Source organism: Lagopus muta, chromosome 2 (genome assembly GCF_023343835.1).
Source record: "Lagopus muta isolate bLagMut1 chromosome 2, bLagMut1 primary, whole genome shotgun sequence".
NCBI classification, from domain to species: domain Eukaryota; kingdom Metazoa; phylum Chordata; class Aves; order Galliformes; family Phasianidae; genus Lagopus; species Lagopus muta.
This window is the reverse complement of record NC_064434.1, coordinates 39277889-39556424: the sequence shown is the minus strand read 5'-3', so window position 1 is coordinate 39556424 and position 278536 is coordinate 39277889. Positions and strand designations below refer to the sequence as shown.

Genomic DNA, 278536 nt, shown 5'->3' with positions numbered 1-278536 from the left:
GAGGGCTCTTCATCCTAGAGAAGAAAAAGCACTGGGGGGCCTGTAGCAGTCTTTCAGTACCTGCAGGGGGCTTACAGGAAAGCTGGAGAGGGACTTTTCATAACAGTGTGTAGCAACAGGACAAGGAGAAGTGGCCTTAAACTGGAAGGGGGTAGACTAGATATTAGGAAGAAGCTGTTTACTGTGAGGGTGGTGAGACACTGGAACAGGTTGCCCAGTGAGGTGGTGGATTCCCACGTCCTGGAAGCACTCAAAGCCAGGCTGGATGGGGCTTTGAGCAACCTGATCTAATGGGAGGTGTCCATCCCTATAGCAGAGGGGTTGGAACAAGATGATCTTAAAATTCCCTTCCAACCCAAACCTTTCTATGATTCCATGAAACAGTGAAAAGATGGGACAAAAGCATTTTTTATGATCTTCTGGTCACTGGGAGCCTCAAATTTTCAGCCATGGAATGAGGTTAATCACAGAATCACAGAATTGTAGGGGTTGAAAGGGACCTCTAGAGATCATCGAGTCCAACCCCCTGCCAAAGCAGGTTCCCTACACCAGGTCACACAGGTAGGCATCCAGGCAGGTCTTGAACATCTCCAGAGAAGGAGACTCCACCACCTCCCTGGGCAGCCTGTTCCAGTGCTCTGTCACCCTCACTGTAAAGAAGTTCTTACGCACATTTGTGCGGAACTTCCTGTGCTGCAGTTTCCAGCCGTTTCCCCTTGTCCTGTCTCCACTCACCACTGAAAAGAGTCCGGCCTTGCCATTCTGCCCCCCACACCTTAGATATTTATAGACCTGGATTAGATCCCCTCTGAGCCTTCTTTTCTCAAGGCTAAACAGACGCAGTTCACTCAGCCTTTACTCATAGGAGAGATGCTCCACCAGGACACCCAGGTCCCTCTGCAGAGCTCCTCTCCAGAAGGTCATCCACCAACCTGTACCAGTGCATGCAATTATTTCTCCCTAGGTGCAAGACTCTACACTTGCTTTTGTTGAACCTCATCCGGTTTCTTACTGCCCAGCTCTCCAGCCTGTCCAGGTCTCACTGAATGGCAGCACAGCCTTCAGGCGTGTCAGTGAACTTCGTATCATCAGCAAACTCGCTGAGGGTGGCCATTATCCCCTCATCAAGGTCATTGATGAAGATGTTGAACAAGACCAGACCCAACACAGACCCCTGGGTGACACCACTGGTTACAGATCTCCAACCGGACTTTGCACCACCAACAACGACCCTCTGTGCTCTGCCAGTCAGCCAGTTCTCAACCCACCTCACTGTCCACTCGTCTATCCCACACTTCCTCAGCTTTGTTATAAGGATGTCATGGGAGACAGTATCAAATGCCTTTCTAAAATCAAGATAGACTACATCTACCACTCTCCCCCCATCCACCCAGCATGTGGTAACATCATAGAAGGCCACCAGGTTGGTCGACCTCCCCCTGGTGAACCCATGCTGACTACTCCTAATAACTTTCTTTTCTCCCAGTTGTCAGGAGATGGCCTCCAGCACAAGCTGTTCCATCACCTTTCCAGGGACAGAGGTGAGGCTGACTGGCCTGTAATTACCTGGATCTTCCTTTTTGCCCTTTCTGAAAACTGGAGTGACATTGGCTATCCTCCAGTCTTCAGGGACTTCCCCCATTATCCAAGACCTCTCAAAGATGACAGAAAGCGGTTCAGCAATCACCTCTGCCAGCTCCCTTAGCACGCGTGGATGCACCTCATCAGGTCCCATGGATTTGTGTACCTTAGTACTGCCTAGGCACTCATGGACCTCCTCTTTCCTGACTAAAGGGAAGTCTTCCACTCCCCAGACCCTCTCACTAACCTCCAGGGTATGGGAAACCTGAGGGAGAGCCTTTTCACTGAAGACGGAAGTAAAGAAGGCATTCAGTATCTCTGCCTTCTCAGCATCCCCCGTTACACGAACACCCCCCTCACTTATTAAGGGGCCCACATTCTCTCTAGTTTTCCTTCTGCTGTTAACATACTTTAAAAAGCCTTTTTTATTATCCTTCATCACTTTAGCCAGATTCAATTCCAGGTGGGCTTTAGCCTTCCTCGTCGCATCCCTGCAGGCCCTGTCTACATTCCTGTATTCTTCCCAAGTAGTCAGACCCTTTTACCACATTTCATGGACCTTCTTTCCTTTGAGTTTGCACATGAGCTCCTTGCTCATCCACACAGGTCTCCTGCCACCTTTTCCCGATTTCTAGCTCACCAGAACACACTGATCCTGAGCTTGGAAGAAGAGCTGCTTAAATGCTGACCAGCTCTCAGAGGCCCCCTTACCTTCCAACACCCTAGCCCACGCAATAGCTCCAAGTAGGTCCTAGAAGAGATCAAAGTTAATGGCACGCTTCTGTTTGTCAGGATCAGCATGAATAACATATAAGTTACATAACATTCTAAAAACATTCAAAAGATTAGCTGTTCTAATAATGGGGGACTGTCTGGACTACGAGTAAGCAATGGAAAAAAAAAAGAAAAAAAAAAAAGCCTTAACCAATTAGAGGGGAATAGAAATATTTCCATGATTTTGAAGCTGGATAAAATTTTTTCACACATGTAAATAATAAAATCACTGACCATTCATTACAATCCAGGACACTGTGTTTCCACAGTGGAAATTCTACTTTAAATTTTTGTTCTGATTTCAAGTTTTGAAACAAAGGAGGGTATCAAAAAATTTGAACAGAACTTCCTTAGAGAAAATTAATTTGGATCATTTTATACACTTCATTTAGTTTCCATTCAATCATTTCAATATATGAGTATGTATATAGATACTGGATATGTAATACTTATCCATATGCAGTGCATGTTGCCTAAAAGTTTTCAAATGCACATTTGCTTTATTGCACAATGATAATACAGTAGCATCAAAATTTGCAAGTCTTTTACAGCAGAAAAAAAGCTTGAAACTAAGCATAATCGGAAAGAAAAAGAGAGTTGTAATTCATCAGATAGCTTATACACTGTTACAATCTTTGTGTAGATAGGTAGATAAAATATAGAAAGCTAAAAACATTCAGAATTGTGTGAAGATAAAATAGCAAACTATAAGAAGTTACCTTCATTGAATGCCAGTGACACAATTTTGGAGCCTGCCGTTGTTTTATGCTGTTTATTAATGAATTTTGTTTTATTTTTACTGTTTCTAAGGGTATCTAAGTCTTGATTCAACACTAAAAGCAATTTTTAGAGGACTTTTAAATTCTACTGTTTGTATTGCTATCTGTAGTTCTTCCATGGCTTTAGCTATAAGGATTTATGCCTAACAGTAAGGCTTTTATGCTTAACAGTTTCTTCCCGAATCTTGTAATATTACAAAAAAAAAAGAAAAAAAAGAAAAAAAAAAAAGAAAACCCTAGTCATTAAAAGTAAAAGTAATCAGTACTTACATGCACTATGATCTTAGAAGACTGTCTCCAATGAATTACAGCATTGGTCTCTCTGGAAGAATCCATTATCCTGCACATAATTGAGTGTTTAGCCAACATATGGGACTTTAAAGATAAAATTGCATTTAACGCCTGCTAGAAGAACATCATCCAGTCAAAGGAGGTGATTAGCTACTAGACAGCAAATCAGGGCTGTAATTTACTGCAGTAAATACAGATGGAGACTAGATAATAAATTCTGAAACAAAATGAACAGACTTATAATTGTCACTTATAAAATATACTTCTTGTCTACTGAGGTCAAATCTACAGCTGACATATATTCTTATTGTTTTGGGTGTTTTGGTTTACAATAATAAAAATAAAGACTCTTAACAATAATTTTTCAATAGCCTGGTTAGAATTTAAGTAACAATTGTGTCAGACTTCTTTATACAGCAATCTTCCCCTTAAGGATAATTTGAAATACTTTACAAAAATTTCATTAAAGTTATAAAAGGAATTCATAGAATCATAAAATCCTTAGAGTTGGAAGGGACCTTTAAAGGTCATCTAGTCCAAGTCCCCTGCAAGGAACAGGGACACCCACAGCTAGATGTGAACACAGTTAATAAAAATGTTTGAAATTGTAAGTACCGTGTTAGAAGTTAGAAGACAGCACACAGAAGAGTGGCAAGGATCTCTTTTCTATTTTTCTGATAATCTGTGATAAAACATGGCCATGATGATTTGCTGCTCTATACTTTGGGTTTTCCAACTTGTAAAATGGGGACAGCAATATCAGCTGGGATAGGTGGTGACTGCCAAGCACATTCACATGACAGGATAATTGCACCTCCAGGGATCCACAGATGGTTTCCACAGAGCTGGCTACAAATGCAGTCCTGCAAGAAAGGATAACATCAGTAACATCCTTTGCAGACAAACATGGCCTTAAGCATGGTGTCAGCTGGTGATCAAATGGCTCCTTCACAACCGTCACCTGCTAGTGGTTATTGGATTTTTTTACCAGCTAAGAAGTATGGCGTGCTCAGGATATCCACAAGCAGATTGTAGGAAGCTTCAGGTCTTCTAGGTATAAAGAAGAGTAAATTATGTAATTCTCTGAATTTATTATTTGAAGTATTTTCACAACGTTAGACTCATTCCCTTCCATGAGCTCATGTTTAAGCACACCTCAAACATTTCCCTAACCATTTGTGTTATGGTAGGATCTGCTTGCAGATGTCCAGATGTGACTGTCAAGGATAGTTTGAAGAAGTAAATTACTTGATATCTAATGGAGAGGTACACTGATACTGCTTTGAAACTATTTGAAAACAATGTCAGAGCCTGATATGGTCAAAAATCACTTTGTTATAAATAAATATACTTTATCAGAAAGTACTGTCATCATGAATATGATAGCAATTAGGTACCTTAAAAAACTGGGTGATTATAATCCATGCAGGGTAGATGTTGCACACAGAAGATGCACTCAACTTCAAAACAAACGTAGGCTAACTTATTTGTTCTGGAGGGATACAGAAATAAAAGTCCCAGCTGTTGTAAAAATAACTTCCCCACAGGATATTCTGAAGAGACTGATGATCCTGAAGAGACGGTGAATAGATGATCTCCAGAGGTCCCTTCCAACCCCTACTATTGTGTCATTCTGTGACCCTGGGAGCTGCGTTAATGGGAGCTCAGGTAACATTTGGTGGGTCCTTCATAACTTGCAGCTGCAGGATCAGAGGGCAGACCTCTGCAACAGCTCTCTTTGCCTAAGAGGACTGCTGCTAAGTCCACCCTGCAACTCAGAGACTGATAAAGAAGGGCAGTAACATTTCATTTTCATTAGCAGTTTCAGCCCCAAAGGAAAGTGAAGACATTTAAGGCTTTATTCAGCTGCAGAAAATTAGACATCTGGTGCCATTCAAAAGGCATGAGGTTATCTGAGACATCCTTATGCGTCAGGACCCTGAGGATATGTGCAATCTTCCAGAGTGGCAACTGGAGGCTGACAGAATACTGAAGGGCACCTGAAGCACTGCGAGGTGTCTGCGGGTGGTCAAGTGGAACAGATCCCAAAGGCAGCAGAGCTGGTCCTGTCTGTTCAACCTTGAAACCAATTTGTAGAAAGCAACCATATCCTTATAAATAAAGTTCTTCTTCCAGGACATCACAAACTTGCTGACCCATAAATGAAGAATTTGCAAAGAGGTGAAAGTGCTGAAAAGCACTGAAAAACATTGGAGCAAAATTGAAGATTACTGAGATTAAAAATAAGGCTAGTTTCCCTTAGACATGAGATGCCAAAGCAGAAGAATGATGTATTAAGGAAGTATAAGAAGGCAAGGACAGTGGCCCAAAACTATGCAGGGCAGTAGTGAAGATCCTACATGCTGTCTAGAATACAAAACATAAGTGCCAAACAAAAAAAGAAGCTGCCATGCAAAAATGGATTGTCAATTAAAATGTGTGTTTAACAAACCATGTCTGTGGCTGTGATTTTTTTTCCTGAAATTCTTTACAATTGTGACAAAACAACAAGCAAACAAAACACAAAGCATTCCCTCAATGTTACATAAAACTCAATGGATATTTGTACCCTTCATATTGCCATAATCTACAAGATCACTAATATTGGTGCTTTTGTTTCTCCCACATCAGAAAAAATTCCTCAATTTATTATTATGTACACATGAATTACCAAAATACTAACAACACTTTACACCCGTAAAAGTTCCAAAAATAAATATTGTCTTTTCACGGAGAAGTCTGCAGAAGTCATTCCCCAGTTTCAAATAGCAGACCCCAAATGCAACGTTTTAACTTTTAACTTTTCATTTAACATTACCTCAGTTCAATAATACATTTCAAATTACTAATCATAGAACATCCCAAGTAGGAAGGAACTCATTATTAGTTAATTATTAATTAATTTTTAATTATTCTTACTGCCCTTCATTGGGAAAAGAATTGGAAAAGGATGTACAAGTGGCAGTGAGCAACATTCCAGCCATCCAAGTCGCAAGTTGACTCATGACTGCAGTCACATTATTCTTTTTTTATGACAAACTTGAGATCCAGAACACTCTCCCTTACTGCATCTTCTCCTTTAACCTTAGTATAAATTTTGTAACTGTAGAACATTCTGTGTCACACAAAGATGAAAGGGTTTTTTTCTTCCTAAAGCTGTCATGGACCTTAATGAAGCCTATACGATAGAATCGCTGCTTAGATACAGAATTAATAAATGATTGCATCTCGTGCTGGAAAGCTTTGTGGGTGCATTTTACTAGAGGGTATATCATTATGCTTGTGTGTCATTCATATAAAATGTAAGCTCACATGAATTACAGTGGATGGGAAAAGGAAAAAAGTATGGATTTGTATGCAACATTCCTTTCAGAATTAAAATAATCAATAGGAAAGCAATTAGGGATGGCAGAAAAAAAAAAACATACAATTCTTCTAATAATAGAAATAATTATGAAGAATATGTATTCAGAATTTTTCATTTTTTATATATATTTTTGCAAGTTTTTCCTATTCTTTTATGTTTTCTTAATTAATGAGGGCACCTTATTGCTGCCAAGGCAAAGATACTATCTCTGAAAGGGATACTGTAATGACAATGGTAGGATTTTCATCCTGCCACTTTGGTTTTAGGTGACTAGTATTTTAGGTGACAGTAGGGCACAGTGTAAGGATGTACACGCAGTGAGATACCCAAGCTCTCTCTTGCACTGAGGGTTCTGCACCTTGACATCCTGGAAGCCGCAGGAAGTGAGCTTACCCTTCCTCTTGGTAGAGTTAACTAGCACACAGTCATGCAAGGGTTGTGTCATATTTTTTTGCCAGAACACTGGAGTGTCCTTTGCTGGCTCTTGCCAATAATCACTCTGCCAATAGACTACAGAGATCAACTGCAGGCAATGAGGATACATGAATAGAAAGTTAAAGGGTACTAACTGTAAGACCTCATTTAACCACTAGACACAATATACACTGAACTCAGAGCTGTCAGGGGTAAACATGACTCAGACAATCAGGCTTCTCGGGCTGGACACAAAATTTGGCACCCACGAGAAGCAGTGTTTATGCAGTTGGAAATGTCAAAGTCCAGCACAGGAGCTGGACTGGAGTGACCTAACAAGATCCTCTGGGAAGTGACAGGTAACAGGAAATCAGAGTGGTTCTGATTGAAAACTGTCTGCTTTGTAGACATTGATGTCCTCCTCAGCCATCTTCACAGCAATCTCAATACAGTATCAGTCCTTACCCTACACAGCAGTAAACTACTTACTTTTTTTTAAAAAAAAAAGATCTCAGAAGATGCCACTCTCATGATGAATTAAAAGCAGTTCCACCAATTAGACCACTCAAAACAGAAGCATGAAACCGATGGTCTGCAGACCTCTTCCATCAAGCATCCTCACCCTGTACTGGGGCAGACCAGGAAGGCTGTTCTTTCTGCAAAACTATGACTGTTTCTTCTGCAAAGCTATAACTGCTCTTGCAGCTGCCTTGGCCAAGTGGCAGTTGCTCCCCTCCTCTTCCCACTGAGCACACCAGCACAGCCACATGCCTCCATCTGTCCACAGGAAACCATTTCCTTCTCTGCTACCTAATGCTGACCCTACACCCTTCCCTTCTTCCTGGGGAGGGCAAGGTTCATTCCTTGAGAACGAGGTGGAGAGTTGAGAAGATTAAAAGTGGGAGGATGGGAAATGAGAGAATATGCAGCCTGTATTTTAGTGCCAAGGGCAGGCAAACTCAACAGCCACCTTCTGTCCCTCACACTCTGTTCAAACTGTTGTTCCTTTACTTACATGATTCCACTGCCAAAATAACTGGAATCAGTTTTCTCCCTAATAATAGGCTGTTTGCAGGAATTTTTTGCAGCTGTAGTCATTGCCTTCTGGTTGTTGTTGTTTTTTGTTTGTTTGTTTTTTTAAACCAGCTGTGTAGTACACTGCTATGCGAAGTCACACATTTTTACCATCCTGATAGAATTGCCTACATTTAGTCATAAACTTCATTCAAATACTGTTTTTCATTCTTTTACAATCAGTAGATGCCAGCACAGAGGCAGACAGCTAACAATGTTGGCTCTGTTGCATATTATAGATCCATAATTTTTATTTAATAGATTCTATCCCATTGCCAGTACAAGCAGTATATGAAGCATCAAGAAAAGCAAGTAAATATTTCTGATAATGAAATATACTTGTCCTTGAGATCTGTCATAATCTAGTGCTCAATGTCTGGAGTACATATAGATACAACATGATCCTGCTCTCCTTAAGATGAAAGAAAAGAAGATCCCCTGTTCAAAATGTTTGCACTGAGCTTGAAGGCAGGCTGAGCTGCCTGAGCTCAGATACAAATTTGTTGTTAGAATTAGGTGTCCTAGTGTTAGGTGTCTAACTGTAGCAAGACTTCCCACGTTACATCAAGTTGGGTACCAACAAAACAATGCAAAAGACTACTGGGGATTGACATGCAGTTTAACATGTTCCCTGCCATGCATTATACAAAGTGAAGATTTTAAAAGCCCAACTTTTGTACGCTGATTTTTAAAGCAGAAAGTTTAATTCTGTATTAGTAGAGTTTCTGGGCTGGCCTTTTGTCTCTCAACAGGAGCGTCTTTTAAAAGTGTCTCTCCCTGGCATCCCCACTTACAACACTGGTGGACAAAGCCCTCAGAGTGGATGAATGGAACTCATTTTGGATCAAAACAAATGTAAGGATTCCTTCCAGAATTAGTTTGATGTGACTCAGCTGCTAAGAGGCAGCCAGTCCTTGGGAACAGGTGGGACACAGTTTGCACAAGAAGCTAGAAGCTTCAGTACTGACTTACTCACTCTACACCATGCATGAGCCACACTGAGGGCCAACGTAGACCTACACAAAGAAGACTCATTGCAATAAGAATAACAAATAGCTGATAATAATAATTATAAGAATAACAGATGAATAATAACAGAAGAATAATAGATGATAATAATAATAATAAGAATAACAATGGCTGATAAATAAAGAAGTACCTAACCACAAATTCCACTTCAAGTTACTACTTAGAGTTAAATCCAACTCTGAAAAGACTTTATGAATATATTCTTCTTGTTCTTTCCATCTTTTTTATCATATCTACACTTTATCATCAACCCTTGCCTATGCATACAGGTGTGTATGTAGCACAGCGTGATCTGCAATTTATTTTGTTGTATGTAAGTTTCATGGATTTCTAAGGTATGTTTTGGAGCAGTGAAGTGCTTTTTAGAATAAGAAAGATAGAAGGCACAATTTGAGAGATGATACAGTGTATCCTCAGTATAGTACTGTATCTGACAAACCTTTACAAAACAGCATAGATCTCAATATGTCCCCATCAAGCAAGCTACTGGGAAGTCAAAAGACAAAGAAAAATTATATTGGTGAATAAAGAACACCAAAATTTGTATGATTTAGCTGTCCGCTCTGTGTTTTACAGAAGACATTCATTCACAAAAAATACAGAAATACACTGAAGAGATGAAGAAGCCCGAGGTAGGTTTTGGTTTTATGTCACAGGATGAAGTAGGAAATCTTTCCTTGTACAAATGTGCATCTGAATATGCAAGAATATTATGCAAATGCTGAAAATGCTCTCAGGATGCCAATTCAAAAACCAGAACGGGAGGGAGAAGGAAAATAAAAAGACTAGAAGAAAAAAATTATTGTTTTCCACATAATATTCCCATTCTTAATTAACAGACACCTTCACATTCTCTGTTAAGCAATGGGAGCCGTCGAGCAGAGGAATACCACAGAGTACACCATGGTGCTGCAGCCAGCAGCAGATGGAGCTCTCTGCTTGCTTTTGAAATACCTTTTTCAAGTTTCATTTCGCTTGAACATTTTTTTTGTTGCTCATTACAGATTGTCTAATATATTGAAAATATGTTCAATACACTGAAAATCCGAAATAACCCGAAGCAGAAAAAATAAAATCATAAGGTATTGACTGTGTGACAGTACCACATTTTGTTTTGGATATCCATGCCATACATGATCTCTAAAAAGCCACTGTTACTTTGGCCTAATTACTGTACAGTTAGAGCAATTTTTTCTGTAGTTGGATCAGATCCAGAATAACACTACATCTTCTAAACATTTAAGTAAATGTACTTCTAATAAAATGTACCTTTTTAATAAGAATTTGGTTACTCATTAATTAGTATGAAGGAGATCCATCTATCCCTAATCATATTGAGCCAATGATTACATGCCAAATTTTGTCCAAGGTTTAATGTGAATGACTCAGCATTCTAAAATACTTGTTCAATACAGTTCTTCAGTGAGGTGAATTTGAATTACAGCACTCACCCGGTAATTATGTAGACCAAATGGTTTCTGTCTTCCTTAAAGTCATTACAGAAGAAGTCAGACATATGCTTGGTGCAAGATAGCTGACAGAACAGGTGGTGGCATCCTTTTATGTGACAGCATCACCAGCAGGAGTCCCAAGATACAGGTGCACTGAAGTCTGAGCAACTGAACATTTGCTGCACTAATTTACTTCCAAAAAAATATCTTAATCCCCAGGCTATAGACACAGCCTGCTATGAGGATTTTGGGAAAGTAAAGATAGGATAGCATTCATGGTTTCTGCAGGTAGAACAGGAAAGAAATTAAGGAGTTGTGGGATTGGATAAAGAATATAAATATACAAGGTATCTTAGTTGTGATGATTTTTTCTAGAGATTCTTGAGAGGAATGGCTCCTCACTTCTGACCACTTTAGCAGATCTCAGCTTAAATATGTTAGAAATGCACATTTGTTCTTGATTACCTCATGATTGATTGTGATTATTGTAAATATCTCTTTGGAAAATAAAATCGTTTCCTTTTCATTACATTAATAACTTTACAACTGCAGAGGCAAAAAAAAAAAAAAAAGAAAAGAAAAAAAGCAGGTTGTGATGCATTCCTGTAGGTAGTACTGCTATTTTTACATCTACAGTCTGGTAGCAGAGTATAAAAATCAAGTAGTACTTGGTACTGTGCAGGTGGAGCAAGTTTCCTGCTTCTGAAAGATTTTCTTTCTTCAGTAGCAAATGGACTGTGGTCAATCTATAGTAACCCAAAAGCTGATGCCCTCAAGAGTAAAAGTGCTGGGAGCAGCATTGCTTGAGGAATTTCAGGAAAATAGGTAGGAGAAGAAACAAGTTTCTGGGATTGTCTGGGATCAAGTTAAATACAGAAGCCACATAACTAGCTAGGTAGTAGATATCTTACAGAATATGCTGGGCAGGTTCGTTAGCTTTGCCCTTTTGGATTAAATTTGAAAAGAAACCTCAGTCTTAATTCTGACCTCCTGGGAAGAGATCTGGTTTAAAGAATTTGCAGAGTAGTAACTGGCAGAGAGGGAAAATCCAGTTGGCTGCCAAAGGCTGCTGAGGTCTGCTGCAGGAATAGGTTACAGAGGGATGGTAGAGAAATTGAGCTTTTCAGGCTGGAGAGACGGTCGTGTGGATGCTGAAGCCAAACATAAAATTGAAATAGCCAATTCAGCTTGGAAAAGCCTACTTAAGTACTGTTATATTAAATTCCCTGAAAGGAGAGTTAATTCTGAAAATACCTGCTCTGTGGGGTTTTTGAGTCTGCAAAGTGAAATTTAAACAGCAAATGAGCATGAAATGGGATTAAGTATTTCCCCCCAAGAATGCTTGCGGTCTCCAGCTGTTTATCACTAGAGAATGTGAGTTTCTGCACAATAGTTTGCCTCCGTGAAAGAACCACACACTGCAGCTGAATAACACAGTATAACAATTTAAGAAAAAAAAGTTATTTGTTTGTTTTGGTTTTCTGTTTCTTTGTTTGCAGAAAAATTGAGAAACTACATAAATTTTTGCATTACGTCTGTATTTGTGCTTTTGGAACAACAAAATTTCACAATTGCAATTTTTGTGGAGAAACATGCAATTGCAAATCCTACAACCCTAGCTGGCACAGAATATATGCAATGCACTGGCAAGCAGGCGTCATAACACTGGAAACATTTTCAGAGAAAAAGACAGTTGGTGCAGACAGGGATGACAATGTAATAACCACTTACAAATGATTTATGCACACTCAATCTGGAATGTATATTTCCCAGCTGGAGAACCTGTGGTTAAAAGGTACAGGCAGTTTTTACATGAGTTACAATGCACTGTACAGTTCACAGAAAACCTTTACAGGGTAATCTCAAGCATATCTGTAATTATTTAGATTACACATTACTGAATTTCAGCTGACTTTTACATTCGTTTCGGGGAAATCAACCAAACTGCCTGTGTACCTGCATTAAGGTCATACACCTATTTTTAAAACCTTTGCATCTATCAACAAAGAACCTGTGGCCTCAAATAAGTAGCAGCCAAACAGAGCAGCAAAGGTGCAGTGACAGCAGGGATACCACTCAAGAGAGACAAAAACAAAAGTCTTGCACCCCTGTGAGCATCCAGGCTGCACAGCCGTATGCCAAAGGCCACACGTGTTTCCACCTAATCCCAGAACAGACAAGACTGTGTACCGTTGCCTCCAACCTTCCATAAACAGATGTAAAGTCTCTTAACATTGTCTAAACTCCTGCAGTTAGCATGAGGAAAAGTATATGAATACAATTAAAACAGTATCAGTGCTTTTCAATCTGTTTTCCTAATTAATTCTGGGCTGCCCTGAGTTTGGGACTTTAATGTGCAGCACATCTGCAGGTCTGCAACATCAAAGCAACAGTGAAGACAAAAAAAAAAAGGAATTAAATTAACATCCACAAAGCACCTTATGGCTAATAATAATACATCTAATGAATGTAAGTTTGAAAACAGAGCAATATTAACAGGAAAATACAGTATTAAAAAATATTTCCATGCTTCTTCACATGATGGTTTTTCAACTTGTGATGGAAATGTGTGCTGTAATACACTTTAATCCCCATTAATAGTTGGCATGGCTTTCATCTTTCTCCCTGTAGCACGGTGGCCTCTTTCTTTGCTTCACCTGTGACAGAAAAACATTGCCTGTATCTTTATTGCCTTACCTGCTCAAGAGTGTTTACAACAAGCATCTACTATCACTTCTGGGAATTGGCCTTGTAGGTGGCTCATTTTTACAATAAAAAAAAAAAAATGAGGACTCACTGAATAATCAATCCACATCACTTCTTTTTTAACAAAACTGAAGAGGGAGAAGGGATGTTCCCCTGTATGCCATTTAGTGGACAAGCATGTTGATCACAACAGCAACCTGGGCCAGGGCTAAAGGATGCTTCTGACTACAGAAGGAGAACTGATGCCTTTTTTAGGAGTGCAGAGAGAGACAAGTGGTGCAGGAGGCTTAGATCACAGCAGATTCTGTAGTGGAGAGAGGAAAGTGGCACTGCTACAATTTGGTCTGTTATGGCAACAAGACATCCTTTCAACCCTATCTCTGGCTGTCTACTAAATGAAGTTATACTGACTATTTTAATTAAATTGTTTTATTACATAAATAAGAGTTCCAGACTGAAAATGCAGAAAACCATCTGGAAGGTTATAGTAGGTATGAGATCTGAACCAGAATTTTTTATCCAATTATTTTCTACATCTTTTTCTGTGTCATGTAACATTTCTGTGATCTTCACTTGTGCCTAAAGTGGAAATGCATGAAGTGCAGATAAAGCTTCAGAGAGTGACAGAGAAACATGATCTTGCTGGAAACAGATTTGAATTATAATTGGATTTTGATCAGTAAATGTTTAAGACAAGAAGTATGCAATGACACAGAATTGTGTTAACAATTTAACTAGAGCTTACCAGTAGGACTGAAAAAAGTAGCATAAAAATTGCACTTCTATTTCTGAACTAATCAATATCTCAGAAAAAATTATTAATCACATTGTACAGTCCTTGGAATATAAAAACAGCAAAAAAGATCTATCTTAGTCTGTAAGAGAGAATTATCAGGAGGTGTTCTCAAGCCAAACATGGAAATAACTACCCAAACTATCAGGACATGTCAGCATGCAGGTTCTCTTATTTCACTACACTTGTTGCTCACATTATCTTAGCCTGTGCTATGGCATACATGCAATAATTGCATCCCAGCTGCACTGCATATACTACCTCTTAAGACTGTAAAACAGCAATCCTGATTGAAAATATACACTGTCTGGACAAACATTTTGCTTTACAACATAGTTTCCAAGCTCTTTCTGTAGAATAGATCTTTGCAAGTGGGTTTGCAAACCGGAGAACAGAGTGATCTCTTCCCATACAGTTGAGAAGGAAGTGTAGAGTAGTTTTTGTTTCCTTTGCTTGAAGAATAACTGTGAGAATCTGGAGATGTGGTAACATCTCAACGATATGAATAACCGCAGCCAGTAAATCAATCAGCACAGCCATTTTATCCTTCATTGACACATTCTACTTCTAAACACAGTGTGTTCAGTTAGGGTCACAAAAACACAGGTAATGAAGAAACCCTTATGTGCCCTAAAGCATGTGTTCTTTCAAGTACTGAGGGCTGCTCTGATTATGCCTGAAATACTGAGTGGAGTGTACCGAGTGATTCTATTTCAGCATGAGTGCCTGCTCCAAATAACTAGTTGGCTTGCGTGAAAAAGAACAAGTAGAGGAATGTTTTGCACATTTTGTGACATATCCCTTCTCTCTCTAGATGAGAGGTTGCCATGATACAGATGAGACTCCTTGGATAATTCTATACTCATTCTTCTTTCTTTTTAACTTTTTTTTTTTTTAATTATCTGGGAAGCACTGATCTATTAGAACTATAATGTTTAATTGACAGTTTGTTTTGTTTTATACCAAAGTAAATGAATGTACATGGAAACCCTGTTAAGTATAAGCCTAGAATTTCTCTCCTACTCTTGGAAGAGTTCTAGCTGTTGTCAGTGGCATTTTTGAGTAAGACAAATATCTGAGCCCATTATACTGTCCTACGTCATAGATGGGGAGACCTACACCTTTCCATAGATTCCTATCACCATTGCGATTACCCCTAGCCTCCCCCGTTCCAGCTTTTATGCATCGCTTGTATACTGGGATTCTCTTTCAGGGGAGCAGCCTCCTCCTATACTTGGGCATCTACCTTAGAAACTCATTCAAAAGGAGAATAATCCTAGATTGACTGACTTCTGTTTTAGACTTTTCAATTTATCCTTTCCATCTTGCAAAAGAAAATAGCTCTCCCTTCAGTTATTTAATTAATTTTCTGTATTCAACAGACCAGCATTTTACTATTTGGATCTCAATTTATACTACTGGAGAGCTAGATTGTCTGTGAGCAAATCAATCATAACCAACAGTTCTGCTGGTGAATAGCCTGCAGCAGTAATGTGGCTACGTTATTTCTGTGAATGGTATTTGGGTATGAAAATCTTACATTCATTGAATATTTTTGTGTCTCGATCTTACCAACCCCAGCAGCTTTTTAGAAACCACTTATAATTTGCAGTGAATACCTTCTATCAAAACCAGCAAGTAAATGTTTAATATAAAATATTTCTAAGCAACTATGATAAAACTTGTGTTCTATACCTTCTATTCTTTACTGGAATCACTGTTTCTGTCAGCCCTTGAACTTCCTTAAGTCAGAAGCTGAAACCTAGCAAGGTAGGTAATTATCTCCTATCAATTTCCACTTGCTCCCTTCCACTAAAACTGTCACTTTTATGCAGAAGGATTACAGAATATAAGGCATCTGGAGAATGCTACAAGAAAGATCTGCTGCAGCTCATTTCCCAAGGCTGTAAGCGATCACTCTGAGAAGGGTTTTTTAAAGGTACCTGAACATGGAAAAGCATTTAGGCATATCTAAACATAAGGATGGCTACACATTCCTGACTCTTGAACAAATAATTGTAAAGATTTTGTGTCTGTCAGTGTCTTACTGCCTTGAAGCCCACAGTGTTTTAATCTATTTGAAGGCCAATATAAGCAGGAAAAAAAAAAAATTATAGCCTTCATAGAACAGGCATTTTACCTGCATGTTAGCAGCTGGTTGGAAGTGATGCATTAGGAGAGCTAGTCACACTATGGCATCCCTGTGTCAGTCAGTCACCTTCCATTCCCTGGATTCCTCCACTTATTTCTCCAGTGTACAATCAATGAATATACAGATGATATAGCATATACAGGAGTTTGGCTGATGTAATATTTATACTTGAGTATGAAAGAAGTACGCTCACCCTATCCTTGGCTCACATGAGAAACTCCAGTGGAGTTTCTACTGGCAGTCAGCTCTTAAATGGGTCTAGGAGAGGTGGAGCCAGTCTCCACACCTTCCTGCAGCACAGGTGAATTGCCTTCACCTGTTCTTCCATGGCTGATTCATTCCTTGCTTCAGATGATTAATCAGAGGTTCAGGCCGTGATTCAGTAGCCCCATGCACTCCAGTCAGATGGTCCTTGAGATGTCAGAAGCAAATATGAAGAGGGACAAAAAAGAAGTAAGAGGAGGACTAGCCCTTGAGGTAACATTAACATAAGCTGTCAAGGAAATGTAGACTAAGAGGTCAATAAGACGAGACTGTAAATGTGAGTAATCTCACATGGCCTGTTTGTTTCCAATCACCATTTGTGATGCCCAGACTAACAGTTGTTATCCACATCTACATATATTTTAAACCTCATGTATTCTATTACCAATCCATGCAAGTCATCATTTTGATCCCAACATGTTGCTGTCACAGACCATATTCTCTGATACATCACTGCACCCACTAGCCCTGCTCAGCTGAGCCCTGGGACCTGGGCTTACCAAAACTCCTGCACCTACCAAGTCCCTCATAAGACCTGGGCTTTAATTTCTCCTGTAATTTTCCACAGAAGATCATAGCAAGTATCTCCAAATCTTCCCCAAGTGGGGAATGAGGAGGAGTTCTGACCATCTGTGTTATTCTGCAGTCAGTTCTGAACACCAAGCTGTAGTACAGGTGTTTACTTCTAATTATGTCTGTTAATAAGAAATATCTTACTCAGAAATGCATGTTATGTAGAATAGAATGGCAAATACCACCATCTTCTGATTCAGAATAAGATTCAAAGGTCTTCTAAGGTGCCATGCCCCTTTCATCTCTCTATTAATAATTACTTGGCTTCCAATAGTGTCTCATATTTCTAATTCCAAAGGAACTAAAGAACTTGCAGACTATTTTCACTGTCCAATAAGTAAGGCTCTAGTAATACATAAAGGATAAAACCTCAGGGTGGTAAGCCATGAGAGATCTGTGCAGAGCTGACATGGATAAAAACTGTGTGCATGGAACAAAGCCAATAAATACAAGAACTTTCAATGTTTGACTTCTAAATGTTTCTACTGGCTTTTTGTGGATAGGTTTAATGCTATTATCCATACCCTCAACAGAATATTCAATAAAGTGTATCTTATAACACACTCTATTGAATAGTGTGTACTGACAGCTAGGGACTACTGCTCCAACCCTTCCACTGAAATGAACCAATTGAACCAATGTCATTTTTCTCCAACTGAAGCCTTTCCACCTCATTTTTATCTCAGTGACAGCTCTACTCCAGTAACCACCATTTGCACTGACAACAATCTCATTCCACCACATGCTCCACTAGTCAACAATAGCCACTTTTATTAATATAAAGTAGTTTCTGGGAATTTTGTTCACAATTTCACAAAAAAATGTAGCTGTATCAGATGAAATGTACCTTCCTCCAAATTGCTTCAAACTTGTCATCTTCTTTTCAGTTGTAAGTTAAGGATCTGAAAATTAGAGCCACAGACTCTCTTCAAAATGTATTTATTTATGGATGTGTGTATTTGAGGACAGTGCTGTGTTCTGCATTTCTTTTTATTTTACTGTTTTTAGTTAAATTCTTGCAAACCATGGATACAATCCTATTCAATTCCTTTCCATCTCATAATCCAGCTGAAAGCTAGGCAAAACATTCCTACAGCAGAAAGCCAATGTAGATGTTAACAGAAAGGGAAACAGCATGAGAGGATGCAGAACTTCAGGGGAAATGTAGTGGATCACTGAGAGACCTCACTCCCTGCACTGGGGAAATTTACTGGAATGGATGCAGCCTGACTGAACATTAATATCATAGCCATCCATTAGGGACACATGCTAATTATCTGGGTCATCCCAACCCTCGAACATTTAATCTCTTGTCCACTAAAGAAATACATGCTTACATTCCAGATTCGAATTCCAAGTATAATAGTTAAAGGGAAGACACAGGAGGTCTTTTCAAAATCTTTAAGGTAGAAATACATAAATATGCTGATATAGAATCAAACTGATAAGAACAGATATTACACATGATCTTAGCCAAAAGGCCGAGAAATGTTATCATACAAGTATAGTAAGGGCAAAACACAAGACTTGTGTTATATGAGCAGCTATGGAGGCAAAGAGCAGTGAATCATGAAGAAACATCCTAAAGGCAGAAAAATGTTTGGTGCCACTGTTTACAGTTAATATTATCTTCTATGAGTTTGTACAGATAGAGAAATGCTATGAAAATTAAATAGAGAGCTTCTGCTTCTTCACATTTTGGCATTTCACATTCTTTCTGCTGAATGCATTAAGGAATCTGCCCAAAGGCCTGTGTGCTGGCTGAAGCACAAAAACCACCTTGGAAAATTTCAGAGGTTTATGAAAAAAAAAACAGGTTATGTAACATAAAGCACATCTATGATCATCCTTTTCCCTTCTGAGATTGCTGAACTATTGCCTTACTACCAGACTCTCCTAGGATCAGTGTACCTCTCCTCTGGTCCAAGTAGTCACAGAAAGTAGGAAACAGGAAGATTAAACAGAAAGAGAAGATTAGAAGAGAAAGGACTAACTGTCAGATCAACTGGAACACAACTGTTTAAGGCTTCAGTATTTCCATCCTTATACGTATTGTTTCCTTCTCGCAGATTTGTTTCATCCGTTTCTTCATTGTCTCAGTTATCCCAGCTTTTCCCTCCCTCTCCCTTGCTCTTTACCTGCCATTTTTCCTTTGTATTGTCCCTCCCACTTCCTTGTCCTCTTTTAAAGACCAGAAGTATGTGCAATGTAGACATGTTTTTTTCTCTGTCTCTTTTGGTCATACAGCTATGCACAGACAGAAAAATCTATACAGTTCAGAAGGCAAATCAAAGACACTTATTACTCCTGCATTTGGAGCAGAGTATGGTGGTGCTTGTGATTATTTCCATAGCTTACCAGAGTTTGGGACCTGAGAGCTCTACTCTCTGTGCAAACATGTAAATGATCCACTGCACCAGAGCAGTGAAGTTGTTCAGTTGCTTCCTTATCCCAGACTCGTAGGTATTTTAGGCTATTGAAGGCCAGTAGGAATGTAAGACCAGACCTAGAAATAGATCTGATATGCTGCAAGAAGGTAATGTAACCATGTACAGGTGTAATGTCCTTGTAGTAGCCATTCAGAAGGATACTCAGGGCTCTGTACTGGTAGTGCATCAAGCCTAGAAAAGAGAGAATTTTTTTCAGTTATATTGCATTGCTATTTTCTAAATGGCCCTCTCATTGCCTGACTGGATAGATGGACTCTTTTCGCTAACCTGAGATAGAAGAAAGTATCACTAAATCTACTAGAGGAGTGTTTAGCATTATGAAAGAAGTCTGAATTATGAACCAATTTATGAGGTGCCCACCTCGCTGATGGTGATGGGGAATCCCATCATTCCCTGTTAGACAGGTTCCTGGAAGGACTCATATTCCTTTTCTGCTCTTAGCTGTCACATCTCAGATGAAAAATGGAAAAACAAGAAATATGTAAATAATCAATTACACATGGCTGTTATATGAGGAAGTAACTTCATTAACACCGGGCACTATGTGAATGTGTCTTGTGATTTTTTTGATCAGTGATTTTTCCCTCTGGTATGTAACACTACTAAACTAATATGAAAGGATACTAGCAGATCAGAAAAGAACAATTTGTCTTGGGTACTGACAAAAGTGACAGTGTCACTGGACATAACACTGAGGTTTTAAAAAAATCTTAGCAACATGCCAGAGCAACGGGATGAATAAATGAGACATGACTCTTGAATCATACAAAATGAATAACAAACCAGTATTTTTGCTTTTGTAATACTTGAATCTCTGTTTTGAAGCAAATTTAGATGACAATCAGGTTACAAGGATGCTGATATTGTTTATAATGTAGTGTCACCTCAAAAAGTCTTCAAAAGGTCACTCAAAATATTACATATTCAGAGATAAAATTTTCCACATACTTTTAATTTAAGCTCTTTGTGTACACATATCATAATACAGACTAAAGCTACATTCTGAAATATATTTCTTCTGCACAATCCAGTCCTGGTCAATGATTGAAAAGCCATTACAATGCACTTTTTATCTTAGTTCTTCAAGTTTATGTCTCTCATGATTTTGGGCTGAGATGGAGTTGATTTTCTTTGCAAAGGCTTTTAAGGTGTTTTTTATTTTGCATTTTTCATGAAAACATTGGTGATATCACACTGATGTTTCAATTGTTGTATAGCAGTACTTATACGGAAGTGTATAATGGCGTTTCAGCTCCTTTTGCTGCCTTGCCAGCAAGAATATGGAGTGGCAGAAAGTGCTGTAAGGGCACTCAGTGAGGACAGCTGACCCAGAGTGACTCAAAGGGATGTTCTGTAGCATATGATATTGTGGTCAGCAATAAAAGTTGGGGGAAATATGGAGGAAGGGGGGACATTCAGAGTGATGGCATTTGTCTTTCCAAAAAAACATTGCATATGTTGAGCCCCACTTTCCTGGAAGTGGCTGAGCATCTTCCTGCCAATGGGAAACAGTGGGTTAATTCCTTGTGTTGCTTTGCTTGCTCACACAGCTTTTGTTTTATTTAGCAAATTTTTATCTCAACACATAAGTTCTTGCACTCTAACTCAGTGAAAAATACAAACAGTGTGCCTTAAACACATTTCTCTTTGGGATTCAGGCAGATTATTCTGATCTGTAATGCTGTAACACTTCCCTCTAGTCAGCACTCACAGTACCAGGCCCTTCTTTCTCTCTATACAAGGCAAAATCTATTTCTCACTTTCCAAGATCCTAACTTTAAGGATTTAGACATATAATAAGTCATCCCTCTTGAAGAAAAAGCATGAGAATCTAGGTGAATTATGGAGAATCACAGAGATATTATAAGGCCTCAAACATGGAGGATCCAATCTGCGATTTGTCTGGGAGTGAGGATAAGTGAATGGGACTGTTCCATTCCGAGTCCTTCAAAAGCCTGCTCCGTGCTTCATTGTCCTCCCAGGGAATTAGGCCACTTGCTATTGAAAAGCATTTTGATAAATTCCTGAAGTATCTGCAGGATCATATGTGGGTATTTACTAGGGAAAGATGCAAAGTGGAGCAATTCAAAGTGGTGAAATTCTTCCACATCTTGTATAAATAAGAGAAATAAATTCAAGTCACTTTATAGAAGGATCTTCTACTCCAGCACCTAAAGATTTCTGCTTGTGTGCTTCAACCTAGCTGTAGATGTTCCTGTTCATTACGGGGTGGTTAGACTAGCTGACTTTTAAAGGTCCCTTCCAACTCAACCAATTCTATGATACTATAATTCAACACATTCCCAGTATGAAAGGTCAGAAAAATCTGTTGGATTGAGTCAACATTATAACATGAAAAAGAATTGCAAATGCATTTAAACATTTCCAGGCCACTTTATTGGTCTGGTGATGAGAACAAGTGAGATACAGACCGTGTGCAAACACACTTTAATGTGTATTGTGTATGTAAGACTTTAATGTAATTAGCTACATTAATCTCAGAATTATGTGTACGTATGTATTATATGTATTTTATTTTTTGTATTTGCAAACCTCATTGACTTTTTGCAAGCACTGTGCCCCATAATATTTAAGATACTCTTGCGTAGGACAAAACAGAATTAATAAAATCAAATCAAAGTATTTATATGGGAGAAGGAAGTCTGCAGCAAATATCAGTATTTTTCCTTTTAAAATACCTACTGCATCTAGACAGAGTAAGCTAGCTAGTGATCAGCATTGCAGGAACTAGTATTTTGACAACACTGTGTCATCCTGCCTAAAAAAAAATACTATTAATACTATAAGCATCCCCTTAGTGATGCTCTTTCAAAAATGGATTAAATAGTCAATCAAGTTCAATGGTTTTCTTTGTTATGGAATTGTATACGGCATATCTGCCAAAAGTCATTGCTACACATTCAAAAGCATGTTATTACTTCCCTGTTAGGTCTTGAGGACAGACTAGTGTTCAGCTGGTTTTATCTAGTCCATCTTTCTATTTATATTATATTAGTATCTAGAACTCCTATCGCAGTTAGTTTTTATCATCTGAAAACATGGAATGAAAGCAATTGGAATTCTTTTTGTACTCATTATTTTTAAAGTTTTCATGTTGATTTTTGTTAGGCAAGAATGGTTTGAATAAATTCAGGACTACATCTTCGCCTGGTTGAAACAAGTGTCTAAAATTGACTAAAAATGTTTTGATGGCACAACAGTGCAGCTTAATCGTAAATGTACGTGAACAAAGTCCTTACTTTGCTTTATCATTAGCAGAGTCATCATTTGTTGAAAATCTAGATCCAAAAGCATATTGCACAAGCTTCCTGAAATTGCAGTCATCACTTCAGAAAGCGATATCCTACAGCTTGGCCATTCTACATATTGCTATTCAGGACAGCGATGTTATAAATAGCCTTTTTACCTGCTCTAAAATCGTTTGCAACAAAGTTTATTTGGTGAGAAGTTAGCAGCATTTTACTATTCCCTTCCATACTATACAGTCATTTTCATGATCATATTCAGAACATATAACATGGTAACCATTTTATCAAGACACCCGCAAGCAAGTCCAATCTTTATATCTGTACATCTTGAGGAGGAGGGGATTTTTATTAAGATGGTTGAGTGGGAAATACTTTTTTGATTCTTAAGGAGGTGTATGATATCAATTTGATGTGAAGGGATTTAATATAAATAAAATGTCAGGAACAACTGCAATTTAGGTGCCTAAATTCCATACTGGTATACTGGTCCACCACCAAGGATTCTCCATCTCCACTCTGTTCTATACCTGTAAATGCATTTGCAATTTGTGCTCGTATTAAAACATCTTATGTGCCTACATTTTATCACTAGACGTAGACATAAAAAAAGTTACCTGATACTGCAACTGTTCTTTTGACAAAACCTCTTAACAAATCAGAAAAGAATTTCCCATTTTAAGCATTAAAAAGTTCCAAATCATTATTTTCACAGATAAAATATCATGAAATAATGGCTAATATAAACTGAAATGCCTATACTTCAAAAATGTTTTAACAACCTTTTTCTTGTTAAACTTTTATTTTATTCTTAAAATGAGAAATTATTCCAAACCAAGAAACATGTCACATTTTGAAAATGCAAACATGAATATTTGGCAATTTTGAAGGGGAAAAGAAAACAACTATAAACTCTCCAAACCCAACTTTCTTCATTGATTTCAAGTAACAAGTATCCACTGCTACTTTCTAATTGTTCTGTTTCTCCACCATGGCTTTGTCTCAAGTTTTGCCTTGAAAGCTACTTACACATGCTGCTTATGAAGGACAATGCTGGATGTACGCACTCTTCATTCAAGCATGGGAGCTGAGAAAGGTGTAGGGGTTCACAGTGCAATAATCCACAGGCTACTGGGACCTGAACTTATTAAAACTTGCTTACAAATGTGTACTCGATCTTCAGGTCAATGAGCCAAGTTCCATCAGAAGTCATCAAATCAAACACATACTGCTGTTCTGGAAACCCTGGGAGCAGCAGTGCAATGCCATCCCACCAAATAACTGCAAAGCAATCACCTTTGTGCCCCTTTCTTCATATTAAAAACGTGCATCCCCAAAATTCTGATTGTAGTCATCAGAAATAATTTTGTCAAGCTTACTATTTCTAAACATGTGCCTGCTCCGTAGAGATGGAGTAAACAGTTTCTTGTCACTGAATTGATTTACATTTACTCTTCAAAACTGTGAGGAATAAATCTGACAAAGCTATTTGATCCTTGCATGAAAATGGACTTCAAAGCTGAATGTGTATTTCTGTTCATTTTACAGCTACAGATTTCCAGCAGAAAGTGATTATGCCTCTGATTACCGATGCCCATTGTAATAGCAGTTTCATCTAATGCTTTTTTAGAATTTAATCATTGTCTTTTGTTGACCAGTACAACAGTACAGAGAGCTCTACAGTATTCATAAGAGGCTAGCGTAATTGAAAAAACAGACCAAATCTACTGGATTTTTGTAATGCAGTAAAACGTGAATAGGAGAATAAAGATGTCCTCAATGTCTGGATGCGTATTGTTACTTTGAAGCTGCTCGTGGTGACTGCCACCATAGGATCAGAGGAGAAGCTAACACCCACTACTTTAAATAATTATTGGATTCATTTTCCTCATTATTTCTCATTCATTCTATTTTGAGCACCACCCCACTTGATGTTATAATTAGTTATCTGAAAAACCTTTTGCAGAATAAATGATTCTGGCTATGTAGTATCAGAGATATGACAACTATGTGTGTTAGGCAGAAGAAACAATTTAGTCTTCAAAATTTAAAGCAGGGATGAAGATGCCAAAAAAAAAAAAAAAAAAAAAAAAAAAAAAGTCCAGGTACATCAGCATGTGACTTTGTACATCAAATCATTTAAGTCCACATGTTGATGGATTCTTTTAGACGATATAGATAGCCCGCATATGCATACCAAGTCTCGAACATACAGATGCAAATTCATCACCAAAATATTGAAGGATAACAGTGATATTTGCTGTATTTATATTAAAAAGAATCTTAACGATTTTTTTGCCTGATTTCATACAAACATGATTCAAATAATAGGGATTTTTTTTTCTTTTAGCAGAAGGGCTTCCTTAAAGACTTCTTGCTTTCCCTCCTTCACAGAATGAGAAGAAACTGAAGATTGCCCATTGCATTCAGTGACAGTGCTCCAAGACTAAATGATAAACTTGAAAGGTTTTTTGAGGACTTACTACTGTCTATTGATGTAAAATTGTAATGACCATGGATTTAATGACAAGATGATGTGGTAGCATGACACAGCTTTTGCTTTTCTCGCTCTCTTGATGTCTACTCACTTGTGCAAAATGGGTCTGCATCCATCTTCTTTCCAAAAACTACATGATAATTTTAAGAAGTGGTGTGACCAACCACAAAATAAAGACTGATGGAGAATATGGGCCAGATTATCCATTGCCAACTGACAGCAGGGTACCACTTCTGTTTTAGCATTTTGATTTATATTATCAATTTTTTTTCCAAATAGAATATCCTTCTAACCTGTCCTAGCAAATAAAAAAATAAAACTAAGCCCTTCCCATTGCCTAGTATTTTAATTACTCATATGGTATAAAGTCAATACTAGTGTTCATGTCACATTCAATTATCTCCCTCCTATGTCCCCCCCCATTTGCTTTTCCATGTGTTGGTTCATCACACAATGCTAATTAGGTCACTTCAAATGGACCATAATTGACAATGGCACTTTTGCAGGTTTTTATTTTCACACAGAAAATCTGAGAATAAATTAATGACCAGCAATTTTGACAATTACGGTCAATTAAATTTGTCAAGATCACAATTGACAAAATTAATCTATATTTAATATTGAAAACTTGACATTAAGAATGCAGCCTTAGAAAGGAAGTCCAAAACAACCAGATTTAAGTGACAAATACGTAACAATGCATCATTTTTTCCAATCTCATATTTACATGTTAATATATTTTAGGTCTAATACTCCAGGAGTAGACAGTTACCAAGAAAATGTTACTGCAGCTCAAGTATACAAATTAGAGAAAAAAATTCTGGAGGGGGCTCAAGGGTGACCTTATTACTGTCTACAAGGGAGGCTGTAGTGAGGTGGGGGAAGGCCTCTTCTCTCATGTAACTAGCAATAGGACTAGAGGAAATGGCCTCTAGTTGCACCAGGGGAGATTCAACTTGGACATTTGGAAATACTACTCCCTGAGCAGCCCAATCCAGTGCCTAACCACTCTCTTGAAGAAGGTGGTGGATTCATAGCCCCTGGAGCTGTTCAAGAACCATTTAGATGTTGTACTGAAGGACGTGGTTTAGTGGGAAATATTGGTGATAGGTGAACAGTTTGATGGGATGATCTTGGACGTCTTTTTCAAGCTTGGTGATTCTACGATTCTGTTACAATGTAGGTATAGAAAATCCCTATATTGCATTTTCAGTGCTTTAACCATATGTAAACTTCATCTGAAACTTTATCTACTATGACAAAAGATCTCCATGATGTGCATTTTCTCATTCCTAGCTTGATTGCAAACAATTGTAGTCAGACTGCAGGGTGCCTGGGCAATTAGTACTGACAATGTTGAACTTCAATGTTATACTTCTGGTGCCATGCACTAGAATCACAGATTTTGTTTGCTTTCTGTGCAAGATAGGTACACTGATAGCAATCCTTTCTTCAGGCTGCACTTCCTCTATAGTCAAAGCCAAAAATAAAGCAGAATTAATTAAATGAAAAATAATTAAATCAGAGTTTAAACATCAGAATTAAGGTGAACCTATAAACCACAGCGCCATCAACATAGCTTGTGATATACACACACAAGAACCAAATGCATTGCAAAATGTTCCTTTTCAGGAAGCTTTGGAAAGAAAACTGCACCAAACCAAAACCAAAGTTTCCACCACCGGATTTGGAAATAAATCAAAAAGTAATTTAACAGTATTTCATTTCATTTTTAAAAAAAATTGCTATCCAAAATTCTGTTTATTTTTACTACCATTTGCTTGACTACATTTAGCCTCAGGGATATAAACAGGTCAAACAGTTACATTAATGCAATTCACACAGGCTTTTTGAAATTAATCCCCCACACTTTGGAACACGGAAGACTTCTGTCTTCTGTGGTCATTTGGAAGTCATTAGTCAAGCTAAACAGCCATGAAAAGCATTGATGGGACATCTTAGTAAAGCAGACCAAAAAATCCTTGTTATCCAGGATATATTAACTGTATGTTTAACATGGAGCTAGTGTTTTATCAACTGTAAAGCAAGATGGCTTGACAGGCATTGATACAGTTAGAACTGTATTATCATAGTCAACTGCAAATTGAGGATAATAGCTTGCAAATCTGAGAATAGACTTCATTAGCTTCCCAGGCATCTGCCTGTCAAATATTCAATGAATATTCCCATATTCATTTTGACCTAAAGTAGCTAAGTTGGTATAAAAAAAAGTAACAATTCATTAAAGCACTGAGTTTCCCAGTGGAAGTATGATGTCTGAGTTACTATTTTCACAACTTAGGTCTGCAAGGAGGGCCAAAGTAAATGTAGCTGGAAATCCGAGTTAAAAGAGTTTGAACTCCTATATGTTTCTCCTTGTATTTCTTAAAACATAAGGCAGAATGTGATAACAACCATGATGTCTGAGCAATACCTACTATTTGTAGTGTTTTGTAGGAAATGCTTTCGTCTTTCTCTACCTAAACCATTGTACTGGATAGAGAAAGTCGTCATGCCTTAAGGATAAAAATTTAAGGACATTTTTAATATGAGTATTTACTCTTCTAGAGTACTGAAGTAGTTCAAGCAGAGATAGTGTTCTGGGTGAGGTAGTATTATGCCAGCATGGAAATAAGATTACTTAAAAGCTATTTTAAAGCAACTTAAAGTGACAGCTGGAAAGAAAGATTACAAGAGTAAATTAAAACCTGTTACAGGCAGAAATAAACATAGAAAAGCCAGACATTCAAAAGAGCTTCACATGCTGTGTCCCATATTTGGGTACCAACACAAACTGATGGATATTCCTCAGTCTTGAACACTTCTGACAATCTGTTTTCTTTAGTCAGGTATTTCTTCTTGCCTGTTCTGATTAAGTCAGATCAACTGGAGCACAGAATTCTTCTGTCTATGCTCTGCATCATGGCTTTTGACAAATCAATAGTGGTAACTGCATGATGTCAACTCATTCCCTAAATAAAATGCAAGAGCACAATCACTACAAACTAAAAGGTGAAATATTGTAAATATTTCTGTAATAGTAAAGGTTTCTCAATGAGCTATGCTACAAGAGTCTGACAGAACTTCCAGCATTAACTGAGACCTTAAACCCAGCATTTCTTCAAAAAATCGTTTGTTTGTCTTTTGTGTTTTTTGTTTTGTTTTGTTTTTTTAAACAAATTACAGAATCCATCCAAAATGAGGGAGACTTGTCTGAGTCTTCAAAAAAGTCCACTTGACTCTTTCCACATACATGCCTTTACATACAGAAAGTAGAAACAAATATCAAAGAATTTCACAGGCTACTTAAAAAGAAGCAAACATCAGAGGCTAGCATTGGGGAGCTAGCTAGGTAGGCTAACTTAGACACTGGCTTTCAGATAACTCAATTTAGTGGTCTTTTATTCCACCTTGATTTTTCAATAGAGCATGCCAATTTTATTTATCTGTCATTTATGTGTGATGTTTTGCACTGTGCTAACAGATATCTGCAGTAACCTGGCAGTGACCTGATGGCCAGTGAAACATGAAGTACATGGAACTGTGACCATAGGACCCATATGGCATCTGATATTAGCAGTTGCAGAGGACAACATATCTGACATTGGACTTCCCTGCTGAGGAGCGTATCTCCTTATATTAACTTTTGGGCAACACCAGCCTTTCCAAGATAATGTTTGCTTCTCCGAATAATTTCAATATTATCACATGTTCCTATTATTTCACAGAAATACAGGCTAAAGAAAGGATCTTTACGCAGCTGAAGTACAAAATTCACAGTCAGAGCAATGAGGTTTTGTTCCAAAAATTTTGACGTGACATTGCATCACTTTCTCAGTTTTCTCAGTGATAATTCCTCAGTAACACCCACATCTAATTTCGGGTTTTGTAGAGTTGTTAGTCTTTGGAATCAGGATTGGTCTTCAGCTGAATCAGCATGGCTGTTTTGGCAGAAAACTTAGATTTCCAGGAGTGCTTTCCAAATGCTCCTTTTAGAAAAATCAGCTCTGGCAACACTTCACTGAAAATGATTATATTCAATCCAGTTCATCAGTGTTTGTGAGGTTATTTAAAATACTGAAATAGAAGCTGCAATCAAGAAGTACAAATAAGATGTTTTTACCTGAATTCATAAAGAATCATTTGACTGCTATATAAGAGTATGTATTCATTTATTTTTTAAACAAGGGACTGCAAATGAAGAAACTCATCATACCATGAAAAGTGTAATATCTATGCCAAAGGATGAGGGGGAAGCTTTGAAGTTGTTGCCACAATTATACAAAAGACTCCTCAGTACCTCTGCGAAGTTGTACAAAGGATGAAACTGAATATGCTTTCATATAGATAATGTTTCTTCTGATAGAACTGAGCACTTTGTAGACAGTGTCAATAAGATATAAATACAGCCTCTTGAGCGACACAAACATATAGGCGAAAATTACAGAGAACTGAGACCTTTAAGGAAAGGTCTACATCCAATGTTTTTACAGCACAGTTGATGCAGCTCAGCCATCTTATCTTCCAAGGAGTCCTTTTCTTTTGCTGTTAAGAGCCTTAGAGAGCACAGAGCAATTCTCTATCATTCCCACATGGTTGGGAGGAACAGGAATTCCATCAGCAGACCCACATGCTTTGAACTGCCCTCACCAGCTCAGCTTTTCTTCTTGTGCTCCTACTTAGAAGCAAGCAGCAACAGAAAGATTCAAACAGTGAGGGGCCCAGAAGTAAGTACACATAAACCGTACAGACAGCCCAGGGGTGACTCAAGCAGCTACCTGTACACACTGTATTTACTACCTCTGGCACAGGGCCTGCGTGAGGGGGAAGAAAAATCTTCCTTTGCAATAGCTGGTAAGCAATAGCTGGAAAGACTCATTTTGGAAGGGCAGTACCAACTGGATGTACTGACAGAAGAGCTGCTTTCCCAAATAGCATTCTCATTCTTTTTGTTCAGTAGTCTTAAACATACTGACTCTAGCCCAGTTCAGGAAGAAGGGCATCTCTGTTCTACTCTACTAGATGTTTACGATATGATAAAAAGGCAAGCAAAAATAGTTTGCGTAAATACTTTGGTGACATAGAACCATGTTTATCTGAAGTTGTAAGCAGATATAAGACATAACAACCAGCTAGAAAGACAGGACAGAAAGCAGAAGGGCTTTGCTTCCAACCATAACATAAATCCTACTCCTACATTTTTTAAGTGAGCATCCTCACAAGTCATGGTCTTTCCCCAAATTCAGCTGTCCATACCACACACATATGTTGCAAAAACAACAGCTATAGTGTTGATCCTCCTAAGCAGTAAAATTGCTGCTGAAAACTTCCTTACAATACCAGGTAAAACATCATTCAGAATATGGGTAATCCCGTACCCCATAGGAAAAAAGTTGACTCACCTAGCTGGTGACAGCGTTTCCAGCTATAGAACACTCCCCCTCAGAAAAAGACCTTTGTCCAGAAAACACTTCCCTCGTGAAAGCTAGCCTTTAAATGAGCCCAGATCCTGGTCTCAGAAGTCCTTCTGGTAACATGGGAAGCACAGGTGAATCACTTGCACCTATGCTTCCCAGGCCAGCCACCCATCCTTTCACCACGTCAATCATCAGTTCAGGCTATGACATAACAGTTGCCCTGTGTATAGGAATTCTGCAGGCAGGTGTACATACTTACGCACTTAAAAAAGCTATGACAAAAGATAACAGAATGAAGCTTGGTTTTCTTGATTAGAGAAATACAAATTTGTAAGGCTTCTTATAATTTTCCCTAGTTTTTTCCTCTTTTCATTTGAAAAAATTCTTGAAAGAAATTTGGGCCGCTCATACTTCAGTTCAGTAGTAGCAATTGTGTCCATTAGCACAGACAGGAATCACAGACTAGACCTTCAAAAGTATGTGAGTGAAATGAGATGAGCAGGTTATAGTGATTTTTAATTCTACCTCTGTTCCTAAGGTATTTAAATACTACTGGGGATTTCATGTAATTTTTCATTTTTCTTTCTCCTCCAAAGTGTTGTATGGGACAGACTTCCACCAAAGGCCCCAGCCTTGTTGAAATGGGAGTTGACAGCTGTCAGGTTTTTCATATGTAGGCATGCAATAAGACATCAGATCAGAAAGCTTCCTTGGTGTCTTGGAAATTCTGATCTTTTCTCCCACCTTGTTGACTTCTACTAGATACAGGATTGCAAGAGGCTGACACCATTGGACATACAGGAAAAATCACCAGAGTCTGCATGCTTTGCTCATTCTTTCCTTCTCAAACAACAAATGAAATATCCTAAATAGCATAGGAGAGATGGATACGAGAGAATTCTGGATTTTCCTGGGACTGCTCACATGGTGTGAGTTTGTCACAGTGCAGTGGGAAGGGGCACAGTTTTCTTCTGTTTGGCCCATATGGCCTCACTGAAATCAGAAAGTTTCTTTAAAATGATGTTAAAACAAGGACTGAAAGATATGGCAAACTGTTCTTGCAGCCTACTTCCCCATTCTGAATTTTGAATATTAACTTTGCCATGTGTAACTTTCCCTTTAACTTGCCTGTATTGATGTTATTCAAATAAGAGAGGTTTACTGCATAATCAAAGGAGGAAAATCTCCTTTCTATTGCTGTGAGTTTTAAAATCTTAATTTGGAGATGATTCCATGATGTAGTTTCAACTTTGGCCATGAATTTTCTTGAATTATATTTACAGCTCTTTGCTGTAGTCTCAGATTGGTGGAAGGACAAAATTTTCTCTTTCCTTAGAATACATAAATAAACACTGTTAATTAATATATATTTTTTTTAATTGAGATGTCTTACTCGGTATTTTAGCAGTTACAACTATTAGCATTTGTAACATCATGGCCTCCACAAATACACAGTTTAGCTGTAGCTGATATCTTTTATTAAAAAACAGTTTATTCTGAAATACGGTTCACAGGACTTCACTTAAGAAAAAAGAAATCAGTAAATATATAAGAGAAAAAAAAACATAATTTTAATGTGCATTTAGCTGTTTCTCCAAACTCATTGCTAAACCATTCATATCATTTAAAAACATGCAGAAATAAGGTCAGCTTCTGGTAGATCATGTGATTCTGACTTCACTGAGCTACTGTTCTGTGATCAGCTCCGTATGTGTCATCCTTCTGCTATGTAATTTTGTTTTCAAAGTCTAAAAATGTCATTAAAGTGACATGGTTGCAGACCACTGTAACAGACCAAACACTTTGCAGTTGAAGATAAAGAAAATCACAGATCTGTTAATCATTAACTATTGCTTTGTAACTACTGTTCTATCATCAGAAGCATCCTGTCCCCTGAGAGAATAAAGTTTCCAGGAACATACACTGTACACACAAGAATAATGTTATTGCAGGCATAGAGCTTCAGGTTTACCTTAAGTTTCCCCACAGCTCTCAAGTTTTCCATGCTTTTCTTTTTTCTTGGTATATTCCTCATTCAAACACCTTGCCTTCTAATTTCATAAAAGAAAGCTAAGTACAATGGTTTTCACATCACTGTCAAATGTAATGCAAGGAAATGAACTACTTTTAGAAATGTAGAATACAGGTTATTCAGACAATACCATAATCTTATAAATTTTGAGTTAAGTTTTTCAGATTTGAAAAATACAGTAATATTTTAATAATAAATTATTAATCTCATAGGAATTATGAAAAAATAAGAAGTGCTTGATATTCTCCTTTACTCCAAAAATTTTTAATTTCAAATACATGTTATGAAAAGAAACATTTACATTAGAGATTACACTTATATAATTCAGTGTATATTAATATATAAAGTAGTAACTGGATTCTTGGCTCATAATTTTGTGTGCTCAAAAATTGTTGTTGAATGAACAAATTAAAAATGAAGAGTTTCAGTTTTGCATCCAGCCTTTAAAAATTTAGGTCAAACTAGTCATTTAGGGAACATGATAAGCAAAGATCATCTGGAAACCACCCAGGAGATCATTTCAGCTAGTACTGCCACTGTGTTTGAAACGAAGTTCAATACCACGTTGTTAGTATATTCAGATATGATATTAAAAAAAGGCAATTCTGATGTGACAGTGTTTACTGAATGACAAAGGCGTTTAGGGGTGTAAAAGAGAGTTTTGACTGTGCAGGTGTTATGATAGTTAGTGACTGGAAAATAAAATCGAGGAGAGGTTCTGTTTAAGTCAAAAGGCACCTGGGGAAAAGTATCTAGCTTCATTTATGAAGCAATGAGCTACAATCTGGCTAATAATTCTTAAAGCAAAGTCTTTGGGCTATAGCAGATAGTTCTATGGGAAAAGAAGTGTAACGCTGAGTACAGTTCAAACAAGGGAGTCTGAGAGATGGGAAATATTTAGAGAAGATTAGAAAACAGAACAGAGGTGATCACACTGCTAAATAAATGGTGTCCCTGGCTGAAAGAGCATGGAAGGAAAAGTGAAGGGACGGAAGGGGATTAAACATGAAGATAAACATACAGATGGATCTTCCTTCTCAAAAAGAGAAAATAGAAAAGAAATAAGAGTGACGTATTAGAAATTACAAACAGAATAAGTGACTGTAGCAGTGTCTATTGCTTCTCTTTCTTTGAAACTAAAAGAAGCAGATTCGAAACCAAATAAATAACTAAATAAGGCTGTAATACACAATGTTCCTTTAAGCTGTGGAAATCTGTGCTGCAAGATTTTTTAATTAAGAAAAATAAAAATCATCCAGAAAAATCCAGGAATAAAATCAGTTTAGAGCTAAATGTTATTCCCATATTTCTGGAGTTCTCTGGACCACAAATCATTGCAGAAAGAATACCCTGGGGCAGTATTGCTACATCCTTTGTTCTCATCCTCTCAGCTAGGCACAGTCTGACTGTAGTAAACAGTGTTAAATGGATATTTGCTCTGATCTGATGGAGAATTGTTATGCTCTGAATGGCAGATGAGTTGAGATATACATTACAGATTTGCAGCTCACATAGCAAGTTGTTTTGGAGGCTCCATTGCTTTGCACAAGGAAGTTTTGGAGCTGCTATAGAGCAGTGATTTCACAGCAGATCCTTGACCACCTTGGTGTGCACCACTGGGTGCTCAGAGTTCAATTCAGGGCCCGCGTGGAAAGCCATAACCAAAGAGTTCAGCCTGCATCTGCAACAGGCGTTGAAGCCAGTGCACATGCTGAAGCAGAAGTTTCCCTATGGTTTGAGTCATGCAGAAGGCAGGAAGCCAATTCTGGTCTCCCCAGGATTTGTGCCTTGTCTTCATATTGACTTTTAGATGCAGTCAGAATAATCCAGGCCCTGTGATAACAGATACTGCTATATCTAAAATAGAGAAGATTGCACAACATCTACTAGCTTGCAGTCAGAAAAAAAGAAGGTCTTCATCTGCTTCCTGAAGCTGAGAGAACATCTGGGGAAAAGCATCACACTGTACTTACACTCTTCTGTTGTTCCTGCTCTTGGTTACTCCCATAAACAGGATGCTGACTAAAGAAACACAACTGCTCTCATGTTCTCACGTGGAGTTTTCCATTTTATCTGGTGACATTTAACAAATTGTCAAACATGCTTCACACGGAAGTGTGTTAAAAATAAAAATTGAAAATTAAAGAAACTGTTAAAAAGCTAAGGACTGAGGCGCAGCTTATTCTTCAGAACACTTCTCTACTACTAACCAGCAGGGCTTCATCAATCCAACTGAGCCAGTTGTTTTCCACCTAACAATTTCTTTCTTATGGATGCTGCCCTTTTGCCCATGGCAGCAGTTGCATTAGTGACAAATGAATTTTACAGGCATGCTACAGATGGTACCTAGACTGTGGTTCCTATCTAGATTATAGTTCTGTTTTGTTGGGTTTTTTTTTCTGAGATGGCTAAGAAACAACAATATAAAACAAATCTCTGCAGAAATCTGAAGATAAGAGCTTTCAAAAAGAAGAGGCAGGGACATACAGTTAGTCCTCAACCACCTGGTCCCCTTTAAACTTTGCTAGCCTTTTAAAGCAGTGTTCTTATTCCTTCTGTAACCCAACCTTTAGCCAAACACTCTGGGGTTCTTTAGACAGTTACTTCCTTAATAAATCTCATTTTAAAAGATGAAACTTTTTAATACAGAAGTTGTGTACAAGATGAAAGTCCATCTACGTTACACTTCAATTTTTTTTATTTTTTTAATCAAGATGCTATTAAAAGGTTCACACCAACATGGGGTAAGTTTCACAGTAAAACTTCTTGTCCATGGACTTTCTTAGCCACTTCATTCTGTCTCACTCATTGGCCCATGGTACCTCAAGTTTAGTAATATTCAAGATCTGCAATTCAGAGTCTATACTTTGTTTTTTGGTGTAGGAGATTGAATAAGGAATTTTAGCAAGACTGAGCCACGGGACTGAGTACTAATGTACTCATTTTAACATCCATAAACATCCAACTATTTTATGCCCTCCATACATACAAAGCAGAAGAGAAAAAAAGTGTTATCAACATGTGAAATAGTTTTCAGTGAATACTGATTCAATACAAATGTGGAAACCTGAATGTTTTTCTTATTTTTGCACAAATATAAGGTGTTTGTGTAGGCTAGCTAGCTTGTGTAGCTAGCAGACAAATCAAGATAAATATCTGGCTGCTGATTATCCCAAGCAGCTTTATGAGAACCATAATGAGGGAGCTGATAAATCTGGATTAAAAACTAGGAGATTTTTAATTTAAAAAAATACTTAAAAAAATTTAATAAAAATACTTAGTAATGTAAATGATAAATGCAGAAATGTGTCCTTGCTTTCAGCAACCACTATGATCTGAGCTATTTGAGTTCTATTTCAAATATTATCTCTCTCACTATTATTTATACATTTGATTTTATTTTACTATAACGGTCTCTCTTCAGCTAACAGCAATCTTTTTTTTTTTTTTTCTGAGAGGATTTAAGCCATCAGGTAGCATTTGCTGTGATATATTTTTTGTTATCTCTTCATTAAAAACATATGTTCAGTAATTACTTGAAAGAAATATGCATATCTTATAATTGTATCTAATTTCCTGACCTTCAGAGTGTCAAACCGTATAATTAATACACTTGTAACTGGTAGTTCATATTTTAGGGACGATAAGATAACATTCGAAAAATTGCATATGAAATTTTGCTTACGATTTATCTGTCTGTGCTGGCTTTATACATGTTATTATAATTATTTACCACCAAAATGCATATATTTATAATTACAGGAGAACACTTTTATTTCATTCCACATTTCGGGTAACCCATTCAAAAACTGCATTTCCCTCTGTCATGAATTCGTGCAATCTTATAATGAGTTTTTCTTTGAAAATACTTAAAGAGAGTTAAAGTGTAATAATATTTCCCTTCTATAGAAATCTGTAGAAAATGTTTCCCTAATTCATTAATATATTTTTAAAAACCTGAAATAAATTGAAAAATTACATACTTGCATTCACATACACTTGAAGATGTTATCACTTGACCTAAACACATTGTAATGCCAAATTGGGCCAAGTGAATGTGTTAGCCAAACAAAAAACAGAGAAATTTCTCTACTGTTAAGCTTACAGATAAAAGGAATTAATCATCTTTATTCTCAGTATCAGAAAATTTTAGAAATATTGATTTGAAAAGCAGTGTAGTAAAACTTCTTTAGAAATGCTTCGAAAGAAAAATAAAATATTAATGTCTCAAAAGCTCTTATTTGAGCAGCAGTGTTCCTCTAACTTTGAGTAAACAGCTATGGATAAATGAGAAAGAATGAATATATATCAAATCTACTACTATACAAACGTGATTATTTTTTAATGCAATAAATGTATTTTAATGCTTTTTAAAATAACTGCAAGTTTTAACAGTCTTTGTCCTATATTTAATACTTTTATGAGTCTCATATGTTCTAAATTTCATCAAATATTTATTAACATGTTTTCTTATAATACTGAATATTATAAATATAATATTATATAATATTATATAAATATTAATATTAATATAATGTAAATATTATAATTATAATGTAAATCTTATAATACTGAAACACATGGCAACTAATAGCTCTCATTTATGCTAAATGACTGGTTACACTTTTTAATACATTTCATTTATCTAATGTCATCAGCTAAATAATATTTGTATTTAAAACAACAATCTCAATCATAACGATATGCTAATGTGAAACTTCAGATAACATTCTTAAATACACACAAAAACATGAAAAATATTTATTGGTCACAGAGTTGCAGCATGGAATTTTGAATATGCCTACCATTCTTTTTAATCAATCTTTAAAAAGAAATACTTTGAGCTTTCACTCAGGTGTGTTATCAAGAAACCGCTAAGGTTATGTTTCGTTAGTTCCATAAATGACAACAGTCAGAGTAGAGGAGTAACACTATACTATAGAGGTAAAAAAAAATCCATGTTTTTTTCCAATAGAATGTACATTATACCTAGCTTAAGAAAGGTAGAGGACATATCATAAATGTTATTAGAATCTAAATATTATATTTAATATGAAATATTTCTAGTTCCTTAGCTGAAATCTGACGTTTTAAAGCAAATAATTCAAAATAGCCAACATTTGAGTACATTGGTTACAATTATCCAGTTAATTATTTCCTGTTCAATCATAACCAAAGTATTCCTTATCTCCATAAACAAACATGTCTTCTTAGTAAGGAACACAACACAGTGCCCAAACAAGTTCGCAAAACAACAAAAAATTGCATTGATTTAGCCTTACTGAGTCCTTTTTTTTTTTTTTTATTTTGGCTTACCTCTGAAACGAGCTCTCCAGTTCATGTTCTCAGATGCTTTTGTAGTACACTTCTACTCAGCTAAGACCATTCATACATATGCCCTGGCTTTATTTATATCATTCATACGGAAATACATTGCATTAAAGACCCTCAGCATAACAGCGTAAGAAAATTGTGATGGTAATGAGAACACCATGTTCCTGAAGAGCTTCATAAAGCATAAGTTATTAAGTGAGCACTGTCTTGAACCCAAATTCAGCTAAATAAAGATGAAAGCCTGTCAAAAAGTAGAAATGATACCCTAACAAATTGACAAAATTAATATATTATTATAATTCATGAATAGTTTAACCATAAAATTAAGTGGGCAGATGTACTGTTGTTCTCACTTTAATTGAATTTAAAAGTCTCTCTATTGCAGGCACAGATGTGTAATCATATTTTCATAAATAATTGTTTAAATGACAATCTAAAGATTCAAATACTGTTAATATATAAAATGCATTCATGAATGTAGTGCTGTAGTGTAAAACAAAAAATATAAATGCTGCCATAGGTAATTATTAGTCATTTAGCTGTCAGTTAGTCAAATCAACTAAAAGACCAATTACTCTGATGATACACATGTTGAGAGGCTGGTTAAAGTAGAGTTCATTGTTGGCATTAGGTCATGTTTGGCAAATTCTGATTCTACAACAGGTTTTCTGTTCTGTTTATGCCTTTTTTTTTTTTTTTCCTGTGAATTATTGTAATAAGGGTATTTTGCATTTGAATTCATATACAGTAACTTGTCCTCTAATCTCTTAATCTGTTTAAACCCTCAAATACAAAATGCACGCTTTCTACATTGGACATTCTTTGTAACATTTATCTTACTAGAAAAAAGACAAGGTTTAAACAAAGATGCAGATAACGACACAAAACGTTTCCCACAAATCTCTTTGTTTTGTACATGAGTACAAAGAGCTGAGTACGTCATGTAAGAAATTCTGACTCCAAATGACAATGAATTGTTCTTTAAACTTCTACATCCTGAGTATAGTCATACCTATCTTGGAAGATGCTTCCTGTCAGAAATATCGACTCTGAGATGCTATTTCAGATGAATGGAAGTAGTCTGGGAGAATGTATCACTCAGCTGAAAAGCCTGATATTATCTACTGCTTACAGAGATTTGCTTACGGAGGACAGTCACTATAACATTATTTCTCAAGACCCATACTAACAGCTTTACATTTTATTTTTTCTTTAAGTATTTTTCTTTAAGTATTTTTCTTCAAGTATTTCATGCGTTGTTGTGTTTTTTTTCTAACATCCATCTAAATCTATTGAAGAGAAGAGAACAATGGCAGGGTTTCAAAAATATCTCCCTGTTCACTGTAACTTTCTGAAGGTTTGATTTGGGAGTATTTGTATTGGGTTTTTGTTTTGTTTTGCTTTTTGCTGCTTGTTTTCTTAGGGTACACTGCTACAGAAAAAAAATACATCTACTTATTTTCTAAAGAAACATTATACAACTTCTGAAGAACTGAACTAAAGAAACATGATACAACTTTACTGTTATATATCACTGAGAAGATAAATTAGGCTAGCTTCTAAAACACTGAGAGAAAAGGAATCTGAATTTGGTTTTGAACCAAAGTATTTAGCACCACATTGCTATATCCTTACTCAGGGTACCTACATTGATGATCATCCCTCCTTAAAAACAAGTAGCACTATCAATTAGTTCACATTTATTAATCTTATTTCTGCTACAAAAGATTTAGAAAAATCAAATATATATTCATAACTGGTAAGATGAAAAATAAATCAAATTATTTTTAATTCAGTGAGATTCTGAATCTACCAAAAAAGAAATAAAGACTAGGTGAATTCCACAGCACTTTAAACTTTCTGTGAGAACAGAGACTATATGTAAAACAATAAAATTCATATGTACCAAATAAGACAGAGCCACTGATTCCTGCTTGGATGCTACGTATATATATAAACAATGAAAAACTCTTAAAAAAATGCCTCTTGTACACAATAATTGGCAAAATTACACTTTCATTATTTATTTTGATATCAAGCATCATTATTTAGCATCTCTATTTGCTAATTTAGTAGAGCATATTAGTTTTAAGCATCCAGTATGTTAATATGTTTTGCTTATAATGTCTCTGACTATTGGTCTTCTTGAGACTGAAAATCCTTTCATCAGAATATGATTGGATTGTAATAGAAAACTAAAATTGTCCTAATTTATACAGAAACATCATTACCACTGACGGAGCACTCTGTGATGTGATTTGACTTAAAATACAAGCTTAGATTAACTAGTACTTGCAGTTAATCAACAGCAGAAATTTTATTTGGTTCAATTTATTACATTAGAATTATTTACATACAAATGTACATTACAAAGATAATGCTGAGGTACACTTCCACCTCATTTTATGTCAGGAAGATAAACACTACAGCTTCAAACTGTTTAGCTGTAATAATAACCAAAAAAGATCAGTATGAAATTTGAAATCAGAAACTACTAGTGATGTAATTTATTTAAATGGGAAAAAGACTTAAATAATAACTGCTTAATTATCGCATGGGTGATGTTCTGCTGAGTATTGCAATTGAAAAAAAAACATTAACGTTCCACATTGTTTTCCAGTAAAATAAATAAATATGGGATATATCTTTTTATAACAATCCTCATGACAATTATCCTCTATGGGATGAAATTGTATTAAATAATTATATTGTTTTTAGAGCACAAGGATTATTTCAAAGTGATTACACGTCTAATATGAAAGGGAAAATATATTTTTTAAAAATCCATAGCTACATGATCCAGGATTAGCAGATCCCAGGCAATACTATATTTCCTTGGACTGCAGACCCTCAGGAGGATTAAGCAAATATATATATATATATATATATATGTTTGTTTGTTTTTTTACCGTTTCAGGATACAGTCTCTTCCGGGAAAAGAATTACTAAGCCTTTTTCTCCTAACATTTTATACCAAAAAAATAATTGGCAAATAAGAAGAATTTAAATTCTGAGAAATGAATAGTAATGAACTGATAACTAAAATATTGCTTAAAGGTTCAAGTGCACAAAGATTGCAATAATAATACTATTCTGTTAAGCTATGTATACTTCATCGAAGCCAGCGGAAAGGAAAACATACCATATCACCACCATACCGCAGGCATTTTCAAACAACCTAGTGCAAATTCAAAGCTTTCTACGGCTGCGCCCAGTAAAACAGCCACAACTATTTTTAAATACATCAGGAGTCCATGACCCCATAAGTAGTAACTTCCCTTTCTTGATGGAGCGCGCATCTCACTTTTGTAAGTGTCAACGGTTTCTGGCTGGCTGGCTAGATACCACGGCGTACTCTGCTTTTCTCCCAAAAAGGCCATGTCATTCTTATACAACTTAATCAGTGACTACATACAGGAAAGCAACACTGCAGCCTTTCTGATCATTTTAATGAGGACCCCTGGCTATTCAGTCATTGAAATATAATTGACTCGCTCTTCTCTTATTTTCATAATAGACACTCCAACCTAGACCACATTTATTTTGCTATAAGAAATGTCAAGAAAGATTGGAAGTTTTCTGAGTGTCCCCATTAAAACTGAAAACATGCCACCCTGTCTTTTGCATTAGCTGCAATCATTTTGTGTAGAACTCATTATGCAGATAGAAGATGCAAATGTTTCATCTATCTCACATCTAACCAAACTGCAAGTGCCAAGAAAATAAGCACAAGGAAAATAATTTTCTCTTTTTATGTATGTGCGTGCGCCTGTGGTGTTTGCATTGGGTCACAGTGCCAGTACTCATGCGTGCATGTGCACATATGTGCTCACAAGGAACATATACACAGCTCCAAGACCTAATATTTTATTTCAGGTTAAATCAAAAGGTTGTGTAGTACATGATCATCACAGGTGAGAAAGAACATCCTTCTGAGCTGAGAATTGTTCTACATAACAATAGCCATCACTTTAAAATCAAGCGAGTAGCAGAAACCACTGAAATGCAAAGATATCTTATATTGGAATGCATTCAGTGTTGTATATTAACTAGAATAATGTGTGTCTACAATTCAGATATGTTATTTTGAATAAATCCTAGTCACTCAGTATGACCACCCAGTTCAGTCAATAAAATACTATCTTGCCCTGTGCTAAGTTCCACTCATATCTGGCTAGACCGTGACAAAATCATTTCCCATTTTAATACATTATTACGTAGGATACTTAGCATGAGAAGTCATTCATTGTCAGCTTAAATATGCAATTTTCAGTGCAAAGCAGAAGATATTTTTAGCCATCAATTATTAATACACACAGCATCTCACTGATCCCACCAGTAAGTACTATACTTGTTACTGTATTTCACTTTTCCATATTTTTAAACACGTGACCACACAGGTATCATTTCTTAGCACATTACAAGTCCCTTTGAATATGTCTCTCATACACCTCATTTTCCTTGATTTTCTGGTTAGGTTTTCAGGTATCTATATTCCAAAACCTTCATAGTTTCAATTAAGCATGGCATAGGCTTAACAATAAAAAGTTAATTAATATAATTATAACATTTGTAATCTGTATTTGAATAGGGAAAGAGGATTATTTTTTCAAGACATAGACAATTGTGATCTGTTATATTATATGGTGTTACAGGGGGGACAGAAAAATCATGCTTTACCTTGAAGAAACAGTGTAGTAAAACAGAAAAGGGAGGCAAAACCGATATTTTAAGTCAATATTTAATGTCATACATTATAACCTTTCCTCCTCACAAGAGTCATAACAATTCCCTTGCCCATTTCCAGAACAAAACCATGAAAATATTATTCTTTCTGGCTTATTTTGCACAGTTCACGTTTGATGTGCTTACACACAGGGATGGCGAAGGAGCATTTCTAGGTCCCACGTTAACAGGGTGCTGTGCACCAACCAACCATGGCCACAGTGCGATGGGGCTGTGCCCTTGCCATCTGCCCCATGCTGTCTTCCCCTACAACTCAAAGACACTGCTGCACAGCACCTTCAGGAAAAAAGCTTTCTAAGCATCATGCAAGCTATCTATTTGCATGTACAGCCTGTCACCAAGCCATGGCCCCCACGCTCTTGCACAGATTACTCTAGGCCTGGCAGAAATAATCAGCATACAAGAGGGAAGAGAAGAAGCCCTAGGCTTCCACTGGATCAAAATCACTGCACACGTTACTGCTACTTCAGCAACATATGGTTGTACCTCACCAAGTGCATTATGCACAGCTGCAGTATTTGGAGTATAGTAAATAAAGGTTTTTGTAATGAAGGCATTAAAATGAAGTATTAATACACTGGAATAATGTTATATAATTTAAATGCCTTAAAACGGCATTATTGAAATTATGTTTATTTTCCCTCTAGCTCAAGCTGCTCTTGAGATTTTACATGGAAAATCTCCATACATTAAAATTTCCACCAAAATTATTTTTTATGGAAATTCTTTAAAACTTCTATCAGTTTTCTCATGATAATTTCATCTTTAAATCAGAACTGTTTAAAAAAAAAAATATATATATATATATATGTTTGTTTCTAGCCTGGCTAAATATTCAATCGGGACTATAGCATAACAATGAAAAAAAAAGCAGACAAAGTTTTCCTTTCCTGCCACATTGGTCAGAAAGTACCAACCTTCACAAGCATTTTGCTTGAATCGTCTCAAGTAAAGATTTGTTTGGCCTGGCAAATTCACATGGAGAAGGCAGAAGTCACACACACATGGAAAAGACCAACTTCAGGAATTGTGAGTTTGATTCTATTTCTGGGTTGTTTTCTCCTGTGTCCTGGGAAAGAAAAAGACCCAGAGACCCCAGCTTCCTTATGTCTTGGTGTAACAAAGCAACTTTCAGTCAGATCTACTCAAGACAGTTCTCCTTCAGACGATGAAATTTAAGGACCACACCTGCCTCGCAGTGCTGGAAGTTTGTGTTGTATTCCGCAGGGAGTGCAATTTGGAAAGGTGATTGTGCCAACATGGACAATACAAGTTTGCCAAGACAAAAGCAAGTTTTGTCAAAGCAGAGTGACATTTCCCTCTTGCCTTTCATCACCAAAGCTCTCAAACAGACTAATGGAAAGGAGAAATTATATTGCAGCCAAAGCTTAAATAAGGAACATATCACTTAGACAGTCTCTGCTGAGTGTCCAAAAGATTGAATGCATTCTAACAGGAATCATGCATCACATTACTACTGTGAACCTGAGTCCTACCATTCATTTGACAGTATTTTTAATAAAAAGCCAGCAAAGGCTTCAGGAAGGTTTCAAGATTGTTAAAAACAGATTTGGAAGCTGGAAACAGAGATAGCCATGTGGTTATGATACAGTGACATATTTATCCTTCTTTCTCTGTTCCATAATTTACCAACAGGAGAGATAAGACCCATTAAACATGCCTCCCTAAGCTTCAGTATTTGTCCATAATTAATTGGAATTGCTGGCCTCAAACAATAATACATTACTGCCCTTCTTATCATTTATAATATGTTTCGAAATTGGAAATATCTGTATGCAAATATATGTACACAGATACACATACACACACAGATTTATGTACAAGCATCAAAGACCATTGTAGCAATGATACAGTATGGTCAATATCATATTGAAATCATTATTTTTGCCTTACAAGTGGAAAATATAGTTTTTGATAAAAGGATCATCCAGAAGAGCTGCTTTTGAGGAATTTTCAGTCAATCCATTTTTGGTTTATTTGAATTTTTTGGTTTTGTTTTAATTTATAAAAAAAAGCCTCCTGTTTTTGAGGCAATTTTTGTGTTTTTGTTCATACTTTGTAGTATTTTGGAGCTGCACTCTGTCTTGATTGATGTTTTTTGTTTTTCCTCATTTGAACAGGGAAAGCCTAGGGCAGTGGATGTCACTGGGAGTCAAGGTGCCTCGTAGACAGACATGCCTGCCTCCAGCTAGTCTACAGATCTGGTCCCTGGCAACTCTTGGTATCTCCAAGGAAAAGTGGCAACTAAAAAAAGCATTCTGAGTATCCATGTTACTGATGTAAACACTTACATGCTTCTGCAGCCTTTAATGTCCTCACACACAGGATCCCTGTTTAAGTATACACAGTGTGAACATCTGAGCTCATCTCTCTAAACTTTTTTTTGCTATCAATGACACTTTAAGAAAGAGATTCATCTGATATAATTTTGATATCTCAAGCAAGACAAAATAAATTATATCTAGAAGTTCATATGTCTCTCCACTGGCTCTGAAAAGTGTAGGGTGCCTCTCTGGGATTTGGAAAACTGCACTGTAGGTGTCTGTGTTTTCTTAGATTAATCCCATTGCCTGTTGCTCATTCAGATGGGAATTTTTGCATGCTCTATCCCTATAGGGAAGCAGTGATCACAAATGCACCATAAATATATAAATTAATCAATGATTCTGAAATTTCAGACATTTAAGATCCTGTGGGAAAATGTGCTCTTCTATCCTTATGTACAGCTGTGTTAAAATACAAATGAAAGTATCTTCCAGATAGCTGTAGGCAAAGGATTTCCTGTGAAATATGTGGCACAAATACAAGTCCGCAGTCTGAGTTAATGGCTCACTATTAGGATCTTAGGAATTTTGGCTGCCTGAATACAGCCCCTCTGACTTGCCCTGGTATTCATGTTGAGTAACATTTTACTTTGCCAGTTGTCACACAGAAGGCACTGTTGGAAGATGGCTCTTTAACATCCACAGTTCCTGAAAATATAGAAATGCAAAAAAGAGACAAGCATGCAGAAGCAAGTCTCCTTACTGTAGGTATCGTGAGTGTCTCTACAAAACTAAGGTCAAAGACACATACCAATATGGTTTGGGTTTTCAAGTGTAATCAAGTTGACATCTATCTACACTGATTACCCTTCAGAAGGGGAAATTCTGGAGGTAGGGGAGAGGTTTTTTGCTCTCTGGTGGCCTCAGATGTATCCTCCACAGTGAAGTTTGTGCCTATAGGCACAGCCCTGAGAAATAGGTGATGCAAGAGAAAATATTCTGGAGGCCTTATGCCTCATAGATGTCTTCCCTACTCCTGCATGCTCCTCAGGGAAATAATTTGTTGCTGGTCTATACCAGCAGCAAATTACAGCAACCCCCTTGCCAATTCAACTTGCATCTGGGAGCTGGAAGAGGCAGGGGAGTGAGGGACAGAGGGCTCTGGCCTTTGCCTGACCGTCTGCCTGGTGAAGTACTGGTACTATTTAGTCAGCTTTCCAGCCATTCCCCAGTACATGATGCAGGGGGAGCCACAGCCGCTCTGAAGCTTCATAGCCCTGACTGTGCTGTTTGTCAGGCATGCCTCAATCTGCCCTCTTATTCCGACTTTTACACAATTCACACCCTTACGAGAATTTACAAAAACACAGGGGCAAGACCCTTGTCCCCAGAAACCCATTTTGTATTTTTGTGGCTCTGTTCTAAGTCCTTGGAAAGCCAATCAGAGAAGAAATACTGACCACCATTTATGTAGTTTCCAAATGGGTAAATAAGATTTTTCTTTATGCCTGTTATGTCTTTATTACGTTACTCTTCAAATGACACTACTATGGTAAGATACATCAAGCAAGTCTGACAAGTTACTAGCAAATTTTAATATAGATTGCACTTCTATTTTTCATCTGTGGTGGTCATTTATCCGGATCCTCATTTTCAACAGTTTGTGTGATAATTCAACTGGCTTACACTGCTGTTTGGTTATCAAATGGGTTTAAAATCATTGTTACAAACACAACTCTGTCCTCATTGCTGAAGGCATTAAATAAATATCATCTTATTAAGAGGAGGAGTGCAAAGATATTGCTCTTGTTTTACTGGTGTGTACCCAAGGCAAAATCCAGAGAAACAGGAAACCAGGCTCTGTAAATTATGTGCAAGTGCAAGTGGTACCCTCTGACCTTGAATACATCTCCTCAAAGGCCCTGTCTGCCTGCCTAATTTTGCCAGTGGTGCTAAAAAAGGGAGTAATGTCTCATTTTTTAACATGTTAATTCACACAGCACAGTTACATTGCTGATCTAAACCACATAGAAAAAAAACTTCTCATATCTTTCTATTTCTACTTTCCTGGTCTCAGTAAAGACATTTGTTTTGATCTTTGCCTTGTACTCGCATGTGAATAAGAGATTAGTAGGAGACATTTGGACGTTTCTGTCTGGGAATCCTGCCGTCAGCTATCACACTTGATGCAGAGCTAGTGCATGGTCTCTTGGCTGACTTCATTCACCCCCATCTGTTCGGCTGGCTGTGTGCCTGCTCACAAGTCAGTCGGCCTGCTTCACTAGGACACAGGTGCCAGAAAGGATGGACAGCACATGCAGTATTACAACATGATGTGCCTTCCTTAAAGGAAAACTGTGATTTGTGGCACTAATGTTCTTGGAATTTCATCTCACATTGTACCTCAGTTTTCAGATAAGTCACTGAAGAGGAAAACTTATCATCCACAGGCTAACAGAGAAACTTCCACATGCACCTCTCTTCATCCATAATTGAAATCCTCTCAGTTTCTCATTTGAAAAAGAATATGGTATGTAGCATTTTTTCTATTTTCTACATGCTGGCTTTACTGTATCCACAGAGCATCCTTGTATGACAAATTAGAAGGAGCCAGTAAATCTGACATTCTTGCCTGAATATCCTTATTGAGGCTTAGAGTCATAGTATCACAGAATCGTAGAATGGCTTGGGTTGAAAAGCACCACAATGATTATCCAGTTTCAACCCCCCTGCTACGTGCAGGGTCACCAACCCCTGAACCAGGCTGCCCAGAGCCACATCCAGCCTGGCCTTGAATGCCTCCAGCGATGAGGCATCCACAGCCTCCTTGGGCAACCTATTCCAGTGTTTCACCACCCCGTGTGAAAAACTTCCTCCTAATATCTAGCCTAAACCTCCTGTCTTATTTTAAAACCATTCCCCCTTTCATTTCTTCAGTGCACCAAGGATAGATTTGGATAATAAATTGTAAAATAATTTTGTCCTATGAAGTTATATGCAGCTGAATATTTAAAAAATATATTTTTCCCATGGCTATGAGCTAAAAGCTATCCACTTAAGTTTAGTTTATTAGATGACTAACTGATCAATATTCTACACCAGTTAGATAACAGCCTAACATCTTTTTTTTTCAGTCTTGCATTACAGATTAGAATTTTATTTGTGGCTGCTGGTGAGCTGAGTAGCTTCTCTTGCTGCCTGTCATCTGGTGTCCAGCTGCTTTCTCTTTTCCTAGAGCATGCCTATGTGGTCATGTGCAAAAATCATGGTCCTTTTCCCCAGAATGACCACTTCACCTGTTTTGATTGCAATTTGCACTTTATATGACACAAAACTTTCGTTAGAGGCTCCAAAAAATTAGAGGGGAAAAAGTAATGAGCATAATAACCTGTATTTTGACATATTTTTGCATACTTAAATTATTATACTTACCCACCACAGTGTTCGCAATTTCAGGTATCAAAGTGGCACATATCCATGGCAATTTACTCTTCTTGTGCCAAACCACATTACTCCCCATTGGTCCCTTCATTCACATATGAATATAACTTTTAGCTGTGTTGCACTGAAATTTTAATTCAAGCAGTTTTCCTGAGTCACTGCAGGCATACACAGAGATACAGAGAACAGTGACAATACCACCCAGATGAGTAACAGGCTGGAGACATTAATGATCAAGTAAAGCCCAGTTCTGCACTTATACTGTAGAACTTGGTTGGAATCCTCAATTACTTAAATAGAAAAATACAAAAACAACTAAGTTGTGTTGTGATACATCACCTGTGATCTCTATTAGATAACAATCTCTCCGAAAATATATTATTCTATTTCAATATCGTAAGCTAAATTCTCTCACCTTTAATCAGATGAGACTCCGCATTGCTGAATTTTGGTGTTATTAGTCATAAAAGTAGTGTGAATGGTACAGAGCTTGTCTTTTTGGAGAGTTTTTAATCCAGTAGTTCTAGTAAGCTAGGACAGAACTCTATGGAAAACGAATTGACTATAACAATCAGACTACAATCTATTAAGACATAGTTGATATGAACATCTCCTCCTCTTCCCTGGGGTCAGGGCAGAAGGGAAACAGGATTTCAGTCAGCTAAATTGTCAGAAAGTTGATCTTCCCCTCCTTCCTATTCCCCTACCTCAAGGCCATTTGCAAACTGTAGCGTCAACTCCACACTCCTTCAGAGATGGGAGACCAGAGCTGCTGCCATCCATGACTGATGTGTCTGACAGATACACAGCAACGTCAGCAGCCAGCCAGCCAAAGCCATGCCCAGCAGTAGCCAAAACTGAAAATCTTTTTCTCTCTCAGAACACTATATTCAACTGCAGTCCAAAACTTGGCATACACAACAACCTATCAGCTGCCAGTTAATTCTGTGTATATTCTTACATTTGGGTTTTGAAAGTCAGAAAATTTGAAATTAAAAGAAAAAAGGGGTTGCATGCTAAGAAATATGCTACAGCTTGGTGACCTCCATAAATCTTTGGGGGCTCGCTTTATACCAGAGTGTCTTCACATAAGAGAACATTCAAGTTTCAAAGTAAGATAGGCAAGTTCTGAAGGTTGTGTCAGTGCAGGCAGAATTCATTTGGTACATTACTGCAGCCAAGATTCAGGCACAAGTTGGGGAAAAATGGTATTAAGCTATCTTACAAAATTCTGTAGTAACCAGTTGAACTGCATCTCTTTATAAATGTGCTTTGCTCCCAAGGTATAAAAAGGCACGAACAGAAATATCTCCTTGAATAAATGAAGAGGACAAGGCACAGAAAAAAAAAATGTATCTAACAAGTGAAATAGCTTTTATAGAATAATTTTCGAGTTACTAAATCAATGGAGCAGAATTAATGAAGAGGATGAATCTTGGGTTATACTACAAAAACGGTGGTAAAACAGTCATGCCTTTTCATGACAGCTTGGAAACTGGCAACTTTCAACTCCACATTCCCAATTATTTTGTGAAAACTTGCAGCAGTCCTTCTCAGACCCTGTTTTATTTTCTATTACTATGTTTGCATTCATGGATGAGTAAGCACTCTGAAGCTGTGAAAAACTTTAACAGCTACTTTTCCCAAATGTTTACTGAACATCAGCACCAAAAGATGAGAGATCCCATTTGCTATGGGCTCTTTGTAATTTAGCCATGATGATCAGTGTAGTTTAGCCACCTATAAGACTTACGAATATGCTTTTTTTGGGGAAATATATTTAATGTTACATATCTATATATAAATACATGTTACATACAGAAAATCAGCAGCTCTGTTCAAACTGGCAAGTGGCTTCCCAAGTCTCCCATGTATTTATACTGAGAGCTCTAGAAACATAAGCATTTCCAAGCAGCACTTGGAAAACTGAGGACAAATAGCCAGCAATATATATATATATATTTTCTTTTTTCCCCTGCAATTAGAATTCTGTTTAGATACAAATGACCAGGGAAGTAGTATCTGAAAATTCACACATGGAAAAAAAAAAAAAACAAAAAAACCCAAAACTGAGAACAGTTTTGCACCCTCTTGAGAAAAGGAAATCAAGTAGACAAGCTTTTGTGTTACAATTCATTCTGACATAATTTGTAACAGTCAGGAAATTAACACTAAACAATGATACTCATAATGAAAACATTGTGAGAGAGAACATTAACATAATACAGAGATCCTTGCTGCTGGTCTACCCACAGCTAAGATCCAACCCCCACACACAGGATGCTCAAGTTAGAAAAAACAGGCCAGGTTTCTCGCTACTAATCATTGTTGAAAGAAGTGCAGTGTGCAGTAGCAGAAGAAAAAGATGAGATTAAATTGAATATTGCACTAATGAGCATGCTTTCTCTGATGAAAGATTTTAATGTAGTCTGTAAATCCCTTTCTCTCTTCCACATGCTTATCACAAATGTCTCTGTTTGGTAAACTCTGTAGCTGAATCACATGAGTAGATGCCAATAGACATGTATTTAGAGCTGTAACTAAAAAGGATTGAAGCGCTTTGACTCCAAATCCTACAATGCTCAGCTTCAAAGCACCTGCCCCTTGAAATTATTTCCAATCCCTGTGCCCATCTATAGGATAAGCAGGCCCTGTTAGGCAGTGTCCATATTAGCAAGTAGATCTGCCCAATGGGAGCCGACCTGCAACTCAGAATTGTTGATGCTGGAAACCCAGCAGAGCATGAATGCACAGGGATTTACTTCAGAGCATCTCAGTCTGCGATAAACTGAATATTCCAGTAACAGAACATGCCAGCAGTTTTCCAGGATCTCAGCTTCAGATTTTGTTTCTAGTGAAAGAAAACAGACAGACCACCCTGACAGTACTCTGCAAATGCATAACAAGGACTAGGAATGAGGCATGAGTGAGAGATTCAGCTCAAGAATACACTCCTGATCCAAATGAAAACATTAATGCAAATGAGGAAGGCTCTTCTTAGTGGTGCCCAGTACCTGGACAAGAGAAACAGGTGCAAACTGGAACACAGGATGTTCCCTCTGAATACCAAGCAGCACTTCTACATTGTGCAAGTAACAGAGCCCTGACACAGACTGTCCGGAGGAGCTGCAGAACCTCCTCTTTGGAGAACTTCAAAAGACACCCAAATATGGGCCAGGGCATTTTTCTCTGGGTGTTCCCACTTGGTCAAGATTTGGACCAGATAGACCCAGAGGGCCCTTCCCATCTCAACCCTTCTGTGAAACATCATTGCATGCCTCAAACAAGGACATACCAAAAAAAGCTGCACCACAAGCAAAGAACTGTGAGGAGCTACATGGCACAGCAAGCAGAAAACATCAGAATACCTTACATCTATCCATCTTTAGAGATTATGTGTATGACTGACAGCCAAGTCAATGCTTCTAATCTAATTCAAAGCCAGGAGCTTCCAAAAAGCATGGTGCTTCATTGTGATGGAAAATGCAGTGAATCACTTCAACCCCTTTATTCAGTGAATCTTTAAGGCAGAGAATCAGCCTCTAGATACCATCAGTGCACACCTGCACAATCACAATCACTGACAAGCTGTAGGATTTAACAGACAGCCTGTGATCTGTTCTCTCAAGGTACCAGTAGATGTACTCATTGGCAGAACAGGGCTCTGACTCTTCCACTGTTTTGTGGAAAGGGCTGCCCAGGCCCATGTTTTACAACCTCTACCTATGAGAAGATACAATTTCCTATGAAGTTATTCTGCTATATATAAAAAGAGTTCAAAATTCATTGAGGTTTAAAGAAACAAACAAAAGAATAAAGGATAGACAATAGACTGTAAGTCAGCTATCTTTATCAACTTTTTGGGAAAAGCACGCCAAAGCAGGATTAAGCAGAAGCAAGAAGACAGGAGAAGAAAACAGAAATCCCACAGCAGATTTTCATAGATGTAGTGAGTAGATATGCACTCCCCAGAATGATCTCTGGACTGCTGAATGTTCTGTAGGAGAAAAAGGAGAAGAAACTGAACCTAGCCCCTGTCTGCTCTGCCTGAGCACCCTGCAAGACTGAGCACTTCTGCTTAAGGGAGAACTATGATTTCTCTTTGCTGCACTTTAAAGCCAGATGTTGGTGGCTTAGAGTGGAATTCTTTATGTGGGCACTGTTGGCCATGCCCTGGGAAGGCTCAGCGAGCTCTTGTTGCTAAGGTTGTGGAGGTGATGGACCACCTGGAGATGCCCAGAAGGCTTAGGAATGAAGTGAGACTGAAGAGATAATTCTCTATGGTCTGCAATTCAATGTTGGAGAAAAAAAAAATCTATCAATTCAAAAGTCTTCAAAAGACTTTAAGGGCTGCAAGTTTTAGACAAAAGACAAGAGGTCAAAACTGCAGCATTACTGAAGAGATTTTTATGATTTAACATGGGTGTTGATTTATTTTCAAATTAAAGCACTCATATATATCATAAGTTAAAATTATTGTCCACTGAAGATGTAAATTTAGCACCTATATCCTGCTTATTTCTGTCTTAATTGTAGTTAGCAATAACTTTACAAAGACTACTAAGCATTCTGCATGCATTAATTTTTTCAGCAGTTTACCAAGTAAGCCTGAGATTCTCTTGGTGAGTCTGAGAAAGGGGAAAAATAAGACAGCAATTAGTCAGCAGCTGTGTTTCTATCTTTCTTGATCCCACTAAGAGGAAAAAAAGAAAGCAGCTGTGAGTATCAAGGGAGATATTTGGTCCCAGCGTGATTTACAAGTGGGTAGAAGTTGCTGTAATTCCCCAAGGTATGCTCTGCTAACTAAGTAACACAAGATTTATTGTGCCTTACAAGAGGCAATTGGCTCTGCACCTTTATTGTACCAGCAGCAGTTAGCAAGTTCCAGCTTGGAAACAATTAAGAATCTACATCTCAAATGATACTTGGCTCCATAGGCTAATTTTTGTTATACTCTCTTATACTCTTTCAGCACCATACAGCATATAACCTACTGAAGTTTTATCCGAATTGGAAAGTACTGATGTAAAACTGGATAAAGTTGAAAATTCTGAACTAGAGAGAGTAGGTAGCAACGGAATAGCAGCTTCTGTTTTTGAACTAGAAACCTCAAGATCACTTTCTATTCTGTTTTTCTACTTACATAATAAATACTTCAAAAAACAACAATTCTAAACATCCTACTGTCGTCTCTGCTACAAAATTTTGTTTACAGATTATTCTGTAATAAATAGTGGAGTGGACTTTGGCCATGTCAAAAATGGCTATTAATTGACTCTCATTTTGAATCACATGGTAGTTTACAGATAAAATTATGTGGCTGTGTGACTAAAAATAATACACAAAGGAATTGATGCAACTAGATATCTAGCATTCTGTACAAAGAATCAGGAAAACTATAAGATCCTTGTGTTAGAAGAGCTACATAAAATGCCATCTGCAGCTGGCAAGCACTAAGGAAAATATTTTCACAACCACAATCACCAAAACAATGTTACTTATCTGAACCAGCCCTGAAGATTGAGTGCAAAAGTGAAGAAAAGCATTGTTTGTGGGATAAATCCCAATGTTGGTGTAATTGATGAAGATATTAAAGACAAAGATGTTTAATATCTGAAGGACATCACTTGTCACTGATTTCCATCTGGACATTGACTGCTATTTTCCATTCACTGCTACTCTGTGGATATAATGTTGCAACAAGCTTCTCATCCACTGAACAGTTCACTCATCAAATCCACATCTTTCCAATTTGGAGAGAAGGATGTTGTGGAGGACAGTGTCAAAGGACTTACTGAAGATAAGATGACATCAGTGGCTCTTCCTTTATTCACTGATGCAGTTACTCCACCATAGAAACAACAAGGGCAGATAGGACTTGCCCTTGGTGAAGCTGTGCTCTTCCCCCCCCCCCCCCTCCCCCCCCCCCCAGCCTGTACTACACTTAAGAGAGTTTGTTAAATCAGATTTGTTGCTGGAGAACAGTATCATTTATTCTGCTGGCTGTAACACCTCTAATACTGTTAATAGTTTATACTAACATTCCTTGTAATAATTTTCTCTAATCATAGCAACAGTGCAGGATTTCAGGGAAAAACTGAATAGGAGCCAGGAACTGTACCCACTTTTCTGCCCAACTATAATACCTCCCCTCTACATGATATCTCTTCCCACATTATGTAGCAGTGCTCTCAGATTGCTGGCACTGGTCAGAGGTAATTTGAAGAGGCAAGCCCGCCTCCTGCTGTGACTCCTTCAAGCAGCCCTTCAGGTCCCTTCTCCCTGTATTTGCTCCACTCTAGCCCTCCCCACCTCCCCAGTTGCTGCCTTCTCTGCCATACAAACAGAACTGCTTGGCTAAATGAGATCTGGTCAATGTTCCCATCCCAAACAAAGCAAAACAACAACAACAAAAAAATCTTCCTTCTCTCGAGTGCTGGGGGGTTAAATAACCTCATTGGCAGATCCAGCTGAGAGCCTGGCTGCAGAAACAATGCCAGAAGCGGTACTGAGGGAGGAGGGTGAGAACACACAGCTGGGAGAGGCGGAAAAAGAGGTGGAAAGCCCTTCAGCCAGCCCTGCCTGCAAAGGAAACATAAGGGAGAATTGCAGGTGTATTTTAGGGGCTGAGAGACAAGTTAAATTCTATTAGTAGGCAGGTCAATTTAAATTAAGAGTGGAGTGATAGAGAAAACAATGTAACAATAGATGAATAGGAGACGTGGGGCAAGTGTTTTCTTGGAAACTGTTCAGTAGATGAATTATTTTCTGGCGGGAATACAAAAGGGGGGTTTAATTTCATCTTGTTCTGAGTAACTACATGCCTGATGTGGGTAAAATAGGAAATAAAATATATTATCCTTCATTTTTGTTCTTGCTTCCAACTTTGTCCAGTAGTCTCTCATTCTTTTTTCTTACTGGAAAACTAGGAAGCAGATGAAGACTGCCCATGTAAAACTGGGTGTTGACAACCACTAAGTGAAGGTGAATACTTTTCACACTGGCAAAAATACGATACAGTTACAAATTATATCAAATAGGAATAAAATCTGATATATATTTGTGTCACAATCTTACTCTTGGTTTTTAATTAGAACTTTATTTTGCATGTTTTCTGTACTGTGATCTCCACTACCTTTTTTTTTTTTTTTTTTTAATATAATCCAAACACTGTGTTAGCAACAGAAATCAACACCACCACCCCCAGTTTTTAAGCAAGCACATGAAAAAGTGAGAAATGTGATATGTTTGACTGAAATTAGAGTAAGTTGAAGGAGGGAGAGGGCAGGAGAAGTGTGCTCACATTGCGTGGTGGCTACTTATAGCTACTCAGAGGCAAAACCAGCGCAGGGCAAAGAAGAATGCTCATTAAAATAGTGAAAGCACTGTGCAGTTCAGGATTACAGAAGCCTCAGAGGTGAGAACAAATTGTGAAAATAGCTACAGGAGCTTTAGCTCAAAAACACTTTTCACATGGCCAGTTAGCTTATACCAAGTATGAGGAAGAGGACTGAAAAACAATTCTATAAACATCAACCAGCTGCCTTCTACCTCTACCCAGCAGCCTACAAGACAAAACATGCACACCTGTAGATAACCATGAGAGTTGGTTCCAACAAAATATTTATTTTACCACATGGCTGGAGTAGTTTTGCCAGATCAATCTGCAAGAAGATTTACACTGTGTGTATTTCCTCTGTCAAACAAAGAGTGAAGCTGCTTGCTACTGACATAAAAAAAAAAAAAAAAAAAAAAAAAAAAAAAAACAGCTATGGCTCTGTCATAGAGCAAAATTGCTTCAATAAACAAGCGTTAATTATGCACATTATGCACTAGATAATACATGTGAGCCTGTCAGCCAGTAAACAGCTCCATCTTTGAATAAGATCCTTTTCCAAATTAGGAGAACCAAATTACACAAGCTGACAGCTGTTTGCTGACCCAACTAAAACAATTTGGTGGTTTCAGCTCAGCTCCACGAGAACAGGTGCCTGCCTCCCAGGAAACATCAGCCCCATCTGCAGCAGGGCCAGGCAGCCTCGGCAGGTGGATAGAGTGTCCTTCAAAAGCTTCTCCTAGCCCTGGGACTGATATCCCCACTGCAGGCTGCAAGGGCAGGCTGGGCTGCCTGGCATGGCATGGCCGTCAGCAGCCACCCAAGGGCACTACTAAGGACATTAGTTTCCTGTTATCCCATTCTAGCACACTTTGGCTAATATAATAGAAATCACTAATCACTAAACTGATGGACCTTTAGAGTGTCTGGGATGTCATAGCCCTTCTTAGTGCTAGCCTAGGTTTTGTCTGGCCAGAAATCCCTTTCTGAATTCACCATCCATGGAAGTGTTCAAGAGCTGTGTGGATGTGACACTGGGGGACGTGGTTAGTGGGCATGGTGGGGATGGTTGACAGTCGGACTAAGTGGTATTTTCTAATCTTAATGATTCTCTGGTTCAGAAATAATGGGCTTGACTCTCCATGCATTCCCAGTACATTCATGTGATGTATGAGTAAGAAATAAAGATCTCACCATTTCCTTGAGGTTTTCATTATGCTCTAAAACAATAACTTGCACTATGCTAGGGAATTAAGCCAGCTACTTTTTATTTATTCTGCATGCAAGAAAACTTCTGCAGAAAGTGCTTAAGTATTCAGCAGAATCCAACTATGTACATCAGGTATAACTAGTTCAGAGACAGAATTGAGACATCCCAAGCAACAGAGTCTATACTTAAGGCAGTAATGTAAAAATTCAACCATTTTCCACACTGAATTTTAAGATGTCAGGGCATCTTTCTTTACAGTGAATTTCAGAAATTTTACTTTTTTCTCTAGCTGAGGACAGAATACATAAAAGAAAGACTCACAATATTTCTGGAATAGATTCTCAACTCTCAGTCTTTTCACTGGCTGGCAAAAAGGAGCATTAGGACCACTGACACTCTGAAACGATACCTTGTCTGGAGTCTCAGTAATTAAGGAAGCAGCTCTGAAGGCATTAGTATAAAATCTTGTTTGAATAAAATTACTTGTTTGAATGCTGCCCTATGCACTTTACTGGTGTCACTACCACCTCTCCTTGCTTCAGAAACTCTGAAATTGAATGGCAGGAGCTTTTGTTTCTGATGCATCTGTAAATAATTAGCATTTCTTTGTTGAACACTAATTGTGTCTGCCATGCAGCTGTGCCAGCATAAGTCTCAAAATAGATGTCACAAACAGCCACAGACCAAATCATCTCCTTATTCCCAGCTGACCCCAGAACACTGGTGCTGTAAGTTAAAGAGTAGCATGGCCTCAGGGGCCAAATTCACCTCTGGGTGAATATCTACTGTTCAGTTTTATGAGTGGTACAATAATTAATCAGCCTTGCACAGTGAGAAGCTGCTGTTTGTCAGGACCACTCATGATAGCTGGTAACGTCTTCACCCAGCCCTAGTTTTACCACGTCACTTACCACAAATGTGATGAGCCTCACAGCACTTGCTCAGCAATAGCATCATTTTGAGTTTCTCTTCTGAAAAAGAGGACACTTGTGGATCCCATTGCAATGCTCCTTCCATTTTCAGCACTCTGGATTTTTCTAATTCTCTGTCAAGCTCGTACTCCCTAGGTACTGGAGAGAATACTTCAGCACCAGTAAAAGAACATTCGCCACACCTCTTACTGTCTCTGCCACTATGCAAATCCAAGTGTTTCCAAGATTTTACAGCTTCCTAAGCCTCTAGCTGTCCTATCAATATCAGCTTTCACTCGTGCTCTTATATTCTCCTTCCTTCATCTGCCTTGGGTTTGCTCCTCAATTACCCTCCAGCTTCCCAAACTATCGACAGTGTATGTCTACCACACCACTCATCTCACCTGCACTCCTCCCACATATCACACACACACGGTCACTATCTTTCCTCCCTCTCTGATTTCAATTCCTCTAATATTAAATCTTGCATTCGAGTGAGACAGATTATTTTTGGTTCTAATCTAGCAAAAAATGGACACAATCAACCTCTTTCATCAGCTTTTGAGATCAGATTATTTCCCTTCCACAGAATTGTAAGAACATGAAGTATTTGAGACACTTCCGAGCTGTTGTTGTTATGTTCTAGATACCTTCTCATGTTTTTTGTTTGGTTGGTTTTTATTTGTTTGTTTGAAAAGACTGTAAATTCATGGATACTTAGGTCATTCCTCAACTCAATATTTCACTGAGAAATCATCTGTGAAAGAAAACAAAAAGGAGTCCTTTACCTTCTAGTGTTCTTTTCCTGGCCAATCTCTGGACATGAAATTCTTTCCTAAGCTACCAGCACTTCCACTTCCTCAACCTCTGCTTTCCCTCAAGCTTTCAAATACATCTTCTCTTGCTTCTCCTTCCAAACTAGCTGTTACTGGATCATCTCATCTGTTGAATCCCTTTATTTCTCCCTCAGTCCATTAAATTCCCCTCCAGATTTTATTGATCTTTTGCTTTATTTTCCTCTTTTCTATAGCAAATCATCACCATATGCTTGCACTATTACTGTTCATTTTTACCAAGTGAGACCTTCTTTTGGCTGTTGTTCCAACTTGGCTAGGTCTGACTCAGTATGGCCTTTCTCATGTTAATCTCAATTGAAAGTACATCCTGACACTCCACATCTGTTTCCATGCAGTACAATATCCTACCCTGTTGCTGTGACATTCTATCCACAATATTTTTGTTCTCTGTCCTAAGTTTAACAGAATCAAAGCTGAATTCCTGCACACAAGCTCTGAACCACAACTTTACAATGCAGAGATAAACCATGTCCAGGCTTTAGGTCTTATTCAGACTCTCATTTTAATAATTATATTAAATGCCCTCAACTTGTGAAAACAGTGCAACTGAAATGATTCATTCTCTATCACTTTGACTGTCATTCCCATGTATTACCTTGCTGCTGCTATTCCCCCTGTCATGCAAAACCCCATACTTAGCCCTTCATTCTTGACTTCAGGAACTCAGATAATTTTACTTCTCTCAGCATCCCCATGCCTCTTTCCTTAATAATGCCAGGGAAGAGAGAGGACAGTGGTGATGGTTTTTATACCCATTTGTTCCATCCAATCTGTTGTTGGCATGATTGGTCCCATCAGTGATATTGCCTCATTCTAATACCTGATTAAACTTAACTCTTCTCATAATGCTCACTTTCAACAGTTCATGTTGTTCATATTGGGAGAGAAGTATGCATAGGAGAGGAGTGCTGAAACTGAAGTGCAATGGAATTTTGGTAGTGAAGCAAGACTGACCAATGAATGGAGGTGGATTAACTAACATTGTTTAAAATGAGGGGCAGGGTGGGCACCACATGAGCCCACTGTTGAGTACTGAGATGAAGCCCGATGTAATACCTTCCTTCAATTTGTGGATTCTTTTTTAGACTTAAGAGGAGAGAGTGTGCTATACCTACAGGTAATCATGCAGCTAACAACTTGGCTATAGCATTTATTTAGAAAAGATGCACTCAAACTGGTACATAAACAAAGAATGCTGTGTAATTGGGACCCTAATTAGGATTTTGTGATAGCCATCCTGAACTGACCTGTCTTCTCACAGCCACAGTAACTGACTGCTGTTGGCCCTACACCACTTGTGGATATTGGGAAGTCTGTATGACCTGGAGCCCTGGCCAGCCTTTCCTCTTCTGGAGTTTGAGTCATGCCTACTCAGCAGCAACTCCTGGATACAACTCGAGGAGAGCTAATGCAGCTCAGATAGAAGTTCTCTATCTGCAGCAATTCGATACTAACATAAGGCGATATTGTTTGATGAGTTTTAATTCAAAAGATTTTTTTCAGTAGTGAAGTCAGAGCTAGAAAGGGTAGGGAGATGCATGAGTGAGGAATAATCATGCAATGCTAGAAAAACAAAACATTCTTTGCAGTAGTAACTTGAGGGCAACTAGTATCTTTAAGAGCTCACACAGCATAGAACTGGCTATGCGTTTACCAATTTAAAAAACTGAGTACCACTGGAAAAGTTGATTTACTAGACAACAGGTTGTATTTTCTACTTAGCCCAGGTGAACCAACTAGGAGGAGAAAAGCCCAAGAGCACTTTCCTGTTCATAGCTAATATTCCCATTCTCAGTTATTTCACAGATCTGAAATGATCAGCGGCTCTTCGTTATTTTTATTCCTTTTCTATTTTTATTCCTGCTCATTCCCAAATTGTTGAACTACAAATTAGATTTATTTAGCTTTGAGATGAATGTTCCTAAGCTGGCAATGTAAGCATTTTCTGACACATTATATGTAAAACAGAATAAATACCCTATGTATTTAGACTTCTTTTATATATTTTTTTAAATAGCTAAATGTAACTATGAATACTAATTCAAGCTACTTTCTTTCCAAGCCAGATTTCCCTCCAAACATTTCCTGAATTCTTCTTTATATTTGAGTCAGGAGTCTGATTTTTAAGTGATTAACACTTTACAATCCAAGTGAGTAATGAACGAGCCCATCACCAGCTCCCTGACTATTTGTGTCATGAAGCTGTCATCAATGCACCCTGTAAACGTGGCTCTGGGCAGCATGGGCTAGTGGCTGGCGACCCTGCCCATGGCAGGGTACGAATAGAATAGCAGAAGTACAAATAAAACTTTTAAAATCCCCAAAGAACATTTAATTATGACCAAATCTGTTTTTGGTAGCAGATATCGACCAATTAGTAATCAGTTTACCAAATGATGCCCTACAAAAATTACTTTCGTGAAGTGGTGAATAATATTAATAGGAAAAGAATATGATGAAAAGAAACAATAAAATTGGGATATGGCTGAAATCTAGACCTCCTTGGCCTTTGCTATGTAGTCTATAAAGTGGCTGGGGCTTCATGATTTATGAAATGCTTATACTTACATATAAATTAATACAACAATTAATACAACAGTGGCTGTATGATATTCAAATAAGATTTCCATAGGTTACATGAAGAAATTAAATATTTGACTCCCACCTGCAACTGTGAAAAAATGTAAAGTAACCATTGAAGCTCTTGCCTTATGAGTGGTTGAAACCACTCATAAAGCAAATAACTCACCAACCAGAATATTAAATGCCAAATATTTTTTAGTCAGCAAAATTTGTTTGTGTGGTTAAGTGAATTCTGGGGAAATTCCAAAGTCTAAGGGAAGGAAGTTACACTCACAAATGGAGAACTTATAGAAGAAGACCATTCACTAATTATACAGCAGAATTTTAATATCTGTTTCAGGCAGAACCATGAGGAGAGAAGTATGGAAGATAATCAGTGTAAAAAGGAACATAAGTAATAATAATTAATAAGATTTTGTGAGAAGGTCGGTCTCAACGCCTGTGAGTACACTAGTGTTTTTATGTAAGATGTTTTTTGAGTTTTCCTACAAGCTATGTAACTTATTCCAACACAGCATTTTGATTACATGGAAAAATAGATTAATCTGCAAAGTGGACAAAAAGCTAGTAATGCAACATAAAAAAAAATTTGTTAACAGGAAATAATGATCTAGAGAGAATATTTATTTTCATGTACTGCAGGCATTTGTTCTTAAAAGTAGCTAAAATCATAAGTAGAAATAATAAAATAACCAATGATAAACTTTGCAAAGCGAATATTACTTAGACAACTCACGTATACATTACTGGTTTGCTTGCTATAATGAAATAATACTCAGATAAGGAATTTATGGTAGGATGCAGTTCCTTCATGGAACAGATGAAGGTACAGTGAAATATTACAGTTCAAATCACAATTAGGGAGGAAATTTTTAACAGAAAAAGATGCCAAGCCCTGAAACAGCCATACACGTTGTTAAATTTCATTCCTTGAAGTCCTCAAATTAGAACTGTATTTCTTTTACAGAAATAAGGCATAGCTCAACAGGTATTACAGGCTTAGTTACAGACTACTGGTTGAGGATTTCTACATTTGTGGTTTGACACAATCTGTCAAACCATGCTATTACCACCAGATTTTAAGACCACAGAGACAAAGTGGTAGTAAGTTACACAGCTAAAAACACAGAATGAAGATATTTCCTTGTAACTGTGATTTCTCACCAATTTATTTGTTGTGTATCTTATACTCACATGTACTATAGAAATACCCTATGATATTGCTGTAAGCTCCTGGAGGAAAGGATAGTTAGATTTTCTTAAGTTTTCAGCTGGTGGCCAGGCTTGTAGCAAAGTCACTAACTGTCACTGGATCGTATAAACGGATTTTCCCAAAAGAATCCAAGAATGTCTTTCTCTCATTCTGAACTGAAAGAAAACTACATATTTTTAGATCAGGTCCATACAGTACTGTACCCATACATCTATATGTACTAGATTCATATTAAAAAGCAGCGGAGGCCACATGTTTTCTATAAGTAAATATTTTCATGGTCACAGGCTAGCAGCAGCTCTTTACTGGCATCAGTGTATAATACATTTGCACAAAATACCAGACTCAAAGTTGAGTATTTCAGTTGCTGGACAAGATTTCAGATCAATATGTGCTATCTGTGGGACATACGCTGCTCCATCAAAAATGTAGGTAATTCATATTCAGACAGTAACATCTTATGCCTGAAAATAAAAAATATCTAATTATCTAATATCGTGAAGTAGCAGATAAGATGTAATCCATCATTAAAAAAAAAAAAAAAAAAGCTGGAAGGAATACCCCTGGTTGCCACAAACATGGTCCAGTGCATGAAGAGTGATAATTCACTGGAAAGCTCCAACAGGAGTGGCAGGACCAGAGGTCTGTTCTGCACAGAACTCAAAGCAGGTCACTAAATTACAGTCTGTCTTCCATGTGGCATTCTAAATCATGTGCATGTTCCCATAAATCCATCAGACCTATATCTCAGATAAGCAAAATAGAGTATTTTCTGAATGACTTATCTTGGTCAACATTTTTTTCTGGAAATGTCCCATGTGCAAATAAACTTTTATGAATCTGCATCTGTCTGCCACTAGAATAGACTAATTTCTAAAAACATGGAATGTAATTCCATCTTTCCTGGTATTTGATTTTTTTTAATCTATAAAATGTTTTCTCACATAAAGAACTTGAAGTAGAATTAAAATACATTAAATCTTCTTGCAGAGTGTTGATGCTAAGAAGCATTTTTTAACTGTTTACATAAGAACGCGTGGGTTTTGTTTTTTCTGAGAGGTGGTTCTGAGAAACAGTAGTTTTAATCCTTCACAAGCAAAAAAAAAATACAAAAACAAAAGAAATCCCTACTGATACCAACTATGGGGACGATTCTTCTGTAACAACCTGTGGCTTGTCTGCAGACCATAATTAGTTAGAGAGATCATGATATAGAGCCTCTCCAAAGAGGATAAGAGTGGTAGTTCTCTATGGAGAAATAGAGCAACCTTTTGTACCTGGTAATTTAAGGAACAGCAACAGGCTAATATGCAGACAACGCCGGGTGTAGCATGTGGTGTGGTTCTCAGCAGAACAGCAGGCCCCTAATGAGGTCTCGTAGTGGATAGCAGCTGGTAAACTCCGTGCTCAAGCAGGAGGCTCAGAGAGCTTTTATTTGCTAACAAAAGGCTGCAAATTGCTCAAAGGCCTGAGTAGGCAATGAGAACATGTTCATATGGTCAGCCAGTATATAAATTTTGAAAACAAATATTACAATATATGTACTTTCACTGCAGTGGTTTGTGGTGGAGTTTTCGAGTTCTGGAGGGTTCAACAATAAGTCAGACCCAGGATTATTGCTAAATTTTGTCCCCCTAGAAAGTAAAGCAGTTCTTCTCTCCACATTGCAATGACTGGACTACACGCACACACATCTAATGTATTTGCTCTTAGTTTTCAGCATACAATAATTTCAGGTGAGCACTGCACAGATTTTGTAAATTAACAAATATTTTACCATATTCCCCTGCCACTTGAGTCTGAGATCGTCTAAAGTGTAACAGATGGGGAAAGATAAATTATAAACTAGTCAAAGAGCTTTGACAAAAGATTTGATAACCCTTAAGTTCAAAGATCAAGTGTTTGAACAAGATCATTAATTGAAACTTGATGAGATTTAGTTATGCATCTGAGTTTATTCTCTGTTCTCTCTATAGTGTTAGTGTAATTCCATTGGTCTGAAATGTTGTTTAATTACATGTTATAAACATGTTCCAAAACTATCACACTGCTACCGAAAGATTAATCCTTACTCTCAATATAGGACTCACTAAAACTCAGCCCATGAGGAGCATGAAAGCTGCTTTCCCTCATCACAACAAATACTGATATAATTGGTTGGTTGTTTCCTGAAAATTACATAGTAGGAAAAAAAATCAGCTTGTGATTAAAAAAAAAAAAAAAAAGAAGGAACTGTACTCCTCATTATCATAAGAAAGATACCAACAACATTATAGGTAAGTGACCTTAACTACTCTGATGGTAACAGAAAGCCTGCAGACAAAATGCACTCACAGAAATCTGGTCTTCAGCTTCCCATCTGCTATGAATAGGGCTGAGGTTCTACGTTAGAACCTTCATTATGCCAAACAAATGCCTTCAAGACATTTAGCTTATCAAGCTTTAGCTCAAAACTTGAGCTCAATCTTTTCTTGGTTTGTGAGATTGAAAATTACTTCAAACATAGCCTGAGAGTTTCTCTCGCGTTGTTCCTATTAGTTAAAATCTGAAAAGCACCATAAGTCTCTGAACCTTAAAAATGAGATGAAATGATTGCCAAGCAATACATCAAATGCAATTACACCAAGATGGTACAATCTATTTCTCCATTAAATCCTGGACCTTCTGGGTTCCCATCAGCTTTAGCAGAAGCAAAGGCTGTTTTCCCCTCTGTACTGCAAAGTAGTTCATGTGCCATGTGCTGGGAAAAGGGGGGTGAATGGGGCTCCCTCAGAACTCCCTTAGATATATAAGATATATAAGATATATAAATATATAAGATGTATAGATATATAAATTGGGCTGCAGCTGGACTGTCCCTCTTAGTCACTTTCGGCAGATACATTGTAGGCACTAAAGGAATCAGTTGATACAAAACAGAAGTAGCTTATTTCTATCTAATAAGTATGGCAGTTTGCTTGGGGTTTTTTAAAGTACAATCTCCTAAACAGGATCACAACATAATATTCTGTAATCATAATGATGTAAAAAAAGGAACCCCAAGGCAGAGCATAATTTAACTAACTCTTTTGCAGGAAATTATGATTATCAGAAATCACTGAAGTTAGACCAATGTGTAGTCATCAGCAGCTTTCAGAAAAAAGGTGCTACTTTAACTTTGATGAACTTAACACAACAGCATACCTTCTGAATATGTTCTCATTTCTGAGTATTCATTATGTATTCAAAGAGCTTTCGGTGCAAACCAAAATCTCAGGGCTGCAGATCCTGACTTTTAATAATGCATTCACAAAGGCAAGGCGTTTGTCATGGTTTCCTTTTTATGTCTGTATTTTAAAGCAGAAAATCGAAAGATTTTTTGTTGTCTTTAACAATAACATAAAGCAATTGATAAATATGAAAAACAAATATTCAAGAATGTCTGGACATGAAGAAAATGATAATTTGGGTGTGTATTTTTGAGGATTTGTAGACCTAGGAGCAGATTTCTAAAAATAAAAAAAAAGATTACATGCCAGATTACATCAACATCCATTCAGAAATACGGGTAGCCCAATTTAAAATGAAAAGCTGGCCCACAGAGACTTTTCAGTGAAGACTTACACAGGTGTATGCATACATGCTCCTGCACCATGGAAGTACATATATTAGGATTTTGCTGATGATTACATTGAGGCCAAAAGTAAGTCCTTAAAGGTTATATAGAAAGGAATAAAGTAGCTCAAGCTTATTTCGGTAAAACATTTATTATTGACTATTGAGTTACTTGAGATATAAAATGCTGAAAGATGTGCAGTCATATAGATCTGTACTTTATATGCAAAATAAGTTGTTAACTTCAGTTTAGTTACTGACGTAATGGAAGCAGAATTTAATGCAAAAATATGTGTGGAAAAGATGGAAGTAAAATCAGCCACTTTTAAAATTCACGTACGTTTGTGAATATTACGTCTGTAGGAATATGAAGATCAGCAGCTTACTTCATAATTGCAATGTGTATGAAAAATGTGTAAATATATGCCTTTTATTTATATTAAAATCTGGTATGACAGATTACTGTATTACTGTAAAGAGGCACAACTTATGAGTAACTGTACTGTAATCTTCTACAGGTAAAAAGAGTAATTTCCAAAATGAGCCATGGGTTATATTTTCATAATAAGTGAAAACAATTTCAATCACCTCATACTCAAGAACTACTAAATCACTACTGAAAGTCTTCAAATTCCATAGAAAAATAAATAGAAATTACAAGGTCATTTTAGTCTTTTAACTATATTAATAGACTTTATTGTTTCTCGTGAGTAATCTGTCTCATTCTAATAAACATTTTGCAGCACTGCATGGCAACTGGGATATAATTCAAAGGCAATGGCTCCCTGGAGGAAAGTTTGAGATGGGGCCAATTGCCAGAGAGAGCCCAGGATGAATAACAGGGGTGAAATCCTGGCCCTATTGACATTACTCCCAATTACTTTAATACGACAAGATTTCAACCCTGGGGAGAGAGAACAATTGCCATCATTGTAGTAAAAGATACACTTTACTGCTTGTTTTATCCTTTCATTCAAAAAAGAAAATATTATTTAGTTGCAGTGAGGTCTCCTCAGTGCCACTGCTTTTCACTGCAATACCGGGCTCTTGTAAATAGAAGTGTTATGCACTTTATGTATTTATTTTCCCTCCCCAAAACCTTTCTCCAAAAGGCTGTTGAATCAGAAGCACTGCAGCAGACTGCTGATGATCTCATATGTTTGGACTTTGATTTTTGGGGTTGTTGTTTGGGTTTTTTGGTTGGGTTTTTGTTTGTTTTTGTTTTTGTTTGTTGGTTTTGTTTGGGGTTTTTTTTTCCTTCTTTTTTTTTTTTTCCTTTTCAATCAATAAACCAGTTTCAGATCATCTGATGTCAACTGTGAGCAGCTTTTTTGTTTGGTTGGCTGGCTTTGCTGGAGGCTAGTCCTAAGGACCTGGCTATATAAAAGCATCTCACACTCAGAAGGAGCCTCTCAGCCCTGTTGTGGCAATGGCATCTGCTTTGTGTGCGAGGATGTGCAGAGAAGCTTAAGTAAGTGTGGGAAAACAGCAACTGCAGATTAGGATTTGCCATAAGGCAAGACCTAACACATAGCTCTTTCTGGTTCACCACAAACAGATGGAAAAGCATATAATAGGCTTCAGCTAAAAGTCTTCTGTTCTATTCTGTTTCTTATGAATATACCATTGAGAAATTAGCAAACTTGTTCAAGAACTCAAGAACACTCACAGAGAAAGTAGCTGCAGGCCTGCAAAGCCTCTTTCTATTATGATTTTCATATAGATATGGAAGATTCAATGATTTAAAGGGAATTTTGTAGTTCACAATGAGCACACTCATTTTTAGATGCTCCAGTTTGTAATCAACACAGTAATTTTTATCAGCAAAAAGCAAAATTAGACTCCTCAAATTCACATCCTGAGAACTCAAATGCAAAAAGGAGGGGGGGGGAAGAGAGGGTGTTCTTCTGTAGAACAGAGCTCCTTTCACCCCCATTTAATTTTCCCTATTATGACATTATGGGAAGGGAAGCAAAACAAGTAGCAGCAAGAGACTGTAACTTGTGGTTGCTCAGGGAGTCTCAGGTAAACTCCTCACAGATAAATATAGGCATATAGGACTTCTCTTTTCAGCTGACTGATAAGGGACTTTTCCTTCTGTCAGAATCAGTAGTTTAATTTGCTGAGACTGATCTCAAATTCTCTTGCATGTATGGTTTCCTATGGGCAGAGCACATTTTTTGGGATGTTGGGGAAGGAAGAGATGAGAACAAACAGACTTCTTCCTGTAGTAAGCTGTGTAGAGTGGGCTGTTGTGTTGGTTTACTCCTCCTATGATCCCCTAGCATTTGGAGAACCTGGGGGAGGGAGAGGGATCTGAGACATAGGCTCAGAGAGTATGCAGCATGACAGCTGTCCACAACAAATGCTGACAACCCATAGGAGCCAAATCTCCTTTAGCTCCCAAACCATAGAGACAGGAGAGAGAGAATCAAAATATCCAGGAGGATGCAGTTAGGCACCTTAGCCTAATTTCATGTCACCTCTACAACTTTAAACATCTCAGTTAGTCTCCCAAACTGCATAACTCACAGTCATAAGTAGGCACTTCTGCATTAAGTTTCAGCTTAGTACAGACAATAGATTTCAGAACTGTATTCTAAGAGTGCCTATTTCCCTTGCTATCAATTGTGAAGGGAGTCTATTGCAGCTAACTCAAACACACATATCTCAATAGGTATTGTCCACACCCTCCCCACCAGTGCTGTTGTATCCCTGCACATATCTGGACAATTCAAGAAATGCTTTGTGCTCTTTCTGCCAGAGGTATCTTGTGTTTAGTCTGCAGTGGGGCATTTACTAGCAACCTACATACATCTTCATCCTTGATTTGCCCAGGAGTGTTCTGCTTGCCCCCATGTGAGGATCGAAGGCATATACACTATTAAATGCAACCTGTGTTGCATTCTGTGTCACTAATGTACAATGCAAACAGCAATCAAGTTAAAGAATTTTCCCTCATTTTGTCTTTCCCTACGTCTGGAGAAATGAAGTACACACTGATGCATGCACGCAGATGAAGAGCCTGAACATCCTTCCTCTTACATCTACGTGAGGCCACTGGAGCAGAGGAGTTGCTATCACTTTCATGAAATGAAAGCGAATTTGGCCCATTGGCAGCTTCTCAAAGCTGTAGTGAAAGTAATCAGCTTTCAGAGGCAAGCTGGCCTCCAGAGGCAGTTGTAGAGGAGCAGAGAGATCTGTCTGCCTGTCCTGGTGCCTAGCAAGAGATCACAGACAGAAATTTTAAGATTGATGCCAAATGGCAACTGTTCACTGTGCTTACTGTGCTTATTATCCTGCATGGGAAGAAATTAAAGGAAACCTACCATGGGAGTGCTGCAGTTGTGGCGCAACTGAGTGCCAAGCAGTGGGAGTAACAGCAATGGCTGAGCCATCTACTGCTGAGATGCAGAAAGAGCTGTGCTTGGCCTGCTTTTGCCTGAGGAAAGGTCTGTCGAACAGATGGAGAGATGGGCTTATGCTCTGCCACGTTCTGTATTATGGCAGCAGCCTCACTCTATGTGGTGTCTGGCCACTGTCAGAGCCTTTGAGGGCCACTTCACAACCCAGGGAGGGAGTCCAGCCAAGCCAAACAAGAACCACTGCAGGAGTCAAATTGCTAAGGTCTGAGTGCTATAAAAGGAGAACAGTAAGGTAATGCAATTCCCAAGTGAAACGGCAGAGTAAAAGAGCAAATAGCAACTTCCAAGCTGTAGTATTGGAGAGGAACAACCTGAACTCCATAAAAGCTACAGGTAAAAATAGCCCTCAACCCAAACTCCCAGGGACAGATAGCCCATGAGGTAAAGCCTTCTGGTTTCAACCACACACTCCCCTAGAGCACAGGCTCAACCACAGGTGGGCACAGCTGTGGGATGATCACAGCTAGAAGACTGAGCACAGCTGGTGGTATGATCACAGCTGGCCTCCCCACCCTGCCCCTTGTAGCACAGCTGGACAGCAGGGACTCATACTCTGAGCTTTATGAACTGCACCCACTGCCCTACCACCTCAGAGGTGTTACAAAAAGCATTTCTGTATGCAACAGAGCAGATGAGTTGCCCAGATATTAGCACCCTATGTCTGGCAGCTCAGCTGAAACTCTGCCATCCATAGGCAATGGGAGCAGCCCTTTCTCAAGCAGGATTCCTGGTGCCCAGAAACACATAGGATTATTCTTCAGCCTCTTCCCAGCCAGAAATGCTCTCTTCTGTTCTACTCTCTGTTTCCACAGATTACCCAGGAATTTAGATATATACCCATCCAGCTAAATTTGTCTACCATCACTTAGTGGGTTCAAAAGTCATGGGGAAGAAGGTCTATGCAAATGTGCTCACGTGATTGTATAAACATTTTTCCCATGTATAGTTGGGTAAAATAGCTCTGTCAGGACATGGGGAAGTGTGAAAGAGCTTTCTTTCATGGAACCAGGTGATAAGCTCTTTGTTACAGTGAACTCTTCTTCAGAGGAAACAAAAATATTTTTAATATACCAGAGTATCCACTGCAATGTTCTTATCTATACCATTTCTTTTTGTTTAATTGCACATCTCTAAGCAAATTTTTTTAGCTGTACTTGATCTTCATATTTTAATTATATAACAGTGTAAAATTAACTAGCTAATACCTTAAATTAGTGTTGTGGATTTTCAGATGCTTATATGGAAAATATACAGGGCTGTCTCCAAGAAAAAGCTGTGCTAAAGTATAGTGACCCAGTTCTCCACAGAGCATGTAAGAGGCTTGTAATGTGTTCTTTCTTATATTCTCTCAATGTTCCTAAAGAAAATTATACGCATTTACAAAGAAAGCATATAAACTGCCTGAAATAATATGAATTTTAAGGAAATGTTAAGGTTCAGGAAAAAATTGGTGACTGATCATACAACTGTTGAATATCTTTAAGCCCTTGTTTCCCAAGAGGCTGATAGAGTTTAATGAAAATAAATAACATGGTGGTCTAATTAAGCAGCAATTATTAACTGAAATTCTATTTAACAAAAAAAAATCTTGTTTCTGCTAAGCAGTCATACTTGCTTCAGCAGCTGATAAATAGACATTAAGACATAATCTTTTTTTTCTCAGTTATTGCATAACCAATATACTAATTTCTAATTATGGGTTTGTCTTGGTTTCAGCTGGGATAAAGTTGTTTTCTTCAGAGTATCTGTTATTATGCTATGTTTTGATTCTAGGAGAAAAACAACGTTAGTAACACACCGCTGTTTATAGTTGCAGTTCATCACTGTTGAACAGAGCCAAGGCCATTCACAGCAAAGCACCCAAGAAGTTGGGGGGAGGGGGAGGGGAACAGAATTAGAACTGCTGAATTAAACTGGCCAAATGAATATTCCATACCATATGACATGCAGGAGTTTTGAAGGGAGTAAGAGCTCATCTCTTCTCTTCCACTGCTCGGGAGTCTAGCTGGGCATAGATTGGGAATGGTGAACAATTGCTTGTGCATCACTTGTTATATACATTCACACATATGTATACACATATATGTAGTCATCACTATTATCCTTTTCATTTTCTCTGTCTTAGTAAATAGACTGATCTCAACACAACTAACGTGTGCTCTACATTTTTTTCCAATTCTCTCCCCCATCCTACCAGGAAGGTGGGCAGTGAGTGAATGACTATGTGGTGTTTAGCCACCTGCTGTCTTAAACCACAATGTTCCTTGCATGCTCATTTTTTCTTAATTAAAGATCAGTAAGGGATAATAAGAATTCTCATTCTCATTTCTCCTTCTACTTTGGCATGTGTGGCAAATTGATGAAAAGAAGACCTGGATTTGGCTGACATTTTCAGAAGTGCAAGGTAGAAGAGACCCATCTGTATACAGAAAGGCATGGGAAATTTTGTTCTACAGAGGCTCAAGGTATTACTGTAGGTATTTTTTTTTTAATTTACCATTTAAATATGGTGCTATTAAATCTCAGCCATAACCATAAGACAGGTCTTTCAGTAAGGATTAAAAGGAAGATACATCAGAAACAATGACCACTGTTGCTTCTTGTGCTTATTTCCCCACTCCTCCCGACTGTAGGTTCATAAAGTCAAGCACCAGCTTCCTTGAGCAATTTGCACACAAGAAGAAATCTGCCAGTTTTCATGAAATCTTCCTGTACAAACACAGAGGTCCATGTAGATCTACTTGTCACAACATAATGTATTTTAATTCTCTTCCTTCTCAACAAGAGGATCCTGTAATCCTGCCGTACCTGGGCACTGCATTTCCAAGAATCAACATCATTCACAAGAAGCACCACATATTTCTGTGACTGCAGAGACAATAATGTTTTGTTTGAGCAGTAGACAATTCATTTTCCAATTCATCAATTGGAGGTTTTTGCCTGAAAGAGAGTAATGGACACAAACTGGAACATGGGACATTCCTACTGAACACCAAGCAGCACTTCCATGCTGTGATGGAGCACTGGCACAGGCTTCCCAGGGTCTGGTCTCCTTGGAGATCTCCAAAAGCTGCCTGGACATGGGTCTGGGCACTCTGCTCTAGGTGTTCCTGTTGGAGCAGAAGTTGGGCCAGATGAGCCCAGAGGTGTCTTTCAAACTCAACCATACTGTGATTCTGTCACATTTACAACTGTAGCAAGTGGAGTCGAAAATCCTAATTTGCACAGAATGTGGCAACAAGAATTCAAATAGGCAAATGAACTTGAGCAACTTCTAACTTCTGCCTTCACTAAAAGCTTTAAGTGCAAATATAGCTTCACTGCAGAGTCAAATTTGTCTTAATTTGAGAAAAATCAGGCTGTGTTACAGTTTTGCTAAAAAGCTCAAAACTCTACGGCTGGAAGCAGGTTTTGCAGTGTTACCCTCAATGTTACATTATGTTGACCATTTAAAACTTGAGTCCCAGCAAAGATAGTCAGCAGTATGGAAATTGATGCGGGAACTTCTAAAAAAATGAAAAATGAAGTACTTATTTCCCCTTTCAGTAACTCATTTTGTTTCTTCAGCACTCCAAGATTCCTTTTAGAGGTGTCTTCAGCAAAATGAATTTGTTAAGTTCTCTAGGATATGACAGCATAACTTTGAGTTTGAGATGTATGAGATCTCACAAATCCCCTTGTGAAGCACAAATTTTTGTGAGTAATATCTTCATATGCTACAGTGAACAGTTTAACAAAGTGCCCTGAATACAATCAGTTTTTAATACATCTTAGCACAGGAGCCTTTACTAGAACTTTGTACTTAAAGATGTTCCATTTCTTGAAAGCCTGTTTTGGTTTTATTTTAACCTTGCTACATATCAAAGTACAAAAATGAAGCTTTGTTCCTGCTGTCAAGACAACCACAGCCTCTTCAGCAGAAAACAAAAAAAAATCAAAGACTTGTAGAATGCCAGTTGAGTTTGAATCTGAAGGCCGCAGTCTCTAAGCACACCTGGTACTCCCCACAAGAGCAGGATACTCAAGAAAATTGAGGCTTCAAATGAGCTTCCATCTAACAACCTATAATTTCTCTTTAGGGAGTGGGGAAAATGTTGAAGGAATATTCATCATGACAGCCCCTTTGCTAAAGCGTGAGGAGCAGTTCAAGATGATCTTCAAAATGCTGCAAGACAAAAGCCTCATTACGCATAATTACTGCTTACCCGTACCCCAGGCTGATAACAAGTTTCTTCTGCCAATTTTACTCTATCATTAAATGAAGAGGTGACTAAATTATTTGACAAATCAACTTTTCTGTGCAATTTGGAGTTTTTGACCTCAGGTAGAACAGAGCGTTAAACAATGAAGTGGCACGGTAACTTTAAAATTGCAATATCCATCCAAAAATTAGCTATAGAAGGTAGGAAATATTCAAGGTAATTAGTCAGCTGGTACATATTTGAAAACAAACAAATGTACATTGTGGCAGTATAAGGTGTGCCACAGCCCACAGCCAGTGAGTTTCCTCCTTCTCCCTCCTAGCTAGAAGAGCATTCCCAGATTCAATTGTTCCTGATCTTCCACGTGTCCTCACGGTAGCCCAGTGTGCTGATGAATCTCAGGAGTCTGCTCAGACTGATCAAGGCTGCCCAGGTGATTTACAGTGGATTCCTCAGAAGAAAGCTGCTTTGCCCCTCTCAAGGCATTTGCTACAAGGCAGCACTCGTGGGCTAAAGATGCAGAAGCTGGCTGTGTGCCCTGCTCCTGTTTGGTTTACTGATGCAGACATTGTGAATTTCTTACAGTCATCATTTCAAAAGATTTTTTTTCCTGTAATCAGGATGTTGTCATTGCCTGCTTACCCTTTTGTTGTTGTTGTTCTGAATAGCAGATGAGCTATGTCAGTCACTTCATTTTTTTTGCTGGAAACCTTTGCAATGTCAAATTTTGTAACAGAAAAATCTGACAGAACAAAAGAGTTGCCTGAGTGAGACTACCTGAATTTTGTTTGTTGAAATATTTCTACTCAAGCAAGTGTAACTAAGAACTACTTAGGTTCCCCCAAATGTAAAGCCTCCTATTTGTTCCCATGGAAACTACAACAGATACAAAAAGTACAATAACACAATTTGATAAAGCAAATTCTCAGCTACAAAACACTATTATTCAACACAATCACCACCATTACCTATGAATGTTCACCAGCAATGAACAAGAGCCTGAATGCTGCATTTATAAAAATCTGCACCAGTGGAGATGACCCACTGTTTCACAGCTACTATGATGGCATTATTGCTAGGAAAATGTTGCTCATTTTCATCAGACCAAACAGGTGGAAGTAGAAGGTGCCAAATTCAGAATATCTTTTCCTATCATAAGAATGTGCACATCACTTTACCCACTGAGCGCTGCATTTTTGACTTTTTCTTCAATGGAGAGTTCACGTCATCACTCCATGGACTGCTGTTTTGACTCCAACTCATGGTGACGCTACATCTCGTCACTGGTAATGATGCAATCCAGAAAACTGCCACCTTCAGCCATTTTTTTACTCAGTAGGTCCTGACAAACCTGTTCTTTCTATTCCCGTGTGAACATTCGCTAGACCTACCTGTTGCAAACCTTGCAATATTCCAACAGTCCCACCATCATTTCAAATGTGCTGAAGCTGATATTCAGTTCTGTACACAGCTCCATGCTCATAATCCGCCAGTTCACACAGATGAGCTAATCAAGGTGCTCTTCATTTTGTAGTGTGAGAGCTGTGCATGGCTGACTGAAACACTGCTGTTGCCACTGCTGAAACACACCACCCACCACCTCACTGTGCTCACATACACTGTTTGGTCTCCATAAACATTCACCAAGTGTCAATGAACGTCAGTGGGTGTAATTTTTTCTGCACAGAGGAATTCAGTTCCACTCCATTGCTTCATGCGTACTTTCATGTCAGACACCATTGTGTCAGACTGCCCCTCTGCTGCCATCTGTCACATGGCAACAATATGTAACACAATTGATGAGAAGATTGCATCTCTGCTGCCATACAACCAGCATCTTCTTCTGATGTCATGGACCAACATACTAAAATAAGAGGAATTACTTACAGGCCCTCATATAATAAACAGTATCTGAAGATTGAAATTGTACCTAGCTCCATACTTACAGCTCAATATGTTTTAAAAATTTGTTGGTCAAAACTCTAGCCACCCGTAAGAAAAATAAATAAATGACCCCATGAGTGAAGAAGGCAATTAGATACCCAACAAATTCCCAGATAATGATGAATACACACGGTATTGCCAAAAAAGTACTGACAGATTCTGTTGTGGTTATGGTGCCCTTTGTTGTTAGTCTGTCCTTCAGAAGCTGAATATGTTTGTTTGGATTTTGCCTTTTCCTTCTGTTGCATTAATCAGCCAGTCTGACTAATGTTACATTCTTCTACATATTAGGTGCTAGAAGAAAGAAGGAGATTTTTACATGCAAACCTTAAGAAGCAACATCCATCTTTTTTTTTTTTTTTTTTTTTTTTTCTTTTTTGAGCTGCTTCTACCCTGTGCATTCCTATATGAGGTTGTAGGAAGAGGGGAACTTGCTTGCAGGACAATGGACAGCTCCTGCCCAGGCACCAGCCTGGAGGCTTGACAATCCACCGGTGGTTTATTCGGAGTTTAGGTGCTGGGGAAGTGAGAATAAGGCTGCATGTGAAAGTCACATCAGGCAAGAAGCCCAACTTTCTATGAAGTCACCAGGAGGCACTGTTTCAGGCACGGCTTCTTCATGACACTGGTGTGCATTGCTGAGAGAAACAAACTGCCTGAGTATGAACTAGCAGTTGAGGGGGCTTAAGGCAGGAAAAAGCAAAAGTTAGACAGATGGACGAGTGCTCTGACAGAGTCCTAAACTAAAGTGCATAAACTACCCAGCACAATCTGAGGCACTGTTACCTCCACAATCAAAGGAACACACTGCCCTAACTACAGACAAAGCTGCCATTTCTTCCTTCCACTACATGATACCCTCCCAAGGTACCCTCCCACACTGCCTCTTCCACTTTGTCCTTCACCTCACCTGGTGAGCTACCACCATCTCATAGGGGTAGACCTCGTAAACAGAATCATACTTTTCTTGATTCATTTGCAAGACCTCTTGGCCAGCCAAAACAAAACTGCTATCCAAAGCAGGTGTTGGCAATAATTGGCTCTTTCTAAAACCCCTGGGTTGAGTGTGAAATGGTACTATGGATGCTAATTTCTCTAATATGTGCATGAACTATTCTCTTCTAAATCCTTTATTTTGCCACATGAGTGCTTTGTATTGAAAATCCCACGCTGTGTGGTTTCACACAGGCTCTGCTGTGCTCTCCTCCCTACTGTGATTCAGTGCTGGTGCTTCCCACCACTTCTTATTTGCATTGCCATAACCAATGTACAACTGTACATGCGCTCTTTATAAAAGCAGAAATTGGAAAGCACTGTTCACTAGCAGCTTTTTAAAAAACACATTGCTGAACTTGAATGTCCTGCTTTGCTTACTGGTTTTATCTAAACTAGTCATCTAAACTATATAAAGTATAGATTGTATTACTCACTTGCTCTAAAGCATGGTTCAGCAATTAGATAGACTACATGGGAATCTCTCTTGTTTCTTTTCTGTTCCTACACTTAAAAAGCTACCAGAAAAGAGTCAGGTTTTATAGAAAAATTCTAATTCTACCCATAAGCAGCCTAACACTAGTCTTTCACAAGTGGCAAATATCTACTACCATGCCCATGATCCTGCCTCTCAGAGGCTACCAAGCTCATTTTCTCTCTTGTTGCTAACATCACCACTCTGCTCCAAGGGTAGAAACTTACATTGTCAGTCTACTGATCTAACTACTTGAAAGTATTAAGTTAAATTTAGGCAAGTTTTTCTCTAACAGTCTTAGCTACTTGTGTTTCTAGAATGCACATCATCAACCTTCATCACTTGCAACTTTTTCATTCTCTCCAACTCTGTAAATTGCAGTATTACCTTGTTCTACAGTTGTGGTTTCTACCATGTTTATGATGTCTGGAATCCAACAGAAAAAAATATATTTTATTTTTCAGGTTTATGTTTTCAAAGTATTGCATAAATCTTCATTGAAAAGTAGGACTAAAACATCAAATACGCAATTGTTGTTTCATGAAAAATGTCCCTTCTTAGTAAATGGGTTTTCTTCAGCATTCTGTATTAACAAATTCCTATTTGTAGTGATTGCTTAATTTCATTAAAATAATTTTTGTTAACGTATTTGACATACTGGATAGGAATGTTATACGTGATGCACACACATGGTGAGACACATTTACCATGGTAGTTCGAGAAATAAACCTTGTACACATGTAATTCTTGTTTTGGATTGCAAGGCTGTGCCACAACAGGTTCATCAGTACTTGCTGGGTTGTAGGAAGTTTGTTCTTGATGATGAGTTTGGTGAGAATAGAAGGTGTGCCAAAGCTGATGGATGAAGGGTTAAGAAAATATATTTCAATCCATAGTCTTCTTGGAGTACAGGCTGTGCTTGGGCAAATGATTTTCAATATATATCCCACATATGATAGTATATGATTCATAGGAATATATGACTTAAGGAAGAGTGCTTTTTATGGTACTGTTACCATGTTATATACAGGTGGCACTGTTAGAAACACAAATTCTTCATCTGGAGGTATCCATTTAGGGTGATTGCTGCTTTTTAGTTTGATGAGATGAAAAGCTTTTTCAGGGCAAATCTAAGGCCTTCACAGCGTCCCTGAGAATCAGCTGCAAATTAGAATGTTTTGCATATTTTAAGAGAACATTGATTCTATGGGATAAAGTTTGTTACATTTTTTTATATAATCATTTATATTCTGCCATTTTCTATGATGATCACAATGTCTAGAAAGAGCAATAGGATCTAAGTGCACTTTAGTAAAAGACTGATGAGGTTATAACTATGTGATGGTAGAAAACTATGAAGTCTGTATTTTTAGGGATTAACTGTGTTCCAATTTCATCCAGAATGCTACATTTCTACTAAGAAGTGCTTTCAAAGGATGCTTTGAACCTCATCCCAAAGCATCAAGATTTCAAGACTCGTATCTTAATGATTCAGAAGTTTTTAATCAATTGATCAGTTCCAAAAATCTAACAGTTACTTTTGTAATCCACTTTTGGCTCTGGCCCTAAGCACCCCACCTATGGCAGAAATGGCTGTAAAGCTGAGTTTCCTTCTCCTTTTTACCAACTTCTGATTTCAAATGCTACTTATTTTGTTGTGTTCACATTTTGAGAAGATAATGTGAACAAAGTTTTCCAGGTAAGAGCACAGCAGTTCAATACAGTAATCAGAATATAGGTCAGCCTTTTCTTATCAGTGAGAGAAATATTAATAAGCTCTTGGCATTTAAAGAAACAATCTTTTCCCTTTCTTTCCTCTTTTTTTTTTTTTTTTTTTTTTTTTTTTAGTTTATTTGAACTTTTTTTCAAGCTTTCAACTTGTGTAAGAAAAAACCTTGGAAGAAAATTAAAATTTCTTTTTTAAACACACTACAATTTGTTTATATTTTCAAGCTTTTCAGTATAACTGCATTCACACACTGAATGTGTGTGCTGTTTAATATCAAACAATTGTTTTAATGCCATTTCAAGTGTCTGGCTGCTAATTAAATGTTTTATGAAAAAAAAAAATGACAGCCCAAATTGTGTAAAACTTCATCTACATCTGCTTTTCCTATGAAAAGGTGTCCTTGGAACAACTCCAGTATACTAAATAGAGAACTGTTTATTACAAATAAGACAGTCATTTACCTGCAGGCTTTATCATGAGTTACTGTGTGTTATATTCACCATCCACTTGCTATTTAAGGTAAATAATGTGATAAAAAGAAGGTATTATTTGAACTCTACTTAGAGGAGTTATTTCCTAGTGGTTTTGATGTTTGGTGATAGACCAATACTTCTGTTGGACATTTAAAGGATTCAGGATGGACCAAAAAGTTTCCATGTGTCCTACCCACATTCAGCAGAGAGTCATCACAAGCAGCAACACCTGCAGGTTTCTTCAGGACAAAGATCATTCTCTCATATCATCATCCTGATAAAGTCTCTGAGGGAGGTGGTGAGACAAGGTTCTGTAAGCACCAAAAGAAGGCAGACAATAGTAATATTTTCAGATTATCACTTCATATTGTGCATTAACTGTTCTGCGGCCTTCGCAATATTTTTAGGAAGAGCATCTTATAAGGGAAAACCAATTTCAGGGTAAAATTATTAATATTTCATGTCTGAGGAGTCTGGCCAAGAAGTTTGTCCTAAATAAAAGAACTTTCCTTTCATTGAAAAGATAACAGCCTGATGATAGTTAATAATGCATCTGTCTGACCTGTCCTAAACTGTACTTGCAGTTTCCCTGGAGCCTCCCTGTGCTGTAACCTCCAGATCTCCCACAATTTGAAAAAGAGAGAACAGTCATTTCAGTGCTAAAAAGGCCAGATACCCTGAGAGGGATGTATTCCTCAAGCAGCTTGCTCACTGCCATATTTTTAACAAGGAATCAGTGAATGGCATGTCAACATGGAGAGCTGGTTCTTGGTGACACCTATAGAAGTGGGACCCTGAGTGATACTGTAGCTCAGAAGTGGGGAGTTGGAGACAACCACAGAAGGCTTTCAGTTGAAGGGAATGTTCTTCCAGTTAGGATAAAATTCTTAGACAGACCCCTCAAATCTCAAATAGTAATAATTTTACCACCACACAAAGGATATAAATAGAAGCAATATGGAGTTGACAGTGTTAAGAGCAGAGAAAGTACTGTGGAGAACCAATCATGTGGAACATCCTTTGCAACAGTGTGATGCACCTGCTAGGAAACTGGAGGGTTTTATGTCTTCTCAAAGCTACAAAAAGCCAAAATAAACCACTCAATAATTACTGCCCAAACTGGCAATTTTGATGCATTTAAGAAATAAAATTTTATTCTATCCAAAACACACCAAGAGAAGAAGTATAACAGCAAGCATATCACCTCTTCTTTCACAACATTTTATGTACGTTTTCTAAAACTCTGAAACTCTGAACCAAGTGTATGAAGCTTGTACTGCAAGCAGAAGAATACCTGGTACTGAAAAGACAAGAATAATGCAAATATTTATTTTGCTTTCTTTGTTAGCTTTCTCTCATTAAGATTCTTTATTTAAAAAAAAAAAAAGAAAATGGATTCACAAATGTGCTTGTTAAGTACACTCCCAGAAGTCCTTTAAGGTAAATTTTTCACAAAGAGGTTGGAGAAAGGCTAAAAGAAAGCAACTGGAAGACTTCTGTTTTTAAGAAATAGAGCTTAAGGAGTCACCAAATAGATAAGTGTTTGATAGAGGTGACATAGAGATGTCAGAAGTGTCACATTTATTCTGACTGATTGCCCTGCCGTTATTTTTATCCACGTCATTTCTACAGTCAAATTTCTTAGGGTACTCAAAGCAAAGCACAGTCACATGAAGCACTGAAAACCTTGCTCCACATACTGCAATATGCTGCAAGTCTTCCCAGTGTTTCAGAAAAAAAACATGCAGAAATTGATGTATGTTTCCACAGGATAAGCTCTGTTCTTCCAGAGCTGGAATCAGTTTTGTACAAAGTGGGTGAAAAAGGCTGAGATGAAATGCAGTATGATTTCCCCTGAAGATATAAAAGACTTTGTCTACAAAGTTAGAAGAGCAAAGCACAGCACATCGGGCAGTGTTCAGTGAAGACAATTGTCAGCTTTTCTCAAAGGCAAGTCAGAAACATAACTCATGTTGGCATAAATACCCTTTAAGTTTGAATCTATTAAAATGTGATAGCTTCAAAATCAAAAGTATTGCCAGTGCTTTTCAAGAATCGGCTAGAGACAGTTGAATTTATATTGAATTTTGGAATAAAGAAAATGTTAAGACTTACTGTAAACATCAAAAGTAAATGTAAACGTTGAGAATTTTCTTCCGAATGAAGTTGAGTGCCATTTTTGCTGTCACAAGTTCAGACATATGGAAGAATTTTTGCCTCAAATAAATATCTTTGTCAAAATTATCAAATTATCAAAATAATACATGTAGTTCATTTGGAAGGAGAACATTCTGCTACTTGCAAGATAAACATACATTCTCACTAGGAATAAATTCTGTGTCACAAATCCCCTGATCATTACACAGTTCCACTTCTCAAGCCATAACCAAATATACAATGTGGACTGCTGACAACAAAGAAGACTTCCAATTACATATGAGGTGGAAATGTTAAAGTTTTAGTGATTTGATATTGCAAGATTGGTTTTAATTTTAGCCTCAGTAGAGGTAATTTCATCAACAGCAGAACAAATAAGCCATTACCACTAGCTGATGTTTCCTTACCTTCCTGTACAAGTCCAGTGTCACGAAAAAAAAAAAAGCCTTTGCACAGTACAGTTCAAACCACTGCTTTAAATTGTTGCAACCCCTCACTGAACTCACTTCAAAACAGTTATCTGCACATTGGCCTGGATTTAGGGCTCTCACCACCTTCAGGAAAGGTTCAGACAAGGCAGGGGAGATTTTGTTTCACTGTCAGACCACAGTGCTTCTAGACCTTTAACCTTTCCAATAGACACCTCAACCAAAAAAATACAGAACTTTAAAACCTCTGTCTGTACCTGGATGGGGACAGATTAGGATCCAGAATCAAATGTTCAGTATTACAACGTTCAGAATTAATTGTTTCTTAGGCAACTCAACTTTCTTCTACTTATTTCACTCCTCTGGCCAGCCATAACACTAATCTGCACTGATGAAACACAGCCCAGACTGCTTATCCTTTGGAAAAGCACACTGCACACAACAAAGTTTCTAAAATTCAAAGGGCAATTTTCAGAGCACAAATTTTGAGAAATTTTCATGAGAACAGCAGAACAGCCAAGTTAAGTTCAAAAATATTTATTCACTCATGTTATTAATTCAAAACATGGGTTATTTACAGCTTGGAAGAAACAACACTGTAGGAAGACTTTTGTTTTCCAGTTGTCCACCTTCTTAGGAATATTTCTGCCAAAGCAGAATCAAATCTGTGAAAACACTGAAATATGGAAAACATCTTTTTTGTTCCTGTGTTGGGTTTATGTGTCAGTGTTCGGTAGCAGGGGGGCTGCAGGGCTGGGCTCAGTGAGCAGCGCTGCCCATGTGAGAGCAGAGCCAGCTCCAGCTGCTCCAGAGGGACCGCCGCTGCCAGAGCTGAGCCGTGAGTGACGCCGGGTGCGCTCTGCGAGAGCGGACGGAAGGAAGGGACGAACCGCCGTGCGACAGCAGCCGGGAGAGGGGAGCCGACATGGGAGAGAACGGCCCCGCGGGTGCCGAGGCCGGCGCGGGAGGAGCTCCGGGCTCATGGAGCGCCCACGGAGGAGCGGGCCGTCCCCTCCCAGCACACGCGGTGGGGCGGGAGGGCCGGGGGAACTGCAGCCGTGGAGACCCGGGTGGAGCGGTGCCCGAAAGGTGGGCACGGCGCTACGGAGCCGTGTTGGGGCGGTGCTGGGAGAGCTGCAGCGTGTGGGAATCACGGAATCAGAATCCTCAGAGTTGGAAGAGACTTTTGAAAGCCATCTAGTCCAACTCCCCTGCAATGAACAGGGACACCACAGCTAGATCTGATCAACCTCGCACTGAAAGTCCCCAGGGACAGGGCATCCACCACATCACTGGGCAACCTGTGCCTCACCACCCTTACTGTGTCTTCTTCCCTATGTCCAATCTAAATCTCCCCTCCTTTAATTTGAAACCATTTCCCTTGTCCTCTCTGTCCCCTTCCTTCTTGTTGTCCCCTTTTAGGTACTGAAAGGTTGCTCTCAAGTATCTCTGGAACCTTCTCTTCTCCAGGCTGAACAACCCCAGCTTTCTCAGACTGTCCTCATAAGAGAGGTGTTCCACCCCTTGGATCACTTTTGTGGCCCTCCTCTGAATTTGCTCCAACAGATCCATGTCTCTCCTACACACAGTGGCTTTTGCTTCCTTCCCTGTGGAAGTCCTCAAAGCCAGGCTGGATCAGGCTTAGAGCAACCTGGTCTAGAGACAGGTGTCTGTAGCAGGAGGGTTGGAACAAGATTATCCTAATGGTCCCTTCCAGCACCTTTCTATGATTCTGACTCTATAACGCAACATCTGGACACTCCAGGTGAGGCCTCATCAGAGCAGAGCAGAGGGGCAGGATCACCTCCCTGACCTGCTGGCCATGCTTCTTTTGATGCAAACCAGGATACAGTTGGCTTTCTGGGCTGTAAGGGAGACACATTGCTGGCTCATGTCCAGCTTCCCATCCACCAATTACTCCAGTCTTTTTTGGCAGGGCTGTGCTCAATCTTTCATCCTCCAGCCTGTATTGGTTGCCTCAGCTGCCTCAATTGCAGGTGCAAGACCTTGCACTTGGATTTATTGAACCTCGCAAAGTTCACCTGGGCCCACTGCTCAAGCCTGTCTAGGTCCCCTAGATGGCATCTCATCCCTCTAGTGTGTCAACTGCACCACAAAGCTTGGTGTCATCTGCAAACTTGCATTCAACCCCACTATAAGGAAGGTGCACTCAAAGCCATGTGGGATCAGTTGTGGAAGGATGGCATTGTGGGAGGAGCCCATGTGGAGCAGGAGCAGAGAGTGACTGTGGAGAAACTAAATTAATACACTAAATTCTGCAGACATTTGATCTCATTTGCAGTTGGGATCATGATAGTCTGATAGATTCAGATGTCTTTTTTGTACCAGTTGCTCATTGTGTCATGCCATCACAAAAGTGATAATAAAGAGATTGCTGTTTCTTGCTTTTCTCACATGTTATGGGTGATACAGTTATACAAAATTATCCAGCAGCTCAGCTACCTCCTGCTCAAGCTCAGCCATCTGAGAATCCTCCACCTTGGAATGGTGTGCCAGACTGCTAGTGAGCACCAGCTCCTACATCTTCACCAGGTTTATGTTGAGCATCTTCTTTCTGCCTCAGTAATCTAGGCGCAGTCCATGGCTGTGTCATTTACAGCAACCTATAGCAGTACTTTCCCAGTGCAAACAAAATAAAAAGGCCAAAAGTATCATTCTCCCCCAGCAATAACTGGGATACAATCAAACAGGGAGCTACAGTCTTACCCAACCATACTCTTTTACCTTCTGTCCAAAAAAAACATACATTTTGTGTATATAAAAACACATATATAGTATATATATGAAGTATATCTCATTCTGATTATAAATCTTCCTGTTATAGGAAGTTAGTAGTTAATAATTGTAATAACTGAGACTGAAGAGTAAGTCTTGTATATTTTCTTTCAAAATATTTAGTGTGCCTTCACAAAAAGGCCTCAGAGCATCTCCAGTGGAGTCCAAAGGAAATGTAAAAACAACATGTGCTGCTTTATGTCATCTGTATGCTCTCTACTGTACTACTCTTAAGTAGTAGCAGTTACAGGTAATTAATAATTGCTTATTTCTACTAACATTAAAAACAATATCAAGAACTGTTCTTTTTAACAGTGGCACATTTCAACTAGCTTGCTGAGAATTCTTGTTTCTATGGCCTGGGCTTGACAGACTGAGAATACACCCAGCTGGTTTTCAAACCAACACTTTCAATAGTCTGAGAAAGGGCTGTGTGACTTGTCATGAAAACAGCTGCCTCTGTCTCCCCAACCAGCCAGGAATAAGCTGAAGAGAACAAAACCTTGAATGAAAACACCTCGACTTTTCATGCAAGGACAAAAGGTGGTCATTACGCATACCAGGAAGGTTCTTTTATAGCTGGTAATTACATATAAATTGGAGAGTTATAATAAAAAAAAAAAAAAATTATTTCTCTCCTCATTTACCTAAAATGTGGTTTCTACTGTCATTATATAATTACTGGTATTTTTCAGTAACATTATTATGAACAAATGAGCTAGTGTTTCTGAAATAATCATAAAGATGCAAATAGTGGAAGTTCTTTATTAGAGCTGGTTGTTCAGCACGACGCAAGTGGCAAGAAAAGAATATTTTCTTGAATACTAAAAACTGAACTTTTTCTAGGTGTTGAAAAGGGATCAATTTCTATCTTTCTACCATCAAGAAATAAATTATACTTATTATCTCTGACACATTATTTCAAGCTCTCCATTTCTCTCGGTTTCTCATTCGTTCAGAAAATGCCTCCTGACCTCCAGCAGTAAACCTAATATTAGAGGTAGAAGGACCACAGAAAAATCCTGAAAGAATAGAAACAGCTCCCTACTGTCACTGCTGTTCTTTTCCAGAAAAGGCCAGTCCACCATGAAATAAATGTTATTCATTACATTTAATCAGGTACTCGTCCACGTGTGCAACTATCAGATATTCGAGTGTAAGCAACCACAAGCAACATCTCAATGAAAGAATAGAAAAATAAATTATAAGTCTTTCTTAGACAATATTTGTCCATGAACGACAGCCCAGAGAGCTTTTAGACAACGTAACATATCTGAAAATGTGGTAAAGCAGAGAGAAATCCACTGCGTGACCCAGTGGCAGTCCTTCAGACTTGTGTCTCCTGTCTCCCAGCCCACACTCTGCCCGCCTTGTGCTTCTGCTCCCGTAGCAGAAGCCATTTCACTTCCAGCAAGAAGCTACAGACTGGGTCCAGAGCTGAGGAGAAGAGATGAAGGTCTCACTTGTGGGGCAAGGCAGTGAGCAAGACACACATTTTTCAGGACTGGAAACTTCAATTCCAGATCACTTTATAGCAGAGATCAGAAACACTAAATAGAAATGCCACTCCTAAGCAATCCTCACTGCGATTTCTAAAGGTTGCAGAAACAGGCTGTAAGTTTTAAAGAGGAAATAGGCAATGGTAACAGAAAGACAAAAGGAAGAGAAAGCACTGCCCTGACTATACACTGCAAAATCCATTGTCTGGTGAACAAATTAAGACAATATCTGACACCAAGGTAAAGTCAGCATCAATATGACTATGCAGTGCTGAACACAGAGAGATCATTTATTTCTGTGATATACTAAAACAAAATCTGGGGTTAGACTAGATGATCTCTAGAGGTCCCTTCCAGCCCTACAATTCTGTGACTCTGTGTGACTCTTGATAATCCCAAAAATTAGTAAGTATTAGTAAGAATTTTAGGAATGTGAGCATTTACTTTCATGCTGTAAATGTACCAGATGTTAAATACTGGTGGCAATTTTAATATTATTATGAAGTTGTTCATTTCAGTTGTTCCTGTGAATGCATCCAGGACTCCCAGTCACACTTCTTCATCCATGTTGCCGGGTCCTTTGGCATGTTTGTAGACTCCCAGTCATGTCTGCACTGTCCTTAGCATGTCTTACCTGTCCTGAGAGGTCTCGATGCACACCTGATCAGAGCTTTCCATGTCCCCTGCTGAACCCTGTGAATCCTTCACAGCCCTCCACAGCCTTTACAACAGGTACATCGTTACTTGGTAAACCAGGGGCTAGTATGGAAGAACACAGGAAATGGGGCAGCTCAATGGGTTATCACCCTTTTCTATTCCTTCCCCATGTTTTGTATTATTGACAAGCATAATACAGTGCACAGAACATCTGCTCTGTAGGACCGGCTCATCTCAGCACAGGAAGAGCCTCCAGGGATGCAGCATATCTCATGTCACATCTCATGTTGTCCTTTGCCATCTTCCCAGCACGTGTCCTCAAGCCTGGGCTCTCTTTCCTTGGAGGCAGCCCGTGAGCCTGGCTCTGCATCAGGAGCGCTTGCTCTTACCCAGGGACATGGCCAAGGCTGGTGGGGAATCAGGGGCCTTCTCTCATGAGTGCATGTTCAGTTGAATCCTGAAGCTAAGGTCCTTCCCCGAAGCGTTGTTTCAAGAGATGAGACACATGTCAACAAGTAAGATGTGGGGTTGTTTGGTTTTTTTTGCTAAAAACCTCTGCCACAGTCCCATATCATAATTTGCCCTCAAAGAGATAATGGAAAAAGAGCAGGCCCTCTTAACACCCTTTTAATACTCTGCAATTATCTAACTATTTTCATAGATGGTGATCTGCCTCTCCATTTAAAATACTCTGAGGTCAGAGTCAGGATTTGGGCTGAGGACAAGAGACTCAGAGGAAGACGGCAATGTCCAGAGGTGTCTCTCAAAGGAGGCAGACCCCCAAAAAAACAGCTCTCTCCTCCTGAGCCAGTAAGACTGAGGACTAATTGCCTAGGTTGGCAGGAAAAAGTCAAGCTGCCTTCTTAAATAATTCTAAGGAAAAAAAAAAAAAAAAAGATTTTGAGTAAAATATTCCCTGAGACTTTCAGACTGTTTTATCCAATAGGTTCTGCAAAGCAAAATGGGCATTTCTTCATGGAAAGAGGAATGGTCCTAAAGCAAAGTTTGGAGCTGCAAAAGGATCAGAAGACAACTCTCTGAAGTACAGAAACACTCATTACTGTGCACAGTGCCTGACACTTTCAAACACTTTCCTCAGTAAGCTCATTTTGAAGGCATCTGAGAAAAACAGAATTGTGACCAAAAAAGTGGCGATAGCACACTGACGGTGAGATTCCTTTCTAATCAAAAGATGCTGTAATTCCTCTACAACATCCATGCTGACCAACGTGAGTGTGCTGTACTGCTGAAAATTTTACCAGGTAGAGTGTTGGTACTTACACATAGTGCATTCTCTTTATCCAGGTAATGCTCATAGAGAGCACACAGAACAGGTACACTGTTATTTTTTTATTTCTTTCTTTTTACACTTTAATCTTCTTCACTAAAGAAAATCAGGTGTCTGTGGTCCAGTAAGACTTTTTAATTAATCTTGCAAAAGCAAAAATAAAAAAATAAAAAAAAAAAAAAAAAAGAAGAAGAAAGCCAGGAAAGAAATCAGAAATGGGGACTAGGATCAGGGGGCAGCTTGAGCCAGGCGGAAGCAGGCAAGAAATGGACTAGAAGATGGAAAAGAAAGACAGATGGGAGTTAATTTGCACAAGACCTTGAAGGAAAAAACGAAGAGTCTGAACTGTACTGCGCGTGGAACACTAAAATTTGAAGGATTTCTCCGTAAGCGTTCACACTGAGGGGGATGACATTTGAAAGCCTTAGCAAGATATGAATTTGGACAGCACTCTGTCTTTCTGAGAGAATGACTCAGGTGATCTAAGCCTAAGGATTGTTCTTCATATTTTTCTCCCCATCTGTGGAGTCACTAAATAATTATGCCATTATTGTGATTGAAATCTCACTTCTGAGGAATTTCAGCAACACCTGGACATAATGGCATTAGCTTCAGTGATTAAATTTTCTGTGGCTGCTTTAGTAATCAAGTCTTTGATAAGATGAAAGAATTCTGCCACAGTCACTCTTCTGACAACCCCACTGGTCTCTGGTTCACTAAACCTTAATTTAGTTCCTTTTCTCCTCTACACCCATTCTTACCAATGTGCTGATCACCAGACAACAGCACTGATCACAGGATGTGCCAGCTGAGGTGACAGTTGAAACGTCTTTGCAAATATATCCTAGTTCTCCTCAGTATCTAAACAAGGTTTTTTCTATGTTGGAACTAAGGACCCCAAAAGGGTCTTTTCCCATTCCAGAAAGAGCCTCTGGAAAGGTTGGAGTGACACTGCCTTCCTTCACTCTGTAGGTCCTGGATGAGGTAAATGAGCTTCACATCTCTCTTTGTCACTGCTTTCCTAAAAACTCAAGTGTCTTTCCAGGGTTATAAGCTAACTAACTGACTTTAAGGAGGGTTATTACAATAGAATGTCAAATCAGCCTATTTTGCAAATTATCACATATGGAATTTTCAAAAGATCCAGGAAAGTTATACACCAAATGTCCATTGTAATCAGTCCCTCAAGAGTCGGACATGGAGCTCTTTGAGTAAGGACTCAGCCAGCAGGCTCAGTTATGCTGAAACGTAGCTGATGTAACGAGAGTTGACTGAACTCCAACAACAACTCATTGTAGATGTGGGCAGGATAGCACAAAGGCAGCATAATGTTAGAAGCCATGTGACAACCTCTGCTTTGCTTTGTATGGAGGCCACACATGCAGCTCTTCTACCTCCAGCAAGTTTAAGTGCAAGACTGCAAGTGCTCAGGCGAGCCCATAGACCTATTGAGAGGAAGACTGATCACAGGTCCAAGCATGCATTCCCCTATGGATGCTCAGATACTTCTTTTTCTTGGAAGAGCACCATATGGCCAGGGTACAAGCAGCAAATTCACACCAGAGCCCACTGAGCACAGGGTCTTGTCACATGCCAGAGGAGTAGAAGGGATTTATAGGCAGCTGGACTCTGGCTTGCTCTTGCAGTAGCATTGTTCTACATGCCAAAACTATATCCAGTGCTGTTGACATACAGACTTGGAGCAGGAAAATCATGATGCTTTAGGTATGCTGTAGATGGAGAGTCTATCACAAAAGATATGTGAAATTTGTGTAAATTCCTATTACCTCTGTCTCTGTTACCCATTTTCTTTAGACAGAAGATATGCTTTGGGACTAAATATAATTGTGCCACTCAGCTCCTCATTAGTTTTGGCATCTTTCAGAAGCGCTACAGACAGAGGCAAATCTGACTGTTGGAACAGTGCAGAGGAGACATCAGGCAAAGCAGGCACACCACAGAAGACTGTGCCAAAACAGATGAGTTTATAAAGATCACTTTGCTACATAGTCCATTTGAACACTGTACATGCCATGTCTTTCACCGTGCATTCTTCAAACTATAAATAAATCAAATTGACACATATTCAAAATCTAGCACCATCTGCCGCATAGAAGGGGAAGACATTTTAAAAGCATAAGAAGGACCTTTTCCTTTACTTACATAATACATCTTAATCAGTGACAGGTGTTTCTGCTTTTACAAATTCCTAGCTTGACTTAAACATAGCAAGTATTCCAAATGAACTATTTCAGGAACCCTTCTAAATGCAGATCCTCATTCACTGCTACTTTCTGCACTTGGATTCTTAATTCATTTACTTCCAAAACACAGGGCTGAGTACAAGCAGCAGGAATGCCTCCTCTGACAGGTGGTGAATCAAGCAGACCTACATGGAAGGGATGCACGTAACCACTTATAGGGGTTATGTTGTAGACATAAGTTCTTCAAATTTAAGATAAACTTTTTATTTGCTAACTGGGACAAAAAGTTCCCTGCATGTTGTACAGAGATTGTTTCTTCTTTTAATTTATTAATCACATTTTTCCACTGTTTATACACATATCTTGACAATATTTTTTTTTATTAGCTATGACAAAAGCATGAGATGCCTTTAATTCAGGAACAAAAGTTATGCATTTTCTTCTGATTTATTGCCCCCAAATAAAGACAAGATCACTGAAATTCTAACTGTTTTTATCTCACTCTATAGTTCTTGGGCAATCATGACAAATATTCTAAAATTAGTACTGGCTGCCCTGAAAAACCAAGCATAAGTGCCTTATTTCCCCCACTTACCACTACAGTTTACTCATTCAGTCACTTACCTTTCACTCAAATTCTCCAGCAGCTAAGCTGTCTCATTTGGCTTTAACAAGCAGTCTGCTATGGAAGTACTGAAATCACTTAATGTGGCAAACTTGTTTACATCTTCTCAAGTTTCTCACACCAGCACACTGAAAAATGATTCTGCTTTGTCCAGAAGACATCAGTCTTTGCTACTTGGCTGTCAACAATACAGACCACAGGGACATCAGGTTGAGATTCTGTTTTAAAAACAGAAAAGAAGGAAAGCAAAACAGCCCACAACACATCAGTGCACTGATGTGATGCATTCTGCCCTATGCAGAGCTGAAGTAGATTTCTGTGTAGGCTGTGACCCCACAGCAGCTCCCACCATGGGCCATGGGGAGCCATGAGCCCCAGCCTCAATCCTGCCTCAGCTCTCAGCACAGGCAGAAGGCGATCCCCACTGTTCTTTCTCACAGCCAGAAATGTCTGTTTTGCTTATTTCTACAATGAAGGCCTTCTCTATTGATGAGAAAAAAAAAAAAAAGGATGGGCTGTAGGCCAGACATCATTGCAGAGCTATTTGTCCACAATCTTAAACTGCTGCTTAGCTGCAAATGGGCATTCTTAGAAGGGTTCTTTAGCCCTGCGCAGTAGCTGGCAGGTGAAGTACCTCTGAGAACCCTGAAGTACCCAGCCTCTTCGGCTTTTCAATCAATATACTCAAAAATGCACTGCCTTTTTCTTGTTTTGTTTTGTTTTGTCCTGCTTTGTTTTGCTTTGTTTCGCTTTGTGAGCCGCTGCATAGTTTAGAGCAGAGATCTGCAGGGCTCAGAGCTGAAATGCGTTTTTTTGTACTTCAATTTCTCGACTAGAGCTAAAGCACATTGCTCACACTACAAGAGCCAGAGATATGCTTCGACGTGAACTTCCCCAGTGGGTTTTACACCTCACACAGCCGTATGAGGGGTGCAGAACAGCATCTCTTCCCCAACTCTGCCTCTGCCCTTCCTTCCTAATGCTTTCTCCTTGCAGCTGTTTATTTGTTTGCGGTGAGGCTAAAAAGATGCAAACTGAAGAAAAGGGGCGTTGGGGGGAAGCTATTAATTACTTCTTAGAACACGGAACCAACCATAATTTGTTGACATTGCTTTTCTAATTCACATTTTCCCCATTTCAAAACAGTACTTCAAATCACCTGGTTCCAAATCGCTCTGATCAGAGGCAAGCAGTCCTTAATTTCTAAAAAAGAATACGGATCCAAGCCCTGACTGGAAAATATCCTGGGAATAGAATAGTATGTGGTAGAACAAGGAAGATAAATATACATACGTGTGAAACATGAAACACGAAAAATAACATGTTCAGGTGCAGGTCTACAGAAAGAACTTGTGAACTTTGCTCAGTGTTCCATAACATTTCATAACATCAGTGCTAAACGTAGCTGAATACACGCCTCAGATCTCCTAATCTACTTCTTCTACTGTGTTTTTCAGTTGCAAAGAATCTTCCACCTCCTATTTCCTGAAAAATACAAGGTTATAGCATCCGACATGCTGTAGGGAATCATTCCTCATTGGACTGACTTTGAATATACCTGAAAGCATTTTGCTGTTCCCAGATTTTATCTGCTATGGTCCAATAACCCCAGCAAGCTTGAACCTGGCCTTGACATGCTGCACTTTACCTCCAGGTGATAATTCGGGAGGTAACTGCCCTCAGCCAAGCTTAAGATCATTCTTTTCAGACAGTTTGGAGGAAAACAAGAAGATCACAAACAATCCCTGAGCTTCTCCCTTCCCTGACATGAAGTCACGCACAGATTTTCTCCCTTCCCCACGTCTCCCTGTCACACAGGCAGTCTGAACCCACAGCTTTCTGCTCAGTCCATCAGGTATGAACTTGAAGACTATTTAATATTGGAAATAGAACCTAGAGACAAATCAACAGGTTCAAAGCACATTTCCAAGCATTCAACTTCCAGTTAAAGCAGAAAACAGTTCTATGGAAACGCGGCCAGCATTTATGTACGTAAATCAACTTAGAGGCTTTTCTGAGCCTAGATTTTGTTTCTTGGCTGCTTCAGAGATGCATCCTTGGAAAGACACCCTTAAAAAAAACACTCACATCTTCATACCTGCAGCAGCATAAGGCTCAGAGCTTTCTGATCAGATCTCCTCTGTGCAGGTGAATTTAGACATGGGCAATAGTGCAAAAGGCTTTGAAAACACATCCCTCTGTGTGTGCCAAGCTGCTGCCTTGCTCAGAAATGATCGAATCCTCCCTGAGAGCTGCACCAGCTCCCAGCCCTGCACCTGAACTCATCTGCAGTACAGCAGGCTACATCCACCTCTTTTGTCACTTATACTTTGCCACCCGTATGTCAAAGAGTTCAACAAATCTTAAATGATTTTGGGGAGCACTCAAACGCTGTTTTCTAAAGCATTTATATTCGTTTCTATTTATGTCTGAATGCCATCCCGGTGTGTGCACCCCTCCTTGCTCACAACATCCAACAAGCACATCATGTTCCATGGTTCACTCGAAAACGGAGCATTGCGTCGTTCTTTGTTCGATTGTACTCTGAGAACCTCTGAGCTCTCCCATTGAAAAACAAAACATGGAAGCCCCACAATTAATCTCCGCGGCCCTTGAGCAGACAAATGAGCGATATTCAATCAGTGATATTTTAAAGGAGGATTTTTCTCCAGCCTCACCATCATTCTTTCCGCCTAGACTTGACAAAGAAGAAAACGTTTGGATCAAAACAGCGTTTATTTCTCACTCAAAAAGCTCTCTTTTTCCCGTGAACGTGGAGAATTCTGTTCTCCGTATTGGAAGATGCCTCCGACCTGCATCTCCTCTCCCGCGCGGACTCACCCCGGGCCGCCTTTGTCTCTTCTCGCCCTTTCACGCAGGGTGGTTGCTGTTGTTGTTACCGGCTGCGCTCCCGAGCTCGCGGACCGCACCGATTTTTTGCTGGACGGATCCTGCTCGCAGCGTGGGCAGCCGGGCACTGCGCTGCTCTGATGTCACCGGTGTGACGCCACGGCGAGCGTGACGCGTGATCGAGGCGGGGTGCTCCCTTCGGGGGCAGGGCAGGCACATATCGGCACGCAGCCCGGGCCGCCCGAATGCGGGTGCCGCCGTCGGTGCCGTAGCGGGACCGGGAGCTCGGCCGGGGCGGTGGCGGTGGCGGGACCCTGCGCTGCCCGGAGTGCTCGGGGCAGAGCGTCGGTCCGGCGCCCTGGTGGGTATATAGTGAGTAGGTGGGTGTCCAGCCCAAACGAACAAAAAATCCTAAATTCTACAGCTTTTCTAACTAAAACCTCTATATGGAATCCAAGCCCGGCATGTGAGTTTTCATTTCCTATTGCTGTTGGGCATGTTTAGCTCTCTTCGAGCAAAGGGGGAGTCCGTCTGCAGCTGGGATTCCCTCACCCGCTGGGAGCAATTCGTGTTTGCCATCACCTCAGCCTGGGCTGAAATAGGGCCCGGCGCCAGGAACTCACAGGCTCATGATGTCCGAATGGGTCGCGAAGGTTCGTCAGCTGCCGGGAGGCAGCGGGATTTACATAGAACAGAGAATTCTCGACAGTTTTAGCTGAGCGCGTTGCCGGATTCCCACCCTAGGGAGGCACAAGTTGACGGATGATCATATCAACAGCGGTTCTAAGGGTTTTGGCTCTTTTTTTTTTTTTTTTTTTTTTTTGCAGGTTTTACAAATCACTAATGGGCAAAGCAAACTGATGGCACGGAGCCCTTAGCATCTCCGCACAGACTTTGCTCAAATTATATATATATGTGTGTATTATATACACATATATTCGAGCCGTGGGCATAGAGAAAAACGAATCGAGCAGGTTTACTCTTTTGTTTTTCCGGGTGACAGAACGAAAATATTCGGAGAAATCATTCATGGCCAATGGTCGGGTAACGCCCGACCCAAGGAGGCTGCGTTCGGGAGTTTAGCCGACCTGGCCCTCGGGGCGTTACACAGACACCTCACTGACAGCACCGACAGTACTTTGCCTGCAACTTTATTTAAAAAAAAAAAAAAAAAAAAAAAAAAAAGAAATAAAAATACTGGCATGACAAACCGGAACCAGAACCGAAATACTGCTTCCACTGTACATCATTCGTTAAAAAACAAACATACAGCACAGTTGTATTCTACCAAACAGAGAGTGTGTATTTTCTTTGAAATGATATAGTGCGTGCTTTAGATTCATGCTTCTCGATATTTATTTTACATTTGTTCCGCAAATATTATCTTTTATAAATAACTGCCACTCGATCAGATGGTGCACCTGCTACGTGCGGACCTCTCCAGTGCTGCGAGTGGGGCTTTTTGCCGTCTTTTCTCTCCCTAGTTTTCGCCTTCGCTGTTTTTTCCCCAGACAGCTGTCGGTATTTGCCCACCGCAATCGCAGCAATGCCGCTCCGTCGGGACCCGAGCACCGCGGCGGAGCCCACAGCGGCGCTGCAGAGCCGGCACCGCGACTCCCGCCGCCGGCACCCGCGGGAGGAGAGGACGCAGCGACGAGCCGTTCCCCAAAGGCACAATTTCCTCCAGGCGGCGGTACAGCAGCGAGGGGCGGTGCGCGTCGCTCGGGCCGCGCACCGGGGCTGCACCGGGAGCCGGGGCTCGGCCCCGCCCCAGAGCACCGGGGGCTGTCGGCACTACTGCTGCCGGGTCCTGCCGCCGCTCTCGGGCTCGCTCTGGTCGTCGGTGAAGCAGACGTCCACGTCGCTCTCGTTGTCAGTCTTTTGGTCGCGCTCGGCGGGCGCGTAGCCAGAGTCACTGCGCTCCTCGGCCACCTTGCCGAGGCCCTGCCCCGGGTGCCGGGATTTGACGTGCCGCTCCAGGTCGCGGCGCCGCACCAGCACCTTGCCGCAGTACTCGCAGCGGTAGGGCGTGTTGCCCTCGGCGTGCAGACGGATGTGCTTGTTGAGGTTGCTGGGGTCCCCGAAGGGCCGCAGGCACACCTTGCACTTGAGCGGCTTGTAGCCGGTGTGAGTCCGCATGTGGATCTTCAGCCCGTACTTGCGGGAGTACAGCTTGCCGCAGTACAGGCACAGGTGCCCGGCCTTGGCTTTGCCGCCCGCCGCCCCCGCCGCTCCCGCGGGCAGCGCCTCCAGCCGTCCGCGCCCCTTCTCGGCCGCCAGCTCGGAGAGCTGCTGCGTGTGCATGGCGATCTCGCGGTCGATGCCGGCCAGCGAGCCCAGCTCTGCGGCGTGCAGCCCGGCGGCCGGCCCGCCGAAGTACGGCACGGCCTCGGGGTACTTGAGCAACCCGCCCAGGTGCAGCTTCAGCGGGTAGTAGGGCGCGGCGCCGTACAACAGCTCCCCGCCGTACACGGTGAGCGGCATCACGGGCAGTCCGCACTCCCCCGCGTACGCCTTCAGCCCCTCGAAGGGCGGCAGAGCGAACCGCTCCAGCGCGCCGCCGGGCAGCGGCGGGTAGCGGCCGGGCGGCAGCGCGGCGCCGGGCAGCCCGCGCTCCAGGGGTCGGAAGGCCGAGGCCTCTTCCAGCGGCGACAGCAGCGGGAAGGCCCGCAGCCCCCCACCGCACGCCAGCCCTGCAGCGGCGGCCGCGGCGGCGGCGGCGGCCGCCGTCGGAGGTGCGGTCTCGGCCGGCAGCGCCCCGCACTTGGGTGGCGGCTCGGCGGCGGCGCGGCCCGCCTTCAGCCCCCCCAGCAGCTTGGGGAAGCCCGCGGCCGCCCGCGCCTCCTCCCGCAGCGGCCCGGCAGGGCGGAAGGCGGAGCGCGCCCCCGGACACAGAGCCAGCCCGTTGCCGCCCGCCGGCCCCAGTAGCGCGCCCGGACCGCGGCCGGCACCCACGCTCATGTCCAGGGCGCGCTCCTGCTCCTCCTTGCCCGCTGCACGTCGGGGCTTGACCGGCGGCGGGGAGGCGGCGGCGGCCTCTCGTTTGACGGCGTCTCGCGGGCCGCAGCCAGGCGCATGGGGGCCGGCTGCCCTCGAGGAGAGGCCGAAGGCGGCGGCGGCGGGGGGGCGGCCGTGCTCGGAGTGCAGGAAGGGCCGCCCGTGGCTCAGCGCGCAGTGGAAGTGGACGTGGGCCTTGAGGCTGTTGGGGTACTTGAAGGTCCTCCAGCAGTACCAGCAGATGTAGCGCTCCTCCCCTGCGGAGGGAAAGGGCAGCACCTTCAGCCCGCGGCCCGCAGCCCCGCTCCCGTCCCGCTCCCACACCGCGGCACTGCGCGATGCGGCCCCGGAGCTCTCCCGTCCGGGCACGGGGGGAGCAGCTGCCGCCGGGGTCGGCTGTCGGGGGTGGGGGCCATCTGTTGGCGCTCGCAGCAGAGGCGGCGTATGGCGGGGAGCCGGCCGCGCCGAACAAAGGCCAATCTAATGATCGTGAGCCCCTCATTACGAGGCGAGACAATATCCGATATGTATGGGCCATATGTAATCGTTCCCTTTCAGAGGACAATGCCCTTTGTGCCCCGGCTCCGAACATTTCGGATCCTCTCAAGCGGAAGAGACCCCGGTGGCCGCGGCTGTTCGCTGCCGGCCCGGCCCGGAGCGCCGCTTCGTTCTGCGCTGCCTGCGGGGGGCATCCGCCGTGCGGACGTCTTCATCTTCTCTGAACGTGTCCTTTCTTCCTGCCTTTCATTCTTCTTTTTTCGTTCTTTCTTCCTTCCTTTCTTTCGTTCCTTTCTTCCCATCCTTTCTTTCCTTCCTTCTTTATTTTCTTCCTTTTTTATCTCTCCTTTCTCTCTTTCTGTCTTCTTCTTTGTCTTCCTTCCTTCCTTCCTTCCTTCCTTCCTTCCTTCCTTCCTTCCTTCCTTCCTTCCTTCCTTCCTTCCTTCCTTCCTTCCTTCCTTCCTTCCTTCCTTCCTTCCTTCCTTCCTTCCTTCCTTCCTTCCTTCCTTCCTTCCTTCCTTCCTTCCTTCCTTCCTTCCTTCCTTCCTTCCTCCCTTCCTTCCTTCCTCCCTTCCTTTCTTCCTCCCTTCCTTTCTTCCTCCCTTCCTCCCTCCCTTCCTCCCTCCCTTCCTTTCTTTCTCTTTCCCTCTTTCTTTCTCTCTTTCCCTCTTTCTCTCTTTCTCTCTCTTTCTCTCTTTCTCTCTTTCTCTCTTTCCTTTCCCCCCTCTCTCTCCCTGAACCTTTCACTTCCCCCCCCCCTCTTTCCTCGATTTCTTCCCCTCCACCACCCATACCCATTTCCCCATCCCTCTACCATCTGGGCCGTCCATCTCCAAACATCGCTCACACATTTTCAACATCCCCGAAGTTCCCTCAGCTGCTGCCCGCACCACACGCTCCCATCCACTCCTCCCTCAAGGCTCCATGCACCGCAACGACCAACAAGCGGCCGAGTACCGGACAACCCTTGGAGCCCCCGCTTGCGGGGCAGAACGGTGGCGTCGGGGCAGACGCGGAGTGGCACAGCTCTCGGACAACGCCGTGCCCAGCTCCGGACGCCCATTCCGTTGCCCGCTCCCAACGCGTACTATTGGCTCCGTGCTTCTCGGCGGCGTGGTTGCATGCACGGCTGTCCCAGCCCAGAGCGGGAAGGGGATAAAAGAATAATAATAATAAAATAAAAATAAAAATAAAGTATATCGAAAAAGAAAGAAAATCGGCTCTATCGCATAATGTTAAGATCAATTCGATTGGGTTTCGTTTGTTCAAGCTTTCGAAAATATTGAAACTAAAATGAAAATTTCTTCCACTCTGTTTTTTGGTTGTATTTCTTTTCTTTTTCTCTTTTTCCCTAGTTTTCCATCCTTAGCATTAGAGCTTCAGCATTCGAATTCCGGCCCAGCACCAATCGGGCTGGGAACGGCGGGGCCGTGGGGTCGGCTCGGAAGTGAAGGTGGGTCCCGCTGCTGTCCGTGGGGGGTGCAGAGCCGGGGCTGCCTCTCCGGGTACCGCCTCGGCACATGGAGCCATTCGAGAGTTCCTGCGCGTGTTCGACGGCAGGCGGTTTCCCAGCGTCAGTTCCAGCGGTTCCGGAGCGCCCTGTGGTCGCGTCGGGCGAGGCTCGGGCTGAAGTTTTCCAACTTCCTTTCCCCCATTTCGTGCATTACCGCGTTGTCACTGATTGTTCGCAGCGTAAAGGTGAGGTGTACAATTCCAGCTGAGAATCGGTTTGCGCATTGAAGCGAGTGGTCCAGGGCCGATGTCTTTCCATTCCCAATGTCCTCGGGCGTCTTAGGGACATTTAGGGCCGGTTTGAGCTTCACCGAATGTTCCACTTTCTCCCTGACCGCGGTTCTGCCCGCGTTACACCCCGACACGCGTGTGCGAGGCTCCGGCCGGGGCACACGCGAGGGGGCAGCGATATTTCCACGTACACACACCTCCCCTCCAGAGGCACTTAGCCACAAAGTTGTTTCCTATAGCCCCACCGCGCACTCGGCGATGTTACGTTGTGCCCCTGCCGGAGCGCCCCGAGGGGTGGGGCCCTACCGTACGCTACCGCGGATCGCCCTTCGGAAATCGGCAACTGGGGTTCGTGCGGAGAGGTTTGAAGTCCCCGTGCCGGCACGCTGCTCCGGTGGGGTTACCTCGCACTCACCCACCACCCGTATTGCATGTGGGGACCCGGCAACGCGTCCCGTACCTTTCTCGTCGTGCGTGGGGGTGGCGGTGAGCGGGATGTCGAACCACTGCGCCAAGGGGTTGGAGTACCACACGGTGAGCTCCTCGCCGGGCTGCACGTCGCGCAGCGCCCGGTAGAAGATCTGCGTGGGGGCAGAAGGGGCACTCGGTCAGAGAGCCGCGGGGGCGGCGCGGGGAGCGACGAGGGACGGGCGGGGTGTACCTGTCCTCCCGGCAGGTCCGCGACGGCCTCCAGAGTCTGCTCCTGGGCGTTGCGGGCGGCCCGGATTAACCCTATCCACTCCAAAGCAGAGCTGCCGGCTTCATCCACCAACTCCCCTCTCACCATCCGCACCTGGAATACAGCGTCGCCGCCGTCACTTCTCTCCCGAGCCGGGGAGGAAAGATCCCAAGGGTGTCCCCTGAGCCCCCTGCGGCCCGGCCCCGTTCCTACCCATCGGGGCACCGTCGGTGTTTTCTTCAGCGCCATAGAACCTCTGGGACCGGCCCGGAGCGAGCTCTGGGGATGGTAGACCCGGGCCTGGCGCTGGTCTGCAGCTGCGTGTAGCAGCACTGCTCTAAATGCCCCCAGGTATGGTGATACTGGACACTCGATACTTTTTCCTTTTTTTCCTTTTTTTCCCCATTTTTTCCCCTTTTTTTTCCTTCCTCCCTCCTCCCCCTCCCACCCCCCCCCCCTTTTTTTTTTTGTTTTTGTTTGTTTGTTTCCTTTTTTTCCCTTTTTTTCCCTTTTCTTTTCTTTTCTTTTCTTTTCTTTTCTTTTCTTTTCTTTTCTTTTCTTTTCTTTTCTTTTCTTTTCTTTTCTTTTCTTTTCTTTTCTTTTCTTTTCTTTTCTTTTCTTTTCTTTTCTTTTCTTTTCTTTTCTTTTCTTTTCTTTTCTTTTCTTTTCTTTTTTTTTTTAGGGTTTGTGCAGCCCCTGGGTCCACGCAGAGCGAACGCGCAAGGCACGGGGACGGGTCGGGGGCAGAGGGAGAGGGGAGCGGGTGCTGCGCAGCGCCGAGGTCCCGGCAGAGCCATCCTTCATAACCTGCTTACCCGTACAAAGGGAAAATAAAGTGCCCATCCGCCAGTCATCGGAACAAAGCGCTCTAGAGCGACGAACTGAGGGAGCCAGATGAGAAATAAATTTGAGCGGGCTGGCAGAGCGTTTAAAAACAATTAAAGGGCATTAAAAACCCGAGCGGAACGCGCAGGGGGTGGGAGGCGGTCTGGGCTTTCCGCCCGCACCCACAGCCTCGCAGACGAGCATCCCCCGTAGGTCTGAGCCCGGGACCGGCACCGGGCGGTTCTGAGCTCTGCTGCTGGGCCCTGGAGCTTCCCCGCTCCCGGCCGTGTGCCGTGGGCTCCGAGGAGCGCAGTTCCGCGGAATGGGGCGGGCACCGAGCGGCTCTGAAGCCGGGTGAGGGCTAAGGGGCAAGGGCTAAGGGGTAGGGGCTAAGGGGTAAGGCTGTCCGGCCGTGGCAGGCAGCGGAGAGGCAAGGGAGAGGGGAAAGCAGCTTCTTCTCCCAAGCTGAGCGCAAAGCGAGGTCCGGCGGTGCGGCAGACGGGAGGGAAATACCTTTTTCTTGGGTCCCGGCTCTCGGCGGTCGGACAGGTACTTGCCCAGTTTGAAGATGCCCGGCACGGGCCCCAGGCGCAGCCCGGCGGGGATGCAGCTCTCGGCGCTCACGCTGATGGCCGGAGCCCGGCTCGCGTGCATCGCTGCCTGTGGGGCCGAGCGCTGGGGACCCCGAGCACTTAACGGGGCGGCGGGGCCGGGGCCGAGGAGGACGAGCGCGGCGTATCTCCGCCCGCAGAGTGACGCGGCCGCGCGTGCGGGGCGGCTTTTGAATGGGCGCAGGAGGGGGACCCCGCGGCGGGCGGGTGCTGCGGGGCCGCGGTGAGAGAGTCGGCTCCTCGAGCAGCTGCGGGTCCCATCCGCGAGGGTCACATGGAGCCGTTCCCTCACCCTCCCGCATAATCAGGCGCTGTGAATGGGCGGCGAACAATGGGCCGGGCGACCTTCCCATTCCTAAAAATCCAATTTGTCAAGGGCAAAGAAAAGGCGCTGATGAATCAAAGGTCTGGAGGGACCATTAATCCTCAGCATGGGGTATTGTCCCCGCGACAGTTACGATATTTTAAGTGACAAATCCACTGTATAATTTCCCCATAAATTTTGCTTCCTTTTATTGTTCCCCGACAAACCAGTTTTGGAAAATAAGTGACTACTTTAAGTCTACTTGGCTGAGCCCTTTGAGGTTTAATATACTTCAAAGATTTTTAATTCTCTCCCCTCGGCTTTATTGTAAAGGCGATTAAACAAAGAGATGGGGAATGTTTGGAGGACTTGTTAACTTCTATTGATCCCCGGCGTGTGCCATACAGAAGTTGGGCAGGTACTTGATGGGAAAACACCAGAAAATACCTACACTTTTTTTTTTTCTTTTTTTTCTTTTTTTTCTTTTTTTTTTAAGGACGACCATATTACCATTTCAGTGAATCGGGTTCAGGCCGGTGATCCCTTTAGCTCTGCTTCGATCCTTAAGGGAACGGCACCAAATGTGTTGTGCAAAACGACGTTCTGCTCTGCGGGCACCGGGGGGCTGCGATAGGGAAAGGGCTGCGCCGGGAACAGAACCGACATCACCGGGAGGCAGAGCCCGGCCCGAGGGCAGCGCGGAGCTCCGCGGGCAGCGCACGGCCCGAATGTGTGGCAGCCACAGGTCCCTTCCGGCGCTGCGGTCTCCTGCGCCGGCATCGCCTTGGAAGGTGAAACCCGACAAATAGCGGCTGCACTCACAGCCACAACGAAGCAGACCGAAAGCATCCTGCTCTTATCGGGGCTTTAATTAAGATAAAGAGAAGCTCTGGGATTAGGTGGGGTTATGGCTTGGGGCGAGTAAAATCGCAGGGATTTCTCAGGAACTGAGAAAAGTGCGCGGGTTTTGCAGTGTTTTAGCGCACACGCAGCCACCCAGGTATGAGGAATAAAGGGAAAAGTGAGATTTCCCACTCTTTCTTTTTCAGCCCTGCCTAATTCACGGCTGCAAACATTCTCTCTCCCTGTAACTCCCCAAAGGGAAAGTCCGGAGCATTTCTCCTTGAGGAGAAGTCGCGGTCGCAGATTTGATCCATTGATTTCAGAAGAAGCTGCAGCAGGTACGGAGCTTTTTTTTTGGTCTTTCCTGCTGTGTTTTTAATAGTCACGCTGAATAAATCTCAAAAGCGAAGGGGAAAAAAGAAAGAAAGCAGCGCATAGATGTGTATCCGGCGGTAGGAGCCGGGTAACTGAGCCTGCTCCTGTTAGGTCCTTAGGCTCTCTGCAAGATACAGCCCGGCAAGCTGCTTCCCACGCGCCCATCATGCGGCTTCCATCGGAATTTGCTCACCGCACTCACCGCTGTCACCTCGCAGAGGCCACAGCGCAACTCAGACAATTCCCCGAAGCGGAGGGCTGCGCTCACCCTTCTCCTGCCCCACCGAGCCGCCGTATGGGGACGGACGCGGGGCGGTACCGACCGCTGATCCCTCCGGGCGCTGTCTCCCGTAGCCCCGCGGCAGCAGAGAGCGGGGGTCTGGAGGGCACCGGGACAGCACGGGGAGTCCCGGCGCTGCGGCGGGGTTTGCCCGACTGGGTGGGATGGGAGAAGATGAGGAGGGATGGGATGCGATGGGGTGAGATAGGATGGGTTGGACGGGTTGCAAGGGACGAGGTCGGACGGTATGGGACGGGGTTGGACGGGACAGGGTGGGACGGGACAGAACGAGACGGAGCGGAGCGGGACAGAGAGGAACGGGACGAGACGGGATGGAGTTGGACGGAACGAGACGAACGGGGTTAGACGGGGCCAGACGAGGAGAAGAGAGATGGGACGGATTGGGACGCTACGGGACAAGACGGGATGGGGGACGGGACGGGACGGGATGGGACGAGGCGACGTGAGACCGAAACGCTGCCATAGCCGCTCCGGGCACTCAATCAACGCGGCCGTGGTTGTGCGTTTAATAACGCTCCATCTGCGTGCGCACGAGATAAATGTCGCGCCTGTCCCCGGCGGCATTGATGATTATCGATCGCGGCTCGCCGGGACCGTCCCAGGAAAGGGATGGATTCCTTTTCACTGCAGCGGGGATGGGCGGCGGGGGGAGAGGATGTGGGGAACTGAAGATGACCCCTTTGATCAGCGGCGTGAATGGGGCGAAAAGGATAAACAAGAAGCGGAGGGCGATAAATTTAAGCCATGAACATGTCCCCGTAACCTCTGGCCCAGCGGCTTTGGGATGAGACCCGCGCTGAATCCCGGAGCCGCGGCGGCGGCGGAGGGCTCCGGGCGGCCGGGGGACCCCACTGCTGCGCCTCGGGAGCCGCCGGCCGGGCCTTAATGAGTCAAAGAGCGTGAACGACACGCGAACAATTTTATCAATAGGACCATGTAAAGGCCGGCTGTGAGGAAAGTTATTTATTAATATAGCCAATTGTGGCTGGTTCCCATCCACTCGGCAAAGAAAAGCCCTCGCTCGGGAAGCATTCACACCAGTTCTCCGATTTTTATTCTGTCCCGTGGCTCAAAGTTGAAGTTCCCAAGTGAAATAAATTGTCCACAAAAGAGGGAAAGGAACCACATTTTCTTTTATTTTTCCTTCCCTAAAAAGGAAGGGTGAAACCGATCTGAATGTGCCCACTGGAGCAAGCTGGCGGCATGAAAGGCCGGGTGTTAAAAGTAAAGGCAGCCTTTGGAGCAAATGGGATGGAAAAGTTAAATGAAATTAAATAGCTTGAACGGCCGTATTGTCCCTTATTAAAAAGACACATTAATTACATGGTTTCAGCTTTATTCAAAGACAATGTTTAGACTCAATCAAAACATTCCGCTATCGCTCTTTATATACTCAAACCGGGCTGCCGGAGACGCCTTAAAGCGAAATCACTTTGCCCAAAGCCGCGGCGAAAGTTCTTTTCCGCGGCGGGCCCTTATTTATGCCCCAGCGCTGAACTGCCGGTTGCCCCGGCGGAACACTTTGGCACACTGTTCTCCGCCATTTAACAGGTTGCCCCGTAATGAGGCATGAATGTTAAGGAACAACAGTCATCCAAAGAGGCACAGTTGCGGAGAGCAATGTCCCACCAGGGAGCTCCATTCCAACCATCAAACCGCTCCGGCACAGAGGAAGGTTCAACACTACATTCAGACCGGAATGAATGCCTGTATACAGGCCCGGCTCATTATGCGGCCGAGCAGCGCCGCGCGGGCTGTAACGAAATGCTGCAAGTTCATTCCGTAGGCGGTGCTGCCGGGCCCGCAGCGCCGGTCCCGAGGGTGACCCTTCGTGCGGGGCGGCCGTGCCCGGGCTCCGTTCGGGTGGCTGCGGGGTGGGCTGCGCGACGGAGCTGCCGGGACCAGCCCCAGGCCCTGCCCAGTCTGAACTTGTTGCTCTTGTATCCTTCTTCTTGCCGTGCCGTACCTTCGGCGCCCGGCCTTCCCCTTCCCCTTTCCCGGGCTTCGGCCCTTCCCCGGCCCCTTCCCCTTCCCCCTTCCCCTTCCCGGCTTCCCTGAGCCCCTTGCCCCGGTCGCCCGTCCGCTTTCCCGAGCCCTAATCCCTCCCTTTCCCTTTCCCTGTTCCCGTTTCCCTTTCCCTTTCCCTTTCCCTTTCCCTTTCCCTTTCCCTTTCCTTTCCCTCTTTCCCTTCCCTTTCCCGTTCCCTTTCCCTTTCCCTTCCCCTGTCCCCTTCCCCTTCCCCTTCCCCTTCCCCTTCCCCTTCCCCTTCTTTCCCCTTCCCCTTCCCCTTCTTTCCCCTTCCCCTTCCACTTCCTTCCCTCCATCCCCTCTCCCTCCCTCACTCCCCGCTCCCCCCAAGCCCTGCCCACCCCTCTCCCTCTGGCCCCGTTCTGCCGTTCCTCCCGCACGCTCTGTGGCTCAACGCTCTGTGCCGCTCTCGGCCCCCGCCCAGCTGTGCGGTGCAGACGGGATCGGGTGGGATATTAAAGCAGCTTCTGAATGGTGATTGAGGTTCTATGGGAACCCCGGCAGATGACAGGATCTCAATTTGGTATTCTTATTGTTAATGGCGAGCAGCAGCGGAGATCGGATTCAGACACATTTTGTGCTACTTAAAAATTCCTGCGTAGGGGCCGAGATTTTTGTTTCCTTTCGGCCGGCCTCAATTGGAGGCGCCAGATCGCGGCACGGCGCATTCAGCGGCCGTCTGAAGCCGCCTTTTAACCGGGCTCTCCCCCCGCAGCCCCGGCGCATCTCTCGGTTCTTTCGGTTGACATGGTGCAAATAAAAGTAGTCAGTCAACTTGTTGCTGAATTTGCAATGTTTCGGTGTACCTTATAAATTCATACCTTTTCTCCCTCGATCGCCTCAGAATGAGCCCCTGACTCAATTCGATTTTCCTTGCTGCTGGGCACATTTAGAGAGGGTCTATTTGTGAAGTTCATTTCTAGGCAAATTATTCAAGAGCTGATTGGGAGAATAGGACCGTGTGTCAGCCGCCCCTAATTGGGATTAAAGCACTTCGGACCATATGCAGAGAGTGACAGAAATTCTCAGGTTTCATTGTGCTCAGACTTCCACCCGCCTGGACACTGCTACGGGAAAAGCAGCGTTTGTGAGGGCTGCAGGGAGGAACAGGAAGGGAAGGGAAGGGAAGGGGAAGGGAAGGGAAGGGAAGGGAAGGGAAGGGAAGGGAAGGGAAGGGAAGGGAAGGGAAGGGAAGGGAAGGGAAGGGAAGGGGAAGGGAAGGAAGGAAGGGAAGGGAAGGGAAGGGAAGGGAAGGGAAGGAAGGAAGGGAAGGGAAGGGAAGGGAAGGGAAGGGAAGGGAAGGGAAGGGAAGGGAAGGGAAGGGAAGGGAAGGGAAGGGAAGGGAAGGGAAGGGAAGGGGAGGACTCTATGCCATCACTGAAGTTCTAAACTCAGAGATGTCAGGGCCTATGCCCACTCCCCCTCAGCTCCACATGAGTGACCCTGCTCCTATGTGCCCCATGCCGGCTGCAGCCCCAAGAAGAAGCAGCAGTGAGCGTTTACGAACAGCCTGCTGTGGGTGCCTTGGATGCGGCATAGCTGCAGTTCAGCATCACTCGGGTTAACGACTTAAAGACTCTGCCGTCACTTATAAAAAAAATTATATCCTTAATCCCCGAGGAGAGAACCCTAACCAGACGAGGAGCCCGGACAGGCGGCAGGGCCTCTGTTCCCAAGGGCCGCTTAGTCCCGTGGAGGCACAGAGCCGGTGGCAGTTGCCGCCCGTCACAGCCCCGGGCACAGAGGTGCGGTGCCACGCAGCGCCTTCCTCCCGCGCTGGGTACGGGCTGTGGAGCTGCGGCTGTGCCCCGTGGGGGTTTTCCTGCAACGCTTCGGCCCTCCCTCCCGTCCTGCTGCACCAAAACCATCCCCCGGGGCACAATGCGTGGAGACGAGCTCCCAGTCCGTGCGCTTTGGTAAAGATGGTGGTGGCACCAAACAGATCACGCGGTTCTTCGGCCTTTGGGAAAGCGCTGACTTTCCATTTCAGCATAGGCTATATCATTATTGTTATCGTGATTATTATTATGGATTATTATTATTAAAATGGAAGCTCCAAGGAGCTCTGCGGTGCTCAGAGAAATCATCGGCAAGGAAGGAATAGAGAGGGATGGGCTGCTGGGAGGAAGATGTCAGTGCAGCGGCACCAGGGAGCAGGGCAGGGCTGGCTGGTAGCGATGTACGGGAGAGAGAGATGGGCTCTGCCCGTGCGGAGGAGAAGAGCTGCGGGGGGGAGCAGACTTCTTAATGAGAGCGTCTAATGCTGTAAAGGCTTTCGTCATCTTCTGCGTTTCGAGATACGACTCCGAGCAGGGAAAATATGGAACTTTAGCAAAGATGTGCCTATCAGAAAGCGTTGGTTACACTCTGATAAACATCCCCTCGTGGTGAAATTGGTGGTGGGGGCGAGAGACAGGGGAAGAGAACCCATCTGTCCCCACGGTGTATGCAGCTCCTAATTAGTGCGTCTGACAGACTGAAAGGTCTTCCCCTGGTGCCTGCTTCAAATGACTTCTTCCCAGTAAAGATATTCGAAAGTATGCACAGAAAAGTGGAGCTTAAACTCACGCTCACATGGACTGATTTTAAAACACATCATGAAGTCCTTCCCTTCATTTCGGCACTGTATATTGCAAAGCAGAAATATGCGTCAGCTCTGACAGCTTCAGAGTTATGAAACCAAAGAAACGTGTAGGTGTCAGCTGTCGGAAATAATATTTTTTCGTTACAGTCTGTGGGTTTATTTTATGTTTTTCCTCTTCATTGTTTGTGCTATTAAAATAAAATCTAAATAAAATTATTCCGTATTTCTGCGCTGCTGCCGCTGAGCGCAGCCCTCGGCTCCCTCGGTGTCACCGTCTTTAGGGCTGAAAAATCAAGAGTGCGTTTGAGAGAAGGCGATGCATTAACCTCAGAGTTTCCCTCTCGCATGGAAAAAATAGGGCCACACATATACGGAGGGGTTGTCTCTTCCCAAACTACCAGGAAACACACTATTTCTATTTCAAGATTTATATCATGCACTTTTTTCTTCTTCTTTTTCTTTCTTTCTTTTTTTTCTTTCTTTCTTTCTTTCTTTTTTTTTTTTTTTTAAGGATTTTTTAAAGAGAGGGGGTCTTTTCAGTTAACTGACCTCTCTAAATCGTTCTCAAAATGAACTCTCCAAAAAAAATCGGATTTGATTTAAGCCGCATCCGAAATATCAGTATGAAAGTAACTCCTAGTGTTAAATTGCACAGCTACTTCTGCCCAAGAAAGGGCATTTGTCACCTCTGTGTTTAAACGCATACCTCGAGGGGTTTGAAGCCAACCTCGGACGTGCATATTCTGCTGCCTGCCGGGAAGGGTTTCCCGCAGCCGCGTTGTCCCGAGCATCCCCCGGGCTTCGGGGCTCGCCCCAAGTGCACGGATACCGCTCTCGACGGCGTGCCGTGCCAGGGATGGGGGAAGCCCCTGGCACCCGCCAAGTCTTTTCCTGCAGCTTGCGCTGCGCCTAGGTTTACTGCTGATGCAAAAAAGAAACATAAAAAGGGGGGGGGGGAAGGGCTGGTATTGAGAGAGACAGAGAGGCCGAGCACGCTTTTGAAATTCCGGGAGAGCAAAAATCCCTCTGCCTCCGGGGCTGCGCTCCCGGGAATATCGGCGATATCGGGGTTTTCGTCACAGAACACCTGAAGCTGTCACCCCGCACCGCTGTGCGGCGAGCCCCGCTCCCCTCGGCCCTCATTTCCTATAAAGATCAACGTGATCGGCACTCAGCCCCGGGGAAGCTGCCCCCAAGCTGCGCGCAGGGTTGCGCGGAGCGGCTGCCGGTTGCCAGCGGGGAGAGGGGAGCGGGGAGCGGGGAGCGGGGAGCGGGGAAAGGGGAGCGGGCTGCGGGCTGCGGGCTGCGGGCTGCGGCCCGCTCCGTCCCTTCCTCGGCTGGGACCTCGGAGGCAGATAGCGCATCGTCTGGGGCCAGTGGAAGGCAAACGGCTAAGTCCTCACTCAGAGGGTCTGCGTTTAGCGCCGGGAACTTGCTCCTCCCAGGAAGGAAAGCCCTCCCCGGCGGGACGGGTGCCGCTGCGAGCGAAGAACCGATGCGTGCCCAGCCGGCAGCCCGCGCTCTTCACTCCCAGGGCAGCCCCGGGGTCCACGAGAGCCCGGCTCCCTTGTGCGGCCCCGCACCGATCCCCTCGAGCCGCCGGGCCGAGGAACTATCCCCAGGCGAGCATCAGCCCGACGTAAGGCTGATGCGATGCTCCGCGCCGCATATGTTCCCTCTGTGTGCGCTTTAGTGAGAGGAGGTGGGGTTAAACGCCGCGCGTTCGTGACCCAGAAATGGAAACCCCCTGCAATAACAGGCTGCTGCTGCTGCTGCTGCTGCCCGGGAGTGCGGGGCGTTTTTTAAAATGATTTTACACGCAGGTGGCTCCAAAATAGTTGCCTTCACCAAGGAGCCCTCACCACGAAGCTGAGGGTTTTAATCATGACTGTCTCTTGTTTTTGGTTTGTTTTTTTGTTTTGTTTTGTTTTTTCGTTTTTTTTTTTTTCCTTGTGTGGTGATCTTTTCATCGTCTAATCAATTTATCCTGAATGTCTTCCACACGAAATATTGAATAGTTGCCTTTGCTAGGTTCTCCTTTTCCCCCTCTCTGTCCATGTGTTGGGTGTGAGGGTGCTTCAAATAAAGGAATCTCCAATATAAATCATTCTTCCCTAAAACTGCCGTTTAAAAAGCAAAAGAAAACGAAACAAAACAAGATACAAATCTTCAGCTACGTGCGTTACTGAGAAGCTGAATTTTTGTTTCACAAATATATATATATAAACATTATTCATGGATACTTACTACCGGTTTGACATGGGGTTACATCCAAAGTCAGCACTCCTCAAGTCCACCTCCTTCACTGCAAAACATAGCCTAAAAGACCACCATTATTGGGAAAAATAGCAGACAACTGTCACATTACCTAACTTAGTGAAGTCGTAACAAAGGCTTCCATGAGAAGTGACATAACAGAAGCTGGAAGGGGTTTTCAATTCCACTTACACTTCTTTTGCAGTTTCCCTCTCCTTCCCCGCAATGTCTCACATTCTCGGCTTGTTCTGTGGAAGCTTGATTAAAGTCAGGAAAGCTGAGTACCACTCATTCATCTCCCGAGGGGGTATTAAACAGAAGAGGGCAGACACGAATGCTTATTGTCAGATCTGTGAGGAGATACAGACTGTTTTCTGTTACTATATGAATACGTAAACATGTAGAAAATCCTGAGAGCATTGGTGACAATGTTTTTGTGTGTGTGCAACTAAGGGAAAGTGCTAAAGGAAATGCTGTGCTTTTTTTTATTATTTATTACTGTGGAGGAGGACCTATAGAATGGAAAGAAGGGCATCATCCTTCACTCATTTTTATGCTATTTACTACACATGGATTGGAAGGAGCATGTATTTTGTCAGAAAAGAATCCACACAACTGTTCTGTGTATTTTTATATCCAGTGATGGACTAGTAAGCATATGCAATGTGTTTGTGATGGGCTTTATTCAGTGGGAAGGCAGGGAACAGATCAGCCAGAGCTGACAGATAATTTCATCTCACAAATACGACAAAGTATAATTTTACCTGCAGGTTCTTGGCTGTGCTTTCTTTCATCCCATGTCTGCCTGTCCCTCAGAGCAGCAGCCAGGTCGGGGGCTGAGCTGGAGACATCAGCACACGCAGCAGCACTGCATGTCTGTTTCATGAAATCTTCGTTTTCCTGTTCTGACAGAAACACATGGAGAGGATATGGTAAATAATGTGATCTCCTAGAAGAGAAAGGCTGCAAAGCATTGTCCTGTCTGCTCCTCACAGTGTCCCTTCCCAGGCATGAACTTCCCAACTGGGCCTCCAGGCACACAAACCAGTGTCAGCATCCATCTCTTCCAAGAAACATGGATGGAAAACTGTGTATGGCTCTCAAGAGATTCTGCATCACATTACATGGCCCCACAGCACCCATGTTGCCCTTTTGGGTTCTCCTGCACCTTTGGAGAGAGACATATTGGAGGGTTAAGAAGGACACCTCTTAGCACTGGGAACGTTGAGTGCTGTGCTTCATTGTGGTGGGATGTCCCTTTGTAGGGCAACGAGAGGGAGGCTGAGTGGGGCTGCTCTCTGGGTCTGTGGGGCAGGGAGCGTTTGCTCCTCCATACCTCAGTGCTGATGTGGTTTGCTGCAGTGCTGCGAAATGGGGTCAGGCAATACAAGATCTGTCCTGCTGAGAAAAGAAGACTGGTAAAAGGGCTGGCAAAGTGCTGCTTTTCCTGCACATCTGTTCCTGACCTCCTGTTCCTGCAATCCCTATGCAGCTAGGTACAGAGCAAGCAAAGTTGTCCTCTATGCCTGGTGTGCAGCATTGCAGTGATATTTATAACAGCTGTGGTAAGTCTTCTGCGCAGTCCCTACTGTTTATTTCCTGCAACATTGCAGCACACAGAAGCACAAATCACCACCATGAAGTGGCAAATCACAGGTATCAGAGCAGAGTAAGAAAAAGGCAACCAGGCAGGTAGAGGATGGTGAGACAGAGATGCCTGCTTGATGTGAGAAGCAGCAGCATGAGTTCTGCTGCTATTTTTGTTGTTTTAGTGTGTTGAGTGAAGCAATGGCGGGCTTCTCTCCGTGCTGTCTCCTGGCTGCTGTGAAAGGTAGGCATGATGCAGCTGTAGGTGGCTGCAATCAAAAGGTGCGTGATGGTGCTGGCAGTCAGGTTTCCCTCTTCGCAGTTGTGGTGCTGGAACAGTGAAATAAGGGCTTTCCCATTTGCATTTTCACATCCCCAGCAAGCTCTGCAATGTCTGGCTGGCTTTTTTGAGAAATGTGTAAAGTCAGAGAGCTTCTATAGAAAGCCTGTGGAGCTTAAGCTTCAGCTTTCCACCATGTCTGCTTACACAGTGAAGGGAGAAGTAAGGGAAATATAGCCAGGGCTGTACGCAAATTCTGCTTCCTTACCTAACTCCTCATCTCACATTCCTGCATTTAAATAATATCTCAATTCCAGATTCTTTCTGACATATCTAGAAACGTATCTAATTCCTCCATTGAAGCCCAGAAATTGGAAACACTGTCCTTGCACAGACAAATGCACTGCCTTTCTCCACTTGGTAGCTCCTCAAGGCACCTTCAGCACCTCAGCTACATACCAGATACAGAGCAGCTCACAGTCTGGCGGGCCCAGGCTTTCAGGGGTAGTAGGTCAGAGTAGGGACAAACACTGAAATTGAATGAATAGGACTATTCCCCAGATACTCAGAAACACATTTATTATATTCCCAATGATTTGCATATTGTGAAAAGTTTCTGTTACGTTTCATTGAATGAAGCCATTGCCTGATGAAAGGTGGTGGTGCAGAGATGTTCAGCTGTGGCTCTGCAAACAGCCTCTCAGCTCAGGCTGCAAGAGCTCAGGGAGATGTTTCAAGAGGTAGATAGAGACAGAAGAGAGTACAGAGCATGAGGAGAACCCTGTGGTGCGCAAACAGCCAAGGCAGACTTAATTTTCTGAACAAGTAAGTTTCATCAGACCTCACAAAGACAGTCTCCACGTGCTCATGGGTCCTGACAGCTGTTAGCAGCACAGAGGGCCAGCCAGAAGTTCGCCCACCTTGCTGAGGCCCCTGACAAATGTTCTGCCAGCTTCTATGGGCGCAGTGACAGGCCGAGGCTGCTGGTGGACCAGGGAGGCTCTCCCAAGGCTGCTGCCAGCTGCTGTCCATCGGTCTGGTGTCCAGGCATCCTTCCTCCTTGCACTCATCCTCAGCCCTGACGCTGGGGCTTGAGGAGGGACGAGTTTATACACACTGGCTGGGTGCAGGAAATAACCCCGCAAACACCTTCCAGGCTCTGAAATCATCGCTCCCTTCCCCTGCGGCCTCCACCACCGTACCCACGCGCAGGTCCAGGCCCAAACACACGCCCCACACCGGCCCGGTGCCGCCGGGCACGTTGGGGGGCCTCCCATCGCTGCCCCGCCGGGCGGAACCCGCGTTCGGGGGAACGCTCCGCAGCACCGCGTGTTGCCGCCCGGCGGCGGCGGAGCGGGCACGGGGCGGCAGCGGCCGCCTCCTTCCTGGTGCCGGCGCGGGGGCGGCGGCGCGGCGGGGCCGGGGCAGCGCAGGGCCCGGGCGCCTCGCACGGCTCCTCATGGCCGGGAACTTCTGGCAGAGCTCGCATTAGTGGGTGCCGCGGCCGAGGGGAGGGAGGGCGGGGAGCTTCGCGGCGCCGCGTTTTGGCCGTTCGTTGCCCGGCGCGGGGATGCGGGGCCGTTGGGGGCCTGCGGGGCGGGCGGGAGCCCGGAGCCGGGCCCAGCTGGTGAGGCGCGGCGGTGGGCCCGGCCTGCGGCTGCGAGTAGCCTCGGCTGGAGGTGAGGGTGGCCTGTCTGGGTGGCGGTCAGCGAGGGCGGTGTTGGAGCGGTGGTCGTTGCCAGCCACGGGGCAGCTGGAGACGGCGGGTGGGATATATTTATCTTCAGCTGTGGCACGTTGAGGGTTGGGCTGCGTGGAGTACTGCATTCTGAGTACGTTGGACTTTAAATGGATGCCTGGGGTGGGCTAAATATAGCATAAAGCTTTCAAGTAATCAGCAGTGCACAACTTCTCTGCAGTCGGTTTGATTCTCTACAGCTATAGGCCGATCTCAGTCCGTGCTGGTGTTTTTGCAGATGCCTAACTTGTAAAACCCTAGGGATTATTTGCTTGAGGAGTTTGCCCATGGCTTGGCTAAAGGTCACTAGGCTTTAGCCCCCAGCTGTAGTCTGTTAGTGTGGGAGGCAGTGTAGCATTGATAAAGAGTTATTAAAGTTATTTTTCTTCCCTTCAGTTTACAATGGATTTTGGATAAACAAGATCTACTGAAGGAACGCCAAAAAGACTTGAAATTTCTGACTGAAGAAGAATATTGGAAGCTACAGATATTTTTTACTAATGGTAAAATTGGTTTACTTTTATTTGTGCCTTATTATTGTATAGTATCTGCTGTGTCGAGATGTAAGTGGCTCAGAGGATGTGGTTTTCTTTACTACATTGCATATACTTTCACAATGTGTTTTAACAAAGAGTTGGAATGCCTACAACTTTTATTGTTCAGTTAACTGTGTTAGCTCAGGAGGAATTACATATAACCTGGCTGCATATGTAATATGTTAACCTGTGGTAGGGCAAAACATAGTACAGTTCTGATTTTCAGGACTTTCTATAAAAAAACCCAAAAAACTAAGAGAAGCAAGGAGAAGCTGGTAAGCTAGCATATTAAAGGTTGTTGATGATCAGTAAATGTCGAGCTGTGATCTTCTGGGGGGTTATGTGGTAAGTATTTTAGCCAATGTGTGCAGTCCTGTTAAAAAGCAAAGCTCGGAATCTTGTTGTGTTCAGTTATACTCTTTGAAACCTGCACAGTAGCCCATGTCTGGGCCCATGTGGCTGATTCCCCAGCAGTGGGTGGCTCTCAAATTGCGCAGTGTTGTCTGCAGCCTGTTCTCCTAAAGAGTTTGAGACATGTCTATGAAATTATCTAAGACATGGTCCTGCAAAGCATTTAACCCTGTGAATAGCTGCATTGTAGTTTATCAGGTTATACAGACGCTTAAACTCTTTCCTATGCAGTTGTCTGACTTTTCAGAAAGAAAAAAAATCTCCTTAGGACAAGGATATTGCAAAGCACTAGTTTGCTTGCAAACAGCTGTTTGAACACTTTTCATAGCTGTACATAGGAAGTGCAGAACGCTTATCTTTTCAGCTATCTAAAAGAAAAATTAAATGACTTCGCCAAAGCTACTGGAAGAACTTACCTATATACTGAATTGTAACTGTGAAGGACACTTAGCCCAGCTTCTTTCTTAGGTTAGTGGTTTCTGTAATAATTGAGTATGCTCCAAATCTGATTTCTGTTGATATGTTTTCATTATTGCTTATATAGCATCAGAAAGTTAAGCAAACAGTGATTTATCAGTTTGATCAATTCCTGATGTTCCTTGAGGTTAAAACAGTTTCATAGCTTCCCAGTGCCAAAAGAAGAAATAGGATAATGGTATTTTTAAAACTGTATTTGTGTTAATTTTCACTATCATTAATTATGGAATGTGCCCTTTTTTACGTTCCACTTCAGTGATTTTCCTGAGTAAACTCTTACAAACTGCATAGGTCACTCTGAAAGTGATACCTCCTATTTATTTCCATGGAAACTACAACAGATACCAAGAGCACAATAACCCTATTTGATAGAGCAAATTCTCAGCTACAAAACATTGTTTTTCAACAGTCACCACTATTAGCTATGCATTTTCACCAGTGATCAACTACAGCTGGATTATCACATTTGTAAAAATCTGCACCAGCAGAGATGACCCACTGTTTCACAGCTGCTATGATGGCATTGTTGCTAGGGAAAATGTTGCTCATGCAGTTCATCTTTCATCCATTTGAACAGGTGGAAATCAGAAGCTATGAAATCCAGACTATACAGTGACTGTTGTAGGTTAGTCCAGTCAAGACTGGCAGTGTGCTCCATAAAACTGGTATGGGACCTAACGTTATTGTGTTGCAAGAAAAGAATTGATTTATTTGTCCTGACTACGGAGGTTTGAGCCTTCAGCTTAGTTAGCATCACAACATAGCAGTCAAAGGTGATGGTTTCTTCAGGTTCCAGGAAATCCATGAGGATCACCCCTTTCATATCCCAAAAGACAGTGCACATCTCTTTACCCACTGGCACTGCATCTTGAACTTTGATGGGGAATCATATGTTACTGCATGGGAACCGTTGAGTCATGGCCTGAACTGCTGATTGAGCACCTGGGGAAAGGACTGGTCAGCCCTGGGGAGCACAGGTGAAGGCAATTCAGCTGTGCTACCGGAAGGGGTGGAGCCTGGCTGCACCTCTCTTAGACCTCATTTAAGGGCTGACTGCTACTGTGGAAGGACTTCTGGTTGGAGATTTCTCCCTTGTGGAGTTTCCCTTATGAGCCTAGATCTTCAGAGATAGGTGAGCACTTTTCCTTTTTCTTTGTAATGCCTTTTCATCATGTTGATCTTTTTGATTGTTACAGTCACCGCTCCATGGCCTTCCATGTTAACTGTGGCTTGTAGCGGTGACACTGCATCTTGTCACCAGTAATGGTGCAGTCCAGGAAATGGTTACCCTCAGCCTCGTATTGATTCAGTGGGTCCTAACAAACTTGCATAATGTGCTCTTTCTGCTCTTGTGTGAGAGCATTTGTGGTATCTACCTGGTGCAAATTTTGTGATATTGCACCATTGCTTCTAGTGCCTTGAAGCCAATATTCAGCTTTGCACACCATTCCCTCTTTGTAATCTGTCAGTTAATGCAGGCGTGCTGATAGAGATGCTTTTCATTTTGTGGTATGACAGCTATACAAGGCTGTCTGGAATGTGGCTGGTTGTAGAATCATAGAATGGCTTTGGTTGGAAGGGACTTGAGATATCATCTAGTTCCCCACCCCCTGCTGTGGGTAGGGTACCAGCTGCTAGATCAAGCGGTAGATCCTACATGTCACTGCTGAAATGCACCAGCCACTGCCACGCTTTGCTCGCGTCCACTCCATAAATGTTCAGCAAGCATCAGTGAATGTCATTGGGTGCCATTTTTTCTTCACGGAGGAATTCAGTTCCACACCTTTGTTTCATACGCACTTCCATGTCAGACATCATTGTGTCAGAGTGCCCCTCTGCTGCCATCTGTCACATGGCAACAGAATGTAACAGAATATTGTTTTGGAAGATTTAACCTCTGGTATCATGTCGCTAATATCTACCTTAGATATCAAAGGCCAACATAGTAAAATAGGAGAAGCAGCCCTCATAGATAACTTAAATTGTTTGTGGTTGTCAGAATCTTTTTCCTTGGTTCTCTGTGCCTTTTCTAAAGGAAGGTTCCTGACCCATGGTAGCTGGAAGAAGGCTGCCTGCCCTGAGCATGCGTGCATGTATGAACATGGCATGCCCTGGAGGGGATGGTGTTGCTAGACTGTCGCATCTTCTGTGGTCAAGAGGGATACTTTCATGGAGAGGACGGTCTGGGGGTGTACTGTGCTGATGGTAACTCATACAGCAGTTGCCATATTTGAGCCCTCAGTGTGTGTTGTGGTTTTTTTACCTGCCTCTGAATTGGGGACCCTATTTTAGATATATTGAGCCTTTCACCTGTTCTGCATTATCTTGATATGGCTGTGAGTCTTGGCTGTGACATGTTGATTCTGCTTAAGGAGGTGGTTGTTTCCCAAAGTAACCTGAAAATTACCTGAAGGGATAATTTCCTGCTGCCTCCCCATTTGAAAACAGTTGCTGTAGATCAGTAACTGATTGTGTGGCCATAAGAGCTATAGAGAGGGAAAATTATCATATTCTAAGCCAATTCAAACATGAGAAATTAATGTTGACTTCTTTCTTTGGATCACAGAGTTTTAATCGAGTTTTTGGATGAAAAGCCTATTAAATGATTTCTCTTTCTGGTTTGGTGCAGAAGCTGTAATGTTTGCATTATGGGCTACTCAAGGCTTCTGAATTGAAACCAATGTTTTTTACTTAAAAACCAGACAAATAACCCTGAAACTACTTATTTGGTAAACATGAGGGAATAAATAATAATCCAATAGCTTCCTTTTTTTTTTTTTCCCCAAAATTTATTATGAGTACTGGAATTTTTCCTGGCATATAGAAGCTTCCATTTCATTTAATCTCTCCAGGCTTTTGTCCATTTTTTTCCCTAAGCCTCACTTGATTTTTCTCTGACAGCAGATGGCCTAACTGCTCCTGAAAAATCCCATGGGAACAAGAAACATATTTGGAGAATTCTGTTTAGCTTAATATTTGGATTATTCTGATGCCCTAGTAGTAGGACAGCTTTGTAGCCCCGTGGTCAAATCAAAGTGAAAAATCCTTTAAGACCTCCCAGGATACACTGATAAGTATTTTAATATTTGTACAGGCATTCCATAGTGGACTTAACCTCCTTTCTGCAGTGTTGCTTGTGAGTCCTACTGTTGGTGGCAAGCTAGTCTGAATTAGGCATCCTTTATTTTTAGGAGAAAAGTGATATGGCAATGAAAGAACTTAAGTGGCTTTGGGTAATTGTGGTGGGTAACAAATTAATTTTTGTGCTTAAAAAACCAACCGAACAAACCCAAACTATGTTGCCAATAGTCAGTGTTGGTCAGGGTGATTCTTCTCCTACACTGGTCCATTTTCTAGCCAACAATGCTCTCAGTATTTACATGTTTTAAATTGCTGCAGTGCTCATTAAATGAGAGTGCAGTGAGAACCTGGATATTCCCAAGGAGGAAACAATGGTTGGGGAAAAAAGGACTTTTTAAAAGTTTTTGTATGCTTAACGGGAGACTAACTGTAGTGTTTATTGACAATGGAATTGTTGCTTTTTCCATCAGTGGTTGCTTCCTGGATAGATGCTTGCATATACACTTGTATATTACTTGTACTTAAGTGTATATTCAATAATCTTTTTTTTTTTTTTTTTGGACGTTTCTGGTGAGGGAGGAAAACAAGAGTCTTCACACAGCCAAGCCTTTCTCAGAGTAATGGCTGTGACAAAAATATGGGAAGAATAACAAGTAACAACCTTGTGTTTGTCTGTGTTTCTCTCTGTCGTTTTCTATATCCAGCCCCAGCTCTTAATCCCAGCTTGATGCATCTAATTTGCTTGGCACCTTTCCTTTGCCTGGGAGGCCAAACAAGAGCTACCTGCACAGATGACACCAGGATTGTTTCTTGGCCAACTGGCAGAGGACTACTATGATGGAGCAGCTGACTGCATCCTCTGGTCTCCCACCCCCTCTCCCTAGACTAAATATGTCATTTCTTTAACACCTGCTGCCTCTGCCAAATTTAATGACCATGTTTGTGTTGGCAGCTTTAGTTGTTTGAAAAGCACATCCATTTTGCATGGCCCTGAAAAGCCACGGACTTACATTTCAAGTATTTGGATTTCTTTTGCTATGAAATGGAATATTCAATATTTCACCCTTTTAGATTCGCATTGCCGTCTACTTAAAATTCATGCTGACTTTGTATACGATGAAGTCGAGTCACTTTTCCTTTTTTAAAGGTGTCCACAAGCTTCACGATGTGGTAGTGCTTCTTCACCTGCAGGTCTGTAGGTTTGCAGCTACATACTGTTTCACCTGAGCAGTGTATGAGGACGCAAGGAGAAGGCTGTGTTACTGCTCCTTAGAATCCTCAGTACTAGCCATGTTCTGAAATCCTTTGCTGTTTGGTGTCAAATTTTTTTATAGAAACACAACTCAAGCTTTTTTTTTCTTTTAAGTTATCCAGGCTTTAGGTGAACATCTTAAATTAAGACAGCAAGTTATTGCCACTGCTACAGTCTACTTCAAGAGATTCTATGCCAGGTAGGACTGTTTATTATGATGGTACAGGAATAAAACTTGTCAGGCACATTTTGGTAGCCCTTTTAAATTTTGTATTAAAAAATAGTGCCACTTTTGTTTTCTGGATGGTGTAAAGCTTTTATGCTAGTAAAAGTTAACTTAAGATTTCAAAAGGAAGTGTGGTGCTCTTAATAGATTAATCATTCTACATGTGTGAAACAACATATTATAATTTTGTTGTAACATTTCAGATATTCCCTAAAAAGTATAGATCCAGTATTAATGGCTCCTACGTGTGTGTTTTTGGCATCCAAAGTAGAGGTATGAAGTATTACAATTTTTTAATGTGAAATTATGTGATGTATGAAAGTGAAAAAACATTCAGGACTTGCAGAATTTTTTGTCATTCTTCATGCTGTGGGGGTTAAACCTTCTGGGTACTTTTTTGTATGGATTTCTATTGCAATTTAAGGAGACAGAAGGCCTTCAAACATTTTATTTAATATTTGATCTTTCACATTTTTGTCTGAATTACTAACCCTGAAGAGCCTCTGGAAATTGGAAAGATTACTTTAAATGTGTGTTTTGCTATCAGTGCTTACATGTTTATGTACAGTGTATCTTAAATTGTGCAGTTTTTGCTTGAGTCTCCTTTCTCCTGTGCTTTTCCTTCTTGTGCTTACTCAAATTTTAAAACAAATTTGATTTTTCTTTTCTAATTATCTTTTTCCTTTTCTTATAGTGAGGGATCTTCAGAGTTTACCACACTTTCGTTACTTGAATTAAAAGCATGTTGTAGCTCACGTGCTGTGTTTGAGAAAGATCTGATCCATTAGGGATAGTGGTGAGAAGGCCTGAGTCCTCCACCAGTGGAGGTGAAGGTCCACTTTGAGGGTGGCTAAACGTTAGCATCAGCTGGGCCCTGTTCCTAGTTTTCTAAGAAATGGGAGAAGCTTTTCAGCAGTTTGAGGAGGTTCTGCATAATGGGGAAAAAAGAAAAAAAATCATATTGGCAAATCTGTGCTATGTTAGCAGTTATGATTTTAGAGGAGGAACCCAAATACCTAGAAGCGGTCCTACTGAACTGATGTTTATGTGTGGTACTGTTATCTGTACAAAAGCTCTGATAGCTTTCAGTGTTTGAAAGAGATAAAGGAAAGGAGAAAGACACAGAACATGGAGAGAGTATTTTTTTTATCATCTTGTTGATTAAGCCTTTGATGAAGTCTACTCGTGTAAGGAAAATATGTCCACTTACACTGTGTTACAGCAGCTATTAGGAGGCATTGCAGCCTTCCTGATGCTAAGGCTTCTGCATCTTCAGAAGGCAGGTGTAGCAGTAATGATTCTTGTATGTGCATCTCCAAAAGGAAAATTTCTAAGTAGAAATTTTTGACTTGCTGTCTGCCTCAGTGGAGAACCTAAGGCTTCATGGAAACATATTTAGAAAAGTTAGTTAATGACACCCTTATAAACATGGTTTTCTTTCCAATTAGTCTAAAACCAGCACACCTTATTGAAGCTCTTTTGATTGTTTTATGTGTAGATTGTTAGCAAACTAATCTTCAGGTATTGTGGCTGTAGTACTTTTCATATACGTTTACTATTCTTCATTCTTCATAACTGAAAGGACAAAGTAATAAATGGAAAAAACTTTTTTACCTAGATCATGTAATTTACTGTTTAATTAAAAAAAAAAAAGGGGTGGGGAAAAATGAAATACAGCATAAAGAAGCCCGATTTAGTAAGAGGCGGTTTAAATTTAATAATTTATTTAATATTTAATTTAATATTTATTTAATTTAATAATAATTCAATTTATTTAAATTTAATAATTTAATAATAATAGTGGGATAAGCAGTATTTCTGGTGGTTCACCTCATTTAACCTTCTTTTTCTTCAGGAGTTTGGTGTTGTTTCAAATACAAGGTTGATTTCTGCTGCTACTTCTGTGTGTAAGTATTAGTGATTCTCAATCCACCATGGTTAGGTATCTCTGTAGAGAGACTGGACTTTTTTTTATGATAGCTGTTTTTATTAAGTCATGGGTGGTTACACATTGGCTGCTTGAAGCCAGTTAAATCCATTTAGTATAAGTAGCTTCTTTTTAAATATGGAAACAAAAGACTCTATCCTTTATTAGTTCTTGTTGATTCTGAATGGAGCTTGTAAGAAGCATAAATAAAAATTAAATACCAAGGCCTATAAATCCAGAGTAGTGAACAGACTTCTGAGCTACTCAGAGATAGAACTGGGAACCTAGGTATTTATTTGCATATTTTATCAGGTATGTTTCCATGAAAGTATCTGTTTGTGGAAGTTCTGGTAGGCTTCATGCCTCCTGAGCTTTTTAATTCATTTTTTCCCCTGCCATAAAACTGAATTTCACATAATATTTACTTCGAAATATATTTTATAACCTACATATTGTTTGCAAATAAAGATGCAACAAAATCACACTGTAGTTACTTTATTTTCTCTCTTTCCCACTTTATATTTCCCATTTCCTGTAAATTTCGTGTCAACCACTGAGGTCTTAAAGCAATGGCTTCCTTAACTAAATGCTGTAATTTGACCCAGAAGGTCCAGCTGCTCTCAAAAGGCTATTCCTCATTATGCTCTTCAAAATGTAGGTCAGTGCTTTCAAAATAGCTCTTAGCTGTTGAGGGGACAGGTGACCAGCTGCATCTGTAGCCTCCACATGCAGTAACTATATCAATCCATGGGGCTGGCTGTATGACAATTCTACCACCAGAAACTGAAATGTGTCTTCAGTGCCAGCCTGACCAAGACCAGTACTAGATTTAGCGAAGTGTTGCTATTTTTATAGTAGAAGCATCTCCAAGCACAGATCTGTGTGGCTGTTTTGATGCATGAATGAGAAACTTAGATGGATTTTAGTTGATTTTGCTTAGTCTTCTACTGTTGAGCTGTGTTGTTTCTGAAAATTCCAGGGCTTGGTGTCTTGTAGAAGTTGATCCTCATGGTTTTTCCTTCAGACCTAGGATTCCTGTGCGTCCTGATGGGCACTTGGCATTTCGTGGAAGTGGGAACAAATAAGCATCAGGCTTTTTCCTTGCATTTTTGTGCTTATATTCTACCTACTCTTCCTGTACTACAGTTGCTTCATCAGTACGCATCCTTTTTTTTTTTTTTTTTTAACAGAAAAGGAGTAAAAAGATGAGAATAGTCAAAGGAAACTAGCAAAAGAGAAAACAGCGTAGTTGAGGTTGACTTGCTTTTTGTTAGGTAAAAACATTGGAACTTGTAGCACAGGCTTCCTTTGTAAGGAAGATATCTTGGATTTCTTGCAAGCTCTTCAAAATCTTTTCCCTGTGTTTATACAGCTGACTGAAAGGACAATTTCACATGGTTCCATCTCCAGCTTGCTGTATGGGGGGGAAAAAATGGAAACAAAGTAGTTTATTTTTCCCTACTTATCTCTTTAACTTGCATGCTACTTGAGATGTCTGTTTTATTCATTCTTCTGTTATCTTGAAATAATGAAAATTTCCAAGCAGTGGACTAGTCTTACTGCCCTACAGCAGTTTTTCTAGTAAAGTCCACAACAGATCTACACGTTGAAGTTTTCCATCCAGAAGACTGATGTTATCTTCCAAAGTGAGCGGCATATGGATTCCCTGGAAGTAGCATCAATTCATAGTTCACTGTCTGTCACTAACATAAGCAGTACTGTCCATTTGCAGGATGCTAAATGTTACTTAATTTCTATGAAGGCTGAGGACTTAAAATCTTTTTTAAGATTCACTTGTTGAAATCTCAAATCTACATCTTCAAGAGTACTTAATTTTCTCTGCTCGGTAATCTGATTTTACTCTGTTTTTTCCACTTAACATAATTCTTAATAGTGCACTGAATAGCTATTCTTGTAAAATGTATGAGGCTGCTTAAGTATCTAAATGATCTAAATTGGGGATCGTCGTAAGCTAGAACACTGAGGATATAGATGTTATTTGGGCATTGTCTTGAAGGCAAGAGCTTCTTGAATTGTCATATGCCTAAACAGCTGCTTTTGAGTGGGAAAAACTCAAGGAGAAAAACACACTTGAAAAGTGGTAGTCCAGTGCCTAAGGCATTTATCTGCAGCATGTTTAATTGGCTTTTTGATTTGAATTTGAGCCTGTTTTTTGCCTATGAACATCTTTCTACCATGTGCTTACAAGATCTCTCTCGTCTGGGTTCTTCTCCTTCCTTCTCCACACCCAGCCTTACTTTCCTAAGACTTTGTCACACGCTTTACAATCTTGTTTGTTGAAGGATCAAAAAAATTGCACAGGAAAATTCCATTTGAATTTAGTCTTGGAGGTGAGATCCTAAAATGATCTCTAGATTGCAGTGACATTGGTGGGCAGGCAGCCCTGTGCGAATGGTTACTTGCAGGAAGTTAGTGAACTCAGACATCTAGTAGTGGTAGACTAGAAGATTTAATTGTGCCCAAAACATTAGACAAATGTCTGGCTGAGTAACTGTGAAAACGTGGGTTTGAGACCTATTTCTCTTGCCCTGTCAGAACCTTCAATCTTATGATTTAATTTTTCTCTTTCAAAACCATGTTTTTATATTGCAAGCAGTTGTGCTTCCAGATGGATTTGAAGGGCTCTATGCAGGTGGATTAATAGAATGGGAAAGAAGTTAAAGTGCATCGTTTTTAACATGTTTTGTCTTTACTGTAGTGAAAACTAGGTTTTCATATGCCTTCCCGAAGGAGTTTCCTTATAGGATGAACCATGTAAGTATGCTGTACAAACTATAACTTGATCAAAATGAATGAAAAGACCAGTAATTCTTAGGAGGAACTCCTCTCCTTTTAAATTCTGAGAAGGAAATATTTTCACGCTAATACACGGAGTTGCTTGTATTTAATTTTGGATAGATTATCGAGAAAGATATTGTAATAAATTCTGTGTAACTTCCTTTCTCGAAGTTGCTGAAAGGAATGCCATAAAGTGACTGAGTGTCTAAAATACCGATGTTATACAGTGTGATGATAAAAGAGATTTGGCTTTGCCTCCCCAAAATATTCTTGTTTACAAGGACGTTGCTCCAGGGAAGATAAATAGTCTTGGCACCTGAGATGCTTCCAAGTTTATATGCAGCAACAGTTGGCTTACAGGAAGCTGTTTTGTTTTTGCCTATAAAATGTAATGTTTTTTGAAAAATAACTTTTTATCATTCAAAATTTAGATTTACTAGTGGGTTTTGAGACATCTTTAGTGTCAGTCTAATAAATTCTATATGGTTTTCTTGAAACCAGTATTGATTTATGCTGTAGTGTTTCAGAAGAAAATACTTCTAATTTTTCTTTAGACTGTGGTAAATGCTACCTGTTCGTGATTTTGCCTTTCATCCTATTTAGAAAGCCAAATAATGTATCAGGATATAAAATATTTAAACTGCTTTCAGTAAAACCACACTGCTTTTTTACAGATAAAGGCAAATGGAAATATGTTTTGGGACACTGCTTTTCCATAGCAAAAACAGCCCAGTCTTTTGCTCACTATCACTAACTCTTCACTGCCTCCATGGAAAAGGAGGTTTTTTTTTAATTGCTACAATTGGACAGAATATTTCATATGAAATTAAATATGAAAATATATGAAAGGGCCGTTTGGCATGTTAGTAGCCTGCTGAAGAAACTCCAGGTCTACAACAGGGTTTCTTGTATTGCTGTTAAGTATAAACTGTGAACAAATTTCTGCTGTCAGGTGTCAAAGCAAGTCAGACAACTATAGTCCTTCACTGTAAACCAGATATGAAACATTCAAATGGATTGTTATGACTGGGGTTCAATTATAATGACAATGCATAATCATAATTTCATTTTGTTTGCTTTTGTATATCCAACACTCCTGAATGCATTTCATATAAAACTACAGGTGCTGAGAATTCCTTTGTATTCATAATGTTAAGCTAGATGCCAGTTCTTTCTACTGTCTGAAACATGCTGCAGTTTAATTGTGATTTTACTTCTTTGCAGATACTAGAATGTGAATTCTATCTCTTAGAATTAATGGTAGGTGAGTTTATTTGTTTTCACTGACACCTTGGTTTACTCTTTATTTAAAATGCTTTTAATTTTTTACTATGGAATGTGCATTATGCTGTTGTCATCTTTTTTTCTTCCTCCTGCTCTAATTTTAGAATGGTGCTCATGCAAGTCTAACATTTATAGCATTCTGATGAAAATTACTCAACAGAAATAATGCATATTGTAGTAGTGGAGATAGGAGTATGTATTGCTCACTTTTGGGAAGAGTAAAACATAAATTCTGTTTCCAGAACTGCTTTTTATATAAGAGAGGTAATTGTATATTATGAAGTCCTGGAACAGAGACCAGGATGTTGGTGTATTTGCCTAGATGAATGGCAAGTCAGGAGCATAGAGTTGTATTCCTACTGTGCCCTCTTGCTCGGGGAAGAAAAAAAAAGTTATGCAGGAGTCCAGCTTCAGCAGAAGGTGTGGGCAGCTGCTGCTCAAACTGGTCTATAACTTGGTAATCAGAGTAACCTGCTAGCAAGTCAGATGCGGGTTTGAGTGCTGTGAGCAAGGAACTGAATGTAGGTCCTCGTGCTTTCTGAGGTGGTGCTGAGCCTACTAGAGTAGTGTGTGAAAGGAGTACAACATTACATTTTCTTGCAGGCACTTTAAAGGAAATCAGCTATAGCTGCTTTTTATAAGGGTTACTGTCCCACTGCTCTGTTTTATGGGAAAGCTCAAAGGATATGGCCCAGACTTAGAGGGCTCAGGTAAAGTAGCACCAAGTTTCCACAGTTTGATTTAGAATCATAGAATCACAGAATCACCAAGGTTGGAAAAGACCTAAAAGATCACCCAGTCCAACCGTTCACCTATTCCCAATAGCTCCCACTAAACCATGTCCCTCAACACAACATCCAGTCTTTCCTTGAACACCCCCAGGCTCAGTGACTCCACCACCTCCCTGGGCAGTCCATTCCAGTGCCTGACCACCCTTTCTGAAAAGTAATACTTCCTCATGTCCAGCCTGAATCTCCCCTGCCATAGCTTGAAGAATTTGAATGCAGCTTTTCCCTGTAACGCGCATGCAGTTGGCTGCTTTCAGTCAGGGTTATTCCTTCTTGCATACACCAACGTGGGCCTGGAAAGGAGGAATTCAAAGACCTGGAAAATTTTTTTCTGCTTTCCAAACTAGTGTCAATTATTTTGGCATGCTTTCCATGTATGGTATTTAGCGACAGACTGCTTTCTGGCAGTGTTTTGTATTTCCAAGTGGGAATTACGGGTTTGTAAGCAAATGAGGTTTCACTGTGTTGCAGATGTGGCTTTCTGTGTCTCTTGGGGAAAAGACATTGACAGACTGGCGTCCATGCTGTATAATGGTATTCTAGAGAGAACAGTGCCCTCATTATGGTAGGGTTAGGTGTCATAATGCTGCTTTAAAAGTACAGTAATTGATTTGTAAATCAAATGTTTTTAACAAGAACTGACAACACATTCTGCATTGTAATTTGAGTTTTATCTTGACGTTTTTCCTAGGACTGCTGTTTGATAGTGTATCATCCTTATAGACCTTTGCTCCAATATGTGCAAGATATGGGCCAAGAAGACATGCTGCTACCTCTTGCTTGGTAATGAAGACAGCGGTTGATTTTAGTGTTTCCTTTCAGCAAGAAAGCGAGTGTTTAACAGTTATGCCTCAGAGATGGCTAAGTAGGCTAAATAGTACAAGGGGTATACAAGTTAACCTATGCATGTATATGTCACTGGCTTAAATTACTGTTTTTAACCCTGTAATGGTTTTTACTTTGAAATGCTCGAGTTTTTATTTTTAGAGCAGCTCCAATAGCACAGTTTTTTACACTGTTACATGGTGACTTCATATAGACATTAGCTATTTTTCTGTTAACGTCATCTTTTGGTAAAAGCAGGATGCAGTTTTGTTTCTTAAATTGGTTAAACAGAACTCCTTAAACATTTTAATTGTTTCTCAAATACAGACAATAAAAATACTACCTTTATTTTTGCCCTAATTTGCTTATTTATGGAACAGGGATAACTATTTTATGATGGAGGTGAACACACTGAGGGATTACATTGGTGATGTTACAATATAGTGTTTCCAAACAGACTTCTGCTGTGACTTCAAAGAAAACAATGGATGTCTTTAATAGACTTCTAGTGAGGAAGAGATCTTAGTTTCTCTGTTTTGCCTTGCAGACTCCTACCATTTGATTAACTGATACCATTTGGGTAACTGATAAAATGTTTATAAACTGGCAGCAGTTTATGTAGTCTAAAAGAGGTATTCTGCTCTCTTTGTTTCGCACAGGAGGATAGTGAATGACACATATAGAACTGATCTTTGTCTGCTGTACCCTCCTTTCATGATAGCTCTAGGTAAGTAACAAAAGTAATGTCTCTGTCACCTTTAAAAAGATGCCTTCTGTACTTTGTCCCATCAACAAGCATTCCTTAAAATGCTCTCATAAGCTTCTCCAGTTTGTATTTCATACAGTACTAAGAGCATAACTTTGCAACTTGGAAGGTCTTGAAGAAAAATCACATTTAACTGTTGAATACTGGCTGAGATTGTTTGCAGAGGGAGTGAAGAACTCTGAACTCTATAGAAATTTTGCTGACTGACAAAAATAGTGTTTCTAAATGTATGAAGAGTGAATCATTGAGTGTCTCCATCACCTGATATTTGCAGCTTGCCTACACGTGGCCTGCGTTGTCCAGCAGAAGGATGCAAGGCAATGGTTTGCTGAGCTATCTGTTGATATGGAAAAGGTACTCTCGTTTTACCTCCTGCCCTTTGCTATGGACTGACTAGCAATGTTAGCCATGGTTAAAACCTGTGTTGCATGTGTAGGATACTGATTTGAACTACATTCAGCAATTGCATTATAGACTATTGAAATTAGGGAGGAGAGGAAATGTCAGGTCATTTGGGTATCACCCTGCACTGAAAGACAAGACTGAACCTCTGCATGAGGGCAGAGCATTGCTGCTGTTGCCATTTCACAGACTGAAATAGAAAACAAGTATCTTGTGGGTTTTTTTTTTTTTTTTGCCAGAAGAAAAAAGATTCCCAATATTTATCGTTTTCTGATTTGCCTTTCAGCATTGTGCCTATGAATTGTCCTTTTCTTCCTTTCATTGTATGTATAAAACATTGATGCTTTCAGGATGACGGGGGCTATGACTTTATTCCGTGTTAAGCAAGGGTGTTCCAAGATGCTGCAGATGAGTTCCCTGACCCTGCAAGTTGCATGTCAAATAATCCACTACATACATTTATCAGATTTTAAAGTGCAGTTTTCTCATACCAATAATGTTTCTTAACTACTTCCTTTTAAGTCTTTGGTTGACTTTCTGAATGCATACATCTGTAACCGACGTTTTGCTCCTGCAAGAAAGTCATACTCAATATATGCTCATTCTCATTCCCCTTATCACACTGTGTCACTCTGCACATATTTTTCAGTCTAAGTTTATTTTTTTGATCCTGAGTGTTCAAAATGGAATGGCAAATGTAAGAGAAGGTTTATGATTGCTCTCTCTGCCCTTGATTGCCCTTCATCTCAATAGTGATATCCCTGCTTTGGATTTGTATTCCAGAGTTTGCCATGTATTTAAGCACAGTGTGAATGCTATGATGAATCAAATCTCTGTGAACTACACTGTCAGGCATGCAAAAGCAGATTGGCAGCACAGGAGAAACAATCCGTGTTTGACATGTAATGTTATCATAAGCTTGATGTTGAACATGTTTCAGTGTTTAAATGTCTCTGTTCTCATACCAGTGCCTACAATCTAAGCTTGAATTTTATTATTTTTATATTATTATTATTAACACCATGGACCTCCTAGCCAAATGTAACTACTGTTTCAAGGATATATATTGTTCTAGCATTTGATCAAAATCCATAAACTGGGAAGAAGTCCACTTCATTAATTTAGTAAGTGGTGAAACAAATAATGAAGCAAACATGGCTTTTTTTACTTTTTTTTTTTTTTTTTGGGTGGTCCTGTATGAAGCTGGAGTTAGACTTGATCCTTGTGGGTCTCTTCCAACTGAGGTTATTCTGTGTTTATCCACCTTCTATGTAAAATATTGCACTAGGAAATTAACAGGAAATTAATATAGCCTCCAAACTGGTAGAGAATATTTATACTTCTGGAAATTGAATTTGAAAATTCAACAATTTTTGTTATAAAGTATTGAGACACTTCTTAGCTCTTTATTTAGTTGTTTATCTATTTATTTATTTATTTTTGGAAGTAAAGAATTCAGAGCAGTGTTGGTTTCATTTGTTTTTAACACTGTGCCCCTGGTCAGTACAGAACACAGACAGTAATCACTTCATTTGTAATCCGTGATCATTCAGCTACAGACATGTTGCCAAGTGTCCTTGTTTTCCCAGCAGTATGAAGCATAAGCAGCCCTTTGGCTTTAGGAGGAGAAATGGTTGATACAGTGGGAGGGAAATGGAGTGAGAGAGAGAGAACGGTTCTGTTCAGGCTTCAGTTCAACAGTTAAACCAAAAAACTCTTTACAGAAATGGTTGGTTGCCAGGCCAGATAATATCAGAGGCAGCTCTGTTTCTAATGTGAAAATTGTGCTTCTTAATTTGAGGAATGGTTAATTAACTGTACGCTGCAAATGATGACATAAATACCGAAGTCACTATTGTGATTGACCTAAAATCTAGTTTCTTTCAAATCAGATTTTAGAAATAATCAGGGTTATTCTGAAGCTGTACGAGCAGTGGAAGAACTTTGATGAGAGGAAGGAGATGGCTACTATTCTTAGCAAAATGCCTAAACCAAAACCACCTCCAAACAGGTACTGTACCTCCATTACTTACTGCACCTTTCATATGGAAAAAATAAAATACTCTCTTAGGTATGATGATATGTTTGAGGCATTGTGAATGATAGTGCTCTGCAGGCTCTTCTGTTCTAAGTGTGCAGTCTGATTGTTCAGGAGGAGAATATTTGCTCTTTTGTGGAAAAGCATTAATGCAATTAGAATCTGAGCAATACAGTTTAAAAAGAGAGTGTTAGGTCCAATGACAGAGCCTGATTCTTTAGAACTGTGCCTGTTTGATGTCATGTTTAATTACTGTGATTAAATATCAGTATTTGGAGCCTGCACACACAAATTCCTATGCACAAGCTTCTGTTATGGGAACTCAGGAAATGTTGATTTCAGGAGTGAATTCAGGATGGAGCTGCATCGGAGTATTTTGAAATTACTGTTCAAATACATAAATGTTTTTCATTTGCAAAAGATAGAAATGCAGGATGGTGCTGTTGTTTTGAGATGTGTCTTTTTGTGTTTCTCTTCCAAACAGTGAAGGAGAACAGGGTCCAAACGGTAGCCAGAACTCTAGTTATAGCCAATCTTAAGACATTCCAAAGAATTTCTTTACGGACCACTTTGACTCAAGACATCCTGGGATCTTTCCTGTGTTCATGAAATGGACAGCATTTTTTAATAACATCTTTGACAAAGAACTTGAAGAGTAAATAGCTTGTTTGTGTCAAGCATTTTGGAAGTTTTTTTCTTTAAAACTGCATCATTTTCTCTGACGCTGGAGCAAAAGTACTAAGATTTCTCAGTGTAAGGAATCAAATATTAAACCAAGCTGCAAAAGGGTAATTCTATCCACTCAAAACAAGTAGTTCATTACTGGTTTGGTTTGCTTTGAGAAAATTGTGGCTTGCCATTACAAGTGATTTTTTTTTTTTTTTTTTTTTTTTTTTTTTTTTAAGAGTGTTCTTGAAGCCTAAGTGTAACTATATTAATGACCTGTGTTGTCTTCATTTTGTTTGTGACTGAAGGAGGGTAGTGCACTGTATGTTAAACCTATTAATTACCTAGGGATTTGGTGATTTTTCTATTTTTATTTTTTTTTTCCTATCATCTGGATTTTCTAACAAGTGAAAACAGTCCTTCAGGAGCAAAGCACAGAAGAATTTGCAAAGAATGGTGTTAGAGTTTTAATGAAAACTGCAGGGAAGAAATTCAGTTCATTTTTGGGGGTTAGGAAGATGCTTGTTTTACTCAATAGATGTACTTGGATATTTTTGCCTTGAAGCCTAGAAGCCCAACTTACCAGAAAAGTGCAATATGTATAGTGATTCTGCAGTTTTCCTAAGCATTTCAAGCATTTGGAATTTAAAAAACAAAACACCAACAATTTTTTTTTTGCATGTACTGTGTAAGTACAATTGGAGTATTTCACAAACAAATACAAATCTGGCTATGATTGGTTTTTTTATTTTTATTTTTTTCTTTTGTATAAAAGATACACACTGTTAGTCTGCCTTCACTGTTAGTGTGAATTTGTGTGGCTCGTTGAAGAGGTTATTTAAGAGGATCAAGCTTTTGGTGAGCTTCATACTGGCTAATTTTAATTGTGATCTTAGGAGCAACTCTTTAGAATAACTGAAATGGGATTCCTTGGTTGACTGCGTGCTGGAGAAAATGAGATTCCTTCAAATAGAAGGCCATATCCTGCGTTCCTTACTCAGGCAGATATCCCACTGAAGTCAGGAATTGGCCTAAATCAAATGTAATGATTTTTAGCTAACTTCCTTTCTAAATAATTTCTGTACAACTTCATTTTGAATAAGAATGCTGATTTGCCCAACTATAAAAATTGAACAATAAAACAAAGTGAAGTACCGTTGTTGTCCAGCTTCTCCTTTCCTAAAACACCACATCTTGCAGGTTTAAAATGCCAGGGAGGGTTCTACAAAATCTTTTGTGATGTTTTGACTAAAAAAAAACCGACCCATTAGAAGAAAAGTGAACTCTGTTTTTGTAGATAATATCCCTCTGCAATTTGCACCTCGTTCACTGAAACAGTGTATTTGTATGCAGCCAGCATGGCTACTTGCATTTAGTACTGTTCTAGTCATTTTTGTAAAAGATCAGGTAGTAAAATCCAAACCACTTTAAGATAGAAAAAACACACTGTGGTCTTTGCTACTGCTGTTGCCCTTCAACTGTACCTTTATAGACACCTAATTGATGAAGTGTTTGGATATTTGTCTTTGGTGCTCGAAGCCTAGAATGTTCTACCTGTGATGTGCACTTGGCAAGTAAAAATAAATGCACACTGACAGCTGTATGGAGTTCATAAATATGAGCTGTTCTTCAGTTAAACATCAGTCTTTTCACATCTATCACACATCCCTCATCTTTTTTTATTTATTTAATTGGGGAACTTTACACAATTAAGAATGGACAGAGTGAAAAGTTTTCTCACTGCTAAAGAGCCTTTGTAAACTTTTCTTCACACCTTTATTATCTGTATGATCTAAATCTCAGAGCTAAAATATTGGGCACTTGATGATAACTAGAGGCATCTGAAGTAATTACTGTCAGGATGATGATGGTATTACCATCTCTGATTCCAGTGTAAGCAGTGAAAGGCAATAGAGTGAGGTCAAAGGATCTGAATTCAGTGATGAGAATTACAAAACATATTTAAACAGCTTGGAAACTGTTAGACTATAGAGAAAAAGGTTGGTAAATCTATTTCAGTATTTTAGTTGTATGTTTTCATTATTTTAAATTGCCTTTAAAAGGTGTTTAACAGTTGAAATAAAATCTACTACTAAGCATCAGAAAACTTACATGAAGATTTCTTAATGCACTGCATTAATTAATTCCACAAACCTCCTGCTCAGTTTCTCATTGTCATCCGACGAGGCTGGATTCTGGGAAAGGCTTTCTTCAGGGGCAAAATACTTCTGCCCTTTGTGCTCTGCCCCTACCTGCCACTCATTGAAGTAACACTGTACTGAAGGACTCCACTGTGCAGCTGCTAAAATGCCAACTGGTCTGTGCCAAAGAATGTAATTTTGGTTTTTTTTTTCCAATTGGTAACAATTCTGCACTTACTAAAAGGCTTGTGTTTCTTTTAGCCTCTTTCTTCCAAAATTTAATTTCTTAATAGAATTTAGTTTTCTAAACCCAGAGAATATAGGATCTCTTGTTATGATTGGTTTGGTTCCCGAACAAAATTTGAAGGTTTCACCATATATGGTACTGTCCAATAGTATATGAAGAGTCAAAAAATCTCAGAATTCAAAGATGCCAGCTGGAGCTGATCCTCTCAGAACAGGCACATGAAAAGCTTGGTGGATGGAACACACCCAAATTTGTCCTCAACAAATTCCCTTCTAGGGAAACAGGATAAACAGTGCGAGTGGCAAAATGGTGCTTTGGGAAAACTGAGTTAGAGTTTAGGTAATGGAAGGAGCCTCTTAATGTAGGTGGAGTTCTGGTGAAGAGCTACATTCAAGTATTATGTATGTATGAATGTCCATTAATGAATCCCTGTGTAACTCCATATTACCAACAGCTTCAGCAGGCTATTCTGAGTCACACATAAGAAATTTGTAAACAGATGATGCTACATGAACACATGTAATTTACCCCCATTTAGACACGTACCTGTCACAGAGGTGAGACAGTTAGTTGCTAATTCTCAGAGCAGAACCAGAAATCCCGCAGAGTCGTAGGCTTCTGCAGTTTTCTATAGGCTTTAATTCAGTTCAGAGTAATTCAGCTTTGCTAGTTCCCTTGAACTGCTAACAGCATTAAAACAGACAAATAAAAAACCCAATCCTTAGAATTATGACTATGCAGCTGTATAGGTGGGATGGGATGTGTTTTTTTTCTTCTTTTTTTAACATTTCAGATGTACAAATTAATATACAAAGAAGAAAGCAGGGAGTTAGGTAGCTTCCTTGGATGCTTCACATTTTCCAATCTAAGATGATTACGTCTCCATAATAACAACTTCAAGTAAATATAGACAAGTTCTCACTTGATACTGAGCTGCTAAGGGAAAAGAACAAGTTAACTGAGTGCTATTGCATTTTGTGCTCAGAAGCAGACCTGTGTATGTAAATGGATATACTTCTAAAGTAAGGAATCACACATTTTGAACCGCAAGTCAGTTTCCCATTGTTTGCTCTTGATAACATGGCAAAAACTTAAAAATATAGCTATACATGAAGAATAATACACCTGTGCTTAGGACACTTACAGCAATTCCATTAAACTGCAGTTATTCTAAACAAGCTACTCAACAAAGTTTTTTGGGAAGGATAATTTTATGCATGCTATCACCATTTATTTAAAGTCATAAAGCAAATCATGCCAAAATCCTGGTAGCCAAAAACATTAAAATTCTTGTCACTTTCTTCCAGCATCCTGAAGTTGGGGCAGGAGCTGGAGGATGTCAATCTTCATTTTTTCTCTAGCGATTCATGTTTTGCCCAGTCCTCAAGGCCACCAGCATAGTGCTGAACTCTGAAAGTATGCAGAAGATAAATATCATAAAGGACTCTCCTATCAGTGTAGGAAAAGATAGGGAAGAGAAGTCACAGAAAAAAAGCACAAAGAAATTATCTTAAATACACTTGCACATTATACAATGAACCAGCCAGAAATAAGGGAAGTCAAACACTGCCTGCATCTAAACAGTATATTCTGTAGGCCATTTCTTCCAAATAATGCAATGCTGGAGATCAAACATCAAGCAAGTAGTGGCAGATGGATCAATTAAATAGCTTGCCAATGAACTCACTGCAGTGGGACATTATGTGACATTATGCCTAATACTTCAGATGTTATGAAGTAAAAACACACAGGTCTTTAGTCTCTTGCAAACATACATGCTATACAGATCTGACATAATCCTGGGAAAAAACAGTCATGATTAAAAAAGAAACACCATGCAAAACAATCCTTCAGTTAGGCAGTACGAAAAACAGGTGATAAAGGTTATTTTTGCACTTATTTAAACGGCAGATTTATAAAACAAGAGCATGGTTCCACACTTTTGACTACAATTGGCAGAAATACTCCAATTCTTGAATTGCTGCTCAGTAAAAACATGGGCAAACAATCAATTTTTGAAATTTCTACAGCCTTCTAGTCAGTGAGATGCCTTCTGTTGAGACCCTAACAACTCTACCAGTCAAATGCTACCATTTCTTTCACTCCATCAATCTTGCTGTCTTTTTCACTAGTCGCTTCACTACTTTGTAAACAACACACTGCTTTACTGAAAGCCATACTGAAAGTCGTATTTTAGCACCGTGAAATGTACAGGTGAATTGTACAGGTGGAACAGCAGTTTCACAAAGGGTATGTTTTCATAAACTATCTAAGATTTTACTTGTACCAAAATAAAAACTATTCTACCTTTCCAGTCATCCTGCATGTGAAGATTAGTGTTATGATGCTGTACAAGTGGCATCTCAGCAAGGAATAAGTAATAAGTAGAAAGTCCTTCCAACACCAATGTGGTCCTGCAGCACGTGGAATCACTTTCAGCATAAAAGCAGAGTTGCTGGGGGTTGTTTCACAGGATGCCTCACTTTGCTGTAACACCAAATACCATCTTTCAAGGTTCAGTGGGAACATGAAAAGGTACTGTTTGGCAGTTCTCTACCTATAAGATTAATCTCTTCATTCCACGTCAAAAATATTACTCACACCCATTGGAAGTTGAGAGAGAGTTCTGCTGCACTTACTGGGAGAGGTCATAGTAATTTCATCCTTATGCTTGATTTCATGCTTACCTGCTGAAACCCAGGGATGCAGCAAAACTCAGTGCTTGTCTACTTCTTGTTCCTGCAAAGCAGGAGAAAACCACATGGTCTGACTTGGCAGGCATCTTCTGATTGTACTGCTCCCTAAAGTCTGCTGGATTCATCTGCAGAGCTTCCACTAATTCATTCACTGGGAAATAGAAAAATAAAACAATACAGAAAGTCTCACTTATTCTCTGTCCACCAGTAGATCTACATTCTAATGTTCTGAATTCCTCTGGGAAGATCTGGGCTCCACTGCTCAAGAAAGACAGGGATTTTCTAGACAGAATCCAGTGGAGGGCCACAAGATAATTATGGGCCCTCCATATGAGGAAAGGCTGAGAGACCTGGGACTGTTCAGCCTGGAGAAGACTGAGAGGTAATCGTATCAACGCTTATAAATATCTTAAGGGCAGGAGTCAAGTGGATGGGCCCAGGATCTTTTCAGTGGTGCCCAGCACAATTAGTACAAACCAAACACAGGGATTTCCATACAAATATGAGGAAAAATTCCATAACTGTGAGGGTGACAGCACTGGCACAGGCTGCCCAGAGTGGCTGTGGAGTCTGTTTCTCTGAAGAAATCAAGACCCACCTGAACTCCTTCCTGTGCCACCTGCTGTAGGGAGCCTGCTTTAGTGGGAGTGAGACCAGATGATCTCCAGGTCTCCTCCAAACCCTGGTGTTCTGCGATCATGCGTCCATAGCCTTGCCAAGCTGCACCAACAAACATTTCCAGGCAGCAGTGCGAGTATCTTACATGGTATGTTGATGGACGCCGGGATTTTCCCATCTCTCTCAATCTCCCACCTCTCTCGAACATCGATGTGGAGGACGTTTGCTTTCTTCAGGTTCTTGAGCTCCTGGTAAGACACGCTACTCTCCCTCTCGGAGCAGAGTCTGGGGGAGGTGACATGTACCGCCCTCGGCTCTGTAAAAGCAGCACAGCCCGTGAGCGCACGCCGAGCTCCCCCCGGCTACCGGCAGCAAGAAAGCGTGAAACACTTCCTCAAGCTCCGCGCCTCGGGTGATCCCGAGCCCCGCCAGCCGCCCCCGCCACCCCGGTCCGGGCTCCCCATGCCGCACCCTGCCTCACCGGGTGCCGCCCCCCGCCGTCCCCAGCGGCTGCCGCCCACCGCCCGGAGGGCCAGCGCCGCCCGGCACCGGCACCAGCCGCAGGCTGCCATACTTCCGAAGATGGCGGCGACGCCGGCCCGCCCTGCTCTGCCCTGCCCGCTCCTTGGGGCCCTCCCCGCTGGCAGCCACCGCTTTGGAGCGAAGGGATGAGGGACTCCGTCTCCTTCCACGTGTCTTTGTACGCACACCCCGTACCGGTGGTGCCCGTCCTCAGAGGCAGGCGTGCTGATCATCTCCCTTCCTAAAACGAGGACTGTGTTTTGAGGGCTACAGTCTTCCCTAATGAGAATTTTCTTTTTCCAAATGAGAACAAAGTGTTCCTCAGAGCTGGAGAGTGTGACAGATCGAAGCTGGCACAAGAGCTGGTTCCCCAGCCGCCCTTCTGCCAACTCCCATATGGCCCCGTGACGGGCATTCGCAAATGTCTCTTTGGAGCAGCATAGCTATATGTGAGTTAAAGCTTTATGCGCTTTCCATTTTTAACAGAACACAGGGGGATGGAATGCTTCCTCTTTCGACTCATGTTTCATGTGCGTACTTCTAAAACAGCCACCCAGGTTTCTGTGTGTTGCAGTTAGGACTGTAGGTATGAGTGGTGGTGCATCAGAACGGTTTGCGCATGAGACACAAATTCGCATCAGGTTGTATTTGTATGAATTAGTTTGTATGGCTTTGGTGTGACCTAGGATCACACATACACACACACAGAACACACTGCCCTGTGTGCAAAAGCTGGAACAACCCAGAGGCTGGCTTTTGAGGGATTAGTTTGAAGTCAGAGTGGCTTGAGCCAGCCACATTCCCATGGTTACTGAAGGGACAGGGGATAGCAGTAGCCCAGCCAACGTTCCGTGCTGTGGTACTCATGAATCACCATTTCCAGTAACTTTTCCATCTTTTCTACAAAAGCAGCATACTTACTGTCTTCTCACCTTTGTGGTACTGCCATTAGCACGCACCCACCAAACTTACCCACTTTCCCACTCTCCTTAGCACCATAATCGTGCTTTAGTGAGTGCTCTTGGCTTTCCCTGCTTTCACTTTTCTCTCTGGCTCTGACGGCTGGTGCTGTTCACATTTAATCCTTCCTCACCCCTGGCCTTTCGTTTTCCCTCACTACATGATATCTATAACAAGTCTTCCTACCGCACAGCTGTAACTTACCCTCGTTTTTCCTGGGATGGGCATAAAGCCTTCTGACCTCACCGCACAGAGTTCAGTCTGTGCTTCTCTAACCATCCCCTCAGCGCGTGTGCAACGCAGCCGCTGCAGGTCCTTGTTTTCGGATTGCCCCACAGCACACCCCTTTCCCTCGGCGTCTCTAGAGCCACATTCCCCGCACGCTGCCCGCCCCAGGCCGGCTCCTGCCCCGCTCACCCAGCGCCGGGCCCGGCCCCTCTGGCGCAGGAGGCGGCCGGGCCGGGCCCGGGGGCGGGCCGCGCCGGGCGGAGCGGAGCGGCGGGGCCCTGGCTGAGGCCCAGCTTCCTCCGCCGCTTCCTGCCGCCGCCGTGCCTGGGCGCCCGCCGCTCGGTGAGTGCGGGCCGCGGGGTGGCGGGGAGCCCGCCGGCCGAACTCAGGAGGGCCGTGCCCGCGAGCGGCTCTTCCCGCCGAGCGGATGGCGCGGGGCCACGGCGCGGGTGCGGACCGGGGCAGGCCGGGACCGATCCGCTCCGCCATGGCGGCGGCCGGCGCCGAGACCGCGGCCTGGGGGAAGGGAAATCGCGGACGGGGAGACGGGGCGTCGAGTCTACGCCGCGGGGCCGGGCCCCGGGGCGACCGGGCGGAGATCCCCGTTCCCGGGGTTCCGGGCGGCGCTGCCCGGCGCCGCTCTCACGTAGCGGCGGAACGCGGCTGGTGTGGGCTCGTGCTGCCTCGCCGGCTGCCAGCTGCTGGTGTCCGCCAGCCGTCAGCGGCCCGAACGCGCTAAGCGTGCGGCGAGGTGAAAATAGCAGCATCGGGCCGGCCTGCCGACCTGCGGCGAGCTCCTCGGCGAGATGCCTGCGCGGTGAGAGGGAACCAGCCGCCGCGCAGTTGGTTGGGTTTAAGCATAAGCTGCGGTCACTTCGCATTAGGCGAGCGAGCGGGCGCGCTCCGCAAACGCGGCTGTGACATAGCGCTGCGGTCCCGTATCGCGATGCCGTCAGGCGGGCTGTGCGCAGCACTGACAGCGCAGCGTGTGCCGGCACGGGGTGGCAGGGAACCGTCGGTGCGCACCGCCCCGGGCCGGGCCACCTGGGCCGAGGTTGGTGTTGGGGGCCGGGCGGCAGCCTGCCCGTGCTCTTCGTTCGTCGGGGTTGTGGGCCTGCAGACTCGATGCAGCTGCTCTGCAGGGCGTATTTGGGTTCGTATTACGATATATATATTTTTTTTTTTTTAACGCGTGGATGTTCGCAGAACTTCAGTCCTTTGTCGTCTGTAGGCTTTACTTCAGGACCTCACCCTGTTCTTGCTGTGGGAGTGTTGCCACTAATAGGATATGCATGTGGCTACATATTAAGCACAGGAGCACGAGAATAAATGTATGCAAAGTAGGAGCTGATAGCGTTCACTTCAGATATACTGTGGCATGTGGTCTTTAGCTACAAGTGAATTCTACTAGGCAGACCTTTAGTACGTGAAGACTCAAACATTTCACCCCCCCAATATTCTAGCATTTTAAATGGAAGGAGGGTAGTGGCATGCACATACACCAGACTGATGGCAGAGCATGCCTTGTAAAACCGTTCTGCAGCTTACTATGGTTGTAAATATTTTGTCAGATTTCTTCATGAAATATTGAAGAACTTGTGTTCTGTAGTTTTGTTTCTGCCTGATTCGCAGAAATGCAGCTGGCATCTCACAGTTCTGCTGTGGTACATCAAGGACAAGTCGTTCTACTTTAGGTGTGTTAGCAAAACAAACTGGGGCAATTTGTATGTAGGAGGGAAGTAGAATGAAATGCTTTGCTCTGTGCAGCGAGACTTTGACTTTCAAAGAGCTCAGACTAGTTTTTCATAGTCCTTTATGCTGTTTATTCTACCACATCAATTAGCTCACTCCCACAGCTTCCAAGGTAGATGCAAAGCTTTGCGTGGTCTGTGGTCTTCGTCTTCCTGGGACCTGTTCCAGCTCAGCCCTTTAGGTGGGGAGGCTGTATGGCTCTATGTTACCAAGGCCTCTCAGCTTGTAGTGTGGGCTTCAGTCTGCCCTCTCAGGCGATGTACTACAGCCACAATTCCTTTCTATTATGTGACTTGAAGAAAAATTATTTTTTAATTTTTCTAAGACTCCACAGACATTTCATCACACTTCACTCTTTATTGGTATTGCCCTTCATTTTTTCTTTATGACATCTTGAACCACTTTTTGCAGTTTTTGTCCCACAGCCCTGCCAGGATGCCATGAGCTCCCTGCTGGTTCTCTGGCTGTTTTGGCTGTTATTCCTCATGTGCTTGTGGTGACGGCACTGCTCACATCGCTGCACACACCACGTGGCTGCTGGGGCTGTCAGCACTGCCAGCACACTGTTGCTTCACAGGGGAAGTTCTCTGTCGGGCCAGCATAATGACTTAGAAGCTACAGCTCTTGCTAAGATACTGATGCATTTCTGTTTCTCAAGGATATTCATGGATCTGTAGGAAAATCCATGTTAGACCCTGAACATGTCAGCCCAGATGCTTTTCCCTCTTGGTGTATTCGTTATTAGGCTGGATATTGGCAGGAATCCCTGATTTTTTTTTTTGTCTAAAAGTTTATAGCAAAACTTTTGGTATAAAATGCTAGTAAAAATATGTCATCAAAGAACTGTTCCTTTTACCCACTCAATCCTTTTATTTACTTGGATCATAAACCCAGTTTTGGGCTCTTTCTCTTCCTGTTTCAGGGCACATCTCGTTTCTCTCCATCGTTAAAAGCAGGTTGTTTTTTTTTTTTGTGGCAATTAGGTTTCAGTGGTGCATACATGGAGGATTGTGTAGGAGGCAGACATGAACACTGACAGACTGTTTGGCATGGACAGATGAATAAAAAAGACTAGTAAAAATAAGAAACGCCATGGGATTTTCACTCTCGCTTGGGAAGTTGTATCCAGTGGTCAGAAGGCTCTGTCCATCTGATGTGCAAAAAGTACATCTGTGTCTCACTCTGTGAGGACTCCAGTCTTGTGTCAGGACTGGCATTTGAGCTCCAGTGATGGTGTAGGATGTGTGATGTGCCTTTGGGCTAGGAATCTGGGAGATGACACTCTGAGAATTTCAAACGACGTTTTCCAGGGGAAGAAGTGTTGCTGCCACTACCAGTCAGCAGTTCTGGTCCTATTACTGCTCCAGCAGGCAGTGAGGGCTTGTTTGTTGTGAAGGTTTTGGTGGCTGTCAGAATGCACAATGTCCTGGCGGCTGATTGATGGCACTGCCCAGTTGCTGACTGTGATGGATGTGGTTCTCGCTGCGATTGGGTGACATTTGATCTAGCAGTGAGTGAGCCAAAATGCCACAGGTGATGCTCTGAACAGACATCCAAAATAGATCAACTTGCAGCTTGCATCAAAACATGTTGCAAATGTGCTCGCAGGGAAGCTGGCATTACTGTCCTGGGCAAGTCAGTCATTTTACAGTTAGAAGGAAGCTTGTGAAGTGCCATTGCAAATGTGCTACAGAGCATCTTGACCTTTTGGCTTAATCTGATCAGCGTCCTGTGCTTTGGTGATAGGCTGCTGTTGGCAGCTGTGCCATGAAAGCCCTCTGCTGATTTTTGGAATGCTATATATTTTTATTTTTATTTTTATTTTTATTTTTATTTTATTTTATTTTATTTTATTTTATTTTATTTTATTTTATTTTATTTTATTTTATTTTTTGTGCTCGCAACATAAACGGATATAGTTTTAATTGGTAAGTTTGAACACAAATGGTGAAGTGGTTAGCATTTAGGATACCTGAGATGAATTGAGGTCCCAGCTCATTTGAATTCAGGTGCTCACTGTTGGGGTAATTCACTGTACTGGTTTCACAGTTAATGGCCAGTTCTTCTGGGAGAGTCTTTTCCATATCCAAAATAGTACCTGGAAACCATCTGGAGGCTCTTGGTTCTATTTTGTAAATGTGCTTAGATAAGCTGATGGTTATTAAGTCGTTTTTATCTTACTGTTTACATTCCAGTAATGCAAGTGTTATTGTCCCAGATAATCATGAAATAGGAGGAGTGTGGTGATAGGTGTTATGCAGATAAGAACACACAAATACAGCACTTGGCTGGAAGATCTGGCACACTAATTGTAAGATGGAAAAAAACCGATCTTGAGAGATGGAATGGAACATTGGTATGGGAGCCGGCAGTGTGTCAGGCTATTGCTGATTTGCTGGTGTGCTTCAGGTTTCTTACAAATGCCTTAGCGAAGGTACAGCATAAGAAAACATACTGCCAGTGCAGTGAGTTGTCGGAGCTGTGGGAGGAGGTACTCAGCTGCTAAGTACAGTGTGCAAGATAAGATGCGAGTAAGCTTTGAGGAATATCAGCAACGAAGTTTGTATCTCCACCTCCCCTACGTAAAGATCTTGTGGAGAGGAGTGACTTGTTTGTTTATTTTTCCCCGAAAGAGAAGTGAAACACTAACCTGATACCTTCTATTGGTCCTGGCTCTACTCAGTTTCAGTAAAACATAACGTTTAAAAAATAATATTTATTTTAGGGATTACATTTGAGTCTTTGAAGTTTCTAAATACATACTTCATTGAAAGGGCTATGTTAAATATAGGCTATTTCAGGCATACCTTACATTAAAAATAATCTAGGTGTACCTGAGTTTAAGTCAACAAATTTAGCACTGTTACCTTCTATTGCTTGTTGGCACTTTATCAAATCTGAAGCTTTTAAAATTAGGCTGGCAGATTGTTCTGCTGCTTTTGAAGTGTTTTGATCTTTCTAGAAAGGTGGAAATTAGCAGTTAGAGAGAGGTGCTTTTGATCTTCATCAGCTTTTTGTAGGCAGACTGCCATTACGAGTCATTTTAAAAGTAAAAAGTAAACCAAGAATAGCAAGCAATGATGGTTACACTTCAAACTCTTGTATGCTGAGCTCAAAGCGTCTGAACAAGTTTGGCAAGAGCTAGTTCTTAGATTTGTATGGAAGGATTATTTAAATGGATGAGATTTGGCTCTTTCTGTATTTATTTTTTATTTTTCCACAAAACTGAATTTTTTTTATTTAAAGAGGCTGGGTTGGAAGGAGGCAAATTGTGTGGATATTGCCAACATTTTAATCCTCAGTGTATCTAGTTCATTTTGTGTTTACTTCTCCTCTGCCTGCTTGTCTTGAATGGATTGTGCCTATGATCAAAAGAAATGTACAGAGTTTCTTTCTTGCTTTCTTCTTAGCTGTATTTTATGTTTTTTTTGAGGGGATCTATTTTTGTTCAGGGCTTTCACTCCTATTAATTTTCAATCTTCTGTTTCACATACACAGAATCATTTCTGAGGAGTAACTTCTGAAGCACCTTACAACTCTTCTATCTCTCATCTAAATACAATAATCAAATTCCTTGCATAATCACTTTGATCCTACATTGTTGGTTGTGATTTAAATTGTTATATTCAATTTTTTTCTTGTAATGTTTTTAGACCCTAAATGTGTAGAAAGAGGTTGGGCAGTGCTGTGTATGTACTGTGCTACTTGCATCTCAGACACTTGCTGAACGGCTCCCTTTTCTTAGCCCTTCATCCCACTTCTGTGGGATGATTCAGAAGTCAGATACAAGCCTTGTGTGGTCAAGTCCTGATATTCAGTGGCTTTTCCAAGAACTCTAGAGTCAGTAAACATTGCCTGATGGACGCCTCTCTGTTTGTGTTTGTGAAAACTGACTCATCTGCTCATCCTTGTTACCTTTTGTTCAGCCTGCTCTTACTTAATGAAGGCAGAAGTGTCTCCAGATTGATTGGTGGATTGCCAAAATGTGCGTTGTCAGTGCTTGGATTTTATGTCAGCATTCATTCTGATACTATGTTGATTATATTTTGTCAGAAGGGCCTCCTTTCCAATTATTACAGGTTTGATGCTCTTCCTTCCCCACGTGTCCCAAAGGCATGCTGAGAGTGGGTTCCAGCAGCGAGCTGCTCCTGTCTGTTCCATGTGCTGTGCTCTGGCCTGTTGGCCACAGGGGTTCAGAGGTGGAGGAGATGTGCTTGCATTTCAGCTAGTCAGGTGCATAACTGTTCTTTCATGAAGATATAAGGGGACTTGAAATGGACCAGTGTGAGCATGACCATCGGTTGGGTGAAATCTGTGGTTTGGGCAGTCTTAGACAATCTGTCCAAACAGTTAAAAGAAATTCTCATGCTGAAACAAAGCAGTAGATAATTACATCAACGTTGAATAAGCTAAGCACAGTTGTGTTCCTTGAGGGAGGACATCTTGTTGTCTTCATTATTGGCTCTTCACATAATGTAGTGTAAAATCATCAGTTTTCTGACAGCAGCTGTATCAGCCTTACTGTCTGATGAACATCACGGTGAACCTTGTGCTTGGTTAAGCCATGCTGCAACAAGTGATGGTGGGCAGTTTCACGTAAAGCTTGTTTGGGTATTAGACGATGACAAGGTAGAAACGCACACTTTATGTTGCTCGGCTTGAAAGCACCTTTCTCTGTTCTGTGATACGTGTGTTGATGTACATCAGGGATTTTAAATTTACTCAATTATAAGTAGTCAAGAGCTGGTATAGTCAGATCTTTCTTACTGTGTGAGCACAGACTGCAAATCCGTCAAGTCAGCAACCTGAATGTAGTAATGCTGCCTACTTGAATGTCTAAGCATTTGAAGCTTTATGTTGTTAGCTACAGAAAATTTAAAGATCTACAATTTAAGGTCTTGATGGCATAAATGAATTGCCGTTATATATTGTGGCCAATTACAAAAAAAAGAAAAGAAAAGAAAAAAGTGTGTTTTAATAGGCTGAAGATATGTGAAGTTACCCGTGCAAGGAAGCAGAGAACAGAGGTTATTCTTACTCTACAGAATCCCAATTCCAAAATACTTCTGTGATTGGTAGTGAGATGTTTCTGCAGGAACCTAGCAGTAGTGTTACATGCACAGGTGTCTGTCCAGGTTTGTAGGAAGCCTGAAGCAGTAGCTCTAAGGCATTCCTTGCCTACTTCACCCCAGTGAGGGCTGCTCGCGTGCTAACAGTGGTGAGTCCCAGTGGCTTTCAGTGTTGCAGAAGTACAGTGAAGATTTAAAAACTTGATTAGACAATGGCAAACATATCTACTAGATCTATAATGATAATGCATCTTTTGCTGTTCCTAAATGTGAAGTGTTGCAGAGGTTTATTACATGTCAGTGTGTAGCACAGCTAAAAAATGTTTGGTATTGGTGGATCAAATGACTTTATTAACCTGTATGTGGTACTACAACAAGATGTCGTTGCTCTTCCAAGCAGAATGCCTCACAGATTTGCTGTGCTTGAATATTTGACTGTCTCACGTTGATATGCTTTTGTATCTCAAAACAGAAGTTTATTTGTTTTTATGAAGCACGTCATAAAAGACATCCTGCAAATGAAACCACAGAAGCTGTGTGATGCACTGCAGTGCTGATTCAGTGAATTAAGATTTGGATTTTGATTAAGTAGCTAGTGCACTGAAATCTCTGATAAATTTATTAGTTTTTAAAGCTTAGTGTAAAATTTTTATCATTCAGTTCTTTGTCTCTTAGGACTCTCTTAATAATTTCTGTGAGTGTTCATTTGTGTGGATTCTCTGATGTTTAACAAGGGGGTCAGCTCACGTTGTAGTTGGTCCACACTGTTGACAGTTTTGTAAGAATTGGAAGACATTTGTCTTTTATTAAACCATCTGAAGTTGTTCAAAATGTTTTCAGGAACATGTACAGGTAAATGATGACAGAAGCCTTTCTTACAGGAGATATGTTATGGAAGAGATGTGTTAAGGAAGGGAGCTTTCCTGGTAAGATGTGGCTGGGACTCTGTAGTAGTTTAAAATGGTAAAAATAAATAAATCTCACTATCTCAGATATTTAACATTGCTGCCTGGAAGCGCATGTCCCCTGTAGCTACAGATACAATTTATAACATCATGTAATATAACTGATCTTACAGCATTCTTTAGAGTTCATTCCTGACATATTCATTTTTTTTTATCACAAAGTAGGTGACATTAGTCAAAGTCTAAACCTGTGTTCCTGAGGCTTGAATACATGACGTGCTCACGTGCTAATAGAGTTTAAACTTAACGGTATATTTAGGCAATAAGTAATTCCTGTTTATCCTTCCTAGTAAGTAACAGATGCGGGTGAAAGATCCATCAAGAGCTAACCCTGAGAAAACAAAGAGAAGCAAAAGGCCTAACAGGCCACAGGATGAAGACTCTTCAGATGATATTGCAGGTAAATACATTAAATGATGTTTTCCTCTAAGGTTGAGGGCTAATAATTTCCATGTTGACTGATGAAAACCACAACTCATTGGTACCAGGAAGTACTTTTATTGCTTGAATTCATGACAGGGCATCTTCAATCAAGTCTTTACTTTGTGATTGTTACACTGCATGACTGTCCTGAAGGGTTGGTCTTCCATGACAACCATTTCAGAACACAGTAGCAGTCTTTTCTCATGCGTGGAAGATCAGATGCATGGCAGAGCAGAGAGCTTCTGACTGAGCTGGGGGGCAAAGATGAAGCATAGAGTAGAAACAGGTTGAATTGCAATCTGAGGGGCTTTGATTATGTTGGGATGAGATTGGGTAAGCTTCATTGGTTAGAGTTGAATCTGATGCAGGAAGCGATGGTTGAGAGGGGCTTCTTTTGGTATTGTGACATCAAAATGAAGGCTAAGATGAGTGTGAATGTGCAACTTGAGGGTGCAGGGCACCTGGGGACAAGGGACATGGGAAAAAGCTGGGGAACTCAATCTTTTCTTTGCCTGTCTTCACATGTAACAGTGTCTGCACTCAGTCTCCTCTGGTCCTTGAGCCTAGTGGCAGACTCTAGGTTGAAGTATTATCTGGAAAGAAGACAATTGAGAGCTGTTATGCAAATTGGCATACGTGAGTCCATGGGATCAGGTGGAATGCATATGAAGCTGCTGAGAGCTGTGTGATGTTCTTGTGAGGCTGCACTCATCTTCATAAATATCTTGATAGCAAACTGGGAGAGGAGTTGATATAATGGAGGGTAGGTTGTCTATTGAGATTGGCTTAGGCAGCTGGAGCATTGAGCTGACAGAAACTTCATGGACTTCAGCAAAAGCAAGTGGAGAGTCTTGAGCCAAAATAATTGCATGCAATTACAGTGTGGGAACCTTTACTGTTGCTGAAGTTAAAGATTGTGCTCCTTTCATGTACATATGCTCTCCTTCCTAACTGTTATTTTCAATTGCTCAAAGTGTCGTTTTCTTTAGGCTTAACCTGCCAGCACGTGAGCCAAGCAGTGGATGTACATCATGTGAAGAGAGCGGTAGCTCAGAGCATTTGGTCAATATGTTCAGAGTGTCTGAAGGAAAGGCGGATGAGTGATGGTGAGCCTGTGGCACCTTCAGACATATGGCTGTGTCTCAAGTGTGGCTCTCAGGTAAGCAGCTGTTCTGAACTCAGGGATGGATAAGCCCTGATTTTCTAAAGGACATTACAGATATAGATCCTGTTGGAATGGCATCTCATTACTTTCGGTGAAACGGTGTTACTTAAGTGCTTAGTTGTGAGAATCCATGCTTCGGCTTTTTAAATAGACTGGGATGTGGCCTTGTGTTCTTTGCTGTTTTTGTCAGTATTTTGGGGTAGCTTTATTTATGTGCAGCTCTGCACCTACAGGTGGTAGTTCCCTCTTCTCTGTACTTCATCTGCGTGCTTTTGCCACGTACGGAAAATTAGCTCCAGGAACTGTACAGTTGCAAAATACATCAGTTGAGCTGGCTTATGTGACAGAAGATACTGCAAATACGAATGAACGAATAAGTGAATTTGCAAATTGCTGAATTAGTTTATACTGCAGACACTCAATTTCTAAATGTGGTTGAACCCAAGAAGAAGAAACTGGGTGGAAGTGCGAATGCTGCTTTCTGTTAATTTTCTATTAAGGCTAATAGTATGGATCAGTTACAATGTCATGTTGTGGCCTCAGAATTTAAAAGTGAAGGTCCTGGCCCCAAGAGCTTGTGTAGATTTCTGGCCTGTGACTGAAGTAAAGGCTGATTCTGAAAAATGGAGTTTACAAGCAGCGTCATGCTTATTTCAGCTGATAGTTGCCTAGAAAGAACATTTTACAATTTTGTTAAACAATCTACTTACAGATCTTTCTCTACAATAAATACAAATGCCAGCTTCTACCAGGATTATCTGAATATATTTAATTTTGAAAAGAAGCATGCTATTACTAGGCTTTGGAAGGCAGTTAACTAGAGGACTCGTAGATTAACTCTGAAAAATTGTAGCTAAGGAGATCTTTTGAAGGAGTTAAATCAATGTGCTTTTTCATGTTTATGCAGTCAATGGCTTCTAAAATTCACGTCTTATTCAGAAACCAGTATTCCTCCTTAGTCTTCTAAGTTCCACTCTGTAGATACTTGAAAAACTGTACATTTTCTCTTGGATTTGCTGTACATAAATGTTTTATTCTGAGTAGTTTTTTAGTGGGGAAAAAAAAAACGAACACCACCACAACAATTTATATGCCTTTTGCATTTGCTATTTGGAATGCATGAGCAATCTTGAGCAGTGAAGGTTACCTTGATGTTCCATGGACCAAATGAGCTACACAATTATTCACTTTTTTTTCATAAACCTTTGTAAGTGGCATAATTGGCTTTATATTGACAATACTCATTCAGAAGATAGGAGTTATTTTTCTTAATTCAAAACAAGTTTAATAATTTTCCTAAGTAGAAAATATGAGATACTATTTTTGTGTTGTAATGAGTTTTCTTGTATTAGAAAAAAAGAAAGTGTGCTTTTATTTTTTAATTTTTTTTCAAAAACATTAATTGATGTCTTTGTCATACTGGATTATTTTGAATGTGAAACCCTTTTAGTTGTTGAGAATGAATATTTCTATGCATTATAGCTTTCTGCTTGATTTTGAAAAGTAAGGTTTTTATAGCTTATTTAACTAATATACTCTTTTCCCACTTCCCTTTTGTTCTCACTATATTAATGTTTCCATTTTTAGGGATGTAGTAAGAACTCAGAAGGACAGCATTCTCTAAAACACTTCCAAACAGCACGCGCAGAACCTCATTGCATTGTTATCAGTCTCAGTACATGGATCATATGGTAAGAATAAGTAGGAAGGTGTTCATTTATGCTTGTATATAAGGTTACTCCTAACTAAGAGCACTGTCTTTTTATTATAAAGAGTATTTCTGGAAGATAAAATAAGCTGTTTATGTAGATCTCTGAAGAGCAAAGAGGCAGGTTTTCTGTACAGAAAATTAGTTTGTGCTTAGGTATGTAGAGAGATCACAAATCCAGTAAAATAGAAAGCAGTTTTGGTAAGCTTCCTGCCTGCCTGTCCCATGAGAGCTGCTTTTTCTTTTTATCTTCTTCTTAGTCCAAACATGGGTTTGTTCCTGTCAAATGATATTCATCACATCACCCACCTTTTTCTTGTATGTCAGTTGTTTTTAAGTTGACAAAATGTACGCTGAGTTGTGGGCTGAGATGTGATTTTTGCAGTGAGCAGTGTGCTTTATTGCCAATGAAGAAGATTACAGCATACTAGCATAGTAGTTTGAGAGTCTGTTGTGTTGTGTAGAGAGTTGATCGATTTTAGGAGTTTGCTTTTCCTGCTTGTTTCTATCTGGCTACTTGCAGGGCTTTTAACTGGCATTAATTAAATCTGTTAATTTTGAAGTGAATTAGGGCTGATCTAAAGAAGAATGTGTATGGGATGAGGGGATTTAATTTTACTCCTCTTTTTAGCGCAAAGATTTGAGACCTAGAGCTTAAGTAATTTGTGTAAGATGTTTTTAAAGGTCAGTTAAAACTTGGAAGTGAATACAGACATCCTGAATTCCAGTGCATTTCCTCTTTTGTTTAGGTGTTATGAATGTGATGAAGAGCTGTCAACACATTGCAACAAAAAGGCTTTGGCTCAGATAGTTGACTTTCTTCAGAAACATGGTTCCAGAGCTGAACCAAGTAAGTATACACAAATAACTCTATCTGGAACATCTGTAATGTACTGTCTCTAAAAATGAGTATTTCAAATTTTGAGTCATATTAAACATTTAATTCAAAAAGTATATATGAGTATGGGAGTATAATGCAATTTTTAATTGCATGACTATTTGGGCAAGTTATGCTTATCATAGTGGTTTTCATAAACAATTGAATTTTTTTATTCAGCACAATTAATTCTTTCAAGTATTTTGGGCACTATAGGATGGTTTTCCCAAGCTTTATCTTTAATGAGGAAGTACCAGTTTGTTCTAGAGAAAATATTATACCTTAAGTAAAGTGCCATATGAATTAATGCACAAAAGCTATCTGGAGGAATTAATGAATTGAATTTTAAAAGAGTGGATGTGTAACATCTCAAATTTTTTCTGATTCTGATTTGTTTTCTGTAGTTAATTAAATTTGTGTAAGGAGATCTTACAGTACTCTGTTGTTGAGTGTAACGCTTTCTATTCTTTGATGTAATTGGATTGTGATGTAATGCTTTTTTCTGTTAATACAAAATTATGTTAAATTATTTTCTAACTTTAGGAGCTTCCTATATTTATCAGTATATGTGATTATAGATAGAACGTTGTATGTGTGGCCCTCAACTGTCTGCTCTTGAGAATCCTTATTATTCATCCCTACTGTAACACACACTGGAGCATTTCTGGCTTTTGATTTATGAGAGACATCAGATTCCAGGTTACACACACACACACCACAACACATCACACCACACCACCCTCCCAGTCTGGTTGGAAGTAAGATTGGAACAGAGTGCCTTACTGGATTGAACTACATTCTTCTAGCTGCATGTGCACAAATCCTGCTAGTTTTAAAAGGTAATTTTTGAGGGGAAAAAAGTCTACATGTCACTCAGAAATTCATATTTTGTATTTTATCTGGTCACAAGTTCTACACTGAGTAATTTATTTGTAATAAATTTATGAATTGCTCCTTTTTGCATCATTTTGCCTGATGAAATGAATGATGAAAATTCTGTGTGTGATTTCACTTTTATTCATAGCTACAGTTTCAAGCTTTCATGTAGACATAAATTGCTGTTGCAGCTCTCTTGCAGATAAAAATGGAATGTTTGTTTCAGTTAATTTAATGGAAACAATTTCATTCTAGCTTAGAACTTCTGGGTAAGACTTTCAGAAGTGATAGGATTCTTTGTGCTTCATGTTTTGAAATATTAATTTGTGAAATTTGAAGACATCTAAAGCTTTCAGAGTTGAGGGCTTAGAAAATTACTTTTCTGTGAAATGTCTTAAATTAAGCAAGCACAATTCCAAACTAGTTCAGAAGAAGTAGGGTTGTCTTAACAATCAGGGGATTGTATTAGAGCAGGGCAGAATGAATTTTCTCTATATATGGTCAGGGTTTCTGCTGGGTTTGTTCTGGCCTGGGTCAGTTCCCCGGTGTACCGGGGTACAAGCTGTTCAGTTTGAGCTCTGGCAGTATTGGCCCAAAGGTACTTTGTTGGGCTTCTTCAGGTGGCGATTAAAAGAGGAAGAAGCTGTTTGACTCACATAGTTGGTTGTTTTGGTCCCAGCTACCCCTGGAAGGTGCTAGGAAACACTGATGCATGGATGAATAAGTAATAGGTATGTAGGAACTTCCTCACCGATCTGATGTTCTAGTTTTACTTCCATAAATTCAACAGCATTCTTTTACGTCACAGTTACTTCGAAGCACTAGGTGCTTGCACTAGAGAAATATAGCTTAAGAGTTATTTTTTTTAAAAGCTAGAATACCTTCTCAGAATCATAGAATCATGAATATGTATTTTAGTAGAATCAGAGATCAAAGCGTAATTTGTGCTGTTCAGAAAACAAAGGACACAGCAGACAGCAATGAATTTAACTCTACCACTCATGACTTACCTTTTATTTTGTTTTAGGTTTAGCATTTCATTTCATGTTACAGTGATATTTTCAGTGTAAGTGGTCCTTTAAATTCTTCTTGGTTTGTTAAAAAAACCAAAAAAACAAAAAAACATATATGTATTTTGTATATTAGTTGATACTAAACTACTGATTTTAAACCTGGAAATACAAACTATTGTCAGCTTTACAGTGCTTGTTTCTCACAACTTTTTTTTCATTTCTTTAAAATTAATCATATGCTTTTTCCCATTGCTTTTCTGTTTCTGCCTTCAATTAAAAAGGGCCTAATTGAACATATTTACTTGCTTTTCATACCCCAGTGTTGCACTGTAATAAAAATGCATCTTATATCTGGATTTCTTTATATTCTAATGACTGGTTGGCAGGGTGCTTCATTACAATTCAAGTAGCATTGTGTAGAAAATTCTACAGAAATGCAGTATGAGCACAGATATAAGTAACAGATGAAGGCTGGGGTTTTTTCTTTTTTTTTTTTAAATTCTTGAGAGCACGGGAGTCATTTAAAGATAAAATAAACAGCTTCAGTGTGTAAGGGAGAGTTATATAGATTTCTTAATTAATGCAGCCTGGAAAATAAACAAAAGCAAAACGCTTGTCATTTGGTACTAATGTGGTGGAATAGTGTGGCAGCAGGATCCCTGCTTTTCACTCAGCCTCTCATAAAGATTCAACTTCACTTCAGCTGTAAAAATGTGCAAATTACATTACTACTACATGACTGACTTTTGTAATTACATTAAGCGATTGAGATAAATCCCAGTGCTGGGTTCCCAAAAGAATGCTTGCAGCTGTGTGATTTTCGCATCTGATCCTATGGTTTGTTGTACCCAGCCATGCCTGCTATTTTTTTTTTTTTATTCCCTTTTTTCTTTTATTTTTCTCCCCCTCTCTGTAGAGGAGTTTGTTTGGTTAAGAGGTCATGTTGGGCACAAGATGGAAGAATAAAGCACGACTGCTTTCTAGGGTGTACCACCCAGAAATTTGTTTTGTGGAAAAGGTTAGCAGGCCGTGATGATTTTCACAGAAAGGCAGGTGCAGTATTGTCAGTGTGGCACACTTGTGAGCTTCACATGGACATAATGCACATGTAGTACACAGAAACCATGCTGAGACATTGCTAGCTGGGTGCCTGCTCATTTGCTGGAGAAAATAAATTGTTATGAGCTTTTAAAAATGCGTATTTTCCTTTATAAAAGCCAAGCTAGACATTGGTGAAGACATAGGATTGCATACTGAATTTCTTTATAAAGCAGTTACTTAAATTTGTTTGTGTGGCAATAGAGTGAGAAGAAAGAATATCTGTTCTCAAATTCTGTAGTTAATTTTGTTATTTGGAAGGTAAAGCGGAGGAGTAAGATTTTGGTAATAAGTTCAGCTGCCCAGCTTTTGCCAACAGATGAAAGCTGAAAACTTGATATTTGCCTTAGTTGATGGAAAAATTAAAAATACTTAACTTTACAGTATGAATACTGGGTGTTAACATGCCTGGAAAAACAAATGGTATGAAAAATCTAAATGTAACTAGCAAAATAATGCAGAATATGTTAACTATCCAAATTTGAAGTATACCTCAGCAAAAAGACATTTCCGTTGTCTGTCCTGAATTTTTCACAATTACTTAACTTGTTATAATAAAAAATTTTTTAGACATTGCCATTTTTAGCCGTAGGTTTTTCCCTTTCCTGTCTGCCTGCTTGCTTACTTGTGAGGTGTAGCACCAGCCATCTGAGCATGGAGCATCAGCACTGATGGCTGAGTAGGTTACTCTTCCACTCTACTTGCATGAGTTTTTTAGTTCATAACAACCTGGCAGAATCATAGAAATAAAGTTGGTAGGACAGAAACCCCACAAGAGGAATCAATCCTTTAGAACATGAATCTAGTGACCATTTATGATTATTACAATGCTGTTTTTCTAAGGGTTGGATTCTCATTGTTGTACGGTGCTGGAAAAAAACCAAAAATTTTAAATGAAAAAGGAGTGCCAGACAATTTGGTAGCATTTTGTAAAACATGCATGAGGAGAACTTGGTAAAAGAAAGGAAATCTATTAACCTTGCTTTTGCTATGAAGACCTTCAACTGAAGTACTGCAGTTCTATTCAGTGAAAAAGGCTTGACCTTGGAATAAAAGTGCATATTCTTGGAACCCTCATTTTTAATTAAAAAAACAACAACAACGCAGCAACAGTTATATTGAAAAGATGAGCAAAAATGCTTACTCCCCCAGCTGAAAGAAAAATTGGATGTCATTTACATTTTTTGCTTGCATACCATCTGCACCCCTAGTCACATTTCACTTTCAACAAGAGAGAGATAAAAGTCCACATAGGCTGCAAATGCTTGTCGTGCTGGAAAGCAGATACAGGCCCGCTGATAAGTTTTCTGGACATTTTTTGCAAGTGATTGTGCCAGCACTATGTTGCTTTTGCACCTGGGTTGGTGACTTGTTATTTATGAGCTGAATTGTTCTCTGCATCAAGTCGGGGCTTGAGCTCTGTCACATACCTGTAAGGCCAGTGCTGTGCAATTGTGATGTTCCCTTCTCTCAGAGCCTACAAGGTGAGATGTAGACGAGCAGAGGGAGCTAGAAAAGCTGAAGAAAACAGTGGCATAATATTAATTGTCTGCTGTGCTGTAGGAGAGAAGCAGCTCCTGATGGCTGCTCAGGTCCAATGCCCACCTTGTCTGAGGAAGGCAAAGAGGCTGAGGGGACCTGTATCAACTCTAAAAGACGTAATAGTGAGTTGCATACAGAAATGAGGCGATTAATTCCATTACACGTGTACTTTTCATCCACCTTGCTCTTGGTAAGGCTTGCAGGAGTTCCTCTGTAGCAGTTACTGCTGCCCGTGGCTGGGTGGATGGCAGTTCTTCCTTTCACAGAATGCAATTCAGCCAGGAGTTGTAGGTCCTCGTGTACAGCAGTATAGAGTCCTTATACTGCTATATATATATATAAGGACTTATAGAGTCCTTATCTTAAAATTCTTTTATCTATACTGGCTTAAAAAATCCCTTTTCATATCCTAGAGCACTTCTGTGAAAACATTACAGAACTGCAAGATTAGGTCAGGAGGAATCTGAAACAGTTCAGTGCAAATTCACTTTAAAAAATTACGTATTGGTCTTCTGATTAATAACAGGCTTGTAGCCGTGGGTTAATATTGCAGAAGGACCCTCCAGCCCCAAGCTGTGGAAGTACTAGCTATCGCAGGCATCACCAGCATCTTCTATTAAGACTGGCCAACTCATCACATGTCAACTAAACATTCAGCTTTAGGCCTGTCTGTCATCTATCCTCAAACAAGGGACGCTGAACGGAGTTCAATTAAAAACCGCCGTCCTTCCTCTGGCTCTTCTTATGTCCCTAAAAATGTCTGTATGGAGTAAGCTAGATGGCAGATAGTGATTGTAATGGCAAAGCAGTGATTTTTTTTCAAAGATACAGAAAGCTAGTGAAATACTGTGTGGAATTAGCTTGTGAAGTGTACTGCAAAATGAAGAGATTATAATTAAAGCCTTCTTAATGAAAGGAGGTACCTAGATTTCTGTAACAACATACAGGCCTCTTCTTAATTTATTGCTCCTTCTCATCCCTGTGCTAATTATCCAGCTTTGTGACATCGTATGTCTGGTTCTCATGCACTGTGCTTTGCAATTGCATTTTCTCTTAGCCCTTATCACAAAACTGGATGCTGTTGCTTTGTTTTTCCCCCTTAAATAATTCATATGTGAGATTCAGCAAATGGAGCCTTGCTACTTGTGTGAAGTTTCCATTTAACCATGAAGTGAAATGCTTTTATCGAGTTTGCCCTGCAGATATGGTCCGCTGTGGCAGTGCTGTCCATATTTGGTGGCTGTGCAAGGAGAGCCAGGTGGTGCTGCAAAGCGTAGCACAGTGAAGCGTGGACAGATCTAGGTTTGACATTTGTCATCCTGTACTGCTAAAGGGAAGAGAAAAATCTGCTTTTCCATATGCTTATGCTTTAATTTTTGCCTGCAGTTTTGTCCAGATGGCCTTGTGAACATTGTTTACTTTAAGATGCTGTCCCAGATGTTTTTGAATGCCGATGGATAAATGCAACAACTGTGGTATACTAATACACAAATTATTTACACGATTTTGGCTTTTTTTTTTTTTTCTTTTTAACCATCTCTTCTCCCCAGCACTTCTCTGTGTCCACACTTTTCCAAAAGGAAGAAGTCTCCAATAATATTATCAGATTTCTGAGAGTGAGGAGTGCCTTCAAGCTGCGTATACTTGGGGCTCCCTTTCTTCTGCTAAGGTGCTTTTGCAGCTCTTTGTGGATGGAGGAGCATCAGACACTGTAGAATAACCCCCTTGCAATGTAAATTAAAAAATGTTACTGTACATAGCCCGTGAAACAGTGATTGTTTTTGGGTGTGAGCAGCTCTCAAGCCATTTGTTGTTTACTGCATTCAGAAACACGTTGCTTTTCCAAGGACAATTTAGTCTCTTTCTTTGCCCTTCTCTTGTGGAAAGAAGAATGTTTTAAACCTGTGTAAGCAGTGTTACTGAGAACATTTAAAAATATCTTTAAACAGCGAAGCACCTCTCGCTGCAGTTTGACAAACTCAGATGCAATTCAGAGAAATAATTATGCCTTGACGGCGCTGCAGGGTGAAGGCAGACTGCATCAGAGGCTTGTTGCAGATAAAATATTTTAATGACTTTTTTTTAATTTAATTATATTTTTTCATCTTGTAAGCAAGAAACTGTGCAGAACCTACATTAAAGAACCTTTTGGCATGAGCATTTCATTAACGTAAATAGGCTGGTTAGTTATTTCCCAAGAACACTTTAATGAGATTTCAATGTGAAACTCATTAGAACAAATACGTGAATTCATATGTCAAGGCATAGATTGCAGCATCACAGTTCTTGGCATCTATTAAGTCCATAACTCGTTTACATTGACATGCATTGTTAATCAATATTTAAGATGCTGCAGATGTCAGTAATGTTCATATTTAGTCCTGCAACCATGACAATATGAAAGTTGCTAGTAGAATTCCAGGCTAAATATTGTTATCTCAAGTCTTTCCATTACCTCTAGGCTACAAGTTAATGACTGTCTAACTTTGCTGCCCCAATCTATTTAAATAATAAGAGAAATAGGAAAACGCACGGATGTTATGCTGGTAGCATATTCCATTGCAGTTTTATCAAATTCTTGTGGTTTGAAATTAAAATAACGTTGTATCCATTTTGGTTTTACTAGCAACTCCTCAGGCTGTTACAAAGGGAGGTGGGTGGGGGTAGCATTTGAGAAAACTGATAACAACTCAAATGGAACTGCCTTGGCCAAGTTGTACCAGACAATTTAAGGAAAGCATAAAAATTGGTAAAGATGTGCAGTATTCAGGTGGTAACTTTTGGTTACCTCTCCATAAAGGCACCAAAAAACAGCCCTTGTGTGTGGTGTTTCCAGTGCATCTAAAGAACATACATTAAACTTCTTGTTGTTGATAGACTAACAGAACCTATTTTACTTCTTTATTTTTTACATAATGAAGAAGCTAAAGTCTTAGGAGATGTTCTAATTGTTGTGTAAGGCACTTGTTGGATATATGTAGTTGTGGGAATTTTTTTCCCCAGGTTTTAACTGTTGATATCTCATGTTTTTTAAAGGCTTTATGAAGTGGCTTAGTGTGCCTTTGGGGTGTCTTTCAGCTTATGTCAAAAATAATAAACATAATCCAAAGAAGGACTGAGTTGTTTTAACTATCCAGTGATCAAGTAATGCTAATCTATAGTTTAATTACAGGTTCATCAAAAATCATACGACTCCGTGATGAAAGCAGTGAAACAAGTGAAATTCTGAGAGGGAAAGGTTCTGGTAATGGTACATCAGTTCCAGTTAAAGGAATAAATAACTTAGGAAATACGTGCTTTTTTAATGCTGTCATGCAGGTAAGATGGAATGCTCGTACAGTTTTCTCTTTATAGACTTCAGAAATGTTAATTTTTATAAACCATGGGCTTTGTGAAAGGTTCTGAAGGTTACCACTTTCTGCTTTCAGGAGGCCCTTTTCAAATTCTTTCCACTCCTTTCTATCTAAGCAATATTTCCTTTCATTAAAAAAAAAAAAAAAAAAAAAAAGAGTTCCTGGATCAGTAGCATTTTTCAGAGTATTGAGACAAATGAAAATGTCGTGTGTTATATGCTGCATATGTGTGTGGGTTGTACTCCAGCATATGGTTTTATTTGTAGTTCAGCATCAGGCAGTCATGAGTAATGCACGGTATTTAACGTACTGGTGGGTGTGAAAAGTGGTACTTCATGCATATTTTTATTGATTATAGCTTTTTCTTTCCTGACCAGAATGAACTATCCGAGTAAACTTTTATTGATCTGAATGTATAACAAATCCAACATCCTAAAAATAGGATTATTAACTTTTATATTGAAACATCTTAATGCCCGCTGGTTGGACACAGATATATTTATCTGCAATCAGGACTAAGCAAATGAAATTAAATTGCTTCAAAGGTGTTCTGAACTGGCACACTTCACTTAACATTTATGATTGTGGCTATAAAAAGTGAATTTTTAAGTGTATAATTACTGCAAATTGTTCTCTGAGCTGACAAATGGCACTGAGGAAACCTGTCATCTGCAGCAAACATTAACCAAAATAAAGGAAAAAAAAAAAAAAGCTGTGGTGCGATGAGGAAGGATACAAATTTTAACAGAAACAAATGCTTTTTCTTTTAAGTGTTCTCACCATCAAAGTAACAAAAGCAAAATAAACAAGCTAACAAAAATGTTGCTCAACAATAACAATGTTATTAGTAGGAAAATACTTGGAAATTGTAGCAACAGAATTAGATACAGTTTTAGAAGCAGTCTGAGATTAGTGATAGCTCTGGTAAGGGTGGCATCTGCTTTTTCTACTGATTTAAACCTCAGTTGCACATTATTAAATATGTCTGGTTTTGTGTAACCCTGAATATAGAATTTATAAACAAAGAGAGCTGGATAGTAAAAAAAATGGATGTATTCTTGGATTTGTTTATTTTTTCTTTCAGAATTTGGCACAGACTCACATACTTAATGAACTGATGTACGAGATGAAGGAAAAAGGAACAAAGTTAAAAATCTGTCATACTTCAGACTCCCAGTTGGTAAGTATGCAGTGAAAAATATGGATTTGGGCAAATGTGGGAAGAAGCTGCTGCAAGGAAATCACATCTCTGTTAAAGATGAGCTCTTACTCTCCTGTTTCTTTTTGTCTTTGAATTGTAGACAAGATTGGGCATTGTCAGGGTGGTATGGCTATCTTTTAGTAGTTCAACCAGTTTATGATGTCTGTGACAAAACCAATTGTTCTGCCCTGAAAGAAGGAGAACAGCCACTTCCTTCCATATTTTCTAACACTGAAGTAGCAAATAATTCTTGACCCTAAGAAAGAGTGGCTTATGTTTGTTTCCCATTTTGTTTCTTCAATATGTGTGTGTAATACAGGATAGAGTATTTCTGGCTCTATAAAGTGTTGATGAAATATTTATTCTGGTCTGCCTCAGCAATACATTGATGGGGCTTGTAAAATGTAATGCATGCTTCCCAGATGGAGTGTTAACAAAATGCTAGTGTAGACTAAACGTCTTGTCCTCAGAGGCATATGGGAAAGAACCTATTGTCATTATGATCAACAGTTCCTTGTTGCTTCTTAGAGATGCTCATTTTCATAATATATTGTTGGCAGGTGGAGTAAGGATAGTGTTCCTTTCCCTCTGGTAGATAAAGACAGCACTTTGCAGAGTTTTTGTTTTTGTTTTTTTTCTTTCTCTTTCTTTCTGCTGGTTGCTGGGAGCTTTCTGGTGGTGGTAAGGATTGAGAGGTGGGAATCTTTCAGACACTGCTGAAATTACAAAGATTTCTGTATATTGTTCTCAGTGCTGCTCATAGCTTCTCCAGGCAAGAGCAGTGTGAAATTCATTGCACTGTTACCTTTCTTACCACTAATGGCAGTTCTGAACAGCAACACGTTTCACCAAGTTATTCCCCAGCCACAACTGAAGTCTGGAGCTTGTTTGTGCCTGGAGGCTTAGAAAAGCAGTGGTATGTTGGCTTATGTGTGATGTGAACCTTACACAGCCATAAGGTTGAAAGATTTATTTTCTCTTTAATGACAGTGCTTACAAAGTAAGTAAGCTCTTTGGAGCACAGAATGTATTTTGTGGTCTGTGTATGTCAGCAGAGGATCAGAGGACTTTAGTAGCCTAACTGATTGTAATGGGGAAACTGCTAGCTTTGTGCTTGGTAAAGGGTATTTCTCAAGTTTTGATAGTGCATGTAATGTGATGCGATTACTTTATGTGTTTGTGCATCTGTAAAGCTTATATTTTGTTCAGTTCTGTTTTTAAAAGAGGCACACACTCTAGTTGTTTGTCTGGAAATTGTATTTGGAAATCTGTTTTTGTGAGGATCAGGAGACCAGTAGACACTGGGACCATGGATGAACATAGGGGCATGTGAAGGAGTGCCAATGGCCTGCAGCTTTCTGAATGCAAGTAGCCCCAAAGCAACTCAGAAGCATGCTTTGCTTCTGGTCAGTTCCCTGCAGCCCTGGGACCTGCTGGGAGGTGTGAGTCTTAACCTGGAGAAGATGATGCCATGTCCTGCAGGTTGCCCCAAAAATAGCTGGTCTACACTGGTCTGATGTCAGCCTCTGCTTGTGAACTGCAGCCTGAGCCTTTCTGGGGCTCAGTTCCTGCGGGAGCAGGGTGGGCTTCTGTGGCTGCTGGAAATGTGACAATTTCGGTATGCAACTCTCAGCTCAGTACGCATGGGAAGAAGAGTAAAACAGATAAACCAAGGGGTATATAAGGCAAACTGCCACTTGGCATTTATATTTTGAAAAACAGATTGAGTAAATAAGATTTCATTATGTTTGTTACTAATTAGTTTCAGAGAAAAAATGGAAGAATGTTCCCTTATGGATAGCTTTGTTGAACCATAGCCTGGCAAAAAGACCTCACTGTTTAAGAACTCATTACTCTTTCTGTGAACACTCCTATATTTCACTTAATTCTGGGAATAATGGACATGCTTGTTTAAAAAAATTACTGCTTAACAGCCAGTTTGTTCGCTGAGAATTTCTTGGTATTGTTATTATTACGGTTTAGTTAATGTTTGCTCTTTCACTGTCTTTAGGTGACATCAAACTTTTTTAAAGAGTCAAACTGTCCAAGACTAAAGGTTACTTTGCTCTTTGTGATAAATGTATTAACCTGAAATAAAACATGTGTGTCACTCATTTTGAAGTTGATGCATATTTTACTTTTACTTTGAAGGATCCTTTGGTGGTAAACCTCTCCAGCCCAGGACCCTTGACTTCAGCGATGTTCTTGTTCCTTCACAGCATGAGAGAGGCTGGAAGAGGTCCTCTTTCTCCCAAAGTACTGTTCAGCCAGCTTTGTCAGAAGTATGTACTGCCAGTATCTTGCCAATAACTGTTTTTCTCCCTTAAATTTACTGATTTACTGTGATATGTTTCTAAGTGTGTACCATGTCTGTTGTGCTTTCTGGTACGCTCTTAGCTTTTTACTGAGTGGTCCAGAGAATATCATCTTTGTGTTTTAAAGTTGCCAGATTCCTTGTTGCACTCCAAGCTGTAATTGCTTTTCATGAAGTGCATGTCTCAGCCTTTAACTGCTGACAAGCAATGGGCTTTCACTGGGGTTTAAAGAAGCGGAAGAGGATTTGCTAAAACAAAAACGAATACCATTATCTTTCAGGTTTAGTTGAAGGCTGTATATTAGATTAAAGTTGTGCTAGTACCGTTCAGATGCTTTGGGGAAAAAAGCCCCAACAAACTGACCTTTTAAATAGGAAACCTCTGCTATGATGTCTGTCCTTGGCATCGTTTCAAAATCAAAAAGATTCTAACAAGTAAAGATGTAAAGCAGTACTGAAATGGCTTATGACTCCAGATTGCAAAGGGCTTAGAAGCCCTAAAGAAGCCCCTGTTTCTTGGTGTGGAAAATGCTTACAGTGGTGCTTTGTAGTTATCTTCAGTTATGATGCAAAAAGTCTTGCTTTTTAAAACACCTGTGGAGGACCCATTTAAAAGCTTTTGCAGATATTTTAATATTTACAAGCAAAATAAGCTGTAAAAACAGCTTAAACATAGCTGTGCAAATATGGGTTTAAAATATGCAATAAAGAAACATTAGCTTTTAGGCTGGAGTGGAGACCATTTAATTCAGAAACAGAAACCACCTAATACACTTAATTTATCCTCCTTAATATTATACCTTTTTTTTTTTCTGTTGTACTTGACTTATTTTTTGTTCTTTTGAGTTGTAAAAGGAAGTGTATGTAAAATGTCCTTACAGTGACTTTGAATCAAATAGTAGTGTTCTCTATTTAGCATCATCTGCTAAATAGATGCTCTGCTTGAAAGAAAAATATACAAGGAAGTTATGTTCTTTGCTCTCGTGTTTTGAGGATGACTCAAAAAAGTAATTGTAAGTACAAAACTTGGTAAAGAAGTGGAAGGGAAAGTGTTAAATAGAAACAGTAGCTTTTTCTCTGTTAATACTAGAGTGGAAGAGAAAAGGACATGTTAAACATGTTTTGAAGCCCAAGTCAGAAGAGTGATTACCAAGTAATAACAGTGCACTGCTCTTCAGATGACATTGCACTCTTGAAATCACAGCTGTTTGTATTTGCCTTCTGTTTTTATATTTGTGTAGTCATCAGGTGATGAAACATTATTAAATTCTAGAATCTATTTAGCCTTGCAAAACAGACCTAACTGAAATGAGTCCTTTCCTGACACATGTATCAGTAATGAAGGTCACATCCTGTTGGCACGAAGTTATGTGTACAGGGACTGTAAGTGCCTGCATGGCTAGGATAGAAGGTTTGATCTCGTGATTCTTTTGTTGTTGATGGTGGGCAAGAGAGAAGAAAGGGAGAATTTCAGCAAATTCAGCAATCTGCATTGTTAGTAGCAGAAGAAATGGGAGTCTTTGCAAAATGAATACATTTACTGTCTATAACTAAAACAAGATGCATGCAGTGTTCTGTCATGCCATTTTTATGAAATCTTTTTTCATTTTTTAAAGTTTGGCTTTCCACTCCTTAGCAAAGCTGAAGTGAAAGAGATAGGATAGCAAAACTATGGGAGTCCCAGCTAGGAGGAAGTCTGCATTGCTGCAGCATTCTCCTCAAGGTGCTTTCTGAATCCTGCTAAGACATTGTGTTAACGAAGCAATTTTAGAGACCTGCATTAGCACAAACTCTTTTTATTTAACAAGCAATTCTGCAAGCAGCAGCGTTGTCCTCCTGTGTGGATTCTCTGCTATTTGGAAAGGTTCAACTTGCTAAAGGGACACATTATTTATAGTTTTCCTTATGTTACTTACTAGACTCTTACTTTCATAAACTTCAAAGAAATGTAATTGTCATCAGTTTTGCTTGAATTTGTCTATTAGCCTCAAAAGTTATGAAGATCAGGTGAGGGGAGCATACATGTGCATGTTGTCACATGGATCCCCAGTGATGCATGTTAGAAAACTGTGTGGGTGAATGGATTGTCCTTCACTTCCTGCTCCTGAAGAATCCTTGACAATTCTCATTAGAAATATTACTTCTGTTATTTAAACGTAACCCATTTGTCGTACAAAACTAAGGACTCAGGGAATATAGCCTGGTGTAGTGGTTGGCAGCCCTGCACATAGCAGGGGGGTTGCAACTAGATGGTCATTGTGGTCCTTTTCAAACCAAGGCCATTCTATGATTCTGTGATTCCTTTTGGTCTAGAATTTAGGTTGGATTCTGAATTCTGTCTCCCCTCTGACCACTTACAGGTCTTATATGGTGACTACTAGGTGAAATAATTTGAAGACTTTAATAACAAGAGATTTTTACCTCATTTTTACTTTCTCTCTAAAAAATACCATCATTTGTACTTCTGCAGATCTAGATAAAAAGTTTATGTGTTTCATTTCAACTGAGATTTTTTAAAATTTTGGCTATTGTATTTCCAGCAACTTTCCATTTTTAGTTGGAATGACCTGTATCTGTACATCCTCAAAATAGGAGCAGGGGTTACATTTTGCATCTTAGAGCTAAAAGCTTCCAGGAGGGTAAAAGCTCAAACAACATCTCTGCTAAAGAGACAAGAGGATGAATGTGAAAAGAGAATAACTGCACTGAAAAAATATGTTGATATTTCAGAGAGAGTTGTCAGAGAAAGACACATAGGCTAATGCCAGGGGAAAAGAGCACAAGTGAAGGACATTTAATGCTGTTGTTTTAGTTTTATATATTGCACATGGAAGATTTCTCAGTCCAATTGCAGCTTGATTTCAGTTTTTTAACTTCTTTCCCCATCAAATATCTCACTGTCACAGTTTCACTATGCAGAATATGACCTTTCTTCAGTAAAGAGATTATGAAATACTTTAGAGAGAGTCTAAGATGCACTTGTCTGTGATAGTAGGAGTTGGAGTCAGTGACCGAGGAATTGTCTTTCCAGCCCTGTATTTGTCTTTACCATGACATTAGTTTGAGAAGTTGCTTATAGTGTACAAAACAGGGAGACACACTGAGTGATTGTGCAGAGTTTAGACTTTTGAGTACGACAGTGATTTCCCAGTAACATTTTTATCACGTGTGGCAGGAGATTGGTCCTTCAAAAATGATTGCTTTTCCATAGTAGCACAATTTGGATATTTGTATTTATATATAAATTATATATAAACACACTAATTTATCTAGCTATCTAGATATCTCAGGTAAAGCAGTACTGTGCCTGGAAGCTTGGAGAAGAAAAGTGTATTTCAAGCTTTTTAAAGCACATCTATATTTACATGTATTGAATAAATCTGTTCTGGTGGGTTTGGGATTTCTTTTTCACACCCCTAGTAGAGTAACAACATATTTTCATGTTGGATCAATTGATGAGAGATAGAATCATAGAATCCATGGAGTTGAAAGGGATCTTTGAAGGCTATCTCGTCCAGCTCCCCTGCAATGGACAGGAACACCGCAGCTAGACCAGGTTGCTCAGGGCCTGAGCCAGCCTCTCACTGAAGGTCTCAAGGGGTGAATCATCAACCACATCTCTGGGACCTGTGCCAGTGCCTCACTGCCCTCACTGAAAAATACTTTTTCCTTCTATCTAACCTAAATCTACTCTCTTTAAGCTTGAAAACATTTCCCCTTGTTCTATCACAACTTACTAAATAATTGGTCCCCTTTTCTGTAGCTCCCTTTTAGATATAGAAGAGAGATAGAAGAGATATAGAAGCTGTATAGTTTAACACATGACGCTTGCCCTCATTTGCAATTCAATTCCTGAAGAACTTCTGAATTTGATATCCAGAGTCGCTTTTTTTATTTTTTATTTTTTTGGGGAGGGGAGCACTTGTCCTTGTAGGATTTCAAGAGTTTGTCTGCTTCAGCTGTTCCAGGATGAGTTTGAATGCTAGCACTTGAGTTAGACATCCTTACTCAAATCATTTGAGATGTGCTCAGTGGGAAAAGAGCAAAGAAGCAGGGAAGGAAGGAAGAACATAAAGGAACAGGTGAAGTCACTTAGAAATGAGGCTAGGTGTGGACAGGGAGCTTGTAAAGAAAGGGAGCAGATGCTGCCTTGTTCAGTTGACAGCCCTGTAATGACACTGAGTGGAATCCCACAGCCCATAAGTGGGAACACTCAGCAAGTGTATGTGTATTTTCTGCTCAAAAGAAGAGATCTGGGGACATAGTCCTTTCAGCTGCAAGCTGCATCTTTAAGAGTCTAGGGAGATCGCGGAGTGAAGTTCATCATCTTGTGTATGAAAGGGTATTTATGGTGCATTTTTTTTTAAATAACAAAGGGAAAAAATGATACTGAGTGTTAATTTTGTCAAGTGGTGGGGTAGCCAGGTTGAAGAAGAGAGGAAGAAGAGGAGAAATGGATGAGTCTTTCTATAGCAACTGTTTAGCGTCTGGTACTAATTCTTCCACTGTTAATTCTGTTAGTGTTGCAGCTGTCAGATGTTTTGCTAGGACAGATTGCGAACATAGCTACAGGGCCCTTCTGTTTGTTTTCCACTATTCTGAATATTAGGATTGCAGACTTCTGACTTATCTGGAGACTTAGTGACTAATGCAACGTTTATGTATTAAGAGGACATACATTTTATTTCCCTTATTTGTTATCAATAGGTACTTCTGCTGGTGGATGAAAGCGTAGATTTGTGTAGAAAGTAAATCTTGCAGTATATAAATTAATAGTCCAAATAGGAGTTAAATATAATGTTAGAAAAGCTGCTTCAAATTAAATAGTTATTTATGGTACTATGGTACTGTATTGCTGCATTAACACTGGGAAAATATTTTCTTAACAGAGTTTTTGTTGGTGATGACTAAATCCACGCACGAAGTTTAGTTTTTAGTTACTTGTTTTTCCTGATGAGTATTAATCATTCCTTCTCATGCACAGAAGATAGAACTCATGGTAGAGGTTTATATGGAGCTGACAGAGCTGAGATCATAGGCATTTAGGACTGTTGATTAGTTTTGGAGAGAAGGCTAAAAATGTTTGGCGCATTCCACATTTGTCACTTCTGAGCATTTCTGCTTAAAAGAAACAGGTAATTTTGTACCAAACTTAAGAAGTGAAGAAAAGAAGACTTACTAGCTATAAAACTTTTTGATACTTTTTTTTTAATACTGTTGTAGAGAAAAATTTTTCTTAAAAAAAGATGTCCAACTTACTAATTTTGACTATTTGACTTTTGCCCTTTAAAGGCAGTAGCAGCAGAACACCAGGTTTGTGTTTTCTTGACCAGTAGTGAAGAATGACTTCTCGTCCCAGTTTTTCCATTGTGTTCCCTGCTGATAGTGCTGCCTCATGTTCTGGGTCTCTCCGACAGAGGACCCTCCCTGGCAGAGGAGTCTGCATCGCCTCCTGCAGCAGAATGTGAGAGATTGCACACTTTCAGTACAGTCTGTTGATTTCCACAATTTCTGAACACAAGAGAACATGGATGAGATTTGTGACTGCAGCATAGACTAATTGCATAAGTAAGTCGTGTGCATTGGTAGGATTCATCTGCTTTTGCTCTTCAGTTTCGGGTTTGCTTCTTCCATTCAGGAGGAAGAGCTGTGCAGCGTTTTGGACAGAAGTGTTTGTTTCTTGTGAGGTCTTGATGAGCTAAGTAGGCACTGATTGTAGATACAGTGAAGAGGGAAAAGAATAATTTCCTTAGGTGTATCTGCAGCTGGAACATCTGTGTTAACCAGAACAGAACATTGCAAGATAAAGCCCTTCCAGAGCTCTATGGAGAGGTGACAAAGATAGCAACACTTCAAGTGAAGAGGGACTTAAATATCAGGAGATCAGACAGAAGAGGAAATTTAAAAATGTTACTGCAAGAGAACACAATGAATGATAGAAGATAAATTAGCAATACGTATTTAACTGCCCTCATAAGAGTTCAAGGAGCTGCATGAAAATGGAAGGCAGCAGATTTAGAGCCAGAGGGGGAAAAAAAAAAAGTCTGTGGGTTTTTCGTTTGTTTGGTTGTTTTTTTTTAGGTGTTTTTTAAATTATTTTTTGACGTTCTATATAACTAACCTGTACAATTTGCTATCATGGAATGCTATTAAAAATATCAGTAATTAAAGGAAGAAAGAAGAAGGGGATGTTCATATAAAGGGAACTTTTCTGTAAGGTCTTATAACTTTATGCACGGACCTCGTGTACAGAGGCATTTACTTGGCTACCAGCTGGTAGACAAGAAGAAATTTCTGCAGAAAAGGAAAAGAAATTTCCATTACTTAGTAAGAGGAACTGTATTTTCTCTGTGGTGGTTAAGTGGGAAATGGATCTGTTCTGGCATGTCAGCTATTCCCTCAGTTCAAAGAAAGCTGTAAGAAGGGCTTTTTGCTCATACATTAGAGTTCTTGGTACACTGTAGTAACGGAATGATACTGCATTTCCTTTGAGGGGAATGTAAGGCAGGAAAAGATGAAGCAAGTCATGCAGTACATCAGAATGAGAGCTAAATCCTGTCCATGCCATCAAGATGGGACACGCACATCTCTTGTTTTTTATCTGGGTTACATGTGCCAAGCCTGTGTTTTTTTTCCTGTGCAGCACCTCATGCTGAATGTTTGCAACTCTGTGTCGGATCTGAGGTAATAACTTAATTTCCCTTAGCAAATAGAAGATAAGAATTGAAAGTATAAATATTTAGAGGACTTTAGTTTCCTTTAGCTATGTATGTTATGGTGTAGTTTTTGTTACTAAAAATGTTACAGGAAGTTAGATCATCATGAAAAATATTTTGGTAAGTGATAAGCAGTTGTAACTTGTCTCCAGATGAGTAGTGAGAGGATAGCTAAGTAGCATGTATGTGGATGTCACAGTTGTCCTTCAGCACTTATGGCCATTAGCAGGAGTTCAACCTGTTCTGTCATTATACTGCTGACACTGTACAACAGGTTGTATCGCATTGGCACTGGCTTCCATATGTCAGCACATCTGTGAGCGGTCAACTCAACCAACCATCTTAAAGTCCCCCACTTTTGCCAAGGATCTTGCTTGGAGCATATTTTCAAGGAGACAAGAGTGCACATCTTTTAGTTGTCAGATTTCTGTGTATCAACATGGATTCATTCCTTTTTCCTCCTGAATACTAGTTTATAAATGTAGGAGTTTTCCAGTAAATGCATTATGTCATATCAAATCCCCTTCCTTACACCTCTTGTTGTTTTGTTTTTATTTTGTGGCCTCCTTCTGAAAACAAATTTACTAGCATGAAATGTTGTTCTATGGAACATAGGATATTTAGAATTATACATGTTCTGTAGAATTCAGCAGACACTAATGACCAATTAGCTATATGTCAGTACTAATAATGACATCACTTTTCAGTCAAAATGAAGGACTCATATCTTCATAGCTTCTTCGCAATCACTTTCTCTGACATTTAAAGTGTCACTTACATTCCCATCATCCTGTCCCCATTAAAATCCAAGCATGTAGATTTATGTAAGGCTGGATGAGGATTCAGTACAAGCACAGAGAATGTAAATAATCTTGCCCATTACAGATGCACTGTGTGCTAATAAAATGAAAGATTAACTAGTGCTGCTCCATTGAAAACAGCTGTAGTTGGGTTCATTTTTTTCCTTTCACCTTGCACTAATAAAACTGAATGGAATATACAGATAGACTATTTTGCCTTCAAATATCATTGAGGAAAATACTTTTAATCAGAAGTGAATATTATCTGGTGTTTATCTGTGGCAGGTTATGCTGTAAACTGTAAACAATAATAAAAGGCATTTGTGTGGCTTTTTTTTTTTTTTTTTTTTTACTTTGCATTGTAAAATTCACTTTGTGATGTGTTCCTACAATTAAAAACACCAACAAACGCTCTCCTGTAGGTGACGGAGTTTTTCACTGCTTCTTTATCAAGCAGATATATATCTATCTCTTCCTTTGCTATGTTTTGTAGCCCTGTGGCTGTGCTTCTGTGACCAAAAAAAAAAAATCCTATTAGTATAAAGATCTAGTTTGTGTCAGCGCAGTAATTTATTCTGTCACTATATACAGGAGCTATTAATATGGATATGTTGGAGGAGATATGCTGAATATGCCTTTTAATTCTCTCTGTGTCAGGAAAAGAAGGCATTTCTTATAAATAAAAGAAATAATAATCATGTGTATAACCAGGCTTGTCAGACTTGCACTGATCTCTACAAAAGGGTTTTTAAAAAAAGATTCATTGCTTTCTGGCTATTTAACGAAAGAAGCAATGAGAAAACTGTTGTAGGCAATTGAAAAGTTAAAATGTGTGCATGTTCCTCTAAGTATGTGTGCAAGTTAATATCTCATTTAATTTTTGTAATGCAAATTGAGTGTTTTCTTGGATTCAATATAAAGGTTTAGTGCTTTTTGGAATGTTTTGCTTTAATAATCAAATTAATTGGAAATAAAGCATTTGATGTGAATAGCAGCAAAAGGCTGCATTTTAATAGTGTTAGTCCGAAGTGTTTCATTTCTTAGGAGGAGTACTTCAAGTTTGAATTTAGTGATATTTTTGAAAAATTTGGGATTCAATGTTTAGGTTGACCTGCACATGCAAAAATACATAGCTTTAAAAATATACCTGTGTCCAGTTTTTCTGTAAACCTTTTCATAAAGCAGTGTCCTTAAGTCATTTTAATTATGAGTGTTATCAGCCTTCTCTCAAAACGCAGATCACATGCAGACGTGCTTTTTGTAAACGTGAATGTGTTGTTTTGCATGTGCAAGACCAGATTTATTGCACTTAATTTTAGGCACTGACCTTAGATTCCTAGCCACCTTAGCTCCTTCTCCAGTTACCGTGCTTACGTCGCGCTTACAGGGAGCGACTCAGGACTTGGACCCTTCTATCACTGTACTGCATGGAGCCTCAGACTGCTACATCCTAGCATGACATCTTGCCTAGATTTAATTTTACTACTGTAGGCACGTTGCAAGTCTGATGCTTTTTCATATGGTAGCCTTTAATTTCTGCTACCCACGAGCACGAATTTTCCAAAGCCAACCTGGGTATCTGTATCGTGTAAGTAGGAAAGAAGCCTCATCTGCAGGAATCCTAGGACAGCTAAAGAGCATGGCTGGGCAAGAAAGATTACTGTGTGTTGAGAAAATGCAGATAGATATTTACAGCTCAGTGCACTCATTAGTCAGAGCATGCAATCTGGGGCTGAACGTGAAAACTGGCTCGAGATGCATTTCATAAAATTGAATAACCGAGTATGTGGTTGGTTTTTCTGTCCCCTCTGCCAGTTTGATCAAATTCCTGCTTGAGCTCTGCGCAGCCAGTTGTCTCCTGTGCTAGATTTTGGAAGATTTTTAGCACGTGGCTCAGCCTACACATCTTACTGTGCAGCAAGGGACGCAGCTGCCATTTGGTGGCATTACTGGAAATAAAACAGAAAAAAAACCACTTTCAAATCCCATTTTGGATGAATCAATCCAAGACTTTAATTAAAAATCTGAGGAGTAACTAGTATGGAAAGACAGGCGTGTTTTGGCCAATAAATCATTGTTAATGTAAATAACAGATTATTTATGTGGAATATTTGCACAGTTTCACGAGGGATGCAAGAAGCTAGAGATCCGAATTGCTTTGAGAAACTATTGTTGTCTCAGTACAGGTAACATCTGAAGTATCTATCCCCATACTCATAAGTGTGTTGTATAATGTTTATGTAATGGATACCTGCAAATTATGGTACTTACAGTGTATTTAAATACTGTGAGCAGTACACAAGGAATCAGCAGTTTTGAATACTGGTGATGTAGACTACTGAATGCCTGTGTCACAAACAGGCAGAACATCACTCCAGTGCAGTTGACTGGTGTGTTAGTAGACTTTGAAACAGATGCTTTTTCTCTTTTGATTTATGAGAGCCATGTGGATGCTGCTGGTGGTCTTTTTTTACTGGAATTGCCTTTGCTGTGTAGTCTTCAGTTTCCATGTGTCCGGCATAGTGAAGTGCAACAGTAAATAATGGGCAAATGCCAGTGTTCCTTCTGCGTCCTTGGGCTGACTGGCAAGCTGGCTGGCCTCTCTTGGTGCTGGTGCCAGGCACCATCAAGGAGGACAAACTGCTCCAAGGACAGGGGAGGCTGAGGGAACAAGGGCAGCACCAGATGTGTGTTTTCTGGGGCATGTAGATTCTTTCTGTCCAGACTTTTACTTTCTAGAGATGAAACATACTGAAGTTCATCTTTTTTAAGATGATTTATTTTCTCTGTTTAACCTGAGTAGTAAGCTTGTATTATTGTAGAAGGTGGGCTTGTGATCTGGACATCTCAGACACTCAGTATCGTCAATCCAAAAGCTAGTGCTGTTACTATTTATGGAAAAGCAGTGTCTTCATCGATTGCAGCTCTAATACATTATAGCTAGTGGGGATTTCCAAAACAAAGCAATCTTCATTTTGTCCAACTACAGTGTGGGAAGGAGAGCTGTAGCACAGTTATACAAAAAGTGCCTCCATGCACCCCACAGACAAGATCACAGGACAGCTGGAGAGTTGGAGCCCTGCAGCCTTCTGCTGTGAGCCCTGCAAATGCTCGGCCTGCGAGGCTGCTTGCTGCTGTGTTGGGGGGTGGCCACAAGGAGCTGCCCTGCAGGAACCAATTCTGGTGGGCTCAGGGCTAGCACGTGTGCCATCCATGCTTACAGGTGCAGCATGGGAATGGGCTTTAAGGGGTTTTACCAAAGGTTGTGAAGTACTAGAGGAATGTATCTCATTTTCTAGACTTGATTAACGGGAAGATAAACAGCTTTGTATCATGATCTCCATTTTAATGCCAGCTATTCCGATTAATAAAGGAAACTGTGAGTGATAGGAAATACAGCAGTGTTAATAAATGACAGTAACACTTTAGATTCTTCATGATCTTCCATGGTTTGTATGTATAACTTCTTTGGTGCACTCAGGAATTGCAAAAGATCTAGAATTTGTGATGCTTTTGTGTTCAGTATGCAGTGGGAGCAAAATTCCTGATGCACTTGGTTGTTCTGATGGATGCTTAAGAAGGGTTCCTTTGAATTAGTGTAGAGTGGTGCATTTTGAACCTCTGTTATCTGTTCAGTGTTGTTTTGTTTTTTTTTTTTCTCTCAAAACTAGTTGGGTATACAATTCTTTAAGCAGCTCTGGGGAAAATTATCAGGTGTGTACACTGGTTTATTGCCTGCTTTAGCAGACCTGATAATTTTTGGTACCTGGACTCAAATGTATTGTGTCAATCAAAAACTTTGAAGAGATTGTCCCGTCAATGTCAGGCTTTTTCCATTTTACGTCCGAAGCTATGCTTTATTTGCTCCTAGTCATGCTGTACATTTTAATGCAAGCTTCAGATTAGAACAGGAGTTTGAATGTGGCTGTGGTGTGATTACCATGGCATGTGGTTCATGATGTTAAAAGGTCCTTGTGAAAACTTATGTGAAGCAAATATAAGAGAAACACTTACCTGATGATATAAGAGCAACTAACTCTTACACAGGGAGTGTAAGATGCAGATTAATAGAGTGGCTGGCTTGGAGCTGATCTGAAGAGATGGCTATAGATGCTTCTGTTTAAGAAGTTAAGATTTATTTTTATTTGGATTCTGACCTGTGCATTTTGCTTGTCTGTGTGCAACCTTGTAACTTCTCTTAGATTTCAAGGTAATCTTTTTCCAATTTAGATTATCAGGCTGCTTCTGTTTTGCTGTACGCAGACTTCATGCACATCTGCTGTGATGTGAGTTGCATGAGGTAGCTGGAGTGTCACATTAGGTCCAGTACAGATTGCATCTGTTTGTACCTCAGCATCCAACAAGAACCTAGCATAGATATTGTCTCTCAGTGTAACTATAAATTCCTTACTGCTTCTGTTGCAGGGCCCCTCGATTTAAGGGATTCCAGCAGCAGGACAGCCAAGAGCTTCTGCACTATTTGCTGGATGCAATGAGGATTGAAGAAACAAAGGTAACACCTTGGTGTGTGCTTTTAAAAAAGTCAAGAAATACTTGCCTGTACTGTAAACTAATTGTTATTCCTCAGTATTCTTTGTGTTTCCATTGTTCTTCATGTTTTAAAGATGTCTTTTATAAAGAAGGTGTGGCTGTTTTTGTTATCTTGAGAAAAATAATGACTTTTGAGGAAGATGATACAATCGTGTTCATGTTGGTATCTTAAAATTGCTGATTGGAATGAAAGTTTCGCTGAGCAATAGAAAGAGTGTGGCAAGTAGATCATGATGACTTTGGGAGTGTGAATTGTTCTTCATTTATTAAGAAACAAAAGAACAAAAAAGCCCCTTCTGAGGATTCAGGAAAAATGCCTGTGAGGATAAGCCTTGGGATAGAAATTAGCAGCTCCAAGAAGTGAGTCAGCCCACAATTTTCATAGAATCCTATTTCACTGAAAAAAGTAGAACAAAAATGAAATCTTGCAGAGTTTCCTTTATCTTAAGAAGGTGTTAAGAACTACTTATTTTATAAATAACATGCTATGTTCTATTAAAATCTACGTCTGAGTATGTTAAGTGTAGAACTAGTTCTAGTAAATGAAAAATGTTCCCCCTGTATCTTTTTTCATGTTTCTTTCCCTTCATTGTTTCTACCTCCTGCATTGTTGGATACAAGATAGTGGTTTTTTGCTTGCTTGAACTATTCTGATTGTATCTGATTTCATCTGCCTGACTTAGTCTTGGAACCTTCCTTTCAGATGATATTGTGGTAAATAACCTTCTCTGAGTCTAGTCAAAAGAAGGTCCCTAAACATTGTACTGACCAGTGTGCTTCTCTTCCGTCTCATTTCATAACGCAGGGAATGTAACGATCCTAAGTTGAGTTCTTCTGGAAACAAAATATAAAGCTGTAACAGAGCCCAGTTTGTTACACTAGAGTAACACTGAATGAACCCTGACATCAGTGTACTTAATAATAAGCAGAACTGAACTGCAGGGTATAAGACCCAACTGTTGACATTGTCACGGTTACACGATGGCGTGTCAGTATAGGCACACTGCAGAAGCAGGTGACTGCTGCTGCTTTTCCTATTCAGTAAGAGCAGTAGCTGTGCTTTTACAGTAGAGGGAAACTCTTGCTGCTGTTTGTTAATTTGCATGTAATAAAAGATGGAAAGTATATTTGCTTCACAGTTGTGGATTTGCCAGAAGCAAGACCATTGCAGCCACTAAGCTGCTTCTCTAGTCACCGCTCTTTCCCCTGCCATCAGTCTCTTGGCCCATCAGTGAGTGTGCCATCATTACAATAACGTGTGTTTTCGGTTGTCTATTGAGTCATCTGTTAGAGCTGGACAGCTATTGAAGCTACCATAAAAGGGTAAGGGGACACGCTGCGAATTTAAATGACCTTTTAGGCAGCAGAGCACGTCTGCCACCCTCAGCACTGGGCACATAAGGGCTGGTCCCACCCTTTCTGCAATTACACCCCTGTTTGCCTGCAGTGGTGCGTTACAGCAAACACTGACTCCGTCACCTCGGGCTGCTCGCCACGGGTCACGACTAGTGAAAGCTCTGTCTTTTTTTTTTCATCTTGTATCTGGAGTCTGTAGATTGTGTGACAAACAGAGCGGGTCAGGGCCCGTTCTGCTCTGTGCCAGTAGGGAGCGGCATTGTCAGCCCTGGGAACTCTGCAGCTGCCCGCTGCCCAGCCCCACGCCTCCCAGCCCGCTGCTGGGGAAGGCTCCCAGCATGCTGCCTGCCACCAGAGCCAGAAGCGTGTCCAGCAACTGCCTGTTCTCCTGGGCACTGCTTGTAACGCTGTGCTCCAACAGAGGCATGCATAGGTGACAGCCTATGCTCTGTGCTCCACCTGCCAGAGGCCTGGCTGAGTGCTGCAGGCTGGCCGGTGCCCCTGCTGGGAGTCTTGCGTTGACTGCCAGGGCTCTGAGGAGAGATGTGTATAGTACAGAGCATGACATGAGTTACAACAGCTTATATAGCTCCCACAACTCACATTCTACTTTTGCCTTTTATCTGTTTTCCTGTTTCACGAAACAGCCTTCTCAGAGCAGTGTTGAACTCTTTCCTGTCCCCGTTAGTGTATGTGTGTACACAAGTGGGTTTTTAAGATAAAAGGCTGTCGATATGACGATAAAAATTACATCCTGACCAGCATACCCAGCAATGTGGGCTGGAGATTGTTTCACACCAGGGCCCAAAGTAGCTGAACCCTGCTGCTAATTGATTAATGTCTGCTGCCATTGTCGGCAGCACCCTGCCCATTCAAAGACTGTGTTTTTCTTTGACCTAAATAAATGGTTCAACGCACTAATCCCAACAAAAGAGTCGCTTATGGCCCTAGACCCATTTGTGGTGTTCAACTTTGTGAATTATCTATTGATTAGCCCTTTTAGTATATTGTTGGCTTTAAGATGAACAAAGCTGAGCTTGGGGCAGCGGGAGTTAATTCACAAGCCAGGTCACATACTCATAAGGTAGGAGTATGACTTATCCTGATGGGTGCCTGAACTGGAAACCAGACCTCTGGGGCTGCCTGCCATCGTCACGCTGTAATCGATGGCTAGAAAGTGCACTTTGCTGTCTGCAAACACAAGTTATTTGTTAGCTTTTTTCTGCTGGTGCACAGGTTTTGTGTTACTTGTGGAATGGTTGGTACCACCATTTGTTCGTAGAAGGGTGCTTTGCTCTCTAGTTGTGACTTCGATACCATGTTTCATTGTAAATGTCATTTGCACCCTGACATGGGAAGCCGTTAGTGGAGTTTCTGGATTGGAAAACAGGTACGTTTACCAGGAGAGGAAAACCAGGATTAGGCAAGCTGCAGTGTTCTCTGGTGGTGGAGTCAGCACAGTCCTCTCCTTCCCTCTTCACAGCTCATCACAGGATGGGCAGAAGCACATTTTATATGGGCACGTGCTAGCAGCATACACATCCAAATGACTCATAAAAATACCTCTTTATCCCAGTTACAAATTGAGAAATATATGGGAAGACTTCCCTATTTCAAGCTGCAACCACTGCTCACAAATAAGGATATATTTCTTTCTGATTCTTGTTTAAAAAATGTAACTTTCTGGGATCTTTTTTTAATAGCATTGCTGAATTTTATATGAATTCACAGAAAGTTCTGTGTATGTTTGAAGATTTTCTGACATATCTTTGAAATGTACAGCGTTAGAAAATAAACAGAAGTAATAAATGGCTGAAGAAAGTCACAGAAGACTGGCAGTTGAAAGGCTCTTAGCTGCCCTTAGCTGCCTTCAAGTATTTTGTATCCCAGTCGATGGGTAATAGACCATTTTTCTGGCAGTATGGTGTTGGTTTTTTCCCCCCAACTGTGGAAGAAATGAAAAGCATTTTTTCACTGAAAATCTCATTGTTTGTTGATAGCCTCTACAGCTGCTCCTTTTTGCGGGGAGGAAATTTTGAAATGGTTACATACTGAAGCTAATAAGCTTGTTTAGCTTTGACAGTGTTAATGAATAACAGTAATAAGTTATGCTTCTTTTAATCATATACTAATCGTGTTTAGAACGTTTACACTGTAAGTACTTGCTAATTTCTTTTTAAATTCTATTGCTATCTTTTACATTACAGCGTATACAAACTGGTATCTTAAAAGCATTTAATAATCCAACAACTAAGACAGCAGATGAAGAAACTAGAAGAAAAGTCAAAGGTATGAAACACTTTATCGAATCACTTTTAAAATGTAGAAGTTTTAAAATACCGTTTTCTTCAAAGCTAACTATAGCAAACAGCAGTCTGAAAGTACTGTAGTGTTAGAATGTTTTATTATGTGTTGTTCTAGTGCCCCCTAGCGCATATCTAAAGTATAGAGAGCATCTTATGTACAGACTATAGCCAGAATAAAAGTTTCCACGGTATTAGTAGTGCCTTCTGTAACGTTATATAGAATCTAGTTTTGCTTTCTTAAATAGCCTGCTGTTTGTTTGTTACATAGCCACAGTTACTGTATTGCTCAGAGAGGCCACTTAACATAAGCAAAAGTTGTTTCTATCAGGTGGCTGATACTGTGAGTGCACGAAATACGATTACAAAACCAAAGTGGGAAGCTGTTTCAAAAGAATGCTTGGTTTTTTTTTTTAACAAGTTTAAAATCATTTTTCTTTTACGTATATTCAAAAAATGTAATAATTTTTGCTTAATTAAAGTCTAAATAATGATGAAGCTCTTTTGAACGTTGGCCTTCCCAAGTCTGCAACAGTTGAGACATAGAACTACATTCTTTTCTCTTTTTTCCTGTTTTCTATTGGCTTTTTTTTTTTTTTTTTTTTAGTTTTATAGTTTTGAAGGCTGTTTAGAAAAATTGACAGCCTGTCTGCTGTTGTAGTGTCTGTATCAAAGCAATACAGTACTGTGTATATATTATATATTAAAACTGAGATTATATTTAAAGGCTTCTTGAGAGATACTGTATGATTATTTTGTTATAGCAGGTGGGGAAAGCGAATATGAAGAGAATTGTATCACTGAATAATAGATGTTTTTAAATACTGAAATACAGTATATGATGGCTTAGTTACTGTGTTGTGTTTAAAAACTTTTGAATATCTTTAATAATTGTGCTTTCAAAATAAATCTTAGAATTTTGTTGTACTTATAGTGTGGCATTGGATCTGTTATTTTTCACATTTAAAAAAAGGCAATGTTTTTTCAGCATATGGAAGAGAGGGTGTGAAGATGAACTTCATAGATAGGATCTTTGTTGGTGAATTGACTAGCACTGTCATGTGTGAGGAATGTGAAAATGTAGGTATTTTGGAATTTGGTTTGATGTGGAATAGATCACATACTGGTTTGATTACATTGTCTTGAAAGTATAAAATTGGCAATACAATTTTATACTTGCTTGTTTGTCTGTAAAAGCAAGACTATTGACAGTTTCTCATTTATAATAATAACTTACTTACGCTTCCTTAAAGCATTATCCTCTGCAAACCCAAGAAGAGGGATCATTTGAATTCAAAGTGGTTTCAAATAGTGGGCTTCATTTTGCATCTAATTTAAGTCTGGAGGTTCCAAATTCTGTAATTATCTGTGTTATACTACAATTTTTATTTGATATTCCTAAAATGCTTACCTATCTTAAAATATAAAACCTCCTGCCCAGTCTTCTGGGATATACCTGAAAAATGGGAAGTACTTGCTTTGAATTAGTATGAGTGGGGAAATGCTAAAATTACTTTATTTTCTTTGTGTTTTTTAGAATTAACATAATATCTCTAATGAACAGCATATTCCTTTCATAATTAATATTACTGACATTTCATCATAAATGCTTTCCATTATCCTTATGATTTTCTTAACTTTGGAAAAGAAAAATCTTACTTGCATGACTTTTTAAAACTTAATGCTACATTTGTGTTTGGTTTGGTTTAAAGCATTATATTTAATATTATAGAGATTAAGTAAATCAGTCAATCTGAATACTTGAGCACAGTTCTGCAGTGCCAGGTAAACTTCCCTGTGTGTGATGTGCAGATTAAACTTCAATGTGCTTCTAGTATCAATGAAGAACTTCAGCTGTGTACCAAATAGGCATCGTCTGTGTTTTGTGTGTACCATTTATTTTTGTTGGGTTCTTATGTTCTGCCTGCACAGGACTCAGGGCTTGGCTAGCGGTAGCTGTATGAGGACAAGCTTAGCAGTCGCTTTCCTTTGCTTGCGTTGGCAAATATCTTTCTGACTAGTGCTTGTTCCTGGAAAGTCAGCCTCTAGAGGAACCCTAGTTTGAATATTGCTCAACAGCCAGCAAGTCAACACAGTTAAGACAGTTCTAACCTCATTTATTGTTTTACTGGAATTTAAACCATGCTGAGTCCCTCACACAACGGATAAATGTAAGCTTTTTATTAAGAGGAGCCTCTGGTCCTTGTGTCACAGATGGAAGATAGGGTCATAGACATCAGAGAAGGGCAACGATGGCAGTAACTAGAGGTATGACAGTGTTCAGTAATTACGTACACACTGTGATGTTCTTTTTAAAGGCTTTCTTTTCAGTCTTTCATGAGGTAAGATAAATTAGTTTTGGAAGGAATGTGAGAATGGCAAGGGAGAGAGGTTAAGAAACAGGCTTGGTCTGGATGTTGTAGTCAGAAAGTCATATTTCCAGTTTCAGCTTAGAATTTATGTGGTTTATAGAGCAAAAAATAATAGTGCAGAACAGACAATAAGGCATTTTGCTGAAAATAAAAGCACTGCTTTTTCCCATTAATTGGCTTTATTTTGATAATTCCCAGTGTGTGTTGCAATATGAACATTCTAATAAAACTTTTGGCTGCAATCAATAAGCCTGACATCATCTTCCCTGTGAATGCCAGGTTACAGCTTGCCACCTAACTGCCATTAACCAGTTCTTGCTGCTGAACAACATACAAGATCAGTGCCTGCACAGAAATGTCCAGGTTCAGGAAATGCATTAAAGTTAGTTTTTCTTCCGAATTCTACTGGATTTGCTGTTTCTGCTGTCCATAAAGTTGTGATCCATCTAGAAGACCCACATGAGTTGAAAATCTGTCTGGAGTTCAGAGAATCTGAGCATCACAGTGCTTCTAGGTGTGGCTTGTGCCTAGAGGAATGGCCTTGCCTTTGTGTCTGTGTGTTGGAATTCCATGCTGTGTTAGAAAGAAAATAAGAACTATTTGAAAATTCTAAAAGATAGGAAAAAAGCTTGTGGGAAGTTCTTCATTGTAGTTTGATACAGCTTGTAAGTGATTAGCTTGTTGTGTAGTTTCAGATAATAATTTAGTTTGAAAAAAAAAAAGGTATGTGCTGAACCTGTGCGTAGTTCTTTGCACTCAATGTACTTTTTCTCTTTTTCTTCAAGATTTCAACAGTAAAAGAACCTTTCATTGATCTTTCACTTCCTATAATAGAGGAGAGGGTAAGATACAGAATACATGATAACTGTTGTTTTCACTGGATTGCTTTATGAAGGTGTTTCTGTATGCATACGTACAGTTCTGATTTCAAACCTAGAAATGCAAGTTTGTCTATAAACGTGTGCATACTGTCTGCTCGTTATGTGATTTTTGTATACATATTTATAGAGAAAAAGTCATTTTTTGGTTAGGATGAATGACAGTGTTATTTACTGTATATAGATCTGAGATTAGTTTAATAGTACTTTTAGCATATAAATTGATTATAAAATTCTTCAGAAAGGTCCCAAAAGATAGATTCTAGCTTACTGGTTTGCAATTAGGGAACTGAAGTGCAAGGTTGTGATGCACAGGATGTATGAGTTGAGTTGGAGTGAAAATGGATAAACTTAGAAAATACTTGTTCTGGTGTTTTGTCATAAATAGTTTACAGAATATCTTTGTTAGCTGCAGAGGGGCCGTATTCATTTGAGGACATATACTTAGTTTTTGTGTGGGATTTGGAATTTTTATTTGGCAGTAAGATGATGGATTGAGAGTGGTTCTTCCCCATCCCTTCGCATGTTCACATACATTTAAGGAGTATTTAATGTAATATTTGGTCCTTCATAAAATGTACTTGTTTCCAAACACCAGTTTGGTTCATAGCAACACAGGTTACTGTTTTCTAATGTACAGAAAACAAACCCACCTACATTAATCACTCCTGTGCCGTAAAGGAATGAAGAATAGGCATATATCCTTTCCTAAATTCCTGTCTAATTTCTTAGGTTGCAAAACCTGTGCCTTTGGGAAGAACAAATAAAAGTAAAAGTGTGCATGAAGCAGATCTCGGACAGTATACCTGTTCTTCCATCAGTACACTGAATAATCAGCCCAAAATTGTCAAGAAACATGCTTCAACAAAAGATAAGGTAAGAACTTAAATACTCTAACTAGCCAGCCATTTTGAGTTTGTTCTGAAGTTTCTAGAGCAACAGGAGACGGAATATTGACACCTGCAATTGTTTGTTTGTTTACCTAGATGTCAGCTATTGATGTATGTCAACTACGTGGATTAGTTGAAAAATATTTAGCTAACTATTAGAAATGTGAGAGAGTATAGTCATTGAGAGCCATTAGATTTTCAATTACAGGATTGTGTTCGCAAGAAAAAAAAAGATCTGCACTTTAATTTCAGTTGGTGTTGGTTTAGATTTTCTGTCCAGCTTTCCTTTTGTTGTCCTCCTAATTTGTTTCTGGCAGCAGCGCCATGAATTGTAACACTAGCTCAGAGGGCAGGCAGGTCTGTACTGGAGCCATCGGAGGGATTAACTGCCAACAGGCACAACAAAAATAGTACCAACTCTGGAGATTCTTGGAAGCTGAGAGTGGGATTTCCATGGAGCATTTGGCCTTCAGTAACCCAAGCAGTTCAGTTCAGCCCCTCTGTCCAGTCCTTCCTGATGGCAGCAAGCAAATACACTAGCTGGACAGAACTGTTTGTTTTACAGATTAAAATTAATCTGTAGTAAGTATTGTGCACTTTCATTGTTAATGGAAGTGGGGAGGGCTTTCAGTGTTTATTAATACTCTTTTTTTTGTTTGTTTTTTTATTAGTAAGCCTTATATTCCATATATGATTATGGACAAATAGATTCTATACTAGAGGAGACATGGAAAATTCCAAAATAGAATGAGTAATAAAGTTAACGCTGTTGCATAAAAATGTGACTACTGGATGGCATCCAAAATTAAGAAAATAAAATATAGTTTGTATTCAACAAACTAGGCTAGACAATAAAATATAAGGGAGGAAACAGCTTTCAGTAAGAATTGATAAAGTGATACATGAGATGGCTGTCTGATTAGTGATTCTGTGTTCCCCCATGTTTTTGGACGTGTATTTGACATGACTTTATTCATCTTTTGAATGAATTTTGTTGTAATAAAGCATTAAAATTTCTAATCTAAACCAAGCGGTGTTGAATTCAGTTAGCATTTATTGATATTCTGTGACTTTTGTTAATTGGTCTGTAAGTTTGCTTGTGAAAATCCAAGTGTCCAGTGGGTGTTTGTGCAGGTAACAGAGTATCTGAACATTGGTTGTTATGTTTTCTTTCTGAAGCGAGGAGCTTCACGATTTTAAAAGTTAAGGGAGTTGAGCACTATCAGTAATTTCTGACAAGTTTCTCTCCCTCCTCTCTACAAAGAAAGTAAGCACAGCAGAGACAAGTAGTCCTAGCAGACGGTTGTGTTTGGGGGTTTTAATGACTTCTTCATCTGGATTTTACTCTAATTTGCTAAACACTGCTACTTGCTTTTAAGTTTAAGGGCTTGAATTACGAAGTAGTGTTCAGTGTGATTTTAAGCCCTACTTGGAAAAATATTTATAAATATTATTTGCCTTTTATGTTGACTTCATTTGGACTTAGTTTTAAGCTTTAAGGATGAACTTAAGTAACCGTTGAAGATTCCTTGTGAATATATTTAAGGAATAGTCTTAAGATAAAGATCTTATAAGGCTTCAAGTTAGGCGCTTAACTGTGGTTCCCAATATGTTGGTACCTGTGACTCAAAGTGGGATCTGAAACTTCAACATTTACATATATAGGTAACAAAGGCAGTCCAGAAGTCATCTCTACTAAATTGGAATATACCTGGCAACAGTTTTAAACTGAAAGAGTCAATTTAGATTGGATATAAGGAAGACATTTTTCACTCAGAAGGAGGTGTGCTGGCACAGGCTGCCCAGAGAAGCGGTTGGTGCCCCATCCCTGGAGGCATTCAAGGCTGGCTGGGATGGGGCTCTGGGCAGCCTGATGGTGGTGATGTCCCTGCCCATAGCAGGGGATTGAAAATGGATGGTCTTTAAGATCCCTTCCAACCCGAACGGTTCTGTGATTCAGTGATTCTAAAGATAGTAGGAAATTCTAAACATAAAGTCATGTCTATAATTATATCCTTACTGCTACTTAGGCCCATGACCAAGTGTGCAGAAGGTATTTCTGTCCACTTAGCCTCCCTGTTATGGAAGCAGACCATGAAATTTACTTTCTGTTGTTTGTTCTGTCTATGGAAGGCAATGGAAGGAAAAATACTCATTTCTTTAGGAAACAAGCCAAATTAAAGAAAGAATTGCAAATAACTTCAGATTATGGCAGCTTAAAGTACTTCTAAACCTATAGTAGTCTTCTTTTGACAGCAAAGCTTTTTCTTCTTGCAATACAAAAAAAAAAATCAGCTTCAGACAAAGTAAAATATACAAGTAAAGAAACACATTGCTAGAGATTATTTAATTCTAAGACAAGTGTCTGCAAGGTGAAGTGAATTCTCTTCTGTAGGTGCTCATCAGCTAAGGCCTCTAGTGAAAGACCAGCTTAATCATGAGAACCTTTTAGAAGCTTAAGTTAGATTAAAGGAATACTGCTTCACATGTGCCATCCACAGCTGTCACTGTAATTGTAGGAGGTATTGATTTCACAGTAAGTATAATGGTCATAGTTGACTGGTATGGAGGTTTCTAATCCTATATTAGTTTAAACGGATCTTAAGGAGATCAAGTAGCTTAAGCACGTGAAAGATGGAGAAGATAAAATACTAGATTTCATTTGCTTTAATATGTCATCTCTTAAAAGTTGTTTTAGATCACAGGTATGTTTTCTGTTTCTCCTGTGTACTACTAAAATGCCATAATTTACAGAATCAGTTGAACCAGGAGAGAAGGCTTGCCAGAAAAGCTTCCTCTAATGAAGAAGAAAGAAGCCCTGTTATCATTCAGGAAAGATCCAAAAAGCCAGAACTGGAAGATAGCTCTAGTGTGCTGTACTCCAAAGACACAACTGTGGAGTCTGCCATGAATGGGAGTCAGACAGAGGGCAGCGAGAAGGAAGCCAGCCGTTCTGAAAGCAGCTTTGATGCAGACAGTGAAGCCTCTGAAAGTGAAAGTGCTTCTAAGCAAACAGCTTTTAGCTCATGCAGCAACACATCTGCTTTGCATGTCAACCACATCAGTGTTAAAATGCCACACACCAAACCAAGTGACAGTAACGATGAGAAGATTTCCAGTGCCATATCCAAACTCAGTTTCTGTGATACTATAAACGAAGATGAAAAGTCAAGCTTTGGTGATCCAGGTTTATCGAATAATTCCATGTTCTCAGCAGACAAGTCCTCATTGTCCTCAAACCCTCAGAACGCTTTTCAGACACTTTCCCAGAGCTATATAACTAGCTCCAAGGAGTGTTCTGTCCAGTCCTGCCTTTACCAGTTTACCTCTGTAGAGCTGTTAATGGGGAACAACAAGCTTTTGTGTGAGAGCTGCACAGAAAGGAAACAGAAGTATCAGAAGAAATCCAACTCCTCAGGTAACATGCTAATATGTGAGCATTTCACGACCAGGTTGGATTGGGCCCTGGGCAGCCTGGTCCTCTACTAAATCTGGAGGTTGGTGGGTCTCCCTGTGGCAGGGGGGTTGGAACTTGATGATCTTTGAGGTCCCTTCCAACCCCAGGCCATTCTGTATTTCTGTGAATCACTGTACAAAATTTTCTGTCAAAACCTGTGCAACCTCTGATGTTTCATTTTTCCACCATGGGCTTCCTCCTTGTGGCTAAGCAGAAAATGCAAATATTAGAACGTAGCTGTAGGTGTAATTTAGCATTTATTCTGCAGTTGAAATATTTTACTTCAAGCATGTTAATTATTTTTTCAGGGGAAAAAAAAGTGCTGGTGACATGTTCTCTTCTTAATCTGTAGCTAACAGCAGAGATGCTTTCCGTGAGAGCCCCCATTCAGTTCCCACTGCAGCACAGGCCACAGCTGCCAATCCTGTGTGGTCAAGGCAGCAGGTTAGGAGGCATCCTGAAGTGGACCTCCTCTCTTCAGACCCTTCTCAAAGATAAGCACAAAGTGTGTGCTTTCAGTGAAGAATGGAAAAGTAATCTCTAGCTTAGTGGCTAGGACTTTGGCATGGATGAAGAGACCTGAGCTTTGCATTTATTGTCCCAGTGATTGTCTGTTCATTTCAGGTGAAATGCTTTCCGTAGGAAAGCTGTAGGATTATGGCAGCAGATGCTGTATCTCAGTGTACACAGTGCCCTACGTACTGAACGTGCTTCTGGTTTTGGGTCTGATTTGTGTCAGGCAGATCAGAGTAATGCTCAGGCTTGGTAGGTTTTTCTATTGAAAACAAGAAGAATGAGAAAGTATTTTTCTGTTACTCCACAAAATTTCTGTTGGAAAACATACACATGTATAAAGTCATTGCAACATAAATCTGTTCTTCTGTCAGAAATTAAAAAAAGAAAAAGTTCTGTGTGATTGTCCTCACTTCACAAGTTCTTGTGATGTTCATAAATACAGAAAAGAAAATGGAAGGTGTCTACACGAATGCTCGGAAACAGCTACTGATTTCTTCGGTTCCTGCTATTCTTATTCTCCATCTGAAAAGATTCCACCAGGTAAAATGCCCAAACCTCTTCTATTCCTCTGCTGTTCTGGTGGATGAGCAACTATTTAAGTGTCACTGTGCATTTTAATGTTTGTTTTTTTTTAATGAAAGACTGTTCTGAAACATGCTTGTGGTTTTTTAAATCTCTGATACCTTCAGAGTGCATTTAGCTATTCAGATGTATCCAGGGAAACCTTTTGTGTGTCTGTCATACTTGTGTGTAGCATGCAGTATATTAAAGACATAATGGAGAATGTTTCAATAAGTTCAAATCTGATTCTTGGTTTGGTTTATTTTAATAACATAATAATACATATCAGCTTTAAAAAGCTTCCTAGTCAAAGTATTTATCATACAGTCTTTTTTTCTCTTTGTTAAAGGCTGGTTTGAGTCTACGGAAAGTAAATAGGCACGTGGATTTCCCACTGATTTTAGACCTAGCACCATTTTGTTCTGCTTCTTGTAAGGTATGCATTTCAATCTCAGTTTTTATTGTGCTTCTAACAGTTGCTATTTCCCTGAGCACAAGTTAACTGAATTGATTATAATGAAGATGATGATGATGATTATTCTTCCTTTCCCATAGAAATTACAGGCAGTGTTTTCAAGCAGTGTACTCAGAATGTTAGCTGACTGAAATTCCATTCATATCAATGAGTAGTGTGAATGTTAACTAATGCTGCTTAAGCTGTGCTGCCCTGATGGTTTTAGTGTCTCTAATGGTGTTAAGGACAGATACTGCTGCTTCCATGGCAACTGAATTCAGTTAACAGACTCATGAGTATTTTTAATAGATGTGTTTCATCACTGGAAATGCTGGAGATGTCGATCTGTTTTTTTAAAGTAATACTGCTGAAAGGTAATGAAGATATTTGTGATATTTACTGTGAAATAATTCGTTGTTGTTTTCTGTGTTTCTGGGAATACAGAACGTTACAGATGGTGCAAGAGTGCTGTACAGCCTTTATGGAATAGTGGAGCACAGTGGGTCGATGAGAGGCGGTCATTATGCAGCTTATGTGAAAGTCAGAACGCCCTCCAAGAAATTACTGGAACATATTTCCTCCACAAAAAACGTTCTAGGTATGTACAACAGAACTTCCTTCCTTCCTTCCTTCCTATGAGTAAAGCCAGCTTCTTTTCATTAAGATTTTGAACTGTTTTAGCTCAGAATGTTATTTTTTGGGCCCTACAAATAATTGTGTTTTTTTCTGGTACACGTGATGCATGACCTGCTTCTATATCAAACCTACACACAGCTGAGTAAACAACAGAATTTTGGTTCAGTTATTAAACAGAGAATTGATGGAAAATGCTCCTATTCTTCCTAGTCAAAGCAGTACATAGCACTGCCTTCTAATTTGTAAATATTTGATAGATTTGGTGTTTCTCGTGTAAGAGTCAAATCCACAACAATTTAATTTTTTTTTTTTTAATATACATTTTTACTCATCTTACCCATCTGTTAAGAATTGGTATTTTTTAATGCTTAAAAATCTGGAATATTCCGATTAAATGTGAGGAGCAAGATATCTTTCCTTGTAAGGCTTCTCGTGCTATTTGGCGAAGAGCATGCCAGTTCTTTTTGATGCGTTGGTCATGCAGAGTGAAATAAGATTCTAGGATACAACCTGTTAGTGAATGATTTGCAGAGACAATGTTGAGTTATCAGAGTATGTTAAATGTATGTATTGTTTCCCTTCACAAGGGAGCAAGAACCAAGCACACGCTTTGTCTATCCTGGGTATTATCACTTCACATTTGAAGCTCATTTCCCACAAGCACAGTGTTTCAAAATAATCCTTGGAACAAGTCTCCCTCAGTCTGAGGCTTCCCATGCAGTAATTACTAGAACTGATTATGTCTTTTCTGTCCTGTTAGTTTCACACTGATCAGCTTTTGAAATGTGATTTTTTTTTTATTGCTTTTTGAAACATCCATTGCTTTTGTTCAATGATGATGTGAAAGACAACGAATGTGACTTCCTTCGCTGTTGCATTTCAGGTTTAAAAGAAGCCATGGGAGCATCAGCAGGACAGTGGGTGTATGTTAGCGATGCCCACGTTCAGATGGTTCCAGAATCACGAGTACTAAATGCACAAGCATATCTGCTTTTTTATGAAAGATTACTGATATAATTCTCAACAGTTTAATTATAAAAAAAACCAACTAACAACTGTAGTGGTTATTTAGTTTCTAATTTAAAGCTGCAGTAGAAAGAGTACCTGTAAATATTGTGCCTTTATCTTGCATAGAATTTACCATATGTTGGCTCTGAAATTCAGTCAAGCTATTATAAATATCTGAATGGTTCCTTTAAAATATGCACTTTGTCACACATTTTAATTTTACAGTTAGAATGTAAGATGATGTTCCATCCTAGTGAGGTCAGTGGAAACTTTTGTTGCTGATTTTAACAAAGATAAGCTTTCACCCATAGTTCTAGAACAGGTAAGAATAAAAATGCTGATAGTGTTAAGTGCCTGGATTTGCTGCTGTACAGTAACAATATAAAGTACTTGAACTGCTTTTCAATTGAGTCTTTATCCTTCCCATCCCTGGGTTGGATGTCTGCTGTTAGGATTTCTGCAAACAAGTACATGTCAAAGCGTGTAGCCTGCAGATGTAGTAATTTGGGAAGCAGTGTTTCCAGAACAGAACAACAATAGATGTCTCTGGGTAATGCTGCAGTGCACTTTCCCAATGTGTTGTTGGAAATGGGTTGGGAAAGTATTAAAATATTGCTTCTGCAGTGTGACAGTGTAGGTAGTTAACACCTGTTCAGCTGTCTCCAACAAGTGCTGGTAGAGCCGTGTACTCCTGTTTCAATGTAAATATATACTGTGGTGTGCATGTATATATTCTCTCAGACAAATATATACCTGTATATATGCACACCATAAACCCATCAATATATGTTGTCATTTTACCTATTAGGATAGGAAGGAATTGCAAACACTTCTGTATTTAGTAAATTTTCAAATTCATGATTGTGACAGATGTACAGCGTATGATGAGCTTGTGTATGAATATGTATGGGGTTTAAGTGTAACTGGATATTTCTGTTACTCCTGGTTCCAAACATTAATTTGTTTATCTGTTCCTGAATATTTTTCTCATGGGGAGTAATAAACTATAAATTATTTTTGCACTGTGTGTGTGAGTTGGACAGTAAATGATGACTTGTGCCTTCTGATGCATCTCTGGACTTCCCTGTGCCATCCCTGGAGGGCAGCAGGTTTCCTAGCTGCAGAACTTGCTACTGTAGGCTGGCTTGTGTCCATTATTTTGACTGCCCAGTCTGTGATGTTACTTCTTTCAGTAATTTCTCATTTCCATCCCAGCTAGATACCGTTTAAGGTCAAAATCTGATGGTGATTTTGAAGCTATGTAATTATTTATTCAATAAGTAGTTGCTTAAATACAATTTGCTTCTATAATTATTACATGTCTGGTTGAGCTTGCAGTTCGGTAGAGAAAAACCTGCATTTATTTCTGTTTACTGTTTTCATTTATAGAAATGTTTTGCTGTGAAGAAGCTTGCTGTTCCTTTTACCATCTCTGTTATGTTTTATCATACTCGCGTATCTTTTCTATTCTCTAGTTCTGTTTCAGAGCTGCATTCCACTTGCATTCACCTCTTTGCCCAAGAAGATAACAGATTTGCTCAATCAAAACTGCTGAGGTGTATTTTATAACCACAGTGTTTTTGCAGGCATTAAGAGCTAACTGTCCAGACAGACAGAATGAGCTTCTGGTCACTCAGGCTTTCAAACGAAAAATTACTGTAGCTAGGTCAAAATTAGGCTGTACATCTTGGTCACCTCGGTCATTTTTTTATCTTTACCAATTAAAATTGTCTCAATTTACCCAAAAGAGAAACTAAGCAGACAGGTTTAGCTATCTGTATTCCAACTAAACACATCTCAATCTGTGTCTACACTAAAACAGAAAAACAAACAAAGAAACAACACAACAAAGTTTAAACTGGAGTTGGTTGAAATGTTCTCTTTTACCTCTCCCTCCACCCACCTTCCTCCTCTTTTCCTGAAGTTGATCAAAACTCAGAAATATTTTTGAGCAAGAATTGCAGCAACTAGACACTAAATTTCACTTCTGTGACTCAGTCTTACTTAGAGACCACAGATGGGGTATATTAGACCCATCTTAAAGCAGAGGCTGACTAGATGAGGTCCTGAACTTCGAGGTCTTGCTGACTTCTGACTGTGTATAATTACCGAACTTAAATATGTACCTATAGCAATGTCCTATTTTTTAACCTAGAACTAGTTCTGTAGAGGGCAGAACTAAGAGAGAAGCAGCAGAACAAGGTTTTCTTAGGCTGTATTTTCCTTTTTAGTGGTATTTTTGGGAAGCTTTCATTGAGGCAATCTTTGCTTCCTTTTAACCAAGGTTCACTGCTGTTTGAACTGATGAAATCTTCCCAAGTGATTAGGATGCCAGGAAATATGCTGACAGGATGATTTCCTCAATAACATCTAGAGAACGTTTTCTTTCTATTCGGGTGTTTTATAGAACGTGGTGGGAAAGAGACCAACCTTCCCTGGCCTGGTATTAAATGGGGAGATTGGTGGGGGATTGGGGGGGGATTGGAAATTAATGATCCTTGAGGTCCCTTCCAACACGGGCCATTCTGTGATTCTGTGAGACATTAAAAAAATCAGCACTTTTAACAAAAACGGCCACTGAAGCTTTTTCAGTTGAAAAAAAAAAGCACTTTTAGCAGCAGCCCCAGTCATTTCAGAGTTGGGAACAAATGTGAAAATATTGTAGAAGAAAACATTCTGTAAAAATAAGTCAGTGGATATTAGAATGAAGAATTCATGACTCAAGAGAATGCTAGAGAATAGAAAAGATGTGCAAGTTCATGTTCAAGTCTCTGTTAGAGTATCCTTCAAGACTGGAATTTGGCTGCATAGCAAATGGTTATACATAAATCTGCACTCTGAAGACCTGTTACAGTTCTTTCTTAGGAACTGCAGAAGTTCACAGCTCTCCTGGAAAATGGAGATGGACATCCTATGTTTATTAAAACGCTAACCATGATTCTAGAGCCTATTTTCAAAGCCTAGGAAACAGTTTCCTAAACTGACAGATGTGTGCACACTACTGAAAAGCCACGGGTTTTCAGAATTTAACTATTCTTCCTTTCATGCAATCTTTTCCTGTTATGAGTACAAAAAAAACCTTTTGAAGCCTCCAACATCTGCTCTTCCAGGAGATACACCATACCTTTTTTTTTTCCTGGGCACAGCAGCAGCCTTCTTCCTTATTTGGAATAGCTTAGAAAGTTCTTTCTCTTTGTCTCATCCTTCCCTTTGCACCACTGTCTTCATCAGCTTCACTTGTTCTTTATATTTTGGCATTTCAATTAGCCTCTGCGTCAGTGACTTTTCCTTCATCCATCCCTAACCATAAAACAATGCTTCCTACTCATCACCTGGATACCTTGAATTAGCAAAACTCCTATTGGAAGAGGTACTCTTAACTGTGATCTTGCCTCTCCCTGCTGCTATACTGGTTCTATCTATAGGCAGCAGCACAGTTATCTGAGATAAGCTGACTCTCAAGCAGCTGATCACTCACACAACACTGCCTTCAAACCAGTGAGGAGAAAAGCAAAGTAAGTAACTGCCCACCCTTCAGTAAGAAAACTTAATTTAGGAGGAACGTGTGAGTTGCACTCAGAGCAACTGGAGCACCTACAAAAGTTTCTCCAGTGATGAGGCATCAATACAGATGTCTTTGGCACTGTATGCCATTTACTGTATTTGGCTAAAGGTGACAAAAAGAATTACACTAACACCAATATATATGCAGACATAATGCCTGTATTAGCCTGTTCTGAGAATGTCCTACAAATACACTGTGAAGGAAAAAGAAAGGATGAGGGGAAGGCAAACAAACAAAAAGCCCTATGGTTCTGTGCCCAAGATATGTGCACTGTAATTGTCTTTGTTAAGAAGATGAAATCCTTGCAGTCTGTCAAACCTCTATTCCCTATTCCCATCTGCACCTTTCAGTGTGCATCAATGAAGTGCTCTTGCTTCTGGATTTCAAGTAGTAGCAGGTGAGACTGGTTTATAAATTCATTAAAGGGCTAAGATGCCTTAACCACCAACTGCTTCTCTTTGGACTTCTTTTTTTCATACTAAAAACTGAATCATGAAGGGACATGAAACTCAGGCGACTGTTCTCAAGATAACATGTTACAAAATTCTTATTTGAACTTATTGGTAACAAACTGAGAAAATTCTTAGGAGATCATTTAAGATGTACTAAAGACATCTTAAAGGACAAAGCATTAGAATACGATTTCTATGTTGGCAAACATCAGCAAATCAAATTTTAGCTAAAAATAAATGATAGCGTATTTCACAAGACACTTTTACAGCAGGTTTGCTTTGCTTTGCTTTTTACAGCAGGTTTTATATTCCTCAGTTGTCAATAGCTGGTTTTTGCTAAGCCCTGTACACGTGTGTTTGTATGAAGACCTTCATAGAATCATAGAATGGCCTGGGTTGAAAAGGACCACAATGATCATCCAGTTTCAACCTCCTGCTGTGTGCAGGGTTGCCAACCACCAGACCAGGCTGCCCAGAGCCTCATCCAGCCTGGCCTTGAATGCCTCCAGGGATGGGGCATCCACAACCTCCTTGGGCAACCTGTTCCAGTGCGTCACCACCCTCTGTGTGAAAAACTTCCTCCTAAGAGAGAAGGAAAGCCAGATGAAGAAGAGGCCATTCGTCTTCAATAGAATCAGTTCAGTCTCAGTGTTTTACAACGGATTATCTTTCATCTGCATCTATCTGCCATGTCTTCAGGTATCGTTTTGCCACTTGTGTTAGCTCTTTTTACCTCTCGCTTCAGTGTATAAATAAATTGCAAAAAATGATAGGAAAGGGATTATTCAAGATTATTTGGAATTTTTTTTTCTTTGTAAGGCCAAGATTATGAAATATATATTTTCACACAGGCTGTTACTGCAAGTCAGAATGCTTCTTTGTGCAACATTAAGGTGTCTACACGAATGGCATTTTTGTAATAAACAACTGTAATTTGACTACTTTCAAACGACTTGGTATCAATTCAGTCTGTACAAAGTGAGTACTTCTATGTTCACAACATTCATATAAAACGTACATTTTTTGAAGCGCCAAGGCTGTTTCTCACATCCGTTGCAGCCTCAGGTACATTTCTGGTACAGAACATGAAGACGCGGTACTGCTGTCAGGGAACAAAAGCGCATTTATTTTGGGTAGTTTCTGACCCCCGCAGATCACCCCATCCAACCCCAAATCGCCGCTACGGGCCCGCCGCCCCGTCACGCAGCAGCACGAAGCAGGGCCCGCCCACCACCGCGGCTGCCATGGAGAGCGCCGAGCGGCAGGAAATTGCGTGCTGCCCTCGCTAAAGATGGCGGTAGCGCGGCGTCTCCCGAGGCCCACCGCTGAAAGAGGGCCGCGCCGTTCTGCCCGTCTGCCCTTAGCAAAGATGGCGGCGAGCGGAGTTCCCGTGCGCCCGGCACGGGTCAGCGCCGTGACGCATTCTGCTTCCGGGGCAGCACCAGCGGGCGCCATATTGTCTTGTTCGTGAAGACGAGAAGCGAAAAGAGGGGAGAAAGCGGCGGCGGTCACGGCGGCGCCTGCGGCGGGAGGCGGGGGAGCGCGTAAGTAGCGGGGTGGGCAGCACTCCCCGCGCTCCGGGGCTGGCGGGTGCCGTACCGACCCCACCTTCCGCCACGCACCTCCTCCCCGGGACGCACCGCGCCAAGCAGGGGGCGCGGGAGGGCGCCGAGCGACGCGGCCGGAGCTTCCCCCGCTCCTAGAAGCCGCGGCTCCGCGTCGCCTCCGAGTGGAATCCGCCCGCCGAGCCCCTCACCCCGCGCTCTCCCCCCGCCGTCCGGGCGGCCGCTGCGCATGCGCGGGGGGGGGAAGGGAGGGGGAGACGGGGGGAACGGGACCGAGGGGCGGCCGCCGCCGGGGAGCCCGGTTATCCCGTGCCACGCATGTGTCGCCGCCCCGGAAGGTCCCGGGGGCGTCCCGGGGCCGGCGTTGGGCGGACGGGGCGGGGGGCGGCTCCCCGGGCCTGGGCGCTCGGAAAACGCGTCCGTCTGGAGCGCCCCGCGCGTCGCGGCAACCCTCGGCATTGCGCTCCGCCGGAGGGCCCCGGAGCACTCCCGTTAGCGGTACTGGCGCACGCGGCGGCGCCGGTAAGGTGCCTGAGCGCAGCCCGGTACCTGGGCGGGCGCTGGGCGCTCCGAGCAGCCCCTGGTGCTGAGCCCGCCTCAGGCGCCGCTCCGCACTGCACCGCAGCGCCTGGCGGTGGGCTGAGCGGGGTGGGGGGCCGGGCCTCGGGCCGGCGGGGTTTGTCGTAGCTGGAACTGAGCCGGGCTCTAAGCGAGGGGCGGCCGTTTTCCTTTCTGCTGTAAGAGTCACACTTGTATGTGGCTGCGTGCAAAACGCCTTCGCTGAACAGGGAGCTGAGTGCCAGCTGCCTTCCCGTGCTGCCTGGACACCGCTCCTGCTGTTGTCTCTCACCACGTTCGTTCTCCGGGAGAGCGGTCCCTCTGCTGTGGGGCTCAGTGGTTTTGCAGAGCTTCACAGTCCCCCCGGCTCACAGCTTGCCACGTCACCTGCAGTGCTAGAGGAGACTTAACTGTGTTTGGCTGGCAGTGAGGTATGGTACTGTGCTGAGGAAACGCCGGTGCAGCAATACCCTCCCTGCTTGTTATGTCAGAGGTGTATGGCAGTCAGAAATCTGCCTTTGGCAACCAGTAACTGGCAGTGCATCTGTGGGCAGGGCGTATTGGGTGTCGGTGCTTCCAGTAGCAACTGACGTGTTCCCTTGAGCTGCAGTTATAATTTGGGATAAAATCCATTTGTGAGCAGTGGGGAATAGCTGCTTATCTGCTTAGCTTGTGATTTCATCAGTTCATCAGTTGTTGATGCTATTTTTATATGGAATGCACTTAAAGGAGGAAGTTGCTAGTAGACTGTTTTCTTTGGGGAAAAAAATAAGTGCTGTTGCATGGATATCTGCAAGTCTAGCATCAGGCCTTGTAGAGGAATATGTGCAAAAAATAATCAGACTTTTTTACTGATCCCAGTTTACAACTCAAACTGTTTAAGTTGCTTTGGTGTTTCTGTAGCAGGGTTTTAGCAATGGTTCTGCTCCTTGTGATAATCAAGCACATGTTTGTCCTTACGTCTTCAAAATGCAAAATATAAGTAAATGATACCCGAGCTGCTGATATGTGGTCCTTCTGCTTATTTAAAAGGGTTGGGCTTCAGCTCAGTAGATATGTGGATTTAAGTTTAAAATAACAGCTTGGAAGCTACACTACTTGGATGACTCACTGTAGAAGTTCTTGTACAACTTTTGATTTGTTTTATTTGGCCTTTGTTCAACTAACCTCATTTTAGTGGTGCTGTAAACGTTAGTCAGACATGCTGATGTGTGAAATGGGTCCTGGAAGAGTTTGTAGGAATTATGAAACCAGATCACTCAGAACCTTTTGTGGTGTTGTGTCTTGGATCCTGGTGATGTCCTTGGAAAGCTTTTGTTCTTTGGACTGAGAAAGAATAGATCCTGAGATCCAGCATTTTCATGATATGCAACTGTTAATGGGCTACGAGTGTTACCCGCTGCCCGTTTTGGTAACAGATCTCAGGAGAAACATTGGGGTAGTTTCTGATTCTCAGGAAAAGATGGCATTAAGTACTTGCAGCAGCTTAGGGTGATGCTGTAGATCATGTCTTTGGCCAACTAAGAGGGAGATGAGTGGGAGTAAAAATCAAGACAGTTATTTTAACCTTTTTTTTTCAATTATTGCAATCTTAGCTTACTGCTTAAATGTTTCATTTATAACTGGCAGTTGAATATAATGTAGTGGCTATTTGTTGTCCCAAACTGGACTGGTTTTTTGTCTCTGAATAATAATACAGGTGATGTTACAAGCTTGTCAACTTGATTGAACAGAACAGGCCCTATGTGAGGAAAAAGGCTCTTGTACAAAACATCACAGAAGCATAGAATGGCTTGAGTTGGAAAGGACTTCAGGGATCATCAAGTTCCAGGCCTCTTGCTGCATGCAGGGCCACCAACCTCCATATCTAATGCTAGACCAGTCTGCCCAGGGCACCATCCAACCTGGCCTTGAACACCTCTGATGACAGGGCATCCACAACCTCTCTGGGCAGGACAGTGATCAGGGCATTTGGGCTGCTGTTTTCCAGGACCTTTGCTTCTGAGACCTATTTTCCTTTAGGTCCCTCTGTAGAGCCTAAGGCTGTATGGGGGATGGGATATATATATATATTTTTTTCTTTTAACCTAGATATGTGACTGATGATTTGAATATCAAAAAGGGCATGTCATCTTTAAGCTCTGCATTCCAAGACTGTATAGTGTAGGGATTCTCAAGCATGCAGCATGACCTGTGGTTTCAGCTCCTTTGCTTATTTAGGAAATGCATACTTCTCGGCTAAAATGCAGTGCCAGCTCAGAAGGCCTGTGGGACCAGGTCTTTAGTCACCAAAAGAAGTTCTGCAGCTACATTTTAGAGCTCAGATTGCAAGTAAAACTTAACAGGCCGTCTCATGTCATGTGTGGACTTGTCATTCAGGGTTGATGAGTAACATTATCAGAAAGGTGATGCAGCAGCCTCTTTTCTGCATTAGAATGCACTTGATTATTGGGTATGGTTCCATAGGCTTCAGAGCCATTTGCCTGTTCTGAATGTGTGGTCAAATAGTGTCCGGTGTATGAATTCCTAGCCTTGATCTCTTCAACTCATAAAGCAGCGTAAGTTGCCTGCCGCTTTCTCCTAAGGATGGTCTGAATCCTAGGCTGTTTCCTGATTTCTTGGATTTCAGGTAGTTTTGTATATTCTTTAATCTTTTAAGAAATAACCTATTTGATGTCATCTTCCAAAGATCCATTTTTCTCTGCTAAGATATTTCAATTTGAGGAATGTCCTGGGACAAGCCAGTAAGGATCTCTGGGTCTCTTTTTCCTGCAGAAGCTGCTGATGTATAAGGTGTTCTGTGTAGTTAGGGTGTTGTGCAGTGTTCACATGGGAGAACAGTATATATTCCTAGTAACGGGAGCCTCTTGGAACAGGCAAGAAAGTGTCTGCTAAGCGTGCTCCTCTGGCCACCTACATTTAGTTATCTTCCTGATGCTCTTCTGGAGTGCAGCTAACTTCATAAGCCCATGTGCTTCACACTTTGGACTGTCTGCAATTCAGACTATCCATTAGCTCTGTTGAATTTTGTTTAGAGACAGGTCTTCCTTATCATTCGATATAAGAGTTCTTGGTATTTTCAGTTATACTGTACCCAGTGTATTAATGTGTGCAGTGAAGACAACCCATCTGTCAACCTGGAGGTGCTTTGTGTTTTATGGGACTATGTATTCATGGGACTGAGCCTCACTCCTCAGGACTGCTGCTTTCCTTTGTTGAGTGGTCTAAGCAAGGATAAGTGCACAAGTGCCCTGCAACTGTCAGTTCTGGGTGATGGATTTTACAAAACTTCTAAGGTAGAGAGTTGTCTGAGGGATCTGAGTGAGTTTCAGTTCTGTTGATTGCCTTGTTTAAAAAAAAAAAAAAGGTCTCATCTTTGATGTCCAAGGGCAGTTGCCTGGAATGCCTCTGGGACCTTCAGCAAGCACTGTGTCACTGGGAAACCGTGCTGCACTCAACACGGTGCAATTCCCATTGGTATGAAGGTCCCTAGCTTGCTAAAACATACCAGTGCTTTGTGGGGAGTGCTGGGGGGGAGTCTCCCAGAGCTAAAAGTGAGCATGAGTTACCACTCAGAGCCCTGATTGCTGGTAAGTATCTTCTGTTTGTGTCCAAACACATCATGCAAACTGAAAAATAAGCGCTGTACATTATATCAGAAAATGCCTTATTTTGTGGACAGACAAGCAAGGTGAAGAAGATGCTGTTTTTCCTAAAAGGACAGGTTAACATGTAGGTACTGCTAAAATTCACATTGCGATGGAAGAGAGGACTGAAAAGATACCTTCCAAATATCTGTCTTAAGCTAGCTTTTTTGTTGGATAAAATACAGAAGTGTAATAGAGTATTTGTCAGCAGCCTTAAATTTTGCTGAGTGCTGTTAGCCCTTGAAGGTTACTGCTGCTAGGGATCGAGGTAAGTCCTACATGTACCACTCTGCCAGCTTTTCTTGCTGGAAGAGAGGCTTTCACCAGCAGTATTCAAAGGTGGCACACTTCAATGCAGGTACAAAAGCATCAGCAGGATCAGCCTTTGACTCAAGTTCCAGCCTTAGAATAATTTTCTAAACATGCAACAGGACGTATTTTGGACTGTCTGCTTTTAAAATCCTTGTCAAAATGTTGAGATATCATATTAATGTTCCATAATCTTTTAAGTACACATGATTGTAATTAAATGTGAATGGCCTGGGAATGTTTCTGTCCTGTGATCATGTTTCTGTATAAAACAAAAAGAATCCTGAATTGGCTTCTTTCTTCATTGGTAAACAGATTCAGGTTCCTGTTTGTGATCTGACAGCAGGGAAGAGTTCTTGGAGCGTCAATAAATGTTCTTTTGTTTATTTGTGTTTGCTGGAGAGAGAGGAAGCAGAAGGGCTATATTCAATTAAATGGCAGAGTAGAACAGCTGACTAAAGGAATTTTCATCCATCCTCAGAAAGGAGGACAGTATGAACATTTACCTTTGCGAGTAGGTAGCCATAAAATCGATCCATTCTTTGAGTCTGTTTCCTTTTCAAAGCTTGTGTCCCCTGTTGATATTGGAACCAGAGTGTCTTAGTGGCTTCTAGTTTGATGTACCCCCTCTGTTAGTAGGGAAGTGTTGTGCTCATGGTTAATTCATCTGCTCATTGGCTTCCCCATTTTCAGCACAAAACAAGGCTTGTGTTTCACTGCAGTTTGGTTGCTCCGCTCTGTGTTTGGTATCATTTGGTATCATGAGTGGGAAATAGGCTTAGATCAGTCTGTTGCTGTTAGATGAAGTCTTTCTTTCAAGCCATACTGATCTGAGATTTCTGTAAGAAATTCAAATTTGTTTCTGATTTGTGAGGCAGCATTTTAAGTTAGCTTTGGCAGTGTACATTTTAATTAGATGAGAGAGGATGTTGATCCTCTTTTTTTTTTTTTTTTATCCCTTCATTATTGCTGCTTGTGGTGTCTCATGAAAATTATGCTTGATTCTTGTCACATTTTGATGAATGGTTTAGGCTGTTTGAAGCCTTCAAGCTATTGACTTGGTGGAGGGGGAGACTGGTTCCCTCCTGCCTCAGTATTAGGGTTTGTTACCTTGCAGTAAATGTAAAATTGCTGAGAAAAGGTTATGTTTTCTTAGGTGTGAATTGGGAGCTAATTTAGAAGTAGTTTGTGCTGCTTGCAATTTATGGCACTTGTGTTTAAGTGTCATTTTTGTTAACTCTGACATCTGATTTTTGTTGTTAAGAGAGGATGTCTTAGTCTGGATAGACATGTTTTTATTTTTGATGTCTTTTAAAACATGTCTACCAAAGGAAAAGGCAGGGATGATGTCTGAGGCAATACTGAGTGTCTCTGAAAAAGTTTGAATTATACTCTTCACAGTAAGTATGCAAGCAGCATACAAAGTAATACCAGTTCTGTATAAAATCAGTGACATCAAATAGTCTCTGTGCATGTAACTTTATGGATGTGTGCATCTAAGATTTATCTATCTTTCAGAATTTGGTAACTTCCAACAAAGAGTTAAAGCCAGTTCAATTGCCTCTGAAACATAAAAGAAGCTGAAGTGATTAAATAAAGGAATACTTGGCAAAACAATTCAGGAAGATGATAAACCACCTTTTAAATGCCTATAAGTCTGCAGGAAACGTTCTCATCATTTTGATTATCTTGTTTACTCTATGCCAGTAAGGGAAAACCTGGGAGAAGTTAAGGGAGCCAAGCAGGGAGTAAAAAAGCAGGGAAGTCTTCCAGGAACAATATTAAGTGAAGATGTTCTGCTGGTTCTGTTTCTTCAGTGGCTGTGAATTGTGCATATTAAAATGTATCACCTTGTTTTAAATGCAAAAGTGATTTTTAAATACTAAAAGGATTTGAACACAGTTGTATTTTCTTTTAGCTGATATATTTAATGATCAGTTTTATTACATATAAATGTTTTGAGATACTGATTTTTGGCCCTTGAGTTCAATTCCTGCCATCAAAAAACAAGCAAACAAAGAAACCCAACAACCTGGCGCAAAGACGATGAGCTGAAATTAATAGAAACAGAAGAATCAGGGATGTTCTTTGGCCAACTTTCAGGTGATATTTGTGCTTTTGTGTGTGCATGCACAGATGCACAAAGAAAGTGATGCAATTGCTCGAACATTTGTGTAGTACGTGGTTCTGGTTGATAGAGAAGCTTTTATGCTAAATTTGATAGGAATGCTTACTTAAAAGCAGGTATGTTTTACAGTTTCCCCTGTGTGAAAGTGGACATTTCTCAGGATAGCAGAGCAAGTGCAAATGCAATAATGCAATACAGTATAAATAACTTCCAGGTGCAGCTTCTAGACTAAAATGAGCAGTCCCAAATATGATTTTAACATCAGTCTACTCTGGTTGACATCACCTGAGTTAAACCAAGTACTGAAGTTGTTTGAAGTTACGTGCAGATGCTGCTGTCTGGGCATTCCATTTTGCATCAAAATGCCCTGCGCTCTTGGTGTCTTGCTTTACACTCCCCTACCTGATTTCTTTCCCCAGCATAGCAGCGGTGGGGTGAAGTAATGTCTATGAGGATAGCTGGAAATGCTGGGCCATGCTAAGTTGTGGAATGGTGGAGAAGATGCTGACAGGTAAAACCTGCAGCCAGCTCAAGTCGCAGAACTGTAGGGATTGGAAAGGACGATGGAACTGGAGAACATAAAGTCCAATCTCCTTGTGAAAGCAGGTTCTCTTGGTAACTGCTGTGGTGGTTGCAGTCAGGAGTTGCTGTGTTGGTGGCAGGTTATACAGAGGAGGTAATACGGAGGTATTCATGCTTGTAGGAATTTGTTACGTTACATCCTCTTACACTCCTAACTGGTGATTCAGTTTGTGCTTAAAAGAAGAAGGAGAATACTGAACAGCCTCTTCTGTGCAGAATTGATGAGAAAAAGGTGGCTGGTGAGTGTTTTAAAAGGTACTTACGTTTATTGCAAACTAGTTCCGAAATCTAGTGTGTCTGAGATCTTAGGGTCATAGAATCATGGAATCATAGAATGGCCTGGGTTGAAAAGGACCACAGTGATCATGTTTCAACCCCCTGCTGTGTGCAGGGTCGCCAACCACCAGACCAGGCTGCCCAGAGCCACATCCAGCCTGGCCTTGAATGCCTCCAGGGATGGGGCATCCACAATCTCCTTGGGCAACCAGTTCCAGTGCGTCACCACCTTCTGGGTGAAGAACTTCCTCCTAATATCTAACCTAAACCTGCCCTGTCTTTGTTTAAAAACATTCCCCCTTGTCCTGTCCCTATCCAAATAGAGAATAGTGGTATCCAAACAGGATAGAGGTATATAGCAGTTCTGTGAAAGTAGATCTCCTCTGTTCCTAAAAATCAAAACTTTGTGTAGGTGTCTCCAATTCAGTTGAACTTGTGGAGGTGTTCTTTGTGATAGTATTGCTATGCTTCCAAAAGAAACGTTAATGTTTCTTTGGCAGTTGTAAAATTCAGTATTTTTTCCTGCAGTTAGATGAGAACCTCTCTTTTTTTTATAAAATTGAAATTATTGACGAAACAATCTAAATATTTTACTGAATTTATTTTTAGTGAAACCTTATTGTCTTTCTCCAAAGTGGTAACACCAGAATTGTTTAAATATTTTGTTGTTGTTGTTGTTACCAGGGGATTTAACAGCTGGGCACAAACAGTAGGGACCCTGAAACTGCTCAGTTCTTTAAAGGCTAGTGGTTAACTTGAGCCACAGATGTTACTATTTAGTTTTGGTGTGTAAGCAAGGTCATTTTGAGGATGAAAGCAAAGCCATCTGGATTCTGGGTGGGAAAAATCAGTTAAGAGGAATAAGAAACTTTTTTTGTTACTTACTGTGGGGTGAGTTACCTTCAGGTATGTGAATTTTCTTCTCATATTCAGTGTATAAAGTGTCTGTGTGCATACTCCCAGAACTGTGTGTTGCAGGAGCAGCTTAAACGTTGTAATAAGTAGCAGGGTTGTTCCCTTGTTGGTCGCTTCTTTGTATTCAACTGGTGTAAGAAAGCAGACCTCCCAGGTACAGATCAACACGTAACAAAAAGACAAAATCCCAACAGCTTTCACCTTCTGAAAGTTTGAATGTGATAAAGATGGCGCTGAGAAGAAAAATATATATGTGTGTGTGTGTGTATATATAGACATACATGATTTAGCATGAAAATATAGGAAAGGTGATAGTGTGCATTTTGCCTGGTGCTCTCCTTTGTTTCTGGTTGATCTGGTCTCATTTAAAGCCCCCCAGAAGGCATTTGCAACTGGTTATGTTTCTTATCCATAGGCATGTAATTTTTATGCTGGCTCAAAACAAAGGTGACGTACAGTTTCTCAGATTCAATGATAACACTTGACAGAAGTATGTAAAATACCCACCTGCTGCATTCTTCTCAGCATGACCCATCGTCCCCCAGTTTTGCCTACAGCTTTTTGCTGCTGTGTATTTTGGAAGCAGTCGCTCCCTTCCTGTGCAGTCACACAATTATTTGTGCGAGTGCTCAACCGCTAAGCACGAGCTCCCTTTGCAATAGGATCGCCTGTAATTGCTCTCTTTGTGCCTGCTGAAAGCTGGCTCTGTGTGGGGATGTGTGTTTACGTGGTCATGGCTGTATTCCTGACTGTCTGTCCCATGGCATCAGCTACACTGAGCTCATTACTTCTGTGTCCATGTGTTCTTCATCGCACTTGGCTCTGAGCTGTGTCCAGGCCATATGTCCTGCTCCTCTGATCTCGGATTTTTTTGTTTTGTTTTAAGTTTGGAGTGTTTGAAACAGACTATGTGGGTATGCTTCAGAGCTGGAGAGGCTTTGGATGCCCACTGTAGTTTGTGTCTGTGCCTGGTTGAATCTGCCTGTTGTCCAGCTCTGCTCTCCTGCTCAGTCTGGCTTTCCCTCTGATAGAGTTGCAGTGTTGTCATGTATGGGCTGTGGCATGAGAGACACAGAGCAGCCCTGTAGAATTTAGTATTACTCTCTGGCAGCCCAAAGGGCCAGCCATACTCTGGGGTGCATCAGGCCTAGCACTGCCACTGGGTGAGGGGTGGGGTTGTCCTGCTCTGTGCTGTGTGGCTGCATCTCCAGCACTGGGTGCAGTTCTGGGTGCTGTCAAACAAGAAGGACCAAAGAGCCAAAGGAGGCCTACAAAGATGGGAAAGGGTTTAGAGGAGAAGATGTATGAGGAGCAGCTGAGGTCCCTTGGTTTGCTCAGCCCAGAGCAGAGGAGCTGAGGGGAGGCCTGATGGCGGCTGCAGCTCCTCGCATGGAGTGGAGGAGCAGCGCTGAGCTCTGCTGTGTGTGACAGTGACAGGGCCGGAGGGAACGGCATGGAGCTGTCAGGGGAGGGCAGCTGGGGGTGAGGGACAGGGTCTGCAGCACAGGGCATTGGGCATGGAACGGGATGCATGGGGCAGTGGGCACGGCCCTGAACTGCTGGAGCTCAAGAAGAGTTGGGACAACGCTCTCAGCCATAGGATTTTAGTTTGTGGATTGTGCTGTGTGGAGCCGGGGGTTGGATTCTGTGATCCTTGTGGGTCCTGTCCAAATTGGGATATTCTGTGACTGTGTGTTGAATGCCCTGTGGAATGGCATGAGGATACACTGATTGAGTAGAAAGCCTGTTGAGAAGTTGCTAACAACATGCATAGGGTGGAGGTGGAGATGTAGTACTTGTTGCATTCTTGCAGTACTGGGATTTTGGGAACAGGTCATGGACTGAAGGATTCCTAAAACAGCGTTCAAGAAAGCTGTTTGGGGCAGTGCAGGTTGCCACACTTTGGTCCTTCACATAGAGCAGGTTAGATGTGTACAGGAGGCACGTGTGAAAGCAGCAGGGTTTGCCACTGTAGACATCCGTCCCCGCACACTGCTGCACCTCATCCACTCCTACAGATCTCCCCCCTGGTGGGTGGGGGCTGGCTGCTTGGGGGCATACAGCCCTGTGCCTGGAGTGCTTCTGATGATTCTAGGGGCCTGTGGTCAGCATGCACAGTTAGGCAGGTATTTTTTTCCTCTCAGATTTTAAGGCATATTTTACAGTGCATAAAGTGGTTATGGACACCGTCTTGAACCTGTTTAGTTCTCTAGCATAATTAATGACTTTCTTCTACCTCACTTAACAGCCTTGCATGAATTAAACTTGTATACAAAAATACACTTTTTTTTCCCCCTAAGATTCAGACAAGGACATCATTTAAATAATGTCTTACGTAGTTTCAATTTCTTTAAATTACATTTACTGACATAGATGTTCTCTGTCATGTCTTTCCTAAAACTTCATTTCATGGTTGATTCTTTTTGAAAACAAAGAGAAAGCGTACTGGTCCTCTGAAATCTTACCTTGATATTTTCAAATGTTACTCTGAAGGGTGAACCATTTTCTCCAGCTTAAAAATATTAAGCCAGCATTGCTTCAGCTTGCTTTGCAAGGCTTAAATATATCTGCAATTATGTAAGTTTCAGTTGTGTGATATTTCATGGGCATCTATTTAAACATACAACTGTTATTTTTAGTTGAAATATAGACTATATAAAGACTTAAAAGATGTGGGATCAACCTTGGCAGCAATGGCCTTTGAACCAACAGCAGTGGATGCAGTCATTTCAGCACCAGCAAGATCCAAGTAAGTATAGAGAAAGCTTTGGGGAATAAATTATTTTTATGCTGTAATTTATATTTTTGAATCTTTGTTACAGAGCATGACTGAAAGATGCTTTTTTAATCTGCTTCCAAGATAATATATTTATGTTGCTTTTCTGAACGACTAGAAAGAACAGCGTTCAAACATTCCAAGGGTTTTGATGTCTTTAGTACTTAATGTGCAAAATACAGGCAAACTGAATAATCCTGGACAAATTATCAGTATTATACCAGTCATACAGATCTACATCTGGGCCTTGCATACTTTCACAGTATCCCTTTCAGTTCTTCAGCCACACTAAATCATGACAGATCTTTTTGTTTGAGAAATTGCCCTTTTGTCCATTGCCTCTGTGGCTGAAGTATTCATGCAGATGTATCCACAAAAAAAAAAGTGTCACTGCAAAATTAGTATGGTACTTGTTTTAGGTTACAGCAGTGGTGATCATGATCTGTTGTTTGGATTCCTCCCATCCCATTAAAAAAGAGAAAACAAAACTACATTTTAAATAATAGAACATGAATTTGTTTAAATTGAGTGTGAGGTGACAGCAATTAAATGTATCTGGAGAAATGCAGCAATGGATATGAAAATACTCAATGTACTTGAAGACTGACTGGTTTAACAGTGTTTTTTGTCACTTACGTTTCTGCATCTTCACAAGAGAGATCTCTTGACTTGATGAGAAGAAGACAGAATGCTGTCTTCAGACAAAAGTGCCATTTGTTTAACTGCTGGTAGGAGAGACAGCAAAGAAAGAAGGGGGAGAGGACTGTAATGTAAAATAGCATTCTGAAAACATGTTACATAAGAAGTATACATTGCAGAATGTATAGAATATATCAGTACTTAGAATACTTGAATCCTTATGCATTTAGAATTAAGGCTATATACATTTCTTTCTGACATCAGTATTATTTCACTTGTGGAAAAAAAACAAAAACAAAACTGTTACTACCACCTACTCAGTGTTAATGAGAACGTAAAATTTGCCTTATTGTATTTTGATTGCATGCAGGGAAACTTCTTCAGCAAGTATGTCCATTTTGACACTTACTTTGTTTTACTTTACCCTGTAAATTAAGTTTTAATGGTGCTCAGGGGACTTGCTGAAGGTAAACATAACCAGCATCTCTTGAACAATGGCAGGTGCAATTGAGACACAGCATTACATTTAAAAGATGTGAATACTAACCTTCTCAACTTCCTCTGTTCATTTTAGGCCAGATTGACTGGGCTGCCTTAGCTCAAGCATGGATTGCTCAGCGGGAAGCCTCAGGGCAACAAAGTGTAGTGGAACAACAAGGAATGATGCCAAATGGACAGGATATTTCAGGAATAGAGTCTGGTTCAAACAACCATAATAATTTTCAGGGGGATCCCAACTTCAACAGAATGTGGCAGCCAGGTTTGCTATATTTCCCATTTGTTTCTTCCTTCTTCATGTGATGAAATTTTATCTTTGTCAGGCATTTTTGTGCGTGAATATGCCCTGTCTCTCAGATATCAGCACCACCACTAGCGTCATCTAATTTACTGAGTATCATAGCTGCTGCTTCTCAGTCTTCAAAAGAGAGATGGACATAATTTTGTGTGTAAAATGTTTTTATTTTGTTTTATATATCAGATTGTCATGCATTTTTTTTCAGTTATTTCAAAAGTACAGTTGATTAAAAATTTCTGGTAATGTTGGTTATGTTGAGCTCCTTAGCACTTCAAAACTGTCATTTTGGCTCACTTGTTAAAAAAAATCTCTGTAAACAATAGCGAGTATTGGGTATTTTCAGCTAAGACTTTTTCTTGAGGTTATGTTCTGAAAATTATCTGAAGGGTTTTTTAATATCTCCGCAGTATAATATAATTTGAAACTTCTGAACAGTGCAGTTTGGAAGCCTGCATACATATTTTCTCAGTGGAAACTTCATTTTGTACTTAATTGAGTTAATAATTGAAACAGACAAACCTGAATAGTCGCAGCCAAAACTGAAATTATTAGTAAGAGCAGGGTTTAGTAGAATTAGACTTAAAATGTCATTGGCAGTTCTTATGTGCCCACAACAAAAGGGAGGCAGACATCAGGTTTCACTTAAGTTTAACCCCTCTCTCTGGGCTACATATTACAGTAATTTTAACTTCACAATGTGATGGTAGAGTATGTTCTAGCTATATTCCTGTGTTTATGTGTCAGTTTTGGATCCAAAAGTTTGGGGTTGTTTTTTTTTTGTTTTTTTTTTTTTTGCATATTACTTAGAAAGGGACAAAATGGCAGTTTGAAAGCCAACTGTGTAACTAGCATTGTGTGTCATAGTTGCCATGCACCAGGATATGCTATGGCCATAAGCCTTCAAACTGAAATTAGTCAATTGTGACTGCAGTTGGAAGGCTTAGGGTCGTAGATTCTACATGCTAGGTGCTGGAGAATCCAGAGAGCCATTCATTATCAAGACGCGTGATCTTAGCAGGATTTGGTAGTTTTGCTGCTCATATGTACTTCCACAGTAGGTCTTTCTAGGCCTATTATGCAAAGGAATCAAATAGCTCATTACTTTGAAGGCTGAAATGACGCAAAAGTTGAAAAGTAAGAGCAGTTCTTTTAATAGTTGACACAGTTTGTAAGTGCGAGGGTGTAGTTGATATTACTGGAAATCTACAAAAATTCACAGTTTCTTCCCTCCCACCTCCACACGTACATGTTTTGGTTCATCTACAGCTGTTTGTTTTTCCTTCACTTAGTTAAAGAAATTATCAAGACAATATAATACAGGCTATAGATTATTTTCGTCACAACTTTATCTTCTGCGTTGCTTTGAGGAACCTTCTGATAAGTAAAAGAACACAATAAGATTTGTATCAGTCACAAATCTCTAACTTGTTATCAAATTGTATTCTAAATCCTAAACAGAATGGGGAATGCCTCACCAACCCCCTCACCCTCCTCCAGATCAGCAGTGGATGGCTCCAACCACAGGTCAAATGGAAATTGTTCCTCCATCTGAAGACAGCAACAGTCAGGACAGTGGGGAGTTTGCATCTGACAACAGGCATATATTTAACCAGAACAATCACAACTTTGGGGCACCTCCCGATAACTTTGCAATGGGGCCAGTGAACCAGTTTGACTATCAGGTGAAACATATTTGTTGCTTTTATATTGTAGACGTGCAGAGTCCCTTCCGTGGATGTGTTCCTCTAATATCATCTAGCGGCGACTTTCATTCTTCAGTTCTACAAACTACAACAGAATCTGTTATCTGCTAAGATAGGTTTTTTTTGTTGTTGTTGTTGATGCCAAGTAATTCACAGAAAAAGACTTTAGTTTTCTCTTCTATTGAGGCCCAAGATGTTTTTTTTTTCTAGACTAATAATGAGAAGTTGACTACAGTATTAAAATGGATCACTGTTTTCCAGCATATGAACTAACACTGAGGTGCTGCTTTGTTTGTTTTCCTAAAAAAAAAAAAAAAAAAAAAAAAAAGAGAAAAAGAAAAAAAGAAAAAGCCAAAGTATTTACTTAAATATGCTAGATAATGTACCATGGGGAACAGTCTTGTATTTGCAGGGAGATAGACTGGGTGATCCATTGATCTTTTCCATATCTACTGTGATTCTTTGAATAAACAATGGTATTTCTTAAAAATCCACATCCAGTTTTTTCATGGTTCTGGCATGTAAATTGTGTAGCGTAATAAAATTGTAGGTGGTATTAGCACTAATAATAGAAGGGGCACTGGACAAATCTTTAAACACAGCTTTTGGATCTTTCCCCACATTTCAGTACTTACCTCAGAACTTCTGATACAAAGGACAGATGTTTCAAAAAGTACAGTTTGGTTTACCTTTTGTTCCTGAACAAACCCAAGGGAAGACTGGCGGAAACGTGTCTGGCTTTTGGTCTGCTTTTTTCTATGATTCATTATTCGTGTAGAGCAGTACTGATGGGAAGTGAACCATTCACTTTCAAATACACCAGGTTATAATAATTCCATCTGTCAACTATGTCAACTACTATGAGAATAAATCTTAAAATGAGTTTATTAGATTCTCTACTACAGGAAACTTGTTTTGCAGAGAACAGTGCAGGACTGCTCAACCTCAAATTGTAGTAGAATTCTTCTACTGCTATGGACTTATACAGTCAACAGAATATAATAATAATTTTAAGAAAATGATATGGTAGCTTTCTTCCTAAATGCTGCCCTCTTAAATAGCTTCATTAGGCTTTTGTGGGTACCAAATACTTCCGAAACAAAAAAGGAAGTATTTTTTAAAAGAATCCCATTCATTTATGTCTCGGAACTTGTTACTTTTGGATTGTATACAGCTTGCTCACAATCCAGGATCTGTACTAAATGCTTACATACGTGCATTTAATATTTTAATCTGCCATACTGATAACATCTGTGAATGATTACTGGAAAACCACAGTGCAAAATTATTTTGTAATAAAAACTTGAGCTTTTCATTTTTGTCCTCAGGTTGTAAGTACAGAGATACTCATAGCACAGCTAGAGTTTTAAACTGCATGCTCTGATGATAAGTTCGCAAGGAACTGCTGGAGAAAAGTGGTTAGGCTATTATAGGGCTTAATGTTTAATACAATACGAAAGGAGATTGAATGAAGTCTTTTCAACTTCACAAGTATACTTTCTAAACCCCAGTTTACCTTTTAAATACTTAAGGAAAACGTGTTTGTTGGGGACCACAGAAAAAGAGATGGAAAGATCTTGTAGCCTAGCAGTGGTGCTTGCAATCCCACTTGCATGGATTTCTGTAGACCAGCTTGCGCACGTATACTGTGTTCAATGTGAGGAAAAATAAACTGCATTACTCTTTCAGCATGGGGCTGCTTTTGGTCCACCCCAAGGTGGATTTCATCCACCTTATTGGCAGCCAGGACCGCCAGGGCCACCAGGTCCACCAGCACCTTCTGCACCTCCTCAGAATCGAAGGGAAAGGCCCTCGTTCAGAGACCGACAGCGTTCGCCTATCGCGATGCCAGTGAAGCAGGAGCCTCCACAGATTGGTACATGTTAACCACTGCTTAATGAACAGCATAAGAACTGTGTTAGAAAATGATTTTCAAAATTTGAAGACTTGTTTTATACTTAGTAAGGAAGGGGAAGAAAAAAGCTATTCTATTCTAAATGGTTTTTCCCCACAACCACTTGTGTGAGTTGTTTGGCTTGGGGTGGAGGATTTGCTTGTTTGTGAGGTTGTGGGTTTTTTGGTGTATTTTCTTCTTTTGTTGTTGGGGGGGAAGGTTTCTTTCAGCTTACAGAACTGTAAACTACAGAACTGTAAACCTCACTTATGTAGATGCTGTGAAGCGTAGAACTCTGCCTGCCTGGATTCGGGAGGGTCTGGAAAAGATGGAACGAGAGAAACAGAAAAAATTGGAAAAAGAGAGGATGGAGCAGCAACGCTCACAGATGTCTAAAAAGGAAAAAAAGGAAAACGATGAGGCTGAAGAAGGGGATGGCCCACGGTTGCCTCAGAAAAGCAAATTTGTAAGTAGAAAGGTTTGGTTTTTGTCAGGTTTGTATTTACTGAAAGTGCTAACTTTTTGATCTCCTCAAAAGAGAAATTTTGTATTTTGGGAACTTAATGCGGTCTTTGAAGGGCATTTGAGTTCCAAGTAAGTAGTTGAACGAGTTCACATATCTGTATTTGGTAAATTGGGACCGTTTAAGAAGCCTTGTGTTGCACTTAGCCTGGCCATTATTCCAGTTGTTTGCAGTTCTGAGCACCTGTCTGATAGTGAACTGACACGCAAGTATTTACTTCTTGTGGGGTGAGAGGCACATGTGATCATTGCAAGAAAAGAAAAATAATAGGGTTTTACTTTAGTAAACTTAGTAACTTTAATACAGATCTCAGTACAAAGGGAAATCAAATTATTTATCGTAAATAGAAGCTGATGAGCTTTAAATCTGGTTTTGTTTTGTTTGTTTTTTCTTCTTCCTGAAATACATGATGCTTTTCTTGTAGGACAGTGATGAGGAAGATGAAGAAGCTGAAAACACAGAAGCTGTAAGCGTTGGGAAAATCAGCAGGAGTCCATCCCCTGTTCCTCAAGAGGAGCAAAGCGAACCAGAAATGACAGAAGAAGAGAAAGAGTATCAAATGGTACTAGTGATGGAATTCTCACCAGCATTGGTTGTTTGCTGGTATTATTTGGGCATAACAAAGTAAAATACTTTTTCTCTGCCTGATATTCTTGCATCATACAGTGAAGCAGTGTTAAATCTGCGTGTCTTTATCATGCTGTCTTTCTCACATAGACAGGATATAGGTTATAAAAATTTACTTACAGTAGGGAAAGAGTACAGTGAATATAGTCTTTACACTGACTGCTTTTAATTCTGTAATTTTCCTGAATTGGACACAGTCTTGAAAACTTTAGGTGATTAAATATATCTATCTTAAATCTGTGCTTCAGTCACAGCTCATGAGGAAGGGAACTTAAGAAATGTATCCTTGCAAGAATTCTTCTACCAGTGACTGTTTCTCTGTGTCTGCAAAAATATTGTGCAGTCGGTGTACAATCATGATTTCAAAGTACAACTGGAACCTTGTTAATGAGGGCCATGGATTCTAAAACAAACTAAGGAAACAACAACAAACAACATTTTATCCATGTGTTTAAATTATTGTAATTTGTTTTGTCTGCACATGGGCAGACTAAAGACCTTGAAGAACTAGCTACCAACATTTCATCTTTTTATAGCAAATAAAGACTAATGAAGTCCTATGCAAGTGACTTCTGGTGGTTTTTGCAGGATTGGAAGTCAGTGAGGCAGGATGCCAGACAGAAATACAACTTTTCTTTTTAGAAAGGATATATATGGGATCAGTCTAAGTACAGTTCTGATTTAAATATTGATTTTTGCATCATCTTTCACATTAGGAGCTGGTGCCATGCATAAGTGTGTTTAATACATGTGGTTAGGATTTACAATCAAAATATAGACTGTTCTGAAAGTACTAGAGGTTTGGATCAAACTTAAACAATCTTAAGTTTTTCAGTCATGAATAATAAGAAACATGAAGGAAGTATTTTCATAGCCATCAAAAGTTCTGCGAGGTTTTTTGTCCCATAATTTATGTTTAATTCCATTTTCTTCAGATGATGCTGACAAAAATGATGCTGACAGAAATTCTTTTAGATGTCACAAATGAAGAAATTTATTACGTGGCCAAAGATGTACACCGTAAAGCAACTAAAGGTATGCTGATTCTTTTTTTCAGTTTCTTCTGTGAATATTTTATATTTGCATGTCTAGAGAACATTGAACCTCCATAGCTGTTCCCCAAGAACAATTCCAGTATAATGCATCCGACTTGATAGAGTTCAAATCCAGTAGTCATATACTGTTGTCCTGTGCAGTGTATTGTGAGTTACTTCAGTTACTCCATTTCTTTCATACGATTCATTTATCTATTTAAAATGGTACCTGAGTGTCAATGGCTCTTCAGCTGTAGCTGTTTCTTAATGCTATCACTTTTACCTCGAGTTCTTAGCTGTTCAGAAGTGAAAAGAAACAAACTTTGAGTCCTCAATTAGTAATCCATTTGCTTTCATTATTAACATGCTACTGTACTTGCATAATGTATTTTTTAATGTAACTACTGAAGCTTGAAAATGATGTGCAGATGCTGTAACTTGGAAAGTGATTTACGAGTATATATTTGTTCTCTTTCTCTTCACTAATAATTTGCAGTTGTAAGCCTTCGTGGTCAGAAAATCTAGAATTGGTTTTAAATGGATGATACGTTTTTAATGTTTCTTCTCTCCCTCCAAAGAACAGCAATAGTAGTAGATTTAACAATACCATAGACTCATGACTATGAAATCGTGGCTATTTGTGTTAACATGTTGTTCCTGTTGTTGATGTGATACAAAGCTCCTGCAAAACAGCTGGCACAGTCCAGTGCACTGGCTTCTCTCACTGGACTCGGTAAGTGCGTTCCTTATTTTTGAAAGGGCTTGAGGGAGGGGTTTCACTCTTGCCTTGCATTTCTAGAAACTGCATTTTGATACTAGATTTTAATTGTCTGAGAGTATGGGTTGCTTTCCAGTAACTTTATCAGCACCTCTGTTTATTCCACAGGTGATCCTAGGATAGGTTTTGGAGTAAAGGCCTAGTCAGTGTGAGTTAGTGTATGGGAATCTTGCTCTGATGTTGAAAAACATGTGAAAACATTACATGAATTTGCTTTCAAAATATGATTGTTTCAAGAACGTGCTCAACTCTTCAGAGAGGGGAATACTGTTTTATTTTCTTTCTTGTTTTGATCCATCCGAACAACGAGGGAGAATAGGGAGAACAGTAATAATCATACATGTGTTACTGATGTTGGAATTTTTATTCAATTGGAAAGCTGTGTAAGCACAGAGGCTCCCATATCATGTATTACCGGAATCAGTGCAGGAAAAAGAAATTCCATCTTGAGATGTAACAGCAAAAGATCTTTCCCAACATGCTTTTTATCATCTAAAACATATTATGCTGGTGTATTGATCAGTTATGTGCTTGTTACATGGAATTCTGATGAATTTGGCTGATTGTTATAATCACGAATGTTCAAACTTAATAACCTCAAGCTGAAAGGTGGTAAAATATCTCCACATCACATGTTTAAGTTGACTTTATATTTCTTATCAGCCCAGTAATTATTAATACCTCAGAGGGAGAAGAAAGTCCATTTCTGTTCTGTCTGTGTGCCTGTTGAAGTGCAGTGCTCTGTAAATCAGCGTAGAAAAATTCCATACAACATTCAGAATTTCTGTAGCTTTGGACTGTGGAGGAGGCTGGAGTCACTTCTGTGTTTTCTTCTGGGAAAGATCCCAGGCATTTCACTCTTTCCCATCCAGTTGCTGATGGAAAGGAAGGCAATGTTCCGATCTTCACAGAGAGGTTTTTTGCCCTTCCATACAGTGGAAAAAGTATTGTGGTCACAGTGGGTGCGTGATGAAAATAGACGAGGTGTTCCAGAAGGAGTAGAACCGGACAGTAAGCATCAATGCAGATATGGGGGCCTTGATCACATCAGTCAAACACCACTGGCACTTAACAGAATAAAGTAACTTCTGCAGAGAGGAGGAAGTGAAGGAAGGGCAATGTTACTCTCCTCTTTGCCCAAAGAAATATTAAGAATGAAGCTTGATCTTTCCTCGTGATAGACTGGACTTTATGCACGCAGGTGGACTGGGTGGTTATGGATCAGGAGACAGCGAAGATGAGAGGAGTGACAGAGGCTCTGAGTCGTCTGATACTGATGATGAGGAACTGCGACACAGGATCAGGCAAAAACAGGAGGCATTTTGGAGAAAAGAGAGAGAACAGCAACTATTGCTAGAAAAACAGCTAGAAGGTAAATAACATCATGTCTTCTCATCACACTTGATGTGTAGGAGAGAAAATGCATTTTTAAGCAAAATAAAAGAAGCCTAATTTACAAATAATGTTCTTTATTTGGACTTAACAAAATGTAATAATTAACAAATGTATTAATTAAAATGTATTAACAAAAGAGACTTTTTTGAGCAATTTGATCAGACTTAGGCTTTCTTTCATACCAAAAACCCCCCTTCTAGTGCTTCCCGTATAAACTCTGACCTCAGTGAAAAAAAGATTACAGATGCATGCTATGGATATTATATACTGCATAAATAATAGTCTCTCTTTATAAAATGCATGTGTGGGTATTTATTTACACAAACATACACTTAAATCTTTTGGAATCTCATTTGTGACTGGGGGATAAATTTTACCCCTCTGCACAAGTCTGTTTATATAAACTTAATATTTTTAATAAACGTAATTCTTAATGTAAACTTAAGCTAAATGAAGCACATTTAACTTACTCCCTGAAACTTGCTGTTGTACTGCATAAGTTTGTGCAGTGTGTCTTTTGCAATGGACAGTTGTAGGCTACAGTTCTTTGAACAGTATTCTGTGTTGTAATTATGATTTGTGTCCATATGCCACGTCCTCATAACAAGATTTTTGGACCCAGTATTGGGAACAGATCAGCGAACCCAGTCAGTTCAGATGTAGCCTCTGAGAAGATGGCAGGGTTGATTTTAATAAGCAAATAAATCTGTGATTTACTTCTGCTCCTCCTTGTAAGGCAAAGCTTATCCTTGAAAGAGTAGGCTTATACTTTAAAAGAGTATCACAGTCACCTTGCACTGCTGAACAAGCAATCTAGAGAGACAGATACAGTGGTAAGAAATCCATGTAATTCATGGTCTAATTTTAGTTGGAGGAAAAAAAATGTGCTATTGTGATAATTTGGCTGTTGTTTTTTTTAATTTAATATGGATGATTTCATCCTTTTACTACTTATTCTAAAAGCCTCAAACTAGACATGGATCTCTGTGTTAGCTAAACATTTGGTTTCCTTAATGTTCCTGTCTCTCTCTGCGTGTCATAAGATTTGTGCATAAAAGGAGCACGGGGTGTGACTGAGTTGTGGTCTATGACCTCTGCCTACCTACTCGAGATGCCAGGTCAGACACACCTGTGTTGTGCTGTTTACAGAAATCTAAATCTAGAATGAAAAAGCTGATTCTGTTAAGTCCAAATAGTGAAGTCAGGGTCCCATTTGTAGAGGCCTTTAGAAAGACACATTTTTAGTATACGCTGTAGCATCTCCTAAGCTATGCTGGTTTTTGCTGCCTGTATTGCTTACTATCTTCAGGGACCAGATGGATTTGTTTTCTGGGTTATATTTGACCATGAGTTGCTATTTGTAGTGCTCTGTATTTCTGGATGCAGTTTTACTCCCTGAATTAATTATGGAACTTATGGCACATGTCAAAAGCCATTTTTTTGGCTAAGATATGGTTGTTTTTTTTTTTTGTGGACTCAGTTGAAAATGAGGAGGGGTAGTGAACTTGGATGCTGATGCAAAGACTCTATTTAGAACAGAAATAAGTAGAACTTCCTTAAAGTTGGAAACTTCTGGAAAATATTCAGTCTGAATTTCTTCATTTGCTACATTGAAAATCTTGGCCTGTGTATTCAAGGCCAGGCTGGATGTGGCTCTGGTCTAGTGGTTGGGGACCCTGCTCACAGCAAGGGATTGAAACTAGATGATCATTGTGGTCCTTTTTGACCCAGGCCATTCTATGATTGCATATTTGCTAACTGTTAGGTTTACATATAATCACATCTGGTGTTAACTCCTTCTAAGAACATTGCCATCTGTCTGGTCTTTACTTCTTAGCTGAATCTTAAGTAGTTAATTGTCTATGAGTCCCTTTTTTGTATTGTTCCTCCCTTCCTTTGAATTCCTTGACTAGAAAAATCTAAAAACAAGGAAAAATGTAAGGAAAAATGTAAACTGCATGTACCAGTCAACACTTAGAACTGATCCTTCCCCTGATAAAGCCATAACCTGAATGTTTTCTTCCAAAAAAACCAAACCAAGCACATGTTACTATGGCAGAAAGTAGTTTCTGTAAGATCTTTTTGGTTAATGAGGCCCACAGAACATGCAGGTAGGTACGGCTGACACTGTTCTGAGATGCAGGGGCAATGCATGCACTATTTGGGAAATACACTTTCTTTAAACTAGCCAGTGATTGCTCAGCCCCACATGAACAGAACTGAAAGGGAGGTGGGAGGCTCAGGTATAGCTAGGGGAGTACTGGGTGAAGAAGACAAGGAGATTCTGGTATGTAGAATGGCTGCAGGAGGAAAATGTAGGTGTGTATAAATGGATTTGGGAGTTCTCGTGGCTGATGGTAGGTATTTGAGAACTTTGTTAACCATTGAAATGTTGAAGTGGCATCACGTACTTCTGAAAGTTCATTTTTTCTTTTGTCTTTTTTTTTTTTTTTAGAAGAAAGGCTACAAATTGATAAAGTTTCAAAGGAGATGAATGAATATATGAACAAAGAACAAAACAGCATTTTGACATCACAGGAGGCAAAAGAAATCGAAGCAGATTTGGTTCATGACAAGAAAAGATCTCCAAATGCAATCGCACCCGATATAGAACCCAAAAAAGAGGGTAAAGAAAAAGAGAGGACAGGAAGGAGCAGGTCAAGAACCTCTAGCAGCGGTAGCACTAGCAGCAATAGCAGAAGCAGCAGCAGTAGCAGCACTGTATCTAGTTCATCATATAGCACCAGCTCAGGTAGTAGTCGCAGTTCTTCGCGTTCTTCCTCTCCTAAAAGGAAGAAGAGGCACAGTCGCAGTAGGACACCTTCACACAAAGTGAGGCGCAGCAGAAGCAGGAGCTACTCTCACAGAAATAGAAGAGAGAGGAGTAGAAGCAGGGAAAAAATAAGGGAAAGGAGAAGATCCAGTAGAAATCAGAGCGCTGAGAGAGGGGAGAGGCGGAGAATCCAGAGCCCGTCTCAAGAGAGGAGCTGGGATAGACGTAGGAGTAGTAGCTCAAGAGACAGGAGAGTTGGCCGTGCCAGTCGCAGCAGGAGCAGGGACAGGCGCAAACCCGAAGACCAGCATAGAAGTCCTCCTGGAAATAGGCACAAACACAAAAGTGATGGTAAAGATCAAGAGAGGAAGAAAGAGCATGGTGGAACTGTAGACAAAGACAGAAAAAAGAACAGGGAAAGGGAGAGAGATCAGGAAAAAAGAAAAGATAAGCCTAAAAAGGAGGAAAAAGAAAGCAAGGCTGGTAATCACGATGACAATAGGTTGAAGAGGAAAAGAGACAGTGAAAGAATTTTCCCTCGCAGTGAGACGATATCTGTGAAAATAATAAGACAGGATTCCAGACCAGACAGCAAAAAAGTTACTACCAAAGATAGCAGGAAGCAGTCAGGCTCTGAATCTAGTGCAAGGAGTAGTTCTGAATCGCCAGGAAGCAGTAAGGAAAAGAAGGCTAAGAAATCAAAGCATATTCGGTCATGCTCCATGGAGAAATCTCAAAGGTCTGGTAAGAAGGCAAGCCGCAAACACAAGTCTAAGTCACGATCAAGGTAGTATACTTTTTAAGTATTTTGTCTGCTTTTTTATTTTTATTCTTTTTTTTTTTTTGCTATTCGTCTTCATGTGTACGACATATGAACTTTTAAAATAAAGTATGGTATTTATTGAATTTTTGTAGGCAAAAGTAACTTTGGAAAAATCTTTTAAAGCTATTAATTGTTAAGCCTAAAGTGTGTGTGGGTTTGGGGGTCTTTTATTTTTTCCAGTTAACTTTTCCCCCTTTTTTCCTCTATTTTTCAGATCAACAACTCCTCCTCGTCGTAAACGCTGAGGAATTAATGGCACCAGTGCTATGATGTTTAAAAATTCCATGAGTTATAAAAGGCTTGTCTCATTATAGAGGCACATTGTGGCTATGTAGGTGAAACCAGAACCCTTTTTTTAACGTGTAAATAGGTGTATTTTTTTCCAAATGCTGCTCTGAATTAAATACCTAATAGGATTTCTTTGTATTACATTTTTTCAAGAACGGTAGTGCTTAATAAGAATATAAAACACACCATTCTCTTTCAGCTGTAATGTTCTTAAAATTACTATTGAATGTACTGTGATGTCAATAAAGCTCTTTAGTTCTTTTTTTGTTTAAAGTTCTTGCACCTGGATTTTGTGTTAAATTGTAGAAAATACTTCAGAAAAAGGCAGCTTTTTTAGTATAACAAATTTTTAAAGTACTTGAGAAGAGACTTTTAACTTGTGGCAGTATGTTACCCATGGATTCGATGAGATTCATCTGTTGGGTGGGGGATGTGGAAGAACAGAGCGTAGACATCTTCCTTTAGGTGTGTAATAGATTTTTAACATCCTTTTTATTTGGACTCTCGAGTAACATTTGCTGTGTGTGTAACATATGGGTCACTGTAATACGAGCGCTACTTAGACTGAGCCCCGCTAGGAATATGTGCAACGAAATGATGTTGTGTGACAGTGCTCTGGAACTCTATTCCTCACCCAATTTCCAGAGAAAACTCTGTGGACGTTCAGGGACATTGCAGGAACGAGACTCAGCCTGCTAGATGTTGATGAAATATATTTATAAATGGCACTCGGTGTGCATTAGGAAACTGACAGTAGATAAACATGGCATTTTGGCACATGCTCTAAATGTATAGTGAACATTAAAACTGGTTATTTATGCTATTGTTATGAGAACTGTGATTCCTATAAAGTGAACACATTGGTTAGACAGCAACTTCACTAAATGTAAGTACAGAGATAGATTTTTATCGCCATAAAGTGAACGAGATCACTAATTACATCTTTTGGGAAATGAACTACAGCTGTTAGTAACAAGAATGTGAAATCATACTACTTTAAAAACAAAGAAACAAAGCCTGCACAACCGTAGGCCTCTGCCTGTTACAGAAGGCACATTATTTCAGGAGAAGGTCGGAGGTCTGTGCCCAGAAGGTCTGCTCTGGTACTGATGGTGGAAAAGATAAAAGGCTCAGCATCAAAGTGAGAGCTCTTTGATGGCTGTGTCTTCTAGGGGAAAAAATTGCACCAGTGCAGCAACTCGCAAGGCATGTCTTCTTGGACAGATTAATCCATTTAACTACAAGTAGAATGCAGCTATGTAACATCTTTGCCAATACATGTTTTTCATAATTAGATGCAGAAGCAAGCTGCTTCACTGCAAAGAATCACATTGTACCTATACGTTTATTAAGCAGTTTAATGGCTGTCGCGTACACGCATGTTTACCAGAACCCTGTTACGGATAAATAATTAGTTAGTTCACTTATAAATAACATGCACTCAAAATTTATATAGCATAGAGTAAGCAATCACACCAAGCAGCAGAATAAGGCATAAATTTGTAATGCACTGTTTTTATTGGTATAAATGATAGTACATTGATCCAAGCTTTTGGTAGAAGTGAGTTTGTGCAGAGTAGGTAGTGTGGCAGATTTGGTATCTTAGGAGGACTTGGAGAGAGAGAAGAAAATTGAAAGGAAATTGAAGAAAAGCTACTGAGGAATACAGTTTCCATAGTGCATTGAATTTGATTTTCAGTTCAGATTTTCTATTATCTGTCTAACAATAAAAGAAAGACTGTATGAAAAGCTTGATATGCTCTGCCAGCAACTGGAATTCTGTCACTTCCTGTAAATACGAAAACACTTTATGGACACAAATGCACTTCCATGGGTAGTGACTGTATGCCAATAAAGAGCATACGATCTCCGGACTGTTTGGGGGGAACCTTACTGAGCAGCATACCTGGCCTGCCTGTGATTAAACACACGTTGGTGCTATGGCAACACCACAGCCATCAGGCTCCTTCCTGTTTAGTAACTCCCTTATGCGTGTTTTGTCAAGCACTGAGGCAAAATAACATCCAGTCCTAATTCCCTATGTTTGGAGTGTTCTTAAAACACGTAAATATATACTGCAAAAATGGGGATGTGTCATTCTGGAAAAGTCCAGATTGGATCATTACTCTATTTTATCTTTCTAAAGCAACCTTTTGAAATGCTTCCATAGTTGCGCAGTCTAGGAGATGGAGGCATGCAATGTTGAATGCCAGCAACTCTGGGGGGGTTCCCTTGAAATATTTATGAGTCAAGGACAGTGTGGAGGCAAGTGGGAGCTGGTTTTCATACAAATGCTGCTTTGAAGGCAAACACAACAAAAATAACATGAATATGTACACAAAGGCACCTGTTTTGCAGCCCAGGAACAGGCTGCTGCCATGGCTAGGCCCAATGGCAGTAAACTAACAGAGTCTAAAGCTTCAGCAGTTACAAACTTTTTGAATTATGGCATAATTTGTGCTTTGGGAGAAAAATCTGTTGTGTCTTTGAGGGTTTATTTTAAGGGAGAGGGCAGAGACCAGGCTGCTGCTCTTAAATGCTGTTGTCATAAAATCTGCTGTTAATGCTGGAATGCAATAATGGTTCGGCTGCCTCCAGTTTAGAACCAGCTTATCCTGTTACGTAAAACACATGCCAGTGTGTGTGTATTTAATTACTTGTTACTACTTTTTTTCTTTAAATAGAAAATATAAAAGCAATGGCAGTGTGTATATTGGCTCTCTTGTTCCAGACTGCCTGTTCTGCTAAGCGAATCACAGAATCATTCCGGTCGCAATCTCTCAGATCGCGTAGTCCAGCTCTCGGCCCATCCCGGCCACGCAAGTTCACCGTGCGTTTAGCCGCGACAGACACAAAGTCGGAGCGCTCCCGCCTGCGGGGCACCCCGTCCCTTCGGGCCGTAGCGGTTCCTGCACACCGCGGAGCAGCCGGCTCTATGTGCGGGCACGGCGGCTTTCCCGGGCCTTCCCTGCGTGGAAGGGCTGGAAGACCCCTACAGTTGTTAGAACAGCGAAATCCCCGCACCGCGTCGCCGCAGGGGAAACGCACGGACAGCGCGCCCGGGCTCCGACGCCGCGTTTTTAACCCGATGGGAAGAGCGGAGTTGGGGAGGGGAGCGGTTCGGCGGAACGGAAAGCAACGGAACGCCGCGGCGCCGTCCCCGTTGCCGGCGGACGCGCGGACCGAGCGCCCAGAGCGCAGCCATGGTGCGCGGCGCGGGGACGGTCCGCGCCTTTGTCCGCGCCCTGAGCGGCCGGTGGGCGGCGGCCGGTGAGAGGGAAGGGGTTGAAGGGCGAACGGGCGGGGTCCGGCCCGGTCCGGCGGTAGGATCTGCCGCGGGGTGCAGCGGTCGGTGCCGCGCAGACCGGGCTCCTCCAGGGCCGCCGCGGTGGGGCCGGGAGGCGATTTGGAAAAGGCTGGAGAACGCGGCGGCCTCGGCCAGGCTGCGCCCCGCCCGGACGGGTTTCGCGCAGGCGTTTCATGGCCGGTGCCCGTGTGCGTGAGCTGCGAAGGAGCGTGCAGCCGTGCGGTGAATCAGGGATGGCAGCCCTGGGGCTGTTTTATCTGGAAGCGTGTTTGTGCAGGCACGCTCAGAATAAACGGCTTTCCTTTTTCTAACGCAGCGATAACCAATAGGTATTCCCAGTTGAGGCTGTGCGTACGTCCCAGAGCAGCGGTGACAGGCCGGGTTGTTTTATGCCCGCGAGCTGCGGAGCCGGCGTGTGCCGCTCAGTGCCCCGCTCTGTGTCTGCAGGTGGCCACGGCGAGCCGTCCTGCTGCACGCTCCCCACCAGCGCTCTCCTGAACCGTAATGGCAAAGTTCGGCTGAATCCCAGCAGCGCTCCGACTGACCTAAAGGGCAGCATGTAAGGACTGGGGCTGGACTTACGCTGTGTGACAGGGGATGGCATCATGGCATCACCTGAAGGCATTTCTAAATACCACAAATACTGGGAGTTGGATGAAAGCTATTTTTTTTTTTTTTTAATGCTCTGATTATGAAGAGTGTGTTTTCTCACCATATTTCAGGTATTAGTTTCATGACGTGGCTTTCGTTGCTCAGGGTCACCGTGAGGAGGCTGCTCAGCACCTCGCAGTCGTCAGTGGATCCAAAGGAATTGAGGAAATTCCAGCTGCTGGCACACAGGTGGTGGGACGAGCAAGGAGAATACTCAGCCCTGCATTCCATGAATGACATCAGAGTGCCGTTTATTAGGTGTGGGTTTGAAGACAGGTGTTTTTGTGGGTACTGTTTCCCTGCAACCTCAGAAAACACGGAGAATGTATAACCATTAGCAACACGTAAGTTAACCGCGTGTTGCATTTACTGAACCACCCTGTGTGTTTGCCCCTTTCTGCCAGAGACACTGTGCTGAACATGGGCGGCACCTACCAGCAGGGAAGCCCACTTTCTGGGATCAAGATTCTGGATGTTGGCTGTGGTGGTGGACTGCTGAGTGAGGTAAGAAACGGTGTGCTCCTGTTTTTCCTGTTAAAAAGCACGTGTGTTTTTTGAGTTAACTGTGATGCTGTTCCATTTCTAATCCTCAGAGAAGGAGCTCTTCTCTTCCAGTGATGCCTTAGTTAGCAGCACAGACAGGCTCCTGAGCGTTCTGCAGAACCTGGGGGCTGAGAAGTGGAACCAAATGGTTGCACAGGCCCGAGCAGCGCTGCATCTCAACAGTAGATGATGGGTGGTTTGTAGCTTCAGCCGAGTGATCCTGGGAACTTTATCAGCATCTGAAATGAAGTGTTGCAAATAATCTCTCCCTATTTCTTTTTTTTTCTTCCCTAATTCATTCTGAGCAAAATCCTTGTTCTAATGAGAGCCTGCTCTCTGACAGGACGTGCAGAACCGGTGTGCTGCCTGGCTCTCTTAGGCTAATAACTGGTGGATTTCGGGTTGGAATAACATACATGTGGTCATGTTCAGCAGCCTGTTTCGGTTTCAGGAGAGGTGATGACTGAGGTGTTAACCTATGAGTAAGAAGACACTGGAAGAGCTTGAGTGACAGCCAAGCCTGCTGCTATCCTAGCAAGCATCAGTGTTCAGTTCTCAGCAGTGAGAAAGCCCCAGATATAATCACGTATTAAGTAACCATTAAAAAGATATGAGGATTTGCCGTTACAGATGGATGTTGAAGAAAGTAATGACAGTAATTAAATAAGGCATTGTTTTCCCTCTTTACATACTGTGTTGATTTTCCTCCTGTGTTTTTCCTCTACCTGAGGGTAATGTTGGAGGAAATCTTTATTTGGGACAACAAAATGGACTCAGAAGTTTTTCTGAAAAATACTGTATATTCTGGTATTTAGTTTTCTGTCGGAGAAAATTATTGCTCCCATGCAGATAAAGCTAAGTGTTTTTATTTTCCCTTTAATTAATATTTGAAATAAAACTGCTGGGCCAGAGCGCGTCATTTATTGGCATTTGCCTTGTTTCCTGCATCACCTATGGACACTGTGAAATTGAAGGCACCTTTAATTAAAAGAAAAAAAAACCTCTGCTTTCACGCAGAGAATAAATTACACTTTGTATTCTTAGCCTCTAGGTAGACTGGGAGCTTCAGTTACTGGAATTGATCCTCTGGAAGAAAACATCAGAGCGGCAGATCAGCACAAGTCATTTGATCCAGTTCTGGCCAAGAGAATACAGTACAAGTCCAGCTCACTGGAGGAGATTGTGGAGGAGTCTGTGGAAATGTTTGATGTAATTGTAGCTTCTGAAGTCGTGGAGCATGTTGCTGACCTTGAAATGTTTATCAAGTGTTGCTGTCAGGTGTTAAAGGTAAGAGAGTTCTTGCTTTCGTTATTGGAAGTATTCTCTTTTATTATGGAGATTTTCATTTGAAGGTATGTGAGAATGCCTCCATCTGCATCCCTTTCTCCACTTGGGTGCACGAGTGCTGAGACGTGCTCCAAAGGTGTGAGTACATCTTCCTACCTTCAGGAACCTGAAATTGGAGCATATTTAATTCCCCTGTCCTGCCTTAGGAAAGTGTTAGTGGCATTACCTACTGTTGAGATATAGCTTTGAATCATAAATCTGGTTGCATCCCATTTCATCTAGGTAAAACAAGTCAGTGCTGTTGGTGATGGAGTGCAGTGGCTCAGACTGCCTTTAAGCTGACTGTAATAACGTTTCTGGTTCAGAAGAAGCTCCTGAGTTGCTTATAAAGGGTGATAGTGATCCTCAGAGATAATCAGGTGTTGTTTTATTCCTTTTGATATCTTTGCAAAGAAGGACGGTAGGCCTGGTGTGCAAGCAGCATCTCTCTAATCGCGTGATGTTTCTTTTTGGTCTTCAGAAGGAATAATAGATTATTTGAATGGAATTTTTAACTGATTTTTGGCCATTTGGGGACATAGAAATTATCCTTTTTTTCCTACCAAAAAGTCTCTTAAATGCTTAGAATTCATTCCTGGCTTTGGATTTTGTCCCTGTCATCATTAATGCAAGCAAGCTATGTTCAGCAGTCTGATAAGTTGAGCAGTATTGCATGTTGTACTAAAGCTTCAATTTAAAAACAAACAAACCAACATAACACATCTTTGTTTTTACAACAGGTCCTGTATTGACTTTACGCCTTTCTTTTATCCATTTCCTGGGCAATATTATAACTGACTTTGTTAGATGGTTTCTGTGCAAGGAAGTGGTTTCTGATTATGGTTATGTCACCTTGTAGCATATGGGCTTGTAGATAGACAGTTTAAGCTTTAATGAGAGTGAATTTAAAGTGTATTTTCAAATGAATGTTTTTCTGATTTAACATTTTAATATTTTAACTAGCCTGGAGGTTCTTTGTTCATTACTACAATCAATAAAACTCAGTTGTCCTATATCCTGGGAATTGTGGTTGCAGAAAAAATAGCAGGCATTGTACCAGAAGGAACACATGACTGGGAGAAGTTTGTTCCCCCAGAGGAGCTGGAGCGCCTCTTGGAAGCGAGTGAGTACTGGGCTGGGTGATGGGAGCATGGGGAGAGACTCAGTGCTTGCTGTAGGAGTGGCAAGGGGATAGGAGAGCTGGGCTGATTGCTGTTGGCAGCATACAGCTTTTCCTGTGTGAGTTACTAGTCGGTGAGCACCATTTCTGTGTTAGAGACACTGCTGCTTGCTGGCTATTGTATAAACAAAACGGAGTTGTACGAATGCAGAGATTAGTCAAACAAAATCACCATTACAGCTGTCCCACTGTTGGACAGCTGAAGCAAGAAGGCCAAGGTTTTCCATCCTGTTCTGGTGGCAGGATGTACACTCTGAAGTGGTTCATATCTTCTAGGTCAGGTTTCAGGAAATAGCTGTATTGGCACTCCAGAGCTGCCCTGCTGCACTGCTTTGTTTGTCATCTTCCTGCTGGGAGGTGTTTTATTTTTGGTTGTGGCTCCATGTTCTTTATGAATATTATGTTACTGAAAGATTCCTTAAAGATTGTGAAGGTGAAATCTACCACAAGTACAGCAGTCAGTTCTTGAGAAGCAGTACCATGCTGATTTGATCAAATCAGCTGTGGTTTGATGGCTTTTACAAGAGAAAAGTACTGAGCTGGAAGGAACTCTGCTTCATTGTCCTCCTTCTCTAAACGTGCTTTAAAACCCTCTCACCAAATATTTCACTCTCCTTTAGTTCACTGTAGGGAACCTGATGTATGAGTATTCTCTTGGTAAGGCCTTTGCACAGCACCTTCCAGAGGTGCCATCAGGATCACGGCCCGACTCAACGTGCTGGTGCTTGTTGCTTTTCTCTCCTGAAAAGGAGAAGCAGGTGCAGTGGAGTGATTTGTTTTGAGTGGCTGTTTGTTTTCTGCCTTGTCTGCTGCATCCTACTGGGACATGGCAGAGGCATGCAGTGAACTGAGAGCTGCTCAACAGGGAGTGCTAAATCACTCCTTGCTTACGCCAAGTTTTTGATTGCACTCTTCTGCCTTTCTTATATTTCCTCTTCTCAGGGGGATCTGCAAAGTCCTTCCAAAGATGTGCTCACGTTTTGGTTTTGAAGCATGCTGTGTCAGTCTGAAGGATGTGTCTGTCTATAAGAAAAACCAAAACTTTATCATTCACCCACATGTGGTTGGTTGTTTGTAGTGTATCTCCTTGCAGTGGCTTACCATATAGTGGTAATGGTGTGGTCATTGCTGCTGCTGGTGTCTGACAAAAGCAGGCTTGTGAAGCACAATTCCACAAGTGGAAGAAGCGTATTTCAGACTTGCTGTTCTAAAGTGTTTGATGTGGCAGTGACTCAGAAAGAAAATGTTTCCTTATGCCTTCTTACTTTTCTAGATGGCTTCTCTGTCAAGGCTGTGAATGGGATGCTGTACAACCCCCTCACCAGGTCCTGGAGCTGGATTGAAAGCACAAGCATTAACTATGCCCTGCATGCTGTGAAATCCGAGGGTCAGGCACAGACAAGCCAAACAGAGCCTCTCTCAGAGATGAAAAGTGAACAGTGCTCGGCCACAGCTGGCACCAGCGTGTGACCAGCTGAGATACATGCTGATGGACTGCCACCAGGAACAGAAAAGGTTTTAGACAGGCACAATAAAGCCTTTTGTAACAACAAGCTTGCTGTTTGCATTAATAATGTTGATGCCATTTTTGGCCAAATATTTTGGGCAGTCTCAGAAAAAACAAGTGCCTGTTATCTCAGGAATCCTTTAAGATTGAAATCAGCAAAGCTCTGGAAGAAGTCTTTTTATAAAAAAAGAAGTTTCAAATTGTTCCCTCAGTAGCTTTGAGAAGGCTCTTTCTTTGGATGATGATGTTTGTGTCATCTGAGGAAAACCTGTCTTTCCGTAGAATGATAGCTTCAATGCAGGATGAGTTGGAAAGCACAATGTATGGGAAATGCTTTAGATATTTCAGTTACTCATGTATAAAGTACTTCATGTTAAAATTCATGTACATTTAAAAGCCACAAAACCACAATCACCACTTGTTTCCACACTGTGCCTTCTTCCTGAATGGGGAGGGAGGATGCTGAAAGAAGAGTAGCAACCCTTTGCTGTTGGGTTGTGCTGTTTCTACAGCTGATCACTGCGGTGGAAAGAGAGTCTTACAGCCCAGAGTGCCTCTGCTGTCAGAAGTCTCATCGCCGTGAGGTGGCTTTATCTGTGCCTATTTTAACCTTCTCCCTGTTCCCGAATAAAGGACAGTATAGCTGCAGGTAGAACTTTACTAAGCAACTGGAGCTTTTTGCTAGCTACACATTGCATTAGTGGGCTGTCCTATTGAAATGCCATACCTAGTCGTTTGTAAAGTTCTTGTGCCAGCATAAGGAAAAGTGTTTATTGAAACAGCACTTTCTAAATAAAACTTTTCTTTATGGTTATATCTCTTTCTTTTCTCCTTCGCTTTCCCTTGGCTTATATATAGGCAAAGAGGTGGCTTGGCTGTGTTTTTTAATTTTCATCCCTGCAAAATGAAAATGAAACTTCTTCTGTTGGATATTTTACCTGTTGCAGAGGTTTAGTGGGCTAAATTACTATATTATGTATTTGTATTCTTGCTGCTTTGCTCCATGGTACCTCAGAATCAAAGCGTTGGATCTGATGATGTATATAAGAATGTAGTTAATTACTAAGGGAAACAGTAGTATTTCACAGATATCAAATCTGAAAGGACTCTACTGTGAATGTTTGTGTGACAGTAAATTCTGCTTTGTAATATCTGTGCTATAGTTTGGCTTCTGGGAAGAAAAACTATCTTGATGTGAAGAGTTCAGTGACGTAGAAGGCAGTTTATAGGGCTCATGTATGGCATGGGCACCTCACCTACTGTTGCTACACATATATAGAAACCCTGTCAAATGCGAGAGTTAAGTGGGTGGCACGGACCTTGTAGCCTGTTGCTGTGAAAATGCAATCGGTGCTAAGGAAACTAAGTCAAATAAATTTGCAAGCCTTTGGCTTTTCTGTTGCAAGTTGTTTCTAAGTATGGAGCCATAGTCTTGAGGCTTACAGGAGCAGAGGCTGAAAAAAAAGAAATGTTATAGCAGCAGGTAAGCAGCTGAGACTAGGGGTGAGGCAGGAGTGATTCTTGCCTTGAGATTGGGAAAAAAGGTTTTTTTTTTCAGCTTCTATATTTATTTGTTACCCCTTGAACCTCCTGTTTCCAGCCATCTGTTTCTGTAACACAGCAACAGATCTGATCACACAGAGCAAAGATCTGACCTGTCTAAAAGGTGCAACAGAGCAAACTCTGTTGTTCTGGCCAGTCTTAAGCTGTTAGCTCTGATTTGGCTCCTATGTCTGAGCTCTCCCACCCTGGTTCATGCACTACATTACCGAGTCTGAAGCTTCTCCAAGTTGTTTGCACTCTGATTCAGCTTACTTGCCCAATAAATAATTGTTTTCTCAGTTCTTTTTTTTTGGGGGGGGCAGTGGTGGCGTTCTGGGAGAGGAATTTTTCCACTGCTGAGGACTTACAGCAGCCACGTGGAGAGATAAGGGTGGGGCAGGATGGCCCCTCAAGGGGCAGGATGCTTCCAGCAAGATGAACCTCTCTTGTAAAACTGCCCTTTCAGATAATAATTCAGATGTTAATTGCTCTCTAGCCTAATAGGAGAAGTATGAGATCTTCAGAAGAGATTTACATATAATTTTCTTTCTAAATAAAAACAGAACTTGGAAGTTTCCCTGATGTTTTGTTATGCTATCTCACTGTCCATTGTTCCCTTGTGATCAAGTCTTTTTTAGACCACTTTAACAGAACCTAAACATTTCTGTACACGTGTTTGCAAACATCCTGCATTAATTCCCTAGGGAGTGGAAGAAAAAGGGAGTAAGTAGTGGGAAGTGAAAAAGGTTGTGACTGTGAAGGGAATGGAGAAGCTGATTTCAGAAAAACTTTCTGCAAGATGGTCTCAATTCTGAAGTTCTTTCATTATGTTGAAACCTCAGCTTTAATTAAAAGAAAGAAAGAAAAAAAGATTTCTCCAAGTGCTTCTTAGAAATGCTTGAAAGAAATAATGGCATGCAATTGAGAGGTTCAGAGGCCAAGGGGCCCAGCTTCTATAATTAACTGGTCTGATGAAGAAGGCTGGAGGAGGATAAGTGAAACAAAAAGATGAACCACCATCAAAGCGTTGATTATGTGGCTGCAGTGCTTTGAGAGGATCTCAGTTCCACCTGAGTCTTGTCATATTAACTCCTGGTGCCTTGTTTCAAATACCTGCCCCATCACCAAGCTCCTGGGAAGGAAAGCTGGGCTCCTCTGGCTTCAAATTGAACGTTGGTCACTTATTACTCAAGAGGAGCTGCTAGATCCTCCCTTATGGTGTTTCTTATGTTTAATCAGTCTTGTACTCTGATGCTTCCAGGTGGAATCCCACAGTAGATCTTTGTGCCCATATCCCCTTTATTGGAAACATACAGTCACAATACTTCTTTGCTGTGTATTTCAAGATGGTGAAGGCTCTAGAGGGGATGATATACAAGAGGTGGCAGAGATCCCTTGGTTTGCTCAGCCCAGAGCAGAGGAGCTGAGAGGAGGCCTGATGGCAGCTGTAGCTCCTCACAGGGAGTGGAGGAGCAGCGCTGAGCTCTCTGTGACAGCAACAGAGCTGTGCCAAGGCAGGGCTCTCTGCCCTGACCTCCAGAACCCTCTGCCAGGCTTTGTTGAGTCCACAGAGACAGTAGCACTTAGCACACAGCTGCCCATCAGCATCTCTAAAGAAGGTTTTGTGGTTTATTTCTTCACTGCCTTGGAATAGCTTTCTACTTTTTCCGCCCGCTGTGGATTTTATTGCACTATCTCCTGCTTCATGATGGGATGAGTGACCAAAAAATTGTTTCTATTATGTAATGCACATCTTGCCATCATAATCACATATTTTTCCCCAGCTCCAATGGAAGTAGAATATTGCTTTTATAACCTTTTTAAAATCAATTAATTTTGCTTAGACTGAATGCTACCATAAATTTCAACAAAAATATAATTCTTTTCAGATTATTTTTTGTGATAAAAATCAACTTGTATTTCCCCTGCTTCCTGCAGGCTATAGGATAAATCTCTGCCCTTTTAATATTCTCACCAACCTTTGTATCACAGTGACTGTTTTGTATCTCCACACATCACCATTTTCTTGAAGCTATATAAAATGATGTCATGTTTGACCCTAGCTAGAATGGCTAGGTTTTTGTCTGGGATGTAAAACCACCTGACCTGTCATAACTTACACACATTGCACACCCACCTCTCCTGATGACATCAGTGCATTAGGAGCTCAGGATATATATCTGATTTACATTTTATCGTGTTTTTATTCCCATGTGGAGTCACTCCAGTGATGTAATCAATATTCACTGTCTCTAAAAAACACATTATTTTTTCTTCTTAAAAGGACTGTGAAGACCATTACTGTTCCATTAATAAATTTGAAACCTCTTGTGTCCTCATGAGTTGGGCCAACTGAAAAAACAAACCCGAAACAGCTGAAATTAAAATGTAAATATGGCCTTAAAATTAAGCAACTGTATTATATAGACTTGTAATAGAAATTATAGGAAAAGATTTGAGGTGTTTATTCTCCTGAATGACAATATACACATACTGAGGTCACGGAAGCATGAGTCTGAATTCCTCTGATGGGATGATTATGTTAACAGTTGATACCTGAAAAGGAGGGAAGGTGGGAGCCATCACCCTGAGCAGCAACTGCAGGGGATTCCTGGAACTGTTCTGCTCTGGGAAAGCTTCAGATGTAAGATCCAACCACAGAAGTGTGCAACTTGCCAGCTGTCCAGAAAGCTCATATTGTAATATCATTAAAAATGACTGAGGGAACCATGAGACTCGTCTGTCAAACTGGTGTTTTTTTTTTTCTTTCAGTTTACCTAGTTCATAAAATAGAATCACGGAATCATTAAGATTGGAAAAGACCACTAAGATCATATAGTCCAACCAATATAAATAACTTACGAACGTGGCCAGCTTAGCACTGAGCTGCCAGCCAGAGCACTGCCATATGCAGAAAGCAGGAAGCTTCTTGTATAGCCTTTTTTTTTTTTTTTGTGCAGAAGAAGGAACACTGAGCTATTTTAATCATTTGGGGCAGTCTCATGGTGTGAGTCACCTCTGAAAGTGGCCTTGTTTATCAGAAGGTGCGAGGTAAACTGGGACTTACATACAGGTCCTTCCATATAGAAAAGTATTTAGATTCTGGCTGTTCTACATTTTCCATGTATTTTTAGGCTTGTATTTAATCAAAGTTCTCACCAACTCCTTTTCTGCATATGAACTGAAATGCAGCATGAACGCTTTACAGCTACACCTTGGCTATTTTTATCTGAATAATTAAAGAGTTGTGTGTATGAAACCCAAGCTGCCCAGAGAGATCATTAATATTACAACAAAACAAACCCTGGCAGCAACCAGTGACTGTTTCAAAAAGAACTTGCAGAGCCTGCTGGCTATGATGAGCTTTTTTTCACATTCTCAAACTCTATCAAATGAGGTCTTCTGCAAGCAAGGGCTCAGTAAATTCAAGTTGTTTCAAGCAGAAGAAAAACATTTCTGTGCCCAGCCAAGCCTTCCCAGAGGATGCTCTGCCAGCACACAACACGAGGTCCTACCTGAGTGGCACTGTCACTGGGGCTGGCAGGTCTCCACACTGGCACTGTGGGGTGGTTTCTCTTCGGACAGAGCATCTCTGGGCAGTGCTTACAGGAGAGTTTCTTCTAAGCATCCAGAAAGGAGGATCGCTTAACGCCGTATTGCCTTGGGACTAAGCAGGAAACAATCTGTATCAACTAATGGAGCTGTTAAAGCATTACTTTGCTCAAGCTCTGGCCACTTGGAAGGAGACAGCAGGAGCTGTGGGGTGGTGAGATCAGCAGCAAATGAGTGGTCCTTCTTCTTGAAGATCTGCTCTCCAAAACCAACCAACAGCAGCAGAGGAAAGCAAACCTCAGGTGAGGCAACCACGATACCCAACTCAGAAGTCTGATGAGGTCTCAGGCCCCAACATAATACAGTGAAGGTATAGACACATGGATGTACATCTACTTGTTTTGATGTTCCTTGCCCCAAGAAGTGAGATGAGATGGATGACATCCAGCTGAGGGGCAAGCTTTGATTTTTCCTCCCATAAATGAGAGAGCAAGGCAGATCTTGTGGCCTTCTTCCAATCTGTGCACCATCTTAACACCAGCAAGGGCACAAGCTGGAATGTCAGCACAGAGCACTGACTTTCTGAGTATGAGCTGCTTCCTTCAAAGCACCAGCTTTGCTCACCTCATGCAGGGCAGTGCCGAGGTGAAGGATTTAATGCCTGCTTCCTGCTTTCCTCTCACACACAACTTGTCACTCCGTGTGCTGGAAATGATTTGGAGCACAGATCTTAAGAGAGCTCATTTGCCTCTGCAAATGTGGCAGCTGCGACGTGGATGCCCAAGACCTCTCCCTTCCCTCCCAGAAGCTCAGATCCCATCTGTAATTGGATCATTCTTATCTGTACCACAGGATCCTTACGGCAGCAAATGCTGAGATCAGCCACCAAGCAGCAGCAGCCCAGATTTATTGGGCTGTCTGCACTGAAGCAGATCTTAACCTGAGATTTGCAGGTGTTGGTGCAAAGAACTTTTCCTTGTCTTATTTGCTGCCCTAGTGTAACATTTAGTTAGCAGAACCTCATCATGTCACTGCTGCTGGTCTCCCTGCCTGCCTGTACTTTGTGTACTGCCTATAGCAAGGAATGGCCCCAGTTCCATGAAGGAGCTGTGCCAGCAGCTCACTAAGGGTGAGGGAGAGCAGCAGGGCTTGAAGGGAGCAATCTGTGTGTGGAGTGGGGTTTGCTGGGACCTCTGGTCAGCATCTCAGAGCTGGCTGCCAGGCTGCTTGTGCGCTGTGCCCTGGGCCCCAGGAGCTGAGGGCAGGCTGCAGCACACAGTGCTCCCACCCTGTGCACCTGCCTCGTACTTGTTTTAAAGCTGTTCTGCTGCCTTTCTGCTGTGCCCTTCTACTCCTGGAGGCGTTCTGCTCCCTTCTGCTGCTGACCTTGTCAAGCATCAGGATAACAGAGCAAGATAAGCACTCTGTCTCAAGCATTTGGAAGAGGGCCTTGCTGTTTCGTGCTGTGACTGGGTACCAGTATGTTATGGCAGGTGTCCTTCATCTCAGCCACTCGCTAGCGCACGAGGCCCCGCTCCTCGGTGAGAAGCACAGCAGCGCGTCCCCTCTCACAGCGCCGTGAGGAGCCCCCCCACCCGCAGCCTTGGGTCAGGGCTCGGCCGGGCAGATTCGTCTCCGCGCTCAGGGCGGCGGGTGCCCCCCTCAGGCCGCTCTGCGCACCGCCACCAGCCCCGCGCAGCCGCGCCGCGAGGGCGGGAGGGGGCCGGCAGCCGGCGGAGCCGCCCGGCCGGGCAGGGCTGCGCGGGGCCGGGCCGGACGGAGAGGAGCGGGGGATGCGGGGCCCGGGCGCAGCATGCTGTGGGGAGTCGGGCTGGCGGCGCCTCGCTCCTGCGTGGCGGACTTGAGCCGCAACCGCAGCCTATCGCTGGGCTGGTGCGCGGGGCCCGAGGAGCCGCCGCCCGCGCTCTATGGGGGCGAGCTGGTCGCCTTCCCGCTGGCGGGTGCGGGGGCGGGCGGCACCATGGCGGCGCTGGGCTCCGACTCGTGGTGGAAGAAGACGCTGTACCTGACGGGCGGCGCGCTGCTGGCCGCCGCCGCCTACCTGCTCCACGAGCTGCTGGCCATCCGGTGAGCGGGATGCGGGATGGGGTGCCTCGGCGCCCCGTTCTGCCCCGCAGCCATTTTGCGTCGCCCGGCGCAGGGGCGCGGTGCGTCCCGGGGACCCGGCGTCCCGCCTCGGGGCCGGGCACCGCGGGGAAGCGACGAGCGGGGGCGTCGGGCGGCGGCGCCGTGCCCTCTGCGGAGATGGCGGGCGGCGGCTGCCCTGGTGGGGGGGGAGCGGGAACGGGGGCCGAGGGCCGCGCGGAGGACGGGCGGCGGAGCAGCTTGGAGCGCGGCTGAGGGGCGGTGAGCCGGCTGGTGCCGGGATGGAACAAAGCCCGGCCAGAACACGGTGGAAATGGCCGGTGGCTGCTCCGGTGCGGCTGGAGCGGCGCTCACCTGGACGGGAAGGTGGCGAGGCCCGGTGTTGCGCCCTGCTTGGGCGCGGCGTGCGTGCGGTCCGCAGCCCTGCGGCGGGACGGGACCGCGGGGCCTGGGCCTCATCGCTGCTCCTCTTACGGGCGGCCGTGGCAGCTTCCCGCGGTACCCAGCGTGCGAGCAGTCGGGCTGCCGCAGCAACGACGGTGCGTTATAGCGGCCCTCGGTCTGACGAATAAAATATTGCGGTCATACGAGAAGGGAGGATGCGTGTTTGGCCTCCGCTGGGATTTTTCCTTTGTGTGTTTAAAACGCTGATTTATGATGCATCCTTTGTTTTGGTTTATTTATTTATTTATTTTTTTCCTTCTTAATTTGTTCCATTTTCTGGCAGGAAAGAGCAGGAGATTGATTCAAAAGATGCTATCATACTGCATCAGTTTTCAAGGCCCAACAATGGCGTTCCAAGTCTGTCACCTTTCTGTCTGAAAATGGAAACGTACCTAAGGATGGCTGACCTACCCTACCAGGTACATCCTTACTGTTCTCCTTTACGCCACAGCTCACTGTAGTTGCTTGAAATAGGCATCCCTCCAATCTTTCTCATGCAGAGAGATGTAAATATATATGTACAGCTGTCCGGGTAGGTGACAGCTCTTTTGTCTCTGGTGAAATTTGGTGTATAATCTTTAAAGGTACCACTTGAATGTGGTTGATCTAGAACAGCTCTAGGTTTAATTGGTAAAGCAAAGCAAATGTTGGAAGTTAACTTGTCTGGAAATGCTAGGAGAATAGCTTGCAGTTCATTGAATAATACTGTAAAACTGAAGGACAGTGTTACATGGTCTTTGAAGTTGTCCATGCTGAAGAGAACGAGGTGAAGTGGCTGCAGCTTCCTGTTTTCCAGAGGGTTTCACCCTGGTGCTCTCCTGGGAAGATGTGTCTCTCTTCTGCTTTGCCTGGTGTCACCCCATGTGGCCTCCCCTCCCATGTGGGAAAACAGGGTTGCTCAGCAGGCCTGTTCAGCTGTGAGGCTTTGAGTTGGGTGCGTGCTGTCTGTTGGTGTCACCAAGCAGGTTGTGCAGAAAACAAAATCTTTGATACATTGGATGGGTCTTTCTGCTGTTTGTATAAAGCATGGAAGTCACTGCAGATGTCGTATTTGTTGTTACTGTTGTACTGAGAATCTTAGGTGGAAGAAGACTCTCTTCCCCCATGTTATTTAAGTCTGGGCTCTTACTTCGCCTCAAACGCTCTGAGCTGTGGCTGAGTCGCATGCTCACCTTGGTTGGGTTCAAGTCACTTTTTTCTGCTGCACATCCAGGTATTATGAAGAATGTTTTGATTGCATCTGGTCTTTTGCAGAGAAAAAAAAATGTTTGAGAACTTGATTTTGTATTTGTGATTGATATTCATCCACATTTGTATGTGATTAAGCTCCTTTATTTTGGATGTGAAAGAAAGTCTATTTAGTACATTGGGCTTAAGCATTTAAAAGCATACATTTTAATGTTTACTATATTAAGATTTAATGGAACTTGAACAAGGTACTTCAGAGCATTTAGCAGGGGACTGGACTGGATGGCCTCTGGAAGTCCCTTCTGACCTCTGCCTTCTATGGTTCTGTGAGAACAGGCTGAGGGATGCAGCCAGAGTCATACTGTGGGTCATCACCTTCCTGGGCAAGGGCTGCTTAGAAGGGGGAGAGTAAAGCTGAGCTGTGTTTTCAAAATGTTTGATGCTTTTCTTCAGAAAGCTCGTGCTAAAGGAGCCCATGGTGGGTGTTTATGGAAGCCTTTTGGTTGTTCCTTTATTTCATTATGACTATTAAGATTTGGCTATTTCCATAATCTAACGAGTGTTTGCGCAGCAGCACTGTGTTGTTTTCATACCAGGTCTGTGGAGATGGCAGTCTCTATGAGAAGAAACATGAGGAAAAGTAAAGCATAAGCTACAGTAATTGAAAATGTAGAGCCTAATTTCTTCTGAAGAGTACTATAAAATTACCCCAGAAGAGCCCTGTGCTGTGTGGTTTATAATTTCCTCTATAAATGAGGTTCTCAGGAGCTTTGTAGCCTGCAGTTCAGGTTAAAGTACTATGAGGCATGAGGGTGTTTTTTTTTAAGGACAATACCATAGCTTTCCTGCTTTGCAGCTGGACCAGTTTTCAAGTGGAAAATTGGTAAATATTTGATGGCAATTAGTAGCAGCTGTAAGAATACTGAGGTTTCAAGCCTGAAAATATCCACTTGAGAACAGCAGATACAGGAACTGTAGAACTGAAATTTTCCCAAGATAAAGGTTTTTTTAGGTCATTGAAAGACATTTCCTGATTTGTTTGATAAACCATATACAATGAAACATGAAAATCCTGCAGCAGTTTTTCGGTTGTTTTTTTTGGGTTTACCCAAATCGACTCTTCTAAAAGAACTTCACCCATCATTTGCATTTTTAAAAACTGTGATATTAATGCAGCGTTAACACAACATTTTACACGATGTATTTATGTGCGTGTATGTGGATGAATAATAAGAATCTGCTTTGGTTGGGCTGCAGATGACACAGACTGCAGTAATTGTGTGTAGTAAGCTCATCTTCAGCTGCTTCTGCAGAACATCAGTATTTGTGCGCAGGAAGGTAAATCGTACTGAAGGTGCCATGGACTTCATGCTCTCTATTTGGTTTCAGGTGTTGGGCAGTTTTGGTGTTTCTCCTGTTGATCAGAGCAGTCACCTGCACGTGCAGGCAGTGTGGATTCTTCTGCTTTGTTCATCTAGGCTTGGATGCAGTAGATCAGAGGTTACATAATCTAGTATTCCTGCTGTAAGATTCTTGCTTGGGCAGAAGTCCCAGAGAAGGCTGAGACCAGAAGGTTTTGTTTTCTCAGCAGTGTTACCCATTCCTTCTGTTTTGATCTGAAAGGGTTGAGCTTCTGGGAGTGGCCACACATGGGCAGTGGTTGCACACTTGTGTTTTAAGCAATAACCAGGAGGATGTGCATTCAGGCTAAGCTGGAGCCACTGGTGTATGGTGACCTGCTCTATCTTCAGTGAAAAAATATGTTATTACTGCTGTACAAGTGTTACATGGAGGAGATGTGCCCATGTTCAGCAGCTGGCTAGTGCTGTGCTGGACAGCAGAGCTGTGTCCTCATAGATCCAATTGGAAGTGTGTCTGATGATACAGGAGATTTCTAAGTTACAAAATTGCTGAAGGGCACATAAAAAGAAATTTCTCTCCTGCCTGGTGAGGGAATAATATGTCTTTGAACTGTGGGCTCTTGGTTGTGTTTTACCCTCAGAGACAGTACAGCTATCTGATACAGGCAGTGAATTTGGATGTCCTGTCCCTGGAGGCATTCAAGGCCAGGTTGGATGGGGCCCTGGACAGCCTGATCTATTGGGTAGCAGCCCTACCCATGGCAGGGGACTTGGAACTCACTGATTTTTAGGATCACTTCCAGCTAAGCCGTTCTATGATTCTGTGAATAAGCATTTATAACGTACTTCTAACACAAAAAGTGCTGCTCTGTGTGAGAGCCAAATTAAGGCATGGTTCCTGTGATTAAAAACTTGTTTAGAATGATGGACCCAATCTTCTGAGAGATCTGAGTGTCCCCATCCCCTTAAATAACCCAGGTCCTTAAATAATATTAAATTACATGGCATCTAATATAAAAATATGCAACGCATTGCAGGACCTGGAAATAATCATTTGGGGTTTTTCGTATTGCACAGAGCTGTTGCTCCAATTGAATAGCTGCAGTTATCCTGCAGTGTTAATTAAGAATGTTGCTTTTAAAAACATGGAAAGTTATATAAAAAAGCTTTATTCTTATTGAAATGGAATCTGAAGGGCCTTTTTTTTTTTTTTTTTTTTTTTTTTTGTCTGTATGTTTGTTTGTTTACTTGCTTTTTTTTTTCTTAGAACTATTTTGATGGAAAACTTTCCCCTCAAGGAAAAATGCCCTGGATTGAATACAATCACAAAAAAGTTTCTGGCACTGAGTTCATTATCGACTTTTTGGAAGAGAAACTTGGAGTGAATTTAAATAAAAATCTTGGTCCACGAGAAAGAGCTGTTTCCAGAGCAGTGACAAAGATGGTGGAGGAGCATTTCTATTGGTAAGCTTGCATGAAAAGCCTGGCTGTGTTCTGCTGTCAGACCTGTACTGTTTGTCTAGGAGTGAATACTTATTCTGTCTTGGATACCCAACTATTAATTTCACAGCTTTTTTCACTGTGGAAAATTGCTGCTTCTTTCTGCTTGTGCTGGAATGAGTCAGGAGTAACTCCCTCGAGAGCTGCAGTGATGTGTGGGCAAGGTAAGGAGTTGGCGTTGCAGAAAGGAACAGCAGTGGGCTGTCTGTCTGTCCTTTTCCTACGACCTCCATGCAGAAGCAGCCTTGCTAATGAGGAGCAAAATCCAACGTGGCTGAAAAGATTGGAGGTGTCAGAGGGGAAACAAACAAAATCCAGCATATGGAGTGAGTCTGAAATATTATGGATATCCTTACACTTACTGGTTTTAATTATCTGTATGTGTGATTGCAGTATGGATTACTGCCTTGTTACTCCTGTTAGTAAGTATTGTTGGCATTAGTGCCAGTTGATAAGGTGCTGTACTAGTTGTGGTACCCCAAGAAGATCAAAAATGGATGTGATGGAAAACCTAAATATGGCTTTGCTGATACTTCATGCATTTTACTGATACCTTTGAATACAGTGTCTGTGATTTTTATTTTTTATTCTCCCTGTTCCCCCACCCCAACTTTTCAATCCTTTTTTTCCAAGTGTCCTTTCATGATCCATAGAAGTAGCAGGTGAACATGGCATTTTGGGTATGGCATTGGATACCTTGGCAGGCATAAGGGTTTTTCCCAACAGTTTGCTTTCTTGCACGCATTTGAAATTGAAGTTGTTGTTGTACTGAGCCTTGCATTCAGACATAACTTTTTTTTTTCCTCTAGAAAAACTGTGTGATACAACTAGAATGCATTTACCTTTCTTCCTTTCATCTTCTTATTGAAGATCAGCAGCAGCATGTGCAGGCATAGTATTTTGAATCATTTGTAACATTTCCTGGGAACAGCTGTAGCATTCAGTAGTTTAAATGATATGATTTAAGAATGTAATCCTTAGCTTCCCAGAAGTATGACTTTCACTAGTGAGACCTATCTGCAGTGTCTTCTCAGAAATCTGACTGCAGCTCTCAAACTGCAGTAGTCTGCAAGTGTGATTTCTTCATTTTGTTGTTCCTTTTTTTCTCCCATACTTGTAGCTGCCAGAGGGAAGATGTGGCCTTTAGATCCCTTAATGCTCCATCTCCTTACCTAAGTGTATTGATTGTTTCATGGTCCACAGGCTTAACTGCTTTTAATGTAACATTACCGATGACAAACTTGCACAGCTCTTGTGTTTCTGAATTATAAATTGCTCTTTCCTTGGTGAAGCCATTGGCTGTCCATCCATGTTCCCACTGAGCTCATTCAGCCCTGCTGGGCACAAAATAGGAGAGCATGGGACACAGGTACTACAGATTCAGGTGTTGAGCTGGGGCACTGAAGTAGATGGACAAAGCAATAAGTAGGAAAAAAAATAGGCATGTGCCTCATTGTGTATCCCTCTTTCCTTTTCTCTTTAGTCGTGCAGGTGAGTTTCCCAGGGGCAAATATTTTTTTACTGCAGAATAGAAAGACCCAGCTTTAAGTTTTGTTGTATGTCCTTGCTGTGAGGGTGTATGAGAGGGATGCTGTGCTGTTGAGAGCACACTGTGCTGGTTCTCTGTACCAGGCCTGAGCCAGAGCTATGAGGCTTCACGCTGCTGTAACTCCTGAATAACAGCTCTGACCATCCTGTAGTTAACCAGGATAAAGTCAGGCAATAGCTGTGCAGAGCTTCACACTGGTGCTGAGCCTTCCCATTTCCCACCAGGAGCAGAGGGTCTGTTTGTGATGTCCTCAAGTCCCCTGGGGGGGAACTTGTCACAGTCATGGCCTTTCTGCAGAAAATTTATAAAATCAAGCCTATCCAGTGATATAAAATGTGATTAATACAGCCTCATTGCCAGCAGCGTGCAAAGTAATTTCATCATAAATAAGTAATGCTGTATTACATCAATTGAATGTACAAGCAAAGAACATCCTGTGGATTAGCTCTGTGGATGGAGCTAATCTGGGTGGGTGCTCAGCATCCTCCTGAAATGTTTAGCCTCTGCTGAACTGATTGCTTATCTTTGGCTGCAGTTCTGATTGCTTAATACCCCTTAAAGGTGGAAACTGCTGCTCTGGCTGGAGCTGAAAGCAATGTAGGACTGTTGTGAACCCCTGCCCTAGGCTGCGGTGTCCGGCAGAAAGCCAGTGAGTGATTGAACATGCCTATTTTAGAGCTGGGATTAGAGCTTGTCTCCGAGATGCATAAGACTGGTGCTGGAGCTTCTGTCCCTGGAGGAAGCTATAATTGTCAGGCTTTTGCTATGTTTAAATCAGCAAAAGAAAAAAAAACGTTTTAGCCTAGGTGGGGGTGAGGTTGAGTCAGTAGGAAAGAAATGGGAGAGCAGGCTGGTTCTGTGCTTCAGGGACTGGGCCTGAGGTCCTGGCTGTGTGCAGGCCTGTGTCATCTCCCCACTGCTTGTCCTGGGTCACCTCCATTGTCTGCAGTGACTGCTAGGGGCTCTTGAAAACCATTTAAAGGCATTACATTGGTTTCCCTTATTGTCAAACATAAGTGATTTGTCAATATATACGCACAAATACATTCATTTCTTACTTTGTCTTTAAGAAGACAGTGTAAACATCACTAATGTATTGCATGTTTGAAGGACAGGAGGAGCATGGTGTGATAATGCAAATGACTGACAGATATTTAAACTTGCCATGTATTAAACAATACATGTTTAACATCAAGCCAATTATAAAAGTGACATCTCTCCTGCTATTGAGAATGATGATGCTTGAATACCACTGGTGGCTTAAAAGCCATTCTCTGAGAAGTTGCACAGCAGGTAAGGTAAGATTTGTGGAAGGAATTTATTAGAATCCTTTTCTGTATCAAGAAATTCCACTCTGCACAAGATTTAGATGAGCAAAATAGCTTCCAGTTTGCATCCTTTTAAGTACCCCCCTCCCCCTCCTTTTTTTTTTTTTGCCTCTTGAATTACTAGAGGGATAATCAAGCAAGCTGTTCCTGATGAGTCACTTTCTCTATCTCTTCTGATTTATGTATTGAGGCCAGAGCTGCTGTTACATGTATACTTCAGATTTGCTTCACCCCTGTAGCATTTCTTTAATGCATTATGGTTTTATTTATACTCTTAAGAATTCACATATATTCTGGCACAAATGGAGGTGCTAATATTTCCCAAAATGACATAAAATAATAATGTCATCACATACGTTCTGAACTACAGTTAGTTTTTATAGTTAGTATTTATAATTATGCTGAATTAGGTTATATAGACAACATGATTTCTGGCTTTTCTTAATTTTTTGTTATTTTTATAATACTCTGCTAATGTAGTCTAAGCAGAGGAATGATGGTTGGAATTAAGTGCAGAGGAGCATGTTTTAGTGAAAAGCACAGATTAAATTAATCCTTGACTATAATTATTTTAACAAAGTGCTTGTAAAGCTAGTTTTAAAAAGATGTTTAGCTGTCCCTCTAAACAGGACTCTACCTTTTTTTTTGTTTTTGTATGCTTAGAAGCCTAACATTTTTGGCATAAACTGAGTGGTTTTCTGTTTAGCTGTCTTTGTTGCTCACGTAAATTTGAGATTTGGGACATGCAACAACTTCACTTAGAGTGACAGGCACACATCCAAGATTGCGCTTTATGGTGTAGCCGAGGCAGGGTTACCTAAATCTGGTCCTGTTTGTTAATTCTTACCTGGCCTCAGTCTCTTCCAGACTTTCTCCCCCAGAGCAAGTAAATGAACGTTATGGAAATGTAGTTTTGTTTCACAGCACAGGCTAATTAGTTTTGTGGGAACCCTTATTTATGCTGTCTCATGGAATTAAAGTTGTCCCAGGCATGGTTGATGGCTTGGTGCGATGCCAGCTCACTGGTGGAGTCAGAGTGAATAACAGTCATAGCAGGTCTGGAGGGTCTGCTGGTCGTGTGTGACTGGGATGGTTTTTCAAAAATGCTCCAGCAGTCTCCTTTCTGCTTCCTCGCTTTGTCTTGCCTTGTTTTTCTCGCTGCCCCTCTATGGTGACTCCCGTTATGCTAAAGCAATTACAGCAGTGCTGCAGAACGGCCAGAAGCTGATGAGATCCATGCTGGGGGATGAGGGTCTTCGTAGTGACATGCACAGCTGTGCCATTAAAGAGCAGGTTCTTGCCATTTACTCGAGTAAATAGTATGAATAATAGCTGGCTCACACAGATAATAGTTGTAATTATTTCCTATGGTTCGCATCCAGACCAGATTCCTTCTTCAAAGCTGTATTTGTCCAAGGGACTTTGTCCTCAAAAGTTGGTGGTTTTGGTATTTCAGTACCCTCTGCTTGCTGGCTTTGTGTTCTGCTTTCCTGTTGGTGCTCCTTTCTAAATCCAGTCCTGTTTCAAACTCTGCAGAAACTGGCCCAAAAACTTTAGTTGGTTCATCCAGTTTGAGTGTTGTTTGAACTAGATTGTACAACATCTCCATTGAAAACATCAGTGAGATGCTGCTGTCACAATAATACAGTACAGGATGTCTTTTGGAGAAACTTGGTGAGAACAAAAAAAGTCCAAAACAATGCAGGTGCATTTCTGTTCTTTATTGTTCGTGTAGTTGCATTGAAACCTGCACGGGCCTCACTGTTGTTGAATATAATGAAGCCAATCTGAGCAGAAGACATTGTCCTGCAGGGGACAGTTTTGAAGGGAATTAAAATGCCTTTTAAGATTAAACTTAAGTCAAGTTACGAATTAAAAAAACTAATTTCCAGCCATAGTGGAAATGGAAGCATTTAATTATGAAACACCATTCAATATTTTACATACATGCATTTGTGACTTTTGCTATTACAACTTCCTGAAGGGAGGCTGTGATGAAAAAGGGTCTGGCCTCTTCTCCCAGGCAAATAGTAGGACCCGAGGAAACGGCCAGAAGTTGTACCAGAGGAGGTTTAGGTTGAACATCAGGAGAAACTTTTTCTCTCAGGGGGTGGTCAGGCACTGGAATGGCTGCCCAGGGAGGTGGTGGAGTCACCATCCCTGGCAGTGTTCAAGAGGCACCTGGATGAGGAGCTACGAGAGATGGTTTAGTGCTTGTGGTACTAATAGGAATGGGAGGGTGGTTGGACTAGATGATCTCGCAGGTCGTTTCCAACCTTGCGATTCTATGATTCTATGATTCCAGCTTTTCTGTCAAGCTTCATGAGTCTATAGAATCACCAAGGTTGGAAAAGACCTACAGGATCATCCAGTCTGACTGCCCTCCTATCACCAGTAGTTCTCACTAAACCATGTCCCTCAGCGCAACGTCTAAACATATTCTGGACACCTCCAGGGTCAGTGACTCCACTGCTTCCTTGTGCAGCCCAGCACCTGGCCCCTCTTTTGGAAAAGTGGTATTTCCTAACATCCAGACTGAATTTCCCCTGGCGGAAGCTCAAGTCCTCATGAACATTTTTTTCATACAGTTCACAGTGTGTAAGCCTACTTCTACATTTGTCAGTTTGGAAATATGTAATGGAACATGGCTATACATTCCAATGTTTCTTAGACCCTTGCCTTCTTGCATTTGTCACGTCTACTTAAAGATGTCTTCAGCTCTTCTTCCAGTATTCCTTGAGCCAGTGACAGAAGCTGTATGGTCTCTCCTTTCTTCAGAATACCTTATGTCAGAAGGTGCTACATATCAGAAAAGTTAATGTTGCAACAGCAACAAATGACCTTTGCATACAGTATTAGTAAAGAATGAAAAATATTATGTAGCTGGTAAGACAAATTTTGATGAAAAGATCTTTTGAAATAATACTGAAATAATGAAGTTGAAATCCAGCCTGAAATACAGTGGAAGCTTTCAGAAAGATATCTTGTGTAAGATCAACATCTTCATTAAGGGAAAGAAAACTCAGATGAGAGCTAATCTGATAGGTACCACCTCTGCAGCTTTGTTTTTTTTTTTTTTTTATTGTAAAGATTATGTCATGGTTAATCTATGAAGGGAGCGGAGATCTTTTTGAAGAATCACTGCTGCAATATTTATGTTGATGCAAAGTACTGCTGGAACTTAGCCAAGCAGTAATAGAGTGCAAGGAGAACAGGCTGGTGGGAAAGGCTGCTCTCTCCATTTTCCTCTGTTTTCCCTAGCTCTGTGCTCTCTGGGCATTGCACTGTTATAACGTGGTGTTTGCATCCTTGTAGGACTCTAGCTTATTGCCAATGGGTGGAAAACCTTCACGAGACGCAAAAGATGATTTCAGTTTACGGCCCCCTCAGTGATTTGCTGAAGTGGATTCTGTGCCATCTGACCAAAGGGATCGTGAAGCGGGAGATGTACGGTCACGGAATTGGCCGCTTCTCTGAGGAGGAGATGTACACACTGATGGAGAAGGACATGAGGACTCTAGCAAGTCTCCTGGGTAATGTACCACAAACCACACACCTTCTCCTTGTGCCTTGGTGTGAAATGGCTGTATGTCAGCCTGGTCACAGCCACAAATAATCTCACTGCTGTCACGTGGCGTTCACGCTGCTGCTGTTCCCCGGTGCCACCTTCGCTCTTGGGGGGATGGGTTTCTTTCCTCACTTTTTGTTACCAGACTGCCTTGCTAGGAGGGTAGATGGGTTGCTTCTCTGGGCACTGATTTGTATCTAGAGGAGCAGAATGTGGCCTTTTGAAAGTCCTTAACAAATGCTACTTTCAGCTGGATGTTGCTGCATTTGGTTGGTGTTAGAAGCTTCATTTAAAGCTGGTAGGAGATGGGTCTGTGTTATCAAAATGGATGGTTTTAGGCTTGCTGGCTGTTGTGGGTGGACAGTGCAGAGATTGTCTTAAGGTTGACATCCCTCAGCCAGAACCGTGCAAGCCTCATTTCTGTAGTTTAGCTCAGGCTGAAGTCTGAACTAAAACTGTCTGCACTATGCTTTTCACTTCCAGTCTGCTGAGAGCTAACTGTACTATGCTTTTGTGTAAAAATATGTATTTTGAGGAATTCATCTGCATATTATCCCCTACTTTGAGCTTGTCCCTTCCTTGGTCCAGAATCCAAGAGGTGGTGCTGATGTGGTTTGTTGTTCCCTGTTACGATCCTTTCAGTGATGGTTGGGAAGAGGGGTCCTCCCTGCCCTGTCCTGGCTTCTGCACTCATCCTGTGCTCAGGAAAGAGGACAGAACGTACTTGAACTGTGGGATGGACAGGAGGAGAAAAGGTACCCAAGTAGAGGGCAAAAACTGAGTGCTTACTAAGCAGTAGAGGGATGTGAGATGTTTTTGTTCTTTCAGGGTGTTTGGGAAAGAAAAAAAATTGCGAAGGACCTAGAGGGAGCTGTGCAAGTTTTCTGAAATGCAGGGAGCTGCTGGGTTGGCAGCAAAGTGAAAAAAGAGTCATGGACAGTAGGTGAGGGGGAGATTTGTTGGCACTTCTTTCTCTGTTGGCTCTTTCTCATGATTTTGTTATTTAAGATTGTTTAAGGTTGTTTAAGAAAAATCGTAGATTTTCTTTTGAAGAAGCACTATTTTTGGAGGCTAAGAGGTCAGAAGATTTCAGAAGGTGAAGATACAGCAACTTTCATTAGTTATTGGGTGGCAGGTGTTCATCACCATCAAAATCTGTTCACAGTTTGTCCAGTTTCGTATTGGAGGATGCATGCTCTCAACCTTCAGGCAGGTGTTCCTTCTAGTCCTTCCTGCCCGCCCTGAGCTGCCTATGCTATCTCCTGTGAAGATAAATGCTGTGATCAAACCATCTATTTCACTTGTTTTTGCTTGGAGAAATGGCTGGAAATCCTCAGACCTCTCTTTAAGATTCATTTTTCATTGGTTGGAAATAATTCTTCTGTTCTCTGGATAGACCTCCTCCCTGCTCCTGCACCTCCTTATGTATTTTCACAGTATGTGTTGCTTGTGGTGGCAAAAAATGTGAAGAGCAGTCACAGAGCTGGCAAACTGGGCCACATCTGCTTTTTTTACTGTGTGGTGCACATTACCAGCAGGGGTATTATTGATGAGAAGGTTGTGCCTCATGTGTTTTAAAAAGCCTTGATGGGCACCTGCTGTGTTATGGTTATTTTACTACGTTACTAGCTGAATATTGTACATTTCATTCTTATCTTCCTTTCTGAAATGAATGTTGTATTAGTCACTGTGTTACTACGTTTGCCACCCTGATTATTGGTGTGTTTCCCTGCTCTTTGGTAATTGCCCTGACTTGCCATTAACACCAGCTTGTCAAGGCTTTCTCCAGCTGTTTGTGGCTGGGTCTACGTACCCTTGGCCTTGGGTCATATTCTGAGCTGGGAACAGGAGGTGAGTGACAGACACTGTATGGGGCAACCTGGTCTAGAGGGAGGCATCCCTGCTTATAGCAGAGGGTTGGAACTAGAAAGGTCCCTTCTACATCAAACCATTCTGTGATTCTATGACTTGCAGCCTGACTGGAGGCTCTCCTCATTCGCAGAGTTGATTTGCAACCTGCTGTTGCTCTAGTGCAGTTGCTTTCCAGAGTAACATTGTTATGGATTGAGAGTCAGACCCAGCTGAGCAGTCCTAAATTTATAGTGTTGTCAGGTGAAATGGGATTTTACACAGCGTATTACTGTGGTTTGGGGACCTGTTTTTGAGCTGTGTTTGAGATCAATGACTGCAGAACAACACATAAATACAGAAAGTACCCAACATTTACCCAGTACATAGTCATCAGAGAATAGATTGGTGCAGTTCTGAAAGAGCTGGGGAGAGTTAACTCCATTTCTGTATCACATTTGACATGCTGTGGGAAGTTATTATTCGTTATTTCTCTGTATTGCATTGCTACATCGTGGTGCAGATGGATAACAGCCTTCATTGTGTTGTATTTTAGAATTTGCTGCATTTTACTGCTGGACAGTTTTTCTAAACTCATTTAATAACCCTAACATTTAATAACCTGCTGAATTACAGGCAGCTTCTGGCATAACGGGAAAAATGTCCTGGGGAGATGGGGTAACTGGATTTGGAGAATTCAATTACATACAGCACTTCACAGGGTTTATAGCACTTTGGGCAGAGGCAGGGACAATGCAGCCATCTAAGCTGACCTCTGAAATGCCACATGATTCACTTGCTCTGTTTTCTTTCTTTGCTCCAAGTCTAATGCCTGTGCTGGGGAAGCAGGTAATACTGGATGTTTTCTTGTGAATGATATCTTTAAAGATTATATTCTTCTCTGTCTTTATCTTGTAGAGGGGAGGAGGACATGTCCCCATTAAAATACCTTGCTGTTTTGTTTACAGGTGACAAAAAGTACATTATGGGACCAAACCTTTCCACTGTTGATGCCACAGTTTTTGGTCATCTGGCACAGGCCATGTGGACACTACCAGGGACTAGACCAGAGAGACTAATCAAAGGTAATCAAAGGTTTAAAGTGATCTATGACAAAAAACAAAAAACAAAAAAACAAACAAACAAAAAAAACAAAAACAAACTTTTGGTGGCATTTGCTGTGTTTAAGTGTGGAACATTTTGTAGGATTTTCATAGGATTGCAGGAGTACTTCAGCTATCTCATTAGCTGTTCTCATGTTTGATACAGCATTTCTATTCTGTGATTATTTTTTTTTGTGAAGTTCTTGTTTGTTTTCACTTTAATGTTTTGAATGGTAGTTGTTTCCATTCCTGTTTGATCTTTTCCCTGTTTGACATAGCAAAGGCTGAGTGCTTATAAGGGATGAATGCTGAGTAAAGTATTAGAAGCTGTGAGCCAAATTCTGCTGAGTAGAACTGCAAATACTGTTGTCCCACAGAAATTTAAGCTTTTGCTGTTATTAAGGAGACTGGACAAGGAGAAGAATCCAGTCTGGCTTTGGAGTAAAATGAATTAGAAACCAATGTACCATATCTCCTTCCTCCCATCTCCAAATTTTGTTATTCCTCGTGGAAAGGTATTGGCACATGAAAGCCTGGTGGAAGGTCTTGGCATCACTTTGTAGAATAAACATAGTGTGAAAAATGGAAAGAATGAGGAGGAAGCGGGTGTGAAATAGCTGTAAAAGCAATGAATCTGATCCATAGAAAGTACAGGAGCAGTATGGATGATGCTCTGTACCTATCAGCTGCTCATGCTGTGGTATGCTGTGAGTGCAGGTTTCATGTACACGTTCATTTTCCACTTAATATGCTGTTATTTCTTTGTTGTTTGAAGTTTTTTAGTAGTTTCTTCTCTCTAAGGACACGTGTATGTAGCTACACATGGCCTAACACACCCGTGCGGGCTACAAATGCTAAAGGTAAATCAGAAAGAAAAACAAACCCATAAATTTATCTTGCAGGCAATGCTGCCATCTGGTGGTGCGGATACAAAACACCCAAATTCACAGTATTTTAACAAGTGAGTGAGCTGTGCACGTAGAGTTGAGTTCAGTCCTGTCTTTATAAACTACAGCAAATAAGCAAGAGTTTTGCTAGAACAACTTGCAGTATTAATATGTTGTCTTGCTTTATTTCTGTTGAGGTTGAATTTGGGATGGTTATTTCACTACATGCATATATGTTCCTTTCAGCGTAGCCTTTCTCATTGTACGTAGGTTAATAGTATCTGTATTAAGTTATGTGAGAATTATAAACAGCCACCGGGAGGGTTGACTGGATCTTGCTGTTTTGAGACAAGGCTCTGATGCCTCTTTGGAAGGAACCTGCATAAATTGTTTCCAAACAATGCCAAATCAGCTGATAGGTTGAAGTTTTATTGACTGAATGTACTTACTGGAATGTGTTGTGCTGTGTTTCAGGTGAACTCATTAATCTTGCTATGTATTGTGAAAGAATAAGGAGGAAATTCTGGCCAGAATGGCACCATGATGACGATAACACTCTGTATGAATCTGAGGAAAGCAGTGACACAAGCAAGACTCACTCCCCCTTGCAGGACTTCAGTTTTTATTCAAGGACAGAAACATTTGATGAGGAAGGGAACAGTATTTCTCATACTCCTGACACAGATTACACTGGACACTCCCTTTTTGATTCAGATGTGGACATGGATGACTACAGAGATCACGAACAATGCAAATGATGCGTACAAGCATCTCTTGTTTTGCTGACAAGCTGTTTCTTGGGATCAGTTGGATTTATTTTCTGCTCTAGGTTGGGAGAAGGTTGGTACCACCTCCAGGAGACCATTGCGCTTGACTTGGCTGTCACTTGCTACCTGGACTATCTCAACCTTATTTCATTTTGTGTAATTGTTCAGGTGGAACCAAGGTAAACAGTTACTTAAAACACACTGTGGGCAGACTAGAGGTCCAGATGACAACAGAAACTTTCAATCTACATTCTTGCTTCCATTGAAAAACAGTTGAGTGGGAGAAACCTCCAGGAGGGGGAGCATTTGGAAGCTGGTTTCTGTTGATAGCTTTGCAGGAATGGGCCAAGGACAAAAGTGGAAGAGGTGTTACTGTCACACCTTTCTCATGTGGAAGAAAATTATTGATGCTGATTTGGTGCAGTTTCAGGAAAGTTTTCATAGCTTTCTGCAGTCTGGGTGATCACAGAATGTCTGCAGTAATGAACTGCCCCTGGTTCTTTCAGAGACAGACAAGGAAGGCAGTAGGAAAATGTGTTCCTACAAAAAGAAACATTTTAGCATTTCTTGTTCTTTGCAGAAGGTTGAAATCACCTTCTAGAATATTTTTATTCAAATGAAGAATGTCAGTTTTAATGTATAATCACCCACATGCTAATCTGGAAAGTGTGTTGGCCGAAGCCTGGCTTCAGGCCTTTAAATTTCTTCTGTGTTTTTGAATTATTAGATGTTTGTATTTCCTGCCACCAGCTGCTACTGATGTAGAGAAATGGGATTCATTACTGAAAGCCTGGAGCATCTCGGCAGTGGGTGCTTTTTGTTCTTTATGCAAAGACACATCAGACCTTTAAAGTTTGCAAAGGAACTTGAAGTGTTTTTAGGTGTGAGGTGCTCTGTAAATATAAGATGTTATCCTGCAATCATATGCTTTAGAGCTGGCTGGGATGGTGGGCATTTGCTGGCTTATAATGCACAGTTCCTAAAGGCAGTGTGTGGAAGCAAGCTGTGAGACTACAACAGTGGCATCACCACGTATTCTGTGAGGATTTGCAAGAGTTGAAATAGTGACTGGGGTTGATCATAAGGCTTCTTTGATGGCATACTTGTGAATCTGGAGAACCAAAGCAAGAATAGCTGCACAGGTGCTGATGTGCTCTGGTGTCGGTGTGAAGATAAGAATGGATCCACAGGGTTGGCCCACCTGTTTGAAGTTAAGCATCTACACCTGTGTTGCTTGGTAGTGAGTGGTTGATTTTAATGAGAGAAAGCATATGGAAATTACAGATGATCCTGGTCTTTGTAGAAGTGTATAAAATCAAGTTTTGTCTGTATAAGTTGGTGGTAGCCTGTTGAAATTAGTTTAATCAGGACTTTTTCATTGAGTTACATTTCCATGAATCACAACCTCTCAGCAGAAATTTTGTCGTATCTTGATTCTGAGAATCAGGCAGGACACAACTACTTTATGATGTTAGTTGCTGATGGTCCTAGTAGTCTGGAGCTTGAACTAACTCCAGCTTTCAAACGTGTCCCTTTTCTGCACTATAGAGTGTCTTTGACACTCTGCTTGTTGCAGAGAACACCCAGCTAGCTGTGGCTCTGCAAGCAGAGGGGACAAAGATGCAGTGAATTCCTATGTCTCTTCCATGTCTGAGAGCTACTGCGGTGAGAGCAGGCAGTTTGGTCTGAGGTGAGCACTAACTTGTATCTGTTTCCTAAATTCCCAACACATTTGCTTGAAGCTGTGCTCCAGCCTCTATAATCATGGGCAAATCTCTATTGTCATGTTTGCAAAAAGAAAATGAACCAAAACTGAGGAGGGGGAAGGTATGATCCAGTTACCTGGGACCCTTCTTAGGAAACTAAGCACAGGAACAGGTCACAAGGACATGAGTCTTGAAAGCACAAGGGGCGGTGGTCTGACATGCCCGTGAAACTTTGCAGGTAAGTCAGGGCACATGCAAATATTTAGGTACTGATATTCTGGATAAAAAGCATCTACATCAAGAAGCTCCTCTTAAAAAATACTCATGATTTGGGAATTCTGGTAGAGACGTTCTCATTTGTTTATCCATCTTTTCAGCATTAGGAGAGTGTGTTTTCAGGTATGGAGCCCCTGCTGGCACCACATGAATCCCAGCAGTGAGTCATGGTTATTAAAAGATCAGCCTGAGTTCATTGGACAAAGTCATATTAATAATTTTCCTGGGCTGACGGTCTGTTGGTGACAGCGATGCTTGGGGCATCCCAAAAGGCAAACTGGTCAGAAGCCAGTGATGTAATTTTGTCCTCTCATATGTAAGCAGCTGCGTTTGGATATCACATGGCAATATGTGGCAGTGGGCACAGAAATTGGCATCACTGCCGTGGTACAAAGCTGGTGTCATGTTGTGGTCTTCTAACATCTGAAAGTTTTCTTGGTGAGCGCCCGGTGCTTTATTGTACATTGTAGGGCATGTGTATGCATTTATATATATACACACATATATATGCTATTACAAATACGTGTGTGCATATATAAAAGTAGGTGAGTCAATATATGTATGTTTTGGTGCCAAAAGAAGCAGTATGGTGGAAATAATCTGAGGATTCATCCTCAGCAGAGCCTTGACTTCGCTTTGGTAAGCGTGGTGATGGGCTTTGTTGCAGAAAAGTGAAACACAGTGGATCTGAAGGGGCTGTGGAGGGGGAAGGAACTTTTTGTTGTCAGCTGATATTTTTTTCAGTGAGGTAATCATTTGGTTGAATGTATTTTGTAGTGTGTCACATGCCTTCATGTCTTAGGAACTACTCAGGTTATTTTAGAGAAGTTACTCAATAAGTAGCTTTCTCCTTATGACAGCTATTCTAGGTACTGTGTTTCTGTGTTTGGCTGTGTTTCAAACTAGAGGTGAAATTAGAAAACAGCATTTATTTAGGAATTAGTGTGTGTATAGTATTTTGTCAAGGTCTGGTAGTATATCCTTGAGTTAATTTATCCTTTCCAGAAACAAATATTGACTGTTAGACCTGTGTTAAGGATTTAATCCAAGCCTTTCTCTTTTGGAAGCTGGCCTTGGCAAAATATTTATGGGGGAAAAATGTTTAGAGAAAGAAATTGCTTTGTTAAGATCCATGAGAAAGTGTTGTCTTGGTTTGTGGGGTAATAGTGGACAAGAGTTGTCTTTAACAAAAATGAAAGTTTTCAACATTTTGCTAACAGGGCCATGTTTTCTTAGTCCTGCAAAGGTTTTCTCCCCTTGCTCATTTCTGTTTTTTTCATCTCCACGATTGAGGGGCTGTGCAAACCCTACAAACTGTCTGCAAGCATCTTAGAATCACGTGGTTGGAAGGGACCCACAGGGATCACCAAGTCCAACTGCTGGCTCCACGCAGCACCACCCAGAATTCAAACCCCGTGGCTGAGAGCATTTTCCAAATGCTTCCTGAACTCCGGCAGCCTGGGGCCGTACCCACTGCCCTGGGCAGCCTATTCCATGCCCACTGCTCTGTGGTGAGGAACCTTTCCCTAATGCCCACCCCGACCCTCCCCCGATGCAGCTCCATGGCTCTTTATTTCCCTTGGGCTCTTCATTTTATTTCCTCTGCTTTTTTTCTCCCCTGATCAAAACCGCAGTGGAAATCTGCTGCAAGCACCCCACAGGCCCTGACAGTGGTGCTGCAAGGGGCGGGAAATCGTGTGGCACCACAGTGCCTGGAACCACCCAGGAGCGCCAACTGCCTGCTGTGTGAGGTATGAGGGCCTTTTGAAGCTGAAGGGTGGAAGTGACCACGATGTTGTGCCTGAGATGATGCAGACCCTGCAAGGTTTCTTAGCGACTGGGGTCATCTTGTAGGGCAGCATTAGAAAGGGTTCAAGAGCCTGTGTCATGAGAGCCAAGTGCATGGGAGGTGCTGGAGAGCAGAGCTGGTGGTGGTCCCAGCCATGACTGTGGGCTGACCTGGGGAAGCAGCAGGGTGGGCGTGGGAGCAGGCAGTGTGTGTGAGGGCCATCGTTCATGAGTAGGGAGAGGCTCTTTGTCTTCACTATGGGACAGTGTGGTTGCACCGTTGTCTTATTTTGAACACTGCCAAATACTGAGTATTCTATTTATTAGTGCTGCTGTGAGGGAATGATAATTGGTCTCATCTCTCTCCTTTAGCAAATGGGAATTAAAAAAATACTCTGTATTCCCACTGTAGTTAAATTTAAAGCAGCCTGGTTTGTGGGTTTTTAATTAAAAAAATTCTTCTTGAACTGTGAATTGCAGTGCTAGATTGCGTAACACTGTCACGTCAGGATGGATTTGTGTGTCAGTGTCAGCATTGCTGGCTCTGTCAGCAGAGCTCACTGTTACCAAGTGGGAAAATAGATGCTGGGCTCTATAGGTCCTACAGAAATTGTACAAATGTGGTGCTTGATTTAAGAACCAAACCAAACCTGATGTTTCAGATCTGGAGGACTGTTCCCATCCAATTACAACACTGCAAGTCACACGTTTTGATCTTTAAAACCTTGGCAACGTCCCTCCAGATCTGTATTCTCTTTGAAAAAATGTTGCCTGAAATATTTCTGCAGCAATAGTTCAGGCACAAATTTCCTTTTGTCAGTGATGTCTGCTCAAGTAATCATGACAGCTTCATACTGTTTTCATTGAAAGGGTTGTATCTGTCAGATACTGAGCTGTACAAAATACTGCCTTCTGGAAAAGTGTGTTATGTGCAGATTTATGCAGGGCAGCTCACCAAGCAAAATTTCTATGGCAGGGGATGAATTCGAGTGGGTCTTGTCCTTAGATGTTTGAAGAATTTGAATCTGTTTCCTGGCAAGTAGCTGCTTAGTCTAACCCCTCCATCACCAAATACTGCAAAATTATAAATCAGGCCTATAATCAATCAAAATAAAGCAAATTATGGTCTTTAAATGCAGAGTTATGTTGAACAGCCCTGTAGCTGGTATATGGAAATGGATATATGTAGTGTAGGGGTGAGTCATGCCCATATCTGTCAGTGGCTGTGATCTGGAGGAACATCCAAGCTGCACTGTCTGATCTGTGGACAAGGAGGATTAGAGGTACCTTTGAATGACCACAGTGATTCTCAGCAGCATATCAGTGCTGCTGTATCTGTGTGTGCTGCGCCGTGCTTCAGCTGCTTGTTACCACTGAGGACGTAGTGGAGGGGCTTTCTTAACACTGTGCTCAGGTGGGGCTGCTGCTGTGCTGTTGTCCCGTACCCATGCTGTGTTCTGTGTCCTTGTGGTAAAGGCAAGAATCTCTTTTGATCTGGCTCCTTTACTTGGCACTGCAGTGGCTGTGGCTTCCTTCTGATGGTGCCCAGGGGGGTGTGTGGGCCATCGTGACCCACTGGTGTCCTGTCAAGGGGAGAGCTTCTCCATCACCCCATACTGTGTGGGCCTCCTGACGGTGAAATGGGTGCGTGGAGTTTCAGGCTAGTGACCTCAATCTTTACAGCTTCACCTTAAGTGAGAAAAGCATTGCAGCATGGATCAGCTCTGTCTCAGCAATTTTGGGCAGTGCTCTCTGATGGCCATTGTGAAGAGCTTTTCTTGCACGCCTTCCCTTACGCGCTAACATGAAGAACTTCTCAGCAGAGATTTTCACAGGTCCCTGAGGTGTTTGGAAAGAAATGGGATGTCTGTGTGCAGTGTGGGAATCCTAATCAACGAAAATGTTCAGTGAGTCACTGTGGTGCTGAGCTGTGAGTACTGTATCCTGTTTGCCCAGCTGGCAGATTTTGAGGCCAGAGATAGTTATGGACGTTGAGTATGACTCATACGTAAAAAGGACCCTAGAATTTCATCTTAAAGATTTCCACGTCCAGCTCAACAAACTTAAGCAGAAATAGAGCATCTGCTTCCAAAAGACATTCAGCTTCTGCAGAACAGCAAGACCCTGCCCCTTTGAAGTTACTGGCAGAAGTGCCATTGGCTTCAGAAAGGCCAGAGGTTTCCAACTGGGCTTCCAAGTGACCCAGAATTTATCACTTCTTTCAGTCCTTTGCTGAGTCACTTGGAAGCCCTCATGTAGAAATTTACCTTACCAGGGCTGTTCACTAGAGGAAGGCAAACAAGATGTGACACTGGTTGGTTGTTTTTTAAACTCTTAAAAAAAAAAAAAAAAAAAAAATCTTTTTAAGCTTCATCTGTTGTGATGATGTTGTCACTGGGCACAGCGTATACTCTTTCCTTGCTTTTTAATTTGTTCTTAAGAGTGGTATTCTCTTGATTGTACAGGCTTTTATTTTTCAGAATACTTGAAGAATGCGGGCCCCAAAGTTTTAATGTTCAGGGTGCAAAATCAGCCAAGAACAAAGCATATATGGGTGTGTATGGGGGAGGGATGTTTTCAGCTCTGTACAGTGTACAAGGTTTTCCTAACAAAGTGGAGTAACACATTGCTAAATGAAGACTTTAGTGCTGTAGCTGCATTGTGTTGTTTGTTGATGAATTCACAAGACATGCATTATTTTAGCACTGTTATTACTACTAGTTTACAAAGCCATATTTAAAATTGTACACTTAATTGTAACATAACTTTAAATTGTGTACTGTGTTGATTCCTGTATGTATATATGAAAATCTGTATATTTTGTCTTTATGCCATATGTCATTGGTGTATAAATTACAAGTAATGGATCTAAAATACCTTTCTGGTTCATGTCCTTTTTATGAATGTCTCTGCTTTCTGCAGGCCTGTGCACTGACCGTGACAAAGTGTGAAAGTGTGTGAAGCTGTAATGACCAGTGAGTTAAACCCACATCTCCTCAGGCAAATACCTTAGCCACCATCATGATGTGGGTCAGTTACTGTCACTGTTCCTCTCTCCCCTTGGCAATGCAGGAATATTTCCAGGTCAAGCTCAGGAGAAAGGACTGCACTTAGCCTTGGGTGTGAGGAGGAGTCTCTGCTTCTTTCTCTTTACTCTGGGCTAATGCTACCAGTGTGAATATAAATAATTCTAAGAATGTCAGTGTGTGTATTTTAAGATCATTGCCCAAAGCACTGTGATGGCTAGTTTCATTATACAATAATATTTTGGAAAAAAATTAGTATTTTAAAGTCCTTAGCCAAACTGAGCTTGTGGCCCTGAGCACGGTGTGGGGATGGAGTGGCGGTGATGAAGGTGCCAGACTGTGTTTACAGGTGCACTCACACCATCAAATTCATGTCAAGTCCTGCCTCATGACTGCCTCGTGACTGATGACATCAATGCTGCAGGTATATGCATGTATGTTCAGGTTGGATTTTATGGGCCTTTTACCCAACTTTCAGTTTTGTTACTGGGGGAGAGGACAGGTAAGTGAACTTCACTGACCTGAACGTTTTAAAAATAACAAGTCAGGCCAAACCCTACTGTTCTGAGTATTTTAGCTCCTTCTGTTGCATTATAGTTTTATGGTTTCTGAAGTGGGTCTTCAGAGACTTCTCCACAAAGACTAGAAATGGCAGTGCATTTGAGAAACAATAAGGTAAAAACAAACAAACAAACAAACATATTTACTTAGCTTGAAATAGAGGATTTGAATCATCAATATTGCAAGCTCAGAAGAGCTGGTAATACAGACTGCCCTTCCCAGATAAGCTCTCGGTTCTGTGTTGTTGAAAAACTCTGTCTCTGTTTGTGTTGGAATCCCAAAGCTTTAAATTATGGTGTACAAGAAATATTTTGGATGTTCATTCCCTGGCTATTGTTCTTTTGAGTAGTTGAGTAGGAAAAAGTCTGTGGTAAAGCAGTTTTGTGAGTTCTTGTGCACTGACCATTTAACAGCCAATGACCCACTGCAATTGCCAGATGAAGATGTTCACTTAAAACTTAATAAAAGAGATTTAGGCTCATGTGTTTTACCTCTGCTAGTTCTGGGCTATGACTGCATATGCAGCTGCTTTCTGCAACTGCACTCATTAAATTATAGTAAGTGGTGGTAAGCCTGGTCCTGCCTTCAGAGGGCACTTCTGAATGGGTGAACACCCTTGAGTTTGTGATGTGAGGAGGTCAAGGTTAATGAGCTTGGGGTGCCCCAGGATGAAAATGCTCCTCTGCCTAGGGCAACTCCATACTGAAGTTGCTCAAGCAGTTGTTCTGTCACCAGCCAGATCCTGAGTGGGAATATTCCTCCTTTTTCAATGAAGCTGTTAATTAAACCCAGCTGATCAGAAGTCTCTGTGCTGTCTTCATCCAGATGTCGCCATGAGGTTTGGTTCACTTGCCCAAGGTGTTGGTATCCCATACATCCTGAGATGTCCAGGTTGGGCACTGCCCAACTGGCATTGCCCAGAGCTGGAGTATTTGTGCAGGGCACAAGGGCAGGCTGCAACCAGGAATGGCAGCAGGAGGCTGGATAGTCTGTTTTAGGGCATCACAAACAGCTGAATGCCTGTGTTGAGGTGACTGGATCCCACCCTGAATGATCACTTCTAAAGAAAATAGCGAGTGTTGGTAGTGTCATCAGTAAAATTCAATATTTATGTCATGATAAGACTCAGATTATCTGACTGACATATGTCCACGTAGAAGTTTACGAGCTCTGGGAAAGGCTTTGGTTGTGTACAGTGTGGTTCGCAATCCAAGAAAAAAGTGATACACCGAGTGTGAAAAGAGAGCAGTCGAGTGACTGCTGTCTCAGTATTTGGCCATCTATGTTTATATTAAGGCTAGGCAATTCTGGGTGCATGCATTGCTGCCACTCACGGAGATGGGTTGAAGTGGTCATCAAAGCCAAGGGTTCCTCAGCAGGGCAGGAGCGAGCACCTGCTCACAGGTGGGCTCTACCCTTCCTTCTGGGGACTGTGCAGCCAAACTCTCTGGACGACATTTAGCTCACAATTCGTACCCCACAGCCAGACATCAGAATTAACACCTCAAAATTCAACCTCAATCCCACCCTAAAATGTGGTATAGCCTGAGACCCCAGCCATCAGCAATATTTAGACGCTTTTTCTGAGTAATGATGTACCATTGTAGATGCAAGAAATCTGACAAAACTTTAGGCTGAAATGTTGAGCATCTGACAGTTAGGAAATACCAGGGTTAAATTGCCATATAGTTTAATGTCGTCTCTTTTTGCATGAGCACTGAGTTTCAGGTTTTGGTTCTTTCTGTCTCTCACTACTTTTTCCTTAAGACCTCTGCCTCATCTGGTGCACTGGGTACAGCCTAGTGAAGTAATGATGAGATGCTGGTTATTTCATTTGAAGTGTGACTCCCAAATTTTATTTGCTGCACAGTATTCAAGCCTGACAATGGAAACAGAATGACTAATTTCCTCATCAACTTTTTTGTGGCTGTCATCACCATGATTTCTGCATGCTTCAAAAATATTAACAAGCTTATTTTCACAACATCGCTATCCAAGTGCTGCAATGGACAAGACTGGAAAGAGTTGTTAAGAGCCTTGAAACTAACTGAAATAAACTGGAATACGATCCAGGAAGAGCCAGTGGATGGGCTCAAAGAGAGGGAAGCTATAAGCAAGTAATTGACATCCAAGACACTCTTAGCAGACACACTTTATGTGGGTTAGAGGGCCTTGGAGAAGTGCTGATTGCTATGGGCTGGAAGATGAGGGTCTGTGCTACAGCTTTGTTTGTCAAAACATAAAGGAAATTATTTAAGGAAGAAATGCAACACAGAATAATAAGATTTGGAAAGAGGAGTTGTAGGCTGACACCCAACAGATGCTCTTTTTGGTCTTCACAGAAGCCCTGTTGCAGCTGAGTGCGCTGCCCTTGGAGACAATAGGGAAAGACACTTAACCTTCCCTGTCCGGGCATGGAGACTTGGAGACTGGGCTGTACTTTGCTGCCATTTTGATGGCAGCATTCATTTGGGATCCACCTGAAGCACAGTTATTATCTGATAAGAAGCTTAGTTTTGTTGAAGGATCTAGACCAACACGCCAGCTGCATCTACACATTCAGAAATTGCCACAATTTCACATAACGTGATTGACTGTGACAAAGAAACCTAAATTATTCAGTGGGCATTCTCCGCTTCATGCTAACATGGCTCTTGTCACCACAACTTCTGACACCCCCGAAGTGTGAATACACTCTTGCAGGAGCAGCCAGCAGGGCAGGGAGACCAGGCTGCTCCCAAAGAGATCAGAAGTGCTTGGAGGAGGAGCAAGGTGTTTGGGTGCCTGGGGCTGAGAGCTGGAAAGGCTCTCTCACAGCAGCCTCTTGGCTCCCAAAACTATTTTTGGTTCTGTAGCTGTAGAGCATCAGTGATTCACTGTCACACAACAATTTGGAATGGGAAAATGCAAAGGGTTTCTGATGAAGAAAGTGTCGCCACGAGTGCAGTTGGCTCCCAGATGTGTGCATCTTTTGTTCCTGTAAAATCAGAGTGTGAAGTTTGTGCCTCCTATCTACAGAATTGCTGTGTGAGTTGTGAACAGCCACTGCTTTTCCTCTCAGAACTCTGGAAAAGTCTGCTGCATTATTTCAGCTATAAAATACCACTGTGCATTTTAAAGGTAGGAGTGCACCTATTCTGTATTTGCAGGCTTAGTGAGATCTGAGCAGTGAACGTTCTCCAAGCTGTCTTCTGAAAGTTAGTGCCATTCCTGGAAACAAATTCCTTGTTATTCCCATTACAATAATTCAGGAGATTGTATTTAATGTATAAGTAACAACGAATGTGAATTGGGAAGTGCCTGGATTTCACTGCACCTCTTAAGAGCTATTAAAAACCCAGAGATTACCGGGGGATTGTAGGAGTGTGAGGATGTTATGGGAACTTTCTTGCTGCTTTAACTATTGTTAATTTATTTGTTTTCTGCTATGAGGCCAAAAGCAAATCTTAACCAAAGGGGAAAAAGTGACACCATCTGAGAGACAATTTATATAGCTCTGCATGTTTCTGGAAACTACTCACAGAATCAGAAAAAAGAGCATTCTTTTCAGAGGCTGTTTCATGAAATGGTTCACAAGACGGAATCTCTTAGACAAGTCATTAAGGAGGCCTTCAGACTGTCATTGAAAGCTGTGAATGTATTCATACTTTTACAATGAGCCTGAAGATACAACAAATGAGAATGAGTAGTATGACTGCTAACTAATCTCTCCATGTTTTCGGAGTTAGCTAACAAGTTGGATAGAAGTCAAGTACTGTGTAATGATTTGCCTTCTCTGTATTGTATATTTTTTAATCCTTAGATAGATTTCAGAGAGCTTTGGGAACATGCATCACCTGAGCCTGGCAGCACTAGGAAAATGTCAGAAAGGACCATATATATATAAAGTGTTGGCAAATAGCCATGGTTGGTGGGGAAGAAAGAGCAAACATTTAAACAAATGGGTTAAAAAAGACACTAATGATAGGAAGAGGATGCAGAAGACAAGCAATCATTTTGCAAACTCAGACCTAATGGTTGTTACGTGAAGTTTTATAATTCCACCTAGCAGTGAGCTTTCCTTTCTGCGTAATGAAGGTGATTTAATGCTGCTTACCAGAACTCGCCTTCAGAGGCACAGGGCTTGGAGTCTTTCCAGGAGAGGAGGTCTCTCCCTGGGTACCTTTAGAAATGGATAGCAGTATTTCATGTGTTTCTTCTCCTCTTTCACAGACAGAGCAGGCACATCCATGTTGTCCTCAGCATGCTTCCAGTGCATGCAACTCTGTGTTTAGTTGGCCACTATCAGCAGATCCCCTCCTTACAGGCACCGGGAAAATTTCTTCACCAGGAGCAATGGATGACTTTTCTTAGCAGTGCTCCCACCTGCCTCTATGGAGGCAGAGCAGGGATGAGTCTTGGTTGGAGATGAGGACACTTGTCCCCCACTGTCCTTTGGGAATGACCTCAGATATCTGCCATATCTGGAGCCTTCTATACTAGTGAAACCTCAGTCTCTCCAGTCCTACAAACAGCCCCTCAGATTTAGATTTTCTCTATTTTATTTTGGGTGGTGAGATAGATGAGGTCCTAAGAGGGCTGTCTCCTCAGTGTTTAAAATTGTGACACCCAATGACAAGGATCTGATGGCTGCAGCATGCGGGCTCCTGCTCAGTTTCTAGGAAACAGATTGCTCTGTCATAGTGATGGTTGGGTCACTCTCTTATGGAGGCTGATGCCAGCCAAGCGTCTATGTAAATTCTGCGTTAAGCTTTTACCTAGGAAAGCAGATTCCTAGGTGGAATCTTTGAAGGCTCTGGGATGGTTTCTAACATATTATCTTGAAACTCAGTTTTTCTTCTTGTATATCTGTATAAACTTTCCTATTTCCATCCAGATTCAAGATAGAAGAATGCTTCAAAATGATGATGCTTTTTTGGAAAATATTTCATTGGGATTGCTCTGGCACAAAGGCCAGCCTCACATCACATCTCTGATCTGATTCCTTGTTGGAAGGTGCCAGGGCCAGTTATTAATTGCATGTTGCCACAGTTCTGCACTGTGGTTAAAATGACAACGTGGACGTCAATCACCCTGATTCTGATCTGTTATAACAAAGCCCCGAATGAGGGAAGGCCCACCAAAGTCCCGGTTTAGCTGGTTTTTCATTCTCACTCTGTGTAATCTCTGTTGAACAGAAGTGCCATTTTTAACTGTAATCTAATCCTATTTGCTGCTGTACTGGCACTGAGGGTAGCTCATGTCATCAGGCCACTGCAAACATAAGCAAACGAGGCTTTGTTAAGTAAGTAAATATTTTCTCTGTTTGACGCATGAATGAAACGAAACAGATATGAGTGATTGACTGACACCAGAGATGGCAGCCCCATGGATGCCCCTGCCTGCCCTACTGCAGTCAGCATTCTGCCCATACATACCAGATATAATTATTTTTTGTTTATGCAAAATTTTAAATGAGAGAATTATTTAAAGTGCTGTTCCTTCAACTCTTCTAACCTCTCCATCTGAAACGGTACAGACAGCTAGTCAACGTGCAAGCCAGGTGAGTCCTGTCACTGACTTTCAGCCATGCAGTGGCATTATCAGAAGCCATACATGAAGAAGCAGAAATAGATTTTTGATTTAGCAAAACAACTTCTTGAAAAACTGAAGCAGAGTTTCTACCTTGTTTGTCTTCCTGCTGCTTTTGCAGCTCAGCCTCCAATAGCTGTGGCTGCTCCCCTCCTGTTTTTATAAGCCTGCACCTTGGTAGGGGGGGCTCCAGCAATGAACATTTCAGCCATAAATTTTTCTGCTTTCTCCCCCTGGGAAAACTGAAAGAGGCTCTGAAGAGGTTGGAAGATGCTCCAAATATTCCCTGACATCTTTATTTAAAAGGTTGCCTGTGTAGCACAGTTTTTGGTTGGTTGCTCTGAAAGTAATGCCATCTGTTTATTTCCATAGAAACCACAACAGATACAAAGAGCACAATTACTGTTTGATAGAACAAATTCTCAGGTATAAAACACTGTTTTTCAACACAGTAGTTGCTGATTAACTATGCATTTTCACCAGTGATGCACAAGAGCCTGCATGCTGCGCTCATAAAAATCTGCATCAGTAGAAGTGAGCCCCTGTTTCACAGCTGCTATGACAGCATTATTGCTCAGAAAATATTGGCCACAGAGTTCATCTTTCAGTGGCCCAAACATCTTCCAGTGGCACAGAAGGTGCCAAATCCAGACTCTATAGTGAATATGGTAGGACAGTTCAGCAAAGATTGGCAATGTGCTCCATGATCTTCAAACTAGTGTGGGGCCTGGCATTATCATATTGCAAGAGAAAGACTGTCTTCCTCTCTGGAATTTTGAGCAATCAGCTTAGCCAGCATTGCAAGATAGTTAGCAGTCAGAGAATGTTTCTTTGGATTCCAGGAAATCCAGAAGGATTGCCCCTTTCCTATCCCAAAAGATGTTGCACATCACATTACTTGCTGAATAATAGGGAGTTCATGTGTTGCCATTCCATGGGCTGCCATAGCGACTCTGACTTGTAGTGGTGACACCACATCTTGTCACCAGTAATGATGCGATTCAGGACACAGTCACCCTCAGCCTGGTATTGGTTCAATAAATCCTGACAAACTTGCATACGGTGTTTTTTCTGCTCCTGAGTGAGCGCAAAATTTGCAATATTCCTATGTTACGATATTTAATTAAAAAAAAAAAAAGCCCACACTCACCTCTGTCCACAGTTCCCTGCTCATAATCTCCCTGTCTGTATGGATGAGCTGATTGAGATGCTCTTCATTTCTTGGTGTGATAGCTGGGCATTGGCCATTCAGAACATGACCTGTCTTTCACGTCGCTGCTGACACTGCTGAAACACACCACTCACCACCTCACTGTCTCACATCCACTGTTTAGTCTCCAGAAATGTTCAGCAAGCATCAGTGAATGTCATTGGGTGCCATTTTTCCTGTTTGGAGGAATTCAGTTCCACATCTTTGCTTCATATGCACTTCCATGTCAGATGCCATTTTGTCAGAGTGCTCCTCTGCTGCCATCTGTCACATGGCAACAACATGTAACGGAATATTGGCAGGAAGGCTCAGCCCCTATTACCACACCACAACATCAGCATCTGCCTCTGACGCTGTATGCCAACATAATAAAATAGAAGGCATTACTTTCAGTGCAGCCCTTGTGATTATGTCTTATAACAAGATGAGAGGTATGAGATGTCCCATTCAATCTTGCCGTGTTTATATGTCAGGAAGACATGCATAACTCTATTATCCATGCCCTTTTCTTCTCTTTTTGCAGGCTCCTCACTGATGATTGTTTGCTGTCAGCTGCAGAGAGTGTCCCCACTGTTTCCTAACTCATTCCCCCCCTGCCCTTGACTTGATGGGTGTCTGGAGGTAGCTCAGTACTCCTGGCAAGCTCAGGTGATTCCCAGATTTCCTCCTGGTGACAAATGTGCCTATCAGTTTCTCTTTCGTTTCTAGTTCCCAATCATCTTACCTTCCTTTTGTGGTGCCTTTTGTGAATGCAGCTGCTGAGCACACTTGCTTTCTGGAGATGAACATCTTATACCTCAATCTTATGTGTTGACAACAAATACACTGCATGCCAGAAACACTGTTGGATCAAAACCCACAAAATGATGCTTCCAGCAGGCTCAGCAATTCCAATCCTACCCCTTTGGCAATGGCATGGGAAAATGAATGGGACTTTGTAATTCTGGCTTTGACTAATCCAGTGATTTTTCAGAGTCTCTTGTGCTACATTCAGGAAGCATAGAGGGTTAATCTCAGAGAATAATACCATTATATCAAGGGTTTACCTTGATTTTTTTTCCATAAGAAGGCTCTAAAAATCGTAGAGAAGCAGGAATACATTGCATTTTCCCACGGATTTTAAATTATGTGCTTGATATGCACTCTATTTATTTTGATTGATTGCCGTTATTTAAGTTAGAAATGATCTTTCAGCCGACAGCCGAGCACGAAGGGAGGGAAGACGCCGTAGAAACAGCCGGCTGGTGTTTGGGGCGCCGGGGAGCAGCCCCTCGGAGGAGGCCCTTCCCCGAAGCCAAAGCTTTGCGGGTGCTTCGCCCTCAGCCACTGGAGGGCAGTAAATGACCTGAATATGCTTCTCTGCTTTTATCTGTTTTTTTAATCGTTTCGTTTCCTTTCCACTGAAGCTCCTATCTTGTCAAGAAATAAAAATTTGACGCTGATGCGAGAAAGGGGATTTGATTTTCATTTCCCTCTGCGGGTTTGGCACATTTTCTTCATATTCTTGTTAGTTCAGCTTATCATCAGCGTGTGGAGAGTTTGTGATACCATCCCTCGTACCGCACACAGGGCAAGAGGGGAGCGGGGGGAACTGTTTGTACAACTTCTGTGTTTACACAACTTTCAAGGTCAGCTTTCCTTCCCGAGCTAGAAACTAATAGGGAGCCCACAAACAGTTGAATAGTTATCTGCGGGGCCCACCAATTGCCCTAGATGCACTCGGAATCCTTCCTTCTTGATTTAAAGAGCTCGCATTCAGCACAGCTTTCTGTCAACAAACAGCTTAATAAAACCACAGCTCCAGGCCCTCCTGTGGCTTGTAGATTTGCTAATGGGCAGCGTAGCTTTTTGCCACTGTGATATTTGTTCAAACCCAGCTCCAGCTAGCAGTGAGTAAAAGCTGTAATCACTATCAGAATTAGATATTACTGGTACAAAGAAAAGAAGATAGTTCTCCTTGTGGTCACTGTTTGCACCCAAAGGGTCTCTGTGACGGACAAAGACAACGAGTGCAAGATCAGGATGTGCTCTTCAGCTGACCCTGTACTCCGATCAGACACAGAGAAGTTGGCAAATACTCGAGATCAGAGGAAGACTGGTCTAGCAGTGAGCAAAAACAGCTATATACTGGACGGACAAATAGTCCTTAGAGACCAAATTTTTTTTTTACAGTTTTACAGTTCACAGCAGAAGTGATGCTTGAAATATTTGGAGCAAGTTTGAGAGAACAAAGACTGTTTCTGTGGCATGCTGAGTACGGGGAGGATAGGAGAGCACCCACAGTGTGCCAAGGAGCTATGAAATATATGCCTGTGTCTCAGTGCGCCAGAAGCTTCTGGGCTTTATTCCCAGAACTCCTACTGACTTGTGTGACCTTGTGCCAGTCATCCACACTTGCCATGCCTTGGTTTCCCTATCACAAAGTGGGGACAAAGCTGAATTTGTCATTCTTTGATACCGGGGTGAGAGTCTCTGTTTGCATTTAGGCAGTATCATCTCTCAGGCACTTTGGAGTTCTTTGATTCTGCAGTAGAGAAGCCAGTCTTTGTGCTGATGCATTCTTTGTGCTGAGGCACTGCAAAAGAGAGAATGCCACAGCAGAGGCAAAATTCACACTGCTCCCTAGTACAAGCTCCACTGGCTGCTTCTAGAATATCCTGTCGTAGCTGGCAAAGTGGGAGCTCTGGGACTTGTGCTGAAGTAGTTTTGACTCTGTAACAGAGATAGGTAGTGCTCAGATACAGTGGCCAGAAGCAGAGCAGTAGGGTACTGACCCATGATTTCAGTTGGTTGGCTCGTCACCAGCTCTTGAGGCAAGGTTCAGTGCCCGGACTGACAGAAGACACTCAGGTGGTGCTGAAAAAGCAACAGGAATCCATCCATTAGCTGTGAAGGGCAGATGAGGAACCAGTGAACATCTCATGGAAATCTGTATTTGCCAGCCTGGTGCTTGCTGGATCGGACTCCACATGCCCACCGTGAATGGGTTGGACTTAAAGTGAAGCTATGTATGTGATTTATCTCTGTGCTGTTTTACACAGGTTTACAAGTCTGGCTTATTTTGTAAGGGACTCCCAGATCTGTTGCTGGCCTTGTGTTGCTGCACATTTCTTTTAGCTGTAGGCTTGGATTACAGTATATGCATAATTGCATGTACACTCACAGAAGCAGGATTTCCTCATACTTGCATTGCTTTCACCATTTACCAATATCAAACTGAGCCTCCAGGCTCATACCTGGTGCACGTGAGCAAACACACACACAGCCACCAATAACAGATTTCTGGGGGAGGCAGGGAAAACATTTATTAAATTCTTTTTCCCTTTTCGGATTGGTTTCCTCAATATTCAGAGCAATAAGGTTGTGGTGGAAACATCTCCCGATAACGTTAAGTTCTAAATGAATTTTGTAACATAACAGGAAGGAATTCAGACACCATATCTGCAGAGATACTTGTTTGTGCAACCCTATGTTCATGTGATGGGTTTTTTGGTAGTGAGGGGCTGCAGGGGTGTGTGGGCTCTGCTCACAGAGCCCAGCGCTGCCCATGTGAGAGCAGAACCAGCTCCAGCTGCTCCAAAGGGACCGCCGCTGCCAGAGCTGAGCCGTGAGCGACGCCGGGTGCGCTCTGCGAGAGTGGATGGTCCTCACTGTATGGAGCTGTGTTGGAGCAGTGCTTGGAGAGCTGCAGCCTGTGGAAACCCATGTGGAATCAGTTTGGGAAGGATGACATTCCACGGGAGAAACACGCGTGGAACAGGGGCAGAGAGTGACTGTGAAAGAGCAGCAGAGACAGAACACTGTGGAATGACCATAGCCACATTCCTTGTTCTCTGCTGCTTGAGGGAGGAGGTAAAAGAGGGTGAATGAGAGGAAGATGGTTTTAGTTTCCTTCCTTCCTTCCTTCCTTCCTTCCTTCCTTCCTTCCTTCCTTCCTTCCTTCCTTCCTTCCTTCCTTCCTTCCTTCCTTCCTTCCTTCCTTCCTTCCTTCCTTCCTTCCTTCCTTCCTTCCTTCCTTCCTTCCTTCCTTCCTTCCTTCCTTCCTTCCTTCCTTCCTTCCTTCCTTCCTTCCCCTCTCCTTCCCTCCTCCCTCCCTCTCTTTCTCTTCTCTTTCAAAGTGAAGGTGAAGCAGTACATAGACATGACAAGCTGTTACCAGAGTGCAATGTTAATGTTGAATTGTAGCCACAACCTGCAATGACTTTAAACATTTTACTATTTGAGTATTATGTGCAAATGACTCAGTTACACACCAGATCTTCTCACTTGACTTAGGAGGTTTGGAGGAGATGGTACTTCAAATTCCTCTAATTCAAAGCAGTGTGATCTGATCCATACTTTTTCACTCAACTGTTGTATGCTATGCAATAATGTGTTCCCAGTTTCTTCCGCTTTACATCAGTGTTCCAAAGGTCCATAAAGTATGAGAGACAGGGATGTAGTCTCTCTAGTCCCTTCCACAACAACTTCCTATCAAGCAGATCAGCTTTAGAATGAAGGGTCTGAGAGAGTTCTTGTCTGCCTATATGTACATCTTTCTGTCCTGAGGAACTCATTCTACTTAAAACGAGTGTGCTGGTCTTGCAACATGGAGACTTGCTTGGAGGGTGGAAGAGGCCAAGTGGCCCACTCAGTAAGCATGGACGCCATTATTCTGTGATGGGGATTTAGGCCGTTCCTCTGAGCAGTGAAGGGCTTCAGTGCAGCTCTCTGCTCTCAGTAAAGCACAGAATTCCTCATAGCAACACATCCATCTCAGTGCTGTTAGCACCAGGGTACAACACTCTCACCATTGCAACCTCCCTTCATGGGAGATATTTTGTGATGGGTTCCCACCATAGTGATCTAGTCTTGGGCAAAAATGACCACAACTACAGCCTAAATTAAGCGGAGAAGCTGGAAAATTTGTTGATCTGGATCAAGCTGGAGGAACAATTTAGTTTGAGGACAGTCTTTTTTGCCCACAGAGCTGAAAGGCAAATGCTCCTTTCAGGCTGAAAAGGAATGGTGGAAGAGTAGAGAGGGATGAGAGGTTACCAGGATCATCTCTGTACTGAGCAAGTTCTGCGAGAAGTCTGGTTTTATTGCTGTTATTTTTAAGCCACTAAATAAACAAGAAATATTAATGACATCAGTAATCCCTCCTGGACATATGCCTGGTCATTAATTTTCCTAAGCAAAAGCAACAGCATCACATTGTGTTGATGTATTTTCAAGAAAATATCACTAGCAAATAATCCTCTTAAGGAAGTGCAACTGGCTGGAGGCAATGCTTGGGGCTGAAAAACATAAAGTGGGCTCAGACCAAAACAACTGCTCCCCTCCATGCTACTCTGCTGCTGGGCCACCACCAGAATACTAATACAGGGTGGTCTGGCTAGCCAGGCACTGACTCACAGAACAGAAGATTTTGACCCCCTTTGGTAGAAAAAAGCTATGTTTGATCAATGAACAATGCCACATATTATAAAGGGTGGAGGATAAATCAGGTAGCAGATAATTACAGTGTCAAAACAGTAGATCAAGTTCATCCCTGGTGCACGCCAGTGGAATTCTGATACGTTTGGCCAAGTTTACTCAGTTCAGCTTTTACCTGCTAGGCCCACTGTAGGTGTTGCTAGCTCATTCCCAGCTGGCTTTCAAAGATTTTTCCAAATGTTACAAAATCTGATTGCTCTACATAAGTACCATTTTAATGGAGTATGTTTAGAAGGCTGATGAAAGCTCTGTGCATTGCAGTCTCATTTTTTTTTTTGCATCTGAAGAGGGCTGTGAGGACTATCTTTGTGCAGAAATAGACTCTGCGGACTATTATGACTTCCTGAACAGTCACGGATGCATTTCAAGAGCCTGATAATAAGCTTGGAGGTGAAAGTTGCAGAGGAACAGTAGAAGGGACAAGGTTTTCTATTATCTTGAATTGATATTCCTCACCAAACACATTTCAAATGAAGATTGCTTTTAACCTTCTTGTTTTTAACCACTTTTGTTTATGTGTATGTATCTTTTTCCTTTGCCTATCAAACCCATCCTCCACTCTCTTGAATCCTCTTTTTCGCTTTCTTTTCAGGAAGATGAATGCATAATACATTTAATTCTAGGAAAGGTTACAAAGACTTCTATAAATGTAGTTCAAAACTGCTAAAGTTTTTTAATCTTGTGATCTTCATTTTTGCCATTGTTTCTACTCTAATTCAGTTAACTTTTTCTACTTTTTTTTTCTTTTTTTTTCTTTTTTTTTTAACCATTGCTGCTGGGAAACGAAAACCTCAGGGAAGCCAGCACTGTGGGTTAGCTGGTTACTAGCATCTGAAGGGTTGGGTTTTTCCCCAGTCAGATATTTTGGACAACACTGAACAAATGATTGAGATGACTGTATATTCAAAAGTATCCACACTGTGTGGTCAACTCTTAAGGCTGTCTAGCACGAGTTCCTTGGGCCCTGGTTCTCAGAGCAGCAACTCACAGCAGTGAGTGTTATACACAGAGTCCAAGTACATGGACCCCAATACCCCAGGGAAGGCTTGGTACAGGCATGCAGAGAGTCCCAGAAGTATCAATGGTGTGCTCAGAAAAAGTGTGGCATGGACTGCTTGATTTCAAGGTCATTAAACCCAGCTGCCAAACCAGCTCCTGGGATACCATGCATATATGCAATGAATATAGGACTCTAGGACATATACTGGATCTAGCCTATGAATGTGGGGCACTTTGTGGTCTGTAGCTACACTGATATAAGTGATGGGCAGAAAAACTTGGGTACTATGTTAGAAAATTATAGGGAGAAAACAGCAATTAACCAACATATACCTACATTTATCTTGGTTACTAAAGGAAAGAGAAAAAAACAATGATTATGCAGATAAGAACTTTATCATAAGACAAATGCACAGGACAGCTTTAAAGTTACATTAATTTTGCCAATTCCTGCCTTCTGAATGATTAATTAATGATTTATTAATATAATAAATGTATTAATGGCATGGTCTTAGATACCTGTCAGATGTCTCCTGTTCTCTTTCCATGCTGCTGGGGCACTGAAACACTCTGCTAGCAATCATGACAACATGATAGAAAGTGCTCTCTGGGGTGGGCAGTGTGGTGACGTGGAGTACATGTTCTTTAGACCTTCTGAACTAGGTATCACTTGAAGTGCAGGAGGAAGGATGCCGTTTGTGCCCAGCTTTGGTCTGCTGATGAGTTCTGACTGCAAAAGAAGCCCAGTGGAAGTGAACAGATGGGGTTGTGCTCTATTTTTAAGGTGGAATCAGATTTCTTTATTTATTCTGTTTTCTGTTTTTTTCTTACTTTTCCTGGTTATCATAAAAGTCACATCACATCCAGCTCTTCTGCCTATGCTAGGTCTATATGGATTCTCTACCAGAAGAGAATTTGAGCTGAGTTTTCCAGCCCATGTATAAATTTATTAGGCAACAATAAAGCCAGTGGAGCAGACTATGTTCGTTTCCTTTGTCTGTTCACTGAGGGAGCAACCAGTTCTAATGTATCATGAAGAAATTATATGAGTTCTCTGGTTAGAGATCTCTCCAGTGTAGAGTTTTGTAACAGCTTTGTAAGCCTGGATCTTCAGAGATGGATGTACTTTTCCTTTTTCTTTGTAACACCTTTCCATTGCGCTTGTTCCCTTGTTATTTTATCTCCTGTAACACCATTCCATTGCACTGATCTTTCTGATTGTTACAGCATGCAACTTTGATTCTTTGCAGTGAATGAAATGCATGAGCTGTTAGCCTGAGTCTTCTTGTTATTAACAGCAGATGATAGAACTCCTTATTTGCTAGAGTCTTCTTAGCTAAGAAAGCATCTAGCTAAGCTTACTTCTAGTGAATCTGCTGCTGAGGTTTGGGCTGCTACACTGCTGGATGCTGCAGGGTCCTGCTGTGCTTGGCAACTCTGTGGTTCCATTGCTCTGTGGCTGCTTGGGGCAACTGCATACTAAGACCACTGCTTGGGTCTTCTGGAAAGGCATTAAACAACAGGAGGTCTGGGTTAAATACATCCAACCTTATTCAGCTGCCTTGAAGTTAGATGTCTGAGTGAAAGCTGGTTCCCTTATGGCTCTTGGATTTCAACACTGGAATCAGATCATGAAGGATCCCTTTGGAGTCCTAGGTATAGTACAGGTATCTCCAGAGAGTATTTGGTATCATCTTAGGTGGATGCTTACAACAGGGGGCAATGAATCATCACTGGCAACTTCTGTAACCTTTCAGTGATAATTAAAAATCCATAAATGAACAAGGTGAGGCTTTGCCACCTTTTCAGCACTGCAGGTAGGGCAGATGGATCTTTTTGTCACTGCTATGTTCCCATGTTTCATTCCTTCTTTCAAAATCTTGGTCTTTCCTTGTTACGTAATTATATCCTGTCTTTTGATACTGACTAGGCTGCATTTTTTTCTGTCATGGAAATGGGTTGGGAATATTATTTTATTGTTAAGATCTTTGGGGCCAAGCATAATTGTGCACTTCTCTCTTATGTGCCTGTAGTTAAAATCAGTTTACACTCTGGAATAGCCAGACTTAGGACGTGTTTATGAACAGCTTAATGCAAAAACTATGGTGTCTATGATTATAAAACCAAAATGAGAAATTCTCCCAGCTTCTGCAGGGGATTTGTTATAGTTAACCTTAGGTATAACAGCAGGTCATGCTTCTCTGCTGTTCTTTGGTGAGAATGTTAGAATTTATTCTCTTTTGCATTACTTTAATCTTAAAGCAAAAGAAACCAGACTTAAAGTGTATTTTTGGTCTTTGTGTTTGCAGAAAACAAAAAGATTGACCTGATGGACTACTAGTTTTAGGTACACGTTATGCTGGGAGAATGACAACAAAAATAGCTTCAACACTCAAGTACCAGGATAAATATGCATAATCAAGCATAAATGTGTAACCTTTTCCTTGTTTGCATGTAAATTTTCAGTATGTGGAGAAAGAGAGATCAGTTGCACTGTTTTGTGCCCGGAAAGAGTGCAGAAAAGTGGACTTGGAGGCTTGGGCATAGAGCAGAGCTGGGGTAAAAAGGACGTGGTGTGGGGGCTCACTGAACCCTATGATCAAAGAGAAAGAAGTTTGATGTTCTGGGAGAAGAGACTATACCAAAACTAAGGGGTTGACATTTAGGTCTTGAAAAGAGGGTTTAAAAAAATAAATTAATAGATTGTGTTACGAAAAGTGAAGGTTTTTGTTAGTGGATGCAAAGTAGCTTAGATTATTCCTTCTAACAGAGTTGATCGGAAGGAATAATTTAAGATACTGGTAAATATTGTTGGGAGTTCAGTTCAGCAAAACTAAGAAAATACTTGGGGTAGTCTAACAGCTCAGTGAAAATGGCTGATCTGTGCGTGGCTATAGGGTAAAGGACAGAAAGGGAATGAATACTGAGCATATCTGACATGTCACAAAGACAAAAATGATAAAATAGATATCATCCAGAATTCTGATCTAAGTCGTTCTTCCTTTGTCTCAAAAAGAAGTGTGAGAACTGAAACTGCTACCGGGTTGCAAAAGAGCTTATAAAAATAGAAAGTGTTTCCTTCTGACTTACAGTTAAAATGACTGAGGCTGCTCAGTTTGGAAAGAAAATGAGGAATAAGAAACATACTGGCAGGGAGGAAAATACCGAAAATGGAAGAAATAAATAGATCACATATTCTTTCTATTAATAGCAGATGAAATTAACATCCAAACTGAAAGGCTTTATTACTACCTAAGCTGCGAAGAAGTATTCTTTTAACAGTGCCAAATAAACTTGTGACACTCATGATGGCCAACTATCATAGAGCTCTAGGGCAGACAGCTAAGGAGGCATTCATTGTAGGGTCTTCCTGATTTTTTTTTAAGAGATCTTGCTGATAGCATTAAAGGTGATGAGGATGGGAAACATGCTCTGCATTGGAGCAGAGGAGAATTAGCAGTGGTTCATCACTCCTGTGAGAGTTCCGTCTGCTGCCACAGACCAGCCCATGAGAATATTTCTGCAGAGATGAACTTTATCTAACAATAAAAAGTCCACTGACCTGCTTTCATGCTGCAGTTCCTACAGCATGAATTATCGCACCCTCTTGTATAATTGGCAACATTAAGAGTGCTAAGTGAAATAATTAGGAAAGAATCAGATTTCACAAGCACACCATGCTCTCACTTTGAGGATTTTATTCATACCTCTTCCCCTCTTCTGGATAGCCACCACTCGGCTATGCTTCTGCTGGGAGATGTGGCAAGCATCTGCCTCAGCTGCCCTTGCCAGTCTGCTCCTGGCAGGGTGTCAGCAAAGCCCTCAGGATAATGTATGACATCTTCAGTGAATCTGGCCTTCAGCCTTTCAGCAAATGTGAAGTGAGACTCAAGCCAGTGGCATGGAGTTTTGCACCAGGTGTCTCTGGTACCGGGACTGGGGTTTTCCAGGGCTGGGGGCAGCAGCGTGCTCCTATGCACTGAGTAGACTAATTGTTTTGTAACTGCAAGATCTGTATCCCAAATTAATGAAGATTGATACTGCTCCCCCAGATCTCTAGAAAAGCAAGAGTAACTGATCTCTGGGAGGGCAGCCAACCAGAGCCATCCGAGTGTAAACACAGAGTTCTGAGTGGGTCATGTCGAGTTGGTGGGAGCGTGCCATCTTTGTTGGGTCAGTTTAAAACTAAAAGAGAAAATCCTCAACCATCTGGCAGAATGCAGCTGGCAACTGTGCTGGTTTGAGGTCTTTCTGCTGGTTGCAGGGCAAGAGAGAACTCACCACAGAGCAGTGCACACAGTTCACATGCAGCCCTGGGGAAAAACCTCCAGTGATGTGTTCCAGCTTTGACTAGGACTGATTCTCACAGATAACACTAAATTATTATTTGACAACCACCTCTTCTCTTAAATGAAAAGAAAAAAAAGGAAAAAAAGAAAAAGAGAAGGAAATTCAGAGAGAGAAAGGAAATATGAAATGCTAAGATGTAACTTAGGACAAGGCAAATGTGCAGTGTAGTATGCTGCCTAGTCAGTCACTAGTCACCCCCAGTTCCTATGGGTGGAAATCTGGCATATTGATTCATGGAGGCTAGATGGATGCTTTGGATGAACACATTCATTGGGTCATGCAAGAGATGTGTCCCTTCATACGCTGGTTGGCAGGGCAGAGGAGCAGGGCCCTGTAGAAGACACTGTCCTCAGGGTCCTGCGCAAGCTTTTCCCCAGCAGCCATGTGTGACAGGCATGAGGGGTCATGCACACCTAGGGTGGGGATCAGTGTTGGTGCAGCATCTGTGCCTCCACACAGAAAACATCAAACTGTGAACACAAGACATGGAAATGGGGAAGGTGGTCGGGAGTAGGGAGTAGACCCTGCAGCGCCATTCGTGGGTTTGTAATCTTTGCTGCTTTATGGTCAACTCTGAATATCTGGTGTAATTTGAGAAAGGTCAGGGAAGAAATAGAAGTGGCCAGCTGCCTTCAGGCCCATGTCTCAAGCTCTTTCATGTGTGTCTCCAAAATGCCTGCATTTCTCAGAGACAGAGCCTCTTTTTCCTATCCCCCTTCCTTAGATTGCTGGGCAAACCCACAGCCCTGTTCCTTGTCATGGCCCCCCACATTACTCTGGGACTGACCTTGCCAGCTTGCTCAGCCTCACATATTGATGTGCTCTTACACCTCATTGTGTGCCAGCAGTGGCCTGGAATTTGCTCTTTTGGGCTTTGGGAAAGAGCTGTGAAGGTAAGGTCGTTAGTGAGAATGGACAAATATACGTGGAAATGATGAGTGGTAGAACAGATCTGAAACGGAGACATGGTGCTTCACAGACTGCTAAACTGAAGCTATAAGTAGTCCATATCCCTCTTCAGAGCATCTACTGGGAAAATACTGCGAAGCAGGTCCCAGCCCCTCTTTGTTACGCCTGCTATTCCTGCAACCCAGTCAAAATACAGATGTCTTTTTCCCTTGTGATCATTAATTTTCATACATCAACATAAACAATAAGAAAGATTAAGAAAAAGAAGTGGTTTATAGTCAGCTGAAATAAAAAGGGAGGGGGAATTAATATCAAGAGGAGGTTCCAAGGCATGAAGGCATCAGGCTGCCTACCGGGAACAGAAGGAACAAACACGGCTGCAGATGAAGATTTATAGGGAGATTTCTAACCGTGCTCAGTTAAAGCCATTTCAGAAAAAGAACTGATCCAGTCATTTAAGCTAGGCTTTAAGCTGGATTCTCCCTGCCTTAACACTCTTTTATTTTGGCAATTATAACATTTGTGTTTATCCGCACTTCTCAGACTTCAAGTAATCTGAAGAGTTTGCAGTAGCACGTAGTATGGAAGATTCAGATGCTAGAAACAGCTTATGTAGTGAGATTTAGTAGAGAGATACTTAGCATTTTTGTCACATTCTTTTCAAAATGTCACAAACAAATAATTTCTGTATTATTATTGCATCTACCAGTAACAGTCAAAGTAGTGTCACTGTGCTCAACATCTTTTCTGATTTTTGCTGTTCTTATATAGAAGAGAGGGACCAAAATGGTGGGAATCACAGACTGACAAATGATGTCTTACCCACATACCAAGCAGTCCTCTGGTAACAGTACAATTATTTCTAGCAATAATGGATGATGCCAATTAAAGAACGCAACTCATAATTAATTTTGATTCTGCTTAACTGATGTTAAACTCATGTGTAACTCATTATTAAAAACTAGAGACATGCTGGGCTTTCAGAACGTCATGAATTTGCTGGTATTTGGAACTTACGGCTGGGTTACCCCATCTTACAATACAATGGATGCCCAGTTCTGCAGAGAAACTCACTGTGTCTGGGCTGTAGGAGCTGGGCTCAATGATGCACAAAAGGACTCAGAAATTAGGAATGCAGAATGAAGGAATCAGTTTGGGGTGGCTAGGACTGGTAAGAAACTTGCTTTCAAATCTGTTTTCTTCAAATAGGAAATTGATATTTTGATGGAAAAAATGACATTTTCATAGAAACTGTTCCTTGTACAATAAAATATCTGAACTATTTTCTCTTTTAGCAGACAACTGGAAAAAGGTTTTTAGATTCTCAGCAAAATTTTGGAATTCTTGAAGAAAAGCCTTTTCTAATCAACTCCCCATGCACCTGCCCCTCTGACTCTTGGAGCAGCTCCAAAAGGACAGCTCAGGCAGGTCAAGCAGGACAGCTCAGTGGAGGTCGTGCTTTGAAATGCCCTCTTTCATCTGTGTGTACAATATGAAGTCTGACAAGTTGTGCTGTCTAAACTTCCATATTGCTTTCTTTTTTTTTTTGCCATGTCACACTCACGCCTTGGTCAAATGCTGCCTGCTTAAGTTATTAGCATTGTAAACTCCTATTAGGTTTCACATGCACTTCATATGTCATTGGCCTCCAGCTGTTGGTGCTAGAAGAGGAGAACAGGGCTTGACCCAAGAAGGGGAGGAGGAGTGCTGGAGGAGACCCTGGGAGTGAGACAGGTTGGGAAGCTGTCCAAAGGTATGCTTGTGTAAGGAGAGGCTGTGGAAGGCAGGAGCTGCACACAGAGCCATGACCTATCACTCAGATGAGCAATTTCCTTATCATTTCACACTTTTGTATAATATCAGCCACATCTGATATGGCACAATAAGATAGCTCCTGTATGAGCATTAGCTCTTGTGTGATACAGGCACTTTCTGAACAAAACCAGGCAGTGTGATGGTTGAAGGGCTAACAGCCAGGCCGATTGGTGTGCTTCACAGTGAGGGACACATTTTAAAAAAATAGTGCTTGGGATACCCCACTTCAGGGGAAAAGGAGTTTGGATGCCTCAGTTGCAGCAAAATTGTCAAAGCATTTTATGTGGAAGAGATGACTTAGATGGAAGTCATTAGAAACTATGGAAAATTTGATGGAGGAAATCTACATGGAAAGAACAGGCAAACATAGCTCCAAAAGTTGCCTTGGCAGAAAGAGAAAGTAAATGCATCCCTGGAGGCAGAAGGTAGAGAGAGAAGGAAGGTGGGATTAGCAGAAGAGTCAGGAGATGCTGAATGGCTCTGTTCAAGGTGAAGTGAAAAAAAAATGGCAGGAGAGAGAAAGCAGTGCATGAAGAAGTAGATAAGACAGCGATAAGGGAATACAAGATCCCCTCCTATGACATTTCCCGTCATTGCTGAGGAAGAGAGGCGGTTCTTTTCCATTGTAACTCTTACTTAGCCTTTCTGGAGCAGGCTGATTCCACAGAGCTGCCCTCTCTGCCGTAGAGGCAAGGTAGTTGTATGTGATTCAGCCACTGGGTAATGAATAGTTTAAAGGCGATGGAAGGTGGGAGTGTTGCTGCCACTGGTAAGGCAGTCTGACTCTGCAGCTGGGACCTATAGTAGAGAGGGAAAGACATGTTTTGAATTCTTCCTAGCATTGAAATACAGCTGTACATGACTTGTTCTGGACACTTTATCACTAGCTTTCTTTCCACCTCTTTCAGCTTGGCAGACTGTGTATTTAGAACTATTTTTACAATCTTGCTAGGCTCACCATGGAGGCAGAGCTTGGCCATTGTGGG

General features: G+C 41.3%; 7 protein-coding genes and 1 pseudogene across 19 annotated transcripts; 5 read left to right on the top strand and 3 right to left on the bottom strand.

Moving 5' to 3' along the window:
- Positions 1–18629: 18629 nt before the first annotated feature.
- Positions 18630–18741, bottom strand: LOC125690242 (U2 spliceosomal RNA; annotated as a pseudogene).
- Positions 18742–95959: 77218 nt separating this feature from the next.
- PRDM13 (PR/SET domain 13) lies at positions 95960–101561 on the bottom strand. The gene is made up of 4 exons (XM_048935714.1): positions 101421–101561; positions 100065–100196; positions 99864–99984; positions 95960–97419 (listed from the first exon to the last, which is right to left on the bottom strand). The coding sequence occupies exons 1-4, from the start codon at positions 101559–101561 to the stop codon at positions 95960–95962; spliced, it is 1854 nt and encodes a 617-aa protein (XP_048791671.1).
- Positions 101562–113457: 11896 nt separating this feature from the next.
- CCNC (cyclin C) lies at positions 113458–132447 on the top strand. 4 transcript variants are annotated; one of them, XM_048937175.1, is made up of 12 exons: positions 113458–113567; positions 114211–114317; positions 119686–119770; positions 120001–120070; positions 121653–121704; positions 124444–124499; positions 125748–125783; positions 127287–127378; positions 128080–128147; positions 128461–128540; positions 130481–130599; positions 131111–132447. In XM_048937175.1, exons 1-12 carry the CDS (start codon positions 113536–113538, stop codon positions 131163–131165), a joined length of 852 nt encoding a protein of 283 aa, XP_048793132.1. In that variant the 5' UTR covers positions 113458–113535; the 3' UTR covers positions 131166–132447. The 4 variants fall into 4 exon arrangements, with proteins under 4 accessions (XP_048793132.1, XP_048793135.1, XP_048793134.1 ...); XM_048937178.1 differs by lacking the exon at positions 113458–113567 and adding an exon at positions 113891–113908; XM_048937177.1 differs by lacking the exons at positions 113458–113567; positions 119686–119770 and adding an exon at positions 113980–114116.
- Positions 132448–134985: 2538 nt separating this feature from the next.
- On the bottom strand, positions 134986–137593 carry TSTD3 (thiosulfate sulfurtransferase like domain containing 3). The gene is made up of 4 exons (XM_048937179.1): positions 137476–137593; positions 137140–137310; positions 136368–136527; positions 134986–135090 (listed from the first exon to the last, which is right to left on the bottom strand). The coding sequence occupies exons 1-4, from the start codon at positions 137564–137566 to the stop codon at positions 135027–135029; spliced, it is 486 nt and encodes a 161-aa protein (XP_048793136.1). The 5' UTR covers positions 137567–137593; the 3' UTR covers positions 134986–135026.
- A 1089-nt stretch (positions 137594–138682) lies between these two features.
- On the top strand, positions 138683–189580 carry USP45 (ubiquitin specific peptidase 45). Of its 4 annotated transcripts, none has more exons than XM_048937164.1 (18): positions 138683–139046; positions 146781–146890; positions 147903–148072; positions 149666–149769; positions 150536–150636; positions 158365–158510; positions 159630–159725; positions 161898–162028; positions 174002–174089; positions 177691–177772; positions 178775–178866; positions 180944–181000; positions 181769–181912; positions 184681–185344; positions 186342–186439; positions 186810–186896; positions 187359–187512; positions 188434–189580. In XM_048937164.1, exons 2-18 carry the CDS (start codon positions 146791–146793, stop codon positions 188565–188567), a joined length of 2448 nt encoding a protein of 815 aa, XP_048793121.1. In that variant the 5' UTR covers positions 138683–139046; positions 146781–146790; the 3' UTR covers positions 188568–189580. The 4 variants fall into 4 exon arrangements, with proteins under 4 accessions (XP_048793121.1, XP_048793120.1, XP_048793123.1 ...); XM_048937163.1 differs by having other exon boundaries at positions 147888–148072; XM_048937166.1 differs by lacking the exons at positions 178775–178866; positions 184681–185344; positions 186342–186439; ... (1 more) ...; positions 187359–187512; positions 188434–189580 and having other exon boundaries at positions 147888–148072; positions 181769–181881.
- Positions 189581–193986: 4406 nt separating this feature from the next.
- On the top strand, positions 193987–220359 carry PNISR (PNN interacting serine and arginine rich protein). Of its 2 annotated transcripts, XM_048937160.1 has the most exons (12): positions 193987–194119; positions 205195–205304; positions 206545–206730; positions 208225–208448; positions 210159–210345; positions 210639–210829; positions 211311–211448; positions 212449–212548; positions 213227–213280; positions 214527–214697; positions 217176–218280; positions 218531–220359. In XM_048937160.1, exons 2-12 carry the CDS (start codon positions 205226–205228, stop codon positions 218559–218561), a joined length of 2466 nt encoding a protein of 821 aa, XP_048793117.1. In that variant the 5' UTR covers positions 193987–194119; positions 205195–205225; the 3' UTR covers positions 218562–220359. The 2 variants fall into 2 exon arrangements, with proteins under 2 accessions (XP_048793117.1, XP_048793118.1); XM_048937161.1 differs by lacking the exon at positions 193987–194119 and having other exon boundaries at positions 195046–205304.
- Positions 220360–220486: 127 nt separating this feature from the next.
- Positions 220487–231092, top strand: COQ3 (coenzyme Q3, methyltransferase). 3 transcript variants are annotated; one of them, XM_048937167.1, is made up of 7 exons: positions 220487–221810; positions 222359–222470; positions 222668–222820; positions 222967–223066; positions 224150–224392; positions 225395–225554; positions 226885–231085. In XM_048937167.1, exons 1-7 carry the CDS (start codon positions 221303–221305, stop codon positions 227079–227081), a joined length of 1473 nt encoding a protein of 490 aa, XP_048793124.1. In that variant the 5' UTR covers positions 220487–221302; the 3' UTR covers positions 227082–231085. The 3 variants fall into 3 exon arrangements, with proteins under 3 accessions (XP_048793124.1, XP_048793126.1, XP_048793127.1); XM_048937170.1 differs by having other exon boundaries at positions 221756–221874; positions 226885–231074; XM_048937169.1 differs by lacking the exon at positions 222359–222470 and having other exon boundaries at positions 220487–221874; positions 226885–231092.
- A 2854-nt stretch (positions 231093–233946) lies between these two features.
- On the top strand, positions 233947–256516 carry FAXC (failed axon connections homolog, metaxin like GST domain containing). Of its 4 annotated transcripts, none has more exons than XR_007375393.1 (7): positions 233947–234300; positions 235046–235181; positions 238579–238775; positions 245004–245221; positions 248073–248189; positions 249569–253354; positions 253478–256516. XR_007375393.1 is itself a non-coding variant. In XM_048937172.1 (7 exons), exons 1-6 carry the CDS (start codon positions 234026–234028, stop codon positions 249163–249165), a joined length of 999 nt encoding a protein of 332 aa, XP_048793129.1. In that variant the 5' UTR covers positions 233947–234025; the 3' UTR covers positions 249166–249168; positions 249569–249683. The 4 variants fall into 4 exon arrangements, 3 of the variants coding, with proteins under 3 accessions (XP_048793129.1, XP_048793128.1, XP_048793131.1); XM_048937172.1 differs by lacking the exon at positions 253478–256516 and adding an exon at positions 249110–249168 and having other exon boundaries at positions 249569–249683; XM_048937171.1 differs by having other exon boundaries at positions 249569–256516.
- Positions 256517–278536: the final 22020 nt, after the last annotated feature.

Bases quoted from the DNA above. Each gene is read 5' to 3' on its own strand.
- PRDM13 (XM_048935714.1), bottom strand. From the start codon at position 101,561: ATGCACGCGAGCCGGGCTCCGGCCATCAGCGTGAGCGCCGAGAGCTGC. The intron at 99,985-100,064 runs GTACACCCCGCC...GCCCCCACGCAG, and splicing joins CGGACCTGCCGGGAGGACAG to ATCTTCTACCGGGCGCTGCG. The intron at 97,420-99,863 runs GTACGGGACGCG...TTCCCTCCGCAG, and splicing joins CCCCACGCACGACGAGAAAG to GGGAGGAGCGCTACATCTGC.
- CCNC (XM_048937175.1), top strand. From the start codon at position 113,536: ATGGCCGGGAACTTCTGGCAGAGCTCGCATTA. The intron at 124,500-125,747 runs GTAAGTATGCTG...ACTTCTTTGCAG, and splicing joins TTCCTTATAGGATGAACCAT to ATACTAGAATGTGAATTCTA. The intron at 130,600-131,110 runs GTACTGTACCTC...TCTTCCAAACAG, and splicing joins CCAAAACCACCTCCAAACAG to TGAAGGAGAACAGGGTCCAA.
- TSTD3 (XM_048937179.1), bottom strand. From the start codon at position 137,566: ATGGCAGCCTGCGGCTGGTGCCGGTGCCGGGCGGCGCTGGCCCTCCGG. The intron at 137,311-137,475 runs GTGAGGCAGGGT...CTGCTTTTACAG, and splicing joins ACGGCGGGGGGCGGCACCCG to AGCCGAGGGCGGTACATGTC. The intron at 135,091-136,367 runs GTAAGCATGAAA...GCATACTTTCAG, and splicing joins GCATCCCTGGGTTTCAGCAG to AGTTCAGCACTATGCTGGTG.
- USP45 (XM_048937163.1), top strand. From the start codon at position 146,791: ATGCGGGTGAAAGATCCATCAAGAGCTAACCCTGAGAAAACAAAGAGA. The intron at 181,001-181,768 runs GTAAGATACAGA...CTAATTTCTTAG, and splicing joins TTCCTATAATAGAGGAGAGG to GTTGCAAAACCTGTGCCTTT. The intron at 186,440-186,809 runs GTAAAATGCCCA...TCTTTGTTAAAG, and splicing joins ATCTGAAAAGATTCCACCAG to GCTGGTTTGAGTCTACGGAA.
- PNISR (XM_048937160.1), top strand. From the start codon at position 205,226: ATGTGGGATCAACCTTGGCAGCAATGGCCTTTGAACCAACAGCAGTGG. The intron at 208,449-210,158 runs GTGAAACATATT...TTACTCTTTCAG, and splicing joins TGAACCAGTTTGACTATCAG to CATGGGGCTGCTTTTGGTCC. The intron at 212,549-213,226 runs GTATGCTGATTC...TGTGATACAAAG, and splicing joins ACACCGTAAAGCAACTAAAG to CTCCTGCAAAACAGCTGGCA.
- COQ3 (XM_048937167.1), top strand. From the start codon at position 221,303: ATGGCAGTGTGTATATTGGCTCTCTTGTTCCAGACTGCCTGTTCTGCT. The intron at 222,471-222,667 runs GTAAGGACTGGG...TTCGTTGCTCAG, and splicing joins ACTGACCTAAAGGGCAGCAT to GGTCACCGTGAGGAGGCTGC. The intron at 223,067-224,149 runs GTAAGAAACGGT...TTGTATTCTTAG, and splicing joins GTGGTGGACTGCTGAGTGAG to CCTCTAGGTAGACTGGGAGC.
- FAXC (XM_048937171.1), top strand. From the start codon at position 234,026: ATGCTGTGGGGAGTCGGGCTGGCGGCGCCTCGCTCCTGCGTGGCGGAC. The intron at 238,776-245,003 runs GTAAGCTTGCAT...GCATCCTTGTAG, and splicing joins GTGGAGGAGCATTTCTATTG to GACTCTAGCTTATTGCCAAT. The intron at 248,190-249,568 runs GTAATCAAAGGT...GCTGTGTTTCAG, and splicing joins ACCAGAGAGACTAATCAAAG to GTGAACTCATTAATCTTGCT.